The sequence below is a fragment of the Rana temporaria genome, chromosome 3 (assembly GCF_905171775.1).
Source record: "Rana temporaria chromosome 3, aRanTem1.1, whole genome shotgun sequence".
Taxonomy (NCBI): domain Eukaryota; kingdom Metazoa; phylum Chordata; class Amphibia; order Anura; family Ranidae; genus Rana; species Rana temporaria.
In genome coordinates, this window is record NC_053491.1 from 9,422,397 (window position 1) to 9,656,039 (window position 233,643).

Here is a 233,643-nt window from a genome sequence, read left to right on the forward strand (position 1 = left end):
GAAGAATGCCCCAGTATTAGTGGTCATTGGAAAGAAGAATGCCCCAGTATTAGTGGTCATTGGAAAGAAGAATGCCCCAGTATTAGTGGTAATTGGAAAGAAGAATGCCCCAGTATTAGTGGTCATTGGAAAGAAGAATGCCCCAGTATTAGTGGTCATTGGAAAGAAGAATGCCCCAGTATTAGTGGTAATTGGAAAGAAGAATGCCCCAGTATTAGTGGTAATTGGAAAGAAGAATGCCCCAGCATTGGTGGCCAAAACAGAATGCACAACACTGTTAGTCAATAAGAAGGGAACTGTCCTAGTATTGATGGTCAGTGCAAAGAAAAATGCCTCGTCATTAGTGGTTAATGGAAGGAAGAATGTCCCAACATTGGTGGTTAGTGGGGGTAGGAATGCCCCAGTATTGGGGATTGGTAGAAAGATGAAGGTCTCAGAATTGGTGGTCAGTGGAAAGACGAATGCCTCAGCATCAGTGATTCAGGGAGGAAGAATGCCCCAGCATTGTGTGGTCAGTGGAAGGAAGAATGCCCCAGAATTGGTGGTCAGAAGAATTCCCCAGCATTCGTGGTTAGTGGGAGAAAAAATACACCAGAATTGGTGGTCAGTGGAAGGAGGAATGCCCCAGCATTGTCGGTCAAGGAGAGGAGAAATACCCCAGAATTGGTGGTCAGAAGAATGCCCCAGCATTAGTGGTTAGTGGGAGGAAGAATGCCCCAGCTGTGGTGGTCAGTGGAAAGAAGAATGATGCAGAATTGGTGGTCAGGTGAAATAAAATGGTTCTAGTGTTGTCAGTCAGTGGAAAACAGAATGCTTAACACTGCCAATGGGAGGAGAACTGACCCATTATTGGTGGTCAGTGGAAAGTGAAAGTGAAAAATGCTCCAGTATTAGTGATTTAGGGAGGAAGAATGCCACAGAATTAGTGGTCGGAAGAATTCCCCATCATAAGTGGTTAGTGGGAGGAAAAATTCCCCAGCTTTGGTGGTCAATGGGTGAATAAATACCCCAGCATTATTGGTCAGTGGAAGGAACAATACACCAGAATTGGTGATTAGTGGAAAGATGAATGTCTCAGAATTAGTGGTCAGTGGAAAGAAGAATACCCCAGTATTAGTGGTAATTGAAAAGAAGAATACCCCAGTATTAGTGGTAATTGGAAAGAAGAATGCCCCAGTATTAGTGGTCAGTGGAAAGAAGAATGCCCCAGCATTTTCTGATCATTGGAAAGAAGAATGCTCTAGCATTGGTGGCCAAAACAGAATGCACAACACTGTTAGTCAATAAGAAGGGAACTGTCCTAGTATTGATGGTCAGTGCAAAGAAAAATGCCTTGTCATTAGTGGTTAATGGAAGGAAGAATGTCCCAACATTGGTGGTTAGTGGAAAGAAGAATACCCCAGTATTAGTGGTCAGTGGGAGCAAGAATGCTCCAGTATTAGTGGTCAGTGGAAGGAAGAAGGCCCCAGCGTCAGTGATTTAGGGAGGAAGAATGCCCCAGCATTATTGATTTAGGGAGGAAGAATGCTCCAGTATTAGTGGTCAGTGGGAGGAAGAATACCCCAGTATTAGTGGTCAGTGGGAGGAAGAATGCCCCAGTATTAGTGGTCAGTGGGAGGAAGAATGCTCCAGTATTAGTGGTCAGTGGAAGGAAGAATGCTCCCGTATTAGTGGTCAGTGGGAGGAAGAATGCATCAGTATTAGTGGTCAGTGGGAGGAAGAATGCTCCCGTATTAGTGGTCAGTGGGAGGAAGAATACCCCAGTATTAGTGGTCAGTGGGAGGAAGAATGCTCCAGTATTAGTGGTCAGTGGAAGGAAGAATGCTCCCGTATTAGTGGTCAGTGGGAGGAAGAATGCCCCAGTATTAGTGGTCAGTGGGAGGAAGAATGCTCCAGTATTAGTGGTCAGTGGAAGGAAGAATGCTCCCGTATTAGTGGTCAGTGGGAGGAAGAATGCATCAGTATTAGTGGTCAGTGGAAGGAAGAATGCTCCCGTATTAGTGGTCAGTGGGAGGAAAAATGCTCCAGTATTAGTGGTCAGTGGGAGGAAGAATGCATCAGTATTAGTGGTCAGTAGGAGGAAGAAGGCCCCAGCATCAGTGATTTAGGGAGGAAGAATGCCCCCAGCATTGTGTGGTCAGTGAAAAAAAGAATACCCCAGTATTAGTGGTCAGTGAGAGGAAGAATGCCCCCAGCATTGTGTGGTCAATGGAAAGAAGAATACCCCAGTATTAGTGGTCAGTGAAAAGAAGAATACCCCAGTATTAGTGGTCAGTGAAAAGAAGAATACCCCAGTATTAGTGGCCAGTGGGAGGAATAATGCACCGGTATTAGCGGTCAGTGGGAGGAAGAATACCCCAGTATTAGTGGTCAGTGGGAGGAAGAATACCCCAGTATTAGTGGTCAGTGGGAGGAAGAAGATCCTCTACTTGATCTCTCTTGGTTGGTCTGGTCGTAGAATTCATCTCTGTAGCACATTTCTCATAATTTTATTGAATGATACTCATTGGCTATAACATGAACATTGGTGTAGAGGAGCCCCGGTTTATTTCCGTTACTCGCCTCCAAATAAACGTTTCATATCTCGGTACACAGAGGTGACAATCTTCCAGATGGATAGGTCGCGTCACCATGGGGACGTGTGCGCACCTACCCTCTTCTGCCTCCAGATCTGACAGGTTAATAAGCAGGCCTCCGCGGCGGCGGCGCCCGAGGTTATAATTATGTCTGTCTCCCCGCTGTGTGCGGCCGCGTCCCAATCTGCCGAGATCAGCCCGAGAATCATCGGGATCATCCGCCTGCATCCGCTGTCATCGCGGTGAGGGGGGTCTACCTTTGTTCATGTACAAACTAATAAAGTTGTACTAGAATATTGAATGCAAATATGGAACGGGTCTTTACAGGTTACAGCATTGGTTGGTGTCAGTGATTTTTTTTTTAGGCTGTGAGATCTCTAATAGGAATAAAATTGTTTAAAATATTTTAAAATAATGATCTTTTTCCCCCGAGGGGACTATATGTAAAAAAAAAAAGTACTCCTCATTATTCGAGCAAAAATATGCCAGTCAGTAATATTTCAAGCAAATAATACTTGTAATAATAAAGTAAAAATAAACATAAAAATGAAAGAAAAAAAATATATATATAATTAAATATATTCAAAACAAAAAAAAATTGCCGAAAACATCCCGTAGCCTTGCACACCTGCGCAAACGCAAACGCGAGCCCAATGCGCGCACACGCATGTAAACTGGGGACGCAAATAACACACGGGGCCGGATTCAGAAAGAAGATACGACGGCGTATCAGGAGATACGCTGTTGTATCTTCTTTCTGAGTCCGGCCATCATATCTATGCGCCTGATTCATAGAATCAGGTTGCGCATAGATATGCCTAAGATCCGACAGGTGTAAGTGACTTACACCGTCGGATCTTAGGCTGCAATTCCAGGCCGGCCACTAGGTGGCGCTTCCATATCTTTTACGCGTCAAATATGCAAATGAGCATTTACGCCGATTCAGAAATGAACGACAGCCCGGCGCATTTTTTTTACATTGTTTGCGTTCGGCTTTTTCCGGCGGAAAGTTACCCCTGCTATAGGAGGGGTAAGTGCGGCGTATCCTATGTTAAGTATGGCCGTCGTTCCCGAGTTTTGAATTTTTTACGTAATTTTGCGTAAGTCGTTGGCGAATACGGCCGGACGCAATTTACGCTAACGTCGATACCAATGACGTCCTTGCGACGTCATTTGGAGCAATGCACGCTGGGAAAATTTGCGGACGGCGCATGCGCTGATCGATCGGCGCGGGGACGCACCTGATTTAAATTGTACATGCCCCCGGGGGATTTACGATACGCCGCCGCAACTTTAGAGGCAAGTGCTTTCTGAATAAAGCACTTGCCTCAAAAAATTGCGGCGGCGTAACGTAAATCAGATCCGCTAACCTATCTGAATCTAGCCCACGCAATGTAGAAATAATAAAGTAAAAAATAAAAATAAATTATATATATAATTATAAATATAAAAAAAATATATGTAATTAAATATTGTAACGGTCACCACCGTTTACGATATTCCCCTTCCATCGCCCACGACAGCTTATCTGACACTCCAACCATCCAACAGACACGATCCATACCAATTCCCCAGAAAGACGAGACAAAGCTCCGTTCTCTGAGTCAAAATGTATGAACTCTTTTAATGGTATCTTAGCTTGCTTATATACAGTACAACATGTTACAGTAATCAAAGGAACAAATGAACTCTCCACCCACACATCACACAATGGGGGGGGGGCTTCAATCACATTCTTTTAGAGAATGACATTCAGAGAAGTTAATTATTCCCCAGACGTCAGGACTCCGATACTAAGTAATTCACCTGCATAATACACATTTCTATGTCAGACGTTTTGGCACCGATTTAACATGACCTAATTACCACAGCTGAGAAGTCACATTCCTTTACTAAACATAATTGACATGCTAATTCCCTACCCCTGAAAGGAAACACCTGACCTTTAGACTGCTAACGCACAACACATAGCTATCACCAATAGCATCTTCACACAATGAAAGGTCTTAGGAGCAGACGTACTTATGCCTAGATTCACGTACGTTGCCGCAACTTTGCGGTGGCGTAGCTTAAGGCATTTAGGCTACGCCGCCGTAAGTTAGCGAGGCAAGTACATGATTCACAATGTACTTGCCTGCTATGTTACGGCGGCGTAGCCTAAAGCGGGCGGGCGTAAGGGCGCCGAATTCAAATGTGTGTAAGGGGGGCGTGTTTTATGTTAATAAGGCTTGACCATACATTTTTGACGTTTTTTCTTACTGCGCATGCGCCGGGCGCCTACATTTCCCAGTGTGCATTGCGGCTAAGTACGCCGCACGGGCCTATTGATTTTGACGTGGACGTAAACGACGTTAATCCCGATTCACGGACGACTTACGCAAACGACGTAAAAAATTCGAATTTCGACGTGGGAACGGCGGCCATACTTAGAATTACTATTCCATGTAGGGCTAAGCTCTAACCTTAGGCGGCCTATCTCTAACGTAAATGGTGTAAAAGTACTGCGGCGGCCGGGCGTACGTTCGTGAATCGGCGTATCTACTCATATTCATATTCTACGCCGACCACAATGGAAGCGCCACCTAGCGGCCATCTGAAATATTGCAATCTAAGATAGGACGGCGCAAGCCTTCGTATCTTAGATATGTTTAAGCGTATCTCTGTTTGAGCATACGCTTAAACATAGGTCGGCGTAGATTCTGAGTTAGGTCGGCTTATCTACTGATAAGCCGGCCTAACTCTTTATGAATCTACCTAATAATGTTCTGGGGGGGGTTAATTCATTTTATTGCCAAAAATTAGGATTGTTTTACATGAATGCGAAAAATGAAATCAAAATTGCTCTGGAGCCCAACTGGTAACAAAAAAATGCGGTATAGTTTTCTCATTGGGGGTATTTTAGAAAACCATACTGCATTTTAGCCACTAGATGGAGCCAATAAAACAGGCATTAATCTCTTAGGAAAAATACAGTGACAGATCCCAGCCCCCACCCTCATGTGAATGAGTATGTGGTAGATCGTACCCCTACCCATTCACCTAAAAAAAAAAAAAAAAGTGTCAAAAATAAACACAGTACACAGGTTTTTAAAGTGGTTGGAAACCCTTTACAACCACTTTAGCCTACAGGTAAGTCTAGATTAACCACTTAAGACCCGGACCAAAATGCAGGTAAACGATTCGGGAAAGCGTCGCTTTCACTGACAATCGTGCAATGTGGCTCCCAAACAAAATTGACGTCCTTTTTTTCCCCACAAATAGAGCTTTCTTTTGGTGGTATTTGATCACCTCTGCGGTTTTCGCAAACAATGTTTATCGATTGGTTTGCGCAAAATGTATAGCGTTTACAAAATAGGGGATAGTTTTATAGCATTTTTATTTAAAAAAAAAAAAATTGTGACCGCGACATTATGGCGGACACATCGGACAATTTTGACACATTTTTGGGACCATTGTCATTTTCACAGCAAAAAATTCTATAAAAATGCACTGATTACTGTGAAAATGACAATTGCAGTTTGGGAGTTAACCACTAGGAGCGCTGAAGGGGTTAAGTGTGACCTCATATGTGTTTCTAACTGTAGGGGGGCGGGGCTGGACGTGTGACGTTACTGATCGCCTTTCCCTATATCAGGGAACACACGATCAATGACACTGCCACAGTGAAGAACGGGGAAGCTGTGTTTACACTCACCTCTCCCCGTTCTTCAGCTCCGGGGACCGATCGCGGGACTCCAGCAGCGATCGGGTCTGCGGGTCCCGCGGTCACGGAGCTTCGGACCGGGTCGCGGGCGTGCGCCCGGGACCTACGGCTGGGCACTTAAAGAGGACGTACAGGTACGTGCTTGTGCCCAGCCGTGCCATTCTGCCGACGTATATGTGCAGGAGGCGGTCCTTAAGTGGTTAAGGCTTACCTGTAGTTGCTTGAAATATCTCCCAGACCTGGACATCTAGGAGATATTTGCAAATCGCCATAGGAAGATTTCTCCTGCGCATGCGCCGGAGTTAGAAAGGGCACGCTGTGCCGTTTCTATCTCGGGTCATGCCGTTAAAGGCGGCTCCTGTGCGCATGCGCGGGAGTGACGTCACGCGACATCACGCGACTCCGACCAGTCACAGTGCCGGAGTTCGCGGCCCCCCGGAAGGGAGAGGGGTGAAGAATGGGCGCTCGCTACTAGCGAGGAAGACGGGGACATTGCGGGTTTCTCCTGCAGGTAAGTGTCACATTATGCTTTACCTTTACAGGGAAACAAAGAGAAAGTAACACCCAGGGCCGATCCTATGCAGGGTGCACGGGGTGCTCCGCACCCGGGCGCTGCAGAGGTGGGGGCGTCAAAGCTCCAAAGTGCTCCCCTCCCTCCTCCTTGTCTGTGTCCAGAGGTGGAGCGCATGTAGTGGGTACTGCGGTTCCCCATCCCGCTTTCTCTCTCCGCTGGCAACTGACGAGCGCATACCTTCCCGATGTCCCCGGAATCCGGGGTTGGGTACCACAGAGGAGCCTATTACAGGAACACGTTCCGGCACTAGGCTCCACTAATAAATTCTGTCCGGTGCGCAAGGAGCAGTCCCCTGTCTGCCCCACCCCCTCTGCGTGTGTCGGCTCTTCTCCCATAGGCGGTGTGATGAGAGGCTTCTGGATTGGCCGGAGCTGCTGCCAATCATCCCGTGCACTCCCAGAAATGCTCTCCGAGTGCCACCCTCCAAGAAACCAAAGATGCCACATATGTCCCGCCCCCCTGTAATGTGCTTCTGCTCCCAGCGCGCTCGAGCTACAGGGATCTATTGGACAAGTACTGATCTATGGGGACACCTGCTGTGGGGGGCTCTAATGGGGGCACCTGCTGTGGGGGCCTCTGATGGGGGACAACTGCTGTGGGGGGGCTCTAATGGGGGACACCTGCTGGGGGGCTCTGATGGGGGACACCTGCTGGGGGGCTCTGATGGGGGACACCTGCTGTGGGGGGCTCTGATGGGGCACACCTGCTGTGGGGGGGCTCTAATGGGGGACACCTGCTGGGGGGGGCTCTGATGGGGGACACCCGCTGTGGGGGGCTCTGATGGGGGACAACTGCTGTGGGGGGTTCTGATGGGGCACACCTGCTGTGGGGGGGCTCTAATGGGGGACACCTGCTGGGGGGAGCTCTGATGGGGCACACCTGCTGTGGGGGGCTCTAATGGGGGACACCTGCTGGGGGCTCTGATGGGGCACACCTGCTGTGGGGGGCTCTAATGGGGGACACCTGCTGGGGGGCTCTGATGGGGACACCTGCTGGGGGGGGCTCTGATGGGGGACACCTGATGGGGGGGCTCTGATGGGGGACACCTGCTGTGGGGGGGCTCTGATGGCGGACACCTGCTGGGGGGGACTCTGATGGGGGACACTAATGAAGAATTCTTAGGGGAGCAGCTCTGTGTTTGAGTCATAGCCATAGAAACATTTTTAATGGGGAGGAGTTAATAAGATGACCACGCCCATGTGGGGGCGCCAGAAATATTTTTGCACCCAGGCGTCTGTGACCCTAGGATCGGCCCTGGTAACACCCATCAAGGCTTACTTCCTCTTTAAATTCTTTTATTAAGGCAGCTCCGGCGTCTCTTCCGAATTCTTCTCCCCTCTCCGACTCTTTTGGCGACGTCTTCTCCCTCTGCCGGTTCTTCTCTCTCTCTCTGGTTCTTCTCCTCTCTGCGCTGACACGCCCCGCAGACCCCAACAACTACCGGCAAGGGTTGTCGGGAATAGGCCCTTGTCCTCATCAACATGGGGACAAGGTGCTTTGCAGTGGGGGGCGCAGGGCCCCCCTCCCCCAAAGCACCCACTCCTCGCCATGTTGAGGGCATGTGGCCTGGTATGGTTCAGGGGAGGAGGTGTTTGCTTGTCCCCACCCCCTTTCATGGTCTGCAGGGCTGCATGCTCAGATAAGGGTCTGGTATGGAATTAGGGGGGGACCCCGCGCCATTTTTTTGGGGGTTTCCCCTTAAAAATCCATACCAGATCAAAGGGCCTGGTATGGTCTTGGAGTGGGGAACCCATGCTGTTTTTTATTTTTTTTTATTTGGCTGGGGTTCCCCTTCATCAGAGCACAAGTCGCATGCCAAAGTCGGATCATTTAAGACGGCGATCCGACTTTGATTTGACTTCGGTGATATTCAATAGGCTGAAGTCGGACCAAAGTAGAGCCGGGAGCATTTTCAAAGTCGGACCAGTTAACCACTTAAGGACCGCCCCCTGCACATATGCGTCGGCAGAATGGCACGGCTGGGCACAAGCACGTACCTGTACGTCCTCTTTAAGTGCCCAGCTGCGGTTCGCGGGCGCGCGCCCGCGACCCGGTCCGAAGCTCCGCGGCCGCGGGACCCGCAGACCCGATCGCTGCTGGAGTCCCGCGATCGGTCCCCGGAGCTGAAGAACGGGGAGAGATGAGTGTAAACACAGCTTCCTCGTTCTTCACTGTGGCGCCGTCATCGATCGTGTGATCCCTGATATAGGGAAGCACGATCAATGACGTCACACGTCCAGCCCCGCCCCCTACAGTTAGAAACACATATGAGGTCACACGTAACCACTTCAGCGCCCCCTAGTGGTTAACTCCTAAACTGCAATTGTCATTTTCACAGTAATCAGCGCATTTTTATAGCATTTTTTGCTGTGAAAATGACAATTGTCCCAAAAATGTGTCATGTGCCATTAGTAGTAAAAGAAAATTATTAATAAAAATGCAATAAAACTATCCCCTATTTTGTAAATGCTTTAAATTTTGCGCAAACCAATCGATAAACGCTTATTGTGATTTTTTTTACCAAAAATAGGTAGAAGAATACGTATCGGCCTAAACTCAGGAATTTTTTTTTTTTTTATATATTTTTGGGGGATATTTATTATAGCAAAAAGTAAAAAATATTGTTTTTTTTTTCAAAATTGACGCTCTATTTTTGTTTATAGCGCAAAAAATAAAAACCGCAGAAGTGATCAAATACCACCAAAAGAAAGCTCTATTTGTGGGAAAAAAAGGACGCCAATTTTTTTTCGGAGCCACGTCGCACGACCGCGCAATTGTCAGTTAAAGCGACGCGTTGCCGAATCGCAAAAACTGTCCGCGTCCTTTACCTGCATTTTGGTCTTAAGTGGTTAAGAAGGCTCTCATAGAGAACCATTGATTTACACACGTCATGCGTCATGAGCTCCCGATGTCAGAGCGTTTGTCGTACCAGTGTGAACCCGGCCAGAGAGAGTGCTCCTAATCTCAGCTTGTTACCTGTATAGAAGACACCTGGGTGGTTGGCTGTGTACTGTGGGGGGCTTTGTATTGTGCAGAGGGTGAGTGTTACCTGTATAGAAGACACCTGGGAGACAGAAATCTTGCTGATTGATAAGGGGATCAAATACTTATTTCACTCATTAAAATTCAAATCAATTTAGAACTTTTGTGAAATGCGTTTTTCTGGATATTTTTGTTGTTATTCTGTCTTTCCCTGTTATAATAAACCGACACTTAAAATTATAGACCAGTGTTAATTTCGTCAACGAAAACGTGTGCGTCATAATTTTCGTCAGTGGCTTTTTTTTACAGTGACGAAAACTAAAGTAAAAGTACAGCACATTTCTGCCAACTGACGAAAACTATGACGAAAGTCTAATCCGTTTTCATTAAGGAATGAAAACAGAACGTTAATGGGGCTGTGTGCTGTGTACTGTGGGGGGCTTTGTATTGTGCAGAGGGTGGGGGGCTGTGTGCTGTGTACTGTGGGGGGGGGCTTTGTGTTGTGCAGAGGGTGGGGGGCTGTGTACTGTGGGGGATTTGTATTGTGCAGAGGGAGGGGGGCCATGTACTGTGGGGGGCTTTGTATTATGTAGAGGGTGGAGGCTGTGTGCTGTGGGGGACTTTGTATAATGCAGAGGGTGGGGGACTGTGTATTGTGGGGGGCTGTGTATTGTGCAGAGGGTGGGGGCTGTGTACTGTGGGGGGCTTTGTATTGTGCAGAGGGTGGGGGGCTGTGTGCTGTGTACTGTGGGGGGGATTTGTATTGTGCAGAGGGTGGGGGGCTGTGTACTGTGGGGGGCTTTGTATTGTGCAGAGGGTGGGGGGCTGTGTACTGTGGGGGGCTTTGTATTGTACAGAGGGTGGGTGGCTGTGTGCTGTGTACTGTGGGGGGCTTTGTATAATGCAGAGGGTGGGGGACTGTGTATTGTGGGGGGCTGTGTATTGTGCAGAGGGTGGGGGGCTGTGTACTGTGGGAGGCTTTGTATCGTGCAGAGGGTGGGAGGCTGTGCATTGTGCAGATGGTGGGGGACTGTGTATTGTGCAGAGGGTGGGTGGCTATGTACTGTGGGGGGCTTTGTATTGTGCAGAGGGTGGGGGCTGTGCATTGTGCAGGGGGTGGGGTGCTGTGTACTGTGGGGGGCTATGTATTGTGAAGAGGGTGGGGGCTGTGTGCTGTGTAGGGCTATGTATTGTGAAGAGGGTGGGGGCTGTGTGCTGTGGGGGGCTTTGTATAATGCAGAGGGTGAGGGACTGTGTACTGTGGGAGGCTTTGTATTGTGCAGAGGGTGGGGGCTGTGCATTGTGCAGGGGGTGGGGTGCTGTGTACTGTGGGGGGCTATGTATTGTGAAGAGGGTGGGGGCTGTGTGCTGTGTAGGGCTATGTATTGTGAAGAGGGTGGGGGCTGTGTGCTGTGGGGGGCTTTGTATAATGCAGAGGGTGAGGGACTGTGTACTGTGGGAGGCTTTGTATTGTGCAGAGGGTGGGGGGCTGTGTGCTGTGGGAGGCTTTGTATTGTGCAGAGGGTGGGGGGCTGTGTACTGTGGGGGGCTTTGTATTGTGCAGAGGGTGGGGGGCTGTGTACTGTGGGGGGCTTTGTATTGTGCAGAGGGTGGGGGGCTGTGTACTGTGGGGGGCTTTTTATTGTGCAGAGGGTGGGTGGCTGTGTGATGTGTACTGTGGGGGGCTCCATTCACACCTTGGCGACAAAACGCCCGACGCTCGATACGCTGGAGGGGCGAATTTCCATTGCTGTCTATGAGATGGTTCTCATCTCACGCCGAACGCCGAAACGCCGTACGCCTGCCGCCTGAAAACAAGTCCCGGACCCTTTTTTTCAGGCGGCATTGGCGTTCGGCCACAGACAGCAATGGAAATGATTTGTTAAAAAAAAAAAAAAAAAGTTAAACGAATCGCGGCAAAATACGCCGCGTACGCGGCGTTACTTGTCGCCTAGGTGTGAATGCAGCCTAAATCTTATGAATTGGGTGGTGGTTGAGTCCCTATGGGCTGAAGACTTCTCACCTGCGTGTGACGATTAGCAGCAGAAGCGCGGATTTCCCGTTCCGATGTGTCGGCGTCCCGAAATGTGTTTATAAAGGGCAATCCGGCTCACTTTGTTTAATATAAAGCAAAGTACTTGTGTGTGTGAGCGTCCCCCAGAGACGCATTTCTAGTCCTAGGAGCCCCTCTGAGCGGATAAGAAGCACATTAAATAGGAAGACTCAATTGTTACAATTGGATTGTTCGCAGCAACTTGTTATTCTTCTGTCTACGTGAAGACGTGGAAGGAGACCTCCGGGAGGACGCGAGACGACGGCGCTTGTCGGGTACTCAGGTGTTTCCTGGGAGAGAATTAGAGGAAGACGTAGCATCTACTATCAGAGGGACGCGCACAGCTGCGCGCTGCTAACTGTCATTTACAAATCACACTGAAGTAATTAGACATGTGCACTGCCGGAAAAAAAAACTGGGGTTTTCGTTTCATTCGTTTTTTTGCTTTTTTCAGAAATTTGTAAAATTCAGAAATTAAAAAATTCGGAAATTAAAAAATTTGGAGTTTCGAATTACGAATTTGCGAATTTTGCAAATTCGAAAATTCTAACAATTTGGAATTGGAAAATGTTTTGTTTTCGTTTGATTAGTTTTTTTCCCTTTTTTCGAAAATTCAAAAAATTCGGAAATTCAAAAATGATGAATTTCAAAATTACAAATTTTCGAAAATTCAGAAATTCTAAAACTTTTGGAATTTGGAAATTCGAAATTTGCAAATTCAGAAATTATGAATTTCAAAATTACGAATTTTCGAAAATTCAGAAATTCAAAAAATTCGGAATTTGGAAATTTGAAAATTCGGAAATTAAAAAAAAATCGGAATTTGGAAATTCGAAAATTCGGAATTTGGAAATTCGAAAATTTGTGAATTTGGAAATTCGAAAATTTCCGAATTTCATTTCATTAATTTTTTGCTTTTTTCGGAAATTCAGAAACTCGAAAATTCTGAATTTCCAATTTCCAAATTTTCTATATCCGAATGATCAAATTCCGAATTTCAGAATTTTGCTAATTTATTTTTGCAAATTCTGGATTTTTAGGACCAGATTCAGGTACAAATACGTTACGCTGCGGCGGCGTAACGTATCCCATTTACGTTACACCGCCGCAGGTTTACAGTGTAAGTGCCTGATTCACAAAGCTCTTACCTGTAAACTTGCGGCGGTGTAACGTAAATCCGCTCGGTGCAAGCCCGCCTAATTCAAATGGGACGGGCACCATTTAAATTAGGCGCGTTCCTGCGCCGAACGTACTGCGCATGCTCCGTCCCTAAAATTACCCGACGTGCATTGCACTTAATGACGTCGCAAGGACGTCATTGGTTTCGACCTTAACGTAAATGGCGTCCAGCGCCATTCACGTACAACTTACGCAAACAACGTGAAATTTCAAATTTCAACGCGGGAACGACGGCCATACTTAACATTGGCTAGACCACCTAGAGGGCAGCCTTAACTTTATGACGCGTATCGCTACGGAAACAACGTAAATTTAGATCGACGGGCAAAGCGGACGTTCGTGAATCGCCGTAACTAGTCATTTGCATATTCTACGCCGACCGCAATGGAATCGCCACCTAGCGGCCGGCCTAGAATTACAGCCTAAGATCCGACGGTGTAACACAATTACACCTGTCGGATCTTAGGGCTATCTATGCGTAACTGATTCTATGAATCAGGCGCATAGATACGACAATCGTATTTCAGAGATACGCCGTCGTATCTCTTTTGTGAATCTGGCCCTTAGATTTTAGATTTTTGAATTTTAGATTTTTTAATTTTAGATTTTTTAATTTTGCAATTTAGAATTTTGCAATCTCGAATTTTCAAATTTTCCAAATTCGGAAAAATTCGGCAATTTTGGAAATCCAAAAATTTGGAAATTGAAAAATTTGGAAATTTCGGAATGAACTAATTTGTTAAAATTCGTTAAAAAACTAATTCGGAACTAAACGAATTGCACATGTCTACCAGCAACTGCAACCTTTGTCATCATGAGAGCTGCATTCACACCTTAGAGCGGCGTTTTGTACCGCGATGTGGCGCGACAAATTGCGGCGTTTTGTACCGCGATTTTCCGCGACAAAACGCGTTGTTTTTTAACATTGTTTTCGCTGGAGGGGTGATTTACACATTGTCGGCTATGCCGAACGCCGAAGCCGCCTGAAAAAAAGGGTCAAGGACTTGTTTTGAGCTTCATAAGTGTGTACGCGGCATAAGTGTGCGGTACAATTGTCCTTTTATTTGTATCGTCACAATAGTGGGGTGGATTCAGGTAGGCAGGTAGGGGCACGCAAAACTGCGGCGGAGTAACGAATGACATTTACGTTACGCCTCCACAAGTTTTATGGGCAAGTGCTTGATTCACAAAGCGGCGTAGCGTAAAAGGGGCCGGCGTAAGCGCGCGTAATTCAAATGATCCGGGTAGGGGGAGTGGATCATTTAATTAGGCGCGTTCCCGCGCCGAACGTACTGCGCATGCGCCATCCCTAAAATTTCTCGACGTGTATTGCGGTAATTGACGTCGCAAGGACGTCATTGGTTTCGCCGTGAACGTAAATGGCGTCCAGCGCCATTCACGGACGACTTACGCAAACAGCGTAAAATTTTCAAATCGCAATGCGGGAACGACGGCCATACTTAACATTGGCTGTGCCTCCTAATAGCAGGAGCAGCCTTACGTCGAAAACGACGTAAAAAACTACCGCCGGGCGCATGTACATTCGTGAATCGGCGTAAGTATGTAATTTGCATACTCTACGCTGACATCTATGGGAGCGTCAACTAGCGGCCAGCGGCAGAATGCACCCTAAGATACGACGGCGTAAGAGACTTATGCCAGTCGTATCTTAGGCTAAAGTCGGCGTATCTAGCTTTCTGAATACAGAAAGTAGATACGCCGGCGCTACTTAGCAATTACGCGGCATATCTATGGATACACCGGCGTAATTGCTCTCTGAATCTACCCCAGTGTTTGTAGTTTTATAAGGCATTTGGGTTGATTTACTAAAACTGGAGAGTGCAAATCTGGTGTAGCTCTGCATGGAAACCAATCAGCTTCCAGGTTTTTCACCAAAGCTTTAATTAACCACTTCATTACCGGCCCATAGTCATTTGACGTCTACAGAGGGGATCTCCCATCCTGGGTGGACGTCATATGACGTCCTGGGCTTTGTGTGGTGATATCTGAATGATGAGTGCAGCTAGAGGCATCATTCAGATATCATTCGTTAGTGCCGCCGATTCTGTGCAACATAAGAATGATCATCGCGGCAGTTCCGCCGCTTGATCGTTCTTATAGGTGGCGGGAGGGGACATCCCCCACTCCCGCCGTCATCCGGTGCTTCTCCGGGCTCTCCCGTGCCATCGGGGGCCCGGAGAACGAATCGTCCGGCGCAGGCAGGAAGCATAGAGATGACTGGTGACCAGATGGCCACCAGTCATCTCTATGACCGTCGGAGGACCCGGGCGCGATGTGACGACGTCACGTCCGGGTACCCGTAAGTAAACAAAGCCCCGATTGCGGCTAGTGAGCAACAGTAATCATGAGATCGGTGAGTCTTATTGACTCCCCCGCATCTCTCCATAAAGAGGACCTGTCACACACATTCCTATTACAAGGGATGTTTACATTCCTTGTAATAGGAATAAAAGTGAAAAAAAAAAAAATTAAGAAAAAGTGTAAAAAAAAAAAAAATTTTTTAACGCCCCTGTCCCCGGTAGCTTGCGCGCAGAAGCGAACGCACACGTAAGTCCCGCCGACATATGTAAACGCCGTTTAAACCACATATGTGAGGTATCGCCGCATGCGTTAGAGCGCCAGCAACAATTCTAGCACTAGATCTCCTCTGTAAATCTAAACTGGTAACCTGTTAAAAATTTCAAAGCGTTGCCTATGGAGATTTTTAAGTACCGAAGTTTGGCGCCATTCCATGAGTGTGCGCAATTTTAAAGCGTGACATGTTAGGTATCTATTTACTCGGTGTAACATCATCTTTCATATTTTACAAAAAAATTGGGCTAACTTTACTGTTTGGTTATTTTTTTAATTCATGAAACCATTTTTTTCCCCAAAAAAAGGCGTTTGAAAAATTATTGCGCAAATACCATGCGAGATAAAACGTTGCAATGACCGCCACTTTATTCCCTAGGGTGTCTGCTTAAAAAAATATACATAATGTTTGGGGGTTCTGAGTAATTTTGTAGTAAAAAAATTCAGATTTTTACATGAAGGAGAGAAGTGCCAGAATAGGCGCGGTATGGAAGTGGTTAAGGACAACTCTTACCAAAGGCGTAGTGTCATGGATATGCAATAGTCTGGCAGCTTACCTGTGTCCATCTGTCCATTAAGAGGCCTGACTCTGTTCTGGTTACCTTCTTATCTCCTCTCCTTCCTGTATGGCCCCACCCAGGCCATCCCAGGAAGTCTATATTAACCATTGCACTACAGGCCTGCAGTCCTTTTCAACAGTGTTGTTTGCGTAGTTCCTGTCTGCAGTGTGCTACGATTGTCTTCCTGTGTACCGTTTTTGGCTCGTCCGCGACTTTTCCTGTTTGCCTGTGATCTTGACCTTTTGCCTGTCCCTTGGTTACCCCTGTCTGCCTGTTTCCCTGACCTTGGCTTACCCATCACTACTGCTTGTCTGCTTGCTGCTTCCCCTCTCTCCCTGTGGAGCGTGACCTAGGGGACCCCAGGGGTCGCGACCTGGATCCAGCTGCGGCGAAGGCCATCCTCACCACTAGAGGCTCTGGTGAACACAAAGCTGGGTCTTGGACTCCGCGCCCTGGGCAATCTTGGGTTCACACTTCCTCTCTTATCGCAGCAATCAGTCATAGGTTTCACTACCCTGTGGTACATCCTTGACCCCAACAGGTGACCTGACATGTAGTTGTCCTTCAAAAAAGAAAACAAGCCTCCCTTGATGTGACCATTTATTAATATTTGTAGGCACCTTACATTCTCATTGAATGACTCGAATTTAGCAAAAGACCAAATGACTAGAAATTTTCCTTATAAAATTTGAAGTTGAACTGTTCGCAGTGAGCCTTGATGACCTTCGCCAGCGCCGGAGAGCCACAGTAGAACACTTGCACCTTTCCTTTCTTCTCCCGCTCAATTTTCTGGAAAACCTGAAAACCAAGATTACGAAATGATCAATAATCGCTTTTAGAAAACTTCCTATAAGCCAACCCAGAAAATATTCGTCTGGAAATGATATGTCGTGCCTTGTTCCAGTCTGGACGTCCCGGCTGCGTTCGAGTCTTCAGTCCCGTGATGGAGTCTTTTTCTTCCTTCTTGGCCAGAAGGTCCAGAGCCATCTGTAGTCCGATGGCCTTCATGTCGTTCTTGCCGAGAGCGGAAGTCATGTACATGTGCATTTCCAGGAACCGACCTGAGAGACACAACAACCATATTTCATTTTCTGAACAATTCTACTGCCGTCATCTTTACTGTAACTGGTTCCAGGGGCGGACTGACCATTGAGTCACTTGGCCACTGCCCGAGGGCCCCATGCCACTAGGGGGCTCCATAAGGGTTGCCAGGCTCAGTAAAACCAGGGAGAGTATGTAAAAATCTTTGGGCCAGATTCATGTAGATTTGCGGCGGCGTATCGTATCCCGTTTACGTTACGCCGCCGCAAGTTTCCAGCGTAAGTGCTTGATTCACAAAGCACTTGCGTGTAAACTTTCGGCGGCGTAGCGTAAAGCCATCCGGCGCAAGCCCGCCTAATTCAAATGGGGCGTGTACCATTTAAATTAGGCGCGTCCCCGCGCCGAACGTTCTGCGCATGCTCCGTTTGTAAATTTCCCGCCGTGCTTTGCGCAAAATTACGGCGCCCCGACGTGTTTTTTGAACTGCGACGTGCATAACGTATTCCCGGACGTCATACGCAAAAAAAAAAATTTAATTCGACGCGGGAACGACGGCCATACTTTAACATGGATGGTGTAATTTTACACCATCTAAATAGCACACTTAACTTTACGACGGGAAAAACCGACGTAAGAGAATGCGACGACCACGCGTACCTTCGTGGATTGCCGTAATCAGCTAATAAGCATACCCGATGCGGAAAACGACGCGATCTCCACCAAGCGGCGGCCGAAGTATTGCATCCTAAGATCCGAAGGCGTACGAAGCCGTACGCCTGTCGGATCTTAGCCAAATGCCGTCGTATCTTTGTTTGTGAATTACAAATAAAGATACGACGCGGCAAATTTGAAAGTACGCCGGAGTATCAGCAGATATTCCAGCGTACTTCTTCTCTGAATCTGGTCCATAGTTTTTTTTACATGTGAAAATCCCGAGATTTTAGCTGCCCCGCCTCTGCACTGCCTCCTGGCGTGGTGGCCATCTGTAAGCCCGGGGGCCCCATAATCTTCTATTGCCCGGGGGCCCCATGAGTTGTCAGTCCGCCCCTGACTGGTTCCCTAGTGACAGATTGATTATGGTGACAGTTATTAACCGGTTAAGACCTGGACCATTATGCAGGTTAAGGACCTGGCCCCTTTTTGCGATTCGGCACTGCGTCGCTTTAACTGACAATTGCGCGGTCGTGCGACTATTTAAATTCAAATTTATTCTGTTTGGAAATTCAAATTTTGTAACATGGTTATATTCTTTCTGTTCTGTTCAATTTTTTTTCTACTCTATTCTATTCTTTTCTATTTAAAGGGGAGTTCCGGCCACAATTTCACTTTTTAAATATAAATACCCCTGTAATACACAAGCTTAATGTATTCTAGTAAAGTTAGTCTGTAAACTAAGGTCCGTTTTGTTAGGTTGTTACAGCATTTAGACACTTTATAAAATAGAAATTGACTGGGGCCATCTTAAGTGTGGGCATCATGAAGCCAGACTGTATGACTTCCTGGATTTCAGCCTTGCACATGCTCAGTGCTGCACAAGCAGTGTCAGATCAGGTTTCAGCACCTGTGCTGTCCAAGTCACATGATTCTTCGAGACTGGGGAGTGCACAGACTCCTGGAAAGTTCCCAGGAGTCTGTGCGGTGTAGGTTAGGAAGCTTAAAGCGGTAGTTCACCCTCCTTCACCCCATTATTCCATTACTTTCGGCATCGTAGCGCGAGCTACGGTATGCCGGTCTTAAATTTTTAATCCCCGTACTCACTGTGCTATTGTTGATTGAAGATTCTGACTCCCGCGGGGAATGGGCGTGCCTATGGAGAGGGAGGATGATTGACGGCCGGCTCTGGCACGTCACGCTCCCCGAAGACAGCCGGAGTAGGTCTCGGCTATTCACAGCGCCTGCGCACAGGCTATGCGCAGGCGCCGTGAAGAGCCAAGCCTATTTCGGCTATTTCCGGAGAAGCGTGACGTGCCAGGGCCGGCCGTCAATCACCTTCTCTCACCATAGGAACGCCCATTCCCCGGATTCTTCAATCAACGATAGCACGGTGAGTACGGGCATAAAAAATGTAAGACCGGCATACCGTAGCTCGCGCTACGATGCCGAATTTAATTGTCTAATAAAAAAAAACTTTTTTTTTTTTTTTAACAGGGCGAACCCCCGCTTTAAGCACCTAGGTGCAGGAAGTGGGAAGATTAACTATTCTGCCTAGCAACAACACTTTGAAGGCATCTAAAAAAAAAAAAAAATTCTTAAAGGACTAATGACATTTTTTTAGAACTACTGATGTAATGTTATATTTATGGGTGGAACTCCACTTTAAATTAAAATTTATTCTGTTTGAAATTCAAATGTTGGAAGATGGTTATATTCTATTCCATTCTATTGTTTTTCTACTATATTCTTTTATTTTCTATTATATTATATTATGTTATTTTCTAGTCTATTTAAATTCAAATGTATTAGAATTAGAATTTTGGAACATAGTTATATTCTTTATATTCCATTTCTATTTCTATTCTATTGTTTTTCTATTATATTCTTTTATTTTCTTTTCTATTATATTATGTCCTATTCTATTCTTTTTCTATTTGAAATTAGAATTTTCGAAGATGGTTATAATCTTTCTATTCCATTGTTTTTTCTATTCAATTCTTTTATTTTCTAGTCTATTATGTTCTATTCTTTTCTATTAGATTTAAATTCAATTTTTTTACTATTTGAAATTAGAATTTTGAAAGATGGTTATTTCCTTTCTATTCCATTCTGTTCTATTGTATTCTATGCTTTTATTTCATATTCTTTTCTATTCTATTCGAAATCCAAATTTCGAAAAACAGTTATGTTGTTATATTCTTTCTGTTCTATTCTATTATTTTCTATTCTATTTGAAACTTGAATTTCGGAAGATGGTTATATTCTTTTCTTTTTTTATTCTACTTCTTTATTTTCTATTCTAGTCTGTTCTTCTATTTTCTATTCTGATTTGTTCTGTTTTACTCTATTCTTTTTGTTTCTTTTGTAATTCGGAACAAAATGAACCGCACACGTCTACTAGTCTAAATGATGCCTTACGGACACGGGATGCGAGTTTCGGACACGGGATGCGAGTTTCGCACACGGGATGCGAGTTTCGCACACGGGATGCGAGTTTCGCACACGGGATGCGAGTTTCGGACACGGGATGCGAGTTACGGACACGGGATGCGAGTTACGGACACGGGATGCGAGTTACGGACACGGGGTGCGAGTTACGGACACGGGGGTGCGAGTTTCGGATGCGGGATGCGAGTTTCGGACACGGGATGCGAGTTTCGGACACGGGGATGCGAGTTACGGACACGGGGGTGCGAGTTTCGGACACGGGATGCGAGTTTCGGACACGGGGTGCGAGTTTCGGACACGGGATGCGAGTTTTGGACACGGGGATGCGAGTTTCGGACACGGGATGCGAGTTTCGGACACGGGATGCGAGTTTCGGACACGTGGATGCGAGTTTCGGTTACGGGATGCGAGTTTCGGACACGGGGATGCGAGTTTTGGACACGGGGATGCGAGTTTCGGACACGGGATGCGAGTTTCGGACACGGGATGCGAGTTTCGGACACAGGGATGCGAGTTTCGGAGACACGGGATGCGAGTTTCGGACACGGGATGCGAGTTTCGGACACGGGATGCGAGTTTCGGAGACACGGGATGCGAGTTTCGGACACGGGATGCGAGTTTCGGACACGGGATGCGAGTTTCGGACACGGGATGCGAGTTTCGGACAGGGGATGCGAGTTTCGGACACGGGGATGCGAGTTTCGGACAGGGGATGCGAGTTTCGGACAGGGGATGCGAGTTTCGGACACGGGATGCGAGTTTCGGACACGGGATGCGAGTTTCGGACACGGGATATGAGTTTCGGACACGGGATGCGAGTTTCGGACACGGGATGCGAGTTTCGGACACGGGATATGAGTTTCGGACACGGGATGCGAGTTTCGGACACGGGATGCGAGTTTTGGACACGGGGATGCAAGTTTTGGACACGGGATGCGGGTTTTGGACACGGATGCAAGTTTCGGACAGGGGATGCGAGTTTCGGACACGGGATGTGAGTTTCGGACACAGGGATGCGAGTTTCGGACACGGGATGCGAGTTTCGGACACGGGGATGCGAGTTACGGACACGGGATGCGAGTTTCGGACACGGGGATGCGAGTTTCGGACAGGGGATGCGAGTTTCGGACACGGGATGCGAGTTTCGGACACGGGATGCGAGTTACGGACACGGGATGCGAGTTTCGGACACGGGGATGCGAGTTTCGGAAAACGGGGATGCGAGTTTCGGACACGGGATATGAGTTTCGGACACGGGATGCGAGTTTCGGACACGGGATGCGAGTTTCGGACACGGGATGCGAGTTTCGGACAAGGGGATGCGAGTTTCGGACACGGGATGCGAGTTTCGGACACGGGATGCGAGTTTCGGACACGGGATATGAGTTTCGGACACTGGATGTGAGTTTCGGACACGGGATGCGAGTTTTGGACACGGGGATGCAAGTTTTGGACACGGGATGCGGGTTTTGGACACGGATGCAAGTTTCGGACACGGAATGCGAGTTTCGGACACGGGATGTGAGTTTCGGACACAGGGATGCGAGTTTCGGAAACGGGATGCGAGTTTCGGACACGGGGATGCGAGTTACGGACACGGGATGCGAGTTTCGGACACGGGGATGCGAGTTTCGGACAGGGGATGCGAGTTTCGGACACGGGATGCGAGTTTCGGACACGGGATGCGAGTTACGGACACGGGATGCGAGTTTCGGACACGGGGATGCGAGTTTCGGAAAACGGGGATGCGAGTTTCGGACACGGGATATGAGTTTCGGACACGGGATGCGAGTTTCGGACACGGGATGCGAGTTTCGGACACGGGATGCGAGTTTCGGACAAGGGGATGCGAGTTTCGGACACGGGATGCGAGTTTCGGACACGGGATGCGAGTTTCGGACACGGGATATGAGTTTCGGACACGGGATGCGAGTTTCGGACACGGGATGCGAGTTTTGGACACGGGGATGCAAGTTTTGGACACGGGATGCGGGTTTTGGACACGGATGCAAGTTTCGGACACGGAATGCGAGTTTCGGACACGGGATGTGAGTTTCGGACACAGGGATGCGAGTTTCGGACACGGGATGCGAGTTTCGGACACGGGGATGCGAGTTACGGACACGGGATGCGAGTTTCGGACACGGGGATGCGAGTTTCGGACAGGGGATGCGAGTTTCGGACACGGGATGCGAGTTTCGGACACGGGATGCGAGTTACGGACACGGGATGCGAGTTTCGGACACGGGGATGCGAGTTTCGGAAAACGGGGATGCGAGTTTCGGACACGGGATATGAGTTTCGGACACGGGATGCGAGTTTCGGACACGGGATGCGAGTTTCGGACACGGGATGCGAGTTTCGGACACGGGATGCGAGTTTCGGACAAGGGGATGCGAGTTTCGGACACGGGATGCGAGTTTCGGACACGGGATGCGAGTTTCGGACACGGGATGCGAGTTTCGGACACGGGATATGAGTTTCGGACACGGGATGCGAGTTTCGGACACGGGATGCGAGTTTTGGACACGGGGATGCAAGTTTTGGACACGGGATGCGGGTTTTGGACACGGATGCAAGTTTCGGACACGGGGATGCAAGTTTCGGACACGGGATCCGAGTTTCGGTTACGGGGATGCGAGTTTCGGACAGACACCGGATGTGAGTTACGGACACGGGGGTGCGAGTTTTGGATGCGGGATGCGAGTTTCGGACACGGGATGCGAGTTTCGGACACGGGGATGCGAGTTACGGACACGGGGGTGCGAGTTTCGGACACGGGATGCGAGTTTCGGACACGGGGTGCGAGTTTCGGACACGGGATGCGAGTTTTGGACACGGGGATGCGAGTTTCGGACACGGGATGCGAGTTTCGGACACGGGATGCGAGTTTCGGACACGTGGATGCGAGTTTCGGTTACGGGATGCGAGTTTCGGACACGGGGATGCGAGTTTTGGACACGGGGATGCGAGTTTCGGACACGGGATGCGAGTTTCGGACACGGGATGCGAGTTTCGGACACAGGGATGCGAGTTTCGGAGACACGGGATGCGAGTTTCGGACACGGGATGCGAGTTTCGGACACGGGATGCGAGTTTCGGAGACACGGGATGCGAGTTTCGGACACGGGATGCGAGTTTCGGACACGGGATGCGAGTTTCGGACACGGGATGCGAGTTTCGGACAGGGGATGCGAGTTTCGGACACGGGGATGCGAGTTTCGGACAGGGGATGCGAGTTTCGGACAGGGGATGCGAGTTTCGGACACGGGATGCGAGTTTCGGACACGGGATGCGAGTTTCGGACACGGGATATGAGTTTCGGACACGGGATGCGAGTTTCGGACACGGGATGCGAGTTTCGGACACGGGATATGAGTTTCGGACACGGGATGCGAGTTTCGGACACGGGATGCGAGTTTTGGACACGGGGATGCAAGTTTTGGACACGGGATGCGGGTTTTGGACACGGATGCAAGTTTCGGACACGGAATGCGAGTTTCGGACACGGGATGTGAGTTTCGGACACAGGGATGCGAGTTTCGGACACGGGATGCGAGTTTCGGACACGGGGATGCGAGTTACGGACACGGGATGCGAGTTTCGGACACGGGGATGCGAGTTTCGGACAGGGGATGCGAGTTTCGGACACGGGATGCGAGTTTCGGACACGGGATGCGAGTTACGGACACGGGATGCGAGTTTCGGACACGGGGATGCGAGTTTCGGAAAACAGGGATGCGAGTTTCGGACACGGGATATGAGTTTCGGACACGGGATGCGAGTTTCGGACACGGGATGCGAGTTTCGGACACGGGATGCGAGTTTCGGAAAAGGGGATGCGAGTTTCGGACACGGGATGCGAGTTTCGGACACGGGATGCGAGTTTCGGACACGGGATGCGAGTTTCGGACACGGGATGCGAGTTTCGGACACGGGATGCGAGTTTTGGACACGGGGATGCAAGTTTTGGACACGGGATGCGGGTTTTGGACACGGATGCAAGTTTCGGACACGGAATGCGAGTTTCGGACACGGGATGTGAGTTTCGGACACAGGGATGCGAGTTTCGGACACGGGATGCGAGTTTCGGACACGGGGATGCGAGTTTCGGACACGGGATGCGAGTTTCGGACACGGGGATGCGAGTTTCGGACAGGGGATGCGAGTTTCGGACACGGGATGCGAGTTTCGGACACGGGATGCGAGTTTCGGACACGGGATGCGAGTTTCGGACACGGGGATGCGAGTTTCGGAAAACGGGGATGCGAGTTTCGGACACGGGATATGAGTTTCGGACACGGGATGCGAGTTTCGGACACGGGATGCGAGTTTCGGACACGGGATGCGAGTTTCGGACAAGGGGATGCGAGTTTCGGACACGGGATGCGAGTTTCGGACACGGGATGCGAGTTTCGGACACGGGATATGAGTTTCGGACACGGGATGCGAGTTTCGGACACGGGATGCGAGTTTTGGACACGGGGATGCAAGTTTTGGACACGGGATGCGGGTTTTGGACACGGATGCAAGTTTCGGACACGGAATGCGAGTTTCGGACACGGGATGTGAGTTTCGGACACAGGGATGCGAGTTTCGGACACGGGATGCGAGTTTCGGACACGGGGATGCAAGTTACGGACACGGGATGCGAGTTTCGGACACGGGGATGCGAGTTTCGGACAGGGGATGCGAGTTTCAGACACGGGATGCGAGTTTCGGACACGGGATGCGAGTTACGGACACGGGATGCGAGTTTCGGACACGGGGATGCGAGTTTCAGACACGGGATGCGAGTTTCGGACACGGGATGCGAGTTACGGACACGGGATGCGAGTTTCGGACACGGGGATGCGAGTTTCGGAAAACGGGGATGCGAGTTTCGGACACGGGATATGAGTTTCGGACACGGGATGCGAGTTTCGGACACGGGATGCGAGTTTCGGACACGGGATGCGAGTTTCGGACACGGGATGCGAGTTTCGGACAAGGGGATGCGAGTTTTGGACACGGGATGCAAGTGTCGGTTACGGGATGCGAGTGTCGGTTACGGGATGCGAGTTTCGGACACGGGATGCGAGTTTCGGACACGGGATGCGAGTTTCGGACACGGGATGCGAGTTTCGGACAAGGGGATGCGAGTTTCGGACACGGGGATGCGAGTTTCGGACACGGGGATGCGAGTTACGGACACGGGATGCGAGTTTCGCACACGGGATGCGATTTTCGGACACGGGATGCGAGTTTCGGACACGGGATGCGAGTTTCGGAAACGGGATGCGAGTTTCGGACACAGGGATGCGAGTTTCGGACACGGGGATGCGAGTTTCGGACACGGGATTGCAAGTTTCGGACACGGGATTGCAAGTTTCGGACAGACACGGGATGCGAGTTACGGACACGGGATGCGAGTTTCGGACACGGGATGCGAGTTTCGGACACGGGATGCGAGTTACGGACACGGGATGTGAGTTTCGGACACGGGATGTGAGTTTCGGAGACACGGGATGTGAGTTTCGGACACGGGGATGCGAGTTTTGGACACGGGATGCAAGTGTCGGTTACGGGATGCGAGTGTCGGTTACGGGATGCGAGTTTCGGTTACGGGATGCGAGTTTCGGACACGGGATGCGAGTTTCGGACACGGGATTGCAAGTTTCGGACAGACACGGGATGTGAGTTTCGGACACGGGATGCGAGTTTCGGACACGGGGATGCGAGTTTCGGACACGGGGATGCGAGTTTCGGAGACACGGGATGTGAGTTTCGGAGACACGGGATGTGAGTTTCGGACACGGGGATGCGAGTTTTGGACACGGGATGCAAGTGTCGGTTACGGGATGCGAGTTTCGGTTACGGGATGCGAGTTTCGGACACGGGATGCGAGTTTCGGACACGGGATGCGAGTTTCGGACACGGGATGCGAATTTCGGACACGGGATGCGAATTTCGGACACGGGGATGCGAGTTTCGGACACGGGATGCGAGTTACGGACACGGGATGCGAGTTTCGCACACGGGATGCGAATTTCGGACACGGGATGCGAGTTTCGGACACGGGATGCGAGTTTCGGACACGGGATGTGAGTTTCGGACACGGGATGCGAGTTTCGGAGACACGGGATGTGAGTTTCGGACACGGGATGCGAGTTTCGGACACGGGGATGCGAGTTTCGGACACGGGATGTGAGTTTCGGACACGGGATGTGAGTTTCGGAGACACGGGATGCGAGTTTCGGACACGGGGATGCGAGTTTTGGACACGGGATGCAAGTGTCGGTTACGGGATGCGAGTTTCGGACACGGGATGCGAGTTTCGGACACGGGATGCGAGTTTCGGACACGGGATGCGAGTTTCGGACACGGGATGCGAGTTACGGACACGGGATGCGAGTTTCGGACACGGGATGCGAGTTACGGACACGGGATACGAGTTTCGGACACAGGATGCGAATTTCGGACACGGGGATGCGAGTTTCGGACACGGGATGCGAGTTTCGGACACGGGATGCGAGTTTCGGACACGGGGATGCGAGTTTCGGACACGGGATGCGAGTTTCGGACACGGGGATGCGAGTTACGGACACGGGATGCGAGTTTCGGACACGGGGATGCGAGTTACGGACACGGGATGCGAGTTTCGGACACGGGGATGCGAGTTACGGACACGGGAAGCGAGCCGGATTGGAATTTTAGGGGAAGCTGTCATTTTTTTTTTTTCGTCACAAAATCTCCTCCGGCGCCCCTTTTCACCTTCCCGTCACCCGGGGGAAATTTAAAGTACTTCTGGCGGCACGAACGTATTTCACGCCCGCGTCTCCTGAGCCCGCTGTGTGAGCGATCGGCGCCTGACAGCAACACTGCGATCCGTGATTAGGATATGCGAGAGGCGAGACGAGTCATTAATCACTGACAGGTTTTCAGCACAACGCACACCTCTGACTGCTCATCGGGGGAGGGGAAACGATCAGCGGGAAAGTAATAAGGAAACGCGCCGTTCTGCAATCGTCACAGGAGAGGAGCGTTCCGGTTCCTGGAGAGAGGAGACGATCGCCGGCAATCTCTGGATCCACCTTATAAGGGGTTTCCACTTGTGTAGCCAAATTAGGAGACTTTAGGGGCTTTAGGGGGGCCGGGCCGTGACCATTGGGAGTAAAAAAGGTCCCGACGTCAGTGGGAGTCAAGAATCGTTGGTGTCAATGGGAGGAATTGTGCCCCATCATCAGGGTCATTAGTCCCAATTGTTGGCGTCATTGGGAGGAATTGTGCTCCTTCGTTGGGTGTCGGTCCAAGAAGTTATGCCTCATCATTGGTGTCATTTTGCTCAATTGTTGGTGTCATTGGGAGGAATTGTGCCTCATCGTTGGCATCATTGGTCCCAATTGTTGGCGTCATTGGGGGGAATTGTGCTTCCTTGTTGGGTGTCAGTCTAAGGAGTTTTGCCCCATCATCAGTGTCATTTTGCCCAATTGTTGGCGTCTTTGGAAGGAATTGTGCTCCTTCATTGGGTGTCGGTCTAAGGAGTCATGCCCCATCATTGGTGTCATTTTGCTCAATTGTTGGTGTCACTGGGAGGAATTATGCTCCTCTGTTGGAGTCATGTGGGAGAAGTTGTACTCAATCGTTGGTGTCATTGGGAGGAATTGTGCTCCTTCGTTGGGTGTCGGTCCAAGAAGTAATGCCCCATCATTTGTGTCATTGTGCCCAATTGTTGGTGTCATTGGGAGGAATTTTTCCCAATTGTGGGCGTCATTGGGAGGAACTGGGCTCCTTTGTTGGGTGTCAATCTAAGGAGTTATGCCCCATCATTGGTGTCATTTTGTTCAATTGTTGGTGTCATTGGGAGGAATTGTGCCTCGTCGTTGGTATCATTGGTCCCAATTGTTGGAGTCATTGGGGGGAATTGTGCTTGTTTTGTTGAGTGTCAGTGTGAGGAATTGTGCCCCATCACTGGTGTCATTGGGCCCAAATGTTGGTGTCATTGGGAGGAATTGTGGTCCTTCGTTGGTGGGAGAAGTTGTGCCCCATTGTTGGTGTCAGTGGGGGAGAATTGTGCCCCATCGTTGGTGTCATTTTGCCCAATTGTTGGTATCAATGGGATGAATTGTGCCCCTTTACTGGTCTCAGTGGGGGGAGGGGGTATTATGCCCCATTGTTGGTATCAGTGGATGAAATAGTGCCCCAAAGGCCGGATAAAAGCAAGCGAAGGGTCTCATCTGGCCCCCAGGCTGCAGTTTAGATACCACCGGTCCAAGAAACCATTACCAGCCTGTGAAAGCCAATCCAGATAGACTAGACCCCAAATGCCTCAGTAAAGAGGACCTGTCACTGACCATGCTAGTGTTGTTAATGCCTTGTGATGGCAATAAAAGTGATACTTTTGTTTTTTAAAAGAGAAAGTATAAAAAATAAAATAATAAGAAAAATGTGTAATGTGTTTACTCGGCATATCATCGTCTTTTATATGTTACCAGGAAATTGGATTGTAATAAAATTAAAGTGTATTTTTTATATATATTTTTTTAATTGAGTTGAAAAATTGCTGAGCGAATACCGCGCGACATAAAACATTGCAACTCCCACTATTTTATTCCTCGGGGTCTCTGCCTAAAAAAAAAAAAAAAAAATGGCTGTCCTACCAATGTGCCTTGGCTGGCACTGCCGGCAGGTACCCCATACGGGACATTGCCCCCCCCCCTTTATTTTGTGTCCATTAGAAATCTCGCTATACCTTCCGGCTCCTCGTCGGCCTGGTCCAGCTCCAGCTGGGTCAGCAAACTGACAAACCACTCGAAAAACTTCTGGTCTCGGTTTATCCAGATAAAGTCCACCTGCAACGGAATAAAATGGAGGATCATCACTTTACCGCGTATACTCGAGTATAAGCCGAGTTTTTCAGCACATTTTTTCTTGTGCTGAAAATGCCCCCCTCGGCTTATACTCGAGTCACCTTTTTGCATCTGATTTCCCGGACTTTGGGGACCCGGTACCGGCCGGCCGTAGGTCCCCTGGACCTGAAACTTACCACACATGTAGCCCCAGTTCTCCTCTACAAGTGTGCAAAGGTTGTTGTCTGGGGGACTTAAGGCCGCGGAGCACCGATTTTTCAAAGCTGGGCACCCCTTCTATATACTCCCATGTTAAAGTCTAGTCATGGACACAGTGAGGCATGGGCACAGTGAGGCATGGGCGCAGTGAGGCATGGGCGCAGTGAGGCATGGACGCAGTGCGGCATGGGCGCAGTGTGGCATGGGCGCAGTGCGGCATGGGCGCAGTGCGGCATGGGCGCAGTGTGGCATGGGCGCAGTGCGGCATGGGCGCAGTGAGGCATGGGCGCAGTGAGGCATGGGCGCAGTGAGGCATGGGCGCAGTGAGGCATGGGCTCAGTGAAGCATGGGCAGTAGTGTATTTAAGTTATGTGCTGCCCTAGGTCTGACTAAACTTGTGCACCCCCTAATTTAAATAGAACACACCCCTTCCTGTTAAGGCCACACCCCTTTCTGTTTAAGACCCACCCTGAAATATTCGAGTTAAGACACTAGGGCCAGATTCAGGTACAAATAAAATCCCATTTACGTTACACCGCCGCAGGTTTACAGCGTAAGTGCCTGATTCACAAAGCACTTACCTGTAAACTTGCGGCGGTGTAACGTAAATTCGCTCGTCACAAGCCCGCCTAATTCAAATGGGGCGGGCACCATTTAAATTAGGCGCGTTCCCGCGCCGAACGTACTGCGCATGCTCCGTCCGTCAAATTACCCGACGTGCATTGCGCTAAATGACATCGCAAGGACGTCATTGGTTTCGACGTTAACGTAAATGGCGTCCAGCGCCATTCACAGACGACTTACGCAAACGACGTGAATTTTAAAATTTCGACGCGGGAACGACTGCCATACTTAACATTGGCTAGGCCACCTAGAGGGCAGCCTTAGTTTTACGCGGCGTATCTCGACGGAAACGACGTAAATTTAGAGCGACTGGTAAAGCGCACGTTCGTGAATCGCCGTAACTAGTCATTTGCATATTCTACGCCGACCGCTATGGAATCGCCACCTAGCGGCCGGCCTAGAATTGCATCCTAAGATCCGACGGTGTAAGTCAATTACACCTGTCGGATCTTAGGGCTATCTATGCGTAACCTGATTCTATGGGCCAGATTCACAAAGAGATACGACGGTGTATCTACAGATATCTACAGATACACCATCGTATCTCTGACTTACACTGGTCCTATCTATGCGCCTGATTCATAGAATCAGTTACGCATAGATAGGGCGAAGATCTGACAGTGTTACACTGTGTTACACTGTCGGATCTTATTTTCGATTTAAAAATGGCGCCGGGGGCGTTCCCGCTGATTTACCTTGAATAATATGTAAATCAGCGAGATACGCAAATTCACGAACGTACGCGGACCCGACGCAGTCTTCTTACGACGTTTCCGTAGCGGCTTTCCCGTCGTATACTTACCCCTTTATGTTAAGTCTAGCCGGCGTTCCCGCGTCGAATTTGAATTTTTTAACGTCGTTTGCGTACGCCGATTCACAAACACGCACGTCGCAAGTCACGCTCACGTCGAAACCACTGACGTCCTAGTGACGTCAGTGGGAGCAATGCACGCCGGGAAATTCCCCGGACGGCGCATGCGCATTTAAATCGGCGCGGGAACGCGCCTGATTTAAATAGTACACTCCCCCTGGCCACGGAATTTGAATTCCGCCGGGGGATTTAGGATCCGCCGCCGCAAGTTTGGAGGTAAGTTGTTTGTGAATTAGCCACTTGCCTCTCAAACTTGCGGGAGCGGATCTTAAATCAGGTAGATCGAGCGGATCTATAGATCCGCTGATCTACGTGAATCTGGCCCTTAGAATCAGCCGCATAGTTAGGACAGGCGGATCACAGAGATACGCCGTCGTATCTCTTTTGTGAATCTGGCCCTAGTTCTTAGGACCTGGGGAGGCGGGGGCAATGGATTCCCTTAATTTGCATAGATTTCCTCTCACTTCCTGTTTGGCTATGGGGCAGGAAGTGAAGGGAAATCTCTGCAATGGGACAGGGATGGTAAAAAAAAAAGTCAGAGGCTATAACCCTCCCTTACTCTATCCAAAATGAAAAAACAAAATTGTGTTGCCTATAGTTCTACTTTAAGCACAAATTTCTGATAATTTTTATGGAGAGGACTAAGAAGATATAACCATGCCAATGGTGCAGCAGAAAACATATAGCCCAGTGAGGAAGGTTTGTGGTCCAGGATGATAGGACAGTCAAAATTAGAAGCAGCACAAGCCGGCGGGGACTCTTTCCGTGCTGCCCCCCCTGCAAAGTGCTGCCCTAGGCCTGGGCCTTGTTGGACAAAACGAAAAACTGCTGAGCTCTGATGAAGAGGCCCTTGACGCCTCGAAACGCGTCAGCCGGCAGCGACACACCTCTACATCCCCCCCCGTTTTTGGAGTGCGGTTCGAGGGGTATCCACCACAACGTTGCTGATAAGCTTACCATTTCAGTTCTTTTGTGAGTAGTTTTCTACTATTATTTTATTTTATTAAACCTGTCAACGGTAACACACTAGGCTGGTGCGCCTTTCTTTCTTTGCTCTTGTCGTTTTCTACCTGGGCCTTTTTGGCCTAGGCCAGGATACAGCGTTGGGCATGGGCGCAGTGAGGCATGGGCACAGTGAGGCATGGGCACAGTGAGGCATGGACATGGGCACAGTGAGGCATGCAGATGGACACCCTAGGCTTATACTCGAGTCAATACGTTTTCCTATTTTTTATTTTACAATTATACAGCGATCAGCGCTATAAAAATGCACTGATTACTGTAAAAATGTCACTGGCAGTGAAGGGGTTAACCAGTAGGTGGCGCTGAAGGGGTTAAGTCAGTACTAGGGAGGGATTCTTACTGTTAGGGGGCTTGGCTACGAGTGACACGTCACTGATGACCGTTCCCGATCACGGGGGGAACAGCCACAGTGACATGTCACTAGGCAGGTCGGCTCTGTTTTACAGCGGCAGGTCGGCTCTGCTGGGCGAGATCACGTAGATCTACGTCATCTCACCCAGCAGCCAATAGGGGCACACGCGTGCCGCCGGAGGCTCGCACACGCGCCCCCGCTCCTGACTCCCGCGCGCGTGCCCGGCGGTCGCGATCACCGCCGGGCACCCGCGATCGCTTGCTACAGGGGAGAAATGCCTGATGTATTTATTAGCACTGATCGCTATAAAAATGCCAATGGTCCCAAAAATGTGTCAAAAGTGTCCGCCATATTGGGTGATGTTCGTATGGAAGAAGGGAATCTTTGACGGGGATATTATTCTAATACCGTCAACAATGGTCCCAAAAATGTGTCAAAAGTGTCCGAAGTGTCCGCCATATTGTCGCAGTACCGATAAAAATCGCTGATCGCCGCCATTACTAGTAAAAAAAAAAAATGTGAATAAAAATGCCATAAAACTACCCCCTATTTTGTAAACGCTATAACTTTTGCGCAAACCAATCAATAAACGCTTATTGCGATTTTTGTTTACGAAAAATATGTAGAAGAATACGTATCGGCCTAAACTGAGGAAAAAAAATGTTTTTTATATATTTTTGGGGGATATTTATTATAGCAAAAAGTAAAAAATATTGGGCCAGATTCACAGAAGAAGTACGCCGGAGTATCTGCTGATACTATGACGTACTTTCAAATTTGCCGCGTCGTATCTTTAGTTTGAATCCTCAAACCAAGATGCGACGGCTTTTGGCTTCGATCCGACAGGCGTACGGCTTTGTACGCCTTCGGATCGTAGGTGCAATACTTCGGCGCCCGCTGGGTGGAGTTTGCGTCGTTTTCCGCGTCGGGTATGCTAATTAGCTTTTTCCGGCGATTCACGAAGGTACGCGCGCGGCCGTCGCATTCTCTTACGTCGTCGCTAGCCGGCTTTTCCCGGCGTATAATTAAAGCTGCTTTTTCGTGGCGTATAGATAGACCTGCCATGTTAAAGTATGGCCGTCGTTCCCGCGTCAAATTTATTTATTTTTTTATTTTGCGTCAGTCGTCCGTAAATAGGAAAGGACGTAACTCACGTCGACGTTCAAAAAATCACGTCGGTGCCACGTAATTTCGCGCAAAGCACAGCGGGAAATTTCAAAACGGAGCATGCGCAGTACGTTCGGCGCGGGAACGCGCCTAATTTAAATGATACACGCCCCCTACCCGGATCATTTGAATTAGGCGGGCTTGCGCCGGACGGATTTACGTTACTCCGCCGCAACTTTACAGGCAAGTGCTTTGTGAATCAAGCACTTGCCCGTAAAACTTGCGGCGGTGTAATGTAAATGCGATACGTTACGCCGCCGCTTTTGTACCTGAATCTGGCCCACTGCTTTTTTTTTTTCAAAATTGTCGCTCTTTTTTTGTTTATAGCGCAAAAACGAAAAACCGCAGAGGTGATCAAATACCACCAAAAGAAAGCTCTATTTGTGGGGAAAAAAGGACGCCAATTTTGTTTGGGAGCCACGTCGCACGACCGCGCAATTGTCAGTTAAAGCGACGCAGTGCCGAATCGCAAAAAGTGCTCTGGTCTTTGACCAGCAATATGGTCCGGGGCTTAAGTGGTTAAATCGCGGGAATTTGTGGTATGCAGTATTGTGTGATCTGCAGCCAGTCCCCTTGTCTATAGTCCTCACCTTTCTGAGCTTCATCTCGTTGTCCTTCAGATTCTCAAACCAGGAGTAGCTGCAGTTCGGGCAATTCTGTTTCCGCATGCGGTACCTGAGGAACATACAAAAAAATTCCCAGAGACAGATTTTTGTGTGCTGGATTTTTATTGGTTTCCTGCAGAGAATGCCTCCACCAACATATCGGACACACAAGGGGTGTATTTACAAAAATAAATAAAAAATACATAGCTAATCTTCCATAAAAACTGCATGTAAATGAACCATAGCGAGATCCTGGAAGACGCCTATACTTAGTTTCGAGGCAGTCAAGAATCGTATGAATGATATTATGATTGATGAAAAGCTGACAGCCATAGTTTTAGACACTGGGGTAGATTCACGTAGCTGCGCTTTGTATTTACGCTACGCCGACGCAACTTACAGGAGCAAGTGCAGTATTCACAAAGCACTTGCTCCGTAAGTTGCGGCGGCGTAGCGTAAATGGGGCCGGCGTAAGCGCCCGGAATTCAAATGAGGAAAGGGGGGCGTGTTTTATGTAAATCGATGATGACCTGACGTGATTGACGTTTTGTACGAATGGCGCATGTACATATCCCAGTGTGCATTGCTTCCGAGTACGCCGCAACGACGTATTGGTTTCGACGTGAACGTAAATTACGTCCAGCCCTATTCGCGAACGACTTACGCAAACAATTCAAATATCGAAGCGGGAACGACGTCCATACTTAACATTGGCTGCGCCACCTAATAGCAGGAGCAATGTTACGACGAAAACGGCTTACGCAAACGACGTAAAAAACTACTGCCGGGCGCACGTACGTTTGTGAATCGGCGTAACTAGGTAATTTGCATACTCTACGCTGAAAACGACGGGAGCGTCACCTAGCGGCCAGCGTAAATATGCACCCTAAGATACGACGGCGTAAGAGACTTACGCCAGTCGTATCTTAGGCCAATGTCGGCGTATCTAGCTTTCTGAATACAGAAAGAAGATACACCGGGGCAGATTTGAATTTACGCTGCGTATCTATGGATACGCCGGCGTAAATTCTCTCTAAATCCGGGCCACTCACCATAAATTCCTAAAGATTTGGCAGCCTTGGGTCTCCTATATAAGACCTAATAGATTTGATCCCACGCTACTATCAATCTAGAACCTGCTTGCCCCCCCCCCTCGGATTCCCCCCTTTTCCCTACTACTCCCGCTCTTATTCGTTCTCCCGCTTACCTATTCTCTTTCTCCCCCTCCTATTTCTCTTTTTCCGTTCCCCCCCCCCCCTTTTTTTTCTTTTCTGTAAATGCACTTTTATTGTGTGAATTTAATTTTTTTTTTGTTTTTTGTTTTATAAATACACTCCTAATCCAGTGTTGGTTACAAGTGTCAGAGATGACCAAAGGCTTTCATAGCTTTGTTTGCGGTTTATTAGGTAGATTCAGTAAGAGTTAGGCCGGCGTATCAGTAGATAAGCCGACCTAACTCAGAATCTACGCCGACTTATGTTTAAGCGTACGCTCAAACAGAGATACGCTTAAACATATCTTGCGCCGTCCTATCTTAGGTTGCAATATTTCGGATGGCCGCTAGGTGGCGCTTCCATTGCGGTCGGCGTAGAATATGTAAATGAGTAGATACGCCGATTCACGAACGTACGCCCGGCCGCCGCAGTAGATTTACGCCGTTTCCGTAAGGCATTATCAGGCCTAAAGTTATTCCATCTATTAGGTGGAATAGCAATGTTAAAGTATGGCCACCGTTCCCGCCGCGAGATTCGAAATTTTTACGTCGTTTGCGTAAGTCGTCCACGAATAGCGATTTACGTCGTTTACGTCCACGTCTAAATCAATAGGCCCGTGCGGCGTACGTAGCCGCAATGCACACTGGGAAGTGTAGGCGCCCGGCGCATGCACAGTAACAAAAAAAAAGTAAAAAACGTAAGGTCAAGCCTGATTAACATTAAACACGCCCCCCTTCCACACATTTGAATTCGGCGCCCTTACGCCCGCCCGCTTTAGGCTACGCCGCCGTATATTAGCAGGCAAGTACATTGAGAATCATGTACTTGCCTAGCTAACTTACGGCGGCGTAGCCTAAACAGGCTAAGCTACGCCGCCGCAAGTTTGCACCCATGTACCTGAATCTACCTATATGCCTTTTTTATTGTGTATGAAGATATTTAGATTGGAACTTGTTGGTATTTCCCCCGGCAGTGTCTCATACCGACCTGTACATGATACTTTGCAGGATTGAAGCGAATGGTGTGATGCCAATTCCCGCTCCAATTAGCACGGCGTGGTCCGAGGTAAAGATGCGTCGATTGGGAGTTCCGAACGGCCCATCGATATAACACTGCGGACAGAGTGTGAAACAAGAAAGTGATTTGTAAAGAAAAAAAACCGATATTAAAATTCCAGAGGAACAGGAGATAGAAGGAAGACGGGTCTCTGGGTATTATGATGGAAATCATCAGCACACAACATGTCCAGTGTTAAACCACGAGCTCCAAACTGTCCCTGATCATCTCCTCTTCTTCTTCTGCATCTCTGTAGGTACAAAATAATAAAGCAGCTCTGCTGCAATGCTCTATCCCTCTCCAGTGCTGTCCCTGGCAGTACCTCATCTCCACCACAAGATGTCCCCAGTCTTTCAGATTAAATGATGCCCAGAATCAGCATGATTGAGGGATCCTTCACACCATGAGGTGCGTCCTTGCACCGGTCCTTGCGTGTACATGTCCCTGTCCCCCCTGGGTCTTTGTGTGTACTTGTTCCCCCCTGGGTCCTTGCATGTACCTGCCCCCCCCCAGGTCCTTGTGTGTACCTGTCCCCCCCCCCCCCAGGTCCTTGTATGCACCCATTTCCCCCCTCTGGTCCTTGCATGTACCTGTCCCCCCCCCCCGGGTCTTTGTGTGTACTTGTCCCCCCCACCCCCCGGGTCTTTGTGTGTACCTGCCTGTGTACCTGCCCCCCAGGTCCTTGCGCGTACCTGTCCCCCCTGTGTGTACCCATTCCCCCCTCTGGTCCTTGCGTGTACCTGTCCCCCCTGGGTCTTTGTGTGTACTTGTTCCCCCCCCCCCCCCGGGTCCTTGAGTGTACCTGCCCCCCCCCCCCCCCCGGGGCTTTGTGTGTACATGTCCCTCTCCCCCGGGGGTCCTTGTGGGTACCTGTTCCCCCTTCTGGGTGCACCCATTCCCCCCCCTCAGGTCCTTGCATGGTACCTGTCCCCCTGGGTCTTTGTTTGTACTTGTTCCCCCCCGGATCCCTGAGTGTACCTGCCCTGCGCCCCCTGGGGCTTTGTGTGTACCTGTCCCCCTCCCCCGGGTCCTTGTGTGCACCCATTCCCCCCCCCCTCGGGTCCTTGCATGTACCTGTCCCCCCTGGGTCTTTGTGTGTACTTGTTTCCCCCCTCCGGGTCCTTGCGTGTACCTGCCCCCTCTCCCCCAGGTCCTTGTGTGTACCTGCCCCCCTGGGTCTCTGTGTGTACCTGTCCCCCTCCCCCGGGTCCTTGGGGGTACCTGCCCCCCCCAGGTCCTTGTGTGCACCCATTCCCCCCTCTGGTCCTTGCATGTACCTGTACAACCCTGGGTCCTTGCGTGTACCCACCGATCTTTGTGGGTACCTGTCCCCTTCCCCTCGGGTTTTTGCGTGTACCTGCCCCCCCCCCCGACCCCGGGTTTTTGTGTGTACCTGTCCCCTCCCCCCCAGAGTACACAGGAGCAGAGCTGAGTCTGTCAATCACAGGCTGTGTGCTGAAGCTCCCTCCTCTGTTACCTTTTTGGTGTCAGAAAAACTTGTCGGGAGGCAGCAGACAGCAGTGACACTTAGTGCTCTGGATTGACACACTATAGAGGGGTATGCGTTGCTCATATTTCATGTCTGAGGTTTACAACCACCTTAAAGTATTCTATATCATCATCTATATCTCGATCTGCTGTTGGAAGTAAATCTATTACAGAAATAACATTTGTTCTGATTGCAGCGTTGGGACACTCACCTTTATATTACACAAAATGTGATTTTCATTAACTTGAAAGGAAATCTGAAAGACAGAACAAAAAAAGAATGTTTACAGAGTTTGCAGATTCAGCAACCTGTTCATAGTGCTTCTTCTAGGCCTTAGTCAAAAATATTCTGTGCTGTGCAACCTCCCTCTCTTGCACCAAATGTGTGCAATCAAGGCTAAAGTGGGCGCAGACAGAAGACAGGAACTGAGTCTAGGAACATACTGGCTAATTCAAATCTATTCATAAGATGGACACCTTAATCTGGCAGCAGGAAAACAATAGAGTGAGAGGCACTAGTAGGGATGGGACCTAAATACCCTCCCAGCAGCCAGCATCAAGTGGAAACGTATTACTGGGATCTTCTGGCTGCTGGGAGACACCCGCCGATGGACACCGGAACTACAACCCTCCGCTCTGGGAAGCAGAGTGCCACCAGCAGGTGATCCAGGTGCTGACAACTCCAGGAATTTGCCAAAATATACCCTTGCAGTCAACCAACCAACCTCCTCCACATCCACCCCCTCACTCCAACTTCTTGCCCTATTCCCACCCCCCCTCTAGGAATCTAGGAGACTTGCAGAGGATGTACTACTTACCTTACCCCTGCTCCAGCAGGCTACAGCGCTCTCCTTCTCCTCGAAGGTCCGGGCTGTGGGCTGTCCCTCTGCATCACCAAATGCAAATTAATCCTGTATTGTACATTAAAGCGGATGTGCGCTCAAAAAAAAAAATATTAAAAGCCAGCAGCTACAAATACTGCAGCTGCTGACTTTTAATATAAGGACACTTACCTGTCCTGGAGTCCAGCGCCGTCCGCAGCAGAGGACAATCGATCGCTCGTCACCCTGCTGCCCCCCCCCCCGCCATCCTCGGTGAGGGAACCAGGAAGTGAAGCATTCCGGCTTCACTGGCCCGGTTCCCTGCGGTGCATGCGCGAGTCGCGCTTCATCTGCCGATTGGCTCCCGCTGTGTACTGGGAGCCGAGTGTTCCCAGAACACAACGGGGGGGGGGGGATACGGGAGGTGACGTCATGCCTGGAGTTTACCCGAAATTGTGTGGCCGGAAGTGGGCGCAAATAGCTGTCTTTAGACATGTATCTGCACCCCCCTCACCACTGAAAGGTGTCAAATGTGACACCGAAGGGGGGAGGGTTCCGATCAGCGGTAGTTCCACTTTAGGGTGGAGCTGCACTTTAAGGAGGCAGGAGTGCGACCACGGTCAAAGCTTCTTAGGGTTCATTTATATGAGCAGCACTCTCTACTACCGAGTGATCAGTAGTGGCTTCCGGGAATTCAGGATGCAAAACAGCTGCCTCCTACATGCCCTTTAATTTCTATCTGAAGGGGGATTTTCTTATCAGATCATGGGGTGGCAACCATGAGCCAAGGTTGATTGGTTCCCTGGGCGGAAGGTTTTAATTCCAGTGTCCACCAGTGGGTGTCTCTCAGCAGCCAGCAGTCAGTCCCCAGTAATCAGTTTCCACCTGATGCTGGCTTCTGGGAGGGTATTGATGTTCTAACCTATTGGTCCTCCTCGCTACAGTGTGTCCTCAATCTCCTTCCTCTATCTTAAAGGTGGAACATCAGAGGTCTGTTTAGATCCCTGATATCTCACCAACGCCCCTTAACGGGGCTGCTAAAAAATATTATAAGAAAAAAAAAGAAATGGTAAAAAAAAAAAAAAAATAGAAAAAAATTACTAACACCAGTTCTGCCAGGTTTGCAAAGGTCGCACTTGTGACTGGGCCCTAGCATTCTGCCACCGTGGGGGGGTAGCCAAAGAGGGGAGGAAGGGGGCCTGCTGCAGAGCATGTGAAAGGGTCCCGCTGTGGGATCGTACTAAAGGGCCCCACAATGAGAATAAGGGCACCAGGATCAGTGGGAAGGGCCTAAAGGGAAGGGTCAGGAGGGCCCTTCATGATTTCTTGCACTGGGGACCTGAAGGTTCTAGTTACGCCCCTGCCTGGGGCGAAGGGTTATATGCTTTTTACTGGTGGTAGTCTGGTTGGCTCTGTAGTGGATGGTGGTAGTGGAAGAGAAGTTCCCACCGCCCCCTAACAGTAAGAGAAAACCTCCTCCTATATCATGCCTCAGTTGGCACAGGCCCCCGTGTCTCATGGGCCTCGGGTTGGTCAGTTGGGTTTCTGGAGCTTCGATCTGGACTACAGAAAACATAGGCCTATATGAGAGCACTCCAGGCATTAAGGGGATTGTGACGGGAGGGCCCGTGGAACCCAGAATGTTTGGGAAACCCTTATTTAAGCTCCCCATGCACCTCTTATGTCTAAGTAACCCTGTGCCATCCTGGCACAGGGTGGCTGAGAAAATATATCTTGGATTACTTTAAATGGGACAGTTATATTTATCCACAATATCTCCCAGGATATATGTAAAGACTATTCTTGGTTTGATTGATTCTGAACTTAGCATGTTAGTTGAGAGAGCTGATCACATTGGCCTCTGTACAATGTAGGAGACGGGCCGACTCCTACTGGAGCTCCTGCTATTGTGTGAAGGTGTCATGTGTTTATACTTATGATAATGTATAATCTACTGTGTGAAGCTCGGTGACAACAAGTCTGACCTGTAGTGAAATCCTGATTTATCACAACAATGCCCCGGAGGGCACTGAGTCCCATCGGCTGCTTTAAGGGATTAGTTAATTAGCTCATGTTAATTTATGTTTCTGGTTACAGGTGTATTGTTAGAGTAATATGAGCAGGAGGGTGGAACCTCCTCTTTAACTGTATATAAGACTTGTATTCTTGTTCTGATAAACAGTCCACATACATCTGCGCTGGACGCAGCGTATCTAAGATACGCTACGCCGCTGTAACTTACTTTGAGTTGGTTTGAAACCTCAACGAATCCGCGCCAAAATTTACGGCGGCGTAGCGTATCTCTCGCAGCGTAAGGGTGCGGAATTCAAATTTGCAGGGTAGGGGGCGTGTTTCATTTAAATGAAGCGCATCCCCGCGCCGAACGAACTGCACATGCGCCGTCCGTAAAAACTCCCAGGGTGCATTTCTCCAAATGACGTTGCAAGGACGTCATTGGTTTCGACGTGAACGTAAATGGCGTCCAGCCCCATTCACGGACGACTTACGCAAACAACGTAAAATTTTCAAAATGATACGCGGGAACGACGGCCATACTTAACATTGAGTACGCCACCATATAGCAGCTTTAACTATACGCCGGAAAAAGCCGAACGGAAACGACGTAAAAAAATGCGACGGGCGGATCGTACGTTCGTGGATCGTCGGAAATAGCTAATTTGCATACTCAACGCGGATTACGACGGGAACGCCACCTAGCGGACGCCGAAAAATAGCATCTTAGATCCGACGGCGTACGAAGACGTAAGCCTGTCGGATCTAGCCGAGATGCCGTTGTATCTTGTTTTGAGGATTCAAAACAAAGATACGACGCTGGAATTTTGAAATTATGCCGGCGTACATAATTTCTTTGTGGATATACTCCAACATGTTCAGCAACTAAACAAGTATCGTCTTGTTTTGTGCTTGTCAGCGGTTGGAATATCTGATATCTATATTCAGACTGGGAGGACGTGGTATATGACGAAACACTCAAGCGGAGTGTGGGACATTTCGTTACAGGGATAATGTGTGCAGTGACCAGAAGGACGAGGTGCAGAGGTCCAGGACCGGCACCGCGCACGTCAACAGTATGTGGGTTTGGCTGGAACACGAGTGGGATTCGCTGATGACCCTTAATGTAGGTGGGACAGAAGTAGCCTTATAACTGCATGGGGGGGGGGGGGGCACGGCATGGGTAGATTTTGACAAATTCCTAGAGTTTAGGTTTACACCTGAAAACTGTATATGAGGAATTTCTATTTTTCCTCCACCACACCTTCTTCCCATATCTGTATCAGCATCACTCATTGAAGACTGGGCCATGAACTGTTAGCTTAGGCTGGCCATACATTATACAACTTTCTTGTACAATTTTCCTTCAGATTTACCTAAACCATACAATTTAAGGTCAAACCTGAACCCTTTCAATGTGTATGCAATCGGGCCGGCCCTTTGCACCACAAGGTTGAAGGCAAGCCTAAAGTAAATTGAACCAGAAAAATTGTATAATGGGTGGCCAGCCTTACTTCTCGGCTCTGTGAGCTTCCTTCTCCTTCACCCACGCCGACGTGGACTTCTTCACCAAGCGGATTCTTTCGTGGTCGGTATGACGTCAGTTCAATCTGTGCGTCCGCATTGCTGGCGATAACTCCGGTGGAGCTGAAAAGATGTTCCTGCAATGATAAAACAAAATCAGAAATTCTCAGACGCCTGTGACGCCACGGTTGCATCGGTCTTGGTTTTTCACTGTAAAGCAAACTTATTGCAATAAAAAAAATGGTAAAGTAATATATGCATGGAAGATGTGAGAGCACACTGTCAGCAAATACCTTTCTGTGTTTGAACTCACAGCTTAGATGACTCCCCCTCCCCCCCATACACACACATCTCTGCCTTTCTGGATCCAACACACAATGCAAAACCCGGTGACTCAGCAGCTCATCATCAGGTCCAGGTATTGGCAGATGAATGGAAAGGGTTGTCCTTCTGGCAATGCGGACAAGAAATCTTCATAACTGCTTTGGGAGGACTCTGAGGAATGCTGCTGTACCTGACCAGTCCTGACCGTACCGTACCAGACCTGACTGACCATACGAGTCCTGACCATACTGTACCATACGAGTCCTGACCATACCGTACCATACCAGACTTGACCATACCGTACCATACCATACCAGTCCTGACCATACTGTACCATACCAGACCCGACCATACTGTACCATATCAGACCTGACTATACCATACCATACCAGATCTGACCATACTGTACCATGTTATACCAGACCTGAACATACTTTACTATACCTGACCATACTATACAATACCATACCTGACCATACCGTACCATACCATGCCAGACCTTACTATACTGTACCATACCATAAGTGACCATACCGTACCATACCAGACCATACTGTACTATACCATACCGTACCATACCAGACCCGACCATGCGTATCATACCAGACCCGACCATGCGTATCACACCAGACCCAACCAATGCAACATTTTCCAGACCTGACCATACCATACCAGACCTGACCATACCATACCAGACCTGACCATACCATACCATACCATACCTGACCATGCCGTACCATACCATACCAGACCTGACTATACCAGTCCTGAACATACTGTACCATACCATAACTGACCATACCGTACCTGACCATACCATACTAGACCTGACCATACATACCAGACCAGACTAGACCTGACCATATTTTACCATACCATACCTGACCATAACTGACCATACCGTACCTGACCATGCCAGACCAGACTAGACCTGACCATATTTTACCATACCATACCTGACCATACCAGACCTGACTATTCTGTACCATACCACACAAGACCTGACCATACCGTACCATACCAGACCTGACCATACTGTTCCATACCATACCTGACCATGCGTAACATACCAGACCTGACCATTCAGTACCATACTATACGAGACCTGACCATATTGTACCATACCTGACCATACCGTACCATACTGTACCATACCATATCTGACCATACTGTACCATACCAAACCTGACCATACCATACCATACCAGACCTGACCATAGTGTACCATACCATACCTGACCATATTGTGCCATACCGTACCTGACCATGCGTACCATACTTTACTATACCAGACCTGACCATACTGTACCATACCCAGCAATCGTTCGTCACACAGGCAGAACGACAATCTACCTATGTAAACAAGGCACATTGCAGTTCTGTCAGTAGGGAAGGCATAGATCCTCTGTCTCTGCAAAGCCGGAACATGTATCCATGCCTTCCCTTAGTAAAAGCACCTCCCCCACAGTACACAAGCACCGGCAAGGCACACAGTTAACCCTTTGATTGCCCCTGATGTTTAACCCCTTCCCAGCCAGTGTCATAAGTACAGTGACAGTGCATATTTTAAGCACTGATCACTGTATTAGTGTCACTGGTCCCCCAAAAAATTGGGTACAGCGGCGCACGACCGCGCAATTGTCAGTTATGATTTATCGCAAAAAAAATGGCCTGGTCAGGAAGGGGGGGGGAAATCCTCTGGGGGGGGCAAATGGTTTTTAAAAAAAAGTAACATAAAGCGAACGTTCGGCGTGCCGTTCTCTTCACCTGGCTTCGGTAGATTTCGTTCTTCGGATTCTCTGCCACTCTCTTTTTTTCTTCTTTCCTGGCCGCCTCGGGAAGGCGGAAATGTTCATACAGTCGGTTTGTCCATTGGCCGAGCGAGCGGATGTGTACCCAGAGAGTGTCTGCAGGGAGAAGGATTTCATCAGTGCCCCCCGCCCAGGAGACCCCGGACCTGGATGTCGGTTGTAGTTTTTAGCACTTGGGGGTACGGAGTTGGGGGAATTTTCTTACCTGTCTGCTCAGGGGCGCTGCTGATAGTAAAGGGGTGCCATTCATACTTGGCAATGGCGGGTATGTTCAGGTATATGAAGTCGCCAGGCTTGTATTGGAAGGATGGCGGTCTCTTAATGACAAGATGCGTCACCTTCATTCAGAGGGGTGAGAAATAAAAAATAAAATCACATAAAAAATACAAAATGTTACAATAATGAATTTAAAGGAGAACTAAAAGGCAAAACTTGTTTTTTTTTTTCATTTTGGATACAGTAGCATTAGGAAGAGTTATAACCAGGGCTGGGACAAGGGGTGGGCAGAAGGGACACTGTGGTATCATGTGAGGTGGGGGGAGGGGGTGTCATAAGGGGATTTGGGGGGGGGTTGTGTTTGAAGGGGTCATTTGGGGGGCAGCAGGGGGTAAGTAGTGGTTCAGGGGGGATGGAAGGGAAGAAAAGTCATGTTAAGAGGGGGAGTGTGTGCTGGGAGGGGGGATTATGTTACGTTATGACCGTCTACCATACCATGACCACCCACCTAATATAGAGTAGGCCCCCCTTTTCCTTCAAAACAGGTCAACTAGACCTCTAAAGGTATGTTGTTGTATTTGGCACCAAGCGGTCAGTAGCGGATTCTTTAAGTCCTGTAAGTTGTCCTCAAAGTCCGCACAGAGGCTCCCCTTACATCAGAGTCCGCGCAGAGGCCTCCCCTTACATCAGCAGTTTTGGAGTTGCTCTGACCCCGTCGTCTAGACATTATGACTTGGCACCTAATATACCCCACCCAATTTCAGGTTCCACTGTCAGAAGATAATCAATGTTATTCACTTTACCCGTCAGTGTCAATAATGTTATAGCTGAGCAGTGAAAATTTAGCTGCCTATATCTCTCTATCGCTGATTTGAAATGCACAAAGGGCAACCTCCTCTTTGGGATTTGTATCCTTATGGCCAGATTCAGAGAGAGTTACGCCGGCGTATCAGTAGATACGCCGTCGTAACTCTGAATCTGCGCCGTCGTAAATTTAATCGTATTCTGGAAACCAGATACGCTTAAATTAGGCTAAGATACGAGCGGCGTAAGTCTCCTACGCTGTCGTATCTAAGGGTGCAATTTTTCCGCTGGCCGCTAGGTGTCGCTTCTGTTGAGTTCGGCGTAGAATATGTAAATGACTAGATACACCGATTCACGAACATATGTGCGCCCGTCGCAGTAAAGATACGCCGTTTCCGTAAGAGGTACGCCGGCGTAAAGATAAAGCTGCCCCCTAGGTGGCCTAGTCAATGTTAAGTATGGCCGTCACTCCCGCGTCGAAATTTGAAAATTTTACGTCGTTTGCGTAAGTCGTCCGTGAATGGGGCTGGACGTAATTTACGTTCACGTCGAAACCAATACGTCCTTGCGGCGGACTTTGGAGCAACGCACACTGGGATATGTACACGGACGGCGCATGCGCCGTTCGTAAAAAACTTCAAACACGTTGGGTCACCACCCATTTATATAAAACACGCCCCCCTCATCCTCATTTGAATTAGGCGCGCTTACGCCGGCCCCATTTACACTACGCCGCCGTAAGTTAGGAGGCAAGTGCTTTGTGAATACAGCACTTGCCTCTCTGACTTACGGCGGCGTAGCGTAAATACGATACGCTACGCCGCCGGAAAGATGCGCCGCCGTACCTGAATCTGGCTATTAGTTTGAATTGGAACATTTAGTAGGACAAACTTTCCGAAAGAATAACACATCTATAATGAAAGCACCTTGGAGGGTAGGAGGTTCACCTCTACGATGTGCAATCCTCCCATACGGGATGCAGCCACCCCAAAGAGCTTCTCCAGCACAAACAGGAGTCCCGGCACCAAAAACCACTTCCAGAATTTGGGGGTGTGAAGATATAACAGAATCCAGGACCAGATATAGGACAGATGTGTCCAGTAAAATACCTGTGGAAGGAAGAATACTCTTAATTACAGTCTTATGCATGCATAGTCATCTTAAAACATTGTGTGTGTTTTTTTTTTTTAAGATATTTTATCATAATACCAAGCGTTTAAAGTGGACCTTCACTAAGAAAAATGGCTGGATGGGGATGTAAGCAGGCGCTTCCATAAGGTTCTAAAGAGTCAACTGTTTTTCTCTTGCAGCGTTTCTGCCCTCAGGTTAATTAGGTTAGCCGGGTGCAAGTTGTTACAATGTCTTAATGTTGCGTTGCGTCGTCAGGTTGACCTGCTGAGCTGATGGCGACTGAGCAGGAACAGTTAACGTTTTTTTCCGCTCTTTTGAGCAAGGTCACTGCCCCCTGCAGCTCATACCTTCTAAATGTGGCTCACTAAGTGCCCTGCAGGAGTTCCTGGGGAAAAAAAAACTGCGAAAATGTTGTTGTTAACCACTTAAGGACCGAGCCTCTTTTTGAGATTTGTTGTTTACGAGTTAAAAACTATTGTTTTTTTTGCTAGAAAATTACTTAGAATCCCCAAACATTAAAAAAAAAATTCTAACACCCTAGGGAATAAAATGGAGGTCGTTGCAATACTTTATGTCACACCGTATTTGCTCAGCGGTCTTACAAGGGAAAAAATACACTTTTTTTAATTAAAAAATAAGACAACAGTAAAGTTAGCCAAATTTTCTTTTTTATTGTGAAATATAATGTTACGCCGAGTAAATTGATACCCAACATGTCACGCTTCAAAATTGCGCCTGCTCGTGGGATGGCGACAAACTTTTACCCTTAAAAATTCTCCATAGGCGTTGTTTAAAAAAATTCTACAGGTTGCATGTTTTGAGTTACAGAGGAGGTCTAGGGCTAGAATTATTGCTCTCGCTCTAAAGATCATGACGATACCTCACATGTGTGGTTTGAACAACGTTTTCATATGCGGGCGCTGCTCACGTATGCATTCGCTTCTGCACGCAAGCTCAGCGGGATGGGGCGCATTTAAAAAAAAATACGTATTTACTTTACCTTTTATTTTTATTTTTTACACTGTTCTTTTAAAAAAAAAAAAAGTGTCACTTTATTCTTATTACAAGGAATGTAAACATCCCTTGTAATAGAAAAAAGCATGACAGGTCCTCTTGAATATGAGATCTGGGGGGTCAAAAAGACAGGTGGGGGCCATCTTCCCCTCACTTGTATCCATACCCAGCCACAAGAAGGACCCGATCGCCTCTGCCGCTACCGACGGCTCCGGTAAGCGGTGGAGGGCACGGGAGAGCGGTGGGAGGGGGGCCCTCTCCCGCCATCGATAACGGTGATCTTGCTGTGAAACCGCCGCAGAGACCACCATTATCGGAAACCAGACTGCCGGCAGAAGAAGAGGATACCTGGGTTAAACAGCATAACAGAGATATCCCTCTTCAAATGGCCGCCGTATATCGGTGTGCGGCGGTCTGGAAGTGGTTAATCTCCCAGTGTGACCTTGGGGAAGGGGTGATGGGAGCCGGTGGACCCTAATGGACATATAATTGCCAGTTATGGACTTTATTGCCTTTATGGATTATTTCCAAATCATGGACTCTAAAGCAGTGGTGGCTGGTGCTCAATATTTTTGGGGAACGGCAAAGAAACCTGCCCCCCTCACTCACACCGCTGCCACAAACACCCCCCCCCCCCACACGCAGGGGAGACGGATAGGAGTCCTCGACCGCACCATATGGGAGGCCGTCAGGGCCGGCCTTAGGTGTTCAGGCACCCTGTGCGAGCTAATCCTGTGGCGCCCCCCATTTTCACCCCTCGCCCCCTGGTCACCTAAACTGACTTACCTTCCGGTGGACAGCGGCTTTGCATTTAAAAATGGCGCCGCCCGGTGCTTAGAGACGCCACTGCGCATGCACCGTCTGCCCGAGAATAGCCGAGCGTTTTCTGGCTTTCCCGTGCAGCGGCGGTGCATGCGCAGTGTGCCTGTCGGGGGCCGGCAGCAGCCATTTTTTTCAGGTCCCGCTACCGATGCGTTGCTCTTCACCCAGTCCCAGGGCAGGGGGACCTGGCAGCGCGCAGGGAGACCTGGCAGCGCCTGCTGCTGTCACTCATAGGAGTCGGACTCCTGTGATGATCATGTGAGTAACTGACTGCGACTCACATTCTGCAAGCTGTGATGGCCGCACGGCGCCCCTGTTGCCCATGGCGCCCTGTGCGGCCGCACAGCTCGCACACCCCAAAGGCCGGCCCTGGAGGCCGTGATCGGAGGCCTTACCGTAAAGAGGCAGATGGAATTCGGAAGAGCCAAGCCATGATGAAGCGCTGAGCTTGCCGGGGCTTCTCCTCCTGGCCGAACAGGAAGTGGGTCCTGAGACTCCCTGGGCAATTGTGGCCTCAAGACAAGCTTCTTGAGAGTCAGGAAGACAAAAGTGAATATTAATTCGCTATTGTCACACAACTTGGTTGGTCTCAGGGCGCAGTGCTCTGCGCCCCAAGCCCACCCTTTTTTAAGCTAATTAGAGCCTCAGGCTCCAATCATGTGCCTAAAAAAAAAAAAAAAAGACATTGGAATCCATGCGTCCGGCGCCCTGCATGTAGATTAGAGGCCGGGAGCATAGATTAGGGGGGTGACGCCCCTGCACCCCCACTGCTCTAAGGGACGAATGGTGCCTTTTGTGGATTTCTGGAGAAATGTTACTGTTATTTGCAACGACCTCAGTAAAGGATCTTTATTTGTTCAGGTGTGCATGCGTGGCGTATCAAACGAACGGGGCTTACAACTAGAGGACTAAAGATAGCTAGATTCAGGTACCTTTTGCGCTTTTTTTACGGAGGCGCAGGGCAACGTTTTTGCCCTGCGCCCCCGCAAATTTTCTGCGCTACCCGCGATTCACGGAGCAGTAGCTCCGTAAATTGCATGTGTGCTCCGGCAAAATGCCCGGCGTAAGCGTGCGCAATTTAAATGATCCTGTAGGGGGCGGGAATCATTTAAATTAGGCGCGTTCCCGCGCCGAGCGTAGAGCGCATGCTCCGTCGGGAAACTTTCCCGACGTGCATTGCGGTAAATGACGTCGCAAGGACGTCATTTGCTTCAAAGTGAACGTGAATGGCGTCCAGCACCATTCACGATTCACTTACGCAAACGGCGTAAATTTTAAATTTCGCGACGCGGGAACGACAGGTATACGTAACATTGGCTGCCCCTGCTAATAGCAGGGGCAGCCTTACGCGAAAACCGCCGTACGCAAACGACGTAAACTGCGTACGCAGGGCTCGCGTAACGTTGTGAATCGGCGTTAGTATGCAATTTGCATACTATACGCAGAGCACAACGGGAACGCCACCTAGCGGCCATCGCAAGAATGCAGCCTAAGATATGCGGGCATAAGAGCCTTATGCCACGCATATCTTAGGCTGCAGTCGGCGTAACGAGGTTCCTGAATCAGGAGCATTCGTTACGCTGGCGCAAGTAAGCAATTGCGCTGCGTAACTATGGTTACGCAGGCGCAATTGCTCTCTGAATCCGGGCTGTCCAGAGGAAGCTAATTGCTGTTGCTAATGACTACAGTAATTGTGTCACATGCCAAAGCAGCCAACCAGCCAGGAGATGGATGACACAGCCAAGGTGAGGGTTACTCATGCAGTGAAGGGGGTTATGTGCTTGGCCCCTTTGACTAGCGGGCTGTTCCCCACTTTCTGGGACAGGATCAGCCGCACAGTACCTAGGGACCCAGCCTGGAGTCATGGGAGAGAGAGAGAGATGTAGAGGGGCCCCAGGAAGAGAGAGCAAGCACGTAGAATGGAGAACGTGCGTTTCCTGTATCCAGTAGCAACCGTTGGATTAGTCACTAGGAATGAAGGGCCATATTCTCAAACAAGTTACACCGGCGTATATGGAGATGCGCGGCGTAAGTGTAAAGATGCGCCGTCCTATCTATGCGCCGTAGTCACAGAACCAGATCCGCCAGAAATCAGGCTACTCCTGTCCGTCTTAACTAGTTTAAGTTTACGCAGCGTAGGCGTATATTTCAGCTGATGGCATCCTAGGCTGCCATAGAATTAGTATTCAAATATGCAAATGATGTAGATGCGCTGATTCCCGAACCTACGCGCGATCGGCTTAGGCTACGCGCTGTGCGCGTAAGACGATTGTCCGGCTGAAAGTTACCCCTTATAAAGCTCGGTTAACTTTGCTCCAGACCTGAGTAAGTTAGCTTGAAAAAAGCAAATACAGCAGCACCATCCCGGACGAGCTGAGCAACCAAATTTTTCGGACAACACATTCGTATGCCAACATGCCAGGGGCAGGCGTGGTCTTAGCACTGCTAGTGTGTGAGGAGGAAGAGGCACTTAGAAGGAGGAGGGCACGTAGGAGGGCACGTGAGAGGATCTACCCACAGCGCATTAGCCTCTTTGGCATGGCTGATGTGGATGTGTATCACCGTTATAGATTCAACCCTCATGCCATCCTTGAAATTACCAGAGCCCTGCAGGATGACATCACCAGCCCAACACAACGCTCACATGCAGTGCAGCCACTGGTGAAGGTCCTGGCAACATTGCATTTTCTTGCCACAGGCTCTTTTCAAAGAACCAGTGGAGACGTGGTTGGGATATCCCAAACCAGCATGAGTAGATGCGTGCACCAAGTTGTCCCCGCAATACTCCGACGCATGTCGCACCACATAATCAGACCCACCCAGGAGGACATGCGGCTGAAGGCAATGACAGATTTCTGCCTAATTGATGGTTTCCCACGCACTGTGGGTGCAATTGATTGTACCCATGTGGCAATACAGCCCCCCCACGAGACCGAGCACATATACCGCAACAGAAAACATTGGCATTCCATCAATGTCCAAGTGATCGTGGATGCACATGGCCTCATATGGCACGTCCGTGCAAAACACCCCGGATCCAGCCATGACAGCTTTATATTCAGGCAAAGTGACATCCCAAGACAATTTGAGCAGAATGTGTATGGGGACAGTTGGCTGGTTGGTGAGTGACATGGGTGTCAGGTATGACTGTCCCCCCCCATGATGCAGACATCACGAGGGGCACATGCATGACTAACATCCTCCTGTCTTTTCCCTTCCAGGTGACTCTGCATATGCCCTGGGACCTCATCTCATGACTCCATTCCGCAATCCACAAACACCAGGAGAGAGAAGATATAACGAAGCACACGCACGCACCCGTGCAGTGGTTGAGCGAACATTTGGCCTCCTTAAGTCACGCTTTCGATGCCTGGATAAGACTGGGGGTACCCTGCTGTATTCCCCCAACTTCGTGTGCCAAATCATCGCTGCATGTTGCGTGCTGCACAACTTCGCAGTGAGTAAGGGCCTGCAGATTGACCTACGTGAGGACCTGACCCCCCAACCACCATGTCCCCCCCTAACCGAGGCTACCCCGTCTGCTGATGGTACAGCAGTCAGGAGATGTCTCGTGGAGCGAATCTTTGAACGTTAAACACAAACATTAAACATGGCACACAGAAAATGCACGCATGCACACCACTGTGGTCCCTAACACACACCCCACATGCACAGAACATTGGATTAGACCGAAGTACACCGCACGGTACTAAGGAGCAGCAACGCCGCGTCAAGGCCCCAATGATGTTGCTGTCCATTCATACGTCATTCATACGGACCTGGGGAGAACTTATCACCAGCGCCCGAGGGTGACCCCCCTTACTGGCAGGAATGTCACCACCCCACATTCACACACCATTCACACTGTACTCTGCAACACTGCCTGTGTGCAGCACCCAAAATTAAAAAAAAAGCTCTTAACCAGAGCAAATAATAAAATAAGCTCTTAACCAGAGCAAATAATAAAATAAGCTCTTAACCAGAGCAAATAATTAAAAAAGCTCTTAACCAGAGCAAATATTAAATAAAACTCTTAACCAGAGCAAATATTAAATAAAACTCATAACCAGAGCAAATGAAGAATAAATAATCACTTGCCCCGGCGTGGGCTACGCCTGGTGCCCAGGTTCCTGGCCCTCACTTGCCTGGGGGGAGCTGGGGCATCAGGTGGAGGAACATCTCCAGGTGGAGGAACATCCCCAGGTGCCTCCCTGCCTGCCTGTCTGCCCTCCAAAGCTAGTGCTATGCGGGTGAGCAATGACTCCTGGGTAGCTGTCTGGGCCTGAACAGCCCTTCGCAGGCACCTGACCTCCCCCACAAGTTCGGCAGTTGTAGTCTGCAGCTCACCCAGGCTGGTGATTGTGGCTGCGCTGTTTCCAGCCACATCTTGGAGAGCATCTGGTACTGCTCCCGAGGAGGCCAAGCTGTCGGACAGGCGCCTCAACTCCACCAAGATTTCCCCCATATGACGGCTTTGCTGGTCCTGCTGCCTGGCCAGATTCTCATGCAGCATTTCTGCCGCAACCCTTGTCCTGTGGGTTGCCCTCCTGGGGACAGGAGTGGCTGGGCCCCTTGCATAGAGTGAGGACCTTGAGGGGCTGGAGATGAGGGGGATGGGACGGGAGGGACTGGAGAGGGTGTTGGAGGACCCTGAGGGGCTGGAGATGCGGGGGCTTTGTGATGGTCCTGCCACCACATGCGACTCCTCCAAAAAAAGGAAGACCTCCTGCTCGCTGTGGACCACCTCTTCCTGGACCACCTCTTCCTGGACCACCTCTTCCTAGACCTCCTCCTCAACAACCTCCTGCGCGGAGGACTGACCACTCCCCTCCACCAAGGCCTGTTGGCTTCCCAGGAGGTCAGTCACAGAAGCAGACTGCTCAGTGGATGATGGTCTGTGACGGCCACTGGCAGCATTGGATGGCCCCGCTTCATCCTGCTCACCTGTGGATGACACAAAACATTCACATGTTGGTGGACCCACACATTTGTCACATAACCCACCACCCCCACCACACATGCAACACACCAGATAGAAGATAAAACACACTTACCTGTCCTCATGGGTGGCTCACTTGAGTCATGGCCCTCCAGGCCCTCCACCTGCTCCCTCCGAAGGCAGCGGGCAATCACTTCCTCCTCTTGAGTGAGCCGGGTAGAACAGGGTGGCCCCCCTCCTGTGCCCCTGGCATGCTTTGCAATGATGGCCATCTTGTTCCTGACCACACCACGCAGGTCATTCATTTTTTTAAGAATGTCCTGGGGGGTCCTTGCCTCATGGCCTAAGGCATTGACCTGGGCAGTCACTTTCTTAAGGATCTCCTCCTTTTTTGTTTTACTTGTGCTGCCACTGTCAGCACCATGGAGTCTTGAATCGTATCTCTCCATGGCAGAGACTATGATGGCCCTCTCATCTTGGCTGAAATTTTTTTTTCTCCTTTCCTTCCTGGGTCCAGGCATTGCAAAGCTAAAGAGCAAAATCTCACGGACACCACCAACAGAATAAATGGAGTCACTTTGCACTCGTTGGGCGCATGTGGTGACGCTTTTATGCACTGGGCCGGCCCAACTCAGCAGGGATTTACGACTACTGTTGTTTTGCGCATGCGCAGAGGGCGGGGCACGTCCGGCGCATGCTCCGTTCGTTCTGGACATCATTTGCATGGGGTCACGGTTCATTAGCATTCTTCACGCCCACATCCCTCCTACCGTCACTTGCGCCTACTTACGCCGACACATTTCAGCTCCGCGAGCGCAACGTAGGACGCATGTGGTACGGGAATATGGGAGAGCTCTCTCCAAGTTAAGCCGGCGTAGCGCAACTATGATGCGCTACACCTGAGTAAATATGCGCCGATCTACGAGAATATGGCCCGAAGTGAAGGAAATTCTGCGTTTGTGGAGTCCAGTGGATATACACTTTAATAATTAATATTTAATATAATTATAATAACAATCATAATTTGTATTCTGTATAATACATTTGCAGTATAGATCCGCTTGATTCACATTGGACTTGAGAAGCAGATCTGTAATTTAACTGTAGACATGTGCCCTGCCGAAAAATGTGTTTGTTTTTAACTCATTATGTTTTTTTTTTTTCGTTTTTTGGGTCATTCGTTATGGTCAAAATCGTAAATTTGAGAAAACCGTATCTTCGGAAATTCAAAAATGAGAAAATTAGAAAACTCGTAAATTCGAAAATCTGAAAATGCAAAAATTTGTGAATTCGAAATTCGCAATTTCGAAAATTCGTATATTTGTAAACCCGAAAACTAAACATTTTGGAAATTCATTTATCATTCAGAATTAATAATAATAAAAAGTTCTTATTATTATTGTTTATTTATTATTATTAATTTGTTACGTTCCATTCCTTTAGATACGGAATTCGTTATTTCAGAAAATTCGTAACTTCCGAAAAATTCATATTCGTTTCGTTTACTAACAGCCAAATTTGAAAGGAAATTCCAATACCTACAATTTAATAGTTGGTAATAGTTAAATTATTATTAGTTACGTCTAATTTCCTAATTTTCGAATTTACGATTTTTCAAAAAAAATTTTTACGAATTTCCAGATTTTTGAATTTACGATTTTTCAAATTTTTGGATTTTTCAAATTTACTAATTTTCGAATTTACGAGTATTCGAAAATTCGGAAAATCTAATTTTATGATTTTCTCATTTTCTCATTTCCGAATTTCTGAATTTCCAAAATTTGCAATCCGGAAATTAGAAAATTTGGAAATTCAGAATTTTTGAATTCCAAATTCAGTAAAAATGTGTTAAATGGGTTTTCGCTAATTCGGAAATTAGTTAAAAAAAAACGAATTTGGGAAGAAAACGAATTGCAAATGTTTATTTAACTGACCGACCTCAAATAACAAAGCCTTACTAACCTCAAAGTGCCCCCCTTTCCTGACGAAGGTGCTGGAGCAGACGAGCATCAGGCAGATGAGCAGCTGCAGCAAGATTCCGGTGATGGAGGCGCTCCCATGTATCCATCCAATGCCGGGCCGCAGAGTGAGGAAATACTCCCAGAAGGTGAAGAGACCCGGGTCCATGGACTTCTTTACTATGGGGGACAAATGCCATTCAATGAGTCCACATCACTAACCCAATATAACAGAGATGTACCGTAACTTGGTGCAGAGTTTGTAGCAATAGCCAAACGGCTTTCAAAACCTTTAACATTCTATTAATACCTAATTTTTCAATAGTCAGATTCAACTGCCTGCCCCATACTTTTTTTATTTGAACCGCTTTTTCTTTTTCATGTATGTAGCACCCTGATGTTTAACCGCTTAACCACTTAAGACCCGGACCTTTAGGCAGCTAAATGCCCAGGCCAGTTTTTGCGATTCGGCACTGCGTCGCTTTAACTGACAATTGCGCGGTCGTGCGACGTGGCTCCCAAACAAAATTGGCGTCCTTTTTTCCCCACAAATAGAGCTTTCTTTTGGTGGTATTTGATCACCTCTGCGGTTTTTATTTTTTGCGCTATAAACAAAAATAGAGCGACAATTTTGAAAAAAATTAAATATTTTTTCCTTTTTGCTATAATAAATATCCCCCAAAAAAGATATAAAAAAACATTTTTTTACCTCAGTTTAGGCCGATACGTATTCTTCTACCTATTTTTGGTAAAAAAAATTGCAATAAGCGTTTATCGTTTGGTTTGCGCTAAATTTATAGCGTTTACAAAATAGGAGATAGTTTTATTGCATTTTTATTAATATTTTTTTTTTTTACTAGTAATGGCGGCGATCAGCGATTTTTTTCGTGACCGCGACATTATGGCGGACACATCGGACAATTTTGACACATTTTTGGGACCATTGTCATTTTCACAGCAAAAAATCCTATAAAAATGCATTGTTTACTGTGAAAATGACAATTGCAGTTTAGGAGTTAACCACTAGGGGCGCTGAAGGGGTCAAGTGTGACCTCATATGTGTTTCTAACTGTAGGGGGGTGGGGCTGGACGTCATTGATCGTGTTTCCCTATAACAGGGAACACATGATCAATGACAGCGCCACAGTGAAGAACAAGGAAGCTGTGTTTACACACAACTCTCCCCGTTCTTCAGCTCCGGAGGACAGATCGCGGGACACCGGCGGCGATCGGGTCCGCGGGTCCCGCGACCCCACGGCTGGGCTTAAATGGCAACGTACATTTACGTGGATGTGCCCAGCTATGCCATTCTGCCAACGTATATCGGCGTGAAGGGGTCCTTAAGTGGCACGCAGATATACGTCTGCAGAATGGCACGGCTGGGCACAAGGGCGTACATGTACGGCCCCCATAAAGAGCCCATCCGTGGGTCGCGCAGCACGCAGCGCTCGCGACCCGGTCCTAAGCTCTGTGATTGTCCCTGCGGGAACTGTGGAGAGAGGAAGAACGGGGAGAGAGGTAAGTGTAAACAAACCTTTCCCCGTGCTTCCTAGTGAGACTGACACTGATTGTCTGTTCCCTGTCATAGGGAACGACGATCAGTGACGTCACACGCTAAGCCACGCCCCCCACACAGTAAGAAACACAAATCAGGGCACACTTAACACCTACAGCGCCACCTAGTGGTTAACCCCTTCACTGCCAGTGTCATTTTTACAGTAATCAGTGCATTTTCATAGCACTGATCGCTGTGAAAATGACAATGGCCCCAAAATAGTGTCAAAAGCGTCCGATGTGTCCGCCATAATGTTGCAGTCACGATAAAAATCGCTGATCGCCACCATTACTATTAAAAAAAATATATATTAATAAAAATGCAATAAAACTACCCACTATTTGGTAGACGCTATAACTTTTGTGAAAACCAATCAATAAACGCTTATTGCGATTTTGTTTACCAAAAATATGTAGAAGAATACGTATCGGACTAAACTGAGGAAAAAAAAAATTATATATTTTTTGGGGGATATTTATTATAGCAAAAAGTAAAAAATATTTTTTTTTTTTCTAAATTGTCGCTCTATTTTTGTTTATAGCGCAAAAACTAAAAACCGCAGAGATGATCAAATACCACCAAAGGAAAGCTCTATTTGTGGGGAAAAAGGGACGCCAATTTTGTTTGGGAGCCACGTCGCACGACCGCTCAATTGTCAGTTAAAGCGACGCAGTGCCGAATCGCAAAAAGTGGCCCGGTCTTTAGGCTGCATAATGATCCGCGGCTTAAGTGGTTAAGCAGGGTTGCTAGTAAATTTACCTGCCAGGTATAGTTGCTGTGAGTAACCCTCATCCTCAACAGGACTATGTCCACCTTAAATGCTTTCTTTGGTGTGCTTGGTTTTAACGTAACTTTATTCTTTCATGAGTTATTTACAAGTTTCTGACCACTTATAAAATGTGTTCAATCTGCTCTCCAGTGGTAAAACACTGCTATTTTACCGCGATTTTACCGCTCCGCTATAGGCATATCCAGTGTGAAAGGGGTCTAATGAAGAAACATCAGTGGCTGTCCTAGCTTCATTCAGCAAGAGCCCACAGCGTAGCACTCGCCGCATGTCACTGGAGAGCACATTGAACACATTTTATAAGTGGTCAGAAACTTGTAAATAACTCATGAAAGAATAAAGTTATGTTAAAACTAGGGTTGTCCCGATACCACTTTTTTAGGACCGAGTACAAGTACCGATACTTTTTTTCAAGTAGTCGCCGATACCGAATACCAATACTTTTTTTAAATGTGTCCCCAAATGCAGCCATGTCCCCCACATATGCAGCCATGTCCCCCCAGCCATGTCCCCCACATATGCAGCCATGTCCCTCTAGCCATGTCCCTCACATATGCAGCCATGTCCCTCTAGCCATGTCCCTCACATATGCAGCCATGTCCCTCTAGCCATGTCCCTCACATATGCAGCCATGTCCCTCTAGCCATGTCCCTCACATATGCAGCCATGTCCCTCTAGCCATGTCCCTCACATATGCAGCCATTTCCCTCCAGCCATGTCCCTCTAGCCATGTCCCTCTAGCCATGTCCCTCACATATGCAGCCATGTCCCTCCAGCCATGTCCCTCTAGCCATGTCCCTCCAGCCATGTCCCTCCAGCCATGTCCCTCCAGCCATGTCCCTCCAGCCATGTCCCTCTAGCCATGTCCCTCCAGCCATGTCCCTCCAGCCATGTCCCTCTAGCCATGTCCCTCACATATGCAGCCATGTCCCTCTAGCCATGTCCCTCACATATGCAGCCATTTCCCTCCAGCCATGTCCCTCTAGCCATGTCCCTCTAGCCATGTCCCTCACATATGCAGCCATGTCCCTCCAGCCATGTCCCTCTAGCCATGTCCCTCCAGCCATGTCCCTCCAGCCATGTCCCTCCAGCCATGTCCCTCCAGCCATGTCCCTCTAGCCATGTCCCTCCAGCCATGTCCCTCCAGCCATGTCCCTCCAGCCATGTCCCTCCAGCCATGTCCCTCTAGCCATGTCCCTCCAGCCATCTCCCCCATACCTTTGCCGCCTAAAGCCGCCGCATGGAGAAAATCACAGTATTCATTTGAATAGCTGTTTTGCCCGCGCGTATAGACACTCCCCCTTGCTCGGGATTGAACAGATCATGATCACCCATCCAATCCCGGGCAAGGGGGAGTGTCTATACGCGCGGGAACACTTCAGCTATTCAAATGAAAGCTGTGATGTTCCCGCACGGCATTTAACCCATGCGGCGGCTTTCGATGCGGCGGTGCGATGCAGCAGGTTTCGATGCGGCGGCACGATGCGGCGGCAGCGGCGGGGGGGGGGGGCCGAAGTATTCTATTTAGGTATCGGGGGTATTTGCGCGAGTACGAGTACTCCCGCAAATACTCGGTATCGGTCCCGATACCGATACTGGTATCGGGACAACCCTAGTTAAAACCAATCACACCATTGTTTTTCTTGTGAAATTCCCAATAAGTTTGATGTGTCACATGACCCTCTTCCTATGTAAAAAAAACAAAAGTTGGATTCAAAATGGCCGACTTCAAAATGGCCGCCATGGTCACCACCCATCTTGAAAAGTTTCCCCCCTCACATATACTAATGTGCCACAAACAGGAAGTTAATATCACCAACCATTCCCATTTTATTAAGGTGTATCCATATAAATGGCCCACCCTGTAGTTCAGAAATTCGGATACATCAGATGTGCGGTTAGTTTTCCTTCCGAATCAAATTTCTGACAATTTTTTTGTTTCTCCAGAAATTTTGATGTATCCAAATTTCTGAATAACGAAGATAAAAAAAATCTGAATTTCGATTCGTAACGAAAACAAACCGCTCATATCTATTATAAATATTCTTCTTAATTACCGTAGTTATTTGCACTTACTGAAATTGATCACATGGGCAGCTGTATGGACCCAGGTGAGGATGAATATCACGTATCCAACCAGCTCATGCAGGAAGATATTCTGGTCCAGTGGAAGGAAATGGGAAACAAATGTAGTGCGGAGCCACGTCAGGCAGCGGCGGAGCATCAGAAACTGAAGACAGAAATGTACATGTCTTTGTTGGCAACAACAATATTTCTCACGGTCAATATAAATGTTCTATCAGTATTAGAAATACACGGCCCTGCCATTTGGTCTGCCCTGAAAATGCTTTATATGTCTGATGAGAGCGATCCAAAAAAATGTATCCAAATCCAAGAAGCAAAATGTTATATTATCCACTTGAAGATCAAACCTTTTCTGGCGCTTTATTTACAAATAAAAATCAGTATTTTTTGCTAGAAAATTACGTAGAACTCCCAAACATTATGGGGTAGATTCAGGTAGGGAGCGCGTATTTGTGTGCGGGCGTAACGTATCCTATTTACGCTACCCCTCCGCAACTTTGACAGGCAAGTGCAGTATTCACAAAGCAAAGTTGCGGCGGCGTACCGTAAATAGGCCGGCGTAAGCCCGCCTAATTCAAATGTGGAACATGTGGGCGTGTTTTATGTTAATTTATTGTGACCACGCGTAAATGAGGCTTTTTACGAACGGCGCATCCGCCGTCCGTGAAAGTATCCCAGTGCGCATGCTCCAAATGAACCCGCAAAAAGCCAATGCTTTCAACGTGAATGTAAATGACGCATAGCCCTATTCGCGAACGACTTACGCAAACGACTTAATCGACGGAAAATTCAACGCTGGCCCCACGTCCATACTTAACATTGGCTGCGCCTCATATAGCAGGGGTAACTTTACGCCGGAAAAAGCCTTACGTAAACGGCGTATCTGTACTGCGACGGCCGGGCGTACGTTTGTGAATAGGCGTATCTAGCTGATTTACATATTTCTAGGCGTAAATCAGCGTACACGCCCCTAGCGGCCATCGTAAATATGCAGTTAAGATACGACGGCGTAGGAGACTTACGCTGGTCATATCTTAGACAAATTCTGGCGTATCTGATTCTTTGAATCAGGCGCCAAGATACGACGCCTCACACTCAGAGATACGACAGCGTATCTGGAGATACGCCATCGTATCTCCTACCTGAATCTGGCCCTATATATATATATATATATATATATATATATATATATATATATATATACCGTATATACTCGAGTATAAGGCCCCATACACACGATAGAATTTATCCGCGAATACGGTCCAGCGGACCGTTTCCGCGGATAAATCCTCTCGAGGATTTCGGCGGATTTTCATGCGATGGAGTGTACACACCATCGCATTGAAATCCGCGCCAAAATCCTCTGGCGATGACGTGTCGCGCCGTCGCCGCGTTTATGACGCGGCGACGTGCGCGACGCTGTCATATAAGGAATTCCACGCATGCGTCTAATCATTGCGACGCATGCGGGGGGATCCCTTCGGACAGATTGATCCGGTGAGTCTATACAGACCAGCGGATCCATCCGTTGGGATGGATTCCAGCAGATGGATATGTTGTGCATGTCAGCGAATATTCGATCTGCTGGAATCCATCCCAGGGGAGATATATCCGCGGAAACAGATCCGCTGGCGTGTACACACCATAGGATCTATCCGCTGAAACCCATTTGCTGGGATTTATCTGCGGATGGATTCTATGGTGTGTACGGGGCCTTAGTCGAGTTTTTCAGCAAATTTTTTTGTGCTGAAAATGCCCCCCTCGGCTTATACTCGAGTCACCTTTTTGCGCCTGATCTCCCAGAATTTGGGGACCCGGTACCGACCGGCCTTAGGTCCCCTGGACCCCAAACTTTGCACACATGTAGCCCCATTTCCTCTACAAGTGTGCAAAGTTTGTTGTCCGCGGGACCTACGGCCGGGGAGCACCGATTTATCAAAGCCGGGCACCCCTTCCATAGACTCCCATGTTAAACGGTAATTTCTCCGGTGAATTTGGGGACCCGGTACCGGCTGGTCGTAGGTCCCCTGGACCAGGATCTTGGCACACATGTAGCCCCATTTCTCCTCTACAAGTGTGCAACGTTTGTTGTCTGGGGGACCTACGGCTAGGAAGCACCAATTTTTCAAAGACGGGCACCCCTTCCATAGACTCCCATGTTAAACGTCAGTCTAGTCATGGGCACAGTGAGGCATGGGCATAGTGAGGCATGGACACAGTGAGGCATGGGCACAGTGAGGCATGGGCACAGTGAGGCACAGTAAGGCATGCACATGGGCACCCTAGGCTTATACTCAAGTCAATACGTTTTCCCATTTTTTTGTGGTAAAATTAGGTGCCTCGGATTATATTCGGGTCGGCTTATACTCGAGTATATACGGAATATATATATATATATATACACAGTATTATATACCAGGGTAGATTTGATTTAGATCGATAGTAAAAAAGGCTTGAATTAAATCATCATTTTTAACCACTTAAAGGGGTGTTCCACTCAATTTTTATGTTTATTAAAAGTCAGCAGCTACAAAAAGTGTAGCTGCTGGCTTTTAATAAACATACACCTACCTGCTCTGCCGTCCAGCGCCACGCCGCACGGAGCTCCGCTCCTCTCCCCCCCTCTCCGCCAGTCCCAGCATGAACCCTTCAGAGCTTAAGATGTGACAACCCCCCCCCCCCCCCCCAAACTAGTGAAGAACTACAGGTCCCAGCATAGATCTGTGAAATCTATGGGGTCACACCCTTAGATCTCAGGGGTTCATGCTGGGAGTTTCAAATTTGGGGGGGGGGGGTCACATCTTTAGATATCAGGGGTTCATGCTGGGACTGGTAGTCCTTTACTTTGAGGGGTGGGGGCAGGGATGGACTGGCCATTGGGACTGCAGGGAGTTTCCTGGTGGGCCGATGGCTCAGTGGGCCGGCTTCAGTGACAGCGGACTGCCGCCCTCCTCTGCTCCTCTGTCTCTCCCTCCCCGCAGCGCTCACCTGGGGGGAAGAATGAAGCAGGGGGACGACAGAGGAGCATGGGGGAGGATCAGAGGAGCACGGGGGAGGGGACAGACAGCTGACTCAACAGCTATGGCCTGGGAGTTTCTCACTTCTGCCTAATCTTGTCCCATAAGGGGGGGGGGGCACCGAACTGATTCTTTGCCCCGGGTGAAATAATGTCTAGCTTCCCCACGGGCACTGCCTATCAGAGTACCAGTACCAGCCGTTCTACTCTAATAAAGTAGAACGGCTAGTGGCTAGTGAAGGGGGAGAGGGGGCTTGGGTGGCCGGGGGGGGGGGGGGGTGCGGGAGTTGTCCGGCCGCCATGGGAGAGACCTGTCAAAATGGGCCAGTCTGGATGAAGTCCAGGGCCAAATTTCTGTCCCAGTCCAGCCCTGGGGGGGGGGGGGGGGTGTGACCTCCCCAAAGCTAAGGACTACCCCTCCCAGCATGACCCCCCCAGAGCTGAAGATGCGAGACCCCCCCCCCCCCAAATAGTGAAGAACTACAGGTCCCAGCATAAACTTGTGAAATCTATGGGATCACACCCTTAGATCTCAGGGGTTCATGCTGGGTGTTGTGGTCCTTAAAATTTGGGGGGGAGGTCACATCTTTTGATATTAGGAGTTCATGCTGGGACTTGTAGTCCTTCACTTTTGGGGGGGATGAGACCCCCAAAAGTGAAGGATTACAGGTCCCACCATGACCCCCTCAGAGCTGAAGATGTGACCCCCCCCCCCCCCCAACCAGTGAAGAACTACAGTCCCAGGATGAACCAGTGAAATCTATGGGGGGTCACAAAAAAAACATATAACAATTTTTAATTTTTTTTAGGAAGGGGGGGGGGGTCCCTAAATGGCAGTTTGGAAATGTGGTCACCCTAGTGGCGCAATAATAATAAATGCATTGAGCTATGAAAGCAGTTGGGAATTCAAACTCGGAAATCTAATATAGGTAGGGGAACCGTGTTCTTCTTCTATAAAATACGGACTAAAGTATATTTAGAAGTGGAGCGGATTTCCCTTGTTGGAGGGTTGAAGTGTTTGGGGTCATAGTCAGCATCCACCTACCACAATAAAGGCGTAGTTGAAGTTCAGACATTGACCACAACCCTTGGCCACCATGACCCATCCCCCGAGAAAGGAATGGTTGACGGCGTTCAGGGTGAAGAGCAGGATGTTGACACAGCAGTAGGCGCACATGAAGAGGACCTTGCTGCGGTTGTTGTGCCAGTAGGTGGGGGTCAGGTAACGAGGGGTGCGATTCTTCTTGGTTACGGTCGGTGGCCTCAGCCAATTGGCGGCACTGAAAAATAAATAAAGGGGACATCTGAACTCCGGGAGGAATACAAATAAATGCGCTTCTGTATTCATGAATAAATCATTACATTTTTGTAGACGCAAGTTGAGAAAATATCCGAATTTGACCTGGAATCGGCCTTCTGCAATCCCCTATACCAGGGGTGTCAAATTCTATTTCTTTGCGGGCCACATCAGCATTATAGTTGCCCTCAAAGGGCCAGTTGTATCTGTAAGACTAGATGACCAGATCACCCCACCATCAGAGGTCAAGAGCCCCCCACCATCAGAGGTCAAGAGCCCCCCCCCACCATCAGAGGTCAAGAGCCCCCCCCCACCATCAGAGGTCAAGAGCCCCCCCCCCACCATCAGAGGTCAAGAGCCCCCCCACCATCAGAGGTCAAGAGGCCCCCCACCATCAGAGGTCAAGAGCCCCCCCCCACCATCAGAGGTCAAAAGCCCCCCCCACCATCAGAGGTCAAGCCCCCCCCCCCCACCATCAGAGGTCAAAAGCCCCCCCCACCATCAGAGGTCAAGAGCCCCCCCCCACCATCAGAGGTCAAGAGCCCCCCCACCATCAGAGGTCAAGAGCCCCTCACCATCAGAAGTCAAGAGCCCCCCCACCATCAGAGGTCAAGAGCCCCCCCCACCATCAGAGGTCAAGAGCCCCCCACCATCAGAGGTCAAGAGCCCCCCCACCATCAGAGGTCAAGAGCCCCCCCCACCATCAGAGGTCAAGAGCCCCCCCACCATCAGAGGTCAAAAGCCCCCCCCCACCATCAGAGGTCAAGAGCCCCCCCACCATCAGAGGTCAAGAGCCCCCCCCACCATCAGAGGTCAAGAGCCCCCCCACCATCAGAGGTCAAGAGCCCCCCCCACCATCAGAGGTCAAGAGCCCCCCCACCATCAGAGGTCAAGAGCCCCCCCCACCATCAGAGGTCAAGAGTCCCCACCATCAGAGGTCAAGAGCCCCCCCACCATCAGAGGTCAAGAGCCCCCCCACCATCAGAGGTCAAGAGCCCCCCCCCACCATCAGAGGTCAAGAGCCCCCCCACCATCAGAGGTCAAGAGCCCCCCCCACCATCAGAGGTCAAGAGCCCCCCCACCATCAGAGGTCAAGAGCCCCCCCACCATCAGAGGTCAAGAGCCCCCCCACCATCAGAGGTCAAGAGCCCCCCCACCATCAGAAGTCAAGTACCCCCCCCACCATCAGAGGTCAAGAGGCCCCCCACCATCAGAGGTCAAGAGCCCCCCCCCCCACCATCAGAGGTCAAGAGCCCCCCCCCCACCATCAGAGGTCAAGAGCCCCCCCCACCATCAGAGGTCAAGAGCCCCCCACCATCAGAGGTCAAGAGCCCCCCCCACCATCAGAGGTCAAGAGCCCCCCCCCCACCATCAGAGGTCAAGAGCCCCCCCACCATCAGAGGTCAAGAGCCCCCCCCACCATCAGAGGTCAAGAGCCCCCCCCACCATCAGAGGTCAAGAGCCCCCCCCACCATCAGAGGTCAAGAGCCCCCCCCACCATCAGAAGTCAAGTACCCCCTCCCACCATCAGAGGTCAAGAGGCCCCCCACCATCAGAGGTCAAGAGCCCCCCCCACCATCAGAGGTCAAGAGCCCCCCCCACCATCAGAGGTCAAGAGCCCCCCCCCACCATCAGAGGTCAAGAGCCCCCCCCCACCATCAGAGGTCAAGAGCCCCCCCCACCATCAGAGGTCAAGAGCCCCCCCCACCATCAGAGGTCAAGAGCCCCCCCCACCATCAGAGGTCAAGAGCCCCCCCCACCATCAGAGGTCAAGAGCCCCCCCCCCCATCACAGGTCAAGAGCCCCCCCCCACCATCAGAGGTCAAGAGGCCCCCCCCACCATCAGAAGTCAAGAGCCCCCCCCACCATCAGAGGTCAAGAGCCCCCCCCACCATCAGAGGTCAAGAGCCCCCCCACCATCAGAGGTCAAGAGCCCCCCCCACCATCAGAGGTCAAGAGCCCCCCCACCATCAGAGGTCAAGAGCCCCCCCCACCATCAGAGGTCAAGAGTCCCCACCATCAGAGGTCAAGAGCCCCCCCACCATCAGAGGTCAAGAGCCCCCCCACCATCAGAGGTCAAGAGCCCCCCCCACCATCAGAGGTCAAGAGCCCCCCCACCATCAGAGGTCAAGAGCCCCCCCCCACCATCAGAGGTCAAGAGCTCCCCCCCCACCATCAGAGGTCAAGAGCCCCCCCCACCATCAGAGGTCAAGAGCCCCCCCACCATCAGAGGTCAAGAGCCCCCCCCCCACCATCAGAGGTCAAGAGCCCCCCCACCATCAGAGGTCAAGAGCCCCCCCCACCATCAGAGGTCAAGAGCCCCCCCCACCATCAGAAGTCAAGTACCCCCTCCCACCATCAGAGGTCAAGAGGCCCCCCACCATCAGAGGTCAAGAGCCCCCCCCCACCATCAGAGGTCAAGAGCCCCCCCACCATCAGAGGTCAAGAGCCCCCCCCACCATCAGAGGTCAAGAGCCCCCCCCCACCATCAGAGGTCAAGAGCCCCCCCCACCATCAGAGGTCAAGAGCCCCCCCCCCACCATCAGAGGTCAAGAGCCCCCCCCCACCATCAGAGGTCAAGAGGCCCCCCCCACCATCAGAAGTCAAGAGGCCCCCCCCCACCATCAGAAGTCAAGAGCCCCCCCCACCATCAGAGGTCAAGAGCCCCCCCACCCTCTCTTACAACCCCCTTACCCTGTGCTGCTTCCGGGAAGAAGGTGGGGGTGAAGCTGGGAAGCAGAAAGTGCAGGGTCTGGAGGAGGACCAGAGGGGCGGAGTCAGCTACTGGAGTCTGCTGAATGCTGAGACCAGGGGAGGAGGAGACGAGAGGGTGCTGTGGCTGCACAGAGAGGCGCAGGATCTGGTGGAGTTCTGTCCTCCTCTCTGCTGCTGACTTCTAAAGACGGGGGGGGGGGGGGTGTTAGAGACGAGCCTCTCTGCAGCTGCACAGAGAAGCACAGGATCTGGTGGTGGAGTTATATCCTCTCAGCTGCTGATTCCTAAAACGGGAGGGAGGAATGGAAGAGACAATCCTCTCTGTGGCTGCACAGGGAAGCGCAGGATCTGGTGGAGAAGTTCTGTCCTTCTCTCTGCTGCTGACTCCCAAGACGGGGGACGGGGGGCGGGGGAATGGCAGAGACGAGCCTCTCTGCAGCTGCAAAGAGAAGCATAGGATCTGGTGGTGGAGTTCTGTCCTCCTCTCAGCTGGTGACTCCTAAAACGGGAGGGGGGAATGGCAGAGGTGAGCCTCTCTGCGGCTGCACAGAGAAGCGCAGGATCTGGTGGAGAAGTTCTGTCCTCCTCTCTGCTGTTGACTGCTGAGACAATCATACTTACCCGCTGTAGGTGGATGCAGAATTCGTCTGATGATGCATCTGTCCCCTTCCAAGGCTCCAAGACTGAGAACCAAACACTGCTGATTGGTTGGTTCTCAGAGTTCCCTCAGCAGAGAGCTGGAGGCTGTCGGTCACCGCTGTCTGCTCTGCCCCCCCCCCCCCGCGCTCACTGAAGAGGCTGAGCCATGTAACCAGTGGTGGTGCGTCCATAAGGGTGCACGGGCGCCGCCCCCTCTCTTCGGCCACCTCCTCTATGACCTATAGTATGAATCTATCCATGGCCGCCGCCACCCCGTATTCAGGCGCCCGTCACCTTTTTCGGGCGCCTGAATTACAGCAGAGGGGGTGTTTTTGAAGCACCTGATTAGGGCCATAGGCTCCAATAGGCTTCAAAATAGGTGAGCATGGCGCTCGCAGTTCACCCAAGTGTGTTTGAACAGTGAATGAACATTCGCTTTCCTAACACCGAACCACCTCTCCGCCAATCAGGTGCTTGGCTCTGTTACCTGTCACCTGATTGGCTGAAAGGACAGGCGCTGTGATTGGACGCCTATCAGGTGGAGAGGATGAGAGGAGAGAACGGGAGGGGACGCATGGAGGACCCCGCTCGTTGCCGTCACCCGCTGCCCCACCGAGACAGCAAGCGGGCGGGGGGTTCACAGTGGCGGCATTCGATTGGGCACAGTGGAAGCATTTGATGGGCACCAGGGCCGCCATCAGGAATTATGGGGCCCCTTACATAGCTCTGCCCCCTGGAGCAGAGAACCGGGAGGGGGGTGGGATTGAGAACCAGGGGGGGGGGGGCCGCCGCTAATTGAGAAAATAAGGGGGGTTACCCTGGGGACCTCTGGGCCCCTTAAAAAAAACAGAAATAAAATATATATATATATATAAAAAAAATATATATATAAAAAATATATATAAATATAAAATATATATACAAAAAAGGGGGGTAGCCATCCGGGGCCCTGGGGACCCTTTAATAAAAAAAAAATATATATATATTTTTTTTATATAAAAAAAAAAATAAAAAAAAATAAAAAATATATAAAAACAGAATTATTATTTTTTTTATAAGAAAATAAAATTAAAAAAAAGGGGGTTGCCATCCAGGGCCCTGGGGACCTCCAGGCCCCTTACAGGTTTACTCCATGTACCCCCCTGATGGCGGCCCTGATGGGCACAGTGGTAGCATTCGATGGGCACAGTGGCTGTGTTTGATGTTTTTTCTCTGAATTTTTCAGTTTGTTTGCTCCTCCCAAAAAAAAATTTGAGCACCAGCCACCACTGCATGTAACTATGTAAAAATATCCATATCTGGAATTCATCTTTAAGGAATCCCTTCAATTAGAAGGTCTAGATGAGATTTTAAGGGCTTTCTCTTTAGCTCCAAAGCAGGGGTCTCCAAACTGCGTAACCATAGTTTTGCTTACTTGCGCCGGCGTAACGAATGCTCCTGATTCAGGAACCTTGTTACGCCGACTGCAGCCTAAGATATGCGTGGCATAAGGCTCTTATGCCCGCATATCTTAGGCTGCATTCTTGCGATGGCCGCTAGGTTGCATTCCCGTTGTGCTCAGCGTACAGTATGCAAATTGCATACTAACGCCGATTCACAACGTTACGCAGCCCTGCGTACGCAGTTTACGTCGTTTACGGCAGGGGCAGCCAATGTTACGTATACCCGTCGTTCCTGCGATGCGAAAGTTGAACTTTACGTAGTTTGCGTAAGTGAATCGTGAATGGCGCTGGACGCCGTTCACGTTCACTTTGAAGCAAATGACGTTCTTGCGACGTCATTTGCCGCAATGCACGTCGGGAAGGAGCATGCGCTCTACGATCGGCGTGGGAACGCGCCTAATTTAAATAATTCCCGCCCCCTACGGGATCATTTAACCTGCGCGCGCTTACGCCGAGCGCCCACGCAATTTACGGAGCTACTGCTCCGTGAATCGCGGGTAGCGCAGAAAATTTGCGGGGGCGCAGGGCAAAAACGTTGCCCTGCGCCTCCGTAAACACTGCGCAAAGGTACCTGAATCTGCCCCATTGTCATTTTCACAGAAAAAAATGCATTAAAAATGCATTGTTTACTGTGAAAATGACAATTGCAGTTTGGGAGTTAACCACAAGGGGGCGCTGAAGGTTATGGTTAGGTTATGTATGACCTAATATGTGTTTCTAACTGTAGGGGGGGTGTGGCTGTAGGTGTGACGTCATCGATTGTGTATCCCTATAAAAGGGAACACACGATCGATGACGGCGCCACAGTGAAGAATGGGGAAGCCGTGTTTACACACAGCTGTCCCCGTTCTTCAGCTCCGGGGACCGATCGCGGGACTCCAGCAGCGATCGGTCCGCGGGTCCCGGTCGTGGAGCTTCGGATCGGGTCACGCGCCCGCGACCCACGGCTGGACACTAGCACAGGACGTACCTGTACGTGCATGTGCCCAGCCGCGCCATTCTGCCGACGTAAATGTGCAGGAGGCGGTCCTTAAGTGGTTAAGCACTAGTTAATGTGGTGTGCTGTGACTTGTAGTGCACCTTTCCTTTTTTTAAATAAAGGCAACCATCAAGGTTTTTTGGAGTGCGGCTGTCCATATTTTTCTTTTTTCCCACTCTTTAGCTCTAAAGGTAGGAAGAGTTACCTGATTGTCAGGTTCTCCATGACTTCTGGGAAGTTCTCCAGCTCTTCCTTTAGCTCCTGGAATGTGATGGAGCCGCTGTTGTCCTGATCAGCTGACTGGAAAAGTACCAGAGTCAAAGCGTCTAACTTTTCCTCCGGCAGGGAGATGGCGCTCTCCAGCAGACAAGACTTCAGCACGGTGCGGAGCTCATCCGGCTCAATGGAGCCACTTCCTACATTGATACATAAACAGTCAATAATCTAACTGGAGATAGAAAAAAAAAGTGTACAAACTACATGAGCCTTTATGGACCTTCTTTATTACCCCGCCCCCCTCCCCTCCCCCGAGGAACCCCTGTAAAGATTTTCAGATCTCATTGAACCCCTGCTAAAATGAATACATTGGTGGCCGGTGGGAGGATCGCCCTTCTTACAATGCTGGACAGACACCTAACAAGATCATTGGTGTCACGCAAGCTGGCACTGCCAAGTGGCATTTGGCCCGGAACCATAGGTGTGTGCCCCCCAAAGCTTAACCACTAGCCTACCGGGCACTTTTACCCCCTTCCTGCCCAGGTCAATTTTCACCTTTCAGCGCCCTCACACCTTGAATGACAATTGTGCGGTCATGCAACGCTGCACCCATATGACATTTTTATAATTTTTTTTAGACAGATAGAGCTTTTTTTTGGTGGTATTTAATCACCACTGGGGTTTTTTAATTTTTTGCTGAAAAAAAAAGTTTTTCTTAGGGCCCTTTCACACATGCGGACACTGGGGTAGATTCAGATAGGTTACGCGGATCTAAAGATCCGCTAATCTATCTGATTTACGATCCGCCGGCGCAAGTTTTTGAGGCTAGTGCTGTATTCAAAAAGCACTTACCTCAAAACTTGCGGCGGCGTATCGTAAATCCCCCGGCGGAATTCAAATTCCGCGGCTAGGGGGGCGTCTACAATTTAAATCAGGCGCGTCCCCGCGCCGATCCAACAGCGCATGCGCCGTCCGCGATTTTTCCCAGCGTGCATTGCTCCAAATGACGTCGCTAGGACGTCATTGTTTTCGGCGTGAGCATAACTTGTGTACGGCCGTATTCTGAATTGACTTACGCAAACGACGTAAAAATTCAAAACTCGGCGCGGGAACGACGGCCATACTTAACATAGGATACGCCGCACATAGCAGGGGTAACTATACGCCGGAAAAAGCTGAACGCAAGCGACGTAAAAAAAAAGCGACGGGCGGGCGTTCGTTTCTGAATCGGTGGAACTCCTCATTTGCATATTTGTTGCGTACAAAAAACAAAACGCCACCTAGCGGCCAGCGGGAGATTGCAGCCTAAGATCCGACAGGTGTAAGTCACTTACACCTGTCGGATCTTAGAGAGATCTATGCGGAACCTGATTCTATGAATCAGCCGCATAGATACGCCGTCGGAACTCAGAGATACGACGCTGTATCAGAAGATACGCCGTCGTATCTCTATCTGAATCCGGGCCAGTATGTCCGTATTTCATCCATCCGTTTTCGGGTGTTCATCCGCTGACACCGTATCTCATCGGTCCCCGCTATGGTCCGGTTCTGCAGACAGAGGTAAACCCTATTTTTCCATCCGTCTGCAGAGCGGATCGGGTAAACACGGACAGACGGTCCGTGTTCATCCGATCCCCCCCCCCCCCCATAGAGGAGAGCGGAGATCTGACAGGGCGGTCCTTGCACAGTGTGCGCCGGAAACCAACCTGTCATCTGCCAGCTCAGCGAGGATCAACGGAGCGATCCCCGCTGAGCAAGTGGATATTTAAGGAACGGATCCTCACGGGATCCGTTAGTGTGAAAGGCCCTTAGTTTCTGTTATAGAATTTTGTAAATAGGTAATTTTTTCCTGCACTGATGGGCACTGACAGGCTGCACTGATAGGCAATGATAGGCGGCAATGATGGGACTGCAATCAGTGCCCTGATTATCAGTGTAGATGTCCCCTGTGTAGGTTGCTGCCTGCCGGCTCTCCTTTCGTCACACACTATCAGTGTGAGAAGAGGAAGGCCGATAACCAGCAAATCCTGTTTATACTGTGATCTGCTGTGATGGGACACAGCTGATCACAAGGTATAGGACACAGCAATCACAGAGCATGACGGTATCAGTTGGGCAGAGGACGGTGTCAGTGGGGCAGAGGACGGTGTCAGTAGAGCAGAGGACGGTGTCAGTAGAGCAGAGGACGGTGTCAGTAGGGCAGAGGACGGTGTCAGTAGGGCAGTGGACGGTGTCAGTAGGGCAGAGGACGGTGTCAGTAGAGCAGAGGACGGTGTCAGTAGAGCAGAGGACGGTGTCAGTGGGGCAGAGGACGGTGTCAGTAGAGCAGAGGACGGTGTCAGTAGGGCAGAGGACGGTGTCAGTAGAGCAGAGGACGGTGTCAGTAGAGCAGAGGACGGTGTCAGTAGAGCAGAGGATGGTGTCAGTAGGGCAGTGGACGGTGTCAGTAGGGCAGAGGACGGTGTCAGTAGAGCAGAGGACGGTGTCAGTAGGGCAGTGGACGGTGTCAGTAGAGCAGTGGACGGTGTCAGTAGGGCAGAGGACGGTGTCAGTAGAGCAGAGAACGGTGTCAGTGGGGCAGAGAACGGTGTCAGTGGGGCAGAGGACGGTGTCAGTAGAGCAGAGGACGGTGTCAGTAGAGCAGAGGACGGTATCAGTTGGGCAGAGGACGGTGTCAGTAGAGCAGTGGACGGTGTCAGTAGAGCAGAGGACGGAGTCAGTAGAGCAGAGGATGGTGTCAGTAGAGCAGAGGACGGAGTCAGTAGAGCAGAGAACGGTGTCAGTAGGGCAGAAGACGGTGTCAGTAGAGCAGAGGACGGTGTCAGTAGAGCAGTGGACGGTGTCAGTAGAGCAGTGGACGGTGTCAGTAGAGCAGTGGACGGTGTCAGTAGAGTAGAGGACGGTGTCAGTAGAGCAGAGGACGGTGTCAGTAGAGCAGAGGACGGTGTCAGTAGGGCAGAGGACGGTGTCAGTAGAGCAGAGAACGGTGTCAGTGGGGCAGAGAACGGTGTCAGTGGGGCAGAGGACGGTGTCAGTAGAGCAGAGGACGGTGTCAGTAGGGCAGAGGACGGTGTCAGTAGGGCAGAGGATGGTGTCAGTAGAGCAGAGGACGGTGTCAGTAGAGCAGTGGACGGTGTCAGTAGAGCAGAGAACGGTGTCAGTGGGGCAGAGAACGGTGTCAGTGGGGCAGAGGACGGTGTCAGTAGAGCAGAGGATGGTGTCAGTAGAGCAGAGGACGGTGTCAGTAGGGCAGAGGGCGGTGTCAGTAGGGCAGAGGACGGTGTCAGTAGGGCAGTGGACGGTGTCAGTAGAGCAGTGGACGGTGTCAGTAGGCCAATTAATGGTGTCAGTAGGGCAGTCAACTTTATCAGTAGGGCAGAGGACGGTGTCAGTATTTTTTTTATTGTTGCTATTACATTTTTTTAATTATTGAAAAATCAGATATAGTGACTGCAGGCTCCCGGGTTTAGTAACACAAACCTTACATGGTAGGGTGACATTTTCATGATGTTGTATTATGTGGGTTTTGTGTTTCTTACCGTCCACATCATACACTTGGAATAGAAAGCCCAGTTTGTCGGCTTCACTTCCATGGATCAGGAGATGGAGCGCCCTCATCAGTTCATCCAGGGTGATGGAGCCGCTCCCATCGGAATCGAACAAAGCAAAGAAACGCTCTGCGAAAAATGACTGAGAGAAGACAGAAGTATTAGAGATTTAAAGATTTACAGATATATATATATATATTTAAAACAAAGTATCAAATATTAAAAGAACCAGAGTTCAAATGATAAAACAGCGCTAAAAGAGTGGTAAAGGAAAGCTCATAAAAAAAGCTTAAAAGGGGAATGTGAAATGATGTGTTGAGTGATCATATAAGAGGTGTTAGTGCACCCTACACCAATGAAATGAGTACACCCAAAGAACTGTGGAATAGTGTTGAGCGGAATACGCCATATTCGATTTAGCGATATATCATGAATATATAGCCGAATATTCGTGAAATATTCGCTAAAATCGAATATTCGTGATATTTAAAAAAAAAAAAAAATTGCGAAATTTCGCTAATGCGAATTTATTGCGAACATTTTGCGAATTGTTTTTTTTTTTTTCTGATTGGCTCTGATGCAAAAGAAGGGCGGAGAAAGTATTCTCGAATATTCGGAAATCGAATATTCGGAATATTTTATCAAAAAAAAAAAATGTTGTGAAATATTTTGACAACTGTGGTAGGAGAACTCTGATTGGCTCTGATGCAAAAGAAGGGTGGAGAAAGTATTTGCGAATATTCGGAAATCGAATATTCGCGAATACTTTCTCCACCCTTTTTTTGCATCAGAGCCAATCAGAGTTGTCAAAATCTCGCAATCAATTTCGCATTCGCATTAGCGAAATTTCGATAAAATATCACCAATATTCGATTTCCGAATATTCGCGAATACTTTCTCCGCCCTTCTTTTGCATCAGAGCCAATCAGAGTTCTCCTACCACAGTTGTCAAAATATTTCACAACATTTTTTTTTTTGATAAAATATTCCGAATATTCGATTTCCGAATATTCGAGAATACTTTCTCCGCCCTTCTTTTGCATCAGAGCCAATCAGAAAAAAAAAAAAATTCGCAAAATGTTCGCAATAAATTCGCATTAGCGAAATTTCGCAATTTTTTTTTTTATATTCGGAATAGCAGGGTGCGGGCTTACCACAGACAGGAAAAAACGAACAGCTATTGATCCTTTGAACACATCACTCACAATCCTCAATCACTGTGTCACGGTTGGTCTCAAGGGGGACACATGAAATTAAAGCAAATAGACACAAACACAGATGATAGTGTAGTAGCCTAAATAAATAACCCCAAATGTGTCACAGAGTAATCCCCAATAATAATGCCCGTACAGGAATGAACACTTGTGAATGAGCAAAATATAGCAAGCAAAAATATCACCGCGGTCACCGCCGTCCTTTGTACACCAGAGGCCGCAAGAGTACTATGGAGCTTGGTAGGGCTTTTTTTCTCAGAGAATAGGTGCAGGAACTCCTTTCTTCTGAGTCACCTGTTGTGTCCACCCCCTCCCCACCTCCAAGCACCATTCCTTTTCTCCACCCCCTACCCACCTCCGAGCACCATTCCTTTTCTCCACCCCCTACCCACCTCCGAGCACCATTCCTTTTCTCCACCCCTACCCACCTCCAAGCACCATTCCTTTTCTCCACCCCCTACCCACCTCCGAGCACCATTCCTTTTCTCCACCCCCTACCCACCTCCGAGCACCATTCCTTTTCTCCACCCCCTACCCACCTCCGAGCACCATTCCTTTTCTCCACCCCTACCCACCTCCAAGCACCATTCCTTTTCTCCACCCCCTACCCACCTCCGAGCACCATTCCTTTTCTCCACCCCCTACCCACCTCCAAGCACCATTCCTTTTCTCCACCCCCTACCCACCTCCGAGCACCATTCCTTTTCTCCACCCCCTACCCACCTCCGAGCACCATTCCTTTTCTCCACCCCCTATCCACCTTCGAGCACCGTTCCTTAGTTCAACTCCCTACCCACCTCTGAGCACTATTCCTTGGTTCCACCCCCTACCCACCTCCGAGCACTTTTCCTTAGTTTCACCCTCTACCAACCTCCAAGCACTATTCCTTAGTTCCACCCCCTATCCACCTCCGAGCACTATTCCTTAGTTCCACCCCCTATCCACCTCCGAGCACTATTCCTTAGTTCCACCCCCTACCCACCTCCGAGCACTATTCATTAGTTTCACCCCCTACCCACCGCTAAGCACCATTTCTTGGTTCTACCCCCTACCCACCTTCGAGCACCATTCCTTGTGCCACCCCCTACCCACCTCAGAGCACCATTCCCTTTCTTCACCTCCTAGCACCATTCCTTGGTTCCACTCCCTACCCACCTCTGAGCACCATTCCTTGGTTCCACTCCCTACCCACCTCCGAGCACCATTACATACATTCAGAGCTGGAGGTGCCGGAACTGCGTTCCCCCGCGTTCCTGCTGAAAAAAAGCCCTGGAGCTTGGTATCGATGGTCAGATCCGGCTGGTTAGCTGTGGAACGCACTTCTGCTTCCTTGTTGCGCTGGGCAGAAGTGACGTTTGACGTCGCTTTCGCCCTCCAATGCTGCAAAGCCGAGCAGGGGCCATCTTTCCCTCACTCGGCATCCAGGCAATGAGGGGAGAGGAACCGGACAGCTCCGGTAAGCAGCGGAGACAACCGGAGCGCGGCGGGAGGGGGGGCCCTCTCCCACCACCGATAAAAGTGGTCTTGCGGCAAAATGGCCACTGAGACCACTATTGTTGGAAAGAGGACAGTCCGACGCTTTTTTTTGAATACCGGGGTTATGACAGCTAGCTGCTGCCATAACAACGGTATTTAATGTCAAAGTAACAACGTATAACGACAGCGGCTGGTCCTGAAGTAGTTAATGTGAGATCTCAGATCTCACTTATGCCCTGTACACACGATCGGTTCGTCTGATGAAAACGGTCCGATGGGCAGCTGGTTGGCTGTGCGGAAGTGCCTATCAGAGCCAGCGGCTCTGATAGGCTTTCCGAGTACAGCCCTCGGCTCCCGGATGTCTTATCCTCGGAACGTACGGGGGATGCGTCCCTTGGATAAGACTGACGGCCGTCTCAGCCAATCAGGTTCACCGATTCTGGTTATCGGTAACCTGATTGGCTGAAGCGTCACCAAGGCGGGAGAAGACACCGAGGGACGTGGAAGGAGTAAGGTAAGTGCATTTTACAGGGCACAGCGGTGACAATGGGCACAGTGGCGACAAAGGGCACAGTGGCATCAATGGGCACAGTGGTGACAAAGAGCACAGTGGTGACAATGGGCACAGTGGCAACAATTAAAGGGCACAGTGACAACAATGGGCACAGTGGCGACAATTAAAGGGCACAGTGGTGACAATTGGCACAGTGGCGACAATTGAGGGGCGCAGTGGCTGTGTTTGATGGCATGGCACAGTGGTGACAATTGATGGCACAGTGGCTGCGTTTGATGGCATGGCACAGTGGTGACAATTGATGGCACAGTGGCTGCGTTTGATGGCATGGCACAGTGGTGACAATTGATAGCACAGTGGCTGCATTTGATGGGCACAGTGAGGCTGCAATTTTTTTCTTTTTTTTGTTTGCGCCCCCAAAAATTTGGAGCACCAGCCGCCACTGGTCTCTGCCGCTACCAACGGTTCCACTAAGCAGTGGAAACAACCAGGACGCGGCCGGGGGGGGGCATCTCTCCCCCCGTCGATAAAAGTGGCGACAAAGGGCACAGTGGCAACAATTAAAGGGCACAGTGACAACAATGGGGCACAGTGGCGACAATTAAAGGGCACAGTGGTGACAATTGGCACAGTGGCGACAATTGAGGGGCACAGTGGCTGCGTTTGATGGCATGGCACAGTGGTGACAATTGATGGCACAGTGGCTGCATTTGATGGGCACAGTGAGGCTGCAATTTTTTTCTTTTTTCGTTTGCGCCCCCCCAAAAATTTTGAGCACCAGCCGCCACTGGTCTCCGCCACTACCGGCGGTTCCACTAAGCGGCGGAAACAACCGGGACGCGGACGGGGGGGCATCTCTCCCTCCGTCGATAAAAGTGATCTTGTGTCGAATCTGCTGCGGAGACTACTTTTATCTTATAGCAGAGCGCCCGCCATTGAAGAAAATATCGGGGTATAACAATGGTATTTAACTACAAAGTAACGACGGCGGGCGGTCCGGAAACGATTAAAGCGGTTGTAAAGTCAGAAGGCGCAATCTATGCATTAAGATAAAAAGCCTTCTGTGTGCAGCAGCCCCCCTCAGCCCCCCCTAATACTCACCTGAGCCCCATCTCTGTCCAGCAGCGATGTCCATGAGTGCCTTCGGTCGTCCGGGACTCTCCTCCTGATTGGCTGAGACACGGCAGCGGTGCCATTGGCTCCTGCAGCTGTCAATCAAAGTCAGTTAGCCAATTAGGAGCGAGAAGGGGTGGGGCTGAACGGCAGCTCCGTGTTTGAATGGACACAGGGAGCTGTGACTCGGCTCGGGGTGCCCCCAATGGCAATCTGCTTACTGTGGGGGCACTCGACAGGAGGGAGGGACTTACAATCACTTCAACTCCAAAATTCTTCCTTACCTCCTTGACATTTAGGGCGGTCTTGAATTCCTGCAGATCGATTTCCTTGTCTTCTCCGGCAATGTTCTCAAACTGTTTGGTCACCCACTCCAGCCATTGGGTATCCTCGTCCGCACTCATGGTTCTGACACTGAACGGAACAAGCAAACTCCATGTTACATTTCATTTTATCACCCACTTTGCGTCTGGGGAAATTTTTAATTTTTTTTTGAAAACATGATAAAAATCTTTTTTTTTTGGGGCTCTTGAAAATGACTTAAAGGGAAACTAAAGCTAATTTTTAATTTTTTTTAAATAACAAACATGTTATACTTACCTCCACTGTGCGACTCGTTTTTTTCACATAGTGGCCCCCGATTCATGTCTTCTGGGGTCCCACGGCGGCTGTCTCGACTCCTCCCCGCAAGAGCTTTCCACCTTCATGCGAGCGAGCACGGTGGAAAGCTCTTGCGGGCGCGCTCCTGTGATATGTGATCCCGTGATTTTTTTTTTTTTTTTTTTAGGGTGGCAACCCCCCCTTTTTTTTATTTATTTTTTATAAAAAAAAATTTTTTTTTTAATATATTTTTATTTTATTTTTTATTAAAGGGACTATATTTTTTTTTGGTCCGGAGGTTCCCAGGGGCCCCCAGGGCCCCGGATGGCAACCCCCTTTTTTTTATTTATTTTTTATAAAAAAAAAATATATATTTTTTTTAATATATTTTTATTTTATTTTTTATTAAAGGGGCAATTTTTTTTTAGGGGTCCGGAGGTCCCCAGGGGCCCTGGATGACAACCCCCCCCCCTTTTTTTATAAAAAAATATATTTTTTATATATGTTTTTATTTCTTTTAATTTTTATATATATTTTTATATATATATATATATATATATATATATATATATATATATTTTTTTTTTTATAAAAGTTTATTTAATTTTTTAAATATTTTTTTTATTTTATTTTTTATCAAAGGGCCCAGAGGTTTCTTTTTGTTTTATTATTAAAGGGCCCAGAGGTCCCCAGGGCCCCAGATGGCAACCCCCATTTTGAAAAAAATATATATATATTTTTTATATATATTTTTTATTTATTTTTTTCTTTTTATTAAAGGGCCCAGAGGTTCCCAGGAGCCCCAGATGGCAACCCCTCTTTTTTTTATTTATTTTTTATAAAAAAAAAAATATTGTAATATATTTTTATTTTATTTTTTATTAAAGGGACAATTTTTTTTTATTGGTCCGGAGGTTCCCAGGGGCCCGGATGGCAACCCCCCTTTTGAAAAAAAAAAATATATATATTTCTTTGTATATATTTTTTATTTATTTTTTTTATTTTTATTAAAGGGCCCAGAGGTCCCCAGGGCCCCGAATGGCTAGATGGCTACCCCCCTTTTTTATATATATTTTTCTTTATTTCTTCTTTTCTTTGTAAATGGCCCCCTCCCCCGCTTCTCAATTTCAGGCTGCAGCACCCCCCCCCCCCCCCCGGTTCTCTGCTCCAGGAGGGCCCATGCCTGAAGCTGTGTAAGGGGCCCCATAATTCCTGATGGCGGCCCTGCCGCCGACTGTATCACTCTGCCCCGCCCCCCGGCACTCCGCGTCATTGGATGTGATTGACAGCAGCGCGAGCCAATGGCTGCGCTGCTTTCAATCCATCCAGTGTAGCCAATCAACGGCCAGGCTGAGAACCGAGGAGGATGGCGGGGACGAGCGCGGGACTTTCGAGGGGTCAGGTAAGTAAAACGGGGGTTCGGGGGTCGGTACTGTCGTATCTCTTTTAACCTTAATGCATAGAATGCATTAAGGTGAAAAAACATTTACCTTTACAACCCCTTTAACCCGTTCCGGCTACGGCCTATGATCGATCCAGGTAAATGTCATATGGGGGTTGGAAAAGCAAAGCCTAAAAAGCTCAGGCTGGACTTCTCCTTTAATTCTATAGTATGGTTCAGATGGTGTGCGGCGGCAACCAGGTGAGGAGGACAAAGACAAGTGTCTCTACAGTGAAGCATGGTGGTGGGAGTGTCATGGTCTGGGGGCTGCATGAGTGCTGCCGGCACTGGGGGGCTACAGATCATTGAGGGGACCATGAATGCCAACATGTACTGTGATATACTGAAGCAGAGCATGATCCCCTCCCTTCAGAGACTGGACCGCAGGGTAGTATTCCAACATGATAACGACCCCAAGCACACCTCCAAGACCACCACTGCCTTGCTAAAGAAGCTGAGGGTAAAGGTGATGGACGGGCCAAGCATGTCTCCAGACCTAAACCCTATTCATCATCTGTGGGACATCCTCAAATGGAAGGGGGAGGAGCGCAAGGTCTCCCAACATCCACCAGCTCTGTGATGTCATCATGGGGGAGGGGAAGAGGACTCCGGTGACAACCTGTGAAGCTCTGGTGACCTCCATGCACAAGAGGGTTAAGGCCGCGCTGAAAAATAATGGCGGCCACACAAAATATTGACTTTGGGCCCAATTTGGACATTTTCACTTAGGGGTGTCCTCACTTTTGTTGCCAGCGGTTTAGACATTAATGGCTGTGTGTTGAGTTATTTTGAGGGGACGGCAAATTTACACCGTTATACAAGCTGTACACTCACTACACAACATTGTAGATACAAAGTGTCATTTCTTCAGTGTTGTCACATGAAAAGATACAAGAAAAAATTTAACCCCTTCCATACCGGGGGGCACTTACGCACCTTCCCGCCCAAGCCGATTTTCAGCTTTCAGCGCTGTCGCACTTTGAATGACATTTGCGCGGTCGTGCTACACTGTACCCAAACAATTTTTTTATCGTTTTGTTCCCACAAATAGAGATTTCTTTTGGTGGTATTTGATCACCTCTGCCATTTTTTATTTTTTGCGCAACAACTAAAAAAAGGACGATAATGTTGAAAAAAATAAAGTTTTTTTATTTTTTTCTGTTAATTCTTTTTGTAAATAAGTAAGTTTTCTACTTTGATTACGAGCACCGATGAGGTGGCAGCGGTGAGGTGGCACTGATAGGCGGCGCTGGTATGCGGCACTGATGGGCACTCATAGGCTGGACAGATGGGCCCTCATAGGCGGCACTGATGGGCACTCATGGGTGGCACTGATGGGCATTTATAGGCGACACTGATGGGCACTCATGGGTGGCACTGATGGGTACTTATGGGTGGCACAGATGGGCACTGATAGGTGGGCACTGGGCATGGATGGGCACTGAGAGGTGGCACTGATGGACACTAAGGGGTGGCACTGATGGACACTGAGGGGTGGCACTGATGGACACTAAGGGGTGGCACTGATGGCATTGCTGGGCATCACTTGTGCCCATGTTGCCAGTCAGTGCCCATTTGTGGGCACTGATTGGCATTTATTCTCTTTTTTTTTTACTGCCCTTTTTTTTTACTGCCCTTCCCTGGTGGTCCAGTGTTGGCATCCGAGGGGGGGCTGCGCTGATGAACAATCAGCGCGAACCCCCCCTGTCAGGAGAGCCGCCGATCGTCTCTCCTCTACTCACGTCTGTCAGACGCGAGTGAGGAAGATCCGATCAACGGCTCTTCCTGTTTACATCGTGAACAGCCGTGATTGGACACGGCTGATCACGTGGTAAAGAGCCTCCGCCGGAGGCTCATTACCGAGATCGGAGATGCAGGGTGTCAGAGTGACACCCCGCATCACCGATTGCCGCGCTGCGCGCCCCCACGGGCGCGCGCCGGCATGAAATCCTGCAGGACGTCAATAGACGTCCAGTCAGGATTTCACGACCACTTCCCGGACGTGAATTGTCCATTGACCGGACAGGAAGTGGTTAAACAAATGTGAGGGGTGTACTTACTTTTGTGAGACACTGTGGGGCAGATTCAGATAGATTAGCGGATCTTTAGATCCGCGTAATCTATCTGATTTACGATACGCCGGCGCAAGTTTGAGAGGCTAGTGCTGTATTCAGAAAGCACTTACCTCAAAACTTGCGGCGGTGTATCGTAAATCCCCCGGCGGAATTCAAATTCCGCGGCTAGGGGGAGTGTAGTATTTAAATCAGGCGCGTCTCCGCGCCGATTTAACTGCGCATGCGCCGTCCGCGAATTTTCCCGACGTGCATTGCTCCCAATGACGTCGCTAGGACGTCATTGGTTTCGGCGTGAACGTCAATTACGTCCATCCGTATTCGCGAACGACTTACGCAAACGGCGTAAAAATTCAGAACTCGGCGCGGGAACGACGGCCATACTTAACATAGGATACGCCGCATATAGCAGGGGTAACTATCTGCCGGAAAAAGCCGAACGCAAACAACGTAAAAAAAAGCGCCGGGCGGGCTTTCGTTTCTGAATCGGCGGAAATCGGAATTTGCATATTCGTCGCGTAAAAAACCCGAAGCGCCACCTAGCGGCCGGCGGGGAATTGCAGCCTAAGATCCGACGGTGTAAGTCACTTACACCTGGCGGATCTTAGGGAGATCTATGCGTAACCTGATTCTATGAATCAGTCGCATAGATACGCCGTCGGAACTCAGAGATTTCTCTATCTGAATCTCCCCCTGTATATATATAATATCTGCTTTTCTGAAAGCCACCTCACTAGACACTGGTTTGTAATGGGGGGCCCCCGGCTTGTTCTCACCGATCCTGTACAGGAAATAGGTCTGTAATCATATAATGTATGTAGGGATCGGGAGAAGGAAGTGGGATTCGGAATCTGCTAGGAAGGCCGCGGGAGAAAATTTAATTAAGATGACAAAGTCAGGACGCCCTTATCAATACGAAACCCATGATCAGCCCTGTAATTCTTTCAATGGATGAACATTCTTATTATTCTCAGGCTGGGAGGCTCCTGCTGGGAAGAAGTCGTCGGCACCTGTGTTGTTCTATGGGAAGCGTCTGCTGCCAGTGACAGTCCACAGAGGGGGGGCGCCGGTGAGACAATGAAGGGGGTCATGTGTGTGTGCGCCAACAGGGACAGCTGTTATCCGCGGTGATGTCACCGTGCCGTAATTGCACCTCCACCCCGGAGCGCTCAGAGGACGGGCATCGCTGTTTTATGACTATGCCGCACTTGTTACTGTCCAGTAAATTTTTATCTTAACCCCTTCAATACCGGGCTTTTATTTCCACTTCCATACCGCGCCTATTCCGGCACTTCTCTCCTGCATGTAGAAATCATCATTCTTTTGCTAGAAAATTACTCAGAACCCCCCAAACACTTTATATGTTTTTTTTAGCAGACACCCTAGGGAATAAAATGTTGGTCATTGCAACTTTTTATCTTACACGGTATTTGCGCAATTATTTTTCAAATGCCTTTTTTTTGTAAAAAAATGGTTTCATGAATTAAAAAATAACAAAACAGTAAAGTTAGCCCAAATGTTTTTGTGTAATATGAAAGATGATGTTACGCCGAGTAAATAGATACCTAACACGTCACGCTTTAAAATTGCGCACACTCGTGGAATGGCGCCAAACTTCGTTACTTAAAAATCTCCATAGGCGACGCTTTAAATTTTTTTACAGGTTACGGGCCAGATTCAGGTACCTGCGCTGCGGCGTAACATATCTCCTTTACGTTACACCGCCAAAAGTTTTCAGCGCAAGTGCTTGATTCACAAAGCACTTGCCTGTAAACTTGCGGTGGTGTAACGTAAATGCGTTCGGCGCAAGCCCGCCTAATTCAAATGGGGCGTGTACCATTTAAATTAGGCGCGTTCCCGTGCCGAACGGTCTGCGCATGCTCCGCTAGGAAATTTCCCGCCGTGCTTTGCGCGAAATTACGGCGCCCCGACGTGTTTTTTGAACGGCGACGTGCGTTACGTCCTTTCGTAAAAATTTGAAATTCGACGCGGGAACGACGGGCCATACTTTAACATGGCTGGTCTAAATCTAAGCCATGAAATAGCAGCCGTAAATTTGCGACGGGAAAAGCCGACTAGCGGCGACGTAGGAGAATGCGACGAACGCGAGTACCTTCGTGGATCGCCGTAAACAGCTAATTTGCATACCCGATGCGGAAAACGACGCAAACTCCACCCAGCGGGCGCCGGAGTATTACACCTACGATCCGAAGGCGTACGAAGCCGTACGCCTGTCGGATCGAAGCCAGAAGCCGTCGTAACTTGTTTTGAGGATTCAAAACAACGCTACGACGCGGCAAATTTGAAAATACGCCGGTGTATCAGTAGATACGCCGGCGTATTACAACTGTGAATCTGGCCCTACGAGTTCTGAGTTACAGAGGAGGTCTAGCTCTAACGCACGCGGTGACACCTCACATGTGTGGTTTGAACGACGTTTACATACGTGGGCGGGACTTACGCGTGCGTTCGCTTCTGAGCGCGAGCTACCGGGGACAGGGGCGTTTTAATTTTATTTATTTATTTATTATTTTACTTATTTTTTTTTTTACATTTTTTTTTTTGATCGCTTTTATCCCTATTACAAGGAATGTAAACATCCCTTGTAATAGGAATGGTGTGTGACAGGTCCTCTTTATGGAGAGATGGGGGGGGGGGGGGGTCAATAAGACCTTCCCCTCCCCCCACATCTCTCCTCCAGGCTGGAAAGCATGAGATCGTGAAAAAAAATTCACCGATCTCATTCTTACTAGCCGCAATTGCGGTTTGTTTATTTACGGGCGACCCGGGCGTGACGTCATCACATCGCGCCCAGGCCTCCGACGGTCATAGAGATGACCATCTGGTCACCAGTCATCTCTATGCTGCACATCCGGCGGACGGCGATCATCTCCCCGGGCCCCCGATGGGACGGGAGAGCCCAGAGAAGCACCAGATGGCAGCGGGAGGGGGGGAATGTCCCCTCCCGCCGCCTATAAGAACGATCAAGCGGCGGAACCGCCGCTATGATCATTCTTACGGTGCGCAGGATCGCCGCCGGGCACACAATGATATCTGAATGATGCCTCTAGCTGCACTCATCATTCAGATATCCCCGCACAAATTACAGGACGTCATATGACGCCCACCCGGGATAACAGATCCCCTTTTTGGACATCATATGACGGCGTGCGGGTTTAAAGTGGTTAAAGAGAACCTGTCCCTAGAACAAGTGTTTCTCAACTTTTCTTTATTTTATGACGCCCTTTAAAAGTATGAAAAATCTTGAAGCAGCCCAGACTAAGACGGGGGGGGGGGGGGGGGGGGTCACCCCATCAGAATCCACAAATAGCAGAAATGTGACCAGCTGCCTCCATCCACAATATACACAATATTACCAAAAGTATTGGGACGCCTGCCTTTACACGCATGAACTTTAACTCCTTCATATCCACGCTATAAAATGAATGACGGCTACAGCGCAGACCTACTTTGACGGGAGGCCGTCAGTAGACATCCTCCCCTTTGCACGCTCTCCACGCCACCACTGCAGGGCGTGCGCTGTGATAACGAACCAATGAGACTCGGGTGATTGCAGATCGGAGTAAGGGGCCGATCCCGGGCCCCTTACCATGTGATCAGCTGTCAGCCAATGACAGCTGATCACGTGATGTAAACAGAAGCTCGTAATCTTTTTTTTCCCCTCCTCACGCTGACAGCGCCGATCACCAGCTTCTCTACAAGGGACATCGGTCCCGAAGAGAAAGAGACACAGGCACCTCATCTGTGCCCACCAGTACCGCCTGCCAGTGCCCACAGTGCCACAAATCAGTGCCCGCCAGTGCATAATAGTGCCACCTATCAATGCCCACGAGTGCCACCTTTCAGTGCCCACCAGTGGTACTAATCAGTGCCACCTAGCAGTGCTGCCAATCAGTGTCACCAACCAGTGCCAATCAGTTCCACCCATCAGCAGGGCTGTCTTAATGAGAGGGCACACCTGGGCACTGCCCAGGGGACCCAGCTGCATGAGGGGCCCCTGCACTTTCCCCAAAGCAGCTGGTCCTTGAGCCCACATTGCCCTGAAAATGGGGCCCCATGATGGCACTGAGAGTGATGGTTACACAGGGGAGGCAGTCTGCATCCTACCTACTTGATGTCGGTTTACCTGCACTGTCATCATTGTAGGGGCCCCATAGCATTACTTTGCCCAGGGGCCCATGATGCTATTAAGACGGCCCTACCCATCAGTGACCATCACTGCCACCTATTAGTGCCCACCAGTGCCACCTATCAATATCTTTCAGTGCCATCCATCAGTGTCACCTCTCAGTGTAACTTCTCAGTGCCACATATCAGTGCCCACCAGTGACGCCTATCGGTGCCCATCAGTGCCGCCTTATTGGTGCCCATCAATGCAGCCTATCGGTGCCTATCAGTGCAGCCTATCACTGCCACCTATCACTGCCACTTCTCAGTGCCACCTATTTATGCCTTTCAGTGCCCCCCATCAGTGCCACCTCTCAGTGTCACCTCTCAGTGCCCACCAGTGTCGCCTATCGTTGCCCATCAGTGCCGCCTTATCAGTGCCCATCAATGCAGCCTATCAGTGCACATCAAGGATCATGAAGGAGAAAAATTACCCGTTTGCAACATTTTATAACAAAATATAAAACCGTTTTGTATTTTTTTTTTATTCTGTCTTTTAAAAAAAATAATACAAAATAAAAACTGCAAAGGTGATAAAATACCACCAAAAGAAATCTCCATTTGTGGGGAAAAATGTAAATATAAAAAATATAAAAATGCCATTTGGGTACAGTGTTGTGTGACCGCGCAATTGTCGTTCAAAGAGTGAGAGCGCTGAAAGCTGAAAATTGGTCTGGGCAGGAAGGGGGTTTAAGTGCCCCGGTAAGCAAGTGGTCAATGACATCCCAGTCTTAGTCCGTTGGGTTCAATATTGAGTTGGCCCCGCCCCTTTGCAGCTATAACACCTTCACCTCTTCTGGGAAGGCCGTCCACAAGGTTTAGGAGGGTGTCTATGGGAATGTTTGACCATTCTTCCAGAAGCGCATTTGTGAGGTCAGGCACTGATGTTGGATGAGAAGGCCTGGCTCGCAGTCTCTGCTCTAATTCATCCCAAAGGTGTTCTATCGGGTTAAGGTCAGGACTCTGTGCAGGCCAGTCGAGTTCCTCCACCCCAAACTCGCTCATCCATGTCTTTATGGACCTTGCTTTGTGCGCTGGTGGGCAGTCATGTTGGAACAGGAAGGGGCCGTCCCCAAACTCCTCCCACAAAGTTGGGAGCATGAAATTGTCCAAATTGTCTTGGTATGCCGACGCCTTAATAGTTCCCTTCACTGGAACTAAGGGGTCAACCCAACCCCTGAAAAACAACCCCCCCACCATAATCCCCCCCCCCCCCCACACCATAATCCCCCCCTCACCATAATCCTCCCCCCCACACCGTAATCCCCCCTTCCCCCACACCGCAATCCCCCCTTCCCCCCACACCGTAATCCCCCCCACCACACAATAATCCCCCCCCACACCGTAATCCCCCCTCCCCCCACACCATAATCCCCCCCCACACCATAATCCCCCCTCCACACCGTAATCCCCCCTCCCCCCCACACCGCAATCCCCCCTTCCCCCCACACTGTAATCCCCCCCACCACACAATAACCCCCCCCACACCGTAATCCCCCCTCCCCCACACCATAATCCCCCCCACACCATAATCCCCCCTCCACACCGTAATCCCCCCTCACCGCAATCCCCCCTTCCCCCCACACCGTAATCCCCCCCACCACACAATAATCCCCCCCCCCACACCGTAATCCCCCCACAATAATCCCCCCCACCACACACCATAATCCCCCCCCCACACCATAATCCCCCCTCCACACCGTAATCCCCCCTCCCCCCCACACCATAATTCCCCCCACACCGTAATCCCCCCTTCCCCCCACACCGTAATCCCCCCCACCACACCATAATCCCCCCCCCCCACACCATAATCCCCCCTCCACCAAATGGTTTGGACCAGCGCACAATGCAAGGGTCACCTGAGCTATTTTCAAATACGTGTTGCAGCCGAGTCCCAAAATGATCAGATCTCCGGCTGACTTGCAAGTGGTTCATCTAATACAACATTGCTAAAGGAAAACTCTGCTGAGTGCTACTTCTATCTACACAGGGAGAATGAATGAATGATGAAGTTGTTGTAGATACACTGAACTCCTTTATATTAGAATAAAAAAATATGGGGTCCTCGTGATTTGAACTGCAAAGGCCACTTTTTAATCTCAACCCCTCCCCCCCCCCCCCCAACCTCTCCCTTTATAGCATAAAAAAAATGAAGACATTAAATGAAACAAGTCCGATCCATCGAGACGTCACCTCGCAGCTTACAGGATTTAGAGCAGTGGTGATCAACTTTCCTAATAATGCAGAGGGTCTCAAGTGCGGCCCCAACATCACCAATGGTGCCTAAAATTCAGTGATTATTCACTTTCATGATATGACTGCAGACATGATACAAGACATGGTCAGAGACTGCAGACATGATACAAGACATGGTCAGAGACTGCAGACATGAAACAGGAGATGGTCAGAGACTCAGACCTGATACAAGACATGGTCAGAGACTGCAGACATGAAACAGGAGATGGTCAGAGACTCAGACCTGATACAAGAGGTGGTCAGAGACTGCAGACACGATACAAGAGATGGTCAGAGACTGCAGACATGATACAGGAGATGGTCAGAGACTCAGACCTGATACAAGAGATGGTCAGAGACTACGGGCATGATACAGAAGATGGTCAGAGACTGCAGACATGATACAGGAGATGATCAGAGACTGTGGACATGATACAGGAGATGGTCAGAGACTGTGGACATGAAACAAGCGATGGAGAGAGACTGCAGACATGATACAAGAGATGGTTTGAGACTCTAGGCATGCACAAAAAGATGTACAGAGACTGCTGACATGATACAAGAGACAATCAGAGACTGCAGACACGAAACAAGAGATGGTCTGAGACTGCAGACATGAAACAAGAGATGGTCAGAGACTGCAGGCATGATACAAGAGATGATCAGAGACTGAAGACATGAGATAAGAGATGGTCAGAGACTGCAGACATGATACAAGAGTTGGTCAGAGACTGCAGACATGATACAGGAGATGGTCAGAGACTGCAGACAGGATACAGGAGATGGTCAGAGACTGCAGACATGATACAAGAGATTGTCAGAGACTGCAGACATGATACAAGAGATTGTCAGAGACTGTGGACATGAAACAAGCGATGGACAGAGACTGCAGACATGATACAAGAGATGGTCAGAGACTGCAGGCATGATACAAGAGTTGGTCAGAGACTGCAAACATGAAACAAGATATGGTCAGAGACTGCAAACATGATACAAGAGATGGTCAGATACTGCAAACATGATACAAGAGATGGTCAGAGACTGCAGACATGATACAAGAGATGGTCAGAGACTGCAAACATGACATGATACAAGAGATGGTCAGAGATTGTAGACATGAAACAACAGATGGTCAGAGACTGCAGACATGATACAAGAGATGATCAGAGACTGCAGACATGATATAAGAGATGATCAGAGACTGCAGACATGATACAAGAGATGGTCAGAGACTTCAGACATGAAACAAGAGATGGTCACAGACTGCAGACATCACATGATACAGGAGATGGTCAGAGACTGCAGACATGAAACAGGAGATGGTCAGAGAGTGCAGACATGATACAAGAGATGGTCAGAGACTGTGGACATGAAACAGGAGATGGTCAGAGACTGCAGACATGAAACAGGAGATGGTCAGAGACTGCAGACATGATACAAGAGATGGTCAGAGACTGTGGACATGAAACAAGCGATGGTTTGAGACTGCAGACATGCACAAAAAGATGTACAGAGACTGCAAACATGATACAAGAGATGGTCAGAGATTGCAGACATGAAACAAGAGGTGGTCAGAGATTGCAGGCATGATACAAGAGATGGTCAGAGACCGCAGACATGAAACAACAGATGGTCAGAGACTGGAGACATGATACAGGAGATGATCAGAGACTGAAGACATGATATAAGAGATGGTCAGAGACTGCAGACATGATACAAGAGTTGGTCAGAGACTGGAAACATGAAACAAGAGATGGTCAGAGACTGCAAACATGATACAAGAGATGGTCAGAGACTGAAGACATGATACAAGAGATGGTCAGAGACTGCAAACATGATACAGGAGATGGTCAGAGATTGTAGACATGAAACAAGAGGTGGTCAGAGACTGCAGACACGATACAAGAGATGGTCAGAGATTGTAGACATGAAACAAGAGGTGGTCAGAGACTGCAGGCATGATACAAGAGATGGTCAGAGACCGCAAACATGAAACAACAGATGGTCAGAGACTGCAGACGTGATACAGGAGATGATCGGAGACTGAAGACATGATATAAGAGATGGTCAGAGACTGCAGACATGATACAAGAGATGGTCAGAGACTTCAGACATGAAACAAGAGATGGTCACAGACTGCAGACATGACACAAGAGTTGGTCAGAGACTGCAAACATGAAACAAGAGATGATCTGAGACGGCAGACATGATACAAGCGATGGTCAGAGAATGTACACGATACAAGAGATGGTCAGAGACTGCAGACGTGCACAAAAAGATGTACAGAGACTGCAGACATGATACAAGAGATGGTCAGAGATTGCAGACATGAAACAAGAGGTGGTCAGAGACTACAGGCAGGATACAAAAGATGGTCAGAGACCGCAAACATGAAACAATAGATGGTCAGAGACTGCAGACATGATACAGGAGATGATCAGAGATTGAAGACATGATATAAGAGATGGTCAGAGACTGCAGACATGATACAAGAGATGGTCAGAGACTTCAGACATGAAACAAGAGATGGTCAGAGACTGCAGACATGAAACAGGAGATGGTCAGAGACTGCAGACATGATATAAGAGATGGTCAGAGACTGCAGTGGTCGTAATGTTATGGCTGATTGGGTGCTATATAAATATCTGTGATAAATAAATACTAAATACAAATAAATATCCTCTCAGCTCTTGATATTTTGTATGCAGCAGATACAATTTACTAACCCCCGAACACACAGCGTATAATATTGCGGTACAAGGCAGATAATGCAGGAATACTTCAATGGATAATACAGATAATCAGAGTGTGAGATCATTACCTTCTCCGGGACCCGTCAGGTCCAGCTGCTTCCTTGTAGATGCTGAGAAGTGTCTGGATTCATCTTTTATTAGAGACAACCGTCCAATCACAGCCTTGAGTGTCTATAATGTATAGAACTACAATGTACAGAACTACAAGGTATAGAACTACAAGGTATAGAACTACAAGGTATAGAACTACAATGTATAGAACTACAAGGTATAGAACTACAATGTACAGAACTACAATGTATAGAACTACAAGGTATAGAACTACAATGTATAGAACTACAAGGTATAGAACTACAAGGTATAGAAATACAATGTATAGAACTACAAGGTATAGAACTACAAGATATAGAACTACAATGTATAGAACTACAAGGTATAGAACTACAATGTATAGAACTACAAGGTATAGAACTACAATGTATAGAACTACAATGTATAGAACTACAAGGTATAGAACTACAATGTACAGAACTACAATGTATAGAACTACAAGGTATAGAACTACAATGTATAGAACTACAATGTATAGAACTACAATGTACAGAACTACAAGGTATAGAACTACAAGGTATAGAACTACAATGTATAGAACTACAAGGTATAGAACTACAATGTATAGAACTACAATGTATAGAACTACAAGGTATAGAACTACAATGTACAGAACTACAATGTATAGAACTACAAGGTATAGAACTACAATGTATAGAACTACAAGGTATAGAACTACAATGTATAGAACTACAATGTATAGAAATACAATGTATAGAACTACAATGTATAGAACTACAATGTATAGAACTACAATGTATAGAACTACAAGGTATAGAACTACAAGGTATAGAAATACAATGTATAGAACTACAATGTATAGAACTACAAGGTATAGAACTACAATGTACAGAACTACAATGTATAGAACTACAAGGTATAGAACTACAATGTATAGAACTACAATGTATAGAACTACAATGTATAGAACTACAATGTATAGAACTACAATGTATAGAACTACAACGTATAGAACTACAATGTATAGAACTACAATGTATAGAACTACAATGTATAGAACTACAAGGTATAGAACTACAATGTACAGAACTACAATGTACAGAACTACAATGTATAGAACTACAATGTACAGAACTACAATGTATAGAACTACAAGGTATAGAATTACAAGGTATAGAACTACAAGGTATAGAACTACAAGGTATAGAACTACAATGTACAGAACTACAAGGTATAGAAATACAATGTATAGAACTACAATGTACAGAACTACAATGTATAGAACTACAAGGTATAGAACTACAATGTATAGAACTACAAGGTATAGAACTACAATGTATAGAACTACAATGTATAGAAATACAATGTATAGAACTACAATGTATAGAACTACAATGTATAGAACTACAAGGTATAGAACTACAAGGTATAGAACTACAACGTATAGAACTACAATGTACAGAACTACAATGTATAGAAATACAATGTATAGAACTACAATGTATAGAACTACAAGGTATAGAACTACAATGTATAGAACTACAATGTATAGAACTACAATGTACAGAACTACAATGTATAGAACTACAATGTATAGAACTACAAGGTATAGAACTACAATGTACAGAACTACAATGTATAGAACTACAAGGTATAGAACTACAATGTACAGAACTACAAGGTATAGAACTACAATGTACAGAACTACAACGTATAGAACTACAAGGTATAGAACTACAATGTATAGAACTACAAGGTATAGAACTACAATGTATAGAACTACAATGTATAGAACTACAAGGTATAGAACTACAAGGTATAGAACTACAATGTATAGAACTACAAGGTATAGAACTACAATGTACAGAACTACAATGTATAGAACTACAAGGTATAGAACTACAATGTATAGAACTACAAGGTATAGAACTACAAGGTATAGAACTACAATGTATAGAACTACAATGTATAGAACTACAATGTATAGAACTACAAGGTATAGAACTACAATGTATAGAACTACAAGGTATAGAAATACAATGTATAGAACTACAAGGTATAGAACTACAATGTACAGAACTACAAGGTATAGAACTACAAGGTATAGAACTACAATGTACAGAACTACAAGGTATAGAAATACAATGTATAGAACTACAATGTACAGAACTACAATGTATAGAACTACAAGGTATAGAACTACAATGTATAGAACTACAAGGTATAGAACTACAATGTATAGAACTACAATGTATAGAAATACAATGTATAGAACTACAATGTATAGAACTACAAGGTATAGAACTACAAGGTATAGAACTACAACGTATAGAACTACAATGTACAGAACTACAATGTATAGAAATACAATGTATAGAACTACAATGTATAGAACTACAAGGTACAGAACTACAATGTATAGAACTACAATGTATAGAACTACAATGTATAGAACTACAAGGTATAGAACTACAATGTATAGAAATACAATGTATAGAACTACAATGTATAGAACTACAAGGTATAGAACTACAATGTATAGAACTACAATGTATAGAACTACAACGTATAGAACTACAATGTATAGAAATACAATGTATAGAACTACAAGGTATAGAACTACAATGTATAGAACTACAATGTATAGAACTACAATGTATAGAACTACAATGTATAGAACTACAATGTATAGAACTACAACGTATAGAACTACAATGTATAGAAATACAATGTATAGAACTACAATGTATAGAACTACAATGTATAGAACTACAATGTACAGAACTACAATGTATAGAACTACAATGTATAGAACTACAAGGTATAGAACTACAATGTATAGAACTACAAGGTATAGAAATACAATGTATAGAACTACAATGTATAGAACTACAATGTATAGAACTACAATGTACAGAACTACAATGTATAGAACTACAATGTATAGAACTACAAGGTATAGAACTACAATGTACAGAACTACAATGTATAGAACTACAAGGTATAGAACTACAATGTACAGAACTACAAGGTATAGAACTACAAGGTATAGAACTACAATGTACAGAACTACAAGGTATAGAAATACAATGTACAGAACTACAATGTATAGAACTACAAGGTATAGAACTACAATGTATAGAACTACAAGGTATAGAACTACAATGTATAGAACTACAATGTATAGAAATACAATGTATAGAACTACAATGTATAGAACTACAATGTATAGAACTACAATGTATAGAACTACAAGGTACAGAACTACAATGTATAGAACTACAATGTATAGAAATACAATGTATAGAACTACAATGTATAGAACTACAAGGTATAGAACTACAATGTATAGAACTACAATGTATAGAACTACAATGTATAGAACTACAAGGTATAGAACTACAATGTATAGAAATACAATGTATAGAACTACAATGTATAGAACTACAAGGTATAGAACTACAATGTATAGAACTACAATGTATAGAACTACAATGTACAGAACTACAATGTATAGAAATACAATGTATAGAACTACAATGTATAGAACTACAAGGTACAGAACTACAATATATAGAACTACAAGGTATAGAACTACAAGGTATAGAACTACAATGTACAGAACTACAAGGTATAGAAATACAATGTATAGAACTACAATGTACAGAACTACAATGTATAGAACTACAAGGTATAGAACTACAATGTACAGAACTACAAGGTATAGAACTACAAGGTATAGAAATACAATGTACAGAACTACAATGTACAGAACTACAATGTATAGAACAACAATGTATAGAACTACAATGTATAGAACTACAAGGTATAGAACTACAATGTACAGAACTACAATGTACAGAACAACAATGTATAGAACTACAATGTATAGAACTACAATGTACAGAACTACAATGTACAGAACTACAAGGTATAGAACTACAATGTATAGAACTACAATGTATAGAACTACAATGTACAGAACAGCAATGTATAGAAGTACAATGTATAGAACTACAATGTATAGAACTACAAGGTATAGAACTACAATGTATAGAACTACAATGTACAGAACTACAATGTATAGAACTACAAGGTATAGAAGTACAATGTATAAAAATACAATGTATAGAACAACAATGTATAGAACTACAAGGTATAGAACTACAATGTATAGAACTACAATGTACAGAACTACAATGTACAGAACTACAAGGTATAGAAATACAATGTATAGAAATACAATGTATAGAACTACAATGTATAGAACTACAAGGTATAGAACTACAATGTATAGAACTACAATGTATAGAACTACAATGTACAGAACTACAATGTATAGAAATACAATGTATAGAACTACAATGTATAGAACTACAAGGTACAGAACTACAATATATAGAACTACAAGGTATAGAACTACAAGGTATAGAACTACAATGTACAGAACTACAAGGTATAGAAATACAATGTATAGAACTACAATGTACAGAACTACAATGTATAGAACTACAAGGTATAGAACTACAATGTACAGAACTACAAGGTATAGAACTACAAGGTATAGAAATACAATGTACAGAACTACAATGTACAGAACTACAATGTATAGAACAACAATGTATAGAACTACAATGTATAGAACTACAAGGTATAGAACTACAATGTACAGAACTACAATGTACAGAACAACAATGTATAGAACTACAATGTATAGAACTACAATGTACAGAACTACAATGTACAGAACTACAAGGTATAGAACTACAATGTATAGAACTACAATGTATAGAACTACAATGTACAGAACAGCAATGTATAGAAGTACAATGTATAGAACTACAATGTATAGAACTACAAGGTATAGAACTACAATGTATAGAACTACAATGTACAGAACTACAATGTATAGAACTACAAGGTATAGAAGTACAATGTATAGAACAACAATGTATAGAACTACAATGTATAGAACTACAAGGTATAGAACTACAATGTACAGAACTACAATGTATAGAACTACAAGGTATAGAAGTACAATGTATAGAACAACAATGTATAGAACTACAAGGTACAGAACTACAATGTATAGAACTACAATGTATAGAACTACAAGGTATAGAACTACAATGTACAGAACTACAATGTATAGAACTACAATGTATAGAAATACAATGTATAGAACTACAAGGTACAGAACTACAATGTATAGAACTACAATGTATAGAACTACAAGGTATAGAACTACAATGTATAGAACAACAATGTATAGAACTACAAGGTATAGAACTACAAGGTATAGAACTACAATGTATAGAACTACAAGGTATAGAAATACAATGTATAGAACTACAATGTATAGAAGTACAATGTATAGAACTACAATGTATAGAACTACACTGTATAGAAATACAATGTATAGAACTACAAGGTATAGAACTACAATGTATAGAAGTACAATGTATAAAAATACAATGTATAGAACAACAATGTATAGAACTACAAGGTATAGAACTACAATGTATAGAACTACAATGTATAGAACTACAATGTATAGAACTACAAGGTATAGAACTACAATGTATAGAAATACAAGGTATAGAACTACAATGTATAGAACTACAAGGTATAGAACTACAATGTACAGAACTACAATGTATAGAACTACAATGTATAGAAATACAATGTATAGAACTACAAGGTACAGAACTACAATGTATAGAACTACAATGTATAGAACTACAAGGTATAGAACTACAATGTATAGAACTACAATGTAAAGAACTACAAGGTATAGAACTACAAGGTATAGAACTACAATGTATAGAACTACAAGGTATAGAAATACAATGTATAGAACTACAATGTATAGAACTACAAGGTATAGAAATACAATGTATAGAACTACAATGTATAGAAGTACAATGTATAGAACTACAATGTATAGAACTACACTGTATAGAAATACAATGTATATAACTACAAGGTATAGAACTACAATGTATAGAAGTACAATGTATAAAAATACAATGTATAGAACAACAATGTATAGAAATACAATGTACAGAACTACAATGTACAGAACTACAATGTATAGAACTACAATGTATAGAACAACAATGTATAGAAATACAATGTATAGAACGCTCTTCAGGAGTAAAAGAATAATCAGCTGTGAAAGAGGAACAAAAAGAACGACAAAGGACAGAGATCAGATTCAGATCCCCAGTGGGAGGTAAGATTTCATAAAACATTTCCAAATTCTGAACTAAGCAAATAAAATTGAAAAGCAATAAAATTAACAAAAATATTAAAAAACAATCCAACAAATAACAATCAGAAGCTCAATCATGAAAGCTAACCTGAAGCTATGGAGGAGTACACTAAAAACACAATCACACCACAATGCACTGGGCTGCAGAGAAGAGTAGAGCCGCCCAATACATAGATGAGATAATATCCATTGTCCGCAGTCTCTGACCATCTCTTCTATCATGTCTGCAGTCTCTGATCATCTCTTGTATCATGTCTGCAGTCTCTGATCATCTCTTTTATCATATCTGCAGCCTCTGACCATCTCTTTTATCATGTCTGCAGTCTCTGATCATCTCTTGTATCATGTCTGCAGTGTCTGACTCTCTCTTGCATCATGTCTGCAGTCTCTGATCATCTGTTGTATCATGTCTTCAGTCTCTGACCATCTCTTGTATCATGTCTTCAGTCTCTGATCATCTCTTGTATCATGTCTTCAGTCTCTGATCATCTCTTGTATCATGTCTTCAGTCTCTGATCATCTCTTGTATCATGTCTTCAGTCTCTGACTCTCTCTTGTATCATGTCTTCAGTCTCTGACTCTCTCTTGTATCATGTCTTCAGTCTCTGACTCTCTCTTGTATCATGTCTGCAGTCTCTGATCATCTCTTGTATCATGTCTGCAGTCTCTGATCATCTCTTGTATCATGTCTGTAGTCTCTGATCATCTCTTGTATCATGTCTGCAGTCTCTGATCATCTCTTGTATCATGTCTTCAGTCTCTGACTCTCTCTTGTATCATGTCTGTAGTCTCTGACTCTCTCTTGTATCATGTCTGTAGTCTCTGACCAGCTCTTGTATCATATCTGCAGTCTCTGATCATCTCTTGTATCATGTCTCCAGTCTCTGACTCTCTCTTGTATCATGTCTGCAGTCTCTGATCATCTCTTGTATCATGTCTGCAGTCTCTGACCATCTATTCTATCATGATATCAAGGCTCCATCTTTACCCAGCGCAGCATTCTGGAACGCACTACACCACAATGCAACAATCTGCTGGGCATATTAACCACTTGCTGACCAGACCTTTTCTGGAACTTTTTGTTTACAAGTTTAACCACTTCAGCCCCGGAAGAATTTACCCCCTTCTTGACCAGAAGAACTTTTTTGCGATTCGGCGCTGCGTCGTTTTAACTGACAATTGCGCAGTCGTGCGATGTGGCCCCCAAACAAAATTGACGTCCTTTTTCCCCACAAATAGAGCTTTCTTTTGGTGGTATTTGATCACCTCTGCGGTTTTTAGTTTTTGCGCTATAAACAAAAATAAAGCGACAATTTTGAAAAAAATTAATATTTTTTACTTTTTGCTATAATAAATATCCCCCAAAAATATATAAAAAAAACTTTTTTTTCCTCAGTTTAGGCCGATACGTATTCTTCTACCTATTTTTCGTTAAAACAATTGCAATAAGCGTTTATTCATTGGTTTGCGCAAAAGTTATAGCGTTTACAAAATAGGGGGTAGTTTTATGTCATTTTTAGTAATATTTTTTTTTTACTAGTAATGGCGGCGATCAGCGATTTTTATCGGTACTGCGACATTATGGCGGACACTTCGGACACTTTTGACACATTTTTGGGACCATTGGCATTTTTATAGCGATCAGTGCATTGATTACTATAAAAATGCCACTGGCAGGGAAGGGGTTAACACTAGGGGGCGGGGAAGGGGTTGAGTATGTTCCCTGGGTGTGTTCTAACTGTAGGGGGGGTGGCCTCACTAGGGGAAATGACAGATCGCTGTTCATACATTGACAGTCAGGCATTTCTCCCCTGACAGGACCGGGAGCTGTGTGTTTACACACACAGCTCCCGCTCCTCGCTCTGTAACGAGCGATCGCGGGTGCCCGGCGGTGATCGCACCCCTAGTGGCCGCTTCAGGGAGTGACGTGTAGCTACGGGCTCTCGCGCAGGGGAGCCGACCTGCCGCCGCGGCTGGTCGGCAAGTAGTTAATAAAAAAAAAAACACTAAAGTTAGCCCAGTTTTTTGTATAATGTGAAAGATGACGTTACGCCGAGTAAACAGATACCAAACACGTCACGCTTTAAAATGATGCACGCTCGTGGAATGCAGACAAACGACTGTACTTAAAGCGGGAGTTCACCCATTTAAAAAAAATAAAAAAATCTCCCCTTAGCTTCCTGCTCGTTCGGTCTAGGGGAATCGGCTATTTGTATTAAAATATGATCCGTACTTACCCGTTTTCGAGATGAATCGTCTCCGTCGCTTCCGGGTATGGGTCTTCGGGAGCGGGCGTTCCTTCTTGATTGACATTCTTCCGAGAGGCTTCCGACGGTCGCATCCATCGCGTCACTAGTAGCCGAAAGAAGCCGAACGTCGGTGCGGCTCTATACTGCGCCTGCGCACCGATGTTCGGCTTCTTTCGGAAAATCGTGACGCGATGGATGCGACCGTCGGAAGCCTCTCGGAAACCTGTCAATCAAGAAGGAACGCCCATTCCCGAAGCCCATACCCGGAAGCGACGGAGAGGATGCGTCTCGTAAACAGGTAAGTAATGCTCATATTTTAAAATAAATAGCCGATTCCCCTAGTAATAACGAGCACCCATCTAAGGGGAAAAAGTGCCCTCTAAGGGTGAACCCCCGCTTTAAAAATCTCCACAGTAGAGGCTTTGAATTTTTTTTACAGGTTACCTATTTAGAGTTACAGAGGAGGCCTGGTGCTAGAATTATTGCTCTCGCTCTAACGCATATGATGATACCTCACCTGTATAATGGGGGTGCAAGGGTTCGGGGCTCCGATAACCACACACGTACCACTCATAGGGGGCCCCCCCCCCAGGTGACCTCTCCCCCCTTCCCCTCCTCCAACCTCCAAGGATAGGCCACCTATTATACAATGTGTTTAACTAAATTTTGTTACATTATTGTGTTAGAATGTGATCACTAAAAGTCTGTCATTCTATCTAGACGGCATTTAGACCCCTTTCACACAGGGGCGCTTTGCAGGCGCTATAGAATTTTTTAAACGTCGCCTATCGAGATTTTTAAGGGTAAAAGTTTGACGCCATGCCACGAGCGGGCGCAATTTTTAAGCGTGACATGTTGGGTAACATTATCTTTCACAATATATAAAAAAATTGGGCCAAATTTATTGTTGTCTTATTTTTTAATTCAAAAAAGTAATTTTTTTCTAAAAAAAGTGCGCTTGTAAGACCGCTGCGCAAATACGGTGTGACAAAAAGTATTGCAATGACCGCCATTTTATTCTCTAGGGTGTTAGAAAAAATATATATATAATGTTTGAGGGTTTTAAGTAATTTTCTAGCAAAAAAAAACTGTTTTAGTCTTGTAAACACCAAATCTGAAAAACACCCAAGGTGCTTAAAGCGGGGGTTCACCCAAAAATAAATTTTTAACATTACATTCAGCCGAGTTATCCTAATGAGAATCGGCTGTTTTTTTTTTTCCCGTACATACCGTATTTTCACCACCGCTTTCGGGTATGTCTTCTGGGCGTTCCTATCTGATTGACAGGCTTCCGACCATTGCATACAGCGCATCACGAGTTGCCGAAAGAAGCCAGACGTCGGTGCGGCTCTATACGGCGCCTGCGCACCGACGTTCGGCTTCTTTCGTCAACTCGTGACGCGCAGTATGCGACGGTCGGAAGCCTGTCAATCAGATAGGAACGCCCAGTACCGCAGAAGACATACCCGGAAGCGGCGGTGAAAATACGGGGGCAGATCCACATAGATCTGCACCCGCGCAGCGTATCTGAGATACGCTACGCCGTCGTAACTTACCCGGCTTTGGTTTGAATCCAGAAATAATTTGCGCCGTAAGTTACGGCGGCGTAGTGTATCTCTTGCGGCGTAACGGAGCGTAATTAAAATCGGCGAGTAGGGGGCGTGTTTCATTTAAATGAAGCGTGTCTCCGCGCCAAACGAACTGCGCATGTGCCGTCCCTAAATTTCCCGCCGTGCATTGCGCTAAATGACGTCGCAAGGACGTCATTGTTTTGACGTGGACGTAAATTACGTCCAGCCCGATTCACGGACGACTTACGCAAACAAAATAAAAAAAAAAATTCAAATTCGATGCGGGAACGACGGCCATACTTAACATTGCGTACGCCACCAAATAGCAGCTTTAACTATACGCCGAAAAAAGCCAACGGAAACGACGTAAAAGAATGCGACGCCCGCTCGTACGTTCGTGGATCGTCGGAAATAGCTCATTTGCATACTCTACGCGGATTACGACGGGAACGCCACCCAGCGGACACCGAAGAATTGCACCTAAGATCCGACGGCGTACGAAGACGTACGCCTGTCGGATATAACACAGATGCCGTCGTATCTTGTTTTGAGGATTCAAACCAAAGATACGACGCGGGAAATTTGAAAGTACGCCGGCGTATCACTAGATACGCCGGCGTACTTCCTTTGTGGATCTGCCCCACGGTATGTACATAAAAAATAAAAATAAAACAGCCGATTGTCATTAGGACAACTCGGCTGAATGTAATGTTAAAAATTAATTTTTTGGGTGAACCCCCCTGCTTTAAGTGGTTAAATGTTGTTGTTTTTTTTACGACCCCGTTTGGATTTTCACGCATATCTCCATGTATGGTACTTGTTTGTATCTATTGGAAAATTTACGGTATATCTTTTTTAGAAAGAGTTTTGTTTAAGAGTACGTACATTGTAGCAAGCTGCACTATATCAGTTCTGCCACTAGATGGTGAAACTGAGTAAATATCACATTTGTTACATTCATCTTTTATAGTGTTACATTTTACCTCTACATGTATTTGATATTTTGTTATTATAAAGCACAATACACCATCCAATGCAAATGTTATGGTAGAACCCCAGGCAGTGGAAACCTCAAGTTCCCTCTTGCAGGTTTCTGGAGGTTTCTTGTGCGCGTGCTCTGGAGGGATAACATTGAACGCCAGCCGCTAGATGAAGATGACATCACCACCAGTGGCGGCTGGTGCTCCAAATTTTTGGGGGGGGCGCAAACAAACAAACAAAAAAAAAAAAACAACAATTGCAGCCTCACTGTGCCCATCATACACAGCTACTGTGCCCATCAATTGCAGTCACTGTGCCCATCAAAGGCAGCCACTGTGCCCATCATACACAGCTACTGTGCCCATCAATTGCAGCCACTGTGCCATGCCATCAATTGTCGCCACTGTGCCATGCCATCAAACGCAGCCACTGTGCCAATCAACTGTCACCACTGTGCCATGCCATTACACGCAGCCACTGTGCTATCAATTGTCACCACTGTGCCCATCAATTGTCACCACTGTGCCCATCAATTGTCACCACTGTGCCCATCAATTGTTGTCACCACTGTGCCATGCCAAATGCAGCCACTGTGCCATGCCATCAAACGTTAACACTGTGTCCATCAATTGTTGTCACCATTGTGCTCATCAATTGTTGTCACCATTGTGCCCATCAATTGTTGTCACCACTGTGCCCATGAATTGTTGTCCCCACTGTGCCCATCAATTGTTGTCACCACTGTGCCCATGAATTGTTGTCACCACTGTGCCCATCAATTGTTGTCACCATTGTGCCCATGAATTGCTGTCACCACTGTTCCCATGAATTGTTGTCACCATTGTGCCCATGAATTGTTGTCACCACTGTGCCCATGAATTGTTGTCACCACCGTGCCCATCAATTGCTGTCACCACTGTGCCCATCAATTGTACTCGCCGCTGTGCCCATCAATTGTACTCGCCACTGTGCCCTGTTAAATTCTGCCACTGTGCCCTGTAAAATGCCCCCTCCCCATTTCAGCCCGACACTTACCTTTTTGGGGTCAGCCATCCTGCTTCCACCGTCCCTCGATGTCTTCTCCCGCCCTCGATGACGCTTCAGCCAATCAGGTTACCAGAACCGGTGAACCCGATTGGCTGAGACGCCTGTCAGTCTTATCCAAGGAGCGCATCCCTAGTGCGTTCCTTGTATAAGCTTCCGGGACCCGAGGGCTGTACTCGGAAAAGCCTATCAGAGCCGTACAGCCAACCAGCTGCCGTTATTCAGATGGCCGGACATGCGCCCTCTATGGACGAACCGCCACTGATCACCACTGTATATTGCACGGATGGAGGTTGCACCAAACTTTTTTTTATAAACTGACAGCTGAAAGAAGACGAGCCGATAAGACCCCTTTCACACTGGAGTGTCTTTTTTTTCAGGCGCTTTAGCGCTTAAAAACCGCGCCTGTAAAAAGCCTCATCTGCAATCCCAGTGTGAAAACCCGAGTGCTTTCACACTGGGGGCGCTGCGCTGGTAGGATGTAAAAAAAAGTCCTGCAAGCAGCATCTTTAAACCACTGGACCCCCCCGGACCATATTGCTGGTCAAAGACCAGAGCACCTTTTTACGATTCGGCAGCACTGCGTCGCTTTAACTGACAATTGCGTGGTCGTGCGACGTGGCTCCCAAACAAAATTGGCGTCCTTTTTTTCCCCACAAATAGAGCTTTCTTTTGGTGGTATTTGATCACCTCTGCGGTTTTTATTTTTTGCGCTATAAACAAAAATAGAGCGACAATTTTGAAAAATAAATCAATATTTTTTACTTTTTGCTATAATAAATATCCCCCAAAAATATATAAAAAAAATAATTTTTCCTCAGTTTAGGCCGATACGTATTCTTCTACATATTTTTCGAAAAAAACAAACAACGCAATATGCGTTTATTGATTGGTTTGCGCAAAAGTTATAGGGCCAGATCCACGTAGCGTGGCGCTTTTGTTCCGTCCAGCATAGCGTATCTCTGATACACTACGCCGCTGTAACTTATAGAGTATTTTCCTTATCCTGAAAGTAATTGCGCCGTAATTTACGGCGGCGTAGTGTAACTGTGTCGGCGTAAGGGCACGCAATTCAAATGGATGAGATGGGGGCGTGTTTTATGTTAATACGTCTTGACCCGACGTAAATGACGTTTTTTTTTAACGGTCCGTGGGGGGTATCCCAGTGCGCATGCTCCAAATTAACCCGCAACAAGACAATACTTTCGACGTGAACGTAATTCTACGCAAAGCCCTATTCGCGAACGACTTACGCAAATGACGTAAAATTTTCCAAATTCGATGCGGGAACGACGTCCATACTTAACATTGAGTACGCCTCATATAGCAGGGGTAACTTTACGCCGAAAAAAGCCTTACGGAAACGACGTAAAAAAATGCGCCGGCCGGACGTACGTTTGTGGATTCGCGTATCTAGCTAATTTGCATACTCGACGCGGAAATCGACGGAAACGCCACCTAGCGGCCAGCGTAAATATGCACCTTAGATCCGACGGCGTACTAAGACGTACGCCAGTCGGATCTAGCCCAGCTTCAGGCGTATCTTGTTTTGTGGATACAAAACAAACATACGCCGGAGCAACCTAGAAGTTACGCGGCGTGTCAATAGATACGTCAGCGTAAACGCTTTGTGGATCTGGCCCATAGCGTTTACAAAATAGGGGGTCGTTTTATGGCATTTTTATTAATAATTTTTTTTACTAGTAATGGCGGCGATCAGCAATTTTTTTCGATACTGCGACATTATGGCGGACACTTCGGACACATTTTGGGACCATTGGCATTTTTATAGCGATCAGTGCTATAAAAATGCATTGGATTACTATAAAAATGCCATTGGCAGTGAAGGGGTTAACACTAGGGGGGCGGGGAAGGGGTTTAGTATGTTCTAACTGTAGGGGGGGTGGCCTCACTAGGGGAAATGACAGATCGCTGTTCATACATTGTATGAACAGAAGATCAGCATATCTCTCCCTGACAGGACCGGGAGCTGTGTGTTTACACACACAGCTCCCGGTTCTCGCTCAGTAACGAGCGATCGCGTGTGCCCAGCGGCGATCGCGCCCATCGACGCGAGATCCGACGTGCTCTCGCGCAGGGGAGCCAACCTGCCACCGTAAAACGACGGCGGCTGGTCGGCAACCAGTTAAGGCGCTTTAGGAGCCGTGTGTACACCGCTCTTAATGCGTCCCTGCCCAACGAAATGAATGGGCAGCACCGCCCAAAGCGCCTCAGCAGCGGCGCTTTTAACCCTCGCTAGTGGCCCAAAAAAAGCGCCTCTAAAACGACGGAAAAGCGCCATTAAAACTAGCGCCGCTTTACCGCCGACGCCGCCATTGTGAAAGGGCTCTAAGAGACAAGCTGTAATGTGAACCCAACGTCTCTGGTTTATGGACTTTAACCACTTCAATACCGGGCATTTTCACCCCCTTCCTTGCCCAGGCCAATTTTTAGTTTTCAGCGCTGTCGCACTTTGAATGACAATTGCGCGGTCATGCAACACTGTAGCCAAATGAATAGAGCTTTCTTTTGGTGGTATTTGATCACCTCTGCGGTTTTTATTTTGTTGCGCTATAAACAGAAGAACAACAAGTTTGAAAAAAACACCTTGGGCTAGATTCAGCATTGATTTACGCCGGCGTATCCATAGATACGCCGCGTAAATTCAAAGCTGCGCCGGCGTATCTTCTTTCTGTATTTAGAAAGTAAGATACGCCAACATTAGCCTAATATGCGACTGGCGTAAGTCTCTTACGCCGTCGTATATTAGGGTGCATATTTACGCTGGCCGCTAGGTGGCGCTTCCGTCGTTTTCGGCGTAGAAAATGCAAATGACCTAGATACGCCGATTCACAAATTTACGTACGCCCGGCGCTATTTTTTTACGTCGTTTACATTAGGTTTTTTCGGCGTTAGGTTGCTCCTGCTATTATGAGGCGGAGAAAATGTTAAGTATGGACGTCGTTCCTGTGTTGAATTTTTTACGTCATTTGCGCAAGTCGTTCGCGAATAGGGCTGGACGTAATTTACGTTCACGTCGAAACCAATGACGTCCTTGCGGCGTACTTTGGAGCAATGCACAATGGGAAATTCCAGGGATGGCGCACGCGCCGTTCGGGAAAAACGTCAATCACGTCGGGTCACCAAGAATTAACATAAAACACGCCCCCCTCATCCTCATTTGAAATACGCGCGCTTACGCCGGCCCCATTTACGCTACGCCGCCGTAACTTAGGAGGCAAGTGCTTTGTGAATACGGCACTTGCCTCTCTGACTTACGGCGGCGTAGCGTAAATACGATACGCTGCGCCGCCGTAACAATGTGCGCCCCTACCTGAATCTAGACCCTTATTTTTTTTACTTTTTGCTATAATAAAAATCCCAATTTAAATATATATATGTATTTTTTTCCTCAGTTTAGGCCGATACGTATTCTTCTACTTATTTTTGGTAAAAAAAAAAAATCGCAATAAGCGTTTATCGATTGGTTTGCGCAAAAGTTATAACATCTAAAAAAACAGGGGATCGTTTTATGGCATTTTTATTATTTTTTTACTAGTAATGGCGGCGATCTGCGATTTTTTTATCGTGACTGCGACATTGCGGCGGACACATCGGACACTCTTGACGAATTTTTGGAGGGCATTCACATTTATACAGCGATCGGCGCTATAGAAATGCGCTGATTTTACTGTGTAAATGTCACTGGCAGGGAAGGGGGTTAACCACTAGGGGGCGATCAAGGGGTTAATTGTGTTACCTAGGGAGTGATTCTAAATGTAGGGGGGAGGGGACTCACAAGGGGAGGAGACTGATCGGTGTTCCTCTGTACTGGGAACACACCATCGATCTCCTCTCACCTGACAGGAAGTGGTTCTGTGTGTTTACACCCCAGGTCAGGTCCACGGTTCTGCTCTGTTATCCGGCAATCGCGGGTTACCCGGGGGACATCGCGCACCGGCTCCCGAGCGACATGGTGGCTCGCGTGCGCCCCCTAGTGCATTATTGGGCACCGATGAGGCTTCACTGATGGACACTAATGAGGCTGCTTTGATGGGCACTGATGAGGCTGCATTAATTGGCACTGATGGACACGTATGAGGCTGCACTGATGAGGCTGCATTTATAGACATGGATGAAGCTGCATTGATGGACACTGATGAGGCTGAATTGATGGGCACTTATGAGGCTGCATTTATGGACACTTATGAGGCTGCACTAATCGGTACTGATGAGGCTGCATTTATGGAGACTGATAAGGCTGTAGTGATGGGCACTAATGAGGCATCACTGTTGGGCACTTATGAGGCTGCATTTATTGACATGGATGAAGCTGCATTGATGGGCATCAGTAAGACAGAGATTAGTTTTAGGAGTTTTTTTTTATTATTTTCTCATTACTTTTTACAATTTGCTTTACTGATGAGGCTTTACTGATGGGCACCGATGAGGCTGCACTAATTGGCACTGAGGCAGCACTGATGGGCACTTATGAGGCTGCATTTATTGACATGGATGAAGCTGCATTGATGGACACTGATGAGGCTTTAGTGATGGGCACTAATGAGGCTGCATTTATGGACACTGATGAGGCTGTAGTGATGGGCACTAATGAGGCTGCATTTATGGACACTGATGAGGCTGTAGTGATGGGCACTAATGAGGCTGCATTTATGGACACTGATGAGGCTGTAGTGATGGGCACTAATGAGGCTGCATTTATGGACACTGATGAGGCTGTAGTGATGGGCACTAATGAGGCTGCATTTATGGACACTGATGAGGCTGTAGTGATGGGCACTAATGAGGCTGCATTTATGGACACTGATGAGGCTGTAGTGATGGGCACTAATGAGGCTGCATTTATGGACACTGATGAGGCTGTAGTGATGGGCACTAATGAGGCTGCATTTATGGACACTGATGAGGCTGTAGTGATGGGCACTAATGAGGCTGCATTTATGGACACTGATGAGGCTGTAGTGATGGGCACTAATGAGGCTGCATTTATGGACACTGATGAGGCTGTAGTGATGGGCACTAATGAGGCTGCATTTATGGACACTGATGAGGCTGTAGTGATGGGCACTAATGAGGCTGCATTTATGGACACTGATGAGGCTGTAGTGATAGGCCCTGATGAAGCTGCATTTATGGACACTGATGAGGCTGCATTTATTGACATGGATGAAGCTGCATTGATGGACACTGATGAGGCTGCACTAATCGGTACTGATGAGGCTGTAGTGATGGGCCCTAATGAAGCTGCATTTATGGACACTGATAAGGCTGTAGTGATGGGCACTAATGAGGCTGCATTTATTGACATGGATGAAGCTGCATTGATGGGCATCAGTAAGACAGAGATTCGTTTTAGGAGTTTATTTATTATTTTCTCATTACCTTTTACAATTTGTTTTACTGATGGGCACTGATGAGGCTTTACTGATGGGTACCGATGAGGCTGCATTAATTGGCACTAATGAGGCAGCACTGATGGGCACTTGTGAGGCTGCACTGATGAGGCTGCATTTATTGACATGGATGAAGCTGCATTGATGGACACTGATGAGGCTGCAATGATTTTTTTTTTATAACCACTATTTGTTCTTTTTACGACTTTTTAGGAGCCTCATTGGGGTCTTTGGTGAAATATTAGAGGTCTAAACAGACCCCTCCCCCGCCCCCCCCCCCCGGGACCCAAACAAAAAAAATAAAAAGGGTTGCTATGGAAATGAATACCGCAGCTAAACGCACGTAAACGCATGTAATCACAATGTGCAAATGCAGCTAATCGCAGTGCCTGGAGCCTTGAATTTCACAAAACATTTGTAGTGCTTTTAACTGCGGCAAAACAGCCGTCCGTCTGAAAGGGGCCTAACACTGCTAAAAAAAAAAAATCTCAGGTAGGTGGTATTTAACCCCTTCCCGACCGCCGCATGTACATTTACGTCGGCAGAATGGCACGGACAGGCAGATTGGCGTACCTGTAAGTCCCTGCCTAGACGTGGGTCCGATCGGGACCCCCCCCCCCACTTCATGCGGTGGTCGGATTCCCGCGGGGAACGATCCGGGACGACGGCGCGGCTATTCGTTTCTAGCCGCTCCGTCGCGATCACTCCATGGAGCTGAAGAACGGGGAGATCTGTGTGTAAACACAGCTTCCCCGTGCTTCACTGTGGCGGCGCATCGATCATGTGATCCCTTATATAAGGGAGACGCGATCGATGACGTCAGTCCTACAGCCACACCCCCCTACAGTTGTAAACACACACTAGGTGAACCCTAACTCCTTCAGCGCCCCCTGTGGTTAACTCCCAAACTGCAACTGTCATTTTCACAGTAATCAGTGCAATTTAAATGCGTTTTTCGCTGTGAAAATGTCAATGGTCCCAAAAATGTGTCAAAATTGTCCGAAGTGTCCGCCATAATGTCGCAGTCACGAAAAAAATCGCTGATCGCCGCCATTAGTAGAAAAAAAAAAAAAACTATCCTTTATTTTGTAAACGCTATAAATTTTGCGCAAACCAATCGATAAACGCTTATTGCGATTTTTTTTACCAAAAATATGTAGAAGAATACGTATCGGCCTAAACTGAGGAAAAAAACGTTTTTTATATATGTTTTTTGGGGATATTTATTGTAGCAAAAAGTAAAAAATATTGAATTTTTTTCAAAATTGTCGCTCTATTTTTGTTTATAGCGCAAAAAATAAAAACCGCAGAGGTGATCAAATACCGCCAAAAGAAAGCTCTATTTGTGGGGGAAAAAAGGACGTCAATTTTGTTTGGGAGCCACGTCGCACGACCGCGCAATTGTCTGTTAAAGCGACGCAGTGCCGAATTGTAAAAACCCCCTTGGGTCATTTAGCAGCATATTGGTCCGGTCCTTAAGTGGTTAAAGGGACACTCCACCAAACAGTTGTCATTGCAAAGTTATAGAGTTCCTGGGATTGTGATGGCCCCCCCCCCCCCCCCCCCACACAGAGAAGTGACCATCAGAAGATAATACAGATCTCCCCTCCTCCAGTCTCCGGACCCCGCAGCGCCCTCTGGTGGCGGAGCGGCTCTTAGCGCCACGGGCACCTTCTCTGCCCATCGCCACAGCACGAGGGATCCCGGGCGCCGCCGCCCATTGGCTGAGCCCACCGCAGGCTGCCTCCTGATTGGTCAGACGAGCCGTCCGTCAAGGAAAGAGCCCCGGTCCCGCCTGTACTCTTCCCTGGATCCAGCAGGTTAGCGATCGCCGCCGAGGAGCCCGGGAGAGCGCAAGTGACCCGGATTCGGGTAAGATCGCGGGATGGACATGAAGAAGAGGATCCACCTGGAGCTCCGGAACCGGACGCCGGCCGATGTAAGACCCCCCGGGGGGAGGGGATCCGGTGTGTGTGTTTACGGGGCACCTGACGGTAACGGGTGGGTGATGTTTACGGTTCCCCCCTCCCGGGCGATATTTACCGACCCCGGTCAGCGTTTTGTAACTTTATCACGCGCTAGCGGCGTTTTTTCGCCCGATATCGCTTCTCCGGTAACGATCGGTGCGGCGCTCCCGTGCTGCCCGTCCCCCCCGCAGCCGCTCGGTCCGGGAGACACACGGGTGGGCTCCGGGTGTCGGTACACCCCGGGGAGTTTATTTAAGACCCCCCCCCGCCATCCTTCGCCGCCCGGTCACGGCGGACCGGAGGATTACGCAGCCGCCCCGCTGACAGAACATGGCGGAGGAGACGCGGTAACATGACCAGCCGCCGGGGCCATTTTGTTTCCGAAGTGTGACCTTAGGAAGGGCAGGAGGGCGGACAATGGGAGGAGACGGTACTCGGTGAGGCTCTCCGGTGAGCGGCTCCGGCGGGCTGTGTGACAGAAGACACAATGGTCACTTTCCCGCCCAGCGCGGCTGTGAGGAGAGCGGAGGGGCGGAGCCCGATTGGATGACGGGCGGTCACGTGGGAGGGAACAGGTGTGTGTGAGGAGGAGCGAAGCGAGTCCCCTCAGGCTCTGATATCCTGGTTACCGAACCGGGCGGTATCCTGAGGCGAAGGATCCCATACCGGGCGGCATTCTAAAGTGTAATAAAGAAAAGTGGAAAGAATAAACAGTCACCCCCTCCTAGAACTGACCCCCATTCACACCTGTCTGTCACACTTCAGCCGTTATTCCGAGGTGACGGTCCCCGTAGTGGCCGTTTTATTCTGAGGCGACTGTCCCCATACCCTGTGTTTTACTTTGGGGGGGCTCCCCATACCGTTTTTTTTCCCTGGGGGGGACGGTCCCCGTACCTGGCGTTCTAATGAGGTGACGGTTCCCGTAGCGGGTGTTTATTCTGAGGCGACGGCTCCCGTAGCGGGCCTTATTCTAAGGCGACGGTCCCCGTAGTGGCCGTTTTATTCTGAGGCGACTGTCCCCATACCCTGTGTTTTACTTTGGGGGGGCTCCCCATACCGTTTTTTTTTTCCTGGGGGGGGACGGTCCCCGTACCTGGCGTTCTAATGAGGTGACGGTTCCCGTAGCGGGCGTTTATTCTAAGGCGACGGTCCCCGTAGTGGCCGTTTTATTCTGAGGCGACTGTCCCCATACCCTGTGTTTTACTTTTGGGGGGATGGTCCCCATACCGGTTGTTTGTTTTTTTTTTCCTGGGGGGGACGGTTCCCGTAGCGGGCGTTTATTCTGAGGCGACGGTTCCCGTAGCAGGTGTTATTCTGAGGCGACGGTTCCCGTAGCGGGCGTTTATTCTGAGGCGACGGTTCCCGTAGCGGGCGTTTATTCTGAGGCGACGGTTCCCGTAGCGGGCGTTTATTCTGAGGCGACGGTTCCCCCGTAGCAGGGTGTTTTATTCTGAGGCGACGGTTCCCCCGTAGCAGGGTGTTTTATTCTGAGGCGACGGTTCCCCCGTAGCGGGCGTTTTATTCTGAGGCGACGGTTCCCCCGTAGCGGGCGTTTTATTCTGAGGCGACGGTTCCCCCGTAGCGGGCGTTTTATTCTGAGGCGACGGTTCCCCCGTAGCGGGCGTTTTATTCTGAGGCGACGGTTCCCCCGTAGCGGGCGTTTTATTCTGAGGCGACGGTTTCCGTAGAGGGCGTTTATTCTGAGGCGGCGGTACCCGTAGCGGGCGTTATTCTGAGGCGACGGTCCCCGTAGTGGCCGTTTTATTCTGAGGCGACTGTCCCCATACCCTGTGTTTTACTTTGGGGGGACGTTTTTTTTTTTTTCTCTCTGGGAGGGGACGGTCCCCGTACCTGGCGTTCTTCTGAGGTGACGGTCCCCGTTGCAGTCATTTTTTATGAGGCGACGGTTCCCGTAGCGGCCGTTTTTTTATGAGGCGACGGTTCCCGTAGCGGGCGTTTATTTTGGGGGAACGGTCCCCGTACTGGGCGTTATTCTGGGGGAATGATTACTATTCCGGGCGTTAGTCTAGGGTGACAGTCCCCAAACCGGGCGTTTTTTCTGGGGGGATGGTGCCCGTACCGGGCGTTATTCCGAGGTGATGGTCCCTGTACCGGGTGTCATTCTGGGGGGACGGTTACCGTACCGGCAGTGTTAATTTTGGCAGCAAATTTCGATTTAGTTTTAGTCTTAAGACTAAAATGGCATTTTAGTTTTACTCCCATTTTAGTCTTCTGCAATTGTTCTAGTCGTATTTAGTCTACTAAATCTACAGCGGTGCGGTATTAACCCCTGCTAGCGGCCGAAAAAGGGTTAATACTGCCCGCAATGCGCCTCTGCAGAGGTTCATTGCCGGCGGTATTAGCATGGTGTTCTATTGTTTTCAATGGGAAGGAGCGGTATACACACCGCTTCTAAGTTCAGAGGCATTTGGGCGTTTTTTTCAACGGCCCCTGAACGCATTTAATGTTATCCTATATGTCCATGCACACATTCACGTTTTTTTTGCGTTTTAAAGCAGTTGGGTTTAGGCTAGTTTTTTTCAGAAGCAACATTTTGGGTTCAGATGCAAAAGTTTTCGCTTTTCTGACGCAAATTGCGGCAATACGCCGCTAATTGCGGCAAAACGCGGTACCGGAGTTTTGCCGCGATTTCATTTATAGGCGTTTTTAAAGGTGACCTATTTTTTTACATTAGAAATCTCAAAAATGATGGCAAATGATGAAAAACCATAAAAAAAAAAAAAATTATAAAAAAAATGTAATTGCTTGCATTGTGGACAATCCACAACTTGTGGCAGGTGACATGGCAACTGACACGCTAAATACACGTACACTGTTGCTCTCTCAGCTGCTCTGGTCTCACAAAATGTCTGAAATGGTTAAATAATACTGTTTTTTTGAGCTTAGGGAGGGTCTTATGATGTTTCTTAAAGTGGTTGTAAACCCACTTTTTGTACTTTTACCTACAGGTAAGCCTATAACCTATTACCTTAGGTAAGGTAACCTATTACCTGTAGGTAAGGAGAATATCTCCTAAACCTATACGGTTTAGGAGATATTCCCCTCGCAATGCGCCGCTGGGCGGTGAATACTAGCTCATTATGACTTTTCCCTTACAGGAGGAAAATTATTTTTATTTTTTTTCATGCGGGTTTACAACCGCTTTAACCAAACGCTTATAAACGCAAACGCGGTAAAAAACTTGTGTTTAGATGAGTTTGCATTTGCGTCTCGTGTGCATGGGGTCTAAGATGTTGCTTGCAGGAGAGTTTTATTTTATTTTTTCTCCCGCCAGTGCATCGCTTTCACATTGAGAATTCTGGGTCAGGAGTATTTCAGGCGTTATTTATGCACCATTTTTAGCGCTAAAACGCCTGAAATACTCCTCAGTGTGAAAGGGGCTTTTAGTCTTTTGACTAAAATGGCCCTTTAGTTTTAGTCATATTTTAGTCGAAACTAAAATGTGATTTTCTCTCTCTATCTCTCTCTCTATCTCTCTCTCTATCTCTCTCTATCTCTCTCTATCTCTATCTCTATCTCTATCTCTATCTCTCTCTCTATATCTCTCTCTCTCTCTCTATCTCTATCTCTCTCTCTATCTCTATCTCTCTCTCTATCTCTCTCTCTATCTCTCTCTATCTATCTCTATCTCTATCTCTCTCTCTATATCTCTCTCTCTCTCTCTATCTCTATCTCTCTCTCTATCTCTATCTATCTCTCTCTCTATCTCTCTCTCTATCTCTCTCTCTATCTCTCTCTCTATCTCTCTCTCTATCTCTCTCTCTATCTCTCTATCTCTCTCTCTATCTCTCTCTCTCTCTCTCTCTCTCTCTATCTATCTCTCTCTCTCTCTCTCTCTAATCTCTCTATCTCTCTCTCTATCTCGATCTCTCTCGATCTCCGCGGACAATCTGACACTAAAGCTACTTTCACACCGAGGCATTGGCAGTAAAGCGGCTCTATTTTTGTCGACTCTTTACCTTTTTTTTTTTGTGGCACTTTTAACCCCTGCTAACCGCTAGAGGCCAAAAAAGGGTTCAAATTGCCCGCAAAGCTTTGCCGGCGGTGCTGCCCATTGATTTCAATGGGCAGGGGCGCTTTCGCTCCTACAGTGCTGCAAAGATGCAGCTTGCAGGACTTTTTTTTTTTTTTTACACCGTACTGCCAGCACTCAAGCTTTTTACATTGGCGTGAGAGGAGAGGCAATGCTTACCATAAGACAACATTAGCAGAAGTTGCCTAAAAGGTGGCGCTAAAGAGCTGAAAAACCACATAGTTTTGTGTTTGTTGTCCGACAATTCTTTGCCGTTTTGTATGCAAGACAAGTTCACGGCTGACGCCCTTTGTTCAAAAGTCCTACGCTTTGTCCGCAGAAAATCCGATCGTGTGTACGAGGCTCAACTGTCATGGACATGACCAGTGACACAAATTCAGTGATGATACTATACACTGTACTTATGACACTGGCTGGGGAGGAGTTGCCATCTAGAGGCAATCAAGGGGTTAAGTGTGTGCCTAACAATGTGTAATGTGTGCTGCTTTTTACAAAAAAATATAATTGTTCCTTCTCCCTGCTTTGCAGAGAAAAGAAACAAGGAGATCGTTCCCTCTGTAAAAAAAAAAAAAAAAACATCCCTCCTCAATCCTTTTTCCCCACGAGTAGAAAGATTGTAATTTGTGGTGATGATGTCTAGAGGTCGACCGATATGGGTTTTTCTCTGGCCAATGCCGATATTTAGAAATATGGGTGGCCGATGGGCGATTTTTTTTTCGGCCGATATTTTAGGCTGATTATTTTTTTGATGGCACTGGAAGATGGCACTAGCAGAAGGCACTTTTTGGCACTGGAAGGTTGCACTGGATGGCACTGAAAGATGGTACTAGCAGATGGCACTGATTGCCAGGTGGCACTAATTGACACTGGCAGGTGGCACTGGTTAGCATTGGCAGATGGCAGGTGGCACTGGCAGGTGGCACTGGCAAGTGGCACTGGTTGGCACTGACTGGCAGGTGGCACTAATTGGCACTGGCAGGTGGCAATAGTTAGCATTGGCAGTTGGCACTTCATCGCACTGGATGTGGCACTGGTATTGGCAGGTGGCATTGGCAGATGGCACTGGATGGAAGGTGGCACTAATTGGCACCGGCAGGTGGCACTGGTGCAAAAAAAAAAAAGTGTCACCCCCCCTCAGTACAGACCCCCTCTCCCTCCAGTATAGACACCCCCGCCCCCTGTAGTACAGACACCAGAGAGCGGTGTGTGTCCCACGAGCGCGGGCCCCTCCTCCTCTGTGGGCGTAAACAGAGAAGAGGGCTGCCGCGCTGGGTGTACCAAGATGGCCGCGGCTCCAGAGCTAGGCCGAATCCGCGGTCTTTCCTGATGCTGTGACTGCGGCGGCGTCCTCTTTAAGTGCCCAGCCGTGGGTCCAAAGCTCCGATACCAGATCGCCGCTGGAGTCCCGCGATCGGTCCCCGAAGCTGAAGAACGGGGGACAGCTGTGTGTAAACACACCTTCCCTGTTCTTCACTGTGGCGCTGTCATCGATCGTGTGTTCCCTGATATAGGGAAACGCGATCAATGATGTCACACGTCCAGCCCCTCCCCCCTACAGTTAGAAACAGAGATGAGGTCACACTTAACCCCTTCAGCACCCCCTTGTGGTTAACTCCCAAACTGCAATTGTCATTTTCACAGTAAACAATGCATTTTTTGCTGTGAAAATGACAATGGTCCCAAAAATGTGTCAAAATTGTCCGAAGTGTCCGCCATAATGTCGCAGTCACGAAAAAAATCGCTGATCGCCGCCATTAGTAGTAAAAAAAATATTTTTTAATAAAAATGGCAATAAAACTATCCCCTAATTTGTAAACAGTATAAATTTTGCGCAAATCAATCGATAAACGCTTATTGCGATTTTTATTTTTATTTTTATTTTTTGTAGAAGAATACGTATCGGCCTAAACTGAGGAAAAAATATGTTTTTTTTATACATTTTAGGGGGATATTTATTATAGCAAAAAGTAAAAACTATTGCATTTTTTTCAAAATTGTCGCTCTATTTTTGTTTATAGCGCAAAAAATAAAAACCGCAGAGGTGATCAAATACCGCCAAAAGAAAGCTCTATTTGTGGGGAAAAAAAAGGACGCCAATTTTGTTTGGGAGCCACGTCGCACTACCGCGCAATTGTCAGTTAAAGCGATGCAGTGCCGAATCGCAAAAACTGGCCGGGTCCTTTACCTGCATTTTGGTCCGGGTCTTAAGTAAAATAGAGCGACAATTTTGAAAAAAAAAAAACTCAATATTTTGTACTTTGTGCTGTAATAGCCCCAATTTTTTTTTTTAAAAAGCAAATTTTTTTTCCCCTCGGTTTAGGCTGATGTGTATTCTTCTACATATTTTTGGTAATAAAAAGCGTATATTGATTGGTTTGCGCAAAAGTTATAGCATCTACAAAATAGGGGATCGTTTCATGGCATTTTTTTTTGTAATGGCGGTGAATTGTGTGTGTGTGTTTTTTTTTTTTTTTTTTGCAAGACTGCAACATCATTATGGCAGACACATCGGACACTTTTGGCACTATATTGGGACCATTGGCATTTATACAGCGATCGGTGCTATAAAAATGCACTGATTACTGTATAAATGACACTGGCAGGGAAGGGGTTAACTGTGTTCCCTGGGAGGTGTTTCTAACTATGGGGGAGGGGACTGACTATAGGAGATGAGTGTGGTTCCCAGCTTGTAAGAACTCACAATCTCTCTCTCCTCTCACAGAACTGGGATTTGTGTGTTTACATGCGCACACACGTCCCTGTTCTGCCTCTCGTGGCCGGCGGTTATCGCGACTGCCAGTCATGAGCATTTGCACACCCCCGCTCTGCAGCGGGCACGCGCACGCCTGCTATTCCGTTTAAAGGGATCAACGTACAGCTACGGCGGTTCGCGGGATCGTGCCGACCTGCCGCATTATAATGACGGCGGCTGATCGGCAAGCGGTTAAGCATTTGCTGACCATGCTATGACTGAATGATGGCTACAGCACGGTCGTCCAGTTCTTGAAGAAAAGGACATTTACCCCTAGGGGCTTTGTGTTGCAGCAAGATGTAAATGATGTACAAGTTTAGTAAAAAAATGTATACATTTTATTGGAATAAATATAATTCTCAAAAAGAGCCCCAGAAAAATAGGACTCAGGATATGAGCTTTGACAGAAAAAATCAATCAAAAACACAACAATCAATCACAAAATGGTAACAAATACAAATTGGAACAGTACTGTATACATGTGAGCACTATGGGCGAGAAAGCCCCTACGCGTTTCGACCTCTTCAGGGAGCAATCATTTTTATAGTTTCCCAGAACCACGCCCACTGCAGCAAGCTTCCAGTGCGCTTTAATCGCTGTGTCCTTTGGGCACAGCTGATCACTGAACGGGGTAAAGGGCCTATCACAGAGGGCCTTTACCATGTGATCAGCTGTGTCCAATCACAATGTAAACACACTTGCTGCTTATCAGCATTCCTTTCCTCGTGCTGTCACAGCCTCAGGAGAGAGCCGGTAACCTGCAAGTGTGAGACAGACTTCTATATTGATGATCATTGCAGCTCCAATAGTACTCTAGGCCAGGGTTTGACAAATTTGCTTGGAATCTAGGAGCCAGCTAAAAAAGTAAGGAGCCAGAAAACGCACCCCGTCCCGACGAGCTTGCGCGCAGAAGCAAACACATACGTGAGCAGCGCCCGCATATGTAAACGGTGTTCAAACCACACATGTGAGGTATCGCCGCGATTGGTAGAGCGAGAGCAATAATTCTAGCCCTAGACCTCCTCTGTAACTCAAAACATGCAACCTGTAAAAAAATTTAAACGTCGCCTATGAAGATTTTAAAGGGTAAAAGTTTGTCGGCATTCCACGAGCAGACGCAATTTTGAAGCGTGACACGTTGGGTATGAATTTACTCGGCGTAACATTATCTTTCATAATAAAAAAAAAAAAATGGGGATAACTTTACTGTTGTCTTATTTTTTAATTGGAAAAAGTACTTTTTTCCCAAAAAAGTGCGCTTGTAAGACCGCTGCGCAAATACGGCGTGACAAAGTATTGCAACGATCGCCATTTTATTCTCTAGGGTGTTAGAATTAAAAATATATATAATGTTTGGGGGTTATAATTAGAGGGAAGGAGATGGAAGTGAAAATAGTGAAAAATGACACACATTAGAATTGCTGCAATGCCAATGTAATGTAATGCCAACGGCAACCACCAGATGGCGCCAGCTCACAGAAGCTTCCGAAGAGCTTGGGACTTCACAAGGCCGCAAAGCCTTGTAGGCCGCAAAGCCGCGGCCTCAATTACCGGCGGGTGCCAGGTCACAATTTCTTGTCGCCAATGCGACCTGGCGCCCGGATATTGTCGACCCCTGCTTTACCATGTGATCAGCTGTGTCCAATCACAGCCGATCACAATGTAAACACACTTGCTGCTTATCGCATTCCTTTCCTCGCGCTGTCACAGCTTTGGGAGAGAGCCGGTAACCTGCAAGTGTGAGACACTTCTATACTGATGATCATTGCAGCTCCATCAGTACTCTAGGTTTCACGTACACGGGACGTTTTTACAACCTCTCCTGAAAAAAAATCTAATTTGTCCCTTCAGACGATCACTTCAAATGCGTTTTTTTTTTAATCCGATTTGATTCTGTGTTGAAGACATTAGATTGAGCTGACCCCCCGCAGTGCACATGTTCCTAATTGGGTCCATCTTTTCTTTTACTTCCAGGTAAAAGAACTCGTCCTGGATAACTGCCGGTCCAAAGAAGGAAAAATCGAGGGACTGACGGATGAATTTGAAGGACTAGAATTTCTAAGCACAATCAACGTCTGTCTCAGCTCTGTTGCAAATTTACCAAAGCTAAACAAACTGAAAAAGGTAATCTATGACTGCTGATGTTTTCATTAACCACTTAAGCCCCGGACCATTTTGTTGCTAAATGCCCAGGCCAGGTTTTGAGATTCGGCACTGCGTCGCTTTAACAGACAATTGCGCGGTCGTGCGGCGTGGCTCCCAAACAAAATTGGCGTCCTTTTTTTCCCACAAATAGAGCTTTCTTTTGGTGGTATTTGATCACCTCTGCGGTTTTTATTTTTTGCGCTATGAACAAAAATAGAGCGACAATTTTGAAAAAAATGCAATATTTTTTACTTTTTGCTATAATAAATATCCCCCAAAAACATATATAATTTTTTTTTCCCTCAGTTTAGGCCGATACGTATTCTTCTACCTCTTTTTGGTAAAAAAAATCGCAATAAGTGTTTATCGATTTGGTTTGCGCAAAATTTATAGCGTTTACAAAATAGGGGATAGTTTTTATGAATTTTTTTTTTTTTTACTACTATTGGCGGCGATCAGCGATTTTTTTTTCGTGACTGCGACATTATGGCGGACACTTCGGACAATTTTGACACATTTTTGGGACCATTGTCATTTTCACAGCAAAAAATGCATTTAAATTGCATTCTTTATTGTGAAAATGACAGTTGCAGTTTGGGAGTTAACCACAGGGGGCGCTGAAGGAGTTGGGGTTCACCTAGTGTGTGTTTACAACTGTAGGGGGGTGTGGCTGTAGGTGTGACGTCATCGATCGAGTCTCCCTATAAAAGGGATCACTCGATCGATGCAGCCGCCACAGTGAAGCACGGGGAAGCCGTGTTTACATACGGCTCTCCCTGTTCTTCAGTTCCGGTGATCGCGATGGGGCGGCTATAAACGAATAGCCGCGCCGTCGTCCCGGATCGCTCCCCGCGGGAATCCACACGCAGCGGAGGGGGTCCCGATCGGACCCCCGACCCGCTAGAAGGCGGGGACGTATATATACGCCCATCTGCCTGTACGTGCCATTCTGTGGACGTAAATCGGCGTGCGGCGGGCATTAAGTGGTTAAAGTGATACTACGGGTTTGATTGAAAGCAGAGGGAGCTAATGGCTGCGCTGCAATCAATCTATCCAATCAAGAGCAGAGAGACGGCGCGTCTTCGCCGTGGGATATTCCAGGGCTCAGGTAAGTAAAACGGGGGGGGGGCTGGGGGCCGGTGACTGACAGAAGTTTTTTTACCCTAATCCATAGGATGCATTAAGGTGAAAAAAACAGGAGGATAATACAACCCCTTGTAATTGTCATCATCGGGCTGTCAGTACTAATCTAATGAGGGGGGGTCTCTTATCAACAACCACTGAGGAGAGATTTGCCTATTTTTTTTTTGTCTGTTTGGGACTTGCTGAAGTTTTGTTATATTTCATTGCTATTCTTTTCATGTGGCCCGTGTACTGTGAAGGATTTATTTTCCTATGGAGAGGAAATTATCTGTAATCCATAACAGATTTTCTTTCATGTTATTCCAGGGGACTCGCCCCATATGTTGCCGGTCTCAAACCATACACAGAATAGTGTTTTTTTTTTTTTTCTCTTTCTCTTTTATGCTTTCTTTATGTAAGGAAACTTTTAATACATTTAAAGTGGTTGTAAACCCCAGTTTTTTACTTTTACCTACAGGTAAGCCTATAATAAGTCTTACCTGTAGGTATAAAGAATATCTTCTAAACCTGTACGGTTTAGGAGATATTCCCCTCGCAATGCGCCGCTGATTGCAGAGGCGCATGCGCAGGGGGAACCTCGTTCCGAGGTAAGTATTGAGGATTTGACGAGGAGAGGGGGGAATTATGAGTTGAGCCTGTGGCAAGCACTTCAATTAAGTTATTTTTTAAGATCCCTAGGCCAACCATCTAATTTCAGGCGACAATTAACTAAATTTGAACAATATTGCAATGAAGAGGAACCAATACAAAGAGTAAGCTCAAAGATGTATAGAATACTGATCGCGCCTCAAGAAGACTTTGAGTTGCCGGGACTGGGGAAATGGGAAAGGGATCTGGGGAGAAATTTCTCACAGACTCAACGTAAACACATAATTCATCTAGCATTATACTCTTCAACATCTACGCGTATACAGGAATCCAATTACAAACTATTGTCCCAATGGCATTATACACCAGTAAAGTTGCATAAATTTAGTGAGGAAAACTCAGAGAACTGTTGGAGATGTGGCTTGGAGCAGGGAACTATGGTGCACATATTCTGGTCATGTGTAAAAGTAAGAGATTACTGGAAGGAAGTCCAGAGAATTGTTCAAAAATTTACGGAACATCAGATTCCGGATGATCCGGCCTTTTTTCTGCTCCATAGCTCACAAATCCCAGTTCAAGAGTATAAAAAGTCGGTGGTATGCCATTTGATAAACGCGGCCAAGATCGGAATAACGTTACAATGGAGAGATAGTAGACCACCCTCTATCGCGAGATGGCTCAATAGAGTGAGAGAGATTGGAGCTATAGAGGATTTAATCCTCTCAGCGAGGAATAAAAGGGAACAATATGTGGCAACATGGTCCAGGTGGAACCAGTTTACGAAATCGGATGAAGGGAAGAGATTACTGGAGGATTAGAAGGGAGAGGGTAGAACCTATTATGTTGGGTCCAGGTTGTGAGAGGTAGAAGAGGAGAACCAAACGGGGATCTTCCGTCTCCGGCGGAGAGGAGGTGAGGAGCGAGGGGGGGGACTGTTTAAAAACATTATGTGTTTTTTTTTTTTTTTTTTTTTTTTTTTTCTTCTCTTTTTTGTGGAGGGTTTGCTTTGGTTTTAAGTTTTGGGCGAAACTAAGTAGGTCATAGGGAAGGTAAAGGGAACATAATGGGACAGATGTATGGAATAACCCACATGCCCTGGGGAAAGGGGAAAGTGGGATATGATCAAAAAGAGGGTTTAAGTAAGAACAGAGTAGAGGAATTAGGATGATATTAGATAGGGTATTTAACTGTTTAACTTGATTGATACCCCTTGTGCCCCCGCTGATTCCCCGCAAGAATGAACAGTGGACTTTTCATATGTTTATGTACCCATGATATATGTTATGTTTATTTGCTGTGACCCTTACTAAGGGAAAAATAAAGAAAATGATAAATATGAAAAAAAAAAAAAAAAGAATATCTCCTAAACCTGTACGGTTTAGGAGATATCCCCCCCGCAATGTGCCGCTGATTGCAGCTGGCGCATGCGCAGCGGGGATCCTCGGCTAAAGGACCGGCAGCCGCCGGACCTTGCCGAATTGAAGTCTCCCGCACGCATGTCATCGCCGCTCCAGCCAATCACAGCGATGGAGCGGCGATACCCGGAAGACACGTCGGAGAAAGATGACATCTCGCTCGGCGTGGACCAGGTAAGTTCTCTTCACCTCGTTCCGAGGTAAGTATTTCATAATGAGCTAATATGCGGTGCATACTAGCTCATTATGGCTTTTGCCTTTCAGGTGAAAAAAAATAATAATTTATCGCGGGTTTACAACCGCTTTAAGTAGCGCAGCCACCTTGGTCATATGTCCTATATCACATATCCATATATTGACCTCCAGAAGATTTAAACCCCCCCCCCCCCTCTTGACCAGGCAATTTTTTTTTGTGATATGGCACTGCGTTAACTTGCCTGACAATTGTGCGATGCTGTACATTTTTTTTCCCCACAAATAGCTTTCTTTTGGTGATATTGATTGGTTTGCGCTAAAGTTATAGTGTCCTCAAACCTATGGGATCGATACTAGAAATTGTATTTAATTTGTTTTATACTAGTAATGGCAGCGATCAGCGACTTATAGCGGGACTGCGATATCGTGGCGGACAATCGGCACTAATTGACACTTTGTAGGAACCAGTGACACCAATACAGTGTGATCAGTGCTAAAAAAAAATATGCCCGTCACTGTACAAATGACACTGGCTGGGAAGGGGTTAAACATATAGGGCAATCAAAGGGTTAAATGTGTGTCTAGCCAGTGTTTATGTGGAGCTTTCACTAAGGGATGTGATGGATTTTATTCCTTTGTTTTGCAGTGACAGAAAATCCATTATTTCCCACTGACAGAACAGCGCTCTGCCTGGTTTACATAGGCAGAGCTTCGTTTTGTGCCTCTCGATCAGTGTGTGGGGAGAGGGGAGAGATGGGAAGAAAGATACTAAATAAAAGGAAAGGAAAAGCAAAATCTACAAAAATAGTTTATAAGATTCCATCAAATTGAGTCCCGGGGGGACAGTGGCATTTAGGCGTTCAATCCGTTCAGTCTCTTTTTGTAGGATTGCTTTGTCCCAGTCACCTCCCCTGGGATTTTTGTGGACCACCTTGAGGATCAGAATGTGGACATCAATTGGTCGGCGCCCGCTGATTGGCTTCTACTGTGACAAATCACAGCAGAAGAGGCGCACCCCCTACCCGGAAGTGCCGGAACAGATACCTGGCACAGGAGAACCGCTCTGCCACCGCAGTTAATGCAGTCAGCAAGCGGATATCGCATTTCGGGGCCTTATAAAGCGACCAAAAACTTGCACAGACCCCGACCCACCCCCTGCCATCGGAAGTATTGCGGACGCTGATAAAGGGCTTTGTGGAGCAACTGAGGCCCCATGAAGTATAGTGGATCCAGATGGGCCAAACCGCATAGAACGTTCTAGAACAACCTTTTACATGTAGCCATGCAATCCTCCTTGTTCACTGGGTGTAGCCACTCCGCACGCACAATCTGGGTCTTTTTTTCCAATCGATTGGAATTTGCGATAATGGCTAAGAGGGATGGGAAGGTGCATGAAGTAGAAACTGCATAGGTGAATCGGGCATGTCCATATCAAGGATCAGTCTGATTGGGGCTCTGCAAGTAGAGCCTTAGCTTGGGGCAGTCCCATCAAATGTGCAGGAAGGTACCGCGTTGGCCACACTCCCTCCAACAAGCGTCTGATAAATTCTTGCCAATAATCACTTTGGGCCAGATTCAGATACATTTGCCCTGGAGCAGCGTATCAGTGATACGCTACGCCGCCGTATCTTACCTGGCGGAATTTCGAATCCTCAGCGATTTCGTGCCGTAAGATACGGCGGCGTAGTGTTTTTCTGGCGGCGTATTTGAAATTGGGCGGGTAGGGGGCGTGATTTATTTAAATGAAGTGCGTCCCCGCGCCGCTTGAACTGCGCATGCTCCGTTTTCAAATTTCCCGCCGTGCTTTGCACGAAATGACGTCGCACGACGTCATTTTTTGAACGTCGACGTGAGTTACGTCCTTTCCTATTCACGGACGACTTGCGCAAAAAAAAAAAAAAAAATTTAAATTCAACTTGGGAACGACGGCCATACTTTAACTTGGCAAGTCTAAATATAGGCCACAAAATAGCAGGTTTAACTATACGCCGGGAAAAGCCAACTAGCGACGACGTAAGAGAATGCGTCGGCCGCGCGTACCTTCGTGGATCACCGGAAAAAGCTAATTAGCATACCCGACGTGGAAAATGACGCAAACTCCACCCAGCGGGCGCCGAAGTATTGCACCTACGATCCGAAGCCGTACGCCTGTCGGATCGAAGCCAGAAGCCGTCGTATCTTGGTTTGAAGATTCAAACTAAAGATACGACGCGGCAAATTTGAAAATACGCCGGAGTATCAGCAGATACTCCGGCGTATTTCTTCTGTGAATCTGGCCCTTTGTACCTTTTTGCTAGAGGTTGAAAACTTTTTGTGTGGCTGTGGTTGGTTACAGTTACAGGTAGGTGGCAGCAAAGACTCAAGTTTCACATCTTTCTTTTTAGCCGTAGAGCCTAGTTACCTAGAGCGTTTGAAAAATCGCTGCCCAAATATCATGTGACATAAAAATTGCAAAACCCAGCAATTTATATTCTCTAGGGCCTCTGCTTTAAAACAATAATATAATATTTGCGGGTTCTAAGACCTTTTCTAGCAAAAAATACTGATGATTACATATAAACAAAAAGTGCCAGAAAAGTGGTTTTAAAGGGATCTCTCCAACGCGCGGAGTATGTCCTTGTTTCATGGAGCGGGCGGAATAAATGTCTGGAGCCTTTATGTTTCGGTTGTTGATGGCTTTTTAGAAACATCTAAACTTGTGTCTTACGTAGGTCTGACTTTCGCTCGTTTACATCGTGTACTATGGCTGGGGCAGTAATGCTACATTCAGGGAACACCTGACTTGCTTGGCCCTTGAGGGATGTTGTCTGTTCGGTGCTGCGCTGAACCCTGTAACACAACCCCACAGGAGGCCGGAGTGTACCCCTTCCTTGATATAGGAGGTCTGAGCATTTCTACTCTTCTACTTTGTGTACTTCTACTGTAGGTGCCCATGGGCTCTTAGAGCCTGACTCTCACTTGGCCCATTGGGTTTAAACCTAAACGTCCATGAAAGAGCTTTCTACATTAATGCGGAGTTCCACTCAAAAATGGAACTAGCGCTGTGCGCAACTCGCGCATTCACAGTAGAACTAGGCTGTGCAGCTGCAAGGCTTCCCTTTCTGATCTCCTTGCCGAAGGTGGCGGCTCCTCCACCCGAGAGCCAAGGGACAGATCGGCTTCAGGTGAGGACATTGCAGGTGCCCTGGGCAGGTAAAGTGTCCATATTTTAACCACTTGAGACCCACGCTGTAGACGAAAGACGTCCACAGTGCGTCTCTCAACTGCCGGGTGGACGTCCTTTTATTTGCATTCCCCGCGCACGCCGCTGGGGGCGCGCAGCAGGGAAAAATTGTGCCTGGCGCAGTGACAGAGCAGGGACGTGGATCTGTGTGTGTAAACACAGAGCTCCATGTCCTGTCGGGGAGAGAGGAGACCGATGCCGTGTCCCTTGTACATAGGGACACAGATTGGTCACCTCCCCCAGTCAGCCCCCCCCCCCCCCACAGTAAGAATCACTCCCAGGGAATACATTTAACCCCTTCCTCGCCCCCTAGTGTTAACCCCTTCCCTGCCAGTCACATTTATACAGTAATCGGTGCATTACTATAGTACTGTCCGCTGTATAAATGTGAATGGTTCCAAAATAGTGTCAAAAGTGTCCGCCGCAATATCGCAGGCCTGACAAAAATCGCAGATCGCCGCCATTACTAGTAAAAAATAAAAACAATTATAAATGTATCCCCTATTTTGTAGGCGCTATAACTTTTGCGCAAACCAATCAAACGCTCATTGTGTTTTTTTTGTTTTTGTTTTTACCAAAAATATGTAGAAGAATACGTATCGGCCTAAACTGAGGAAATTTTTTTTTTCTTTATTTAAAAAAAAAAGGAAAACTGCACTACAAGTCACAGCACACGACACAGGAGTAAAACAGCTGATGCGTTTCGCACTATAAATTGGTGCTTAATCATAGATTAAGCACTAATTTAAAGTGTGAAACGCGTCGGCTGTTTTACTCCCGTGTTGTGTGCTGTGACTTGTAGTGCAGTTTTCCTGTTTTTTTTTTTAAATCGAGGTTTTTTGGAGTGCGGCTGTATATATTTTCTTTTTCCATTTGTTTACTTTACAGGGATGGTTAGTGTTGGATCGTGGATGTCTGTAGATGCAGGGATTTTAGTGTTGGGGTGGACTTTTACTTTAAAGGTCCAATTATTTATTTTGGATAGAGCTAGAGATGGTTAGAAGTAGGGTTGCACCGATACAGTTTTTTTTTTTTTTTTACCGGCGAGTACCGTAACTTTTGGTCCAGTACCAAGTACCCCGATACCGATACCTTTTGCGGTGCGATTTGAGCCCATACAAAATCAGTATTCTGAAATCGCACTGCAAAGAATCGCATGAAAAGGAATGCAGTTGTGATTCCTGTCCAAATCCCATGCGTCGTTCCCCCTCCACTCTTATGTGAACCCGAGCTGAAGTGGCAATAACAAATCCGGGGTCACACAGGAGCGGTGCAGGAAACCACATGTGATTCGGACAGGAATAACGCTGCATTCTTGTTCAAATTGCATGCGATTCTTTGCAAGTTCTTTTGTATGGGCTCAAATCGCACGGCAAAGGTATCAGTTTCATGCGTCGGAGCTGTTAAACGAATGTCATTTTTTGCTTTCATTATGAAGACCAGCTTCTTGATTTCAGTGGCTTGTGGTTGACCAGTGATTGATTTTCTTTTGGTTGCAGTTGGAGTTGAGTGATAATAACCTCTCGGGTGGATTGGAAGTTCTGGCAGAAAAATGTCCAAGCCTCACACATCTCAACCTGAGCGGAAACAGAATAAAAGATCTGAGCACACTAGAACCTCTGGTGAGAAAGACGCTTTTTATTCCGGGTGCAGGGCGGGTTTTCTGAATGAAACGTTACTAAAGAGGACGTTCTGACTACCTCTGTACACACTGTATGTGAATGCTGCACTTTTGTGTGTTTTGTAATTTTCGACTTGCGTTCTGCATCATTTTTTCCCACCTGCAGAAAAAATTGGGGAGCATAAAGAGCTTAGACCTGTTTAACTGTGAGGTCACCAACCTCGGCGACTACCGAGAAAACGTCTTCAAGTTATTGCCCCATCTCACCTACCTGGACGGGTACGACCGAGATGACAAGGAAGCCCCCGACTCCGACGCTGAAGCCTATCTGGAGGGTTTAGATGATGAAGACGACGAGGACGAAGGTGGGTACTGGAATTATGTATTTTTAAGCTCCTATGGGGGCTTTTTTTTTTGCCTTCTTTTTTTTCTGGGAGTTGCAATGGGCCGAACGTCTTCGCTATCGTCTGTTGATTTTTCTTTGAGAAAAAAAAGGAAGGCAGTTTTTTTTTGCATATGCTGTGTTTTTTTTTTTTTTTTTTTATTGTTGCATTGGCCGTGGAGCGTTCAAACATGTAGAAATTGGTGCTTAAAGTGGTTGTAAACCTCAGACATGAAATACAAACAAAGCATATCCCTCTATATAGCAAGGTTTCTCAACTCCAGTCCTCGAATACCCCCAACAGGTCATGTTTTCAGGCTTTCCATTATTTTGCACAGGCAATTTGATCAGTTTCACTGCCTTTGTAGGCCCGTACACACGATCTGAAAATCGGATGATCGTACGACGATCGTTGGTACAGAGCTTTCGAAAGCCGATCCCGACAATTCATGTGATTATTATTTGATCAGACAAGCACGAAAATTTTCCTCATGCGATACCAGATCGTACGTTTTGGTTAGTACAGTTGTCATCCGAAAAAATACTATATACTGCGTTTTAATTAATTGAAATTAGTCGATACATTTTTTTTTTATATATTTAATCGAACACGAAAATTTTAATCAGTAACAGCCCTAAATAATAATAATATTATATCCACATATGGTGACCCAATCGGATCACGGATCATTTACGATCCATTGCACCACTAGTACCGATCAAATTTTTTTTACAATTTATCGAGGAATTAATCTTTAATTTCCACAGCCTTAATATATATATATATATATATATATATATATATTCTGTAGTACGAGAATTTATATGACTTTAGTAACCTATTCAATTTCTACTTGCGACTATTAAGTGAAAAAAGTCAGACGACCTGTCGTCCCATTTTCAGATCGCGAGTGCGGACCATTGGTAATTACCACAGCCATTTTCAGCAGAGAAATCCTGAAAACATGACCTGTTGGGGGGGGGGGGGGAGACTTGACGACCGGAGTTTAGAAATATTGGGCTATGGGCAGTCACCCCCCCACATACACTCTGGCGTAGATCACTAATGAGCTAATGAACAGCTATTCGATTCCCAACATGTATGATTTGTTAGAATTGTTTGTACATACACTATATAGCTTTTTTTTGTAAAATTATTTTTATTGAATTTTTCAAGACACATACACAATAACAGGCCACAAACGCGACCAACAGTTACCGGTCATGACACAGAGACCGGTGTACAAACCAAAACCCAACCAAGAGAAAAGGGGGAAGGGGGGGGAGTGGGGGGGAGAAGAGGGAAGGAAAAAAAAAAAAAGGGGGGGGGGGGGGGGGACAAATGCTTGCATTAGACATATTCAACACCGGTCAAATGTAATGAGATGGATTATAATGCAGTGAAGTCCAAGCTTGACCGTTCCCCCTTACACAGTATAAATAACGCCTTCTTGCCGACCCTTGACCCCAGTACCGAGCTAAGAGACGGATGCTCGCACTCCATCATGGAGGACCGAACCCCTCCATAGTAGCATAGTAACAAGTACCCTCTTCAAAGTGCACAGTCGTCATGAGACATATCCTGCGCCCCTACCCACAATTTCCCTGACCCCCTCAGCCGTCAGACCCCGCATGCCTCCTACCCATCCAGCTTAATCTGACACTGTATCCACAGAGGCCATCCAGCCCCCCCATACCTTATCAAACTTGGTCAAAGCCCCTCTATTCAAGTAAGTTGCCTTATAGAATGGGATGGCTTTGTTGACTAACACCTTCCAGGCTGTCACCGTTGGGGCTGAGGAGCTTTTCCACGAAAGGATGATTCTTTTTTTGGCATAAAAAAGCAGCAGAATGAGAAGAGTCCTTATAGCCCTGGTCGTGGCCAGGGGTTCAACTAGTTGCAGCAAACACACCTCCACAGTCATGGGGATCGAGATAGAGGTGACCGACCTAATGCAATCTACCACCGCCCGCCAGTATGCCCTGACCTGGGGGCAATCCCAGAAGACATGCATAAAACCGGCAGAGGGCATGGAGCACCGCCAGCAGGCAGAGTCCTGACCTCCGAACATTCTAGCCAGTCTGGCCGGAGTCAGGTATATCCTATGCAAGAACTTGTAGTGTATAAGCCTGTCCCTAGTGGAGACCAGGGCCTGAAATGCCGCCCCCCCAGACACACTATATAGCTTTACTTGCGGTGTTGCTTGCTATGGAAAAAATAACAAGATGGGTGTCTGAGATCACATCAGGATAGAGGAATGAGCGCGGTATAGCAGGGAAAGAGACCGGAGATCTTTATATAAAAAATGATAACCTGATGAAAAGGCAAATTAGGACAGAATGAAACGATATGGGGAAGTGATGACGCTTTTGTAGCTCATCCTGACATCTCATGTAGTTATAAAAATATTCCCAATTATAGCATCCGCTGGTTACCTTGGAAACTACCGCCCTTCCCATGTTCAATGCCACTTAACACATTATTGCCGGAAGATACTTTTTTTTTTTTTTTTTTTTCTTTAGAACACACATTTTATAGAAATAAAGCAATAAAAGCGATACACAAATGTAGATGAGATTTTCCATTCTGGCGATTGATAGAGACTGTGGGCAAGGACAAACGTCTATATGCCGTTCTTTCCACAATTCTTATTTGTGAGCTTCTCCTCCTTCTTTTTTTTTTTTTTTTTTTTTTTTTATTGCTCGTTCCATACAAGAATAAGACAAAAGGGCATAATAACTACAAACACTTCTTAAACATTATAGGGAGAGTCCCCCTAAAAAGTAAAAATAAAATGACAATAAATAAATAAATCGGTCTATAGTATACATACAATGAAATAAGAAAGGATAAATAAAGACAACTAACAAGACAAACACCACAAAACTAACACCTTTCAGGTTAGAACAACTAAGTTTCAATAGGCAATGTTTAGTATTGCCTACCACACCCTACTTTCTCCACTCTTTTGACTACTTTGATCGTACAGTCGCATCTATTCTCTTATGAACCCATCTTGCCTCCCCCATCTCTATCCCTCCTCTCCTCCCCCGCCTCTGCTACATGAGCCATCATATAATGGGTTATTGGGGTCAAGCCAGTAGGACCATATTTCTCTTATCATCCATGGACGCACGCAGCCTCTTCAAGTCTTGACAAGTGGGTTATGTTCCTGTTTACAGGAGAGGACTAGGCAGAAACATGTTAGATATTCAAATACATGTTATTTTAACAGAGTTGAACAGCCCCGCCCAGGGGGCAGTCCCTCTGGATGTATGGCTCCCTTTGGGCCCAGCGCCCTGAGGACATTTTATTTATTTTTTTTGATAATTTTATTTAATTTTTTTCCTTGACAAGGCGCTCGCACCGATCCTGGCTTTGCTGAGACAGCGAGGCATTGCCATCGTGGGCTACTTAGATGAGAGCAGCTTCTGGCTCAGAATTAGAGGAGGATGTATAGCCAGCCAGACCCTCCAAGAATTTGGGTGGGTGTTGAACGTTCAGAAGTCGATCCTGTTTCCGACTCAGCGCTTGGAATATCTGGGGTTGATTCTGGACTCCTCGGAAGCGAGGGTCTTTCTACCCCTGGAGAAATTGCAGACCCTTCAGTCTGCAGTGAGAGTGTTGGCATCCCGCAAATGGTTGTCTCTCCGATTTTTGCATGCGAGTTCTGGGCCTCATGGTAGCCTCGTTTGAGGCAGTACCGTATGCCCAGTTCCACACTTGAGTATTGCAGAAGGAGATCTTGTCCAAATGGAACAAATCTCCTTTTTCTCCGGATCGCCAGATTCAGGTCAGACACCTGGTCAGGGCCTCTTTGAATTGGTGGCTGAGATCCCCGACTCTTCGGTCCGGGAAGTCGTTTCTTCCCTTCCTGTGGACGGTGATGATGGACACCAGACTCACGGTCTGGGGGGTCCAGTCGGCCCAGGGTCGCTGGACTGTACAGTAATCCCGTCTGCCGATCAATGTCCTGGAACTGGATCAGGATCCAGTCGGACAACGCCACGGCGGTGTCTTATGTCAACCATCAGGGGGGAACTCGGAGCTCGGCTGCAGCATCCGAGGACACTCTCATCCTAAGGTGGGCGGAAAGAAGCATGCCGGCTCTGTCGGCCGTCTACATTCCGGGCGTAGAAAACTGGCAAGTGGACTACCTGAGTCGTCAGATGCTGGACCAGGGAGAATGGTCATTGCATCCGGAGGTGTTTTTAACTTCTTTGCAGGAGGTGGGGCACACCGGACGTGGATCTCCTGGCCTCTCGTCTCACCCGCAAGGTGTCGAGGTCCCAACATACTGACCCGTGGGGTCAGTATCGGCTAATCTATGCCTTTCCCCTGTTTAAGTTCCTTCCTCGGCTGCTCCGCAGAGTGGAGGCCAAGGGGATCCCGATGATTCTAATCGCTCCAGATTGGATCCGGCGTCCTTGGTATGACGTTCTCGTGCGCCTGGTGGCGGATGCGCCTTGGCGGCTGCCAATGCGGCAGGACCTTCTTTCTCAAGGTCCCATACTCCATCCTGCTTTACAGTCGCTGACTTTAACAGCATGGTTATTGGAAGCCAGGTTCTAAGGGACCAAGGTCTTTCTGACTCGGTCATTTCATTAATGTTGAGAACACGGAAGTCGTCTTCTAGGAAGAACCATCGCACCTGGAAGGTCTACATCTCTATGTGTGAAGAGATGGGGTGGCGTCCACGGACGTATTCGGTGTCCAGGATCCTGCTGTTTTTACAGTGTGGAGTGAATCAGAAACTTGCCTTAAGCACCATTAAGGGACAGATTTCAGCCTTGGCTGTGTTCTTTCAGCGGCCTTTGGCGGCCCATTCTCTGCTGGGTACCTTTGTGCAGGGGGTTTGTCATATACTACCACCTCTTCCCCCTCTTCTGGTCCACAAAAGGGCCTGGCGGTCTCGTCGGCTACCATTTCTCGTGGATCAGACAGAACGTCATACAGGCCTATGCTCTTAAGGGACAGAAACAACTTTTTTGCAATTTTGTGTGGCGCCGCAAATGCAGCATCACACCGTCTTTTAGGATGGTGGAATTGCTGCCGATTTTACATATCAAAACGCACCAATGTGAACCTGGGCTAAAGATCAGTTCACGCTTTGTGCGATGTAGGATCCGACTTGTGGGGGTCTCACAGTTGCAGGGCATGTGAAATGCTGTGTATCTCCATGAGAGCCATTCCAATTGACACTACCGAAGTCGCTGCAACTTCAGAAAAGGTTCCAGGACTACTTTGATCCGACTCAATGCCAGAGAGTTAAAGGCTTCATTTCCATGGACGTTTTTACAGCCACTTTCTTTAGCCTTTTTTACAGCTTAAAAACGCCTGTCCCATGTTGTTGTTTATTTATTTTTTGAGCTGGAGCTCAAAAACGCAGCGGTAGCGTCTTTGCGCGTTAAAATTTTGTAATTTTTTTTGTTTATAGCGCAAAAAATAAAAATCGCAGGGATGATCAAATACCACCAAAAGAAAGCTCTATTTGTGGGAAAAAAATGATAAAAATATAATTTGGGTACAGTGTAGTTTGTCATTCAAAATGCGTCGGCGCTGAAAATAGGTCTGGGCAGGAAGGGGGTTCAAGTGCCCAGTAATGAAGTGGTTAAGAGGACCTGTCATGCTGTATTTTTATTGCAAGGGATGTTTACATTCCTTGCAATGGCAATAAAGGTAATCCCTTTTTTTTTATAAATGGACAGTGTATATAAAACATGTAATAAAATTAAGAAAAAAATAAATAAATTGCTCCTTTCCCGGAGTGATGCATAGTGGCACATTTTGACATTTGCCTTTTTAGGTTAGAAAAAAAAACACCCAGCAGTTTACAAACGCTTTTAAAGATTTTTTTATTTATTTTTTTCCCCAAAAAATTCTCTAGGGTCTTTAACCACTTAAGCCCCGGACCAATATGCTGGCTAAAGACCCAAGGGGTTTTTACAGTTCGGGACTGCGTCGCTTTAACAGACAATTGCGCGGTCGTGCGACGTGGCTCCCAAACAAAATTGGTGTCCTTTTTTCCCCACAAATAGAGCTTTCTTTTGGTGGTATTTGATCACCTCTGCGGTTTTAATTTTTTGCGCTATAAACAAAAATAGAGCGACAATTTTGAAAAAAAATCAATATTTTTTACTTTTTGCTGTAATAAATATCCCCCAAAAGCATATATAAAAAACTTTTTTTTTCCTCAGTTTAGGCCGATACGTATTCTTCTACCTATTTTTGGTAAAAAAAATCGCAATAAGCGTTTATCGGTTGGTTTGCGCAAAATTTATAGCGTTTACAAAATAGGGGATAGTTTTTTTTTATTTTTTACGTGATCAGCGATTTTTTTTCGTGACTGCGACATTATGGCGGACACTTCGGACAATTTTGACACATTTTTGGGACCATTGTCATTTTCACAGCAAAAAATGCATTTAAATTGCATTTATGAAAATGGGGGGGAACTAATGCGCAAATCAACCTAACCAAGGTAAAAATAAATAGATAACATATTTAACAACTGATAAGCAGCAGCCACTACTAGAAATGCTCACGCACAAAAGGTAAATGAATAACAGGGTGGGTGTAGTAGCGCTTGCCCAATTAAATAACCTAATATAAATATAAAAACAATCCAAAATATATGAAGGTATAAAACATCAATCCACCACCGACTGTGGGTCTAAAAGTGTTCCACTCAAATTAGTGTCCAAAGAATGACCACCCAACATTTAGAAATCAAATGTGGTAAGTCATAATGAGTGGTAAATAATAATGGATAAAGAAACAACAATTATGCCAATCTCAGCACAATGTAAATCATTAAGAACAGTGATCACAATAAAGAAAGATAGTGACATCCAAAAAGTGCTTCAATCAAAAAGTGCATGGTGCAACATGATACAATAAAAAATATCCACAAAATAGTCCACAAAATAGTCCAAAAAAGTAGCATGCATAAGTGGGCATGAACAAGATAATTTAAATAAATAATGTGCTTATCAAAAGAAAATCAAATGATAATCAATACTGACAGTGCAGTGTTTTAAAAAAGTGTCCAGTGCACAATCCGTGCAGAAAAATAAATATTGTTCTTTAAAAGATCTTTCAATCAATAAAAATAAATAAATAAATAGGTGAAAATATATGTATTAAATATAAGAGTGCAAATAGTGTTCCAATGAATCCATTAAAGGAACTTGAGTGGTTGATGCTGAACGTGCAATCGTGCTTGTATAGAATCCTTCAGGCTCCCCACAGTGTCTGGAGAATAGTGTGTTCCAGCCCCTTACCTTTGGAGGGCTTAAAATAAAGCCTCTATGTAAATAATCCCAAATACGGCGGCTTGCTGCTCCACTCCCATACAAACACGGCTCATGGGTTAAAGATGATTCTCAAAATGACAAAAGGGAAGCCTCCATAGCATAAAATCTTACGATTTATTAGGTAAAACAAAGTAAAAAACACTCACAAACAGATGAATGTAAAACAGCGTGTCTGTCGTTGTGTCTCCGCTCTGCGGCCGCGAGCGGATGACGTCACCAGCAGCTCTCCACGTCCTCACGCGTATCGTGACTGACAAAACGTCACTTAATCATAGGATGCATGGATACTACACCCACCCTGTTATTCATTTAAATTGCATTGTTTATTGTGAAAATGACACTTGCAGTTTGGGAGTTAACCACAGGGGGCGCTGTAGGAGTTAGGGATCACTGTGTATGTGTTTACTAGTGTAGGGGGGTGTGGCTGTAGGACTGACACCATCGATCGAGTCTCCCTAATAAAAGGGATCACTCGATCGATGCGCCGCCACAGTGAAGCACGGGGAAGCAGTGTTTACACACGGCTCTCCCCGTTCTTCAGCTCCGGGGAGCGATCGGGCCGGAGCGGCTATAAACAAATAGTCGCGCCGTCGTCCTGGATCGCTCCCCGAGGGAACCCGACCTCCGCATATACCGGGGGGGGGGGGGTCCCGATCGGACCCCCCACCCACGTCTAGGCAGGCACGTACAGGTACGTTGATGTGCCTGTCCGTGCCATTCTGCCGACGTAAATGTACATGAGGAGGTCGGGAAGTGGTTAAAAAAAAAAAAACTTTTTTTTTTTTTTTATTTAAGCAGAAAAACGCACTAATGCCCGTTTTCCAATCATTATTATTATTTTTTTTTTTTTTTAGGCAAATTAAAAATGCTCAAATCTGTCAGATTCGAGCTACAAAATAAGTTCCAGAACTTTTTTGAGCTTCAGGCGTTTGTGAACCGTCTCCATAGAGAATAATTGATTCCTATTTTTTTTTCCCTCCAGCGTTTTAGAGCTTCAAGAAACAAAACGCTGAGGTGTCAATGGGGGCCTCCGTGATTAAGCTATGACAATAAAACCTGAATCTGATTGGTTACCATGCACAGCTCTGTGCTCCAGGTTTAGTAACACCCCCCCCCCCCCCCCCAGTGGCTGGTTGATTTAAATTAAATTGCGCAAAGATTGTAACATGTGGCCATCTTTAGTCTGTAAAACTTTATTACTATTGGATGAAAAACAAAATGTGAATTGGTGTCTTCAGTTATTGGGGGACTCTGCGAAGGCTCTAGTGTTGGCTGATGTCCTGTTACCCCCTTTGTCTGTGGCTCACAGACTGGAGACTATATTGCACACATCTCCAGTCTGTTTGTGACTGAGGCTGCCTATCTCACACAGAGGAAGACTATGATGAGGACGTTCCACCGGGTGAGGACGACGATGAAGAGGAGGAAGGAGAAGAGGAGGAAGTGAGCGGCGAGGAGGAGGTACAGCTTTTACAGTTTTTTCCTTGTTTCTTTGTTAGAAGTGTATTTTCTTTGATGTTTAGCATAACAGATATTTATTTGCAGTGATATTGATGATAAGATTTGATTTTTGTAGTGTGATAAAAACTTGCTTAGCTTCATAATGTGGGCATAGCGGGAAATGCCGGCATGGAGGTCCTCCTGCCAGATTATCTACATACAAGATTCGGCCTCATGGTATCAAATCTGAGCCAGACCAGCCAAGATTTGATCCATCTATAGGCAGGCTAGTTGTACTGAAGTCAATCACTCGATCGACTTCAGTACAACGAGCCTGTCGGATTATTTGCATGCGATTGCTGCCAGCGGCTATAGCCATAAGCAGTGATCATTGTATTCTGAAAGGGAATGCTCCCCGCTGGCAGAACACGGTAGTGCTGCGGGAGGGACTTCCCCATCAACACGGACTCTGTCAGTGGTTGCAGAAAAGAAAATTGCATTGGCCCGGATTCACATACATCGGCGCATATTTGTGCCGGCGTAGCCCATCTAATATACGCTACGCCGACGCAGCGCACAGAGGCAAGCACAGTATTCAGGAAGCCAGTGCTCCCACTCGCTCTCAAATCTGCGCTGGGTTTCCTCGGCGTAAGCCGGGGTAGGTGGAAGTGGGCGTGAGCCATGCTAATGAGGCGTGACCCCATGCAAATGATGGGCCAAGCGCCATAGAAGTACTTAAAACGAACGGCGCATGCGCCGTCCCGTGGACGCATCCCAGTGCGCATGCTCAGAATCAGAACTACTCCCTAAGATACGACGGATCACTGCCTACGACGTGAACGTACCCTACGCCTATCCCTATTCACGTACTACGTAAACAGCGTAAAATACGACGCCTGTGTTCCCTGGTCCATACCTTAGCATGAGTCGCGCCTCCTATATGGGGAATAACTTTACGCCGGACGTACTACTTACGCAAACCGCCTATATTATGCACCAGGCGCAAGTACGTTCGTGAATCGGCGTATCTCCCTCATTTGCATATGTGCATAGAAAATCAATGGGAGCGGCAAATGCGCCCGGCGTAAATATGCGCCCATGATACGACGGCGTAGGCAAGTTACGTCGGTCGTAGGAAGCCTATTTTTAGGCGTATCTCAGATTGTGGGCACGGCGCACAGATACGACGGCGCATGGTTACACTTACGCGGCATATCTCGAGATACATCGGCGTAAGTGCTTTGTGAATCCGGGCCACTATGGCCTGCCTACCCGAAACTGAAATGTTTTTGTGTTTTTTTTTTTTTTTTTTTAATTAATTTTTTAATAAAAATAACAAACCTGCCTAAGCTTGCCTGCTCTATGTAATGGTTTTGCACAGAGCAGTCTTTTCTTCTTCCGAGGTGCCCCCCCCCTCTTCCCCGGATGCCCACAGGGCAGCGGCAGCCCGTCCCATAGGGCCCCTTAAAAAAAAGGTCCTTTAAGTGCACTGTGTTCGGGCACCGGACACAGTGCTTATGGGAAGCGAAACGTCTGTGCAATCACAAGATTGCAGACGAGACGCTTCATTTGCACGCTTTTTCACTGCCTTGTGATGCAATCCATCGCGTCGGACTACTTCCGCCTGTACTATCACTATGGCTGGGTGCTTTGATCGAGATTGGCACAGACGGTGCTTTCCCTCCGAGTTAGGACGTCACGTCCGGTTTCCCTGTGCCAGTGATAAACCGGAAGTGATATCCGCAGCTTCGTGGAACGCACGGCCCGAGCAGAGCTAAGTAAGCAAGCAATGTGTCTGCAGTGTACTCTGCACTGTCCGGGAAGTGTATATTGCCCCCTCTATGGAAGTGACTGTAGCCCCCCCTGTGTGGCGTATAAACCTAACAGTGTTGTTCAATAATTTTAAAGTGTGCAACTTGGCAACAAAAGTGATCTATTTAATTCATTAGGTGATTTCGTTTTTACGTTGATCCAACACTGCAAGCATACGATATACAGGGGAAGAATTGCAGCAGTAAAAATAACAAAAAAAAAAAAAAAAAATGTGTGTGTGTATATATATATATATGTATATATGTATGTGTATATATGTATATATATATATATATATATATATATATATATATATATATATATATATATATATATATATATATATATATATATATATATATATATATATATATATATATATAATTTTTTATTTTACTGTTGCCCAATTTGTAATTTTTTTTTTATTTTTTTTTATCTGATGAAGCAGGAACAAGTCCCTGCCTCCATGCCATGCCAGCTAAACATGTTGGAAATTTTTGTGTCAAGTCACTTGCATTTTTCACTATATTAAAATATAGCGGCTTGTAATCAAATCTTTCACAGCTATCATTTGGGTCTAATTAGTTTACGTTTTTATTTTTCCATCAAATATATAAAATGCAATGTAGGAACCAAGCCTGCAGTGACATTTTTTTTGTCAAAGCTCTCCTTTACTAAAATTTACTAGTCTCCCTTGATGGCGCCAGAGCCATCAGATGGCTACACTGTGCCCAGTGGGTACACTCTTGGCAGAAATCCATTATTGCAATGAGAATTTATATGCAATCGTGAATTACTTTCTTTTTTTTTTTATTTCCACGCGTCTTTTTCGTTAATCCCCCCCCCCAGAGTGTTTATTAAAATCGTGGTTGTGATAAAAACCCCTGGTGATCTTTTATCCAAATTAATATTAACTGCTAGTAAATTATAAGTAACTCAGTAGCAGAATAGTGCACTTGTTTCAGCTCATGATCCTATTACACGCGTTAGAAAGAAAAGAAGACTAATGCCGCATACACACGGAAAACCCACAGAAAACCCTTGTCAGTGGTGTGCCGACACTACTATAGGTGCTTGGTTTAGGTGTCACAGGGATCTCTAGATCCCTACATCATATACCAGGCTGTACATCATACACCGGGCTCTGTACATCATACACCGGGCTCTGTACATTATACACCATATACCAGGCTGTACATTATACACTGGGCTCTGTACATCATACACCGGGCTCTGTACATTCTATATAGATTTGTGAGATGAAAATATCAGTCCAGCCTTTTGCATCTGAAGTTCGCCCTTTTACATCAGAATCCCTCTTTCACATCAGAAGCTCCACATCAGAAGCTCCCCATGATAAAAGTCCCTCCTTTCACACCAGACACCCCCTATCACATCAGAAGCCCCCCTCATCACATCCAAGAGCGCCCCCCCCCCCCCCCACCCTTATGTTAGAAGCCCCCATCATATCAGAATTGCTGCAGACCGGGTAACATCTTGTAGTGGGTCGGATGTGGTTCTCATGCAATAGTTTGGAGACCCCTAGTCTATACTGCCTTTCAAGTGTGCAATCTAAAGGGAAATGCCCCAAAATCGCAATTGATGGCTATTGTTTTTCCAAGATTAACAACTGGCTGTGTTTTTCACATGGCAATATTGAATAAACATGCATCCAGAACAGCTAGGAAAATGTGGTGATCAAATTGAACCTACGTAATGTACCCTGTGCACTTGTCCTCCTGAAGTCTATTGCCAGTATAAAAGCCAGCCAGGAACTCTGCACAGGGATGGGAAGTCACCCCTTATAATGGGCTCAGCAGTTGTACAGACCCAGGAACCCAGCACAGGCATGGTGGGAACCCCTCATTATAGGCACAGCGGGTGTACAGACCCAGGAACTTAGCACAGGGATGGTGGGGACTCCTCATTATGGGCACAGCGGGTATATAGACCCAGGAACCCGGCACAGGGGTGGTGGGACACCTGATAATGCGCACAGCAGGTTACAGACCCAGGAACTCTGCACAGGGATGGTGGGAACCCCTTTTAATGGGCACAGCAGCCAGCAGGGATACAGATCTGGGAACTCGGCACAGTCACGGTGGGAACCCCTCATTATGGGCACAGTGGGTGTACAGACCCGGGAACTCGGCACAAGCATGGTGAGACCCCTCATATTGCGCACAGCAGGTGTACAGACCCGCAAACTCGGCACACGCATGGTGGGAACCCCTCATTATAGGCACAGCGGGTGTACAGACCCAGGAACTCGGAACAGGGAGGGTGGGAACCCCTTATAATGGGCACAACAGCCAGCAGGTGTACAGACCCGGGAACTTGGCACAGGCATGGTGGGAACCCCTTATTATGGGCACAGTGGGTGTACAGACCCGGGAACTTGGCACAGAGATGGTGGGAACCCCTTATAATGGGCACAGCAGCCAGCATGTGTACAGACTCGAACTTGGCACATGCATGGTGGGAACTCTCATGGGCACAGTGAGGCTGCATTTGATGAAATAGGTATGGCGCTGCCAAATGCAAGTGTCTATCTCTCTTTTAAACTTACCCAGATTGTCATTTGACTCGTAGGTACTGTTCATTGTGGAAAAAAAAATCAAAATGAATGAAAATTCGGTTCCATCTTTGAAACAATTTCCCTTCGCAATGCGTTCAGATGAAGAAAAAATGAGGATAATGGAGCTTGGACCACATCAACCCAAATTGAAAATTCAGCAGCGGTCAAGTGATCGTGGTCGAGTTTGCGCTCGCAGCTTTTCCACCACTTCTTATAGTAAATGGCGTTGGCTGGCTGGATGTGAGGTGACTCGCGCCTTTTATTGTTTTCCCTGTTTGCTAATTCAAAGTCCTGGCACCGACGCGTTGTGGATATCAACAGGGGTGTGCGACCTAAAGCATCTCGCTGAAAAGTGCAAGCGGCATGAAACTACCGAAAGCCATTTTGACAACGTTATGAGTGTCAAGTTTTTTGGGAAGCCTAGCATTAGTGAACAGCTAAATGAAGGCTACAGGATGGGCATTAGAAGGCACAATGAAGAGGTCACACAAAATCGACACATCCTGTCTAGAATAATAGACTCTGTGAAATATTGTGACGCATTTGAGCTGGCTTTGCCTGACCATGACGAGAGTGAGATATTGGATAATCCTTGGATATCCTGTGGCTTGGTCGATTTTGGTGCTTCTCTTGATGAAGTTTTGAAAGAGCACCTTGAGAATGCCAGTTTTTTTGAGGGATCTTCGGAAACTGTGCAGAACGAGCTGTTGGACTGCATGTTGTCTGTTGTGAAGGAGCACATCATCCAAGAAGCACAGAGCAGTGATTTTATCTCGATCCAGGCCGACGAGACCACCAATGTTGCCACACAGTGCCAACTTGTGCTTGTACTGCGCTACATCGATGCCAAAAATAAGGTACAGGAGAGGTTTTTGGAATTTATTCCTCTGCATTTGACTACAGCAGATTCCATCACTACAGCGCTACAAGAGCGTCTTGCTGTCATCCTTCCAGGGGATCAGAAACATAAACTCATCTCCCAAGCATATGATGGAGCCAGCTTCATGAGAGGCGCCACTGCAGGGGTTCAAAAGAAGATACAAGATGTGTACCCAAATGCCCATTACACCCACTGCTATGCACATCAGCTCAATCGGATAATGCAACAGGCCAATTCTCAAATTCCCAAAGTAAGACTTTTTTTTGCTAACCTTGGAGGATTTGCCAGCTTTTTTGCAGGATCGCCCAAGCGCACAGATGTTCTTAATAAAGTAGTTGCCCATAGATTACCGACATCAAGCAGTGTCAGGTGGAATTTCCACAGCCGTGCCGTCAATACAGTGTTTGAGCACATAGAGGACCTCATCCGCTGTTTTGAAACTATGCGAGACTCGGGTGACTTTGACCTTGAGACTATGAGAAAGGCAGCAGCGTTTGTCATGCTGCTGGAGGATCAGGATTTTAAATATTTCCTGACACTTTTCCACAACATCAAGCTGCATGTCGACGACCTCTATGCCAAACTCCAGGAGAAGGACATAGATTCAGTCCACATTAAAAGGAGCATCCAGCAGTTCCAGCAGGACATACAGAAGATCAGGTAGCGGCTGTATTCCTCCTTTTCCATGTGGTGGTGGTGTTGTTATTGTTATTATTTTTATCATTATTATTGCTCATACATTTTGCAGAGATTCTATCCCATCCCTGGTTGACCAAAGCAGTGAAGATGGTTCTCAACCGAGTAGTTGGGACTCTTTGAATCCAGGAGAATGTAAATCCATTTCAGCCGAGGTGAGTTTTTATTCATTGCAATATCTGTTCTTTTAAGCCCCTTTCACACTGGGGCGGTGGGGGCGTCGGCGGTAAAGCGCCGCTATTTTTAGGGGCACTTTACCGTCGTATTTGCAGGGGAATTCGGACGTTGGCTGGGCGCTTTTAACTCCCGCTAGCTGCCGAGAAAGGGTTAAACCCACCCGCAAAGCGGTGCCCATTGATTTCAGTGGGCAGGAGCGGCGTACACACTGCTTCACCGCTCCAAAGATGCCGATAGCGGGACTTATTTCTCTTCCGTTCATGGACGGACACAGCAGCATTGACCTTAGGGTTATATACCTTTCCTTCTAGGAGAGACTAGGCAGAAAGAAAACGGTACTTTAAGTGTTAAAAACACTTCTCTCAGTACAGCACCTCCTACTCTCTGGAAGCATCCAGCCTCAGTTTTAATCTGCCTAGCGTCAGGAGAGCATGGCCTTTCTGGAGCCCATGTGCTCTGGAGATTTTTTTTTTTTTTTTCGCCTTTATTTGTTTTTTTGTTCCTGCATTTTTGGATCTTGGAATCTACTATCAACTGCCGACTGGGTGACAGGCTGGATCTTGATCCTTGTAGTCCCCCCATGTTCGGCCATCGAGCGTGTGCCGGTCTTTAGCTAGGCCGTCCACGACATGCCCCGTTGCTCCAGGGGCGGCCGGTGAACTACATGTTCCAGGGCACACATTTGACCGGTCTCTATGGCTGTGTCACAGTGTGCCGGGCCGACAGCCATGCCGCAAGCGGACGTTGGTTCTGTCTGGAATGACTCCAGCCGGTGGTCGCAGGATGGGTAAGTAGTATCCCCTTGTCTCGGCAGGGTGTTTTTGGCTGGTGCATTCCTGGGGAGGTCGACTGATGGTCCGCCCTGCTTTCCTCTCTCCCTTTCCTCTCCCTCCTTCTCCGTTTCTGGGTGGCGGCTGTGAGGTGGGGGGTCCACCTGAGGGGGGGCTCTGCTACTGCCGAGGGGGCTGTGCTGCTGTGGGGTACTGTATTTTTTACTGTACTGGTGCTGTATTTTTTTTTTACCTTGAGGTGCTGTGTCAGTGTCTGCTGTGTTTCACTATGTGTTTTACACGTGTGCGGCCGCCATCTTGCCGGAGCCGCGGCTCTATATGTCCGCGGCCATTTTTTTGTAGCCCGCATGCTGTTTTTCTGCATGTCGGCAGCCATTTTAGAAATGTTTTGGCCTCTAGTGCCTGGAATAACGGCGCCAACACCGCAGTTTTTTCTTCCTGAGGAAACAACACGGCACAGGCAGCACTCTCAGCTCTGCACAGCGGTACAGCCTGGTTCTGGGTGGTGAGTCCCCGGGGGTCCCCTGCTCTCTGTATCAGCCGGGAGGGTGACCGGTGGGTCCCGTTTTTTGTCTACAGTACTAAGGTGGCATTTTTTAGGTGGGACAGCATGGAGTCTGAACCACAAGGGCCCTCATGTGAGGCTTCTTCCCCAACTATGCCAGAGTTAACCCTTAGTGCCCCTGCTCCTGTGGCCTCGCTGGATGCTGTGACGGCAGTGCTGGAGGCGTTTGTTGCCAGGATTGAAGCGGCAAGTGGCCAGAAGGGGGGTAAAAAGCGCCCCCTCCCTGAGCCTGCTTCTGGGGATGTCTCTGACGCAGAATCAGGTGCTGCTTCTGCATTTGGCCATGGTTCTGTCATGTCAGATGATGCAGACTTAGCCCACGTGGACAGTGAGGATGACTCTGCCTCAGGGTCAAAGCAGGATAAGGAATTTGTTGGAGCTCTTATCACTGCGGTGTGGGATACTCAGAAACTTGAGGATTTGGCGGAGGCATCAGACATGCCGGTCCCTTTTGGGTTCCGCAAGCCACCCCGCACCGCAAAAGTGTTTCCTTGTGTTCCGTATCTGGACGACTTGTTATACAAGGAATGGGATCGGCAGCAGAAAGATTTTGCTGTACCAAAATACTTTGCGGTCCGTTACCCACTTCTTTTGGAAATCCTCCCCAAACGGGTATCTCCTCCGTCGGTGGACCCTCCAGGTGTCCAGGCTGAACAAGGCCACCACGTTGCCTGTGGAAGGGGCTCCCGCTTTTAAGGACCCCGCAGATAGGAGGGCTGAGGCTGTGGCCCGCTCCTTATTCACAGTGGTGGGGTCCGCAGTGAAACCGGTTTTGACCGGAGCTCTGGTGTCGCAGACACTTACCGAACGCGCTAAGTCCCTGGTACAGGAGCTGGAGGCGCATAATGCTCCTGAGCTCTGTGTGGACCTGGCCGACCAGTTGGTGCAGGGTCTGAAATTTGTCTGTGAGTCAGCCCTGGATACGCTCCCCTTGCTCTCCAGGGCCTCCGCCTACGCAGTGATACTACGCCGCCTTGTGTGGCTAAAGTGTTGGTCTGCGGACCAGTCCTCTAAGAAGTCCCTGGTGGACTTACCCTTTAAGGGTGAACGGCTTTTTGGGGCGTCCCTGGATGACATCATAAAAGATGCCACAGCGGTAAGAGCACTCTGCTCCCGCAACCTGGAAAGGGTAAGGAGCCTCGCCGTAGGCAAGAGCCCTCATTTACTACCCCCAAGCGTTTTTTCGCCCGCCAAGTGCGTCAGGAAAACCATTTCCAAGGTGCTAAGGCGTCCACTGAAGGGCAAAATTGCTCCTGTTACCGCAAGTCCAACAAGCCCGTGGACAAGCCTGCCTCCGCATGAAGGTTTGCCCCCGCCCACATCTCGGGTTGGGGGCCAGCTTCGCGGCTCGATGGAGGTCTCTTCTCTCCGACCGTTGGGATTGCGAAGTAGTTTCCTCTTGTCCACCAAACAGATTTTTTCCCTCCAACCTCCGGCTTCCTCCGGATCGCCTGAAGGACCTGTCAGGAGCTGTCCAGGATCTGCTGGTCAGGGGGGTGGTTGTACCGGTTCCCTCAACGGGACGGTTTTAGGGGCTTTACTCCAATCTGTTTGTAGTCCCCAAGAAGGATGGGATCCGTCCGGTCCTGGACCTCAAGGCCCTCAATTGCTTTGTCAAAGTGCAAAAATTCAGGATGGAGTCGATTCGCTCAGTAATAGCAGCGCTCCATCAGGGGGATTTCCTAGCATCCCTGGCTATCAGGGATGCATACCTGCATATGCGCAAAACACCAGAGGTTTCTGCGCTTTGCGGTTGGGGAGGACCATTTTCAATTTGTGGCCCTCCCGTTCGGCCTGCCTTCGGCACCACGGGTTTTCACCAAGGTGCTCGCGCCGATTCTGGCCCTGCTGCGGCAGCGCGGGATCGCTATTGTGGGATACCTGGACGATCTTCTTCTGAGTACTGGTACCGTCTCAGCGGCTGGAATATCTGGGGTTGGTCCTGGATTCCTCCCAGCGAAAAAACTGCAGACTCTGCAATCTGCGTTGCAGCGGTTGGCGACCCAGAAATGGGTGTCGCTTCACTTTTGCATGAGAGTGCTGGGTCTGATGGTGGCCTCTTTCGAGGCAGTCCTGTATGCCCAATTCCAAACTTGAGTATTATAGAAAGAGATTCTGTCACGTTGGAACAAGCTTCCTTCGTCTCTGGATTACCAGATTCGGGTGAGTCGACTGACCAAGTCCTCCCTAGTGTGGTGGCTGACATCTCCGGTACTCCGGACCAGGAAATCGTTTCTGCCGTGTCACTGGACAGTGATCACGACGAACGCCAGCCTCTCCGGCTTGGGGGGTGTCCAGTCAGCCCAGGGGCGCTACGTTCCAGCTCTGTTGGCGGTGTACATTCCGGGGGTGCTGAATTGGCAAGCCGACTATCTAAGTCGCCAAACGATAGACCAAGGAGAATGGTCGCTACACCCAGAAGTGTTTCAGACTCTGTGCCAAAAATGGGGCACTCCAGACATGGACCTTCTAGCGTCCCGTCTCAATCGGAAGGTGTCACGATTTGTGACTAGATCAATGGAACCCGTGGGCGGACAGGTCAGACGCGCTGGTGGCGCCTTGGGGTCACTATCGACTAATATACACCTTCTCTGCCCTGCAGTTTCTTCCTCGCCTGCTGCGCAGGGTGGAAGCCGAGGGGATACCAACAATCCTGATTGGCCGCACCGTCCCTGGTACGCGGACCTGGTGCATCTGGTGGCAGACGTTCCCTGGCGTCTACCCCTGAGAGAAGACCTTCTGTCGCAAAGTCCTTTCCTTCACCCTGCTTTACAGTCGCTGGCTTTGACGGCGTGGCTGTTGAGAGTCATGTGATTTCTACCATGCTACGAGCACGGAAGTCCACTTCACGAAAGATTTACCATTGTACGTGGAAGGCCTACATCTCTATGTGTGAAGAGTTGAAGTGGCACCCCCGTACATACGTGGTGTCTCGGATTTTGCTGTTTTTACAGCGTGGAGTGGATCAGGCTCTCGCCTTGAGTATGGTTAAGAGTCAGATTTCGGCTCTGGCTGTCTACTTTCAGCGACCCTTGGCGGCGCACTCCTTGGTGCGTACGTTTGTGCAGGGGGTCCGGCATGTGGCCCCTCCTGTGCGTCCTCCACTGCCTCCTTGGGACTTGAGTCTAGCTTCGTTTGAGGACATTCGGAAGATCCCCTTGTTGCCTTGTCTTGCAAGGCTCCCTACTTAGTCATCCATAAGGATAAGGTGGTGCTGCGGCCGCAGCCATCATTCCTTCCAAAGGTTGTTTCGGCTTTTCACATTAATGAGGACATTGTTCTTCCATCTTTATGTCCTCGGCCGAAAAACCCGAAGGAGACCACTTTACATTCCTTGGACGTTGTGCGAGCCCTACGGGTGTACTTGTCTGCTACGGCTCCGTTTCGGAGGTCGGACTCACTGTTCGTGTCGGTGACTGGTCTTAAAAAAGGTCTGTCGGTCTCGTCGGCCACCATTTCTAGGTGGATCAGACAGGTCGTGCTCTAGGCCTATGCCCTAAAGGGGCGGCACGCCTCCCTTTCAGGTCACGGCGCATTCGACCAGGGCGATTGGTGCCTCTTGGGCTTTTCGTCATCAAGCGTCTGTCTTACAGGTATGTAAGGCGGCGACCTGGTCGTCAATCCACACCTTCTCAAAATTTTACAAGGTGGATGTGAGTGCATCTTCGGCCGCAAGGTTTTACAGGTGGCAGTTTAAGGTTGAAGTTCCTCCGCTGAGGAACTCTGGTTTGTTTGGGGTGAAGCTTGGTTTGCTGTGTTTTTCCCCACCCCTCAACATTTTTGACACTGCTTGGGGACGTCCCTAAGGTTAATGCTGCTGTGTCCATCCATGAACGGAAGAGAAAATAGGATTTTTGTAAAATCCATTTCTCTGAGTTCATGGACGGACACAGCACCCACCCCTCCTTTGTTTGTACTGCTTGTCTACGAACCGAGGCTCGATGCTTCCAGAGAGTGGGATGTACTTGGGGGGGGGGGGGGGGGGGCACGCCCCCTGGGAGGTGCTGTACTGAGAAGTGTTTTTAACACTTAAAGTGCGTTTTTTTTTCTGCCTAGTCCCTCCTAGAAGGAAAGATATATAACCCGAAGGTCAATGCTGTGTCCGTCCATGAACTCGGAGAAATGGATTTTACGGTGAGTACAAAAATCCTGTTTTTACCGTCCTGCTAACCCTCGGGGCTTTCACACTGGAGAGACAGCAGCGGCTGTTTCAGGGCGCTTTGCAGGTGCTATTTTCTTTATTGTACACCACGGGACACAGAGCGTTAATCATTACATAGTGGGTTGTATAGTTCACCAAAGGTGATTGGACACTGGCACACCCAATGAAGACGAGTTCCTCTCTATATAACCCCTCCCATAAAGATGTGCTAAGAAGGAGCTCTGTTAAGGGGATTAAGGAGAGATTCCATCCAAACCGCTTATTAAATTACACCAAATGGATGGTATCCAGGCCTCGCAGAAGACAGAGGTGGTGCCTGTAATGTCTCTCTTTTGAGGACTGGACTCTGTGATCCAGCACTTTCGCTATTAAAATGTGCAAAAGTATTCTGGCAGAGTCTTTTACAAGGCCCAAGGGAGAGGCCTCCTTTAAGTAGGAACCCATATCCCTGAAGGTTGGCACAACAATACACTCCGTGATGGGTGAAGATTGGTACTGTCTGGTCTTCAACAGTCCTGCAGCGTGGATAAGGTATGTGGAAAAAGTCTAATGCCGCGTACACACGACCGTTTTTCGGGATGTAATTTTTTAATGTAATTAAAAACGATTGTGTGTAGGCTCCAGAGCGTTTTTCACAAAGTAAAAAATGGGCATTAAAAATTTAGAACATGCTCTAATTTTTCACGTCGTTTTTAGCATCGTAAGAAATGGTCGTGTGTGGACTTGAACGACGTGAAAAAAACGCGCATACTCAGAAGCAGGTTATGAGACGGGAGCGCTCGTTCTGGTAAAACTAGCTCGTAATGGAGATGGCACATTCATCACGCTGTAACAGACTGAAAAGCGCGAATCGTCTTTTACTAACACAAAATCAGCAAAAGAAGCCCCAAGGGTGGCGCCATCCGAATGGAACTTCCCCTTTATAGTGTCGTCGTACATGTTGTACGTCACCGCGCTTTGCTAGAGCATTTTTTTTCACGATCGTGTGTAGGCAACAATCGGGTTGAAAAAAAACGTCGTTTTTTTCTAGACCATTAAAAATTTAATTTTTTAGATCCCGAAAAAAAGTCATGTGTACACAGTCACATGTTTAAAACACTTAAAGCGGGGGTTCACCCTAAAAACAGTTTTCTAACATTACATCCAGCATACTAACGACATTTACAGTAAGCAGGTCTTTTTTTTCGCCGTACATACTGTTTTATATTGTGATTTTTCCCCCCGGCTTCCGGGTTCTGATTCCCACGGGACTGGGCGTTCCTATCCCTGGGTTAGATGATTGACGTCTAGTGAAACAGTTCCCATGTCGCACAAAGCGCATCACCAGATTTCCGTAAATAGCCAAGCTGCGAGTCGGCGCAATACGGCGCCTGCGCAATCAGCTCTGCTCGGCGCGCGCCGTATAGCGCCGACTCGCAGCTCGGCTTTTTACGGAAATCTGGTGATGCGCCTTGTGTGACATGGGAACTGTTTCACCAGACGTCAATCATCTAACCCAGGAGTAGGAACGCCCAGTCCCGCGGGAATCAGAACCCGGAAGCCAGGGAGAAAATCACACTATAATGGTATGTATGGCGAAAAAAAAAAAGACCTGTAAATGTCATTAGTATGCTGGATGTAATGTTAGAATTTTTTTTTTTAGTGTGAACCCCCGTTTTAAGAACTTTGCCCTTTTTTTGAGTAGTGTCTTGCCTGTAAACCGCCACTAGAGGGAGCAAAGAGCCGGAGTTCCACTTACCATGTCAGAAATATCTCTTCATATGCCATCACTGGTCAGTGGATGCTGCCTCTCTCCCCTGAGCGCCACCATTCCCCATAGGCACGCACACTTTTACCTCTCAGGAAGAGCAGGAAGGGGGCATGGTCGTACACGCCGCTCTACTACGCATGTGCAGAGCGGAAAGGTTTGAAAAATAGCCTCAAGCCCCATACACACTATCAGTTTTCCTGTCAGTTTTCTCTTCAGGTTTACCAAAACCATGTAGTGCAAGGGCCTGCCTGATTGCAAACAAATTGAAGCTCTTGAGGTTTGACCTCATATTAGATGGTTTTGGTAAACCTGAAGAGAAAACCTGCAGGAAAACTGATAGTGTGTATGGGGCTTTAGACTTCACTGAAGACGCAGCAGCTTTGGGGGCACGCGAGTTCTCTGGTTGGTTGGATTCAGGCACTTTTAAGACACCTACTCAGCATCAGAATGTGTGATTAGTTGCTTACTTTATGTAGATTGTTAAACTAGCACAGTAGTGTATGCACTGTTTGTACCTCTGCTTTTGGCTTAGGAATATGTCTTCACAGAGAGAGAATTCGGGGACTAAGAAAGACAAAAAGGGATCGCCGCCTAAAACAGAGGGCTCTAACCATTCCCGGCCGGCATTATCCTCTCCTGAGGGACCTGAAGCACCCATACGAGATGAGCCATTGCCTTTATCAGGAATAGAAGCCTCTCCTGTTGTGCTAGGTCCTGCATATGTCACTGAAGACACTTTGGCAGCAGCTCTAGACAACTTGGAAGGCAGGGTCGCTGCATCAATCGCTAAATCCTCACAAAAGGACAAAAAAGCGAAGCGGGTCCCCTTCTGTTGTTCTATATCCCTCTTCAGAAAAATCTGATGAGGATGATGTAGCACGGATGACGAGCAGTCGGGTGGATCAGAGGAACCTTTTTCTGCTTCACAGGTTCTTAAATTGCACGTGCAATGTTATGCTGAAGCAGTACGTTCCACATTCATGTTGCCCTCTGTGGGGTTAACTGAATCACCTGTCTCCTCCCTGGGTTCATTAAAATCCCCACAAGCTGCATGCTCCTTTCCGGTTCATCCTTTATTGGAGAATCCTATTTACGCAGACTGGCAACATCCAGATAAGCGTTTTTCTCCTCCCAGGAAATTTGATGTTCTTTATCCTATGGAGGAAAAGTTTACTAAAAAATAGAGGCTACCAGCAGTAGATGTGGCCATTTCTTGTGTGAATAAAAACCTAACTTGTCCAGTAGACAATGTGCAGGTATTTTAAAGGTTTTTCTGAAAAGAAGTTAGAATTTTTACTTAAATCTTCCTTTCTTATGGCCAGCGCTGTGACCCAATCTTCTGTGGCGGCAGTTGGTATGTGTCAGGTCCTGAAGGAACAGGTGAAACGAGGGCTCAAGGATCTTCCTCCAGATCAGGTCAAACTTTGGGAGAGCCTGCCTAAGGCCTTATAGTTTACGGTCGATGCCATTAGAGATTCTATTCAACAGGCATCCACGCCTCATGCTCCAACTGGTGCATATGCACCGAATCCTTTGGTTAAAGCATTGGTAATCGGAAGCTCCATGTAAAAAAACATTTGTCCGGTTTCCCTTTTCATGGGGAACGACTCTTTGGGGATGATCTGGATAAGTACATCCAGAAGATCTCAAGTGGTAAAACTACACTGTTACCCAAGAAAAAGAAAAACAATGCTCATGTTTTAAACGTTCTCTCTCCCCGATTCCCGGGGCCTCTGCCTCCGCCTCCAGGCAGTGGCGACGACATTCTCAGTCAGCCACAAGACCTAAGACCCAGGGTCTTAAAAAGCCATGGGTACAATAAACAGAAACCTAAAGCTTCCTTATAAAGGGATGCACCCGCTCGGACGAGTGGGGGGGCGGCTTTGGCAGCTTGGCAGGCAGAGATACAGGACAAATGGGGTCATTTCCACTGTATCCCTAGGATACAAACTAGAATTCCGGGAGATCCCACCTTATCGGTTCCTAACCTCAAATATCTCCAAAGATCCATTAAAGAGAAAACCCTTCCTCCAGGCAGAGGATCACTTGCTGTCCCAGGGAGTAATCAGGTAAGTCCCCCTAAAGGAACAAGACGCGGGGTTCTATTCAAATCTTTGTGGTTCCGAAGCCAAACAGAGACGTCAGACCCATTCTGGATCTAAAAGCTCTGAATCCGTTTCTGAACATTTGTCATTTCCGAATGGAAAAAAATGTGATCAGTGGTTTCCACCTTACAAGGCGGAGAATTCTTGACGTCAATAGACATCAAAGATGCATATTTACACATGCCTATCCATCCTGCTCACCAAAAAATTCCTAAAGTTCGCAGTGGTGCACCGTCCTTTTCAGTTTGTGGCGCTGCCTTTTGGCTTGGCTACTGCTCCCCGGGGTTTTTACAAAAGTTCTGGCCCCGCTTGTAACGGCTACCCAAGTGGTGTGAGGGTCTCAGCCGTTGGAGACGTCCCTTTCCCTGGCAAGCTGCGATATGCAGGTACCGCCGGTATATCCCATCGAACGCCCTTCCAAGAAACGAGACGTGTTACGTTTGAAGGGTCAAGCAGACTGACTTTATTTGGCATATTTCACCTGCTTATATCTGCTTACAACTGTACAGAAACAAATGACACCCCCCCCCCCCCCCCCACCCAGGGGGGACTTCAATACACACACTTTGAAACAATGACACTCCCTTGAGCCAATCAGTCGCTAGCCGTTTTGGCTCCTTAACTTGATCAGACAATAGAATTCAATTAACCTTTAAAACAATTATCACTCACACATAATCCCCATCAGCATACACCTCACAGGGGGGCTGTTACCTCCACAAGAGAGAGTTCATTCGCATTCAGCAGTGAAAGAGACTTGTCCAATTACCCCTTTGAGCTCAGAATACAATGTGGTGCATCCAATGGTGACAAGCCATGCAGTTCCTTGTAGTCCTCCCTGCAGGAAGATTATCGATGTCCCGGCAGCAGGCATATGTCCGTTACACTACTCACCTTTTGTGGAACACTCCGGCAGACCCGGATTGATCCTTTTCGGATCAACTTGGGGATGTCCGGTCTGCTGTTAGGGTAAAAGTTCAGTTTGCCTGGACAGTCCGTCGGCCTTCCCATTGGCTTACCAGGTCGGTAGCTGATGGTGAAGGTGAATAATAGAATTCAATTCTGGAACAGTCACTTGCTTTGCTCTCTCAATGGCTCCCAAAACCTGTTGCTGATGCTCTTGGGACAGATACGGCACCACCTGGATGCAAATCCCATTTAATCTTTTGACAATTTCCGCCTGTTTGTGCATTTCAATGTTCAAGCCACGGGACATCTCATAATACATGACATAGTGTCGTTGCATCTCTGATTTCTCACTGGCCAACTTGTCACATTCCCATTTTAGACTGTGATATTGTGCCGGATCTACAGTACATGTCGGGGAAGGTAGTCTTACCCGGTTCTCGGCAGCAAGCGGGTTGATTCCAGCAACGCGGGTGGTCACGGGACAAGCAGCAGCAGGTGTAGGTAAATAAGCCGAAGTCAGAGGGCCAATGTCGTTGCCCAGCACCACCTCGGCATGTAGGTTGTCCATGATACCAACTGTGGTCTTTCCTGACACGGCTCCCCAGTCTAAGTGCACCCGGGTGGTGGGTACGCGAAATACAGCACCCCCTGCGACCCGGACGGCAACTGTGCGAGTGGACACGTTCTCTGGCTTTACCAGATGTTTTTGAATCAGAGTGATAGTAGTCCCGGAATCTCTTAGGCCTTGTGCTACTTGTCCATTCACTCGTACCTCCTGACGGTGATGCTGACGGTTATCCGGAGAGGCCGCTTGTATTGGGTCTGCCTCATACCAAATTCCCAGACATTCCTCAGGGACCCCCTCGGTCTCCAGGCAGTGGGCCGCAGAGGGACGTGATGGAGTGACCTCTGTGTTGGGTGTTGTGCGTCTCCAATTGTTATTTGTAGCTCTCAAAGGGCAATAACGAGCAATATGTCCCGTGTCGCTGCAGTGATGGCACGTCACCCTAGGCGAATCCCGGGGGTAGTTGCTAGGCCCCTGAGGACGTGGTGGGACTGGAGCCCGAAACTCTGGGCATGGGGTGACGGTTGGAGTACGCGGTTCTACCTTCTGAGCCAGCCACATAGTACCCTGGCTTACTTTCCTTGTCTCCGCCTACTCATCTGCTAGCCGAGCCGCCTCGTTTAAGTTAGCGGGACGGCGATCTCGTACCCAGTCTTGTATGTCGGCGGCCAGGTCTTGGAAGAAATGTTCCATTAGGAACAGCTGCAATACTTCCTCCCCGGTGTTGGCCTTGCACCCTTGGACCCAAAGGGATGCCACCCTTTGTAACTGGTTGGCCCATTCCATGTGGGAGTCCACAGCCATCTTCTTGGACTCCCGGAAGCGCCGGCGGTAGGCTTCTGGCGTTACGGCATATCGGGTTAGCAGCGCCTTTTTAACTTGCTGGTATTGTAAAATATCCTCTGGAGCGAGAGCCCGAAAGGCTTCATTGGCTTTGCCCGACAATTTCCCCGACAAAATAGTGACCCATTGGTCTGGTGGTACCTGGTGTAGTGAGCACTGCCTCTCAAAGTCCGCCAAATATCCATCGATTTCCTCCTCACTTTCTACAAAAGCTTTAAATGCAGTGAACGGTATTTTCTTTCCTGTAGCAGCAGGTGGGGGAGTAGGAACTGCAGGTGTAATGGGCTGTCTCGCTCTTACCAGTTCCAGTTCTTGTCCCCTCTTCGTTTGTATCTCTTCCCTTGCTTCCCGAAACAGCTGGTTGATTAGTTCCACGATTCTGGATACAAGGATAATCTCCGCTGTACAATCCCAGTAATTACATCTTCTTTGCTGACCGGTGCAAGGGGCTCCGTTCCTTCCATGGATCCATCCATTTCGTCCAGCTCCAGCAGTTCAGCTATCAGCTCCCTCCGTGGTCTGTTGCTGGCGCTCCTACCACGACTCTCTAATAAATCTTTCAGTGTGGATCTTTTCAGCCTGGCGTACTGCGACTCCATTCAGCACTTGCTCTTTGGATAAAAGGACCATCCCACCGCTGCCAACCAATGTAACGGCTACCCAAGTGGTGTGAGGGTCTCAGCCGTTGGAGACGTCCTTTTCCCTGGCAAGCTGCGATATGCAGGTACCGCCGATATATCCCATCGAACGCCCTTCCAAGAAACGAGACGTGCTACGTTTGAGGGGTCAAGCAGACTGACTTTATTTAAATGACACTCCCCCATAGGGGGGGGGACTTCAATACACACACTTTGAAACAATGACACTCCCTTGAGCCAATCAGTCGCTAGCCGTTTTGGCTCCTTAACTTGATCAGACAATAGAATTCAATTAACCTTTAAAACAATTATCACTCACACATAATCCCCATCAGCATACACCTCACAGGGGGGCTGTTACCTCCACAAGAGAGAGTTCATTCGCATTCAGCAGTGAAAGAGACTTGTCCAATTACCCCTTTGAGCTCAGAATACAATGTGGTGCATCCAATGGTGACAAGCCATGCAGTTCCTTGTAGTCCTCCCTGCAGGAAGATTATCGATGTCCCGGCAGCAGGCATATGTCCGTTACACCGCTCTTAGCAAATTTAAGGGCACAGGGCATGGTGGTGACGGCTTATATGGATGATCTACTCTTGGTTGAACAGTCAGAGGCACGATTAAATCGGTGTGCTCAGTACAGTAAAATACCTAGAGTATTTACGGTGGATCCTAAACCTTCAGAAGTCCTCTCTACAGCCCCTAAAAAGGGTGGAATATTTGGGCATGGTCTTAGACACAACCAAAACAAAGCATTCCAGAGCCAATGGTCAAATCACTAAAATAATTCATCTGCATGGTCAGGGCAAAGGGGAAACCATCTATTTGTCTTTGCATGAAGTCATTGGGGAAGATGGTGGCCTCTTTCGAAGCCATTCCATATGCCCAGTTTCATTCAAGACTACTTCAGAGCAGTATCCAGGCTGCCTGGAACAGAAAAATCCAAGCTCTAGATTGGCCTATGCACCCGTTCTCAGGTGTGCTCCAAAGCCTCAGTTGGTGGTTAAAGAGGAGTTCCACCCAAATTTGGAACTTCCTCTTAACCCACTCCTCTCCCCCTTACATGCCACATTTGGCATGTAATTTTTTTGGGGGGGGAGTGGGGGCTTCAGCACGAGTGGGACTTCCTGTCCCACTTCCTCCTTCCTGTAGGCGACTAAGCTTAATCGCCTTCAGGAAGTGGCTGCTGTAGGCGATCTGATGAAAGAAACAATCAAAGAGGAGCAGGCGCCATTGGTTAAACTGTACAGCTATTTATTTGTATTGGAGATAGAAATAAAAGTACTCACTGTATTTGTAAAGTTTCAGGCATGTGGTTTGTTGTCCTGTGATTCCGTCAGGGCCCAACCGATAGATTTGAGTGTCCTTGGGTCTCTGTCACAGCGCTGGTATTTGGCTGTGTTGCTGGTGTTGTCTAGCTGGGTTCATGCGCTTGGTTGTGAGGATGTGAGCGCACAGATGTGCCAAAGGGCTCCTCTGGCACATCTGTGCGCTCACATCCTCACAACCAAGCGCATGAACCCAGCTAGACAACACCAGCAACACAGCCAAATACCAGCGCTGTGACAGAGACCCAAGGACACTCAAATCTATCGGTTGGGCCCTGACGGAATCACAGGACAACAAACCACATGCCTGAAACTTTACAAATACAGTGAGTACTTTTATTTCTATCTCCAATACAAATAAATAGCTGTACAGTTTAACCAATGGCGCCTGCTCCTCTTTGATTGTTTCTTTCATCATATGTACCTGAGTGTCGCTTCAGCTCCTTCTGCATGGCTGCCTGGTTTTAACAGACTGTAAACTCATGTTACAAGCTCACCTAGCTTACAGGACTTTGCACCAAGGACTCTTTTTCTTTACATGTTATACCACATGCGCTTTATTGTACTTAGCTGTAGGCGATCGCCTAGGACACGTCACAGGTCCTAGGCGATCTCCTGGCCAATTACACGGCGCCGCTCGCGCATGCGCAGTGCCGCATGCGCAGTGGGTGCCCGGCCGTGAAGCCGAAAGCTGTCACGGCCGGGTGCCCACACTGAAAATGAAGACGCCGGCCGGGGAGGGGGGGGGGGGGGAGAGGAGCGGAGCCCCGGCCAGCGCGTCGCTGGAGCAGGTAAGTGCCTGTTTATTAAAAGTCAGCAGCAACAAAAAGTGTAGCTGCTGGCTTTTAATAAACATACAAATGGCTGGAACTCCCCTTTAAGCACCAAGTATTTGCAAGCCGGGAAATCCTTTCTCTCCTTCACTTGGAAGGTGGTGTCTATGGATGCCAGCCTGTTGGGCTGGGGAGCAATTCTGGAAGAAGCTTCAGCCCAAGGAACTTGATCCAAGTCCGAAAGGAGCCTGCCCATCAACATTTTGGAGATTTGGCGGTATATCTGGTTCTCACAACCAGGACACACAGGTTACAGGGTTACTCGGTTCGAATTCAATCCGACAATGCTACTGCGGTGGCTTTCATCAATCACCAAGGAGGCACCCGGAGTCAGGATGCTCAGAAAGAGGTGAACAAAATTTTAACATGGGCAGAAGCTCATTTCATTCCAGGGGTGGAGAATTGGCAAGCGGATTACCTGAGCCGCCAGCAATTGCTGCCAGGGGAGTGGTCTCTCCACCCAGACATTTTTCAGGATATATGCCAGAAATGGGGGACCCCGGATGTAGACCTGATCGCTTTTAGGTTCAACAGGAAATTAGACAATTTTGTATCAAAGACAAAAGATTCTCTATCCTATGGGACAGATGTACTAATGATTCCCTGGAATCCGTTTTCCCTGATCTATGTGTTCCCTCCAGTCCCGCTCTTACAGAAACCCCTTTGCAAGATCAAAAAAGAGGGAATACCAGTTCTCCCGGTGGCTCCGAATTGGCCCATAAGGTCCTGGTACACTGAAATCATAAGGATGGCGGTGGGGTAACCTAGGATTCTCCCACTTCGCCAAGACCTGCTATGACAAGGTCTAGTGTTCCATCCTTCCTTACGAAAGCTAAGTTTGACGGTCTGGCTGTTGAAACCTACATACTGAGGAAATGAGGACTCTCAAGTCCAGTTCTTTCCACTCTTATTAATGCTAGGAAGAAAGCTGGCCTCCGGGCTCATTTATTATAGAATCTGGAAGGCATATTTCCTGGTGTGAATACAGAGAGTGCAATCCTCAAAAATATGTCATTGGTAGGGTTCTGTCTTTTTGTCAATTGGGGGTAGATATGAAATTAGCCCTCAGTACCATTAAGGGTCAAATCTCGGCTCTATCGGTCTTCTTTCAGAGACCATTGGCATCTCATTCCCTAGTCCAGGCATTCATTCAGGGGGTACTGCGGGTAAATTCGCCAGTCAAACCTCCCTTGTGCCCCTGGGATTTGAATCTAGTTTTGTCAGTCTTGCAGAAGGAACCTTTGGAACCTATTCGTCATATTCCTTTGATTCTCTTGAGTCGAAAATTGGCATTTTTGGTTGCTATCTCCTCTGCTAGGAGAGTATCTGAATTGGCAGCTCTTTCTTGTAAAGAGCATTTGTAACAAAGACAGAATTGTATTACGGCCCCATCCTACTTTTCTTCCTAAAGTGGTCTCGCCGTTCCATTTAAATCAAGATATTGTTTTACCTTCCTTTATTTTTTCCAGAACTGCAGTCAGCGGGGGAAACATTATTGCACTCCCTAGATGTAGTGAGAGCAATGAAATTTTATCTACAAGCAACTGCTCAGATGCGTAAAACTGATGTTTTGTTCTGCCAGAGGGTCCCAAGAAGGGCCAAGCGGCATCGAAATATTTGTAAATGAATTCGACGAGCGATTGTTCAAACTTATGGTTTAAGGAATACAATTCCTCCTTTTCCTGTTTAAAGCGCACTCGACCAGGGCGATAAGTGCCTCCTGGGCAGTGCATCATTAGACTTCGATGGCTCAGATTTGTAAGGCTGCAACTTTCAGTCCATACATTTACCAAATTCTACCAAATAGATGTAAGAGGACACAAGGATTCCACCTTCGGGCATAGTGTGCTGCGGGCAGCAGTATAGGGCCTCGCTTTCGATGGTGGTCTGCTTGATCTGTGTCTACCTCCCCTCATATGGAGCATTGCTCTGGGACGTCCCACTATGTAATGATTAACGCTCTGTGTCCCGTGGTGTACGATAAAGAAAATAGGAATTTTAATAACCGCTTACCTGTAAAATCCTTTTCTTGGAGTACATCACGGGACACAGAGGTCCCGCCCCTCTTCTGGGATACTTACTGCTTTGCTACAAAACTGAGGTACTTCCCTTATGGGAGGGGTTATATAGAGGGGAACTTGTCTTCATTGGGTGTGCCGGTGTCCAATCACCTTTGGTGACCTATACAACCCACTATGTAATGATTAACGCTCTGTGTCCCGTGATGTACTGTAATACAATTATTTTACAGGTAAGCTGTTCTTAAAAATCTTTTTTTTTAGCGTTACTTTTAGCCTGCAAAGCGCCCCAGTGTGAAAATGTCTTTATAGATATGAATATTGGAAAGAAAAATATTTGTATTACAATACAGTGAAACCTCAGTTTGAGAGTAACGAGCGTTTCGCAATACGAAAAAAAATTTTTTTTTTTTTTTTAATACTGATTCGGTTTGCGAGTGTTGTCTCGCAACACAAGCAGGTTTCAAGCCACAGCGGTGTACAGTACCACATTTGGCCAGGGGTGGAGGAGGCGCTGGAGCCGCTCGAAAAAACTTGGAAATACTCTGTTCTCGAGCCTTTCCGAATTCAGCCGAGCTGTCCCAGAGCCTTTCTGAGGCTCTCCGGAGCCCCCACCCCTGGCCACATTGGTATTGCATGCCATAGAAGTCAATGCGGAACAAATTATTTTCGTTTCCATTGACTTCTAAGGGGAAACTCGCTTTGATATGCAAGTGCTTTGGATTATAAGCATTTTCCTGGAACGGATTATGCTCATAATCCAAGGTTCCACTGTGGATTATGTGTTCTAAAACGATTTGTTTTTCCCTCTAGTGCAGTGGTCATCAACCCTGTCCTTAGGACCCACTAACAGGCCAGATTTGATGTATTACCTTGGGGAGATGCCGACTAGAATACTGCAATCACTGAGCAGCAAATTATATCACCTGTGATTTTTTTTTTTTCCTTTATCTTGCAAACCTGGCCTGTTAGTGGGCCCTGAGGACAGGTTTGATGACCACTGCTCTAGTGGATAACATTAGTATTGCAGCCTTCATCTGTGTTGGCTGCCTGAGCATCAGAAATGCATGAAACTTGACGTATTTACTAAGAATGTCTTGTCCGTGTGTATGGAATTATGGATTCAAAACCACTGAAACTGATCTCCCTTTATAACTTAAAACTGAACATTTAAAATTACCAGATTTATGTTATGAAGATGAAGGGAGATCAGTTTCAGTGTTTTTTGAAACCATAGTTTCTCAGAACTCCATACACATGGACTAGACATTCTTGGTCACGTTTCATGCATTTCTGATACACAGGGAGCTGACAGAGATGAAATTGACATTTTGTCATCACTACATAATTGTTGTTTTTTCTCTTTCACTCTATAGGTCTGTGATGCCATACTCTTACACACCATGCAACGTTTCTCCTTCACAAACCACCTTGTTGGTGCCACCTTGTTCCAAGCAGATAGGTTTGAACAGTACGCAATGGAGTTTCCGGAGGATGCACTGAGTAAGACTTTGAAGGCCTATCCAATGATCAAAGGGAGTAGGTTAAAGACACAGCTTAGTCTCATCTACAGCACAGAAGAGTTCAGAGAGTGTAAGGGTGCTGTGGCCCTATTCCAGCTGTTTATGCAGAACAATCTTAAAAAAGATTTTAGAGAGACTGTCACTCTGCTGAAGATTCTCATCACCACACCCATGACCACCGCAGAAGGTGAGAGGTGCTTCTCAACCATAAAAAGGATTAAGACTTTCCTGATAAATGACATACCCCAGGAGAGGCTGAATGCATTGGCCATGCTGTCAATGGAAAATAGAGTGATGACAGAGATGACTGGCTTCAACCAGAAGGTCATTGAGAAATTTGCAAGCCAGGAAAGAAGGAGAGCAACATTTAATTTCAAATAGTGCCACTGGCACTAATGTGAATGTGGCGTTCATTTGTATTCAGTCACCTTTACTCTGATTCAGAGTTTTTTTTGTTTTTTTTTCTATTCCTGTTTTTGTACAATAAAATTTGATTACTGTTTTGAAAAGAATCACTGATTTGTGGTATATTTATTGCATTCTTTAACAGTTGACTTAAACATTAACATTTTCTATATTTTATCTAGCAGGAATGACACATAATCGCCTGGTAAATGCCTATTTAGAGTCTTTCATTACTAACGGTGTAATTTCTCTTCCATTCATGGACGGACACAGCAGCATTGACCTTAGGGTTATATATCCTTCCCTTTAGGAGAGACTAGGCAGAAAAAAACAGCACTTCAAGTGTTAAAACACTTCTCTCAGTACAGCACCTCCCAGGGGGCGGGTTCCCCGGGTACATCCCACTCTCTTGCATCAATGCAGCCTCAGTTTTATTCTGCCTAGCGTTAGGAGAAGACATGGAGCTTCTGGAGCCCATGTGCTCTGGAGATTTTTTTGAGATTTTTCGTTTTTATTTGGATTTTTCCTGCATTTTTGGATCCTGGGATCTACAATCAACTGCCGACTGGGTGACAGGCTGGATCTTGATCCTTGTAGTTCCCCCATGTTCGGCCATCGAGCGTGTGCCGGCCTTTAGCTAGGCCATCCACGACATGCCCCATTGCTCCAGGGGTGGCCGGTGAGCTATATGCTACAGGGCGCACATATGACCGGTCTCTATGGCTGAGTCACAGTGTGCCGGGCCGACAGCCATGCCGCAAGCGGACGTTGGTTCTGTCTGGAATGCCTCCAGCCGGTGGCCGCAGGACGGGTAAGTAGTACCCCTTTGCCTTGGCAGGGTGGTGCAGCTGGTGCGTTCCTGGGGAGGTCGATTGAGGGTTCGCCCTGCTTTCCTCTCTCCCTTCCTCTCCCTCTTTCCCCGTTCTGGGTGGCGGCAGTGAGGTCCGCCTGGGGGGGGGGCTCCGTTACTGCCGGGGGGCTGTGCTGCTGTGAGGTGCTATTTTTATTACATTTGTGGTGCTGTGTGTGCTGAACTGTGTTCTGTGTGTTACTGGGCTTTTAAAACACGTGTATGGCCGCCATTTTACCGTGGTCGCGGTTCTATGTATCGGCGGCCATTTTCTTGTAGCCCACATGCTGTTTTTCTGCATGTCGGCGGCCATCTTGGAAACGTTTTTGGCCTCTAGTGCCTGAAATAAAGGCGCAAGAGCCCGCATAATACTTCCTGAGGGACGGCACAGCACGGACAGCGCTCCCAGCTCTTCAGCAGCACTGCACTCTGGTCGGGGTGGTGAGTCTCCTGGGGGGTCCCCTGCTCTCTGTTGTGGCCTGTGGGTCCTTCCTTGCAGCACTAGGGCGGCATATACATAGGTGGGTCAGCATGGAGTCTAAACTGGAGGCTTCTACCCCAACCATGCCAGAGTTACCCTAAGTGCCCCTGTTCCTGCGACCTCAGTGGAGGCGTTTGTTGCCAGGATTGAAGCGGCAAGTGGCCAGAAGGGGGGTAAAAAGTGCCCCCTCCCTGCGCTTGCTTCTGGGGATGTCTGACACGGAATCAGGCCCTGCTATTGCATCTGGCCCTGGTTCCGTTATGTCAGATGATGAAGGCTTAGCCCACACTGACAGTGAGGATGACTCTGCTTCAGGGTCAGTGCATGATAAGGAATTTGTTGGAGCTCTTATCACTGCGGTGCAGAATGCTCAGAAACTTGAGGATTTGGCGGAGGCATCGGACATGCCGGTCCCTTTTGGGTTCCGCAAGCCACCCTGCACCGCAAAAGTGTTTCCTTGTGTTCCATATCTGGAAAAATTCTTGTACAAGGAATGGGATCGGCCGCAAAAAGTTTTTGCTGTTACAAAATACTTTGTGGTCCGTTACCCACTTTTTTTTTGGAAATCCTCCCCATAAGGGTATCTCCTCCGTCAGTGGACCCCCCTGTGTCCAGGCTTAACAAGGCTACCACGTTGCCTGTGGAAGGGGCTCCCGCTTTTAAGGATCCCGCAGATAGGAAAGTGGAGGCTGTGGCCCGCTCCATGTTCACAGTTGTGGGGTCGGCGGTGAGACCGGTTTTGGCCAGGGCTCTGGTGTCGCAGACACTTACCGAACAGGCAAAGTTCTTGTTGCAGGAACTGGAGGCGCAGAATACTTCTGAGCTCTGTGTGGACCTGGCTGAACAGTTGGTACAGGGCCTAAAGTTTGTCTGTGAGTCGGCCCTGGATACGCTCCCCTTGCTCTCCAGGGCCTCCGCCTACGCGGTGGTACTACGCCGCCTTGTGTGGCTGAAGTTTGGATGACATCATAAAGGATGCCACAGGCGGTAAGAGCACCCTGCTCCCACAATCTGGGAAGGGAAAGGAGCCTCGCCGTAAGCAAGGACCCTCTTTTACTGCCCCCAAGCGTTTTTTTCCGCGTGCAAGTGCGGCAGAAAAACATTTTCAGGGAACTAAAGCGCCTGCTGAAGTGCAAAAGCGCCCCTGGTACCACAAGCCTGCGGACAAGCCTGCTTCTGCATGAAGGTCTGCCCCCACCCTCATCTCGGGTAGGGGGCCGGCTTCGCAAATTCGCGGCTTGGTGGGGGTCTCTTCTGTCCGACCATTGGGTTTGCAAAGTAGTTTCCTCTGGGTACAAGATAGTTTCTCTCTTGCCCACCAAACAGATTTTTTTTCCCTCCAACCTCCGGGTCGCCGGAAAGGATCTGTCAGGAGCTGTCCAGGATTTGCTGGTCAGGTGGGTGGTCGTGCCGGTTTCCTCAACGGAACGGTTTTGGGGGTTTTACTCCAATCTGTACTCCCCAAGAAGGAAGGGGTCCGTCCAATACTGGACCTCAAGGCCCTCAATTGTTTTGTCAAAGTGCAAAAATTCAGGATGGAGTCGATTTTTCGCTCAGCAGTAGCAGCGCTCCATCAGGGATTTTCTAGCATCCTTGGATATCAAGGACGCGTACCTGCATATCCCCATATGCGCAAAACACCAGAGATTTCTGCATTTTGCGATCGGAGAGGACCACTTTCAATTTGTGGCCTGGCCTCGGCACCACGGGTTTTCACCAAGGTGCTCGCTCCGATTTTGGCCCTGCTGAGGCAGCGCAGGATCGCTATCATAGGATACCTGGACGACCTCCTTCTGAGAGCTTCTTCAAGCTCAGAATTAGAAGAGGACGTGTCTATCACCTGTCAAACCCTCTGAGAATTCGGTTGGCTATTGAATACCCAGAAGTCAGTACTGGTACCGTCTCAGCGGCTGGAATACCTGGGGTTAGTCCTGGACTCCTCAGAGGCGAGAGTTTTCCTCCCAACGGAAAAACTACAGACATTGAAGTCTGCGGCGCAGTGGCTGACGACCCAGAAATGGGTGTCGCTTCGTTTCTGCATGAGAGTGCTGGGTCTTTCGAGGCAGTGCCGTGTTTCACACTTGAGCATTGCAAAAAGAGATTCTGTCACGTTGGGTAAAGCTCCCTTCGTCTCTGGATTACCAGATTCGTGTGAGTCGCCTGGTCAAGTCCTCCCTAGTATGGTGGCTGACATCTCCGGCACTTCGGTCCGAGAAATCATTTCTGCCGTGCCATTGGACAGTGATCACGGCGGATACCAGCCTCTCTGGCTGGGGGTGTGTCTGGGGTGTCCAGTCAGCCCAGGGGCACTGGACTCAGGAGGAGTCCCGCCTACCAATTAATGTACTGGAGCTCCGAGCGATCAAGTTGTGTCTCTCCAAGTGGTCTGTGGGTCTGCAGGACCGACTCCAACAACGCCACGGCCGTGGCGTACATCAATCATCAGGGGGGCACGCGGAGCTCGGCTGCAGCGACGGAAGTCGCGCACATCCTGCGGTGGGCCGAAAGGTACGTTCCGGCTCTGTCGGCCGTGTACATTCCGGGGGTGCTGAACTGGCAAGCCAACTACGTAAGTCGCCAAACACTAGACCAAGGAGAATTGTCGCTACACCCGGAGGTGTTTCAGAGTCTGTGCCAAAGATGGGGCATTCCAGACGTGGACTTTCTGGCGTCCCGTCTCAATCGGAAGGTGTCACGGTTGGTGGCCAGGTCAAGGGACCCGTGGGCGGACGCGTCAGACGCGTTGGTGGCACCATGGGGTCACTATCGCCTAATCTACGCCTTTCCTCCTCTGAAGCTTCTTCTTCGCCTGCTGCGCAGAGTGGAATCCGAGGGGATACCAACAATCCTGATCGCTCCAGATTTGCCACGCCGGCCCTGGTATGCGGAACTGGTGCGTCTGGTGGCAGACGTCCCCTGGTGTCTACCCCTGAGAGAAGATTTTCTGTCGCAGGGTCCGATCTTGCACCCTGCTTTACAGTCGCTGGCTTTAACAGCATGGCTGTTGAGAGCCAGGTGCTGAAGGATCGAGGCCTGTTGGGCTCGGTGGTTTCTACGATGTTACGAGCACGGAAGTCTACTTCACGAAAGATTTACCATCATATGTGGAAGGCCTACATTGCTATGTGTGAAGAGATAAAATAACACCCCCATACATACGTGATGTCCTGGATTCTGCTGTTCTTACAGTGTGGAGTGGATCGGGCTCTCGCCTTAAGTACGGTTAAGAGTCAGATTTCGGCTCTAGCTGTCTACTTTCAGCGACCCTTGGTGGCGCACTCCCTGGTGCGTAAGTTTGTGCAGGGGGTTCGGCATGTGACCCCTCCTGTGCGCCCTCCACTGCCTCCATGGGACTTGAATTTAGTCCTTTCGGTGCTTCAAGAAGCTCTGTTTGAGGACATTCGGAAGATTCCCTTGTTGACTTTTTCTGGTGGCAATTACCTCGGTCAGACGAGTATCTGAACTGGCGGCCTTGTCCTGTAAGGCTCCTTACTTGGTCATCCATAAGGATAAGGTGGTGCTGCGGCCGCAGCCGTCTTTCCTCCCAAAGGTTGTTTCGGCTTTTCACATTAATGAGGACATTGTTTTGCCATCCTTATGTCCTCGGCCGAAAAACCCGAAGGAGGCCACTTTACATTCCTTGGACGTGGTTCGGGCCCTACGGGGTGTACTTGTCTGCTACGGCCCCGTTTTGGAAGTCGGACTCACTGTTCGTGTCGGTGACTGGTCCTAAGAAGGGTCTGGCGGTCTCGTCGGCCACCATTTCTAGGTGGATCAGACAGGTCGTGTTCCAGGCCTATGCCCTAAAGGGGCAGGCGCCTCCCTTTTAGGTTACGGCGCATTCGACCAGGGCGATTGGTGCCTCTTGGGCTTTCGCCATCAGGCGTCTGTTTTACAGTTGTGTAAGGCAGCGACCTGGTCGTCAATCCACACCTTCTCAAAGTTTTACAAGGTGGATGTGAGTGCATCTTCGGATGCCCCCTTTGGCCGCAAGGTTTTACAGGCGGCAGTTTAAGGTTGAAGTTCCTCCGTTGAGGAACTCTGGTTTGTTTGGGGTGAAGCTTGGTTTTCTGTGTTTTTTTTCCCACCCCTCGAAATTTTTTGACACTGCTTGGGGACGTCCCTAAGGTCAATGCTGCTGTGTCCGTCCATGAACGGAAGAGAAAATAGGATTTTTGTACTCACCGTAAAATCCATTTCTCTGAGTTCATGGACGGACACAGCACCCACCCCTCCTTTGTTTGTACTGTTCGTTTACGAACTGAGGCTGCCTGATGCAAGAGAGTGGGATGTACCCGGGGGACCCGCCCCCTGGGAGGTGCTGTACTGAGAGAAGTGTTATAACACTTGAAGTGCTGTTTTTTTTTCTGCCTAGTCTCTCCTGAAGGGAAGGATATATAACCCTAAGGTCAATGCTGCTGTGTCCATCCATGAACTCAGAGAAATGGATTTTACGATGAGTACAAAAATCCTATTTTTTTCAGTTTGTTTGCCCCGATCTGTAAGGCTGTGCTATATACCATTTAAAAAGGGCCCAAAATACATCCCTGGGAATTACAGACCGGTTGGCCTAACATCGATAGTATGCAAGCTCTTGGAGGGGATGATAAGGGACTATATACAAGATTTTAGTAATGAGATTGGTTTGGCAAGAACGATTCTTCATGAATCCATGCCGATTAATGCCAATGATACCAATCTATTAACTCTAGCGCCCTCTACCTTTAGGTAGGTGCCAAGTGTAAGGGTTTTTGTGTAAGCTGCCAGTGCAGGTAAATTTAAGCTTTGTTTTGTTTTTTGATCTGGGGGCAGGGGAGTGGTTTAGTGTAGCAGTAGGTGACTGACATGTACTTTTAGCTCTTGGGCGCCTCCCCTGTTTCCAGGGAGAATGTTCTGGAAAAAATGGGTAGGGCAGAGAGCTGGAGTGACATGTGAGGAGCTCTGACCAATCCCCAACTCCTACATATACCCAGGGTCAGCCTGCTGGGGGGAAGGAATTGTCGGCTGGGTGAACTGAAAGATGTAGTGTTAGACTGCCGTGCCTGAGGGAACCTCCATCTAGGGGGGGGGGGGGGGATGTGCCTCAGGAGGGGAGCTGGAAGGGAGCCTCTCCTTAAACAATCATGGAGAGGTGTCCTGGAACAGGAGCTCGAAGAGGCAGTTGGTCCGCACGTCTGGAGTAAGTTCTTCAGGAAGGATTCAGGGCAGGTGTCGGGGAATGAAAGCACAGTGGAGAGATCTGGAAGAGACATGCCAGGGGAGATGGATGTAGAGCCAGAGGGAGAGACTGTGGAGTTTGTGTCAAATTGATGCAGCCATGAGGACAGGCAGGATTTGCAAGTCGGACTTGCTGGGATCAGTAGTCATCACCATTAAATCTTTTCAAGTAACTGGTTTCTGCCATGAAGGGGTACTGCAGGCCCCTGCCTACAACAGTTTCATCTACTAAATTAACTGGGACTTATTCAGGATGAGGCCTAGTCATGTTCTGATGGCGTGACAGGGTTACTAAGACTGTGACAGAAAGTAGTGTGCTGGAGGTCTGAGGTAAAAGTCGGTCAAGCTGTATGCTGGAGGAGGAAGTGTTCCGAGGTAAACGTCTGTCAAGTTTAGAGTCGGCCATCTTGTCCTTTTTGAGAAGTGTGACGCAGTTATTATATTTCTTCAAGAGTACTAATCTGTTCTATGGGCATCCCATGCCCCCTTTTCCCAACCAATTTCAATCCCTTAATAAAATAAAAACAAGTAAGAGACTGTTCATTGACTAAAGGAGTGCGTCTAATGGATGTCTGGCAGCAGGGTGAAATGTGTGGATGTTGTAACTCGTAGCAACCAACTGCTACATAACCTTCTATGAGGAGGCGAGTTGCCATCTAGATAAAGGAAGGCCCGTAGACGTGGTGTATCTGGATTATGCAAAGGCATTTGACACAGTTCCCCATAAATTTTTACTGTACAAAATAAGGTCCGTTGGCATGGACCATAGGGTGAGTATATGGATTGAAAACTGGCTACAAGGGTGAGTTCAGAGGGTGGTGATAAATGGGGAATGGTCAGGGGTGGGTAGTGGGGTCCCACAGGGTTCTGTGCTGGGACCAATCCTGTTTAATTTGTTCATAAACGACCTGGAGGATGGGGTAAACGGCTCAATCTCTGTATTTGTGGATGATACTGAGCTAAGCAGGGCAATAACTTCTCCACAGGATGTGGAAACATTGCAAAAAAATCTGAACAAATGAATGGGGTGGGCAACTACATGGCAAATGAGGTTCAATGTAGAAAAATGTAAAATAATTAATTTGGGTGGCAAAAATATGAATGCAATCTATACACTGGGGGGAGAACCTCTGGGGGAATCTAGGGTGGAAAATGACCTGGGGGTCCTAGTAGATGACAGGCTCAGCAATGCCAAGCTGCTGCTAACAAAGCAAACAGAATATTGGAATGCATTGAAAAGGGGATTAGCTCCAGAGATAAAACGATAATTCTCCCGCTCTACAAGACTCTGGTTCGGCCACACCTGGAGTATGCCGTCCAGTTCTGGGCACCAGTGCTCAGGAAGGATGAACTGGAAATGGAGCAAGTAAAAAAAAAGGCCAACAAAGCTAATAAAGGGTCTGGAGGATATTAGTGATGAGGAAAGGTTGCGAGCTCTGAACTTTTACTCTCTGGAGAAGAGACGCTTGAGAGGGGAGATGATTTCAATTTACAAATTCCGTACTGGTGACCCCACAATAGGGATAAAACTTTTCCGCGGAAGGGAGTTTAACAAGACACGTGGCCACTCATTAGAACTAGAAGAAAAGAGGTTTGACCTCAAACTCCGTAAAGGTTTTTTTTACTGTAAGAGCGGCAAGGATGTGGAATTCCCTTCCACAGGCGGTGGTCTCAGCGGGGAGCATCAATGGTTTCAAGAAGCTATAAGGCTGTTTCCACGATTGCATCCCCAAAGTCACGCGATTTTGCCACGTTTTTTTTTTCCACGATCGTACCACGATTTTGATGCGACTTGAAGCAATGAAAAAGGGCGCAACAAGTGTAAAATTTAATGTCCATAATTAAGCATTATTATTAAATTTAAAAAAGTTCAAATGAATGCAGATATAGAATTTGCAGTGTAAGGTGCTGTAATCCAAATCTATGTTCTCCAACCACCGTGCTTTCAAAAGTCCGACTTGCATACATAAAGTGCTTCACCCGATGTGACAATCAAATGCGCTCACCGAATGTGTACGGCCATAAATGACCATCGGGCATGTACAGATGTACAGGGTCCTTTAACCACTTAAGGACCCCTTCACGCCAATATACGTCGGCAGAATGGCACGGCTGGGCACATCCATGTACGTGGCTCTTTAAGCCCAGCCGTAGGGTCGCGCGCGCCGCCGGCACGCTACCGAAACCCGGTCCGAAGCTCCGCTGGAGTCCCGCGATCGGTCCCCGGAGCTGAAGAACGGGGAGAGCTGTATGTAAACACAGCTTCCCCGTTCTTCACTGTGGCGGCGTCATCGATCTTGTGTTCCCTGATTCAGGGAAAAGCGATCAATGACGTCACACCTACAACCACCCACACCCCCCTACAGTTGTAAACACACTTGAGGTCACACATAACCCCATCAGTGCCCCCTGTGGTTAACTCCCAAACTGCAACTGTCATTTTCACAATAAACAATGCATTTTTTTCTGTGAAAATGACCATGGTCCCAAAAATGTGTCAAAATTGTCCGAAGTGTCCGCCATAATGTCGCAGTCATGAAAAAAAATCGCTGATCGCCGCCATTAGTAGTAAAAATTTTTTTTTTATAAAAATGCAATAAAACTATCTCCTATTTTGTAAACGCTCTAAATTTTGCGCAAACCAACCGATAAACGCTTATTGCGATTTTTTTTTTTTACCACAAATAGGTAGAAGAATACGTATCGGCCTAAACTGAGGAAAAAAAATAATGTTTTATATATTTTTGGGGGATATTTATTATAGAAAAAAGTAAAAAATATTGCATTTTCTTCAAAATTGTCGCCCTATTTTTGTTTATAGCGCAAAAAATAAAAACCGCAGAGGTGATCAAATACCACCAAAAGAAAGCTCTATTTGTGGGGAAAAAAGGACGCCAATTTTGTTTCGGAGCCACGTCGCACGACCACGCAATCGTCAGTTAAAACGACACAGTGCCGAATCGCAAAAAGGGGCAAGGTCCTTTAGCTGCATTTTGGTCCGGGTCTTAAGTGGTTAACAGGATCCTTTCTCTTGCGGCCTCTCTCTGAACAGGATCAACCTTCAGTTTAATTAAACAGAAATTGCTCTCCATTAATGTCTATATTCCAAATACAGGTTCTCCAATCTGGAAAGTTCAAAAGGCTCCACCACAATGAGCCACAAAAACGGAAATAGTGTGATACCGTCTTTTTATTAAGATAAAAACCTGGTGTAAACAGGCAGCTATTCACGCAGCTTGAGGGGAGGCAGCGGTCGGGCTTGTCACTGAGAGCGATACAATCCACGGCATGCGTCTCGGCTGTTTCAATTGGAAAACATACAGCTCCAGTGTCAGACGTGCTGTGTCAATTTTCCATTCATTTCGCGATCCTCGCGTCATCAGGAAAATGGCCGACTTGAAGCAATGCCTGTGTATTTTTGAGGTCCTGGACCTCCAAGTCACATCAAAGTGGGACCAAAGTAGTGCAGGGACTACTTTGAAGTTGCATAGATATGAACGGTATGTGATACATTTGCCTATATGTCTCAGTTTACTGCTCCCTGCTAGCCAGGTTATTGATGTGCTAATGTCCCCTCACTATTTCTAAAGGTTAATTGATCTATTGTGTTGTGTGAAGGAGAGCTGGGTTTAAGTGGCTTGTGTTAATTATTCTGATTGCTTCATTGTGGTAATTATCTCTCTATATGCGGGGTCGAGCGGTCTGGTTGATGTATTCAGTACAGCTAGTGCTCAGCGTCATTGATGTCATTGTCTAAAGAAAATGTGTTTCAGCATCGGCCCCGTCGTGTCTACCTACTCATCTGTATGGAAGCCCCAGTGTGAGGGGGGCGGAGATTTGTCATTGTAACAGTTTTGGAAATGACATATAAGCTGTGTGTTATAACATTAAAGTCTGTGTTGTTCAAGCAGTAAGCTGGTCTCATGTGTGGCTTTCTGGGCGATTCCAGGGATATCCCTCCTCGTGGAATATTGGGGTGATTTTCGTTATGGGAAGAAGGGAACGTTGACGGGGATATCATACCGATACCGTCACAATTGGTTGGTAGCAGTGGGATTTTTCCCTTCTATTCCCCTTCACACCCGGATTCCAAGCAGACACTGGAAGAACTACTGGAAGTTCGTGGAAGGATTGCTAGCAACAAAACCAAGCGGGTCATCATAGCAGAATCAATGGAGCTAGACCAGGAGGACGGGATTGCAGCAACGCCAGCAGTACAAGAGATGGAGACACCAGTGATTCAGGAGGAGGAATCGCCAGCCAACAAGCTAATGAGAGAGAAGCTAGCGTGGTTCGGCCCGAACCCAACGCCAGATGTGGTACTGAAAGTGATGGACCTGTTAGCGAAGGAGGCTAAAGAAATAAGGGACGCAGAACTACAGTTAAAACTGGCAGCAGTCCAACAAGCAGCCGCACATTCTCCAAACAGTGAGTACAGCACAGCAGACGCAAGGAAGATTCCGTTTAGCGCTTTTAAAGCTTTTGATGAAAAGGACTGTGAGATTGATAACTTCCTGGCGGATTTTGAGCGACAATGTAACCTGCACCGAATAGCTAGAGGAGACTGGGTTGCAATATTGTCAGGCAAACTGTCAGGCAAAGCTTCTGATGCTTTCCGGACCGTGCCAGATCAGGATATTCATAGCTACGCCCGGGTTAAAGAAGTGCTCCTGGCTCGTTATGCAGTAACCCCAGAGTCCCACCGACAGAAGTTCAGGGACTCACGCAAAACCACGAAAGACTCTTATGCGGAATGGGCATGCCAATTGTCCCGGTCGGCCTCTAACTGGGCTAACAGCAGCCAGGCCACCACCGCAGAGGACATTTTGCAACTAATGCTCCTGGAGCAATTTTACAATCACATCCAGACGGACGTCAAAGATTGGGTGAGAGATCGCAGGCCCATGACTCTACCAGAGGCCGCGAAGTTGGCGGATGAATATGCAGATACTCGCAAGACGAACCAGGTCATACCACAGGAACAACCTCCACCACAAACGGTGCCCTCACACCCACCAGCCGCTAGATACCAACCTCCTAACAGACCGGTGACATCTAGCCCTCGCTATCATCGCCAGGAGGGCAATGAACAACGCTGCTTCCGGTGCAAACAGCTGGGTCACTTCAAGCAGAATTGCCCCATGGATGACAACACCAGGTCAAATTGGTCTCAACCTGGGTACCGCCCACCAGCAGCAGCCCATTGTGTAGACTCGGCTTGGGATCCCCAGGAGCTGGGTCAGGAAGAACCATTGGGCACCCCTTACGAAGCCCTCATGGTACAATCTGTTATTACGGACAACAGGGAACACCATTGTCAGCTGGTCATGGGCGACAGCCCTGAGCCGGAGGGGCCCTGGAGGGAGCTGGGCAGAAAGAGGCACCGCCGGCCACCCTTCAAGAAGAAGAGGTCCTGGAAGCCGTATAACAAGCTGACCTGGGAGGAGAAGAAGCGACTGGAGGAGAGGGAGTCGCAGCGGGCGTCCCAGATGCGTGCCGAGATGTTCGCCAAGGGCCCACCGGTGGCCCCTTACACCACCACCCAGTTCCTGATGATGAAGGACCACGTGGAGAGCCTGCAGGACATGAGCAAGCAGGAGCTGATCCGTGAGTACATAGAGCTGGAGGAGTGCATAAGCCGCATGGAGGAGGAGAACAACCACCTGAAGTCACAGCAGCATGAACTGGAGATGGAGCTGGAGAAGCTCCAAGAGGAGAACCGGCGGCTGCGGAGGGAGCAGGGGGTGGCTGACCTTATGGGGCTCTGATTCCCCTCCCCCCCCCCCGGACTCTGAGCACCAGTGCTACAGCATTTCAACAAATATAACTTTTTCTTTTTATGAATCTCCTGGGATTGTCACTTCAGAGCCATAACCTGCCCCCTCCCATAGCGGGACACCTAGACGGCGGCGCACAGACCCATTCGCTGTCTTCACACTGACTTCTGGTGACTTTGCAGATCGCACAAAGACTTGGGGACTGACCGGCGTGTGATCTGACGACCCGGTGACATACCTGAGTCTGAAGCAGTTGCCAAGGGAGGTCAGTCATGCCAAACGGAGTTAACCTCTGACTAATAGCTCTGAACCCGTCAACCCTACTGGACCAGGGAAGGTCCAACCGGGTTTGCCGGAGCAGGGAGCAAAAGGGGGGCCATTGTGATACATTTGCCTATATGTCTCAGTTTACTGCTCCCTGCTAGCCAGGTTATTGATGTGCTAATGTCCCCTCACTATTTCTAAAGGTTAATTGATCTATTGTGTTGTGTGAAGGAGAGCTGGGTTTAAGTGGCTTGTGTTAATTATTCTGATTGCTTCATTGTGGTAATTATCTCTCTATATGCGGGGTCGAGCGGTCTGGTTGATGTATTCAGTACAGCTAGTGCTCAGCGTCATTGATGTCATTGTCTAAAGAAAATGTGTTTCAGCATCGGCCCCGTCGTGTCTACCTACTCATCTGTATGGAAGCCCCAGTGTGAGGGGGGCGGAGATTTGTCATTGTAACAGTTTTGGAAATGACATATAAGCTGTGTGTTATAACATTAAAGTCTGTGTTGTTCAAGCAGTAAGCTGGTCTCATGTGTGGCTTTCTGGGCGATTCCAGGGATATCCCTCCTCGTGGAATATTGGGGTGATTTTCGTTATGGGAAGAAGGGAACGTTGACGGGGATATCATACCGATACCGTCACACGGTACTTATTGGAAATCATGGGGTATGACTTGTCATGCGACTTTGCAGTCCCAAGTCGCACAAGTGGAAACCGAGCCTTAGATAAGCACCTCTACGACCTCAACATACAGGGATATACAAGGCAATACTGACATAATCACACACATAGGTTGGACTTGTGTCTTTTTTTCAACCTCACTTACTATGTAACCATGATTTGTGAGGCTAAGCTATGTACCATGATCTGCGAGGCTGGGTTATGTACCATGATCTGCGAGGCTGGGTTATGTACCATGATCTGCGAGGCTGGGTTATGTACCATGATCTGTGCTATATGCCCTGATCTGTGATGCCAAGCTATATACTCTGTCCTGTGATGCTGGGGCTGTATACTCTGTCCTGTGATGCTTGGGCTGTATACTCTGTCCTGTGATGCTGGGGCTGTATACTCTGTCCTGTGATGCTTGGGCTGTATACTCTGTCCTGTGATGCTTGGGCTGTATACTCTGTCCCGTGGTCCTGGGGCTGTATACTCTGTCCTGTGATGCTGGGGCTGTATACTCTGTCCTGTGATGCTTGGGCTGTATACTCTGTCCTGTGATGCTGGGGCTGTATACTCTGTCCTGTGATGCTTGGGCTGTATACTCTGTCCTGTGATGCTGGGGCATTATACTCTGTCCTGTGATGCTGGGGCAGTTTACTCTGTCCTGTGATCCTGGGGCTGTATACTCTGTCCTGTGATGCTTGGGCTGTATACTCTGTCCTGTGATGCTTGGGCTGTATACTCTGTCCTGTGATGCTTGGGCTGTATACTCTGATCTGTGATGCTTGGGCTGTATACTCTGTCCTGTGATCCTGGGGCTGTATACTCTGTCCTGTGATGCTTGGGCTGTATACTCTGTCCCGTGGTCCTGAGGCTGTATACTCTGTCCTGTGATGCTTGGGCTGTATACTCTGTCCTGTGATGCTTGGGCTGTATACTCTGTCCTGTGATGCTTGGGCTGTATACTCTGATCTGTGATGCTTGGGCTGTATACTCTGTCCTGTGATCCTGGGGCTGTATACTCTGTCCTGTGATGCTTGGGCTGTATACTCTGTCCCGTGGTCCTGAGGCTGTATACTCTGTCCTGTGATGCTTGGGCTGTATACTCTGTCCCGTGGTCCTGAGGCTGTATACTCTGTCCTGTGATGCTTGGGCTGTATACTCTGTCCTGTGATGCTTGGGCTGTATACTCTGTCCTGTGATGCTGGGGCAGTATACTCTGTCCTGTGATCCTGGTGCTGTATACTCTGTCCTGTGATTTTTGGGCTGTATACTCTGTCCCGTGCTCCTGGGGCTGTATACTCTGTCCTGTGATGCTGAGCTGTATACTCCTGACACTATGGGCGGATGCAAGTGGAATACCCCCATCCTAAAACTTCACCAGCCGCCACTGCCCCAGGGCAAGCCGCCTTCCCCGGGGACACCCGTTTCCTGCTGCTGTGCCCATTGACACAAACGGCAGGGCTCGGCCCCGCCCTCCATTCCCAAGTCACTGGATTTAATTAACCGTAGCGGGAGCCAATGGCTCCTGCTGCCATCGATCTGTCCGATGAGGAGAGAGACAGTGGCTGGAGCCGCTGTGCTTGTGCACATCGCTGGATTGTATCGGGATCAAGTAAGAAAAAGGGGGGGGGGGGTCTAGAGGGAGCAACAGCACAAGGTTTTTCACCTAATGCATAGAATATATTAAAGTGTTTAACCCTCCCAAATTTTTTTTAGATCCTGGTCCCTTAACCACTTAAGACCCGGACCAAAATGCAGCTAAAGGACCTTGCCCCTTTTTGCAATTCGGCACTGTGTCGCTTTAACTGACAATTGCGCGGCCGTGCGACGTGGCTCCCAAACAAAATTGGCGTCCTTTTTTTCCCACAAATAGAGCTTTCTTTTGGTGGTATTTGATCACCTCTGCGGTTTTTATTTTTTGCGCTATAAACAAAAATAGTCTCAAAAATATTCCGATTGCACACCTTCCGGCGAAATGGCCAAGAAGTAAAAGGGTGCTGAAACGATCACCGGCTGGGAACCGGAAAGTAAATCATATATATATATATTCGCCAGCACACCAGGGATCATCTTAAAAAAACGTCCAAAAATTTAATGCATATCTATTGATCCAAAAGAGCAAAGTTTCGAGGCCACGCAGGACCTCTTCGTCAGGCAAAAGATGCCTGACGAAGAGGTCCTGCGTGGCCTCGAAACGTTGCTCTTTTGGATTAATAGATATGCATTAAATTTTTGGACGTTTTTTTAAGATGATCCCTGGTGTGCTGGCGAATATATATATATAAACAAAAATAGAGCGACAATTTTGAAAAAAAATTCAATATTTTTTACTTTTTGCTATAATAAATATCCCCCAAAAATATATAAAACAATTTTTTTCCTCAGTTTAGGCCGATACGTATTCTTCTACCTATTTTTCGTAAAAAAAAATTGCAATAAGCCTTCATTGATTGGTTTGCGCAAAATGTATAGCGTTTACAAAATAGGGGATAGTTTTATTGCATTTTTATTATTATTATTTTTTTTTTACTACTAATGGCGGCGATCAGCGATTTTTTTTTCGTGACTGTGACATTATGGCGGACACTCCGGCAATTTTGACACATTTTTGGGACCATTGTCATTTTCACAGCAAAACATGCATTTAAAATTCATTGTTTATTGTGAAAATGACAATTGCAGTTTGGGAGTTAACCACTAGGGGGCGCTGATGGGGTTATGTGTGACCTCATATGTGTTTCTAACTGTAGGGGGGTGTGGCTGTAGGTGTGACGTCATCGATTGTGTCCCCCTATAAAAGGGATCACACGATCGATGCCGCCGCCACAGTGAAGAACGGGAAAGCTGTGTTTACACACAGCTGTCCCCGTTCTTCAGCTCCGGGGACCGATCGCGGGACTCCAGCCCGGTCACGAAGCTTCGGACTGGGTCGTGGGAGTGCGCCCGCGACCCACGGCTGGGTACTAGTACAGGACGTACATGTACATACATGTGCCATTCTGCCAACGTAAATGTGCAGGAGGCGGTCCTTAAGTGGTTAAAGCAGATTTAACTGCTTGTGCTGTGTAATCTGCCCCTCTCCAAACTATAAAAAAACATGCCTGATCCTGCCACTTCCTGTATCCCCCCTCTCTGCACTGACCACCGTGGTCAGCATACGTCCCTCCATCATCCGCAGCCCTGCTCTTCTCTCCTCTACACTGGGGGCGGGAGGCGTGGTGGCGGTATATCGCCGCTAAAAATAGTGGCGCTATACCATCAGAATTGCCGCGGGATTCGGCCGCTAGCGGTGCGGTATTAACCCCCGCTAGCGGCCGATAAAGGGTTAATACCGCCCGCAATGCGATTCTGCAGAGGCACGTTGCGGGCGGTATTACCGCAGTTTCCCATTGTTTTAAATGTGAAGGAGCGGTATACACACCGCTCCTCTCACCGCTCCAACGATGCTGCTTGCAGGAGATTTTGTTCTCTCCCGCCAGCGCATCGCCTCAGTGTGAAAGCCCTCGAGCTTTCACCATGAGAAGGCTGGGCAGGAGTTTTTCAGGCGGTATTTAGGCGCAAATATTAGCGATGTACCGCCTAAAAAAACTCCTCAGTGTGAAAGGGGCCTTAAGGTAACGACACTCACTATTTTTACCTAGCCCCCACTACCCCTAAACACTCGCTTGCTCCTGCTTGCTCCTGTCTCTTGATCCCAGCACTGCTTTCTGAGGGCGGCGGAGACATAGGCTGCTGCTGCTGGCAGTTAAGCTCCTGTGAATAGGGGGCGTGGCTTTTCCAGCACTGTGTGTGTCTATGGACACTCACATTCCGACTCAGAAGTGCACACGCACCTCATTATCACCTGGCTTGCTAAGGAGGCACCCGGAGTAGGAAGGTGACTCCGCCAGCGGGGGACTGCCAGAAGAGCAGAAGATGTTATTTCTGTTGAATATTGTTGCACAGAGTGGGTAAGTATTACCACTTTTTTTTAACTAAAATAACACTAAAGTACATTTTTTTTTATCATTGTGTTTTTACTCAAGAGATAAATAGACCTTAAGTCGAAAGTTTTTTTTTTATCATAATGCATATTCTATGCATTAACATTATAAAGCCTTCTGTGTGCAGCAGCCACCTAATACTTACCTGAGCTCCATCTCAATCCAGTGCTGTGGCACGAGAGCCACGGTTGTCCAGCACTCTCCCTCCTCATTGCCTGAGACAGCAATGGGCCCCATTGGCTCCCACTGCTGTGAATCAGTCAGTGAGGAGAGAGAGGGGGTGTGGCCGAACCACAGGTCCGTGTTTGAATGGACACACAGAGCAGCGGCTCGGTTGCCCCCCATAACAAGCCGCTTGCTATGGGGGCTCTCGGCAGGAGGGAGAAGCTAGGGGTGCCGGCAGGGCACCTGAGAAGAGGAGGATCTGGGCTGCTCTGTGCAGAACCATTACACAGAGCAGGTAAGTGTGACATGATCTTTTTTTTTTTTTTTGTTTAAAACTAACAAAGACTTTTTTATTTTTATTTTTGTATTGCATTTTAGTGTAAATCTGAGATGTGAGGTATTTTTGACTCCAGATCTCGTATTTAAGAGGACCTGTCATGCTTTTTTTCTATACTAATTGGAATAAAAGTGACACAATCTTTTTAAAGGAAGCTGTGTGTTTACACACACAGCTCCCGGTCCTCGCTCTGTAACGAGCGATCGCGGGTTCCCGGCGGCGATCGCGCCCGCCGGGCACGCGCAAGGGAGTCAGGTACGAGCAGGGGGCGGTGCGCACACGCCCCTAGTGGCCACTTCGAGAGCCGACGTATAGCTACGGGCTCTAGCGCAGGGGAGCCGACCTGCCGCTGTGTAACTGCGGCGGCTGGTGGGCATGTAGTTAACTTGTAAATAACAAATTTCAAAAGGAGGCTCGTTCCTTAACCACTTGCCGACTGCTGCACGCAGATGTACGTCGACACAGTGGCACGGGCAGGCACATTGGCATAACTGTACGTTCCTTAAAATTTTTCGCCCAGCGGGTGCACGCGCGTGCCTCGTGAGCGTCCTCGCGGGTCCCGGGAACTCGATGTTCCCGGGCGGCCTGCGATTGCGGTCGGCAAAGGCAAAAGAGGGGGATGATTTGTAAACAAGGCATTCCCCTATTCTGCCTAGTGACACTGTCACTGATGGCTGTTCCCCGTGATCAGGAACGGTCATCGGTGATGTCACGTGTAGCCACGCAAGAATCACTCCCTAGTACTCCCTAGTACTGACTTAACCCCTGCAGCGCCACCTAGTGGTTAACCCCTTCACTCCCAGTGTAATTTTTACAGCAATCAGTGCATTTTTATAGCACTGTTCGCTGTAAAAATGACAATGTGTCAAAAGTGTCCAGCATAAAGTCGCAGTCACAATAGAAATCGCTGATCGCCGCCATTACTAGATAAAAATAAATAATAATATTAAAAATGCCATAAAACTATCCCCTATTTTGTAGCTGCTATAACTTTTGCGCAAACCAATCAATAAACGCTTTTTGCGTTTTTTTTATTTTTATTTATTTACCAAAAATATGTAGAATACCTATCAGCCTAAACTGAGCAAGACATTTATTTTTTATTTATTTTTGGGGATATTTATTATAGCAAAAAGTAAAAAAATATTGCTTTTTTTTTCAAAATTGTCGTCCTATTTTTGTTTATAGCGCCAAAAATAAAAACCACAGAGGTGATCAAATACCACCAAAAGAAAGCTCTATTTGTGGGAAAAAAAGGACTCCAATTTTGTTTGAGAGCCACGTCGCACGACCGCGCAATTTTCAGTTAGAGCATCGCAGTGCCAAATCGCAAAAAGTGGCCTGGTCTTTGACCAACAAAATGGTTCGGGGCTTAAAGGGGTTGTAAAGGTACCATTTTTTCCCCCTAAATATCTTCCTTTCCCTTAGTGCAGTCCCCCTTCACGTACCTCATCCTTCCATTTCGCTTTTAAATGTCCTTATTTCTTCTGAGAAATCCTCACTTCCTGTTCTTCTGTCTGTAACTCCACACCGTAATGCGAGGCTTTCTCCCTGGTGTGGAGTGTCGTGCTCGCCCCCCTCCCTTGGACTACAGGAGAGTCAGGACGCTCTCTACGTTGCAGATAGAGAAAGGAGCTGTGTGTTAGTGGGCGTCCTGACTCTCCTGTAGTCCAAGGGAGGGGGAGAGCACGACACTCCACAACAGGGAGAAAGCCTTGCATTACTGTGTGGAGTTACAGACAGAAGAACAGGAAGTGAGGATTTCTCAGAAGAAATAAGGACATTTAAAAGCGAAATGGAAGGATGAGGTAAGTGAAGGAGGACTGCACTAAGGGAAAGGAAGCTATTTAGGGAAAAAAATTCCTTTACAATCCCTTTAAGTGGTTAAATTACAATTTCCGTATTTATCGGCGTATGGCGCGAACCCCAAGCTTAGAAAGGTAAAAAAGGAAAAAAAAGAAAACTAAAATTTTTGCCTTGCGTCCATCGGCGGCCTTGTCCGGCGTCCGTCTGCGGCCTTACGCGGGGTCCGTCTGCGGCTTTGGAGGTGTCCGTCTCCGTCCAGCGTGTCCGTCTGCGGCCTTACGCGGGGTCCGTCTGCGGCCTCCATCTAGGTGTCCGTCTCCATCCAGCGTGTCCGTCTGCGAGTCTATCCGCACCTTGCCCGGGGTTGCAGCGGTGTTTGTTTTTTGGATCTGGCGCGAGCCGAGAGGAGCCGGATTTCCTGTGTGTTCGGCTCCTCTCGACTTGTCTCGGCTCCTCTCGCGTGGCTGCGGGCGGAGCCGAGCGTGGCCGAGTGCGCAGTACAGTCGGCTCAGCTCGGCTCTAGGCTAGCGGCTCAGAGACAGCGGGGATCGGCGTATATCGCGCACCCATGGTTTCCCCTGATTTTAAGGGGAAAAAAGTGCAAGGTATACGCCGATAAATACGGTAGTTATTTAGGTTGCAAAAAGATTCAGGTCCATCAAGTGCACCCATGTCACCATAAACCTGCAAGTAAATGCCAAATACCACCTACAGTTATTTCCTGTTTAGATTTATTTTTGCCTTTATCTAGGACTTGAAGGATTAGTAGTAATATAGATTATTGATCAATATGACGTTATAAATGTGATTAACGTCTTCGGAATTTTCTGTAGAGCATTCCTAGTCCTCCACATTTGTTATATTTCACACATTGTGTATTGTCGTCGTTTAGTTACTGTTGATATTTTCTGTGTTTTTTGTTTTTGGCAGAGAAGGGGGGGGGGAGGGGGGGCTTCAAAGGTTGATCTGTGTTGGAGACGCACTTAAATCCACCATTAATCTGCTTTTTGTTTTTAAAGGAGGATGAGGAGGCTTCCAAAGAAGGGGAGGAGGATGAAGCTGAAGAGGACGGTATGTGATCAATCCCCCTTAATGCTGGCGGCTTATGTTTTGCAGTTTATAAGGCCGAAACATACATACATGTGGACAGTATGTTGCTTGTTGTATTATGGAATACACGGGTGTCAGGATATGTTGTCTGTTGTATTATGGAATACACAGGTGTCGGGATATGTTGCCTGTTGTATTATGGAATACACGGGTGTCGGGATATGTTGCCTGTTGTATTATGAAATACACAGGTGTCAGGATATGTTGTCTGTTGTATTATGGAATACACGGGTGTCGGGATATGTTGTCTGTTGTATTATGGAATACACAGGTGTCGGGATATGTTGTCTGTTGTATTATGGAATACACGGGTGTCGGGATATGTTGCCTGTTGTATTATGAAATACACAGGTGTCAGGATATGTTGTCTGTTGTATTATGGAATACACGGGTGTCGGGATATGTTGTCTGTTGTATTATGGAATACACGGGTGTCGGGATATGTTGTCTGTTGTATTATGGAATACACGGGTGTCGGGATATGTTGTCTGTTGTATTATGGAATACACGGGTGTCGGGATATGTTGCCTGTTGTATTATGGAATACACGGGTGTCGGGATATGTTGCCTGTTGTATTATGGAATACACAGGTGTCGGGATATGTTGCCTGTTGTATTATGGAATACACGGGTGTCGGGATATGTTGTCTGTTGTATTATGGAATACACAGGTGTCGGGATATGTTGCCTGTTGTATTATGGAATACACGGGTGTCGGGATATGTTGCCTGTTGTATTATGGAATACACGGGTGTCGGGATATGTTGCCTGTTGTATTATGGAATACACGGGTGTCGGGATATGTTGCCTTTTGTATTATGGAATACACAGGTGTCGGGATATGTTGCCTGTTGTATTATGGAATACACAGGTGTCGGGATATGTTGCCTGTTGTATTATGGAATACACAGGTGTCGGGATATGTTGCCTGTTGTATTATGGAATACACAGGTGTCGGGATATGTTGTCTGTTGTATTATGGAATACACAGGTGTCGGGATATGTTGCCTGTTGTATTATGGAATACACGGGTGTCGGGATATGTTGTCTGTTGTATTATGGAATACACAGGTGTCGGGATATGTTGTCTGTTGTATTATGGAATACACGGGTGTCGGGATATGTTGTCTGTTGCTGAAATGAAGCAATGGGATATCGGAAATTACACAAAAGCCCCTTATATATACAGTGCTCAGCATAAATGAGTACAGGAAAACCTCGGATTGTGAGCATAATTTGTTCTAGAAACCTGCTTGTAATCCAAAGCACTTGTATATCAAAGCGAATTTCCCCATAAGAAATAATAGGAACTCAAATGATTAGTTCCACAACCATTTATTCATAAGTCTTTGGGCTAGATTCTCAAAGAGATACGACGGTGTATCTCCTGATACGCCGTCGTATCTCTGAGTTAGGCCGGTCGTATCTATGCGACTGATTCATAGAATCAGTTACGCATAGATATGCCTAAGATCCGACAGGTGTAACTGTGTTACACCGTCGGATCTTAACTGCAATTTAAAAATGGCCGCTGGGGGCGTTCTCGCTGATTTACGCCGAGAATATGTAAATCAGCGAGACACGCCAATTCACAAACGTACGCGGGCCCGACGCAGTGTTTTTACGACGTTTACGTAAGGGTTTTCCCGGCGCATAGTTACCCCTGCTTCTATGAGGCGCAGCCAATGTTAAGTATGGCCGTCGTTCCCGCGACGAAATTAGAATTTTTTACGTCGTTTGCGTAAGTCGTTCGCGAATACGGATGGACGTCATTTACGTAAGCGTCGAAAACCAATGACGTTGTTGCGACGTCATTTGGAGCAATGCACCCTGGGAAAATTTCCGGACGGCGCATGCGCTATTCGATCGGCGCGGGGACGCACCTGATTTGAATAGTACACTCCCGCTAGCTGCGAAATTTGAATTCCGCCGGAGGAATTACGATCCGCCGCCGCAAGTTTGCAGGTAAGTGTTTTGTGAATTACCCACTTGCCTCTAAAACTTGCGGCGGCGGATCTTAAATCAGATAGATTACGCGGATCTAAAGATCCGCTGATCTATCTGAATCTGGCCCCTTCAGTTTAACCACTTAACCCCCGGACCATATTGCTGGTCAAAGACCAGAGCACTTTTTGCGATTCGGCACTGCGGTTTTTAGTTTTTGCGCTATAAACAAAAGTAGAGCGACAATTTAGAAAAAAATGAATTTTTTTTTCCTTTTTGCCATAATAAATATCCCCCAAAAATATATAAAAAAACTTTTTTCCTCAGTTTAGGCCGATACGGCCTTATAATCACCTGTCTGCTGGACAATTAGGGCCAGATTCTTGTAGATCCGCGTATCTTTGCGCGGGTGTAACGTATCCGATTTACGTTACGCCTCCGCAACTTAGACGGGCAAGTGCTGTGGGCCAGATTCACAAAGGGGATACGACGGCGTATCTCTGTTTCTATCTATGCGGCTGATTCATAGAATCAGTTACGCATAGATAGCCAGAAGATCCGACAGGTGTAATTGTTTTACACTGTCGGATCTTAGGATGCAATACCGCGGCCGCCTCTGGGGGGAGTTTGCGTCGTAAACCAGCGTCGGGTATGCAAATTAGGAGTTACGGCGATCCACGACAGATTTTTGCGTTCGCTACGTCGCCGCTAGTCTAGTTTCCCGTCGCAAATTTAGTCGTCGTTTTGGGTGCCCTAACTTTAGTCAGCAATCGTTTTGCTGTCTAAAGTATGGCCGTCGTTCCCGCGTCGAAATTTAAAATTTAACGTTGTTTGCGTAACACGTCCGGGAATACGGAAGTACGCTACGCCGTTCGAAAAAATGACGTCACGGCGCGCAAAGCACGACGGGAATTGCAAAACGGAGCATGCGCAGTAGGTCCGGCGCGGGAGCGCGCTTAATTTAAATGGCACACGCCCATTTGAATTGGCCCGGAGGCCGCCGGCGTAGTTTTCATCGCAAGTGCTTTGTGAATCAGGTACTTGCGATGAAAACTTGCGGCGGTGTAGCGTATCTACGATACGTTACGCCGCCGTGATTCTACGTGAATCTGGCCCTGTATTCTCAAAGCACTTGCTCCGTAAGTTGTGGCAGCGTAGCGTAAATAGGCCGGCGTATGCGCCGTCCGTGGACATATCCCAGTGTGCATTGCTCCAAATACGCCGCAAGGACGTATTAGTTTTGACGTGAACGTAAATTACGTCCAGCCCCATTCACGGACGACTTACGCAAACGACGTAAAATATTCAAAATTCGACGCGGGAACGACGTCCATACTTAACATTGGTACGCCGCATGTACGCCTCATATAGCAGGGGTGACTTTACGCCGGGAAAAGCCTAACGTAAACGGTGTATCTGTACTGTGTCAGCCGGGCGTACGTTCGTGAATTTGCGTATCTAGCTGATTTACATATTTCTAGGCGTAAATCAGCGTACACGCCCCGTAAATATGCAGTTACGATCCGACGGCGTAAGAGACTTACGCCGGTCGGACCTAATAGAAATCTATGCGTAACTGATTCTAAGAATCAGGCGCATAGATACGACCGGCGGGACTCAGAGATACGACGGCGTATCTCCTTTGTGAATCTGGGCCTTAGTAAATGAATAATTACACTCGCCTGTAGTTTAATTCTTGTTACTTAGGTTTTTGTTGTGTAACATTTAGCTTTGCTCCAAAGACTTTCATTGGGGTGTATTTTTTTTGTATGTGAAAGATGTTATGCCGAGTAAATAGATACCCAACATATCACGCTTTAAAATTGTGCACAAATAAACAAATCTTGGTTGCAATCAATGGGCCCGCATTTGTGGGAGGATTTTGTAGTATAGTGTCACATAGAAAATGTTGATTCTGAAAGGAAAGAAAAGGTTTTCTGACAAATCTGTTGGGCTGTACTCATTTATGCTGAGCTGTGTGTGTGTCTATGTGTGTGTGTATATATTAGGGTTGTCCCGATACCGATACTAGTATCGGTATCAGTACCAATACCGAGCATTTGCCCGAGTACCCTCCATGCTACTACCGTTTCCCCCTCCATGCTGATCTGTGTCCCCCTCTCTTCTCCTCCGTGTCTCCCTCTCCTCTCCTCTGTGTCCCCCTCTCTTCTCCTCCGTGTCCCCCTCTCTTCTCCTCCGTGTCCCCCTCTCTTCTCCTCCGTGTCCCCCTCTCTTCTCCTCCGTGTCCCCCTCCATGCTGCTGTCCTCCTCTCTTTTCCCCCTTCTTGCTCCTCCTCCACCTCCTCGACCTGTCAGGATGAAGAGCCGAGGTAGGAGCTGCTAAATCCGGCTCCTACCTTTTCCGAATGTACAGAGTTTTTTTTTTAAATAAAAAATGCATTGTAAAAAAAATTGTGACGTATGTGCCACTGTCATATGAGATTACAAAAAAGTATCGGTAATCGGTATCAGCGAGTACTTGAAAAAAAGTATCGGTACTTGTACTCAAGTCTTAAAAAAGTGGTATCGGGACAACCCTAGTATATATACACACAATTTACATGCACACATGCATATATAAATATAATGTCCCAGATTCACGTAGGAGATACGACGTCGTATCTCTGATTGTGAGGCGTCGTATCTTGGCGCCTGATTCAAAGAATCAGATACGCCAGAATTTGTATAAGTTACGACCAGCATAAGTCTCCTATGCCGTCGTATCTTAACTGCATATTTACGCTGGCCGCTAGGGGCGTGAACGCTGATTTACGCCTAGAATATGTAAATCAGCTAGATACGCCGTTTACGTAAGGATTTTTCCGGCGTAGATGAGGCATACTAATGTTAGGTATGGACGTCGGAACAGCGTCGAATTTTTCACGTTTTACGTCGTTTGCCTAAGTCGTCTGTGAATGGGGCTGTGCGTAAGTTACGTTCACGTCGAAAGCATTGAGTCTTTGCGGCGTAATTTGGAGCATGCGCAATGGGATTTGACCATGGACGGCGCATGCGCCGTTCGTTAAAAGCGTCAAATACGTGGGGTCATGATTAATTTACATAAAACACGCCCACCACTTCCACATTTGAATTAGACGGGCTTACGCTGGCCCAGTAACACTACGCCGGTGTAACTTAAAGCGCAAGTTCTTTGAGAATACGGGACCTGCCGCTCTAAGTTACGGCGGTGTAGTGTATCTGAGATGCGCTACACCCACCTAAAGATAGGCGATTCTACCTGAATCTGGGCCAATGTGTGTGTATATATATATATGTGTGTGTGTGTGTGTGTGTATATATATATATATATATATATATATATAGGTAGATTCAGTAAGAGTTAGGCCGGCTTATCAGTAGATAAGCTGACCTAACTCAGAATCCACTTAAGCCCCGAGCCTGTTTTTCAGATTCGGGATTTACAAGACTAAAACAGTTTTTTTTGCTAGAAAATTACTTAAAACCCCCAAAAATTATATATATATTTTTTTCTAACACCCTAGAGAATAAAATGGCGGCCATCGCAATACTTTTTGTCACACCGTATTTTCGCAGCGGTCTTACAAGCGCACTTTTTTTGGAAAAAATTAACTTTTTTGAATTAAAAAATAAGACAACAATAAATTTGGCTCAATTTTTTTATATATTGTGAAAGATAATGTTACGCCGAGTAAAATGATACCCAACATGTCACGCTTTAAAATTGCGCCCGCTCGTGGCATGGCGTCAAACTTTTACCCTTAAAAATCTTGATAGGCGACGTTTAAAAAATTCTATAGGTTGCATTTTTTGAGCTACAGAGTAGCTCTAGGGCTATAATTATTGCTCTCGCTCTAACAATCGCGGCGATACCTCACTTGTGTGGTTTGAATACCGTTTTCATATGGCGGCGCTACTATGCGTTTGCTTCTGCGCGCGAGCTCGTCGGGACGGGGCGCTTTAAAAAAAAAATTTTTTTGTTTTCTTATTTATTTTTATTAATTTTATTATGTTTTACACTGAAATAAAAAAATAAAAAAATTATCACTTGTATTCCTATTACAAGGAATGTAATAGAAAAAAGCATGACAGGTCCTCTTAAATATGAGATCTGGGGGTCTAAAAGACCTCAGATCTCATATTTAGGCTTCAATGCAAGAAAAAAAAAAAAAAAAGGAAAATTTGTCATTTAAAAAAATTACAACAAAAAAATTGTCTCTTTAAGAGGCTGGGCAGGACTGACGTTTTGACGTCACTTCCGCCCAGCAGAGCTATGAGGACGGGTGGGGGCCATCTTGCCCTCACTACAGTCCTCACTCTCCAGGCGGCAGCATCGGATCTCCTCCGCCGCTACCAACGGCTCCGGTAAGCGGCGGAGGGCGCGGAAAAGCCCCTCCCGCCACCGATAACGGCGATCTCGCGGCGAATCCGCCGCGGAGACCGCCGTTATCGTTTACACGGCAGCCCACTGTAAAGGTGGATATCCCGGTTCTGGCAACAGCTGCTGCTGTTACCGAGATATTCAGCTTTAAAAAAAGGACGTATATATACAGTGGGCTGTCGTTAAGTGGTTAAGTGTATTCTCAAACAGAGATACGCTTAAACATATCTAAGATAAGACGACTTGCGCCGTCCTATCTTAGGTTGCAATTTTTCGGATGGCCGCTAGGTGGCGCTTCCATTGCGGTCGGCGTAGAATATGTAAATGAGTTGATACGCCAATTCACGAACGTACGCCCGGCCGCCGCAGTAGATTTACGCCGTTTCCGTAAGGCATTAGCAGGCCTAAAGTTATTCCATCTATTAGGTGGAATAACAATGTTAAAGTATGGCCGCCGTTCCCGCCGCGAGATTCGAATTTTTTACGTTGTTTGTGTAAGCCGTCCGCGAATCGGGATTTACGTAGTTTACGTCCACGTTAAAATCAATAGGCCCGTGCGGCGTACTTAGCCGCAATGCACACTGGGAAATGTAGGCGCCCGGCACATGCGCAGTAAGAAAAAAACGTAAAAAACGTGAGGTCAAGCCTCATTACCATAAAACACGCCCCCCTCCAACACATTTGAATTAGGCGCCCTTACGCCCACCGCATTTACGCTACGCCGCCCTAAGTAAGGAGGTAAGTACTTTGAGAATACAGTACTTGCCTCTCTTACTTAAGGCGGCATGGTGTAAACACGCTAGGCCACGCCGCCTTAGATTTGCGCGCCCCTACCTGAATCTACCTAATAATATTTTAGGCATACCGTGTTTATATATAAATAAAACCTATGCAAGTGAAGTATCTGTGATTTTATTTTTATTTTTTTTCTGTAAGCATTTCATATAGATTTCTAAGTTAATTTCTTTTTTTTATGTGTAAACAGGAAAGGGACAAAAGAGAAAACGGGACCTTGAGGACGAAGGAGAGGAGGAGGAAGACTGAGCAGCCATTAGAAAAGGACAAAGTACAGGAGGAATGAGCCTCGTCACTTAGTGGAGAACTGAACCCCAAGACCCAATCAGAAAATTCTGTTGTCATTTTGTTTTTACTTTTCATTGACCCTATTCCTTTTTATTTCCTGTTTTGTAAGGTTGCTGTGTGCTGAACAGACACCGAGCAAGGAGAATCGTGCTTAGTATTTCTACTACTGCTCTTCAGTTTTATTTTTTTAATTATTTTTAAAGGTAAAAAAAATTGTGTTTTGCACAGACCCTCGTACAATCCAAAACGTGCAGGGGCAGATCCACATACAATTAGATGGGCGCAGCGTATGTGAGATACGCTACGCCGCTGTAACTTACTTTTGGGAGCTTTGAATCCACAAAGAATTTGCGCCGTAAGTTACGGCGGCGTAGTGTATCTCTCGCGGCGTAACGGCGCCTAATTCAAATCGGCGAGTAGGGGGGCGTGTTTCATTTAAATGAAGCGCGTCCCCGCGCCGAACGAACTGCGCATGCGCCGTCCCTAAATTTCCCGCCGCGCATTGCGCGAAATGACGTCGCAAGGACGTCATTGTTTAGACTTTGACGTAAATTACGTCCATCCCGCGATTCACGGGCGACTTACACAAACGAAAAAAAAAAAATTCAAATTAAACGCAGGAACGACGGCCATACTTAACATAGCAGGTTTAACTATACGCCACGAAACAGCAGCTTTAACTATACGCCGGAAAAAGCCGACTAGAGACGACGTAAAAGAATGCGACGGACGCTCGTACGTTCGTGGATCGTCGGAAATAGCTAATTTGCATACTCGACGCAGGAAAACGACGTGAACGCCACCCAGCGGACGCCGAAAAATTGCATCTTAGATCCGAAGGTGTACGAAGCCGTACGCCTGTCGGATCTAACCCAGATGCCGTCGTATCTTGTTTTGAGGATTCAAAACAAAGATACGGCGCGGGAAATTTGAAAGTACGCCGGCGTATCAGTAGATACGCCGGCGTACTCGCTTTGTGGATCTGCCCCGCAGTCTTTCTAAAGCCCCGGTTTTTTCGAATGTGTTTCTACCCTTTACTGATTCATAAGGAAAGTCTTAAACCCGAAAATAGTGTTAACATTTTTCCTGCAGCTCACAGTCGGTGAGTTAGGGCTCTTTCACACGGGTGGACCGTATGTCCGCTTTTTCATCCATCCGTGTACGGATGAAAAAGGGACATACATTGGTCCCTATGAGATTGCGGGTGTCAGCGGATGAGCATCCGCTGACACCTGATCTCACCCGGTTCCGCAATCCTCCGATTCTGCAGACGGAGGAAAACCGTGTTCATCCGATCCCCCCATAGGGGAGAGCGGAGATCTGACAGGAGTGTGCGGGGACCGCCCTGTCATCCGGCGGCTCAGCGGGGATCAACAGAGCGATCCCCAATGATGAGCGAGCGGAGATTCACGGGGCGGATCATCACGGATCCGTCCCGTGTGAAAGGAGGTCCGCCGATACGTTTCTTTTTTAAAGCCAGCAGCTACAAATTCTGCAACTGCTGACTTTTAAAATATGGACACTTACCTGTCCAGCGCGCCCGCGATGTCGGCACCCGAGGCCGACGCGTGTCTCGGTCTTCGGATGCTGCTGCCGCCATCTTCGCTAAGGGAATCAGGTAATTAAGCCTTGCGGCTTCACTTCCCGGTTCCCTACTGCACATGCGCGAATTGCGCTGCGCAATCGAAATGGTCCCTCCTGTCTTCTATCTTCCAGAAGACAACGGAGAGGGGACAGGAAGTGGCGTCGATTATCCGCAGATTCTGCAGATATCTATGCCCGAAATTGGGTGAAAATACTTGTATTATAAAGATATCTGCACCCCCCCCTCCCCCCTGAAAGGTGCAAATGTGACACCGGAGGGGGGGGGGGGTTCCGAAAAGCAGAGGTTCACTTTTTGTGTGAACCTCCGCTTTAATCCTTCAGTCCTAGAAGCCAGGTGATTGGGTAGAAGAGTATGATGCAGCGATTTGTATACCACCTCCGCCGTCTCCTGTTAACTGAACACCAGCATCTCATCCCCATTATTAAACATAATCCAGTTGTTAGGAATAAAAAATTCTCAAATCCTATTTAGCGTGTTAGATGTGTGCAAAAAAAAACATTATCAGGCTGTTGTCTTGTTATAATATGTGGGCGAAACGCGTAATGTCATAGAAATTCCAATCGCGTAGCGGGTGATATATATGAGCAGGTTGTTGTAGTTAGAGCTAAGGAATTGATTTTCTGACTTTACATTAGAACAGTGGTCTCCAAACTGCGGCCCGGGGGCCAGGTGCGGCCCTTTGCTTAATTTTATCCGGCCCTTGGGGTGCTTTTTTATTCATTGGCACCAATGAAGGGCAGAATTCCTCCCAATGACACCAATGAAGGGACAGAAGTCCTACCAGTGACGGGGCAGAAGTCCTCCCAGTGACGGGGCAGAAGTCCTCCCAGCGACGGGGCAGAAGTCCTCCCAGCGACGGGGCAGAAGTCCTCCCAGCGACGGGGCAGAAGTCCTCCCAGCGACGAGGCAGAATTCCTCCCAGTGATGGGGCAGAATTCCTCCCAATGACTTCAATGAAGGGGCAGAATTTCTCCCAGCGACGGGGCAGAATTCCTCCCAGTGATGGGGCAGAATTCTTCCTAATGACACCAATGATGGGGCAGAATTCCTCCCAATGACTTCAATGAAGGGGCAGAATTCCTCCCAATGACGGGGAAGAAGTCTTCCCAGGGATGGGGCAGAATTCCTCCCAATGACACCAATGAAGGGGCAGAATTCCTCCCGATGACGGGGCAGTATTCCTCCCAGTGACGGGGCAGAATTCCTCCCAGTGACGGGGCAGAATTCCTCCCAGTGACGGGGCAGAATTCCTCCCAGTGACGGGGCAGAATTCCTCCCAGTGACGGGGCAGAAGTCCTCCCAGTGACGGGGCAGAATTCCTCTCAGTGACGGGGCAGAAGTCCTCTCAGTGACGGGGCAGAAGTCCTCCCAGTGACGGGGCAGAATTCCTCTCAGTGACGGGGCAGAAGTCCTCTCAGTGACGGGGCAGAAGTCCTCCCAGTGACGGGGCAGAATTCCTCCCAGTGACGGGGCAGAAGTCCTCCCAGTGACGGGGAAGAAGTCCTCCCAGTGACGGGGCAGAAGTCCTCTCAGTGACGGGGCAGAAGTCCTCTCAGTGACGGGGCAGAAGTCCTCTCAGTGACGGGCAGAATTCCTCCCAGTGACGGGGCAGAATTCCTCCCAGTGACGGGGCAGAATTCCTCCCAGTGACGGGGCAGAATTCCTCCCAGTGACGGGGCAGAAGTCCTCCCAATGACGGGGCAGAATTCCTCCCAGTGACGGGGCAGAATTCCTCCCAGTGACGGGGCCGAAGTCCTCCCAGTGACGGGGCCGAAGTCCTCCCAGTGACGGGGCCGAAGTCCTCCCAGTGACGGGGCAGAATTCCTCCCAGTGACGGGGCAGAATTCCTCCCAGTGACGGGGCCGAAGTCCTCCCAGTGACGGGGCCGAAGTCCTCCCAGTGACGGGCAGAATTCCTCCCAGTGACGGGGCAGAATTCCTCCCAATGATGGGGCAGAATTCCTCCCAATGATGGGGCAGAATTCCTCCCAATGACACCAATGATGGGGCAGAATTCCTCCCAGTGATGGGGCAGAATTCCTCCCAATGATGGGGTCCAATGACACCAATGATTTTGTACTCCTGATGGACACAGTCCGGCCCCCTTAGAGTCTGGAGGACAGTAATCCGGCCCTTTGTATAGAAAGTTTGGAGACCCCTGCAGTGTGGTGGAGTAGCTAGTGAACCCACAGGACCAGTTAGTAAATATGGATCATGTAGCTTGGCAGTAGAGTCCATTACATTTTAGAAAAATAAGTGAGTGATGATTTTTTTTCCTTTTTAATTTTGGTTTCCTTTAGTCACATGTTTATGTTGTTGTTGTTGTTATCAATTTCATTAATAGGCAGAAGGATTTCTGTAATGATCTCATTATAGATGCACTCATTGATCATGCTCTGATTTTATTTGTCATGCACCGTCAGGTTTTTTATTTATTTCAGGCGCAAACAGCAAAGTGTGGTAGCATACAGCAACCAATTGAAATTCGTCTTTTAACAATCAAACATTTAGCAAATAGAAATCTTATTGGTTTTGTAATGGTTACTATAGGGCTGCTCTTGGCGCTGCTTCACTGCACTGGTGTGCACGCAGCACTCTTCCAGGGCTTGGAAGCAGCGCATTCAGTGCAATGTAAAAAGAAGAGAACGTAGCCATGTCCCCGCTGACCTTGTAACGTAGCACAGGCTTTATGCAGACCTAATATATTGACGTTTTAGGGAATTACAAATAACACTGGAACCTCAAATCCTGATTGAGTATCCCAGAATGAGCTGTGATGACATGGAAGATGAGGTTTGTGAAGGGGACATTATGGCAGGATTAGACAGCAATGGTGGGATAGAGGAAACAAGCTATTTTCAAGCGGAGTTCCAGGAATTCAGTCATTTTGCAAAAAAGTGAAGGCACACTTTGGGTTAAGTCCAAGGCGGTGCATGAAATCTCCTGAACTAATCTCTATTATTTAAAGAGGACAGTCAGCCTACTTCCCCTTCCTATTTTTTATATTTCTCTGCTTACCTCCAGGGGTTGTGTGCACAGTTTGGATACTCACCCAGCCCCCCGGTCCACCGTTGTCCTGCTGACAGTCATCTGCCAACACCGATTGGTCCCACGCCACCATCTTACTTGTGACCTCATCAAATGGTCCGTCGGCTCTTCCTGGTTCAGCCGGTGGGGCCTCGCAATGATGCGCCGCTCCTTCTCACTCAGTGAAAGTATAAAGGCCTCCTGGGATATGTGACGTCCGCCTAGGCGAATGGCGTGCATTGAGGGGCAAGGCCACACTCTGTATACAAAAAAAAACACTGAATGGGGGGGAACTTTAAATATAGGGTGAAGTTCCGCTTATGTCTGACATGTTTATGGCTCTGCCAGAACATGCACTGATGTTTGGGGCTATGTTAGAGAATAAATGAGGCTCACGGAACTGCTATTCCCGCCTCTCCCCTCTGCTGCCCATTCAGAGAAGCCTTTGTAATTTGTTAATTTCCTAGAATACAAGGGCTTCTGTGATTGGGCAGGCATCATATCTGCACAGACTCTAATGCTGAAGATGCTTAGACCTGACACGTTTATGGCTCTGCCGGATCGTACGTCTTCTGTGATTGGGCAGGAAGAGGGGGAGGGGCAGGCATCACAGCTGCATAGACTCTCTAATGCTGAAGCCCTGACAGGTTTATGGCTTTGCCGGAGCATACACTGACGATCGGGGCTATGTGAGAGGATAAACAAGGCTCACAGACCGGCTATGCACACCTCTTCCCTCTGCTGCCCATTCAGAGAAGCCTTAGTAATTTGTTAATGATTTCCTAGAAAACAAGGGCATCTGTGATTGGGCAGGCATCACAACTGCACAGATGCTAATGCTGAAGATGCTTAGACCTGACAGGTTTATGGCTCTTCCAGATCGTACACTGACACTCAGGGCTGTGAGAGAGGAGAGAGAGGTACACAAAGCTGCTATGCCTGCCCCTCCCCTCTGCTGCCCATTCAGAAAATCCTTTGTAGTTTGTTAATTTCCTAAAATACAAAGACTTCTGTGATTGGGCAGGAGGAGGGGAGGGGCAGGCATAGCAGCTGGCACCGACTCTAATGTTGAAGTTGCTTAGACCTGACAGGTCTTTGCCTCTTTCGGGGGCATACACTGACCCTCAGGGCTGTGAGAGAGGAGAAAGAGACACACCGAGCTGCTATGCCCGCCCCTTCCCTCTGCTGCACATTCAGAGAAGCCTTTGTAATTTGGTAATGATGGGACAGTAGGAGGGGAGGGTTGGGCATAGCAGCTGCACCGATTCTAATGTTGGAGATGCTTAAACCTGAAGCATCAGTGTCGGACTCCCAGAACCACAGCGATAGACGTCTCCCGGGAGTGCAATAATAGATGTAGATAATAGAGATAATCCCAAGAGATGTCATGCTCCTCCTTGGACTTAACTCATAGCTTGCCTTTGCTTTTTACGAAGAAACTGAATTCCTACAGTGCAGCTTTCAGTCTATCATATTACTGGCACATTAGTTTTATAGTAAAGGGGATTGCTTATATAACTGATTACATACAATTTATACTAAATATTATAGTTGCAAAAATGGGTGATCAGAGTCCAGCATACTGGCAATATTGTAGCCTCTAGAGCAAATAACGAGGGAAATCATTCCTCTTACACATCCTACTAACATGCTGCATGTTCATTACTTTTTTTTTATTTTTTATTTTGCTCCAGCACAGTATTCATCTTATCATGTATGTGTCACGGCTCAGAGAAGTTCTATTAGTGTAGTTGGGGAATCTTGCAGTTTCCAGTACTAATCTCTTGTGATTTCTTACTTAGGAGTGACTGCCCTGTCTGAACTACAAATCACTAGTAGTCGGTTGGGGATTCTTTCTTTTTTTTTTTTTCCAGGAAACCCAAACACTGCAATTTCTGTCTATTTGTCTTTGGTAAATTTCAATAAACCTGTTTTTTACAGTTTTCTTGATTTATTAATGTATTTCATGTGTTTTCTTTTTGCTACATTTTGGTCAATACCATACCATTAAATCTAATACAAAGCAAAAAAAAAGGTTGCTAAACAAATATAAAAGTAACATCAATGAAGATCAGAGGCAGCAATTAAATGAGATAAACACAAATAACATAATAAATTGAGAACGTCTGTTGATGACGAAACGCGTCTAGGACGGCGTACACTGACGTCACCGTGCTCAATGGAAGGAGGAAGGGCTCCTATAGTGCCGGCCGGCATCTGTTTTTATATGCTTGAAAACGCTTCATGTTTGTAAGTACGTTTCTTCTTTGCTTTTATAAAGAAAAATACGGAATCACACTATGGTCTGTTTCTTTCGATACCTATGTACGGAGGACCTTTTATCTTTGAGCAAGTGAGCTTACCTTTGGATATCTGCCCATTGGATTCCCTGTTAATCCGGTGTCTCAGTCCGTGGATGGAGTTTATATCTATATGCTTATGAATCTGGTTGTTCCGGTAAGCGGCTTTCCATAAGGTGGTGGTTTCCTCACAGAAGTCATATTCACGGTGGTGCTGTTTATTTTATCTGTGGGTTCTGAAGTGATCCACTCTACACATTTGGGACTTTACTTTTTATACCACCATTGCCAGGAATGCACTCAACATTGCCAGGAATGCAGCACCGACCATTGCCAGGAATGCACTCACCATTGCCATCAGTGCAGCCTTAAAGGGGGCAGGACGAGCGCCAAAGATATCCTACAGGAGATTCTCCTGTTTACACAGCGGCTTCTTTAAGAGAAAGTCCCGCCTCCTTTGATGGACAGAACAGTCGTCCAATGGCAGCACCGGAGACGGGACTATTACAGAGGCTGCCGTGTAAACAGGAAATACTCCTCCTGTGTGCACGACACTCGTCCCGCCTCCTCTCTCCGAGGCAGCCAGCTTCCTTTGTTAGGAACAGCTTGGTTCCAACAAACTATTACTTTCACGACCAGATACAGCAGCTGTAAACGCAATATAAACTGTATGTGGCCTTAGCTACATACAGTATACAGCGCTGTGTTCCGGCAGTGGGATGTGAACTTCCCATCCCGCTCCTGGAACAAAATCGAGTCGAACAAAGCTTCCTCTGATTGTCAGAGGTGGGCAGATGCTGTCACGATATCCAACTCAGTCAGAGGGAGGTTTGTTTTCATTCATAGAATACAAAGCTCCCTGTGAATGGCTGATCAGCTCTCAGCCCAAGTTGATTTTGTTCCAGAAGTGGATCATGAAGTTCATAACCCACTGCCAGAACACAGTCCTGTATATTTTATGTAGCTGAATCTACTCGTAGTCCATACACAGTTGATAGCTGCTGCATCTGTTAGTGAAGGTGATAGCTTGTTTGAGTCAGTTTGGTCCAAAGAACTTTATATGTCGCTAAAACCTGGAGATCAGTGTCTTTGCCATTTTAGCCAGTGCTATGAAGGCCGAGCTGTGCAGCTTCAGCGGCTACATGATCTACCTGGGTCATGGGTGGTGGTACGCCAGGACTGGCGGCTGGGTATTCCAGTTCCTGAATGCAAAATGGGAATCTGCCTTCCTTTCCAAGAGGAACCCTAGGCAAATCGACTGGACTGTTCTGTACAGACGAACGCACAAAGGGCTGTCAGAACAAGTGTACTCGCCATGCAGTGAATAGGGCTATTACTGGTGCTTCTCTGGCTGAAATTATGGCCAGGAGCCTGAAGTGTGAAAGGCTCAACGGGAACAAGCAATCAGGACTGCCAAAGAGGCAAAAAAGGCTAAACAGGCCACCAAAAAAGTCTGTTCCTGCTAAGGATCCACCAAGGTCTCCACCTAAGCAGAAGATTGCCAAGCCAGTAAAATTGCAGGCCCCTTGGAGGAAAACGCTAAGCATCATGTTCTATTGGATGTGTTAATGAATTTCTATTTTGAGAAAAAGCTGGAGATTAGCCATGACTGGATCTATGGGTGGGCTGTGTCCCCTAACAACCCCCCACCTCCCTGGATGCTTTGCCTGGTGGCTGAGCTCCTTTCCCATCCCAGCACTGTCCCCAGCTTATCCTTCCCACACTCCAGAGCTGAAATCACATTCTTTTACTTACAGGCACGATCTGTAATCTGGTTACTGCAACTACACTGCCGTTCCGTCCAGGGAATTTCAAAGGTCAGAATAGTAGCCAGCTTCACCCTGTGAAGGTCCTAGCTGTAAGTGAAAGAATGTGATTTCAGCACTGTTCCCGGTCCTCTGCCTCTCCAGCAGTGATCCCTGTCCTCTTCCCTGCCAGCGGTGTTCCCTGTCATCTGCCTCTCCTGTGGTGACCCCTGTCCTCTGCCCTTCACCCTGCTTACCCCTGTCCTGATCTTCCAATCTTTCCCCTGCTCCCTCCTGTCCTCTGCCCTGGTGACCCATGTACTATGCCCTGCTCCCTCCCTGTACTCTGCCCTGCTCCCTCCCTATACTCTGCCCTGCTCCCTCCTTTTACTCTGCCCTGCTCCCTCTTGTACACTGCCCTGCTGCCTCCCTGTACACTGCCCTGCCCTGCTTCCTCCCTGTACTCTGCCCTGCTCCCTCCTGTACACTGCCCTGCTCCCTCCTGTACACCGCCCTGCTCCCTCAATGTACACTGCCCTGCTCCCTCCTTGTACTCTGCCCTGCTCCCTCCTGTACACTGCCCTGCTCCCTCCATGTACACTGCCCTGCTCCCTCCTTGTACTCTGCCCTGCTCCCTCCTGTACACTGCCCTGCTCTCTCCCTGTACACTGCCCTGCTCCCTCCCTGTAATCTGCCCTGCTCCCTCCCTGTTCTCTGCCCTGGTCCCTCCCTGTTCTTTGCCCTGCTCCCTCCCTGTTCTCTGCCCTGCTCCCTCCCTGTTCTCTGCCCTGCTCCCTCCCTGTTCTTTGCCCTGCTCCCTCCTGTACACTGCCGTCTTCCCTCCCTGTACACTGCCCTCTTCCTTCCCTGTACTCTGCCCTGGTCCCTCCTGTACAATGCCCTTTTCCCTCCCTGTACACTGCCCTGGTCCCTCCCTGTACATTGCCCTGGTCCCTCTCTGTCCTCTGCCCTGCTGACCCCTGTACACTACCCTAAAAACCAAGAGCCTCTGTACACTGCCCTACAAACTGCTGATCCTATCCTCTGCCCAGCTGACCTCCCATCCTCTGACCCCTTGCCAATTTTTTTTACTGCACCCCGACATCAGACCTGAGATCAGCTTTACATTTCTGCACACTTTTTTGATCCCCTATAGATCTAGGGAAGGGTTCTAGCATGTAGTTTCTATCGACTCTAAAAGGGCTTTATAGAGACAATCTCCTCTTGCTCATGCAAGACAAATCGTCTCTGAAAAGGCCTCCCCTGACCCCCTTATTTTTATATTACCTCCTCTGCACTTAACCACTTGACGACCGTTGCATGTATATGTATGTCCACAAAATGGCACGTACAGGTACATCCCCGCCTTTCCGCGGGTCGGGGGTCCGATCTGGACCCCCCCCCCCGCTACATGCGGCGGTCGGTAACCCGCGGGGAGCGATCCGGGACGAGGGCGCGGCTATTAGTTTCTAGCCGCCCCCTCGCGATCGCTCCCCGGAGCTGAAGAATGGGGAGAGCCGTATGTAAACACGACTTCCCCGTGCTTCACTGGCGGCGCATCGATCGAGTGATCCCTTTTATAAGGGAGACTCGATCGATGACATCAGACCTACAGCCACACCCCCCTACAGTTGTAAACACACACTAGGTGAACCCTAACTCCTACAGCGCCCCCTGTGGTTAACTCCCAAACTGCAACTGTCATTTTCACAATAAACAGTGCAATTTAAATGCATTTTTTGCTGTGAAAATGACAATGGTCCCAAAAATGTGTCAAAATTGTCCGAAGTGTCCGCCATAATGTCGCAGTCACGAAAAAAATCGCTGATCGCCACCATTAGTAGTAAAAAATAAATAAATAATCAAACTATCCCCTATTTTGTAAACGCTATAAATTTTGCGCAAACCAATCGATAAACGCTTATTGCGATTTTTTTTTACCAAAAATAGGTAGAAGAATACGTATCGGCCTAAACTGAGGAAAAAAAAAATTTATATATGTTTTTTGGGGATATTTATTACAGTAAAAAGTAAAAAATATTGAATTTTTTTCAAAATTGTCGCTTTATTTTTGTTTATAGCGCAAAAAATAAAAACCACAGAGGTGATCAAATTCTACCAAAAAAAAGCTCTATTTGTGGGGAAAAAAAGGACGTAAATTTTGTTTGGGAGCCACGTCGCACGACCGTGCAATTGTCTGTTAAAGCGACGCAGTGCTGAATTGTAAAAACGCCTTTGGGCATTTAGCAGCATATTGGTCCGGGGCTTAAGTGGTTAAAAGCAATGTAAAAGGATTACAATGTGCTTGATGGCATTACTCGACTGCTGTGTTCATTTTTTTCCTCCTGCTTGACACCACTTAGTATTCAGAGCGCTGTAGCCTTCTTTTTCAAAAAGCTGACGTTGTGGCTGCTTAGAGTGCATTATGTTCTAATGTGGGTGCTGTTTAGTGTTTCTGGAGGCCAGCACAGCACTTATCTGAAATGCAGAGTGATGGGTCAGTGTGAGGATTTATATTGCAGGTCTTTACTGAGGAAGGGAACGCAAATGTTTAAAGTGCTTCTAAAGGGTAAAACCAATGTTAATGCCTAAGCATAATTTTGCAACGTGTTAGTAAAACTATATAAATCAAAACTACCTTGTGCATCCAGGTGGATTATACTGCGTTTTTCTTTTTTCCAGGAGAAATTGCGCTTTCATTTAATGGTAATGGATATCTCCTGATCTAATTATTATTTGTTTGATTATTAACCACTTCAGCCCCGGGAAGAATTTACCCCCTTCCTGACCGGAGCACTTTTTGCGATTCGGCACTGCGTCGCTTTGACTTAAAATTGCTGCCAGTGTGCCCATCAATTGGCGCCACTGTGCCCAGTCATTTGCCGCCACTGTGCCCAATCAATTGCCACCACTGTGCCCAATCAATTGCTGCCAGTGTGCTCATCAATGATGGGGCACTATTCCTCCTAATGGCACCAATGATGGGACACTATTCCTCCCACTTATACCAATTATGGGGCACTATTCCTCCTAATGACTGATGGGGCACTATTCCTCCTAATGACTGATGGGGCACTATTCCTCCTAATGACTGATGGGGCACTATTCCTCCTAATGACTGATGGGACACTATTCCTCCTATTGACACCAATGATGGGGCACTTTTGCTCCCACTAATACCAACGATGGGACATTGTTTATTCCCACTGACACCAGGATGATTTACATTCCATCTAGCCATGGTCTGGCCCCCCCTCAAAGGACATTAAACTGGCCCTTTGTTTGGGAAAGTTTGATGACCCCTGGTCTAGGGGAACAATTACCTGGATATATAACTACCATAAGAGCCGGGTTTACACAGGGGCGACCCGTCAGGCAAATCAGCACCTGACAAGTCGCGCTCAGCTCTATGCAATGGAAACGCTCTAATAGGAGCGACTCAAGTCGCTCCGACTTAAAAAAAGGTTCTTGTACGACTTTGGAGGCGACTTGCATTGACTTCAATACAGAAGTCATTTTGCAAGTTGCCTCTGAAGTCGTCTTAAGATTGCCTTGCCGAGTCGCCCGCAAAGTCGTGCCGCCCCAGTGTGAACCGGCTCTTAGAGTACAGCCTCCAGAACTGGTACATAATGGCATCAGTACTTCTCTGGCCCAGTGTCAACAGAAACTACTTTGTGAGTTCCACAAAGATGACTGTATACGTTTCCAGTACACAGACACGTGATGACATCACAGATATTTGTAATTTCCATGACACCATTAACGTAGAAGTAAGGAGCTCCATATAAATCCCAATTCCGGGTAAGGTATTTTTTGCACAGTTACATTTTTTCTTCACCGAGTTCTTTGGGGGCGAACCTCTGAAAGGCTCCTGACAGGGGCAAGACATACTATGGTCCAGGGGTTGACAAATTTGCTTGGAATCTAGGAGCCGGCTAAAAAAGTTAGGAGCCAGGAAACGCACCCCGTCCCGACGAGCTTGCGCGCAGAAGCGAACACATACGTGAGCAGCGCCCGCATATGTAAACGGTGTTCAAACCACACAAGTGAGGTATCGCCGCGATCGTTAGAGTGAGAGCAATAATTCTAGCCCTAGACCTACTCTGCAACTCAAAAAATGCAACCTGTAGAATTTTTTAAACGTCGCCTATCGAGATTTTTAAGGGTAAAAGTTTGACGCCATGCCACGAGCGGGCGCAATTTTTAAGCATGACATGTTGGGTATCATTTTACTCGGCGTAACATTATCTTTCACAATATATAAAAAAATTGGGCAAAATGTATTGTCTTATTTTTTAATTCAAAAAAGTGATTTTTATCCAAAAAAAGTGCGCTTGTAAGACCGCTGCGCAAATACGGTGTGACAAAAAGTATTGCAATGACTGCCATTTTATTCCCTAGGATGTCTGCTAAAAAAAAATATATAATGTTTGGGGGTTCTGATTAATTTTCTAGCAAAAAAATTGTGATTTTCACATGAAGGAGAGAAGTGCCAGAATAGGCCTGGTGGTCAAGTGGTTAAAACATTATATCTGTTTCTTCATTTAAGGATAATAACAGTATTGTAGTATATACCCATACATAATAACTCCATATATCTTATATAGATAAAGAAACAAAAACAATATAAGAATATAAAGAAATAGACGAACATAATGAAAGAAAAACAACATTTCAGTGGTTCTAATCATAGCACAAAATATTAATTTTAGTACTTCCATCACACTATGGTCTATCCAGGCTGAAGACAGTGCCCCCGCTCCCTAGGGACCTGCCTAAGCTTGTTTTTCAGGTACTCATTGAGAGAAAGAGAGACCCCCGGTTGGGAAGAGAAAAGAAGAGTTGAGGGCCACAGATCCTCTCCCCGACATCAGGTCAGGGTAATAGTCGGTGTTATTACAGCAATTTCCACAATCTTCTCAGTCCTGTGCCAAGTGGCTTCTCTTCTACATAGTGATTGGTGAGGGGGTTGTTGACTCCACATCGCTGCCATTCACAGAAGGCCTTGGATTTTTTTTAAGTGACTACGAGGAGTTCCCTGGTTGGACAAGGTGGAGATTGTGACATCACCACTTTCGAGGTTGCCAACTGTTTTTGAGGGACACTTTTTGCAGAAAGCCAGTGTAGATGGAGCAGAGCAGTATCTAAGGGGCAGAGCATACATTTTGTGGGCGTGAACGTTTTTTTTAAATACTGATAATGGGCATGGTTTAAATTATGCTAAATAGTAGGAGTGGCTTAAAGGTGGTTGAATGGAGTCTGTTTACATCCGCCTGTCCATAGGGATGCATGGGCCTTCCCATCAGGTCGGCTTGAAAAACTAACAGGCAGATCTGATGGGACCTGCTGTGTATAAAGGGGCCTCAGTGATGATGTCAGCAATCACAGCCCCCTTTACCATCAGTGCAGCCTCATCAGTGCCCATCAGGGCAGCCTCATCAGAGCAGTCTCAGAGAAGGACCTACTTGGTCCTGGGCACACCAGCCATGCTCCGCTCACCATCCATGGGCTCATCAGTGCTGTCGACTCTCACTCTGACATCAGCTGCCTCTCCACGTGCTCCTGCTCGCAAAAAATATTCTGCCACGCCCCTGCTTATTAGTATTGATCAATCAGAGGAAGTTAAGGGGAGGATCATGTGGTGTCCAAAAGTCCCGATGTCCATGACAGAGCCTGATTTTCAGGATTTTGCCCGGGAAAGGCTCAGACTGGGACATCGATCTGATTTCCTGGGAATGTCCCGGCAAATTGGGACTGTTGGCAACTATGCACCCTGCCTCTTCCTTTCATCCAATCATCCAAGGCCTTTGTGCTTTGTGAATACTGTGATTTTTATGCAGATGAAGCCACTCGGCACAAAACCCAGGTTTCTTATGAATGGCTGCAATTAGCTGCAGGAGCCGGCAGCCTCCCTTTGCTTTCAATGGGGAATTTCGTATGTAATCGATGTGGGGCCCATTCGCAGGTCTCATGTGATGGTCATCACTGGGTCAGTGGCAGTGTTGGCCACTCCCTGGTTATAGTGGTCATTCTATTTGTAGAGTAAGTATAAAAAAAAAACATATGAAACAGTTTAACCTCTTGCCCACCGCCCCATGGTAAAAAGACGTCCTGTTTTTAAAGATGGATATCTCGGTAACGGCAGGAGCTGCTGCCACAACCGAGATATCCATCTCTTCAGTGGGCGGTCCTGTACACGATAACGGCAGTCTCCGCGGCGTATTCACCGCAAGATCGCCGTTATCGGTGGCGGGAGAGGGCACCCCCCTCCCGCCGCTCTCCCGCGCCCTCCGCCGCTTACCGGAGCCGTCGGTAGCGGCGGAGGCGATCGGGTCCATTCGGCAGCTGTGTGGGGTTGCAAGTGAGGGAAAAATCGCCCCCACCCGTCCCCATAGCTCTGCTGGGCGGAAGTGACGTCAAAACGTCAGTCCCGCCCAGCGTCTTAAAGAAACATTTTTTTTTGTCATTTGAAAAAATTACAGTTTAAATTTTTTTTTTTTTTTTTTTGCATTTAAGTCTAAATATGAGATGTGACGTCTTTTTGACCCCCAGATCTCATATATAAGAGGACCTGTCATGCTTTTTTCTATTACAAGGGATGTTTACATTCCTTATAATAGGAATAAAAGTGATACATTTTTTTTTATTATTATTCCAGTGTAAAAAATTATAAACTAAATAAAAATAAATAAGAAAATCATTTTTTTTTTTAAAGCGCCCTGTCCCAACGAGCCTGCGCACAGAAGCGAACGCATACGTGAGTAGCGCCCGCATATGAAAACTGTGTTCAAACCACACAAGTGAGGTATCGCCGCGATCGTTAGAGCGAGAGCAATAATTCTAGCCCCAGATCTTCTCTGTAACTCAAAAAATGCAACCTGTAGAATTTTTTAAACGTCGCCTATCGAGATTTTTAAGGGTAAAAGTTTGACGCCATGCCACAAGCGGGCGCAATTTTTAAGCGTGACATGTTGGGTATCATTTTACTCGGCGTAACATTATCTTTCACAATATATAAAAAAAATTGGGCAAAATTTATTGTTGTCTTATTTTTTAATTCAAAAAAGTGATTTTTTTCCAAAAAAAGTGCGATTGTAAGACCGCTGCGCAAATACGGTGTGACAAAAAGTCAGTTGCAATGACTGCCATTTTATTCTCTAGGGTGTTAGAAAAAAATATATATAATGTTTGGGGGTTTTAAGTAATTTTCTAGCAAAAAAAAACTGTTTTAGTCTCGTAAACACCAAATCTGAAAAACAAGCCCGGTGGTAAAGTGGTTAAAGTTATAAAATTATAATTAGAGACAATTGACCCACCTAAAGCTTAGAGTTTCTCTAAATTTAAATTCCATCTGATTGAGAATGAAGCCTTGCTATGCATACAGGGAACAGAGCAACCCTCCTCATTCTTCATCTAATTATAGCTATAAATTAGCACACCCCCCTTCGTTACCACTCTAGAGCTCTGGAAACCTACATTAAGTGCTATATAAAGCACTATGGACTCCTTATTACCTCTAAAAATACTAGATGTTGAATATTTGTTAACGGTTTTGCATAGCCACTCATTATACTCAAACCTGCAAATTTTCGAGTCTTGATACATTCAACATATGACAAGCTCTTTGAAATCTGGCTGCCGTGAACCACATTGGACTTTCTGGCCCAGATTCTCGTAGATTGGCGTAAAAATGGGCAGGCGTAACGTATCTGATTTACGTTATGCCGCCGCAAGTTTTTCCGCAAGTTATTCACAAAGCACTTGCGTGTAAAGTTGCGGCGGCATAACGTAAATCACCCGGCGGAATTCAAATTCGGCGGGTAGGGGGCGTGTTTCATTTAAATGAAGCGCGTCCCCGCGCCGAACGAACTGCGCATGCGCCGTCCCTAAAATATCCCGGCGTGCATTGCTCTAAATGACGTCGCAAGGACGTCATTGGTTTCGACGTGGACGTAAATGACGTCCAGCCCCATTCACGGACGACTTACGCAAACGACTTAAATTTATAAATTTCGACGCGGGAACGACGGCCATACTTAAAGCGGGAGTTCACCCATTTGTAAAAAAAAATGTTTTCTCCCCTTAGATTCCTGCTCGTTTTGTCTAGGGGAATCGGCTATTTGTATTAAAATATGAGCTGTACTTACCCGTTTTCGAGCTGCATCTTCTTCCGTCGCTTCCGGGTATGGGTCTTCGGGAGCGGGCGTTCCTTCTTGATTGACAGCCTTCCGAGAGGCTTCCGACGGTCGCATCCATCTCGTCACTCGTAGCCGAAAGAAGCCGAACGTCGGTGCGGCTCTATACTGCGCCTGCGCACCGACGTTCGGCTTCTTTCGGAAAATCGTGACGCGATGGATGCGACCGTCGGAAGCCTCTCGGAAGCCTGTCAATCAAGAAGGAACGCCCATTCCCGCAGCCCATACCCGGAAGCGACGGAGAGGATGCGTCTCGTAAACGGGTAAGTACTGCACATATTTTAAAATAAACAGCCGATTCCCCTAGTAAAAACGAGCAGGAAGCTAAGGGGGAAAAGTGCCCTCTAAGGGTGAACCCCCGCTTTAACATTGGTTGCGCTTCATAGACTCAGGGGCAACTTTACGCCGGGAAAAGCCTAACGTAAACGTCGTAACTTTACTGCGCCGGCCGCGCGTACGTTCGGGAATTCGCGTATCTAGCTAATTTGCATACTCGATGGGGAAATTGACGGAAGCGCCACCTAGCGGGCAAAAAAAAATTGCAATTAAGATTCGACGGCGTAAGAGACTTACGCCTGTCGGATCTAATGGATATCTATGCGTAACTGATTCTAAGAATCAGACACATAGATACGACGGCCCAGATTAGGACTTACGACGGCGTACATGGCGCTGCGCCGTCGTAAGCCCTTTGAGAATCTGGGCCTCTAAATTTAGTACGGTTGCAGAATATGCTGGACAGCATTAGCAGTTCACTGATTAGTCCAATTTGGTCTTCAGAAGCAGAGGCGGCTCTCTAATTAGGCGCTTTGCATCCACAATCGTCCTGATACTTTCAGAAGAGGTGGGTCTTCAGTTTGTTCCTGAAGGCGCAATGGTTTTCTTCCAAGTGGATGATCGTTGGTAAGGGCGTTCCACAGCCGTGGCCCTTGAACTGCAAAACCTTCGTTCCCCTTTAGATTTGTAGCGAGTCTTGGGGATGCAGAGCGGGTTTTGATTCGTCGACCGCTCCGTGACCGTGCCCGCGGGACCCGCGGACTCGATGTCCGCCGGTGTCCAGCGATTGTGTCACGGAGCGGTAGAATGGGGAGATGCCTGTGTAAACAAGGCATTTCCCTGTTCTGCCTTGTGACAGGATACTGATCGTCTGCTCCCTGTAATCAGGAGCAGTAATCACTGTCGTGTCGCTCGTAGCCCATCCCCCTCACAGTTAGAATCACTCCCTAGGACACGCGTAACCCCTTCAGCGCCCCCTAGTGATTAACCCCTTCCCTGCCAGTGTCATTTACACAGTAATCAGTGCATTTTTTATAGCACTGATCGCTGTATAAATGTGAATGGTCCCAAAATAGTGTCAAAAGTGTGTCCGCCATAATGTCGCAGTCACGATAAAAATCGCAGATCGCCGCCATTACTAGTATAAAAACAAATGAATAATAAAAATGCCATAAAACTATCCCCTATATTGTAGACGCTATGGGCCAGATTCACAGAAAAAGTACGCCGGAGTATCTGCTGATATCTGCTGATACTCCGGCGTACTTTCAAATTTGCCGCGTCGTATCTTAATTTTGAATTCACAAACAAAGATACGACGGGATTTGGCTAAGATCCGACAGGCGTACGCCTTCGGATCTTAAGATGCAATACTTTGGCGCCCGCTGGGTGGAGTTTGCATCGTTTTCCGCGTCGGGTATGCAAATTAGCTGTTTACGGCGATCCACGAAAGTACGCGCGTTCGTCGTATTCTATTACGTCGTCGCTAGTCGGCTTTTCCCGTCCCAAAGTTACGGCTGATATCTAGGTGGTGTAAAAATAGACAGCCGATGTTAAAGTATGACCGTCGTTTCCGTGTCGAATTTCAATTTTTTTTTTTTTGCGTAAGTTGTCCAGGAATACGAAAGGACGTAACGCACGTCGCCGTTCAAAACATTACGTCCGGGCGACGTCATTTCGCGCAAAGCACGGCGAGAAATTTCAAAACGGAGCATGCGCAGTACGTTCGGCGCGGGAACACGCCTAATTTAAATGATACACGCCCCATTTGAATCAGGCGGAGCTTGCGCCGGACGGCTTTACGCTACGCCGCCGCAAGTTTACAGGCAAGTGCTTTGTGAATCAAGCACTTACGCTGAAAACTTGCGGCGGTGTAAGGTAAATGGGATACGTTACGCCGCCGGATTTCTACATGAATCTGGCCCTATAACTTTTGCTCAAACCAATCAATAAACGCTTATTGTGATTTTTTTACCAAAAATATGTAGAAGAATGTAGAATCGGCCTAAACTGAGGAAAAAATATATATATATTTTTGGGGGATATTTATTATAGCAAAATGTTAAAAATATTGCATTTTTTTTTCAAAATTGACGCTATTTTTTTGTTTATAGCGCAAAAAATAAAAACCGCAGAGGTGATCAAATACCACCAAAAGAAATCTCTATTTGTGGGAAAAAAAGGACATCAATTTTGTTTGGGAGCCACGTCGCACGACCGCGCAATTGTCAGTTAAAGCGACGCAGTGCCAAATCGCAAAAAATGGCCGGTCATTGGGCAGCCAAGTCTTCGGGGGCTGAAGTGGTTAAGACATATGCGTAAAAACAAATAACAGAAGGAAAGCATTACCAGCCATCGGTAGTCATCCATCCGGCCCCTAATCTACATGCAGGGTGCTGGACGCATGGATTCCTATTAGGGTTGCCACCTTTCCGGGATTCACCCGGACAGTTCGGGTTTTGAATCATGTGTCCGGGTTTCGGACGGCCTAAAGGGAACCAGCGGGAAAGGCAGTAGGAAGTCTTTATGATGAGAAGTTGGTTTTGGCTTTAAGATCAAGAGCTTGTATTTAGACAACAGCACACCTTGACATGCATTAGCCAAATGTGGTGGCTGATGGATGTCGAGGTGTGCTGTTGTCTAAATACAAGCTCTTGGTAATAAAGGGGATGTAAAGGTAATTTTTTTTCCTAAATATCTCCCTTTACCTTAGTGCAGTCCTCCTTCACTTACCTCATCCTTCCATTTTGTTTTTAAATGTCCTTATTTCTTCTGAGAAATCCTCACTTTCTGTTCTTCTGTCTGTAACTCCACACAGTAATGCAAGGCTTTCTCCTTGGTGTGGAGTGTTGTGCTCGCCCCCTCCCTTGGACTACGGGAGAGTCAGGACGCTCTCTACGTTGCAGATAGAGAAAGGAGCTGTGTGTTAGTGGGCATCCTAACTCTCCTGTAGTCCAAGGGAGGGGGCGAGCACCACACTCCACACCAGGGAGAAAGCCTTGCATTACTGTGTGGAGTTACAGACAGAAGAACAGTAATGGCCAGATTCAGAAACAGTTACGCCGGCGTATCAGTAGATACGTCGTCGTAACTCTGAATCTACGCCGTCATAAATTTAAGCGTATTCTGGAAACCAGATACACTTAAATTAGGCTAAGATACGAGCGGCGTAAGTCTCCTACGCCGTCGTATCTTAGGGTGCATATTTACGCTGGCCGCTAGGTGTCGCTTCCGTTGAGTTCGGCGTAGAAAATGCAAATGACTAGATACGCCGATTCACGAACGTACGTGCGCCCGTCGCAGTAAAGATACGCCGTTTACGTAAGGCGTTTTCCAGCGTAAAGTTATTCCAACAAATAGCTGGCCTAGCCAATGTTAAGTATGGCCGTCGTTCCCGCGTCGAAATTCGAAAATTTTACGTTGTTTGCATAAGTTGTCCGATAATGTGGCTGGACGTAATTTACGTTCACTTCAAAACCAATACGTCCTTGCGGCATACTTTGGAGCAATGCACACTGGGATATGTACACGGACGGCGCATGCGCCGTTCGTAAAAAATGTCAATCACGTCGGGTCACCAATAATTTACATAAAACACGCCCCCTCATCCTCATTTGAATTAGGCGCGCTTATGCCGGCCCCATTTACGCTACGCCGCCGTAACTTAGGAGGCAAGTGCTTTGTGAATACAGCACTTGCCTCTCTGACTTACAGCGGCGTAGCGTAAATACGATACGCTACGCCGCCGCAAAGATACACACAGGTACCTGAATCTAGCTATAAGTGAGGATTTCTCAGAAGAAATAAGGACATTTAAAAATGGAAGGATGAGGTAAGTGAAGGAGGACTGCACTAAGGTAAAGGAAGATATTTAGGGAAAAAAAATTCTACCTTTTACAACCCCTTTAAAGCCAAAACCAACTTCCTACTGCCCTTTCCAATGGTTCCCTTTATTTCTGCAAATATAAGGAATTTTCCAATTTTTGACCCCAGTGAGCTTTCAGGTCTATGTCACCTGTGGGTAGGGACTCATTGAGATTCGCCCCTTTTTGGGACAGACATTAACATATTCTTTTGGAAAATAAAGGTTGATCTGCTGGAGCAGAGGGTCAAAAGACACAGTCTCTCGTAATACATTTCTTTGTTTTTATTATATGATGATATGTGCATAGGATGACTGAGAACTGATATCTCGGATTACATGAGATGGGACATTAATGATAATTCATGTATTGCAGGATCTTGGAATATTACAGGTGGTTTATTCTGACCCCCAACAGGTCAATAAGAATGTCTCATTCAATGTGTAACATAGACTGTTGAGATGCTAATTAAGTCTGCTACTGTGGTGATGTGAATTGGAGCTTGGTAGCCAGTCTGGCTGCCTATTATGGGATGTTTAATTGTCTTGCTGTGATTACTGTCTGTTGTCCATTGTGTTAATTAGGTCTGCTCCTAAGATCTTTTATCGTGTGATGCTGATGACACTGTATTGTGTGAAAGTCTATTGATAATAGATGTGGAATGTGACTTGTCAGCTGTTGTAATTAACTCCTCTAGATGCGGTGCCCGAATGTCTGTCTGGGATGTGGATTGAGGGGGGAACTCGTTTACTACTTGCTGACCTGCCGCTGTCATTCTACGGCGGCAGGTCGGCTCTCCTGCGCGAGAGCCCGTCATACTACGTCGGCTCTCTCGCAGGCTACCAGGGCCGCTCGCCCCCGACTCCCGTGCGAGTGCTCGGCGGGCGCGATCGCCGCCGGGCACACGCGATCGCTCGTTACAGAGCGGGGACCGGGAGCTGTGTGTGTAAACATACAGTTCCCGGTCCTGTCAGGGGGGGAAATGTCAATCCTCTGTTCATACAATGTATGAACAGAAGATCAGTGATTTCCCCTAGTGAGGCCACCCCCCCACAGTAAGAACACACCCAGGGACATACTTAACCCCTTCCCCGCCCCCTAGTGTTAACCCCTTCCCTGCCAGTGGCATTTTTATAGTAATCCAATGCATTTTTATAGCACTGATCGCTATAAAAATGCCAATGGTCCCAAAAATGTGTCAAAAGTGTTCGAAGTGTCCGCCATAATGTCGCAGTACCGAAAAAAATCGCTGATCGCCGCCATTACTAGTAAAAAAAACATATTAATAAAAATGCCATAAAAATACCCCCTATTTTGTAAACGCTATAACTTTTGCGCAAACCAATCAATAAACGCTTATTGCAATTTTTTTTAACGAAAAATAGGTAGAAGAATACGTATCGGCCTAAACTGAGGAAAAAATATTTTTTTTTATATATTTTTGGGGGATATTTATTACAACAAAAAGTAAAAAAATATTCATTTTTTTCCAAATTGTCGCTCTATTTTTGTTTATAGCGCAAAAACTAAAAACTGCAGAGGTGATCAAATACCACCAAAAGAAAGCTCTATTTGTGGGAAAAAAAGGACGCCAATTTTGTTTGGGAGCCACGTCGCACGACCGCGCAATTGTCAGTTAAAGCGACTCAGTGCCGAATCGCAAAAAGTACTCTGGTCTTTGACCAGCAATATGGTCCGGGGGTTAAGTGGTTAAGGGCCCATTATGTGATGTTTTGGGTGGAGAGTTTCATTGTCCCTGTAGCATGCTTGTAACTGTATATGACAAGCTGAGTGTACCATTAAAGGATTTATTCGTTGGACGCAGAGAACAGAGCTTGTCTCGTTTATTCTGGGGAATGGAATGGGTCCTGTCTGCTGGATTGTCGGATAAGCTGTCGTGGTTGGTGGAATGGAAGATCGTAAACGGTGTTAATCCCTGACCGTTACAACCCGATTACTCCTTTATGTAAACACTTCCTCTACCAATTTACACCCCTGGAAAAGGAGACATTTGTACTCCGAAACGCGTTGGTAAAAGAAGACTGCAACTGTGTAATATTACATATGGTGTAATGCTGTAAACATATCATACATTCCATGTTTTATACTCTGATTTTTATGTAATATTTGGAATAATAACACTCCTCTTTTTTGTACTTCAATACTTATTTGAAAATCCTTCAACACTTTTATACATATTGTGCCTTAAAAGTCCACTTTAGGGGACCCCTTTTCTTAGATTTAATACTGGATGTGTCACTTCAAATGCATTTAATTACCGTTCCCCATTTTTGCTCAATCCCTTTGTACATACTTCTATCATTTTCAGTTTTGGGTTATCTCATGCTCCCTTCCCCATCCATAAAACACCAAAAAACACAAAACCCCTAAACTGTATTTTTTTTTGTTTCGAACCATCAGGAAGTGTGTGGAAAATGCAGTTTGCCTGGCTGTGGGTGCTCGAAGGGGAGACTAGGCCCAAAGACCAGCATGATACAACAATACTTGTATGAGCTGCATGGTCGAGTTGCCAGAGAGAAGCCTTTAGGGTCAAGGTGTTGTCGGGCGTATTGTAACCGGGCGCTTTTTTTGGCATTGGCGCAGTAATGGCTTCTTTCTGGCAACTCGACCATGCAGATTATTTCTGCTCAAGTATCGTCGTATCGTGCTCCTTAAAACAACCACGTCGTCTTTTTCTAGAGCAGACCGTATTTCTCCCGAGGTTACCTGTGGGGTCTTCTTTGTACTCCAAAAAAATTCTTCTGGCAAATGTGGCTGCAATCTTTTTTGGTCTACCTGACTTTGTCTTGGTATCAAGAGTTCCCCCGAATTTTCCACTTCCTAATAAGCGATTGAACAGTACTGACTGGCATATTCAAGGCTTTTGATACCTTCTCCAGAGCTGGGCCATCTTAATGCAAGGCACTCCTGGGCTCCGCTCAGGGGCCCCAAGTACATGGGGTCCCCACAATAATCTTGCATTACATCATGCTTGCCTTACTAAACTGTTCCGATATGGTCGTGTCCAGGGGAGGGCTGGCAGCCTTAGGCCTGGGGGGCAAGTTCAGTCAGGTGGCCATTGAACTGCCAAATCAGCTCACCATCTATGGCCCATCTGGTTTTTCAATGCAGCCTCACCAGTGCAGCCAACTCCAGTGCCCATCAATGCAGCCTGATCACTGGGGCAGGTTACATGGGGTGTATGGGGAGGGATGGGGGGTCAGCTATGGGTTTCAGGGTCTCACCTCAGTGATCTCAGCAGGTCCTTGCATGCCACAGCCTCCTGCGGGGTTAATGCTCCTGGCCCTGGGGTCACGTTGCAGCCAGCACCCAGCCCTGCGTGCCGACTCCCTGCCTGCTTCCAAAAATCCAGTTTCCGGGAGTTGTAGTTTCCTCTGCACAGCTCTGTTTTCCACCCACCGGGAGCTTGAGCGTGGACTACAACTCCCGGAATGCAACAGCTAGCGGTCGACTGCCGTGGCCATGGCCCCGGCCCAGCTTCCTAGACCAGGATAAAAAAATGGTAGTGGGCAGCAGCTGCCGGCCATTTTGAACACAAGTCAGGGCGGCCTGGGAGGCAATTGCCACCCTGCCTCCTGGCCCAGTCCTCCCCTGGTCGTGTCCCGGGAAGCATCCCAGAACCTATACTGTGCCCTCCTGATCCCAGTATTGTACCCTCCTGGCCCCCCTGTACTGTGCCCTTCTGCATCCCCCCCTGTACAGTGCCCTTTGTGTTGACTGGTCTTTGATTTATGGAATGTTTTCCTTTTGTAAAATCGATTTTATTTAAAAGTACTAATGAATAATATGTTTAATTCTATCAACTATTTATACTTTATTTTTTGAAAGTAGGTGTGTAAATTGGGGCAAGTAAGTAGGGGACCCAGCGCATTACTTTGCCCAGGGGGCCCATGACTCTATAAAGATGGTCCTGCTCCAGAGCCTCTCTAATCCTTTGGAACTCACTACCCCAATCTGTCCAGTTATCTCCTACTCTGTCCACTTTTAGGCGATCCCTGAAAACTCATCTCTTCAGGGTGGCCTATCCTGCCTCCAGCTAACAACCAAACCTTGTATTCCCCTCATCAGTTCATTCCTCGCAGTCCCTACCTTTTGTTTCACCAGCCCCTCCCTCTTAGATTGTAAGCTCGCAGGAGCAGGGCTTCTCTAACCCTCTTGTTTTGAATTGTACTGTCTCCCTACATAGTAAAGCGATGCGCAAACTGTTGGTGCTATATAATAATTGTCGCGCCGTGTACGGGATTTGATCCTGGGACCTGGTGTTTGTAGATGGTTCCCTGTTGCCTGAACCACCAGGGAACTTTCTTCATGGTAGAATCCTTGTTATGTTCTGCCCCATGAGTTTGGATGTTGGCTCCACCTTGGCACCAGCTGTTGGTAATCACCTGAGTGATCAGTGACCATATAAATCTTTGCTTCCCCTTCCAGGGGCGTACCTAGAGCATTTGGCACCCGGGGCGGATCCAATATCTGGCACCCCCTCCCACGTTAAAATGTAAAAACACCCCACTGTGCCCCCTGCATACCTCTGCATCCTTCAATATCTTTTTGTTACTACTGTGTACCCCTCTCCACAACTGCACCTCTGGACCACTTTACATTACACAGCACCCTGCATCACTGGACCCCTTTACATTGCACAGCACCCTGCATCACTGGACCCCTTTACATTGCACAGCCCCCTGCACCTCTGGACCTACACAGCCCCCTGCATCACTGGACCCCCTTTAAAATTACACAGTACCCTGCATCACTGGACCCCTTTACATTGCACAGCACCCTGCATCACTGGACCCCTTTACATTGCACAGCACCCTGCATCACTGGACCCCTTTACATTGCACAGCACCCTGCATCACTGGACCCCTTTACATTACACAGCCCCCTGCACCTCTGGACCTACACAGCCCCCTGCATCACTGGACCCCCTTTAAAATTACACAGTACCCTGCATCACTGGACCCCTTTAAAATTACACAGCACCCTGCATCACTGGACCCCTTTACATCTCACAGCCCCCTTCACCTCTGGACCCTTTTACATTACACAGCACCCTGCACCTCTGGGTCCCTTTACATTACACAACACCCTGCACCTCTTTACATTACACAGCCCCTGCACCACTGGACCCCTTTACATCACATAGCCCCCTGCACCTCTGGAACCCTTTACATTACACAGCACCCTGCACCTCTGGACCCCTTTACATTACACAGCACCCTGCATCACTGGACCCCTTTACATTACACAGCACCCTGCATCACTGGACCCCTTTACATCTCATAGCACCCTGCATCTCTGGACCCTTTTACATTGCACAGCACCCTGCATCACTGCACCCCTTTTACATTACACAGCCGCCTGTACCTCTGCACCCCTCTATATCACATAGCCCCCTGCACCTCTGGACCCTTTTACACTACACAGCCCTCTGCACCCGTTTACATTACACAGCACCCTGAATCACTGCACCCCTTTTACATTACACAGCCACCTGCACCTCTGCCGCCCCCCCCCCCACATGTCACCCCTCTAGCGGGTGTCACCCGGGGCGGACGGCACCCCCCGCACCCCCCTAGGAACGCCTCTGTCCCCTTCCCTTCCTTGCCCTAGTATAGGTTCCTGTTTGTGCTAGTTTGGTGGATTCCATTTGTTTCTGGTTGCTGACTTTGCTTGTTCCTGACTCCGATTCTTGGATTACCCCTTGGATTTACGCTGATCTTGTTGCCAACCCTGCCTTTTTCCGACACCGCCTTCTGGTTGACCCCTGTGTACTTCTGCCTTGGTCCGCTGACTTGGATTGTCCTTTCTCCCACCGGGTTCCTGTCTTCGGCCTCTACTAACCGTAAGTTATTTGCTGGTGGTTCCTTGTTAGGCTGTTTGCACCATCTATTGCAGTCACTTATTACTGGCTGCAGGATCTCAACCGTCCCTCCACCTGATACTGGGATAACAAGACTACCGGTCAGGAAACCAGATTGGTTGGAATCTCCTGGCAGACCTGACAATAATAATAATGGCCCAGATTCAGGTACATTTGCGCTTTATTTGCGGAGGCACAGGGCAACGATTTTGCCCTGCGCCCCCGCAAATATTTTGCGCTGCCCTCGATTCACGGAGCAGTAGCTCCGTAAATTGCGAGGGCGCGTCGGCAAAATTGCCCGGCGTAAGCGCGCGCAATGTAAATGATGCCGCCGGGGGCGGGAATCATTTAAATTAGGCGCGCTCCCGCGCCGAGCGTAGAGCGCATGCTCCGTCGGGACACTTTCCCGACGTGCATTGCGGCAAATGACGTCGCAAGGACGTCATTTGCTTCAAAGTGAACGTGAATGGCGTCCAGCGCCATTCACGATTCACTTACGCAAACGACGTAGATTTTAAATATCGTGACGCGGGAACGTGGGTATCCTATAGCATTGGCTGCCCCTACTATTAGAAGGAGAAGCCTTACGCGAAACCCGACGTACGCAAACTACGTAATTTGCGTACGCAGGGCTCGCGCAACGTTGTGAATCGGTGTTAGTATGCAATTTGCATACTATACACAGATCACAATGGGAGCGCCCCCTAGCGGCCAACGCAAGAATGCAGCCTAAAATCTGCGTGGCATAAGAGCCTTATGCCACGCAGATTTTAGGCTGCAGTCGGCGTAGCGATGTTCCTGAATCAGGAGCATTCGCTACGCCGGAGCAAGTAAGCAATTGCGCTGTGTAACCTATGGTTACACAGGCGCAATTGCTTCTTGAATCTGGCCCAATATCCTTTTCCATCATAAAGATCCATTACCTTGTTACGCAGGTCTTTGACAGTTCTTTTTTGCTCCCCGTGGCTCAGGGCTTTCGTGTGAGAGCTAACAGACTTATTGACAATTTACATGCAGACATTAATTGCAATTTAAAAAGCCAAAGATGTGAGAAATGAACCTTTAATTGCCATTGTAACCTGTGTGTGTCACCTTGTGTGTCTGTACCAAGGCCAAACATTCCAGGGGATGGAAAATGCCATTTGTGTGATTTCTGTTATCATTATAATTTAACCACTTGCCAATCGCCACCAGTAGATATATACGTTGGCAGAATGGCTCCTGTGCGCAAAGCAATGTACAGGTATGTTGCTTTGAAATTCCCCCCGCGAGCTCCGTGACCGCGCCTGCGGGACTCCTGCAATGTCCTGCAATCGTGTCACAGAGCTGCAGAACAAGGGGATGCCTGTGTAAACAAGGCCTTTCCCTGTTCTGCCTTGTGACAGGACACTGATCTACTGCTCCCTGTCATCGGGAGCGGTGATTAATGTTGTGTCACTTGTAGCCCAGCCCCCCTGCAGTTAGAATCACTCCCTAGGACACACTTAACCCCTTCCTCGCCACCTAGTGGTTAACCCCCTTCCCTGCCAGTGTCATTTACACAGTAATCGGTGCATTTTTTATAGCACTGTTCGCTGTATAAATGTGAATGGTCCCAAAATAGCGTCAAAAGTGTCCGATGTTTCCACCATAATGTCGCAGTCATGATAAAAATCGCTGATCGCCGCCATTACTAATTAAAAAAATATATATTAATTAAAATGCCATAAAACGATCCCCTATTTTGTAGACGCTATGGCCCAGATTCTCAAAGGGCTTACGACGGCGCAGCACCATGTACGCCGTCGTAAGTCCTAATCTGGGCCATCGTATCTATGCGACTGATTCTTAGAATCAGTTACGCATAGCTATCCATTAGATATGACAGGCGTAAGTCTCTTACACCGTCGGATCGTAACTGCAATTTTTTTTCCGTCGCGTCGAGTATACAAATTAGCTAGATACGCGAATTCCCGAACGTACGTGCGGCCGACGCAGTAAAGTTACGACGTTTGCGTTAGGCTTTTCCCGGCGTAAAGTTGGCCCTGCTATATGAGACGCAGCCAATGTTAAGTATGGCCGTCGTTCCCGCGTCGAAAATTTAAAAAGTTACGTCGTTTGCGTAAGTCGTCCGTGAATGGGGCTGGACGTCATTTACGTTCAGGTCGAAACCAATGACGTCCTTGCGACGTCATTTGGAGCAATGCACACTGGGATATTTTAGGGACGGCGCATGCGCAGTTCGTTCGGTGCGGGGACGCGCTTCATTTAAATGAAACACGCCCCCTACCCGCCGAATTTGAATTCCGCCGGGTGTTTTACGCTACGCCGCCGCAACTTTACAGGCAAGTGCTTTGTGAATAAAGCACTTGCCTGAAAAACTGTCTTGCGGCGGCGTAACGTAAACGGCATACGTTACGCCCGCACAAGTTTGCGCCCATCTACGTGAATCTGGGCCTATAACTTTTGCGCAAACAATCAATATACGATTATTGCGATTTTTTTTTTTTTGGGCAAAAATATGTAGAAGAATACGTATCAACCTAAATTGAGGAAAAAAAAATGTATATCTTTTTTAGGGATATTTATTATAGCAAAAAGTAAAAAATATTTTTTCAAAACTGTCGCTCTATTTTTGTTTATAGCGCAAAAAATAAAAACCTGCAGAGGTGATCAAATACCACCAAAAGAAAGCTCTATTTGTGGGGGAAAAAAGAACGTCAATTTTGTTCGGGAGCCACGTCGCACGACCGCGCAATCGTCAGTTAGGCCCCATTCACGCTGAGGCGTATTTCAGGCGTTTTAGCGCTTAAAAATAGCGCATAATTAGCGCCTGGAATAATCCTGCCCCAGCATTCCTAGGGCTTTCACACTGAGGCGATGCGCTGGCGGGGAAAAAAAAAAATCTCCTGCAAGCAGCATCTTTGGAGCGGTATAGGAGCGGGGTGTTTACCATTCCTTCCCATTGAAATCAAAGGGAAACCGCGGTAATACCGCCGGCAATGCACCTCTGCAGAGGCACATTGCCGGCGGTATTAACCCTTTTACGGCCGCTAGCGGGGGTTAAAACTGCACCGGCCGAATATGGCGGTAAATACGACGCTATAGCGGCGCTAGAAATCGTGCCGCTATACCGCCACCGCACCTCCCCTGCCCAGTGTGAAAGGGCGCCTTAAAGCGACAGTGTTCGAATCGCAAAAAAGTGGCCCGGTCGTTGGGCAGCCAAATCCTCCGGGGCTGAAGTGGTAAATTGCCATTGTAACCTGTGTGTGTCACCTTGTGTGTCCGTACCAAGGCCAAACATTCCAGGGGGACGGAAACGCCATTCGTGTGATTTCTGTTATCCTAGAGCCCAATCACACTGGGGCAACAGTTACATTAACCACTTAAGACCCGGATCTTTAGGCAGCTAAAGGACCCGGCCAGTTTTTGCGATTCGGCACTGCGTCGCTTTAACTGACAATTGCGCGGTCGTGCGACGTGGCTCCCAAACAAAATTGGCGTCCTTTTTTTCCACAAATAGAGATTTCTTTTGGTGGTATTTGATCACCTCTGCGGTTTTTATTTTTTGCGCTATAAACAAAAACAGAGTGACAGTTTTGAAAAAAATGCAATATTTTTTACTTTTTGCTATAATAAATATCCCCCAAAAATATATAAAAATTTCCTCAGTTTAGGCCGATACGTATTCTTCTACCAATTTTTGGTAAAAAAAATCGCAATAATCGTTTATCGGTTGGTTTGCGCAAAATTTATAGCATTTACAAAATAGGGGATCGTTTTATTGCATTTTTATAATTTTTTTTTTTTTACTACTAATGGCGGCGATCAGCGATTTTTTTTTTTTTTTCCATGACTGCAACACTTCGGACAATTTTGACCAATTTTTGGGACCATTGTCATTTTCACAGCAAAAAATGCATTGTTTACTGTGAAAATGACAATTGCAGTTTGGGAGTTAACCACAAGGGGGCGCTGAAGGGGTTATGTGTGACCTTATGTCTGTTTCTAACTGTAGGGGGGTGTGGCTGTAGGTGTGACGTCATCGATTGTGTTTCCCTATAACAGGGAACACACGATCGATGACGGCGCCACAGTGAAGAACGGGGAAGGTGTGTTTACACACAGCTCTCCCCGTTCTTCAGCTCCGGGGACCGATCGCGGGACTCCAGCGGCGATCGGGTCCGCGGGTCCCGCGGTCACGGAGCTTCGGATCAGGTCGTACGGCGCACGCCCGCGACCCACAGCTGGGCACTCAGAGGACGTATCTGTACGTGCTTGTGCCCAGCCGTGCCATTCTGCCGACGTAAATGTGCAGGAGCCTGTTCACACAGCCGCGGCACAACTTCAGAGGCGACCTGCAAAACGACTTCTGTATAGAAGTCAATGCAGGTCGCCCCGAGCCGCCCCCGAAGTCATACAGGAACCTTTATCTAAGTCGGAGCGACTTGCGTCTCTCCGATAAGAACGGTTCCATTGCATTGAATGGGACGCGACTCGTCAGGCGGCTCAGCCCCAGTGTGAACCGGCTAAGACGGCTCCCATTCACTTCCATTCATTTTCGACTTGGGGGCGACTTGAAGTCGGATCCCAGGTCGCCCCAGGTCGCCCCGGATCTAATGATTTAAGAAGGAGCCAAACAATTCTGTGATAATAAACGGCTTGATATGATCACTGGGCTGGATTCAGGTAGGAATTGCGCCCTCTTACGGAGGCGCAGCGTACCGTTTTAACGCTGCGCCTCCGTAAATTACCTGCGCTACGCTTCATTCATGAAGCAGTAGCTACGTAATTTGCGCGGGCCCTCCTTAAAACTGCCCGGCGTAAGCGTGCGTAATTTAAATGACCCCGTAGGGGGGCGTGGATCATTTAAATTAGGCGCGTTCCCGCGCCGAACGTAGTGCGCATGCTCCGTCGGGAAACTTTCCCGACGTGCATTGCGGCAAATGACGTCGCAAGGACGTCATTTGCTTCAACGTGAACGTAAATGGCGTCCAGCGCCATTCACGATTCACCTACGCAAACGACGTAATTTTCAAACATCGCGACGCGGGAACGACGGGTATACTTAGCATTGGCTGCCCCTGATAATAGCAGGAGCAGCCTTACGCGGAACCCGACGAACGTAAACTGCGTACGTAGGGCGCGCGTACGGTTGTGAATCGGCGTTAGTATGCAATTCGCATACTCTACGCTGACCACTACGGGAACGCCACCTAGCGCCCATCGTAAGAATGCAGCCTGCGATACGACGGCATAAGAGCCTTATGCCAGTCATATCTTAGGCTGCAGTCGGCGTATCGAGGTTCCTGAATACAGAAAAGTCGTTACGCCGCCGCAACTAAGCAATTGCGCTGCGTAACTATGTAGTTACGCAGACGCAATTGCTTACTGAATCCACCCCACTGTCCTTGCATGGTCCGTCATATCTTCAATATCCAATGCCAAAATGTCATCATTTCTGCCAGGGGGTGCAAACTTTTGAGCACAGCTGTATGTTCTATACGTAAGTAGCGGAACGCGTCTCGTAATAAGACTCCGTGGGCATTTTCGGATGTTAATGACTTTAATATTTTTCGCTTTGCATAGGAACTGATTATTAGCAATAAATACAAGACGGATTCAGGTCTGGCTGATATAAAGTGCTCAGTCGGGGAAATGGTTGACGGCTTGGGGGGGGGGGGGGGGAATTGCGCCTGAAAGCTATTGAATAGGGAAGAAATGTTTTCAGAGAAGGAAGGAATGCGGTGAGAAAGCGCGTGGGTGGAAGAAAGATGAAGGGCGGAGATTTGCCTCGCGTTTCTTTACGCTCATTCTTTATATATTTTCTATGTTATGGCTTTATAGTCTTTTCTTACGTCTATGGCCTGCAACCTGGAAGCCATCTCCATTGACTCGGGCAGAGACAGTACTGCTTGCTTAGCACCTGGACTGGGGCGCCGGTTCTTATACATGGGCGTCCACAGGTAGGGGCAAGGCAAGGGGGGGCAATAGCCCCCCCCCCCCCCCCCAATCGTCCACTGGAAAGATATATGTGTTCTATAAGAGATCATTTGGTGTCGCTTTGTATTGGAAATTACTCAGGCCAGGCATTTTTTTTTTTATATTGCATGGGCGACCTTAAAATGATGCCCCCCCCCAAAAAAAGTTCTGCGGACGCCCATGTTCTTATAGACATGTGAACCAAACCTGCCCTAAAATGTTTCTTAGGGTAACAACCAGGGCCGATCCTAGGGTCACAGGCGCCTGGGTGCAGAAATATTTCTGGCGCCCCCACATGGGCGTCGTCATTTTACTAACTCCTCCCCTTTACAAATGTTTCTATGGCAATGACTCAACCACAGAGATGCTCCCCCACAAAGTCTTTATTACCCTGGGATCCTTACATGATCTCCTAACAATAAACAAAATACAGGAAGAGAAGCAGAGTACTTTATTGGGACCTGGAGGGGGGCCTCTGTGATGGGCACAGAGAGGGCTTCTGTTAAAGAGTCTGTTAGATGTTCAGCGCCCCCACCTCTGCAGGCACCTGGGTGCAATGCACCCTGTGCACCCTGCCTAGGATCGGCCCTGGTAACAACAATGCAGAAGGTTTAGATGCCTTGTGGTTCCTGCATAAACAAATGCACAGGCTCGCAGGGCTGTCTTTATGCATGGGGCGCTGCCCAGAGGCCCCCCGGACCACGGGGACCCCATGATAATCTTGCATTCAGGGCGGCCATCACAAATTTTGGGGCCCGCTGACGAAAAAAAAAACAAGTGTAATCTCTTCTCTCCTGACGTGAGATAATAAGCGGGTGGGTGGGGGGGGGGGGGGGGGCTGGTGACCATCGGGCCCCTTACAGGTGTAATGCAAAAAAAAAAAATGTTAAAAAACAATTCATAATAAATAAAAAGCGGGAGAGGGGCCAGCCAGGCCCGTAAGGGGCCCTGGGGACCATCGGGCCCCTTACAGGTGTAATGCAAAAAATAAATAAAAATAAAATGGGAGAGGGACCAGCCGGGCCCATAAGGGGCCCTGGGGACCATCGGGCCCCTTACAGGTGTAATGCAAATTTAAAAAAAAAAAAAACAATTCATAATAAATAAAAAATGGGAGAGGGGCCAGCCGGGCCCGTAAGGGGCCCTGGGGACCATTGGGCTCCTTACAGGTGTAATGCAAAAAAAATGTTAAAAAACAATTCATAATAAATAAAAAACGGGAGAGGGACCAGCCGGGCCCGTAAGGGGCCCTGGGGACCACCGGGCCCCTTACAGGTGTAATGCAAAAAAAAACGGGAAGGGGGCCAGCTGGGCCCCTGGGGACCATCGGGCCCCTTACAGGTGTAATGCCTGTACCCCCCTGATGGCGGCCCTGCTTGCATTACATCATACTTGCCAACTAGGGTGACCACATTTTCAAACCACCATACAGGGACACCCCCCCTCCCCTTCCCAAAAATCAGCTTGTGCTGTAACGAATCACAGCACAGTGATTGGACACAAGAGGCAGGATTTATGATTTCTCCAATCACAAGCAGGGGGCGGGGATTGTGCTTCTCCAGACATTCCCGGCCAGGACAAGTATCCACTCCAGAACCGTCGTCACCTTAAAAACCCTTTAGGCCTGGTCATGTTCTCTTTAAACTTCTGCATCACAAAAATGTCACTCGTGCACCACACAGTCTGCATTTACCCGCAGAGGCGGCTCTAGGCTTTGTGAGGCCTTAGGCAAAACTTGACATGGGGCCCCACTCACATCCACGATGGGAAAAATAATTCAAAGACAAGAGCCTCTTCCCCACAACCCTGGCCGGTGGTTGTGTGGGGGGGTCTGCAGACAGGGGGCATAATCGGAATTTGGAAGCCCCCTTTAACAAGGCGGCCCCCAGATCCTGCTTTTTAACCACTTCCCGACCGCCGCATGTATATGTACGTCCCCGCCTTTCCGCGGGTCGGGGGTCCGATCGGATACATGCGGCGGTCGGATACCCGTGGGGAGAGATCCGGGTCGACGGCGCGGCTATTCGTTTCTAGCCGCCCCCTCGCGATCGCTCCCCGGAGCTGAAGAACGGGGAGAGCCGTATGTAAACACAGCTTCCCCGTGCTTCACTGTGGCGGCTGCATCGATCGAGTGATCCCTTTTTATAGGGAGACTCGATCGATGACGTCAGACCTACAGCCACACCCCCCTACAGTTGTAAACACACACTAGGTGAACACTAACTCCTTCAGCGCCCCCTGTGGTTAACTCCCAAACTGCAACTGTCATTTTCACAATAAACAATGCAATTTTAATGCATTTTTTGCTGTGAAAATGACAATGGTCCCAAAAATGTGTCAAAATTGTCCGAAGTGTCCGCCATAATGTCGCAATCACGAAAAAAATCGCTGATCGCCGCCATTAGTAGTAAAAAAAAAAAAAAAATTAATAAAAATGCAATAAAACTATCCCCTATTTTGTAAACGCTATAAATTTTGCGCAAACCAATCGATAAACGCTTATTGCGATTTTTTTTTTACCAAAAATAGGTAGAAGAATACGTATCGGCCTAAACTGAGGACATTTTTTTTAATAATATATATGTTTTTGGGGGATATTATAGCAAAAAGTAAAAAATATTGAATTTTTTTCAAAATTGTCGCTTTATTTTTGTTTATAGCGCAAAAAATAAAAACCCCAGAGGTGATCAAATACCACCAAAAGAAAGCTCTATTTGTGGGAAAAAAAGGACGCCAATTTTGTTTGGGAACCACGTCGCACGACCGCGCAATTGTCTGTTAAAGCGACGCAGTGCCGAATCGCAAAATCTGGCCTGGGCATTTAGCTGCCTAAAGGTCCGGGTCTTAAGTGGTTAATAACTATGGGGCGGGACCACCTGGTGATCTCACTTGGTGAACCCGCCCCCTTTCGACGTCATTGACTGAGGGCATGCTGGGTCATTGACATCACAAGGGGTTGGTGTCACTGATATTCGCTGGTTGTTAGGGACGCTGGCGGCCCCTCTCCTGAGTCAGGGCTGCCTGAGCACAGCAGCGTTAAGGTCCCCTGTCCCTCAAAACTGGGGCAAGGCATTGGGTGGTCGTGAGGCCCCTGTGAGTGCGATGCCTAAGGCTGGTTTTATGCAAGTGCTTACATTGCCGTGATGGTGAACCTTGGCACCACAGGTGGTTTGGCACTCTGCAGTGTAGTTGAGCATCATGGGAAATGTAGTTCCAAAGCATCTGGGGTGCCAAGGTTCACCATCACTGCCCTGTGGTGTCATAGAATGCATGGGAATTAAAGTGTAAGACCAGGGGCGGACTGACCATTGGGACTTTCGGGCACTGCCCGAGGGCCCCATGCCATTAGGGGGCCCCATCAGGGTTGCCAGGCTCAATAAAACCAGGGACAGTATGTAAAAATCTATGGCCCAGATTCTCGTATCTGGGCGTAAAACTGTGCGGGCGTAACGTATCTGGTTTACGTTACGCCGCCGCAAGTTTTACAGGCAAGTGCTTTATTCGCAAAGAACTTGCCTGTAAAGTTGCGGCGGCGTAGCATAAATCACCCGGCGCAAGCCCGCCTAATTCAAATGAGCCGGGTAGGGGGCGTATAGCATTTAAATTAGGCGCGTTCCCGCACCGAACGTAATGCGCATGCGGCGTCCCTAAGATTTCCCGACGTGCATTGCGCTAAATGACGTCGCAAGGAAGTCATTGGTTTCCGACGTGAACGTAAATGGCGTCCAGCCCCATTCACAGACGACTTACGCAAACAACGTAAATTTTAACATTTCGCTGCGGGAACGACGGCCATACTTAACATTGGTTGCCCCTCATATAGCAGGGGCAACTTTACGCCGCGCAAACGTAAACGTCGTAACTTCACTGCGCCGACCGCGCGTACGTTCGGGAATTCGCGTATTTTGCTCATTTGCATACACGACGGGGAAAACGACGGAGGCGACGCCTAGCGGCAAAAAAAAAAAATTACAGTTAAGTTCCGACAGCGTAAGAGCCTTACGCCTGTCGGATCTAATGGATATCTATGCGTAACTGATTCTAAGAATCAGGCGCATAGATACGACGGCCCAGATTAGCACATGTCGTTGCGCGCCGTCGTAAGCCCTTTGAGAATCTGGGCCTATGTTTTTTTTTTTTTACATCTGTCCCTGCTATGTCTTAAACCGACATGCTTTTGATGTAAAAATGGTGGCCATCTGTAAGCCCAGGGGCCCCATAATCTTCTATTGCCTGGGGGCCCCATGGGTTGTCAGTCCACCCCTGGTAAAGACACATCTATTTCAAGAGCCCTTTTAAAAAAAAAAAAAATGGAGGAACGAGTGTAACTTTAGGCTGGCCATACACCAGGAGAGTTTTTCTTTTTATATTTAAATTTTCAGAGTGTTTGTTCACGTTTTTGATGGTTACTGGCAGGGGGGGCAAGAAGGGAAGCCGCCCAGGGCGCAGTGGTAAGGAGGGCTCCTCTTCACCACATACAATCCCCAGATCAGTGGCTAGCAACCAGCAGGGGGGGGGGGCGCAGATCCATGTCTACTCTGACAGTTACTGATGCCACACATGCTTCAACCCCCAGCTGACACAGAAAGCACACCAGGCATATGCAACTACAGTGGAACCTCGGATTGCGAGGATAATCCCTTCCTGAAGAATGCTTGTAATCCAAAGCACTCGCGTATCAAAGCGAGTTTCCCCATAGAAGTCAATGGAAACAAAGATAGTTTGTTCTGCATTGACTTCTATTGCATGCAATACCACATATGGCCATATGTAGGGGGGGGGGGGCGCCGGAGAGCCTCAAAAATACTCAGGAACCGCTCAGCTGAATTCAGAAACCCTCGGAAAAGCTTGGAAACAAGGGGCTAGATTCAGGTAGCCGGGCGCATTGTTACGGCGGCGTAGCGTATCGTATTTACGCTACGCCGCCGTAAATCAGAGAGGCAAGTGCTGTATTCACAAAGCACTTGCCTCCTAAGTTACAGCGGCGTAGCGTAAATGGGGCCGGGGTAAGCGCACCTAATTCAAATGAGTATGAGGGGGGGCGTGTTTTATGTACATGGGTGGTGACCCGAAGTGATTGACGTTTTGTTTACGAACGGCGCATGCGCCGTCCGTGGACATATCCCAGTGTGCATTGCTCCAAAGTACGCCGCAAGGACGTATTGGTTTCGACGTGAACGTAAATTACGTCCAGCCCTATTCGCGAACGACTTACGCAAACGACGTAAAAAATTCAAAATTCGACGCGGGAACAACGTCCATTGCGTACGCCTCAGAAGCAGGAGCAACGTTACACCGGAAAAGCCTTACACAAAAGTCGTAAAAAAATTCCGCCGGGCGCACGTACGCTTGGGAATCGGCGTATCCAGCGCATTTGCATATTCTACGCTGAAATCTACGGAAGAGCCCCTTGCGGCCAGCGTAAAAATTGCACACAATTATACGCCGGCGTATTCAAGTTACGTCGGCGGAGGAAGCCTATTTTTTCAACGTATATGCCTTTGAGAATCGGCGTAAAGATACGACGGCGCAGATTTGAAATTACGGCGGCGTATCTGGAGATACGCCGCCGTATGTTGTTGCTGGATCTAGCCCTGAGTGTTTCCGAACAGCTCCAAATCGTTTCGAGTGTCACCGGCGCCCCCGCACCTCAGGCCGCTGTACCTTCTATTTGGTAGAAAGCAAGCAATTGGCCAAAGGTGTAGTGAACACTCCAGGGCAACCATGGACAGCCGGTGCAAAAGGGGGTGAAGAATGGGCACAGGGTGGCACACCAATTCTACTGCATGTATTGGCAGCACTGTAGTGGGGGGGGGGGGGGGGCAGTTCCACATCCTTGCTCTTGGCACTAAACAAACCTGTCCTGATATTGGTTACTGGGGTCAAATTAATGATCATTTAATTGATTAATGATCAATTAACCACTTAAGGACCGCCTCCTGCACATATACGTCGGCAGAATGGCACGGCTGGGCACAAGCACGTACAGGTACGTCCTCTTTAAGTGCCCAGTCGTGGGACGCGGGCGCGCGCCCGCAACCCGGTGCAAAGCTCCATGACCGCGGGACCCGATCGCCGCTGGAGTCCCGCGATCGGTCCCCGGAGCTGAAGAATGAGGAGAGGTGTGTGTAAACACACCTTCCCCGTTCTTCACTGTGGCGCCGTCATCGATCGTGTGTTCCCTGATATAGGCAAAGGCGATCAATGACGTCACACGTCCAGCCCCGCCCCCCTACAGTTAGAAACACAGATGAGATCACACTTAACCCCTTCAGCGCCCCCTTGTGGTTAACTCCCAAACTGCAATTGTCATTTTCACAGTAATCAGAGCATTTTTAATGCATTTTTTGCTGTGAAAATGACAATGGTCACAAAATTGCGTCAAAATTGTCCGATGTGTCCGCCATAATGTCGCAGTCATGAAAAAAATCGCTGATCGCCGCCAATAGTAGTAAAAAAAAATAATAATAAAAATGCAATAAAACTATCCCCTATTTTGTAAACGCTATACATTTTGCGCAAACCAATCGATAAACGCTTATTGCGAATTTTTTTTACCAAAAATATGTACAAGAATACGTATCGGCCTAAACTGAGGGAAAAAATGTTTTATATATTTTTGGGGATATTTATTATAGCAAAAAGGAAAAAATATTGCATTTTTTTTCAAAATTGTCGCTCTATTTTTGTTTATAACGCAAAGAATAGAAACCGCAGAGGTGATCAAATACCACCAAAAGAAAGCTCTATGTGTGGGGAAAAAAAGGACGCCAATTTTGTTTGGGAGCCACGTCGCATGACCGTGCAATTGTCAGTTAAAGCGACGCAGTGCCGAATCGCAAAAACTGTCTGGGTCCTTTACCTGCATTTTGGTCCGGGTCTTAAGTGGTTAATGATCATTCTCCTTTGAAAATTCAAAGGAGAAGGATGGAATGAACTAAATTTGATCTGTGAATGTGTTCTTTTTTTATGTAGATACTGTAACGTCTAGGTACAAAGCAAACCTATTTAATACATCTGCGGTTTTATTCAAAGAGCAGGTCTGGGTGGAATTGTAATGGTTTTCAACCTAAATCAGTTGACTTAACCGCTTGCCAACCGCGCCACGCACTTATACGTCGGCAGAATGGCACGGCTGCGCAAAGCAGCGTAAATATACGTTGCTTTGAAATTTCGCCCCTGCCGTGACCGTGCCCGCGGGACCCGCAGACTCGATGTCCGCCAGGTGTCCCGCGATCGTGTCGTTTAGCTGCAGAACGGAGGGATGCCTATGTAAACAAGGCATCTCCCTGTTCTGCCTAGTGACAGGACACTGATCGTCTGCTCCCTGTCATCAGGAGCAGCGATCGGTGTCGTGTCACAGGTAACCCAGCCCCCACACAGTTAGAATCACTCCCTAGGACACACTTAACCCCTTCCGCGCTCCCTAGTGGTTAACCCCTTCCCTGTCAGTGTCATTTACCCAGTAATCAGTGCATTTTTATAGCACTGATCGCTGTATAAATGACAACGGTCCCAAAATAGCGTCAAAAGTGTCCGATGTGTCCGCAATATTGTCGCAGTCACGATAAAAAATCGCAGATAGCCGCCATTACTAGTAAAAAGAATATATTACTAAAAATGCCATAAAACTATCCCCTATTTTGTAGATGCTATAATTGCGCAAACCAATCAATAAACGCTTATTGCATTTTTTTTTACCAGAAGAATACGTATCGGCCTAAACTGAGGAAAAAAATTTTTTTTATATATATTTTTGGGGGATATTTATTATAGCAAAAGTAAAAAAATATTGATTTTTTTTCTAAATTGTCGCTCTATTTTTGTTTATAGCGCAAAAAATAAAAACCGCAGAGGTGATCAAATACCACCAAAAGAAAGCTCTATTTGTGGGGAAAAAAGGACGCCAGTTTTGTTTGGGAGCCACAACAAAATTGATGTCCTTTTTTCCCCACAAATAGAGCTTTCTTTTGGTGGTATTTGATCACCTCTGCGGTTTTTATTTTTTGCGCTATAAACAAAAATAGAGCGACAATTTAAAAAAAAATCAATATTTTTTACTTTTTGCTATAATAAATATCCCCCAAAAATATATAAAAGAACACTTATTTTCCTCAGTTTAGGCCGATACGTATTCTTCTACATATTTTTGGTAAAAAAAAAAAAAGCAATAAGCGTTTATTGATCAGTTTGCGCAAAAGTTATTGTCCCGGATTCACGTAGAGCGGCGTATCTTTGAGCGGGCGTAGCGCATCTCATATGCGCTACGCCGACGTAACATAGAGAGGCAAGAGCAGTATTCACAAAGCACTTGCTCACTAAGTTACGGCGGCGTAGCGTAAATGGGCCGGCGTAAGCCCGCCTAATTCAAAGTAGGAAGGTAGTGGGCGTGCTGTATTAAAATGAAGCGTGACCCCATGTAAATGAATGGCCTAACGAACGGCGCATGCGCCCGCATGCTCAGAATTGCGTCGCATATACTCCCTAAGATACGACGGCTCAATGCGTTCGACGTGAACGTAACCTACGCTCAGCCCCATTCACGTACGACTCACGCAAACAACGTAAAATACGACGGCTGTTCCGACGTCCATACCCTAACATGACTTACACCTGCTATTGAGGTGCTTTATCTTTACGCCCTATGTACGCCTTACGTAAACGGCGTAGATTACTGCGACGGGCGTAAGTACGTTCGTGAAAATCAATGGAAGCGCCCCTAGCGGCCAGCGTAAATATGCGCCCAAGATACGACGGCGTAGGAGACTTACGTCGGTCGGATGGAGCCGAAATTCAGGCGTATCTCCTTTGCAGAATCAATCGCATAGATACGATGGCGCATCCGCGGACTTACGCGGCGTATCAGTAGATACGTTGGCGTAAGTCTTTGTGAATCCGGCTAATAGAGTCTACAAAATAGGGGATAGTTTTATGGCATTTTTATTATTTTTTTTTTTTACTAGTAATGGCGGCGATCAGCGTTTTTTATCGTGACTGCGACATTATGGCGGACACTTTTGACACATTTTTTAAACCATTGTCATTTTTACAGCGATCCGTGCGATAAAAATGCACTGATTACTGTGAAAATGACACTGGCGGTGAAGGGGTTAACCACTAGGTGGCGCTGTAGGGGTTAAGTGTTCTTAGGGGCGTGGCTTCACGTGACACGTCACTGATGACCGTTTCAGATCACAGGGAACGGCCATCAGTGATATGTCACTAGGCAGAATAGGGGAATGCCTTGTTTACAAAGGCATCCCCCTGTTCTGCATTTTCCGAGCTCAATAGCCGGCCGCTCCGGGAACATTGAGTTCCCGTGACCCGCGAACATGCTCACGGAGGCACGCGACCCTGGCAGCATGCGCGCCTGCTGAGTGGCAGATTTAAAGGGCCAATCTGCCGACGTACATCTGCGTGCCGCGGTCGTCAAGCGGTTAAAAAACATCCAAGTACCTTTTTTCCCTAATGGATATCCAGCTGTCACATGACCCGGCTCTCTCCCAGCCTGTCTGCAGGGAAACATAAGCAGGAGGAGCATCTAGTCCTCTGCTGCTGGTCACATGTTCAAAATAAAACCTCCTTTGGAATACAGTGTAAAAATAAATAAATAATATCAATACGCCATTTATTGATCGTTTTTTTTTTTATGATGTGGGTTTAATGACACGATAATGATGGCGAGATAAAACGCTCTTGACAATTTTTCAGAATTTCCGTAGGAATGAACAAACTAAATGCTATCGGTGTATGGCCGGCTTAAAGAAGTGACCTGTCATCAACTCTACAACTCCGCTTTCGTCAGCTTCTATTTTTCATTTGTGATAGAGACTTACCGGTATTTTAACCTCTTCACGCCAGCTGAACGCATATAATGCGGCCTCTCGGTGTGTGTGTGTGGGCCTTCCCGCCGAGCGGCCGCATTCATGCGACCCCGTGTAAACCACACCCTGTGTCCCCCCAGCATGGTTACTGGAGAGCTCCCGATTCATGCTAGCAATTGAGAGGTTTCCGAACATGTGACCATAGGCATGGGCGTCCGCTCCAAAGGGCAAGGGAGGGCGCTTGCCCCCCCTAGAAATCAGTGCCATGATCCTCGGTGAGAAAAACAGCGGGCAGGAAGCAAGGCGGCGGCACGGCGAATCCAATTAGAGCCGCTCTCTCTCTCTTCTAGCTCCAGCTGACAGAGAGGGGGTGGGGGTTGTTATTTCCTTGGGGGGGGGGGGCTCCATTTTTTATGATGTTGTTATTCAAAGTTTCTAGTTGCTTGATAGTTGCATCAGGTTTCTCAAACCTTTGCATGCCTGCGCTTTATGTGATAATGTCTAAGCCCCTCCCCTTCATGACATCGTCAAAAAGGGACCGAGCATGGATGACCTTAAAATGATGCCCCCCTCCTGAAAAAAGTTCAGCAGACGCCCATGACCATAGGTGTGCGCAGCCTATTACATTAGGGGTGTGCACCCCAAAGCTCAAACACACACACACACAGGCCTTTCTCTGCAGCCTCAGCTGCACTGGACAGCGAATGAATGGGAAGTGCTCTGTGCTGAGCGGCTTCCTGTTCATTCACAAACTGAAGCATAGTGAACACGGTTTCAGGGCCGATCCTAGGGTCACAGGCGCCTGGGTGCAGAAATATTTCTGGCGCCCCCACATGGGCGTCGTCATTTTACTAACTCCTCCCCTTTACAAATGTTTCTATGGCAACGACTCAACCACAGAGATGCTCCCCCACAGTCTTCATTAACCTGGGATCCTTACATGATCTCTTAAAGCGGTGGTTCACCCTAAAAACTACTTTTTCTAATTCCACTGCCCCCCCACATTACAATCTGATTAAGGCTCTTATTATTTTTTCCATGCTGTACATACCTTAGTACTGCATCCGGGTTGCGAGTCCCGCGGGAGTGGGCGTTCCTCACATGTGTGTGATTGACGTTTTGCCCAAAAACGAGCTCCCCCCGTCGCGTAAGCCGCGTCACGGTTGGCGAAAGGAGTCGAACGGCGAGTCGGCGCTATACTGCGCATGCGCATCGCCGTTCGGCTCCTTTCGCCAATCGTGACGCGGCTTACGCGACGGGGGGAGCTCGTTTTTGGGCAAAACGTCAATCACACACACATGTGAGGAACGCCCACTCCCGCGGGACTCGCAACCCGGATGCACGGGTGAATATGCTGTACTAAGGTATGTACAGCATGGAAAAAATAATAAGAGCCTTAATCGGATTGTAATGTG

General features: G+C 47.5%; 2 protein-coding genes and 1 pseudogene across 3 annotated transcripts; 2 read left to right on the forward strand and 1 right to left on the reverse strand.

Moving 5' to 3' along the window:
• Window positions 1-16,805: 16,805 nt before the first annotated feature.
• NOX5 (NADPH oxidase 5) lies at window positions 16,806-91,282 on the reverse strand. The gene is made up of 17 exons (XM_040342230.1): window positions 91,140-91,282; window positions 78,067-78,196; window positions 73,457-73,607; window positions 69,907-70,117; window positions 63,675-63,909; window positions 59,605-59,758; window positions 55,191-55,366; window positions 46,249-46,431; window positions 44,508-44,640; window positions 44,259-44,398; window positions 42,158-42,304; window positions 38,022-38,066; window positions 36,253-36,377; window positions 34,037-34,121; window positions 29,094-29,193; window positions 17,114-17,280; window positions 16,806-17,017 (listed from the first exon to the last, which is right to left on the reverse strand). The coding sequence occupies exons 2-17, from the start codon at window positions 78,184-78,186 to the stop codon at window positions 16,886-16,888; spliced, it is 2,304 nt and encodes a 767-aa protein (XP_040198164.1). The 5' UTR covers window positions 78,187-78,196; window positions 91,140-91,282; the 3' UTR covers window positions 16,806-16,885.
• A 19,064-nt stretch (window positions 91,283-110,346) lies between these two features.
• On the forward strand, window positions 110,347-161,600 carry ANP32A (acidic nuclear phosphoprotein 32 family member A). Of its 2 annotated transcripts, XM_040342231.1 has the most exons (8): window positions 110,347-110,615; window positions 119,424-119,573; window positions 127,658-127,780; window positions 127,946-128,144; window positions 136,851-136,939; window positions 141,323-142,848; window positions 142,937-143,039; window positions 160,945-161,600. In XM_040342231.1, the coding sequence occupies exons 1-8, from the start codon at window positions 110,562-110,564 to the stop codon at window positions 161,470-161,472; spliced, it is 2,772 nt and encodes a 923-aa protein (XP_040198165.1). In that variant the 5' UTR covers window positions 110,347-110,561; the 3' UTR covers window positions 161,473-161,600. The 2 variants fall into 2 exon arrangements, with proteins under 2 accessions (XP_040198165.1, XP_040198166.1); XM_040342232.1 differs by lacking the exons at window positions 141,323-142,848; window positions 142,937-143,039 and having other exon boundaries at window positions 110,356-110,615.
• A 35,949-nt stretch (window positions 161,601-197,549) lies between these two features.
• Window positions 197,550-198,023, forward strand: LOC120930272 (annotated as a pseudogene).
• Window positions 198,024-233,643: the final 35,620 nt, after the last annotated feature.

Coding starts and splice junctions, on each gene's coding strand:
- ANP32A (XM_040342231.1), top strand. CDS start 110,562: ATGGACATGAAGAAGAGGATCCACCTGGAGCTCCGGAACCGGACGCCG. Junction 119,574..127,657: donor AGCTAAACAAACTGAAAAAG/GTAATCTATGAC, acceptor TTTTGGTTGCAG/TTGGAGTTGAGTGATAATAA. Junction 143,040..160,944: donor GTAAATCCATTTCAGCCGAG/GTGAGTTTTTAT, acceptor TTCACTCTATAG/GTCTGTGATGCCATACTCTT.
- NOX5 (XM_040342230.1), bottom strand. CDS start 78,186: ATGAGTGCGGACGAGGATACCCAATGGCTGGAGTGGGTGACCAAACAG. Junction 44,399..44,507: donor CAGCGCCCCTGAGCAGACAG/GTAAGAAAATTC, acceptor TTCTCCCTGCAG/ACACTCTCTGGGTACACATC. Junction 36,378..38,021: donor ACATTTTGTGTAATATAAAG/GTGAGTGTCCCA, acceptor CTCTGTCCGCAG/TGTTATATCGATGGGCCGTT.